At 49.2% G+C, this 283,253-nt stretch overlaps 6 protein-coding genes and 1 long non-coding RNA gene across 27 annotated transcripts in view; 2 read left to right on the forward strand and 5 right to left on the reverse strand.

Annotated features, from left to right (window-relative positions):
* Positions 1-3,478: 3,478 nt before the first annotated feature.
* BCR (BCR activator of RhoGEF and GTPase) lies at positions 3,479-79,597 on the reverse strand. 2 transcript variants are annotated; one of them, XM_026682858.2, is made up of 23 exons: positions 78,424-79,597; positions 46,136-46,320; positions 42,580-42,684; positions 41,973-42,158; positions 40,948-41,055; positions 39,978-40,038; positions 39,457-39,509; positions 38,465-38,605; positions 29,092-29,213; positions 28,339-28,507; positions 26,848-26,967; positions 25,003-25,078; positions 24,438-24,542; positions 23,418-23,513; positions 23,068-23,165; positions 21,955-22,086; positions 18,655-18,714; positions 17,782-17,891; positions 13,832-13,971; positions 13,157-13,291; positions 11,252-11,357; positions 9,465-9,627; positions 3,479-7,100 (listed from the first exon to the last, which is right to left on the reverse strand). In XM_026682858.2, exons 2-23 carry the CDS (start codon positions 46,241-46,243, stop codon positions 7,011-7,013), a joined length of 2,484 nt encoding a protein of 827 aa, XP_026538643.2. In that variant the 5' UTR covers positions 46,244-46,320; positions 78,424-79,597; the 3' UTR covers positions 3,479-7,010. The 2 variants fall into 2 exon arrangements, with proteins under 2 accessions (XP_026538643.2, XP_026538644.2); XM_026682859.2 differs by having other exon boundaries at positions 23,439-23,513; positions 78,424-79,596.
* Positions 79,598-81,952: 2,355 nt separating this feature from the next.
* Positions 81,953-98,550, reverse strand: RAB36 (RAB36, member RAS oncogene family). 6 transcript variants are annotated; one of them, XM_087943031.1, is made up of 12 exons: positions 97,921-98,019; positions 97,114-97,301; positions 94,759-94,831; positions 94,566-94,657; positions 90,885-90,950; positions 89,541-89,642; positions 86,913-86,977; positions 86,736-86,787; positions 84,659-84,740; positions 83,481-83,571; positions 83,039-83,158; positions 81,953-82,568 (listed from the first exon to the last, which is right to left on the reverse strand). In XM_087943031.1, the coding sequence occupies exons 3-12, from the start codon at positions 94,813-94,815 to the stop codon at positions 82,507-82,509; spliced, it is 789 nt and encodes a 262-aa protein (XP_087799157.1). In that variant the 5' UTR covers positions 94,816-94,831; positions 97,114-97,301; positions 97,921-98,019; the 3' UTR covers positions 81,953-82,506. The 6 variants fall into 6 exon arrangements, with proteins under 6 accessions (XP_087799157.1, XP_087799154.1, XP_087799159.1 ...); XM_087943028.1 differs by lacking the exons at positions 97,114-97,301; positions 97,921-98,019 and adding an exon at positions 98,378-98,550; XM_087943033.1 differs by lacking the exon at positions 97,114-97,301 and having other exon boundaries at positions 97,921-97,998.
* RSPH14 (radial spoke head 14 homolog) lies at positions 98,154-179,814 on the forward strand. The gene is given in 7 exon segments (XM_026682876.2): positions 98,154-98,232; positions 98,235-98,393; positions 101,952-102,054; positions 102,165-102,283; positions 177,210-177,435; positions 177,585-177,721; positions 178,946-179,814. Coding segments are annotated over 7 exon segments (1,020 nt in total). The 5' UTR covers positions 98,154-98,195; the 3' UTR covers positions 179,185-179,814.
* On the reverse strand, positions 110,262-168,172 carry GNAZ (G protein subunit alpha z). Of its 2 annotated transcripts, none has more exons than XM_026682874.2 (3): positions 167,900-168,172; positions 146,150-147,389; positions 110,262-111,745 (listed from the first exon to the last, which is right to left on the reverse strand). In XM_026682874.2, the coding sequence occupies exons 2-3, from the start codon at positions 146,870-146,872 to the stop codon at positions 111,401-111,403; spliced, it is 1,068 nt and encodes a 355-aa protein (XP_026538659.1). In that variant the 5' UTR covers positions 146,873-147,389; positions 167,900-168,172; the 3' UTR covers positions 110,262-111,400. The 2 variants fall into 2 exon arrangements, with proteins under 2 accessions (XP_026538659.1, XP_087799153.1); XM_087943027.1 differs by lacking the exon at positions 167,900-168,172 and adding an exon at positions 166,977-167,428.
* Positions 179,815-193,135: 13,321 nt separating the features above from the next.
* LOC113422161 (sodium/glucose cotransporter 1-like) lies at positions 193,136-223,750 on the reverse strand. 2 transcript variants are annotated; one of them, XM_087943035.1, is made up of 15 exons: positions 223,650-223,750; positions 216,057-216,128; positions 213,672-213,776; positions 213,349-213,408; positions 210,453-210,557; positions 207,935-208,040; positions 207,641-207,721; positions 205,761-205,981; positions 203,362-203,497; positions 203,165-203,272; positions 201,871-202,021; positions 200,381-200,549; positions 199,394-199,609; positions 198,419-198,521; positions 193,136-193,964 (listed from the first exon to the last, which is right to left on the reverse strand). In XM_087943035.1, the coding sequence occupies exons 2-15, from the start codon at positions 216,123-216,125 to the stop codon at positions 193,753-193,755; spliced, it is 1,842 nt and encodes a 613-aa protein (XP_087799161.1). In that variant the 5' UTR covers positions 216,126-216,128; positions 223,650-223,750; the 3' UTR covers positions 193,136-193,752. The 2 variants fall into 2 exon arrangements, with proteins under 2 accessions (XP_087799161.1, XP_087799160.1); XM_087943034.1 differs by lacking the exon at positions 223,650-223,750 and adding an exon at positions 221,927-222,619.
* A 22,484-nt stretch (positions 223,751-246,234) lies between these two features.
* LOC148129623 (uncharacterized) lies at positions 246,235-247,214 on the forward strand. Its single transcript, XR_015745253.1, has 2 exons — positions 246,235-246,497; positions 246,991-247,214. It is a non-coding gene; the product is annotated as an uncharacterized LOC148129623 (long non-coding RNA).
* An 8,455-nt stretch (positions 247,215-255,669) lies between these two features.
* DEPDC5 (DEP domain containing 5, GATOR1 subcomplex subunit) overlaps positions 255,670-283,253 on the reverse strand; it is a 63,174-nt gene continuing 35,590 nt past the window's right edge. For 7 of the 13 annotated variants that reach the window (XM_087943044.1, XM_087943042.1, XM_087943038.1 and 4 more), the window contains exons 29-43: positions 283,249-283,253; positions 279,998-280,217; positions 278,916-279,052; positions 275,917-276,025; positions 269,761-269,823; positions 263,497-263,642; positions 263,009-263,086; positions 262,684-262,816; positions 262,073-262,181; positions 261,081-261,305; positions 260,275-260,444; positions 259,977-260,148; positions 258,835-258,895; positions 258,490-258,572; positions 256,476-257,020 (exon numbers count right to left, since the gene is read on the reverse strand). The exon at positions 283,249-283,253 is cut by the window's right edge and continues 163 nt beyond it. In XM_087943044.1, the coding sequence (XP_087799170.1) occupies positions 256,728-257,020; positions 258,490-258,572; positions 258,835-258,895; positions 259,977-260,148; positions 260,275-260,444; positions 261,081-261,305; positions 262,073-262,181; positions 262,684-262,816; positions 263,009-263,086; positions 263,497-263,642; positions 269,761-269,823; positions 275,917-276,025; positions 278,916-279,052; positions 279,998-280,217; positions 283,249-283,253 (2,004 nt within the window). In that variant the 3' untranslated portion in view covers positions 256,476-256,727. Of the gene's footprint in view, positions 257,021-258,489; positions 258,573-258,834; positions 258,896-259,976; positions 260,149-260,274; positions 260,445-261,080; positions 261,306-262,072; positions 262,182-262,683; positions 262,817-263,008; positions 263,087-263,496; positions 263,643-269,760; positions 269,824-275,916; positions 276,026-278,915; positions 279,053-279,997; positions 280,218-283,248 lie in introns of all 13 variants that reach the window. The other 6 variants (XM_087943050.1, XM_087943047.1, XM_087943049.1 and 3 more) reach the window with 1 other exon arrangement.

Raw genomic sequence — 283,253 nt, forward strand, 5'->3', positions numbered from 1 at the left:
CCCTCTTTTCCTTTCTTTTCCCCCTCTCGTTTCGTTTCTTCCTCTCCCTCCCTCTTTTCCTTTCTCCTTTTCTCTTTTCCTCCCTCCCTCCCTCCTTTTCCTTCTTCCCTTTTTCTTCCACTCCTCTTCTTTTCTTCCTTTTCCTTCCTTCCTTCCCACCATTCCCACTTCCTTCCTTTTCCTATTTCCCTCCCTCTCTCCTCCCTCTCTCCACTGGCCGCCCTGCAGGGCTCCGGCGAGCGCAGGCGCTTCCAGGGATCGCGTGGAATCTGAGAAAAAGCGTGACGTTGCCTTTGATCTCCCTGTTGACACGGGTCCAAGGGATGCCCAGGCAGCGACTCCCCGCTGGAAGCCAGCGGGATTTTCAGGGTCAACGAGATGAAAGCAGGAAATGCCACTTTGAGTAACAACCCGATTCAAAGGAGGAAAGGTGAAACTGCCCCCAGGCACCACCCAGGTATGAACGGTTTTGCTATCTTATTACCAGGTTGTGATAGGAAAGCCGCACATCCTGGTGTTGCAAGCCCTCCATGGGTTTTGTGAGGGAGCTTCCTGAGAGGCTGTTATGCTTCCAGGTGCCTTGGATGGAATATGAACATGCACACCTGTCAGCACCTCACCGTCTTTTCCTACAGGAGCTGCCCAAGCCAAGGAAAACACACATTAGGGGCCAGGAGGTGCTTCAGGGCAGGTATCATCAGCACACATGGCTGGTGCCTCACCTCAGACCCATTTTGCTAGAATCAGGCACCTGCCTTTAAGGACCACCTTGGCAGCCGGCTTCCTGGCCTCCCTGGCAGGAGGGTGTCAGGTAGGGATCCTCAGAAGCATCCTTGGCAGACAAATGCCAGCTGTTTGCGAATGCTGGGGATCAATGCCCCATCCTCACCTCCAAGAGATTACGAACGGCACCTACGATTCACAGCATCCTCCTATCTGGGCCACTGTTAGGGCCATAGTTTTTCCTCTTGTTCCCTCCCCAACCTTTGTCATCCAAAAAGTTGAGGAAGGAACTAGAGGAAAAGCTATACTGGACCTTAATCTTACTAATAGAGAAGAAGTGATGGAGGAAGTTGAAGTTGCTGGAATGTTGGGCAAGAGTTCATATTGAAATTCAATTTAATGCAAACCCAAGCAATAGAATATAATCCAACCGGTGTCTTAATCAGAACAATTGGAAGCTGCCTCTTGGTCTCTTCTCAACAATCCCACCAGGAGTGCAAAGCTTCTTTGAGCATCAAACAGACTAGCGAGAGACTCAAGTGAAGCCTTCCCTGGAGAGGAGGAGGGGGGTCTTGTTACTCCCTGGGAGACCTTCGTAGGGTGCCTACATGCCACCCTTTGTAGTACACCATCAACTTCTGTCTTAGGCCTCGGGCAAAGCCACTTGAGAGGAAGACTTCCCAACAGGAGTAGGGTGTCTTCTAGTGTAAAACACACACGCACACAGAGTGTTTTGGAATGTCCACTCCAGAGTGCCCTGCTTCACTCTGGGCCAGTGTTTCTCAGAGTTTATGAGTTTCAGAGTTTATGCAAGACACCGTCCATTTTTCCAGGTTGTTCAAAAAACGTTCAAGCTGTATTGGGTTAAAAGTTTTAGACCAGTGAAATGCAAGAATTAACCAGGCTGGATTAGTAAACCATGAATTTTTCATTGTATAGTTTCCTAGATCCATTTTGAGGAAGCTACCTGGGGGTCAAAGAGGAATTGCTGGCAAGCCCCTTTTCTCTGCTTTGAGGCTAAAAAGGCAGGGCTGGTCAGTTAGGGGAGGGACCTTTTTGCTGGCAGAGCACTTGGGCCCCCAACAGGAATGATGTTGAGCTGGCCATGCCCACCTTGGCTACGCCCCCCCTCCCAGGTCAAACAAAACCCTAATATGGCCCTCAATGAAATTGAGTTTGACACCTTTGATTTAGTGCCTTTTAGGATCCCGTTAATGCTGCCTTGGGGATCAAATTCCTCTAGAAAATTCAGTCGGAAGGCGTCCAACTTCCTCTAAAAGCTGTGCTTACAAGACACATTGGTATTGGGACTTACACCATTGAGAGTCTTCCAGGTTTACCTTAGCTAACTAGATGGGCTGGATTCAGGGGTAAGATCGTGCACCAGCCATAGATGGTTACGGTCCGTGTAACTGTTTCAAACCCCCACCACCACCACCAAATTCTGTCTCATTTTGGCTATGTCATGCGGGGGAACCAATTATGTTTGGAAGAGTTAGCGGTAAAAGGAAACCAGGCCAGCAAAGAACACGATGGCTGGACACCATCGAAACTGACACCAGCCAGAGCAGCAAACAATTCAAATAAGTCGTGTAAGATCAGAAGACGTGGAAAGAGCAGGCCCATAGAATCAACAAGAGTTGGACATGACCAAAAGGGTAACATTAGCCATCAACTGACCTCATGAAGTCCCTCCCTGCTGGACTATTTTCCAGACACAAACACGTAACATTATGTGCAAAACCCATCTGCCAATCAAAATAAACCTTAACATGTTGTCTGTGCCAGAGAATGAATCTTATGAGTGGACTAGTGGAATCTCGGTGACTCGAGGAGGCTCTGATGTACCCAAAGCAACACCATATCTTTTGTCTCCTTTTATGCATGAACAAGAATCATACATCTATATTGAAACTATAAATGACCCCACAAAAAGGGCACCAGGCTTTGAACTAAGTCAGCAATGGACAATCCTGAATAGGATTCACGCCTTGTCTGGTGTGACTCGTAGCATCCTCCCTCAGGCTCCCAAATCAAACATAGTTGGCCAGCTCTAAGCTGAGGGCCTATACTGGTCCAGTAGCTGGCTTTTTAAAAATAGAAATGATGCTGTACTTCAAGTGGTTAGGTGGCCTAGACATCTAGGTATTTGAACAAACAGATCTTTTTAACATTCATATTTTATTGCGTTCTACTGATCTAGGTGAAGTGTGTGTGTGTGCGTGTGTTTGTGTGTGTATGTATATGTGTGTGTGTATGCGCACACATATTTACACACACACATATTGCTAGTCCATGTATGATATGCCATAAATGAATAAATGAACAATACATTGAAACTAGTGAATAGGGCTTATCTGATAGACATTGAATGGTGGCTAAGCTTTCATGTGATGACTTATGAGCTGGCTTTGGGAAGGCAATGGGGCAGGTTTTCTTCTCCCAGTTTGTCTGGCCAATTGTAGTCCATTCCTATAGGGTGCAGGTGAAGCTCCTGGTGTGGAAAAAAAGCTTCTGCCTGACAACTGTGACCTTCAAAAATACAGGTAGACCCTTGACCAGTGGAGTGGAATCCAAATACCCAAAGATTTGCACGAACAGAATGAGGGGAGAATTGCCGAGGGACAAAACTTATGGGAAAGGACAATCAAAGTGGTGTAAAATTGGCTCTTGACTTCCTTATCATTTCATTGTTAAAAGACGTGGGAGGGGAAGGGTTTTGTAATTGGCCGTCTGTGGATAACACATTTACCCATTAATTTAATCACGGTTTATTCAAACCAGTTTCCTAGGTTTACATAACACACCGAACCACAAACTAATCCCATGGGCTGGATTGGCACAAAATTGCATCACCTGCAAGATCTTCCAGATGTTGGGGTCTGGATCTCCAGCAGGAAGTCATTCAGCAACAGCCAGAGGTTGTGTGTGGTTCATTCATGTAAGATTAAAACACAGTCGGCTACTTTGCAATTCAGTGTTTTGTACAAATACAGCCACTGGCTGTTTTAAAGTAAAGCAGAGTCAAGGAAAATAATTCTTGGAGCCACTTCACAAAACTAAGGACCTAGAAAAATAGAAGGGATTGGAAGAACTTGAGGGATTTGATGTTGCTACTTCTTGGACAGAAATTGAGCCCCTGGGCTCGGTTCCCTTTGAGGCATTCGTTTCTGAAGCACACCAGTATGACTTTTCAGAAAAGCATAGGTTTATAATTAAAACTGAAATGAATGCTTAAATTATACAACCTCTTCCATACCTACATGCCTGCATGTAAAATTTGCCTGGATATCAAAGCAATCCTCTCGCAGCTCTCCAACACACACACACACTGTCTTCTCTTTTTTATCTAGGTTCATTAACGCAATACGGACAGAATAACTATATATAAATCAAAAATGCCAGAAAGAGCAGTCAAGCGGAACAGATTGGCCCATTTCCCTCGGTGGGATGGCTTTGCCAATTCCTGCAGCTCTGGATATTATGGAATAACAATGCAAGGAGGAAACTGCAGCCATTCAGCAATCGTGCTGCTTAAAGGAATCAATAAAATAAATAAATAAAAGCCCTTTAAACTTTAATTTTCAAGACATGCCTCAAGTTCACAAAACAACACTGTGGCTTTCCTTAAACCTGTAATGACTTTTAGTGACTCAAATTAGCTTTATTAACACTCCCAATCTCTACCACCCCGTTGGGCCAGCTGTTCATACGAGACTACTGGACCTATAAGGATGACTTGGAGAGCCTACAATACTTGTTTGAGGACTCAGAGAAGAGGGAAAGGTGTAAGTTCCTTCCATTGTAGTCCAAATACTTCGCTGGCATGCTAGGGAATTTGGGGAGAGGACTCCTCCTTATTCGGTGGGTGAATATCTTGATGCCTCACCTTGAGCAAGGCCCATGAAGGAGACTCCTGGGCCAACATGAATCATTTCAACGCGATAACAAGTCATCCTCCTTTTCTCTCCAAGATGACAACCGGGAGTTGTTCCGTTCCGATGAACAAACCTGGTATCTAAATACTTTCTGTCGTCACAACCTGGCTGCCTTTTCTCCGGTCTCTTCATAACGGAGTAACCTACAACAGTTACCTTAGAAGAATAAACATATGACTGGCTGATGGAATGAGAAAGCTTCCGTCTAGACCAGGGGTGTCAAATTTGCGGCCTGTGAGCTGGATGCGTCATACACTGGCCACGCCCACCCCCGTTTTAGCGAAAGGGGAAAAGTTGCAATATGTCACATAATGACAACATAGTGCCACGAGTTTGACACCCCTGATCTAGACGTTCATTTATAGGGTTATTGAGTATTTGTTGCCTCAAATAACAATAAAAAATACGATCACATTCAGCTTTGATTTTTTAAAAATCTTACATGATTCCCCTATTCAGAACCCTTAATTCACTGAGGTGCACTTCAGAAGGGACCTTCCGTGGATGAACCTTCTCCTTCAACTGACACAAAGGCAGGTTCACTGCCATGGAAAGCTTGATCCTCTTATCAGTTTGTCTGAAAGCCCCTTTCCAGGATAGAAAGTTGGGGGGGGGGGGAATCCAGTTTTAACAAAAGGAGGACTGAGGAACAAATATATGGGCACATCAGCAAAAGGGTTTCGTATCTCATCTTCATCAACTGAGGTACATCACCATCCAAACTAGGACAGCCGAACAGAGTTCTAACTTCTAGACTTCTGGGAGGAAAAAAACAATGTGGGATTCCTATTTAAATATTCCCTGGTATGAGAAGATGCTGAGATAGTCAGACACCACAATCCAGCCACTCCCGTGATGGGTTCTTTCCCAGTGTTAAAAGAGCTGAATTGTACAACTCCAAAGATCAGAGCAGAGCCTTATGCTTCAGTAGTGACTTTAGCCCCCTTTTAACAAGCAGAATTCCGTTACTTGCCCAAAGTATGGGAAATTGTGGGGGGAAACGCCTCATAACCTCTTCATAACCTCTCCGAGCAAAACCAGAATGTCAGTTTAGCTTCCTGGTCTCTCACCCAATTAGCCACTTCTGAACACCTCGGTAAAAGTAGCTTTGAATTAACAAGACAAAACTTATGCTTATGACTGCATGGGACTGATAAAGATGTGGTTTCTGTCCATGTGAAACTCCCAAGAGAGATCCCTTCCTGTGTGAGGATTCTGGGCTGCTTCTGCCAGTGTTGATTCCCCACCCCCACCCCCCAGCATTACAATTCACGAATGATGCCTGTTCAATCTTAAAACAAATGGTTGGAATTTCTGAAAAATATAAAATGCTCCCTCAATCATCATTGTACAAGTTATTAAAACATCTTATCAAAACATCTCTCTTTCCCAGCAAAAACAGGGTGGCAGTGAAAAAAATATTTTCCATTTAAGCAAAGTCTTTCCAAAGTCCCAAACCAAGAAAGAGCAGAGAGGCCCAATCCTGCCCTCCCAATTCCCGCCAGCGGATCTGAGGACTGTTTAGCTGCCGGGAGGGGAGAGGCCGGCTTTGGCCCAACCGCTGAGAAACCCACCATCAGCTGAAGTCCTTACGCTGCTGCTGCTGCTGCAGTCGGGTTAAAACTGGGCACGAGGCCTTCACTGGCGAAAGGGGAGATTTTGCAGATTATCTTCTTTACGATGCCCGAAGACCTCAGCAGCTTCTCCACACACCTCCCATCCTTGGTGGCCCACGGAAAAAGGAGGAGGCCTTAAGAGCTGTCCAGTCTTACCACCTCTTCCTCTAGTCCCCGGCCTTTTATTCTCTTCTAAGTGATTAGAGGATGCCTCTTCGGTAAAACCTTCTGCCCAAAGAGAGTCAAAAGATAAAAGGCAAGGAAAAGATTTCTTCTTCTTCAAAAAAAATCCTGATTGTGCATGAAGCTCCTAATTTATTTACTTATTAAAAAGAAACATTTAAATCAAGGTCTAAATTTGCAAGTAGTGGCCATGATGGATGAACATCCTTGTGGCACTCCATTAACGACGGTGGCCATCGAAGGAGAATCCTTCAGCTCTTCGAAAGCCCCCGAGAAGGAAAAACTCTCCCAAAACGCAACATGAATTCCACTGCAAAGATCCTCCCGGGAATACCTTCCTTCCTCAGACTGTTTGCTTTCCTCTGTTGCTCCTCCCGGTTCTTTTCCTGATCTGGTGAAAGGAATCATCTTCCCCTGAAGACAACCGTCTTCCTCTGGCTTCTTGGTCCACAGAGGGAGGGAGGAGGGAGGGCTCTCTCTCCTCCCGAAGGACAAGGGAAGGGTGGAAGGTCAGAGGGAGGGAGGGACGGATGGACGGAGCCTTTGGCTTCTACACCTCGGTGGAGAAAAGGATGCTCTGCCTCTTGCTGTCTGGGGTGGGAATTGTCTCCAGTTGCAGGAAATAAAGGAGAACCTGAACCTGGAACGCAGACAAGAGAGGGGAGGGGAACAGATCAATTGGGGAGGGGGAGCAATGGCGGGCGTGGTTAGGAGAGCCCGGGTGGTTCTCCAACTCTGCAGGCATTTGAAAGACTGGACAACAACTTGCAAGGATGATTTAACCGACTTTCCTGCACATGTGTTGTCCTCAATTTACAACCACAATTGGGACCGGGATTTCTGTGGCTCAGCAAGGCAGGTAAGTGACTCACACCTGATTTTGCAACTTTTATTTTTTTCTGCAGTCAGTAAGCCATCACCCCGCATGTTAAAAACGAATCATGCCGGGGGGGTTAAGTGAACCCAGCACCGACTTTCTCAAGGAGAGAAACCACCTCAAACTAAGGAGGAATTAATTGCCTGGGAGGGAAAGTGATCGATCAGTGGGACAGCCTGACCGACTCTGGAGGTGGTGGGTATTCCCTCCCTGGAGGTTTTCAAGGAGAGACTGGACAGGCCTTTGTCCAGAATGGTATAGCATCTCCTGCTTGGGCAGGGGGTTGGACTAGATGACCTCCAAGGTCCCTTCCAATTGTTATTCTGTTATTCTTTGCTTCTCTGATTGACGCTGGTTGGGCAAGTTGCAAAAGATCACAACGACCCTAGGAAGCTACAATCATTGTAAATACACGCTGGATGCCTAGCACCCACATAGCCATAGCCCTTAGACTTATACACCGCTTCACAGGGCTTTCCAGCCCTCTCTGAGCAGTTTACAGAGCCAGCCTCTTTTCCCCAACAATCTGGGTCCTCATTTGACCCACCTTGGAAGGATGGCAGGGGTGGGTCAACCTTGAACATTTCTTTGCTCCCAGAACTTACTTTCTCTGGTTTCAATATTCTTCTCCCCCTCCCCCCCCTTTTGGTTATTTACAACGGAGTTTCTCAATGTTTCTGGTTTTGCAGACTGGCTGGGGTGGAAAGGTTTGCAACAAGCAACTGGAAAGTGGGCACACGTGCAGCTCCATTTCCACGAGTGGCATGGATGCATGCCTGCCGCTCATGCGAATAGTGTGTGTGCATGTGCTTGCCTACTGCTCATGTAAGGGAGGATGTACATGTGCGCACACCCACCAGTCGTTTCCATGGCCCTGTTGAAAACCCCTCATGCCCACGGCCATGGCCCCCAGGTTGGGGACCCCTGAGTTACAGAACTTTTCAGTTGTTTCCCTCCCTGGTTAGTATCTCCTGAAAGGAACCTCTTCTGAACTTGTCTGAGAAAGGAATAAAACTGATCAAATCTTTTGGGCTGCTTCGGTGGAAATCAGGCCAGAAGGGTTTCCACATTCACATCTTCCTTGATCAACCAGTTATATTGGTAGATGGCTGTGGACAAGCCATTTCCTTTTCTCCTGAACCGCTTTCCCTCTTTCTGAGCTCCTCGTACGAAGGGTGGGATACAAAATGGATCTCACCGTGCAAGTGAGATCTCCTGATGTGAAAGGTTAACTCTGCCTGCTCCCCAGGGGGGTTACGGTCATCAGCTAGAAAGGGATGACCTACATCAGGCATGTTAAACATCCGGCCTGTGATAGGCCCAGAGTTGGCCTGCAGGGCCGTCCCAGAGATAACGAGGGAACTGGCCTGCACATCCAGTTGGCCACGATGACCAGGCCAGGCCCACCCCGGTCCCCGAAGGGCAAACAAAATTCTGATGCAGCCTGCAATGGGATCGAGTTTGACACCCCTGATCTAAATCCTTTCCTCCCATTATGGGTTATGGCAGTGGTGGCTAATCTTTTTTGGGCTCCTGTGCCAGAAATTGTGTGTGCACTGGTGCGCGCACTCATGTGCCAGCACCCAGAAGGCAATGCGCCCCCCCCATTCCCCCGCAATCCTGGTATTACAGGAAGTGACAAAACGGGCCTATTTTTCGTCCTGCAAAGCCGCAGAGGCTTTCAAGCCTCTGGGAGGCCGAAAAAGGCGTCAACCAGCCGAAAATCAGCTGTGAGGCGCACGCATGCGCAGTGAGGTAAGTTTGCCTGCAGCTCGCGTGCCAGCACAAATGGCTCTGCGTGCCACCTGTGGCAGGTGTGCCATAGGTTCGCCATCCCTGGGTTATGGGCTATTCCCTCATTTTCCCTTTGATCTAAGTGGGTCCTAAGAGAAGTCTGGGCCCCTGTGAAACCCTGAGTTTTGTTGATCAGAAGACCCCAGCAGAAATGAAAGGTCAATGAAAGGGAAATGAAAGGTCAGGCCAGTGTTTCTCCATCGTGGCAACTTGAAGGTGTGTGGACTTCAATTCCACCTGCTGCCTGGGGGGGAATTCTGGGAGCTGCAGTCCACGCATCTTCCAGCTGTCAAGGTTGAGAAACACTGACTTGGGCTCCCCATTTGCTTTTACCTGGGACATGACTTCGAGTGACCAGCTATCAGCCATGGCCATGGGATGCATTGGATTGGCAGGAATTTTGCTGTCTTTTTCTGACGGTCTGAGTAATGTTGGTCCAAAAACGGTGGCCAGGTTGTGAAGTGACATTTTGTTGATGTTTTCCTTTTCAGCAACTCTGAAACAATAGGAGTAGAAAAGAAAGTCATGATCCAACACAGGGGTATTCAAAGTAGGGGTACTGGCCCCCCAAGGGGGCACATCCTGGGGGCAATGGAGCAATTTGTAATGACTTGTTGGTGAATCTTGCTCCAGTTTTGGACACTGATATAAAATTAGAAAGTCTGGTTGTTTGTGAGGGTGAAAATATGATTCACAATTGGGAAAAGGGGTAATTAGGCGAGGCAGTTTAAAAGAAACATTATCCTAACTTATAGGTCAGGACCAAATGGAAAACAGTGGTCTTGAAAGGACAGATTTGACCTCACATGTTCTGTTACTGATCCAAATATGTCCAAAATATCAGGAGAATTTATGTAAATCCCCAGTTTGAAAAGAAACAACCAAGAGTGGATTTTTTAAAAAAATCCCGTGGCAAAGGAAGAAATAACCCTTTCTGTACAACCATTTTATTGCCTCTTCTTGTAAACTACCAGAAATAGGCTGTTGGTTTGAGCTCCGACTTGGCAATTCGGTTACAAATGTTTCATCGCCTTTCGAGGAGACATCGTCAGTGCGTTTTGAGTTGTGCTCGTCTGTCCGAACACAGATCTTTAAATACCTTTTTGTGAGATGCAAAATAGCCTGAATGTTTGTTTGTTTGGATATTTCTATATTTTTAAACCAACAGCCTAACTACCAACCCGAGCTTCTAATATTCAAACACATTTCAACTACCAGGAATCACAAGAATTCATTGGCATTCAAACGTCCAATGCATAAAAGCTACTTTGCATCCAGGATGGTGATACATCACATAAACCTTCACCAGTCTGTGTTGCCTCTGGACCCACCTGCCGAGGTAGGCATAGAACTGAAGAATCCTGCTGCCCCCAGTTGCCAACCTTGGCAGCAGTTCAGGGGGAGACTATGGTCACACGTGTCACCAAAAGGTCCAAGGTGCAGAGGGCCGTACCAGCTCCATCCAAAGCCTGCCACAGGACAGTCCCCAGGGTGGGCCTCTGCCCAGGTCTGAACTCCCAGGAGCCCAGAGAAGCCATCGCCCCCCTACTCCTTCCTCTGTCCCCTTCCCCAAAAGGGAAGGTTAGAGCTCTCCTTGTCCCCCTCAGCAAGAGAGGTGGGTCGGGGGAAGGAAGAGGCTTCTTTGCCAAGGATGCCCTGCCTCCCACCTGCATGGTCTTCGATGCCCCATGGCTGCCCAGGGAAAGCCGAGGCTTCTCTCTGGGAGGAAAGGCCAGAGACTGGGGGAGGTGGGCAGGGGAAGAGCCTCTTTCAGGCTGGTCCGATTTGGCAGCCTGAGACGAAAGACCAAAATCACAGAGATGATCAAACTAGCGTTTTTTTAAAAGGTGGGGGGGAGTTGGCTGAGCAGCCCTGAAGCGCCTCCAGGATGCTTGGGTGAAAGTCTTCATCGGCGGCTGCTCTTCTCCTGCAGGGCCAGGCAGGGCTCGGGAGGGTGCGGGGTGAAGAGGCTCCAGCCCAGAGACCCTGCACGCCACGCCACGCCAGGACCCCCCCGGCGGTTTCTTTTTACAATCGGGTCACGTTGGCCGTTGGTGTTCTGGAACGTCCTTGACAACGATGGGCTGGGAAGGCTGGGAGGAAAGGAGCTTCGGCCTCACCTTTTCAAATGATCCAGGAGGAAAAGGAAGGTGACCAGGTTGGGCTCCGGAAGCGAGAGCAGCAAGTTCAACATACAGCTTTCTTTTGCAACCGGGTCAGAGAGCACTAGAAGGGAAGAAGGAGAAAAAGGTTTTACAAGGTTTACGAGGGCAGGTACAGCTGCTAACGCTCACCTTGCCTCACCTGGGTAGTCAGCTGAGGTAAAATAAATGAGAGTTAAGGAGGTATCGCTCTCTCCTTAATTATTTTAGCTTAATTTTAGAAATTCAGAAAAGGGTGCTGCTTAAGGAAGCCTCTGCCAGTGTGAGACTACGCAGAAGCCACGAAGCCTGTAAGTGGTGAAGGCATGTAAACAAGAGGGGGGAAAGCCAGTAAATCACAGAGATTATCAAACTAGTATTTTTTTAAAAGGTGGGGGGAGTTGGGTGAGCAGCCCCTCAGGGAGAGGAACTGTTAAGGGAACAGAAGGAGAGAAGTTGGGTCTGAGCCAGGGGTGGGCAACTATGGCCCTTTTATGAATTATGGACTTCAACTCCCAGAATTCCTGAGCAATTCTGGGAGTTGAAGTCCATAATTCATAAAAGGGCCATAGTTGCCCACCCCTGGTCTGAGCACATGGCAAGACCCTTCCCACCAAAAAAAAAAAAAAAAAAAAAAAAAAGGCAAGGACATTCAGGGATAATAGAGGTCCTTGAAGCCTCCCCAGCCCTTGTGAGTCGTTTTTAGATCCCAGATACAAGCCCCCTGGCCAGTGCCTGGCAGCCTAGTGGTGGACATTGGCTACGTCTGGAAAAGAGAAAGAGAGCAAACAGGTATACTCTATAATCAATAAAAGTTTGCTGTTATTTTAAATGGGTTTATGTGTGTTCTAAAGAAGGGATCGCCAACCTTTTGGACCTCAGGGACCACCAAACTTATGATCACGGGGACCACTAATATGAATTCAGATTTCTTAAAAACCAGTTTTATGGGCCTGGCCTAATTTGTGGATGTGGCTTGGTGGTCATGTGATTGGCTGGGCATGGCTTATATGTAAATATTATAAATATTTATGTAAATGTTGATTTTTTTATAAAAAAAAGAGCAACTTTTACCCAAAATCAGGCAAAGCAGGCAGGCAGATTGAGTTGCTCACAGAATCACAGATTCATTCAGAGATCTGCATTTCTGCCATTGGTCTGTCACATAAAATTTGCTTGCAAGCAAATGCATAAAATTAACTTACAACACACCATGTATATAAATATTGAATTTTTTATTTAAAAAGAGCAACTTTTACCCAAAATCAGGCAAAGCAGGCAGGCAAATTGAGTCGCTCCCAAAATCACAGATTTACTCAGAGATCTATCTTTCTGCCAACAGCTACCTAAGTCTGCACTGAATAATAGAAGCTTCAGTCCTAAGGAAGGTTCTAAGATCTAAAGATTAGTTAGAAAGCAAGAAATTCAACCATTTCCTGCTTTCTAGCTAATCTAAACCTCCCAGCACAGCAGAACAGCTGATGGTCGGGAAATAAAAAAGAAAAATAGCAACTTAGCAGGCAAGTTTGCCAGGTAAGGATTGAGTGGGCGGGGAGGGTTTCCATGGGCCATGTGGGTGGTGCAGCCTTGTGTTCTGAGCAGCCTGGATTAATTGCTTTGGGGGGGGTGCTCTGGGGGTGACATTTCTCTGCGGATCACCAAAATTTTCTTGCGGGCCACCGTTTGGCAACCACATTCTAAAGAACACATTGCCTCAGTGTTCAGTTGTATGTGATTTCAGTGTGGCAATTTTTCATGGTTGTGAATGTGTAACCATAAGCTGAACCTGAGAGCAGTAATACCAGCTCTTCCCACTGCTAGCTGACCACAAAGTAGCAGCTGCCCAGTTCTTCCTCCTTGGACCTGCACAATGCCACTACATACCAATGCCTTCAGCAAAGTTAGGGTAGAGTTCATCTGTGAAGAGAGGCTCTGGCAGCTCCCTAAAGTAGAGCTTGAGTGTTCCCGCAATCGCGTTCACGTCCATCTCGCTCATCATGATGGAGACGTCTTTGTTATCTGCAAGAAGAAAAGAAAGTCCTTTGCTTAGGCAGGATAATTGCATGCTCCAGCTGGCAAAAATGTTCTCTCACATCAGTCATAACTGCAGGAATTTTCCAAATCTGTGAGGAACATATTCTGTGGATTTACACCCCCTTCTCTCTTTTGTGCAGCTGTTAAGAACTAATCAACTTCTCCATAATTAAGAAAACGGTGATTGCCAGAGATAATGATTGCTTCAAAATTATAATTTGTTTCATCCCGTGGCTTCCACATCTGGTTTAATGGCAACGCCTGATGTGACAAATGGTGACAAGGAATAAACTGAGCAGCAGCACCATTGGATGGATTGAGCAGCCTAGCAGAAGTAACAATATGCAAAATATCTCAGATTATGACATCTCCCAGAAACCAGCAAAGAACAACGTGTGATGGACAGATGGACCGTCTCCTCTCTGGCCACATTTTGGTGCCTGACCGTAGCAATGGGCTGCGTTGAAAAAACATTGAGCTTATTGCCTCTTAGTAGAATAGGAAACGTCCCAAGTAAATACTCACTAATATCAAAAGCAGCTTTCAGAGCCTGGATATCTGTGGCAACTCCAGAGACCCGGTAAATGCCCACCTCTTCCATGCCCCGACGTTCAATCTCCTCCACACACTGGCGCACAATATAAGGCACCTTGGATCGCTCTCTCCTGAAGACGGAGGAAGTGGTTAGAGAAAGCAGGGGCTGCTTGGGGTAAACAGCCTTTAGTCCCACAGGGCAGGAGCCATCAGCTCGACCAAATGGTCACCCTACAGACCAGCAGCAGAATGGCTTCTCCAGAATGGCGCTATGGAGAATCAGTGGGAAGAATTTTGCCCAAAAGATAAAGCATTTTCTTCATCCCATTAGCAAGTCTGGGGAGAGGAGAAGCCTGCTCTTTTCTGGCCCAGCATAACCAATAACAGCAAAATAATTCACTGCATTTGCTCCAGAAGGTCAGCAATCATATTTATTCAGCAACTTTAATGCTGTGACTGTTTGAACAATGAAGAAAAATACAGATAAACCATCATTTGGTTTATTTGAAATACTGAATATAAATTTTCTGGAAAGCTTACACCAGGAAACAGGAAAACCCTTTTATGGATCAAAGACAGTTTTCCCATCTTCCCTTTCTGGCCATATAGTGGCAGAAATTTGTGCCACTAAAGACTTGGAAGATAGTGAACAAAACTTCTTGAGGTCAGAAGTCCAAATTACTTAGACATGTTATTCAGCTCTTTGGCGTGCTTTTATTAAAATTGGGCGGGGGCCCCCTAAATATCCATCGATTTAGTAACAGTTTCTCAACATTGCTAGCACAATGTTTAAGGAGAGAATGGGCATCCTCGGTTAGCTTGAGGGGTTCAGCAGGGATACCGAGGATCCCAGTCCAGGAGTGATGGGGGCAGGAATCTCTTCTAGGGAGGTTGGAAGACGCCTGAGGGGGCATATAAGGCCCCAAGGCCTGTAAGGCCTAAGATGCCCATTTCCCCCTATAAGCCTCCCAAAAGCATGCAAGAATATCATGGGCCCCACTCCCTCCAGAGCAGTGGTGGTGGTTCAAACTGGGAGTAAAAATAAGCCTCCGACGATCAGCTGAGAGGAGGAAAAAAAGCCTCCGACGATCAGCTGAGAGGAGGGAAAAAAAGCCTCCAATGATCAGCTGAGAGGAGGAAAAATAAGTCTCCAACGATCAGCTGAGAGGAGGAAAAAGCCTCCGCTGATCAGCTGAGAGGAGGAAAAAGCCTCCGCTGATCAGCTGAGAGGAGAGGAAAAAAGCCTCCGATGATCAGCTGAGAGGAGGAAAAAAAGCCTCGACGATCAGCTGAGAGGAGGAAAAAAAGCCTCAATGATCAGCTGAGAGGAGGAAAAAAAGCCTCCAATGATCAGCTGAGAAGAGGAAAAAAAGCCTCAATGATCAGCTGAGAGGAGGAAAAATAAGTCTCCAACGATCAGCTGAGAGGAGGAAAAAGCCTCCGACGATCAGCTGAGAGCAGGAAAAATAAGCCTCCAATGATCAGCTGAGAGGAGGAAAAATAAGTCTCCAACGATCAGCTGAGAGGAGGAAAATAAGCCTCCGACGATCAGCTGAGAGGAGGAAAAAGCCTCCGACGATCAGCTGAGAGGAGGAAAAAAGCCTCCGACGATCAGCTGAGAGGAGGAAAAAAACCGACGATCAGCTGAGGGGAGGAAAAAAAGCCTCCGGCGATCAGCTGAGGGGAGGAAAAAGCGACGATCAGCTGAGAGGAGGAAAAATAAGTCTCCGACGATCAGCTGAGGGAGGAAAACAAGCCTTTGACGATCAGCTGAGAGGAGGAAAAAAGCCTCCGACGATCAGCTGAGAGGAGGAAAAATAAGCCTCCGACGATCAGCTGAGAGGAGGAAAAAAAGCTTCGACGATCAGCTGAGAGGAGGAAAAAAAGCCTCCGACGATCAGCTGAGAGGAGGAAAAAAACCTCAATGATCAGCTGAGAGGAGGAAAAAAGCCTCCAATGATCAGCTGAGAAGAGGAAAAAAAAGCCTCCAATGATCAGCTGAGAGGAGGAAAAATAAGTCTCCAACGATCAGCTGAGAGGAGGAAAAAAAGCCTCCGACGATCAGCTGAGAGCAGGAAAAATAAGCCTCCAATGATCAGCTGAGAGGAGGAAAAATAAGTCTCCAACGATCAGCTGAGAGGAGGAAAATAAGCCTCCGACGATCAGCTGAGAGGAGGAAAAAGCCTCCGACGATCAGCTGAGAGGAGGAAAAAAGCCTCCGACGATCAGCTGAGAGGAGGAAAAAAAGCCTTCGACGATCAGCTGAGGGGAGGAAAAAGCCTCCGACGATCAGCTGAGGGAGAAAAAAGCGACGATCAGCTGAGAGGAGGAAAAATAAGTCTCCGGCGATCAGCTGAGGGGAGGAAAACAAGCCTTTGGCGATCAGCTGAGAGGAGGAAAAAGCCTCCGACGATCAGCTGAGAGGAGGAAAAATAAGCCTCCGACGATCAGCTGAGAGGAGGAAAAAAGCTTCGACGATCAGCTGAGAGGAGGAAAAAGCCTCCGACGATCAGCTGAGGGGAGGAAAAAAGCCGACGATCAGCTGAGAGGAGGAAAAATAAGTCTCCGATGATCAGCTGAGGGGAGGAAAACAAGCCTTTGACGATCAGCTGAGAGGAGGAAAAAAGCCTCCGACAATCAGCTGAGAGGAGGAAAAATAAGCCTCCGACGATCAGCTGAGAGGAGGAAAAAAGCATCCGGCGATCAGCTGAGGAGGAAAAAAGCCTCCAACGATCAGCTGAGGGGAGGAAAAAAGCCTCCGACGATCAGCTGAGAGGAGGAAAAATAAGCCTCCGGCGATCAGCTGAGAGGAGGAAAAATAAGCCTCCGGCGATCAGCTGAGAGGAGAAAGAAGAGAAAAGCGAGGATTGGGAGGGCCAATCCTGCCCAGTGGTGGGATTCTACCGGTTCGGCCCAGTTCTCCTGAGCCGGTAGCGCCGATGAGCAGCGGAGGCCGAATCAGTTCTCTCCACTGCTTTGCTGTTGGGCTCCCATACTCCCCTTTACCCCCTGAATTTGAAGCCCAGCTGCTCTGCGCGGCAGCTGCTGAAGCGACCGGGATCGTGCAGGCTTGCAGGAGGTGAGTTGGAACGCCTCTGGCGCCTGCACAAACGCCTCTGCGCCTGTGCAAAGTGTGTGTTTGGCGCATGCGCACACACCCACCAAGCCACACCCACCGAAGTGGTGGTAAACGTTTTTGAATCCCACCACTGCTCTCAGCTGGCGTGTGGAAAGCGATCCCACTGCTGCTCCAGAGGCCACGAAATGGAAGCTGGTGGGCCCCATGTCCCCTCAGCCCACCACCCTCTTTGCCCCTCTGCTTTAGGAGTAGCACCAGCAGCAGCAGCACGTCCTCCTTCTGCTAAGGAGAGCAGGACTTCAAGGCAGAGGATCTCATGGGCTGAGGGATCGAAGTCAACTGAGACGTGCCAAAGCTGAGGAAATGGGATCGTGTCCCTGCACAACCCTTCCTCACCAAAAGCTGGTGTGTTGGTGCAAAAGGGCCTAGGAGACAAAACTATGAGGTGACAGGAACTGAGATCTGACCATGCTCCTGTCAAAGTCCTTCAGGTATTTGGTGGGAAATGGTGAACCATGATTGTTGGGCCCCCCTCAAAAAACCTATTGTGCTCTCTCTAGTCTGTGGGCCTTAATTCTTAGGACCAGGAAGAGGAAAGCATAAAAGGGATTTCTCTCTCTCTCTCAGCCCAACTTATTGATTGTAAGTTTAAAATATCCCCACAGCAAATGAAGAAGGAAGGAAGGAAGGAAGGAAGGAAGGAAGGAAGGAAGGAAGGAAGGAAGGAAGGAAGGAAGGAAGGAAGGAAGGAAGGAAAGGAAGGAAGGAAGGAAGGAAGGAAGGAAGGAAGGAAGGAAGGAAGGAAGGAAGGAAGGAAGGAAGGAAGGAAGGAAGGAAGGAAGGAAGGAAGGAAGGAACTTACTTGGTGACAACTCCAATCTTTACTCCAAATACTCCCGTTTGCTTTCGAGATGGCATCCTCTTTAGACTGAACTCTCTGCTTGTGAACTTCACGGAGAGCTTGACTTCGACCTTGGAAAGAGAGAGAAACTCTCAGTTCCTTGTTCCAGGTTATGCCGGACTCCCCCTCCGGGCCTGCTGAGGGCAGGCAGCAGAAGGGGGCCTTGGGGAGAAGCCCCCGTGCTCAGGCCAAGGAGGCCCACTCTGGCATTCTTCACCCACTAAGCCCAGAAGGAACAGAAACAGCAAAGCTACAAAAGAGGGAAGCATCTACGAAAGAAAACCTAATCCATCATCAATTAAAAAGGCTTTTTAAAATTAAAATATGCAATAGGTCAGCAAATATTTTTCTGTGCTTGCACAGTACATAGTAATATTTCATAAAAGGTCAGTTCCCCGTATTCCCTGTATAAATAACCTTTATGATGATGGCTTTAGCTCTGATCGGTCCACGCTTTGCTCATTTTATTTTGGTACGATTTTCCAGGTATTGTTTCTTTGGGCATAAGCTGCTCTCCAAATAAGAGACTTAAAGGGTTATAATGGGATGATTGAGCAAAGGTGATTCTATTACTCATCATTAATGTCCGTGTAAGGAGTTAGAGGGCAGATTGCTTCTTTTCAGCAAAGGTAACAGACTTAATCCTGACAAGCGGCATCGTAACGTGTGTGCAAACCTGAAGAACTGAAGACGCTTCTTGGATGAGAAGTGAAATGTTTTCAAAGGGAAAAAAAAAACCCCAAGGAAGTCCCGTTGCCTTTTAAAAGAAAAGCACCTTTGGGACAACCAAAGTGACTTGCGTGATTGAGGATCTCCACCAACCTGCCTCCTTACCCCATTCATGAAGATGACCGTGCGTTGCCAGTCCTTGTCTTGCAAGGTTTGGGGGTCCAGCTGAAAAACACAGTGAGCCAGTATTAAACCCCTCCCTCCACTCAAGGGGCCAAATCCAGAGACTTTGCCATTATTATTCTACCTGACAAACCAACATCACCTGGAAAAGAATCCTACCCAGTTTTCGTGTTAAGACAGAAAGTCCACAGCCCTGCACAGTGGAAAATAAACGCTTTGGGTTATGGCTCATTTCCACCCTGTGAAAAGATATGGATCTATTGTGAACACCAAACCTGACCTATCTAGCCTTTTCTCCTGGTTTTGCCCCTGATTTCTGGCCGTGCTTCTTTCATTGCTTGGAAACCTGACAGCTTCCCAGCGGAGCCTCCCCTGTCTGAGACTGGATTGCTAGATGGGATCAGAGGCAACGGCCACCCTTGAGGGACCCTGAGCCAGTATAGGGTGGGATGGGATCGTATCAGCCTTCCAAGGCAGACCAGACCAGAAACTCAACTAGGTCAGCTAAGTCTGCTTTGTTGTGAGGCTGCCTCAACAGAAGTGCAAAGAAACGAGGGAGCTTCTTGCCCTACTCCCTAGCTGCAGGGGATGCAGCCTCTCATCTGACCATTCCCCAGGCAGCATCTCTCCCCACAAGGTCTTTCCCACACGCCACTACCACTAGGGGGGGCCTCAATGGGTGGTTGGAGGAGCCGGACCTGCTTTTCCGAGGGTCCAGAGGCCCCAAGAGATCAGTGACGGGGCCCCTTTCTCAGCTGCTCCCTTGGGGTCTCTGTCGTGATGATGTTTCCTGCAGCAATTTTGCAGACCTCCCGCTTGAAGCCCCCATGCACAAAATCGCCAGAGGTCTCCCCTACCCCCCCCCCCCTTGCAACCCCTTCCAGACATTTGGCAGTGCCCAAAACAGTGGGCGGAGGCAAAATCTCCAAGGAGCCCTTTGCAGAGGGATGCAGCTCAGGGTAGAGCAGCAGCGGCTGGAAGAGAGGGAGCTAAAGAGGGGGCAGTTTTCCCGGCACCACCAGGGGGAAACGGTCAGCGTGGAGAATTAAAAACTGTCCTCCAGCTATTCTCACCATGCATCAAATGCTAAATAAAGCATTGCACCAATGCGGAGTGTGCAAACCCACTGCAGTCAACAAGGGTTCAAAAGCCCTCCTGCCTGAGAGGGAGGCCTGCACTCCCCCAATGTAGAAAAGTCAGGATTTGGGAGGACATTCTGGAAGGAAGGCCAGTTAAGAGTGACCTGCTGAAGCACATACTTTCAACCTGAGGCGGCGAATATGAAATAAACAATGGCGACATAAGCCAAAAGAGTACAGAGAGTCCTTGACTTATGACTCTTTGAAGTTAGGGTAGACCCCCAAAAACAGTACTTGCGATCCAGATTTGAAGTTCTGACAGCCAGCCTCCCACGTAATCACATTCAGGGTGCTGGATTTATGGCCATTTACAGCTCCCTGAGGTCACTGGACCATGATTTATGAGGCTTTTCGTTGGAAACTGGTATTCACTTCTGGTTTGTGGCAAAAAAACGCCCATCTGCTAAATAACTGTGGCATTCACATAACGACTGCAGATTTGCTTAACCACCATGATGATTTGCTTAATGGCAGATGTCAAGAAGTGTTGTAAAATCCGGTTGGTCATGCGACCACTTAACAACGGCCACCGTGGCCAGAAGTATGACTGTACTTCTGGGCTCAATTACGGTCATGTTCTGTCTCACCTTTCTTCTTTCCCAAAAGATGAAAGAGTACAAACTCACACAAACACAGGCAGGCAAGCTGGCTCGGACTTCACAGAGTTAATTCTTTGGAACTGATAACAGTCCTTGGCATTCCAACACGCTCTGCCTGCCAAGTCCGAACTGATAACAAGTAAAAAGCTACTTACAGAAAATTACAAGGCAGACCACAAAAATCATTCACAAAGAAAACCTGAAGTAAGATCAAACTTTGTCCCGTACAAAGTTCCAGCCGACAACACACCCACTTTCATCCCCTGTGGGGTGTGGCTCAATGACTCAGCTCACTCTCTGACCCTCCCACGCCTCCTACGTTGCTGCTCACGTTTCTCCCTACGACGCTGCCTAGGATCAAGCCAACATTCTTCCTCTTGACTCCCTGTCAGGGGCTGCTCCGATATGCCTTCCTCCTGATTAATCTCAGGCTGTTCCTCTCAGTTGTCTGATGAAACCTGAGGCATTATCAGGGAGGAAGGCATTGCCAGAGAGGAAGGTCCTGGGGAGGAAGGCATTCCCAGTTCCTCCTCCTCATCTTCCAAGTCCTCTTCCTCTAACAGCACAGGCTCGGGAATCGGAGCCACAACATGGTCATAAGACAAAACATCCTCAAAGGTCCATCTCATCCTGGGCACCCTTTTTTTGAACTATTACCATCTGGCAGATGTATAGGATAATAAAAACAAGGACAAATAGGCTGAAAAACAGCTTCTATCCCAGGGCAGTAGCTCTATTGCATTCTACTGTATAGGGCAATATTAACGCAATATTAATTGTATAGAATGCAATTGCCCTCTCCCCTCTTTGGAAGAGCTTTAAGAAAGTTCGAAACATTCTCCTGCTGCCTTAAGAAAGTTCAAAACATCTTCAAAGGTCCATCTCATCCTGGGCACCCTTTTTTTGAACTATTACCATCTGGCAGACGGTACAGGATAATAAAAACAAGCACAAATAGACTGAAAAACAGCTTCTATCCAAGAACAGCAGGGGCGGGATTCAGTCGGTTCGGGCGAACTGATGTTAAATTTACATCTGATTTGCCAAACCGGTAGTTGAACTGACTGGCTGGCCCCGCCCACCCCTCCCTTCCACACAGCTCGTTTTGGATGCAGGCCAGTCTGCACGGAGGCTCGGGAGGGCGAAAAACGGCCCTCTCAGAAGTTCCAGTAGGCCACGCCCACCAGCAAAAATCTTGGGATTTGTGAATCCCACCCCTGCAGAACAGGAACCATATTGAATTCCACTGTATAGTGTAATACTAATGCAGTCTGAGGGGTTTTCAATTCAGTTGTATAGAATGTGAAGGATGTGTGTTTTTGTTTTATCTTTATAGTTTTTTTTTAATGTAGGATGTACACTGAAAATGGCATTTAATTTCCTTGTACGAGGTGCAATAACAATGAAGTAAACTAAAGCCAAGGACTACCTCAATATGCAATTTCACTTCAGGTTAAGTGGAAATTAAATGCGCCTCCTCCTCCTCATTGGCATGCAGTTCCAAGGTCAACCGCTCCCCCCAAGCCGCGGCATCCCCCCCCCACCTGGATTTGGCCTTTGCCCATAATGCGGTCCGTGGTCTCGCCGTCTTCTTTGGTGAGCTTGGTCTTGTGGTAGCATTTCTCGTAGCAGAGGATCCGCAGCGTCTGGGAGCCCTCCAGTTCTATCTCAAACTCCTGCAGGGAAGAAGGCAAAAGCTATGGGGCAATGGGGCTCAGGCTGGTCTTTCCATTGCAGCCCCCACAAACTCTCAATTTCAGAAGGTCCTGCAATGACCCTCAGGGGCACAAACTGTACAGCTTTGGACAGGAGACAACAGCCAAGGCGTCTCCTCCAAAGCATTGTGAGGTCTTCGCACTGCGCCAGCCTCAAATTGGGATATTTTGCCAATTCTTCACGGCTTTCTTTCCAAGATTCACAGCTGAATCCAAAGTCCTTCAGACCCCCTCGGCTCAGCTCCTTCTTCACTAGGAGCCCCAGGGAACCTGAGACCAAGCGTGCTACGTCTCCCAGCCAGCCAGCACAGCTTGCAAGCAGCCCCTTTTCTGGGCAAGGGGCAGAAGTCGGTTACTCACTTTTATGGCTGGCTACGAAATGCATTTTGTTAAATCACGATAAAAGCGGTTTGAGAAAAACAAAACCGTCATGCAAACTCAGCAAAGAAGAACCATTTTGACAGGGGCACCATATACAAATTGAAGACAGACATGGATAAGATAAAGATTTTTTAAAAAGATACATCACCCAATCGTTTTATTCATTTAGTTCATACTAACTACCAGTTTATTTATTGTCCTGAAATTGCTTGTAAACCCCCCCCCCCCGCCCCCAAATACTCAATACTGGGTTGGATCTAATGCAATACTAGATCCGTTTGTTCTAAAGAGTAATTGATATGTCAACCAGCCTTACTGGTTTTCCTTACAAAACCAAAATGTTGTGCCTTAGCATACAAATGGCTCTTATTCTGCAATGCTCCCTATTTGGAGGAAGGCTGCTGCCCCCCGCCCTCCCTCCATCCAAGGGAGGATTTCTTAGGTCCACTGAACCCTGAAAGGCCCCACCTCCAGCCAGGGCACGAGGCAAGAAGGAAGTGCCTGGAAGCTCAGCCGCTTTGGTGCACAGATCCCCTTGCTGCCAGCACTGCTCCCACCTACCTCATTCCAGTTGGGCTCTGCGGTGTCTCTGTAAACTCTGGTTTTGGCCTTGTTCACAAAGTACCCGAAGGAATCCACTTCGAGGGTGCAGTACAGGCCTGTTGAAGAGGCAGAGGCCACAACTGCGGTAAGGGTCCCCTGGGGCTGCAGGGGGTCTCGGCCTACCCAACCGGCTGCACTGGGCAGCCTTCGGGTCAGGAGGGCGCGTCGCTCCTCAGCCATGTTCCGTGGGCTTTCCCCCACTGAGCCCCAACCACCGACCCCCGGCCGCTTGGACTGTAAGCCAGACCGTAAGTTCAGGCCTGACTTTAAGCGTTGAGGAGGGCACCCTGCCCGTCCCACTGGCCCACCTGCCGGGCATCTACACTCACTGGAGCTCTGCTTGAAGCCAGTGGCCGAATGGACAATCACGTTCAGGAAGCCGTAGAGGCCGGAGGGTTCGTCATCTGTGTCAGGGAGAAACAAGGGGGCGATGGGGGCAGATCCATGGGGCCCCCCAGAGCAAGGTGGAAACTCCACATTAGGGAGGGAGGGGGGAGATTTACACCTTCAGAGCCCCCAGGTTTGGTAACCGTTACGCTGTTGCTTGAGAAACCCAAAAGCATCGATTTCGTTCTATAAAGTTTAGTGTTCCAATTGTTCTAAACAAACCTTTCAGAATCCCTTCCCAAATCCACCGATCAGGTTACGGGTAATCCTCAACTTCCATCCACAATTGGGATCGGAACCACCGCCACTAAGTGAGGTGCCCGCTCAGTGGATCAAATCCAATTTTATGAGGTGTTTTTTTTTTTTTGCTGGCCATTAAGTGAATCACCACGCATGCTAAGTGAATCACGTGGTTGCTAAGTGAATCCAACTCTCCCCATTGACTTTGCTTGCTGGAAGTCAGTCGGGAAGACCACCAACGGCAACCATGTCGTCACAAATGCATGCCGGATCGTGTGACCGCAGAGGTCTTAAAGGTAAGGACTGGTTGGAAGTCACTTTTTCAGTGCTGCCATAAGTTCGAACAGTCACTAAAGAAATGACTGTAAGTGGAGGACTACCTGTAGCTGTTTATCATCAGGCGCCGGCAAACTCTTCCCAGGGACTGCAGGGAGGGGCCTTCCCCACAGAACGGGAGGAAGGAGGGCCCGTCCCATGGGCGCCTCCCCAGGTCCAACCCGCCCCTCCTTCCTCCCAGCCCCCCTTCCATGGGGAGGAGGGCAGCCCACTTAGTCCAGGAGCCCCCTTGACTTCATGCCCCAAAGGTCACCGCAGGGGCTGGGCGGAGGGGGCCTGGCTCCCTTCAGCAGCGGTGGGTGAAGCTCCGCAGGAGATCAGTGCAAGGCAGGGGCGGAGGGGCCGGTCCCGTCTCGCACACTCACCTTCTTTGTTAATGGTGAGGGGAATGTGATGCACCGTCTGAAGCTTCACACAAGAATTTGTCAGCATCTGGAGTTCCACCGATGTCAGCGAAAAGCTTTTGAAGCCTGCAGGTCAGAGGAGATTCACACACTTGGGGGCCCGGAGAATCCTTTGCTCCCCCAGGCTTGGAAGCGGGAAAGGGCCGTCCGGGGCTCTGGGAGTTCCTGCTGGGAAGACCTGGGACCCCCCCACTCCCTTCCATCTGGGGGGACAATGCAAAGCCTTAGGCCCAGGGGACGAGGAGCCTTCGCTTGCAACAAGAAGCCTGGCCCTCCCCAGAGGCCAGCGTGGTGGGGGGATACGGAGCCAGATGCCCACCCGTGAGGCCTGGTGGAAGGAGAAGCGCTAGGAGAGGCTTCTGTGGTCAGCAGGGACCAGTCCAGCCCACCTCCGCCTTCGCCCTTCCCCCAGCCCATGCAAGGAACTGGCCTGCGCTGCACCGCCCTGGGCAGAAGGACCGGCCTTGGCACACCCCAAATGCCACTTGGCCAACCCACAAGGAGAGGATCTCGCCGGGGCACGTACATTTCTTCTGCTGCTCTCGGACGATCTCTCGCCACTCGGCCCGTTCGTAGTCCGAGGAGATGAGGAAGGTGTAGCTCTAAGGGAGAAGAAGCAGCAGGTGGCAACACAGAGAAACCACAATCCCCAAAATTGTGTGGTTTTATCCAGCAATGCTGCATGTCCAAAATCTACGCTAGAAAGTTTCCTGTCTCAGCCTCTGGTGCTTCGACTTTACCGAAAGAATTAAAGTATGATGTGTGGATCGCAAGATGCGTAAGCTTTTCTATTCTATAATCTACTATGCAAAAAATACACCACAAACAATAATGAAGAGTATGAAATAATAGCCACAACGTATATAAAGTGAGAAAGAAAGTGAGAAGCAGGACTCTGGGGACCCTGTTTCATATAATTTTGGGTAAATTCTCCCACCCAGAAGTTTTGCAATGGACTCATCAGTGTATTTAATATCCTTCTGGGGAATGCAGACAGTCTTTGCCTTACATGAGGCACGGTGGCGCAGTGGTCAGAGTGCAGTACTGCAGGCTGCTTCTGCTGACTGCCAGCTGCCTGCAATTTGGCAGTTCGAATCTCACCAGGCTCCAGGTTGACTCAGACTTCTGTCCTTCTGAGGTGGGTAAAATGAGGACCCAGATTGCTGGGGGGCAACAGGCTGTAAAAAGCTTAGAAAGGGCTGTAAAAATACTACATAAGTCTAAGGGCTATTGCTACTGCTACAGCCACAGTCGGGCCCGGAGATTCTGCTGCTAATCAGAACTTTTTTATTAGATAGATCACTGCAGTTGCTCACTGGATCACGTGATTAAGGAAATCCAGCTTCTGCCATTGACTTTGCTGAGAGGCAGTTGGGAAGGTCACACGGGCCTATCACGTGACTTGGGGTGCCACAACTGTCACAAATCTGGACAAAAGCCTGGATTCCGGGAACATGACAGCAGGAATACTACGGTAGTTAAAAGGGTGAGGACCGGTCATAAGCCACTGTTTTCAGTGTCATGGTCATTTCCGAATGGTTGTTAAATGAATTGTTGTAAGTCAAGGACTACCTCTGTATAAAAGTGTGAGGAGAAAAGGAGAGCTCCGTAAAGCAGGCGGATCTCTTGATACGACTGTCAGAGCTCTGAGGACGCCCAGGGCAAGAAGCGTGGTGGGGTGGCACAGGAGCCATGACCCTGCTACAGAGTGGCATCTCCTCTTGGTCTGCCTGGCCAAGAGTGGCTGAAGATCTCCAGCCTAGAAGTCCTGTAGCCCCTCAAGGCTGGAGATCTCCAGCTGCTCTGGCCAGGCAGACTGGACACGGGATGGACTGCTGCAAGCCCCTCTCCTTTCAAAGCCCTGAGGGGGGCTGGCTGGAAGTTAAGAGTGTCAATCTGCTTGCCCCCCCCCCCCGACACACACCCCGCCCCCTGCCAAAGGCGACTGACTGGTGGGCTGATGCATTACAGCCCATCTGAAGCAAGCCAAGTGTCTCGGGATTCCATGCCGGGGACGGTTGAAATGTAAAACCCTCCAGAGGTGCCCAATTCCGGGACGACTGGTCAGAAGAGGAGCTTCCGTGTCACGTCCAAGGCAGCCTTTCCTGTGCCCGGATCTTAAGCAGGCCAAGGCAGAGGAAGTCACCAATGCCAAGCTGCAGAACCAGGAGGCGGTGACGGCGTTTCAAGAGGAGAGCTCAAGAGACAGGCCACATCCTTTGCTCCTGATCTCGGGAAGGGCGCCACACGCTTCCGTAAATAACTCTTTGCACCTGGGAAATGGGCGCGTGGGATGGGCCACCCAGGCCCAACCGGAGGGTTCTGAGAGAAACCCGGAAAGACAGCTTAGAAATCTGGGAGACCAACTCACTTTGCCGTGGCGATTGTGCACTCGGAAGGCCATGTTAGGAGACATCAGGAGAAGCAGGGACTCCTGCTCGGACAGCTTCTTCTTCAACCTCTCCATGTTCTTGCTTCCCTTGTTCGCTTTCTGAGGAGGAGAGAAGCCCAGGCAGAGACTGCGTTCACAACTCGAGGGTGGCGGGGGACCCAGCCTCTCGCTTCCTCAGACGACACGGGGTCTGAGCAGGGTCTGGTTCCACACAACCCATCGGGCCTTCTTAGGCCGAGTTCTCCTTCCTCTGGAAGCAGCAGCAATCAGGGCTCTGATATCCTAGTGCCTGGAGGGGGGCGCAGACGTGGTATTCAGCCGGTTCGGGCCGGTTCTGACGTACCGGTAGTGGAAATGTTGAGTCGCCAGAGAACCGGCAAATACCTCCTCTGGCTGGCCCAGCCCACCCACCCCTGCCCTCCCCTGCCCTATATTCCCTTGCTTTTTAGCTCAGCTAATTCGTGCAAATTGCTGCGCCTCAGCTGAGCTAAAAAACAGCTCACCTCATGAGTGCTGAGACAGAGGGCGGTTTTTGAGTGCTCTGTGCGCGTGTGAAGTGTGTAGGAAAAAATGTGGACTCCCACCTCTGAGGGGGCGGAGGAGGAGGAAGGTCATTTCCTGCCTCTGTGGTCATACTGATAAGCACAAAGAAAACGACGGGACTCTGTTGCACTCCTGGCCACTAAAAAGTTTAGGTTTCCACAGCACCAAATGCGCTCCGCATTTCCAGTTGAACCGTAGCTGAAACTATTGTTAAGCCGGCTGGCCTTTGTGTGCAGGCTAACCCATTAGGCTAACCTGCCTCGGAAGAAAGCAGTGGTGCAGCTGCCTGGCTTGCTTTAAGGGTGGTTAGCTAACCCGCTCCCTCTAGGCATTCCCAGTGAAGGAGCCAGAGTCCCCAAGCCAGGGGTCCCCAACCACCGGGCCCCGGACCGGTACTGGTCCGTGGAACATTTTCTACCGGGCCGCCGGTTTGCTGGGTGCCGCCATCTTGTTTTGATGAGAAAGTGCTTCCGGTGGGCTTTTCCGGTTGGAAAGCGGCGTTTGGGTCCTGAAGGAATCCTCGCGCCTTAGTTTCATCGAAGGGGGGGAGGGCGGCTTCGAACAAAACTAAGGCATGAGGATTCTTTCAGCACCCAGGGCAAGGCGAGCCGAGCGACCGTCCCGAAGCCGTCCCGAAGCCCATCGACAAAGGTACAAAGGAGGAGTTGAAGGTGGCGGGGAGAAGCGGGGGACGGCTGGCTGGCCGGTCGCTCGGCTCGCCTCGCCTTGCCTTGTCATGCGTGCTGATGCTGGTACCGGGCCGCGGATCATTTTGTGATGCCGGTACCGGGCTGTGGCACAAAAAAGGTTGGGGGCCACTGCCCCAAGCAAATAAGCATTGGTTAATCTAGGTTTGTCTGTCTGTCCAGTAGTAAAGAGTTGGTAGCCTGCTACCCCCACCCACCCACCCCACCCCCCTCCTTCTACCTTTTCGCGTTGGATGTCGCTCTTGAGTTGGGAGATCTTGATCTTCATGGCATCCAGCTCCTCGTCTGGCACAAGAGAGACGTTCGGCACCATCTCCGAGTCATCCACCATCTGGAAGCTGAGATCCGAGAGGGGGATGTACCACTTACAGTCATACTGCTGGCTCTTCCTGCAAAGGCGAGAAGGACGAAGGTGAGCGGCTCACCCCTGGCCTCATCCGTCCCGAGCCCCCAGCAAGAGGAGGGGAAGCCAACCGCAGGCATTGGCTCTGGGGGGCTATGCTTGCAGCTGGGCAAGGGGCCCCCCTCTCTCTTGCACACGGTTCGAACTGCTCCCCTTTTCTCCTTCCATACCTCGATACCCCTGAGCCTGGCTTTGGGAGCCCATCAGTTAAACTCAACCCCCCCCCAGCCCCCTGGAAAACAGATAAAAACGTGTTAGATTTGGTTGCAAAGATGCCTCATAAAAACATCACTTTCCAACGATGCAAACTTTCTTTGCAATTTCTGCCTCAAAAACATCACATAAACTCCAAAGCTGCAGGCCTACCTGGGGGTTGGTAAGGACCTGGGCTCTAAAGTGGAGCTCCCCCTCCTCCCTTAGAAAGAGAGACCCCCAGCAGAGTTCCAAAGTGCTACTTTTGCCCCTGGGCCTCCGTCCCCAAGGACCTTCTCCCAGGGCTTCCTTCTGCTGCCCCACCGCCCCAGTCACAGCTCCAATAACACCCCCAATAACTGCTCCCACGGGGCTCACCCTCCAATCTGCTTCTTAAGCTTGGCGCAGAGGAACAAATCCGTGAAGAGAAAGACGTGACGCAGCTTCCGAGATCCCTCCACCAGCTCCACCATGAAACTGTCCTTCAGGAGTTGCCGGTGCTGCCGAGAAAAGGAGTCAGGCCAGTTAGCTGGAAAAGAAGGGACGACGAACTGGCCACACCCCACTGTGTTTTTATTAGAGGGGGCACCCAGAGGTAGCCTAGGGAAGGAAAAAGTGGCCAGCAGAAAGCCATAATCAGACTATGGAGGAACTCAGCCAAGATGAAAAGGCAGCCCTTCAGTTTTGAGCTTTTTGATCAGAGCAGATGTGAAACCAAGGAAAAGGCAGAGAAGGGCAGCCAAGAGATAAGCCAGTAGGCAGAGGGAGTGGTGCAACTCCGGTCTAGGAGAGTAAGAAGCCGCTACTCTGGAGATGCTGGGTTAAGAGCAACCACTTGACTACCCGACTTGTCCCAAAGCAGCCCAGGGGGACTCAGAAGTAGCTCATGACAGATGAGGGTCACAGCCTGCTTTTCTAACTCTTTATTTCTAACCTGGAAAAACTCTGACTTCTTTCTTTGAAGTGAGGGAAAAAACAGCCCTACTCAGAATGTTGTAACCTGGCTGTGTAATGATGGGACCAAGTCTGAAGGACCTCAAGAACTGAAGGAAGCTCAAACCAAACTTGGCTACTTGTTGTCCACCGGTGGGCACCTCTCCATGCTCCATGCTGCTGCATCACATCCAATCCATAACAAATGAAACCAGAAGAGTCGTTTTATTCTTGGTTTGGTTGACGTCAACTGGCCGAAGTTCAACACAAATAAAGAGTTCCCAAGTCGGTGATACTTAAAAACAATCATAGTACTCAAAGAGTCTCAGCACCCTCGAAACTGCCCAGTTTATGTCTCAAGTTCTGCACAAAACTCTAGCAATGCAGACATTTTATTCAATGCTGAGAGGAGCAGTCATTTCAAACTTGCAATACTCTGGATAGCCAGGAAGATTATGCCCAACACCACAACCTATCTTTCTTGGTCAGTCTTTTGAACTTGGGAAAGGTTCGCCTGCTCAGAATCCATCACTGAGCCCCCAAAGGATCTTTGCTCGCTGCCAAGCTAGAGCGTTCCTCCCCCTCACCAAACCAGCATAGAGTCTTCTGCCCCGGTGCACTTCCTTTCCTGCCTTTCTCTCTCTCTCTCTCTCTCTCCATTTAAGTTACTGCAGTCACTGACTCCCTTCCAAGATGGCAAAGTCTAAGAGATCTTACCCACCTGTGGCCACCATTCAGATTTTTGTCAGGAGGGAATACAAGGGCAGCTGGGGAGAACTTCAGCCTCTCTCACTCACCAGGGGCCGAAAAGAGGAAGGCAGCATCGCAGAGCTGGGACAGAAAGAAGGGGCTGCCAGGCCAGGTTTCTTCCATGATTCGGCACAAGTGAGGAAAAACACCACGGATTCCACCTTGGCATTCTCTGATTGCTCAATGAGTGAACTAAAGCCACCTTTAGGCAGGGTGTGTCCAAATCCTTGCTTGTGGCAGAAAGTCTAAAGTAGGCAGGACCGTCCTTAAGCTATTTATTGCTCACCTGGGACTTTTATTACTTTGAGATCCCTCAGTGAGAGGACTCGTCTGCTGAAGAAATCCGGGGAGATACGGTTCGATATTAAAATTGGAAAGTTGAAAGAAAAGTCCTTTTTACCCAAATGGGATATTTGCACTCCAATCACTTGATGAAAATCTCAAGGCAAAGTTAAGCCTAATAAGAAGCATTAAATCATATAAGGTCAAAAGTAGGCATGACTGATCCTGGTTGGCATCTGAATGGGGGACCTTTTAAAATGTCCAGGGCCCTTTGGCTAAACCAAAAACATCCTGGAAGAAAGGAGTGGCAAACCCCACTTCCATATCACCCCAAGGAAACTGCAAGGAAGCATCCAGGTATGTTATAGGGAGTCAAGATGAAGATGAAGACTTTACTTCATCTTTTATTTTCAAGATATTTGAAGTAGAACTAATCCAAGGCCCCGTATTTCCAGGACAAGGAGGAATGAGGTAATTTCCAATTATCTCTTCACTTCCATAAGAGACGAATGTACAAAGACGCTGGTAGCCTTTCTATCCACGATGGTTCATCATCCATCCACCATCACCCAAGACTAGGCACGCACGCCCCCAACTACCTCTATTCCAACCACAACTGGCCTTAAATGCAAGCTACTCAATGCAAGAAGCCTTGTGAATAAAATTTCTCCTCTTACTAAATATGGCTAAATTCGACATTATATTTGTCTGTGAAACATGGCTCAACGCATCTCTCCCTGACTCCATTACCTCAGTAAGAGACTATCATGTTTACTGATCAGATTGTGAAATCCGTAGAGGAGGTGGTATTGCTATCTTCTATAAAAAGTCCCTACATCTAAAAAAACATCCAAGTTACCCAAGAGCATTCTCTTCCTGAAACCATTATCTGTGAACTGATCTTAAATATCACATTTCGGTTCTTACTATGTTACAGAGCCTCTGATTATGACATCGAACACGTAAACAAGCTAAATACACTACTAACATGGGCAGCATCCTGCCCACACGCTTTTAACTTTCTTGGTGACTTCAATCTACCTCATATTAACTGGACCCTAAACGAATGTACAACTGAACCCATACATGCAACCTTCTACAATGCTGTAACAAATCTGGGACTGGAACAACTAGTAACCAATAATACTAGGCTTAACAACTGCCTCGATCTCATCTTCTGCAATAGTTTGAATTCAATATACGGAATACAAATTAAAGAACCCTTTTCCAACAGTGACCACAACGCGATTGACTTTTGTCTCAACATACGTCCACACAAAAATCATCACAACGACAAAATCCCCAATTATAACTTCAAAAAAGGCAACTATGATCTTATAATCAACAATCTCTCTTCCCTTGATTGGCAATTTCTATTCAGTGGATGCAATACTGTTGAAGACCATTACAACATATTCTTACTAGAAATCAAAAGAGTCATCAAACTATATGTACCAATAACAACTCCCAAAACCAGGAAAAACAGATTACCCATAACAATAAGGAAGCTTCAATCCAAAAAGAGATCACTCTGGCAGAAAAACAAATCTGGTCACATTGCCAACTTCAAAAGCCGATACAAAAATTTATGTCACCAGATAAAGACTGAATGCACCAATTATCACGTTAAACAAGAGGAAAACCTTCTACACACAAATTCCACCCACGCTTTCTACAATTTTGTAAACAACAAACTAAAAGACTCAAGGTCCATCCCACCCCTGAAAGGACCTAATGGTAAAGACTGCAACGACGACACCATCAAAGCAAACCTCTTTAACACATTCTTTGGCTCAGTGTTTGTAAACAGCAATGGATCAAGCCGAGTATTTCCTAGTCGAATGTACAAAGACGCTGCAATGATCTAATACATATCGATTTTACAGAAGACATTGTTGAAAAAAAATCAAAAAATAAAATACAAGCTAAATAGTCAAGACCTTGTTGAGGATCCAAACTGTCAAGGACCTTGGAGTACTCATCTCTAATGATCTAAGTGCTAGAGCCCACTGTAACTACATAGCCAAAAAGGCATTAAGAGTTGTTAATCTAATCCTACGTAGCTTCTTCTCTGGTAATATCACACTACTAACTAGAGCATACAAAACATTTGCTAGACCTATACTTGACTACAGCTCATCAGTCTGGAACCCATATCATGTATCTGATATGAACACAATTGAGAAAGTCCAGAAATATTTCACAAGAGGAATTCTCCGCTCCTCTACTCATTGCAGAATACCTTGTGCCACCAGACTTGAAACTCTAGACCTAGAAAACCTAGAACTACGCCCCCTTCGGTCCCATCTAAATATAGTATATAAAATCATACTTTGCAATGTCCAACCTGCAAATGAATACTTCAGCTTCAACCATAACAATACAAGAGCACACAATAGATACAAACTCAAGGTAAACCGCACCAAACTCAATTGCAGGAAATACGACTTCAGCAACCGAGTGGTCAATGTCTGGAATACTCTACCTGACTCTGTGGTTTCTTCCCCCAACCCCAAAAACTTTAACCTTAGACTGTCTACTATTGACCTCACCCCCTTCCAAAGAGGCCTGTAGGGGGCGTGCATAAGCGCACCATCGTGCCTACCGTCCCTGTCCTATTGTTTCTTTTTATTTTTCTTATAAGTATCCATCTCATGTATTAAAAGCTATGTTTATTCTTATACCTGTATCTTGTAAATGATTGACAAATCAAATAAATAAATAAATAGTTGGAGGGGTGTGGATCTGGCCTATCTTATCTTTAGGGAAGGGTGGTAGAAACTATGAGGGTTTTTTTTAAACAACAACAACAACAACAACAACAAAACAGCAGATGGAATCTGTTTCCCTATGGAATCATGTTCTCTGAGCCGAAGAATCTCCTTTTTGGGCTCTCCGCTCACGCTTCCTTGGTCAACCGGCCAAGTGGAAGTAATGGCTGACGTGGAGGGAACTGTGCATCCCATTTCCCTCGAAGCAGCACAAGAGAAGGGCAACCCAGGAACAAACACAGCGAGGGAAGGCACACTGGGTGTCAAGAGATACACAACTGGGACTAGGCTAGGTGCAAGGGAAAGAAAGAGTGACGTTCTCGAAATCAGTTGCCCCAGGTGAATCTGGGGCATTTGATAGAAATGAGATACCTGGGCTTGGAATAACCTTAGATTTGGGGGGGGGAATGTTTGTTCAATTTCTATAGCCACCCCCCTCAAAACAAATGACTCTGGGCAGTGAACAATCGTAACATTAATCACAAACACAATAGGAAAATGAACAAACAAACATGGCATCTGAGTAAAATTATAATCCACAGAGGCTAATGTAAACAGGAAATGGGGCCCTTAACCCACTTGGGGCCCGAGGCTGAAGCACAAAAGCCAGCTCTTCAAAGCTTTGTGAAAGGTTAGTGGGGTTGGGGCAGGTCTCTAAGGCAGAAAAAGGTAGGCCTCCTGGGCCCCAAAGCAGCCACTCCTTGGCTGATGGGACTTGGAGCACGCCCACCAGAGTGGATGGGTCAAAATCGGTTGGACCATTGGACACTGGTTGGTGGCTCATGCAGCGATTATTAAGTTTCCCCTTTCAGCAGGTCAAAATTATGGCCAGCAAGAAGCTTTTAGGGTTAGAAGCAGAAGTGCTCTTGGAGACCCTCCAGGCAAGCTTCAGGGAAGTATCTCTGGTTAAATACTTGTTAATCTTCAAATTCCTCTTCAGGAAACACCCTTGAGGTTGCCATCCAGCATGCTCAATTCATTTCCGAGGCCACCAACGTAGCAAACTCCCCAAGCGCGACATTCCAAGCATTCATTGGTAACCGAACTCCAAACAAGTGCCTGGCAAGCAGAGCTTCCTCCTGTGCCCTCCCTCAAAAGCTCCAGGGCTGCACAAATGAGAACAGCCTGCAGAGCTGACTTTTCCAGCTAAATGGAGTTCAGGGTGCGAAACTTCCTATTTTCCTGCCTGCGGCAAATGGACGTAGACAGAGCTTTAGAAAGGACCAGTCCTGCAGCTTTATTATTGGTTCATGCTTGTCCGAACGAAGCAAAGCCAAAACGGGGTTGCAAGGGAGGGTCAGAGAGTGCACAGAAGTTTCATCCGTGCTGCATCTGCTCTGCTCGCCAGCCCCCCCCCAAAGCACCCCCAACTCTCCAACAGTTTCAGGTCTACAGTGATACTTAGAAAGACTAGAGGGGTGCTCCCTAGAATGCCAAGAAGCCCCGTTCTTCTAGGACAGGGGTCTCCAACCTTGGTGACTTTAAGCCTGGTGGACTTCAACTCCCAGAATTCCCCAGCCAGCAAAGCTGGCTGGGGAATTCTGGGAGTTGAAGTCCACCAGGCTTAAAGTCACCAAGGTTGGAGACCCCTGTTCTAGGGCATGAAGACCAGTTCTTGCTCTTGAGGCAAAAATGCTTCAAATGCAGCAGTTGATCAGAAGATTTCCAAGACCTCCCCACTACTAAGAAATTACCCTTTGGGGACAACGATTTGGCACCCAGAGCCTGGAGCAAACAGAAGGTCATCAGTTGCAATCTCAAGACAGATACAGATAAACGTCGGCACCTGTACGCAGGAACTCCCCTGAACCATGGCTTCTCCACTGTGGCAGCTCGAAGAGGTGTGGATTTCAATGCCCACAATTCTCCAGCCAGCTCTAGGAGCTGAAGTCCACATCTCTTCAAGTTGCCAAGGGGGGAGAAACTCTGCTCTGAATGGAGCTGAGGTCTGGGTGGAGGAGTAACTGAAGGGTTGGCCAGACTCCCAGGCTGCTCCTCCCATGTGCCAACACAAACGCTCTTTTAAAAACATGTCCGAGTGAAGCGGAGTTTCAGAGACCGGCTTCTGGCTTTAAAAACAGAATTCCTGGCTAGGTTGTGTCCAAAAACCCCTTTATGGATCTCAGTTTAAGCACCATGTTATAGAAGAAAAATAGCAGATAAATGTTGGATATACTGGGACCTATTGGAAAATTATCAAGGGGAATTTAAACTTCAGATCAAGAGAACAATTAATAGCGGAAGGATATACTGCGATTACCAATGGCTGTCCCATTTACAATTATCTGAAAGTCTCAAAAAAGGATAAAAAGATGTGTGGCATGTAGCAAAGTAAGCCAAAATTTCAAATGCAATTGGGTATGGACATGTATTTGCAGAGGAAAGCAGGTTAAAGAAGGTATGATAAGGTTGTAATTTACAGCTGGAAATTATGTGGTTAAGAGTTGAAACTGACATTGTATTATGATCCCAAAGAGATTTTTTAAAAAATAAAACGATGTAAGTTGCTAAATGAGGACAGATAAATTATCTAGAACAGGAGTCGCCAACCTTTTGGACCTCAGGGACCACCAAACTCATAATTTTAAATCCCACGGACCACTAACTGGTTCTGTGGGCATGGCATAATTTGTGGGTGTGGCTTGGTGGTCATGTGACTGGCTGGGCATGGCTTGTATGTAAATATTATAAATATTTATATAAATATTGAATTTTTTATTAAAAAAGAGCAACTTTTACCCAAAATCAGGCAAAGCAGGCAGGTAGATTGAGTTGCTCACAGAATCACAGATCCATTCAGTGATCTATCTATCTGCCATCGGCTAGCTCAGCCTGTCACATAAAATTTGCTTGCCGTGAGTCTGCACTGAATAATAGAAGCTTTAGTCCTAAGAGAGGTTCGGCTGTGCTTAAAAGCAGAGCCGAAGATCTAAAGACTAGCTAGAAAGCAAGAAATCCAACCATTTCCTGCTTTCTAGCCAATCTAAATCTCCCAGCACAGCAGAAAAGATGATGGTCGGAAAAAGGAAAAATAGCAATTTAGCAGGCAAGTTTGCCAGGTAAGGAGTGAGTGGGCCGGGAGGGTTCCTGTGGGCCATGTGGGCGGTGCAGCTTTGTGTTTCTGCGCAACCTGGATTAATTGCTTTGGGGGAGGTGCTCTGGGGGTGAGATTTCTCTGTGGCCTACCAAAATTTTCTCGCGACCCACCAGTGGGCCATGGCTGGTGACCGCTGATCTAGAATGTATAAAGGCACTTCAAATGTATGTGGGAAAGATGTAAGACATGAAGGAATATTTTATCATGCCTGGTAAACTTGCAAAAAGTTTTAAAAATGGATCCAAATACCGATTTTGAAACAGGGAATTTTAAAGATGAATATTAAATTGAAGCCAAAATGTTTAGGATTAATGGACGGTTAGAAAAAAATCCTTGGAAGACTATTTCAGTATATGACCTCAGCAGTGAGATTGCCATGTGCACAGAGGTAGAGAGATGGAGGCACTATGACTGGTGAAGAGTCACAGAGATTTAATAAATAAAAAATAAATAAAATTGCGATTTTGCTGAAAAGGATAAAAACTTATTTGGATCAGAAAAAAGTCATGACCTACATTCATTGCTGGTTGGAAGCCCTTTATAGACTTTTTCCATAAAGACACACACACACAAAAAGGAATTTGTGAACTATGGTTTTGACAATTAGACGGGACAGACGGTAGAAAGAAGGGCCAGATGATGACGCTTTTCACAGGCAGAGAGTAAAATATATTCATACTTATAATTGCTGTGAAGAATGTTGGAAACCACTACAAATAGTCCTCGACTTACAACAGTTCATTTAGTGGCCGTTCAAAGTTACAGTGGCAATGAACAAAGGGCCGTTTCCCACACAATCACTGCCGCTTCCTGATCAAAATCCAGGTGCTTCTTGGCAATGGGGGTTCATACTTAGGGAGGTCGCAGTGCCCTGGGGTCACGTGATCCCCTTTGGCGACCTTCTGACAAGCAAAGCCAATGGGGAAGCCGGATTCACTTAACGACTGTGTCTCTAACTTTAATAACTGCAGTGATTCACTTAGCAACCGTGGCAAGGAAGGTCGTAAAATGGAGCAAAATCCACTGAAAAAATGTCTTGCTTAGCAACAGAAATTTTGGGCTCCATTGTGATCTTAAGTTGATCTGTACTTTATGCTTTTTCTTTTCTTTCCTTTTTTTCTTTCTTTCTACTGGTTTGTGTTGGGTTGCTTTTATCTTCTTGTTCATAATCAAATATAATTTTAATAAAACTTATATATGCCAAAATCCTTGGGATTTGTCCTGGTTTAGCTCCGTTCCGATGACTCTCCAGGCTCCCTTCACCCTTTTCAGTCCCCACTCGTGGGGACCCTGGGCAGGCAGGGGCTTCTCCAGGGCTTCTGGGCTGGGGCGCCTGGCCCATTGCAGGCCATGCAGAGAGCCCAAAGCCTGGCTTGGCTCTCAACCTTTCCCCAAGCCCCAAAAAGCTGGGGTCCCTTGTGCCCAAGACCCCATCACTGGCCGCCCTTTAGAGGGGCTCCCCTCCGTCCCTCTTTCTCCCCTGCGCCATATAATCCCCTCTGCGAAGGGGAAACAGCCGCTGAGCCGAGCTGGATGGCTGCATTCATTTCAGGGAGTCCAGCGTCTGAGTCAGGCCGGCTCATACTGCCCCCGAGGATGCCGCCCCCCGCAAGGACTGCCAGGTGCTGCTGGGCCGAGGGCCTCGCTGCCCTTCAGGGGTTCAACATGCAGCCATATCGTTGGCAAGAAAGGAGGCGGCTGCCAACCGAGTGCACCTCAAGAGCCAAAGCCGGGGGCAGAAATGGCGGCTGGCCTGCGAGAGCCACGGGTCTGTCTCCGGCCCCAGCATGGCCTCCTGCCCAACCAGAGCTCTTGCAGGCCGCAAGCGGTCACCCCTTCTGGGAAGTCCTGCTAACCCGGCCAAAGGCGGCCTGCCTCGTTGGGCAAGCGGGTGCCAGGCGCCAGCTGGGCAACTCACCTCCCCCTTCTGGACAGTCATGGATTGCCTCCTGGGCGTGATCTCCTCGTTGATGCTGGAGAGGAAGTTCTGGGAGATGCGCAGGGCATCCTGCAGGAGCAGGTAGTCGGGGTGGCTGGACGGGGTGTGCTTCAGCAGATCCTGCCCGTCAGGAGGGAGGGAGAAGAAAGGCCCTCAGAGCACAGCCCGGGCAGTCCGGGGGCTTCACTCCTGAAGGCTTTCCTGCCTAACCTAAAGCTTAGATCCAGGGTCTTCCTCCTCCTCCTCCTCCTCCTCCTCCTCCTCCTCCTCCTCCTCCTCCTCCTCCTCCATGCAGGAACCAAACCTCCCAGACAGATGGCTGGCCAGGCCCTGCTTGAGCCCCCCTCCCCCCCCCCCTCTCACGGGTCCCAGTCCGTTCAGATGTGTTTCTCCTCCTACGCTGCTCCTCCTAACCGTTGCACCGGAAGCGCCAGGAAGCCAGAGCTAGAGTTATCTTGACATCTTGCTTCATATCTCAGCTCAGAGGCGAGAAAAAAAACCTGCACAAGTGACCAAGCCCAGGGATTCTCCGTGGGGGGGATTCGTGGCTCTGCGTGGAGCAGTAGCTGCACAGGCGCCCTGATGCTCCAAGCCCTTCAAGCCAGCCTGTTTTCCTGTCGGCAGTGTTGTTTTTACAAATCCTCCACCCCAACTTCTTCTCCTGGGGGGTCTTGCCTGCCTCTCACTCTCCTACCCCAACCAGGAGTCATTTGAATGCGATCCAGTGTGCTGTGGGAACCCAACCTCTACTTGTGCTGTACGAAGCAGCCATCACGTTCGGCCAAAAGGATGCGGCGTGGAGCATGTCAGGTGATGGGAACACCTGTGCTTTGCTCCCCTGCGTTCTGCATGTCTGGTCACTCTTGCCACCCCCTTTGTGTTATTTCTTGCCTGACTTCTCTGAAAAAAAAAGCAGCCCCTCCAATTTCCAGCAGAAAAGCCAACGACAAGGAATATTCACGGCAACTTACGTGGAGCACAAGGGTGCTGCGTGTGACTCGATCCACCGGCTTGTAGAGGAGAGCTATGGGGAAATAAAAGGAGAATTAGAAGCTGTAGGGCAACACAATTCTCTGGGGAGGAAAACCATCCAAAGGGAGGACGAAAAGGGTCCTAAGTAGAAGATGGTTCACGAGAAAAAACCCTTCTTTGACACTAGGCCTGCTGCAATCCTTTGCAATTCACCTCTGCTACCCCCACCCCTCCACAGCTAGCCAAGCCCTTCTCATTCCCTGCACCATGGATTGCTATAGGAGGCAGAGTCCCCTTTTGCAAGGTCATTCTAACAGCTAGCAATTTGGCTGATCCAAAAAAGACAAAAAAAATCCAACCAAAGCAGTCGGCCCTTCTTATACACGTCCTTGCAGAACAAAAAAACCAAGCAAAACAGTGCAACCTCTGGCCCCATGTGGAGCTCCTTCCAGGGTGGGGTGGGATTGTTATTGTCCGGACAACCCAAATCTCAAATCCACTGGGGTACCACACGACTTACTTTCCAAGGAGTTTTTTGTTGTCTGGTCTCTTGCATCCTTGGAGCTTCTAGCTCGGAGGTTCTACAAAAAATGAGCAATACTCATGAGAGACTCAGGTTAATTTTCTTCAACCTGCATCGTGGACTCGCCAGCTGTTCCTCGTCTGGCAACAGATGCTGCCTGGTTCGCTCACCAAGTCCAGATGAGCCACACGATCTTCCAGCGCAGAAAGCAACAGCTCAGAGGTTACACCGCCTGTCCTAATGGTGGCCACCACCTCCATGCAGGTTCTCCCCTGCAATTTACGGGGGGGGGGGTGGGGGCGCTCAAGGAGTAGCTCAGACAAACCAGCTGGAATTTCAACAAGCCGGGAGGCCTCGGTGCCTTAGAAGCCGCCCCTGGGGGCCAATGAAAGAGCAGGCAGTGCTGGACCTCAATCTGCTCTCAAGTGTCCTTCAAGCCCAATTGAGGGATTTCTGGAAGGTTTTGGGCCCTCTGCTATCTCACCTTGCAGGTAATTGGGGGGGGGGAGGCAGGATTTTGCTTGGAGGGAAAGTATTTATCTGATAAAAGCCACCCTGGGAGGAATTCTTGAAATCCCTTGTAAGAATATTGGCTAAGAAAGAAAGGGAGTCCACTCTCCTCCCACAGCCAAAACTTGAGTTGGGATGAGTCAAAATCCAGGCCAGGTTTCCCAGGTTCCAATAACAGCCCCCAAATTATTTGGCTTCTGTGGAGGGTCCCTGGGGGGGGGCGGTGTATGCCAGGAAAAAGCCCCCCCTGCACCAGGGCTTCTGGCCATCCTCACCGCTGAGAGACTCCAGCTCCTTTGTGGGTTTAACCCAGGCGAAGTGGAGGCAGAGGAGTCGCATCAGATCCCTACGAGGACACACACACACACACACACACACACCCTATGCGGGCGGCCATTGTGCAGGAAGAGGCGAGGGCTCTGCACACACCCTGCGCACGTCGCCCGGCTTCGCTCACCTCCGAGATCTCTGCAAACTGCGCGTTGGCCTGGCAACACTTCTCGGCCGTCTCTATGGCAACCTCGTAGTTATCCACAAAGGCCCGGTACACTCCCAGCTGGCTGGCCTGTGGGGGGGCAAAGGCGGAATGAGACCCAGAGACGGCCGCCAGCAGCCATCACCCTCTCAGGGATCGGGGGCAGCGGAGTACCCCTCCAGGCGAGATGCCTTTGCCCGCCCTGGCAGGTGCCCCCAAACCGATGGTTGAGCCAGAAGGGGGAGACACTGGCCCCAGACTGGACCCATTGCCTTTGGCGCCCCCAAGGAGGAGGATGCCCCTCTTTGATGGGAAAGTCCTGCAGGTCGAAAGCTGGCCAGTTGCCTGCTCTTCCTTCGGGAAAGAACGGACGACAGTCCGGCAAGGCCGACCCACTCGCAGCGACTGAGGAACGCTTTACACCTGGGAGGGGGGGTGCTGGCCCACATGGCACCACCGGGGCTGCCTCTGCAACCGGATGGCCTCCACGGAGTAGGAGATTTATGGCCCATAAAGCACTTCTGACATTGTAAAATGCCTTCCCCTCCCTTCACAATCCCGTGGCAACCAGCCTGCATTTATGACCGGTGGCTGATTGGCACCCCTTTTGCCAGTTTCAGCAAAAAAAAAGCGCCCACCATTTGGAAGAATGAGTTCGCTTAATGACTGCACCGTTCACTTCATAACTCTGCGATTCATTTAGTGACCACTGTGAAAAATATCAGAAAAACCAGTCGGGTCATGGGGGGTGGTCTCCGTTTCCAATCATGACTTCCATCCGGATTTCCAGTTCTAATGGTGGTTTTAAGTGAAGGACCATCGGTCCTGCCAACCAAGCGGTTCGAAAACACGGAGAGGCAGGTTGGGTGAAGGCAGCAGGTGCCGCTCTGGTGGGGAGGTAACAGCAGCCTTGAAAGGGGGGGGTGAGCAGGGCCCTCTAGAGTTGGCAATGAGCCAAGCAAAAGCCCCCTCCCCCCAACGCCCCCAACGCCCCCGGTCCTGCTCACCAGTTTCTGGAAGAGGTCGCCCACCCGCTGCTGGTGGCTCCACTGGTGAACGCGAGGGGAGAGCCCGTCGTAGAAGTCCTTGTGGATCTCGTAGAGCTCAGGCACTTTGAAGAAGATGGTCTCGATCTGCTGGCTGGACAGGACCGGCTGGGAGGTGGTGGCCGCCGCTTTCAAAGGCTTCATGGGCTGAAAGAGCCGAGAGGCAGAGCCGGACAGGCCCTCAGTGGCCCAGTGGCACCTTCCTGGGCATCGGCCTGCCTCTTCCAGCACCCACCCACCCACCCCCGAGGAAAGGCCGCAGGTCTTGGGGGGCAGCGCTCAGCCCACCCAGCCCTTCCCCCCTGGGCGGCACAACAGCTGCCCCCACCCCCCAGAACCATCGCCAGAACGGCCCCAGCCCTGAGGACATGGCGCAGAAGCTGGAAAAGAAACCCAGCCACTTTCTGGCTCGGCTCCCAAGCGGCTGAATGGAGCCCACGCGGGAGACCTTCTCGGGGCCTGCCCCGTGTCGTTCCCCCTGGGGAGGGAGCCCCTTGGTTGTCCCTGCCCAGGCCCCCTCTTCAGCTTGGCTGGAAAATAAACCCTCCCTCCCCCTTGGTGCCCTTACCAGCAGGAGGGCCTCAAGGTGACCCAAGTAGGTTTCCTCACTGGCCAGGATGCCCGATAGGACCCACTTCCTCATCTCCAGACCCTTTTCCAGGTCTGGCTCGCTCTGGAGGAAGTGTAAGAAATAAGGAAATTCAAAAATAAGATAGTATCAAAGAGGCCTAAAGGTTTCACAAATTGGGGTTGGACTAGATGATCTGCAGGGTCCCTTCCCACTGTCAAATCTGTTATCAAATGAAATATATCTCCCTGTGTATACATGCTTTGCTTTTATACTTTTGACATGCTCCATTAAGCCTTTTTATATTTTTATCTTATGTATATGCCTTTTATATTATTATTATGTTTGGGGGTGTCGTTTGGAAAAATTGTAGTATATGATGAACTTTTTAAAAACGGTATCTTCAGAAGTTAAAAAGAGGCCCTGATGAGGGGATGCTACATTCCTCAACGCTAAGGAAAGATGCCACATGGGCAGCCAAAGTAAGAGGTACGGAGGGGAACATAACGGAAGGAGGCCAATCTCCCTGGAGACCTCCTGGGATGAGCTGCAACCCCTGAGGGCAAATCCAGTGAGTCTCAAAGAAGGAGGGAACTTGGGTGAGGAAACTGTATATAAACCGTATATAAAGTATATTTTGAGGTTCTAAAGGGGGGCTTTTGATCTGAACCTGTCTGTTGAGCTGCTAAAGACCACCAGCGTTTGCAAACCGTCTAATATTTCTTTTTAATGAATCCTCTTTGTTTTCAACGATCCAAGTTTTTTTTGTGTGTGTGTGTGGTTGGCCTTGAGAGTTATTTCCAACAGAAGGGAGAAAAGGGAGGCCTTCGAGTACAGGGAAGGTTTGGGAAGGGGGGGTGGCGGCGGAAAGGAGAATGGAGCCAAAGAGAATGGAGCTAGGAGGGGGGAAGGGCTGCTCTCCCCGGGAGAAAGGGGCGAGGACTGAGGCCCGGGTTCACAGCCAGCATCCAAGGGCTGCAGGGTAGTAGTAGCATGACCCACTTGGACTTTGTGGGAGTCAGCAAAATCCAGACTGACCCGTGAGAGAGGGACCAGTTCCTCCCTCTGGGACCCTTCCCCACACAGCCCCCCTCCCTGCTGACTCTGTGGAGGGGGCATGCCCGCCCGCCCACCCACCGTAATGGCTGCCATGCCAAGATGGGGGCAGGGTCCAGGAGAGACCAGGGCAGGCCTCCCCTCCCCTCCCCCAGCCTTATGGTTTGGACCCTCCTGGAAAGCAGCCCCAGGGATCCCCCCCAGCAAACAAGACGCTTTGGATCCCACTAGATCTTTGGAGACCGAGGGGGCAAGGAGGGCTCCCTCCCAGCCCCCCGGGGCTCTTGAGTGCCATTCGCTCTGGAGCTCCAGGGATGCTGCCAGCACATGTGCCCGGCCAGCCCCAAAGGGGGGGTCGCTTTCCTCCTTCAGAAGGTGCTGCCAAGGAGCTTTTGGGTGGGTGAAGGAGGAGAGAAGCAGACCAGCCTATTTATAACCCACCAATGGCATCCTTGCCAGCTCAGCTCAGGAAGGGCCTGCCTATTCCAGCAAAGCCATTGAACAGCAGAGAATAAGGAGAATTGATTTATTTATTTTTTTGCAGGAGGGGTGGGGGAAGGTTAGTCAGTTAGGTAGGAAGGGAGCCAGCTGCCGGGGGGGGGGTGTGTGGCGGGGGGGAGGGGATGCCTTGGCACAAAAGGAAAAGGCTGGCAAAAGCTCCCACGGAGGGTCACTCCCTCAGTCTGCAAGATTTCGACTTCAAGGCCACCCACACAGGGTCCCACTAAGCCCTCCCCACACCCCCATTTTGGGGCAAGATCGCCCCTCCCCAGCCTCTGCAAAGCAAAACCTCCCCATCCCTTCCCCCTTATTCCTCTAATCCCCCCCAGGGCACACAGCCTGGCAGATTAAAAGGCGCAAGGAGCCAGGGGAACTCCAAGGGACAGGACTGCTCGCAATCCCCAGAGTGCCCCTTCTCCCAGGGCATGTGGCATGGCACGGCTCGCAAAGGGCTGCCTCGGGTGCCCCTCGGTCTAGGGGGGTCTCTTCCCTTGGGCTTTTGCTCAACCCTGCAGAGAATGCGGGGAGGGCATCTGGCAAAGCTGTGCCCGGGGGAAGCCCTGAGGCCTGGCTCCAGGTTGGCAGAGGCACCACAAGGGACCGGGGCAGAAGCCCGTGAACCCTGTGGCCTCTCTAATTCTTCCTCACTATAGTTGACATCTGGATTTATTCAGAGTCCCAACTGACACCGAAAGGCAAGGCCTGGGTGGGGAGGGGGTTTCCACAGAGTCCAGGAGCAAAGGGTGCCCTGAATCCTGCCAGGCTCCACCTTCCCTCTGGGGGCACCAAGGCTCTTTGGGTAGGAGGGTGACTGTGGCTGCTGGCCCTTGGCAGGAAGGGCTCTGGGAAGGGCGAATCCTGTTGGGCCAGGACAGCAGACTCCCTTTCCCCACCTGGACAGAATTCCATAGGGAGCAGAACGGAGAGAGCGAATTCACGGGAAGGAAAGGAGGAAGCAGCTCCTTCGCTTGGGGACAAGTCTGAAAGGCGGGTGCAGGTGCCTTAGGTAGGCCCTCAGGGAGACCCGGGGACTTTGGGGGGGGGGTCACTTCCTGCCTGGAAGGAAGAGCTTTGAACCCAGCACAGGGAAGTAAGAAAACAGAGAAAACATATAGAAAAGTTGTGGCAATGCAGGAAATGAATCCAGATTCATTCGGCAAACGGAATTCTATCTCCTGCCCAACGGAACCAGCTCTTTCGTTTCCTCCTGGGTCTTTTGCTCCTTGGGCCAGTTTTTATTTTATGTGAAGCCACCAGGACAGCTTGAGTGGGGTCAAAAAATCCCGACTAAGCCAACACCTCAGTAGATTCCCAAGGACCTGTGTTGCTCCTAGACCTTTGAGTGAAGTTGCCCTCATTCCAGATTAGAGGGCCCTGCGCGAGGATGCCCAGACTTACGGGCTGAATGCAGACCTGGGTCCTGCTATCCACCCAGGCATGGCAAACGCCTCCGTTGGCACAAAAGGGGGAGATGCTACAGGCAGGGCGGCCTTCAAAAATTTGAGCGACAGGTTCTCCGACCGGTTGCTGAATGGGCGTGGCCATGGTGGGCGTGGCCTAGTCGGCCTCCTGCACCACAGCAGGGGGTGCAGTTTTTCCCTCTCCAGGCTCCAGAGGCTCCCCTTGAGCCTGCGGGAGGGTGAAAATGGCCTTCCAGGGCTCCGGAGGCTCTCTGGGAGCCAGAAACGGGCCTGTTTCCAGCCTTCCCGAACTTCCGGGAAGCCGTTTTTTGCCCTCTCTGAAACTTCGCACGCGCCCTGCACTTCCCTGCATCCAAAATGGCCCACATGGGGACTCCTGGGAGGGGAGGGGTGCCAGCCAGGAGTGGGATTTGGGGGTCCTCTGAACCGCACAGAATCTTAACTAGGGGCTCCCCCGAAACCCTGCAAACCCCCAGCAGCCCACCCCCAGCTACAGGCCCCACAGAGCTGCAACGGCACCCCCAAAGCCGAACTTCCAGCTCCCTGGCTTGCCCCAGGGTGACACAGCAGCAACTCACTGATTTTGAAGACTCCAGGGACCCCGAGGAGAAGCCATCTCGACTGCCTCGGCTCTTGGAGCTGAGATGGGGTGAAGAGGAGGGGGAGTCATCAATGAAGGGCATCATGTCATGGTGGTGCCTCTGCTCTTCCGTTCTCTCCACATCGTAGGCGTAGCCTGGTGGGAGGCCACCAAAGGAAAGATCTGCAAAAGGAAGGGAAGGCAGAATGAGAAGCGGGACCAGCTGGACTGGGGGACCAACAGCATCCTTGGGCTCTTCTGCTTGATCTAGGCCTTCAAGAGCTGCTCCATGGATTCCTGATGGTCCCAATTTCCCTCCAGGAGACCTTGCTAATCTGGCATCCTCGGCAAATGCCTTGACCTTTCCAATGAAAGCATCATTGAGATCAATTCCATTTCAGAGCATGCAGAAAAACAGTCTTGTCACCAGGACATGACTGGGATGCAAAGCCATACAGGTTAGTTTTGTCATAATCCAAAGTCTACTAGAATAACACACACACTGGACTCCTCCCAGCACAAATCTGTGGGGAAAATGGAAATCTGCATTTTGTGGATTAATCTGCAACCACAGTTGTGATTTGTGATGACTCCTTTCCAAACAGAGAACTGAAAACCCTGAAGGAGTCCAGGTCCATCAGGCCAGCTGATTCTGCTACAAGTGGGGTCCACACGGGAGATGGCTGGCTTGTCTCCTGCCTGGAGTGTCCACCAAACTGCTATCTACAACATTTCCATGTAGACATTCATGATGGAAAGACAGATTTGGGGATCAGAACAGAGAGACTGCCACAAAACTGAAAAGGAGGCAAAAGCCCTGAGGAGAATGTCCACAATGACAAGTGAGGCCATCACAACACAACGGCAAGCTGATAATTTATTTGCTGAACCCCCTTCAACTCCAGGGCAAGATGAAGGCTGGTTTGTCTCTTCCCAGAGAGGCTTCCATGCTACTCCTCTCCACAACATTACTCATCTGAACAAGACGAGGTGGGGGGAAAAACAGGCTGGGCATGTGACTGTGGGAAGACCATGGCCTCATCCCATGGTTTTGGTGTAAATCAGGATGTCATCAAGATATACGAGTACTCCTTATATAAATGCTCGTGTAAGACCTTGTTAATTAATTGCATAAACATTGCCCGAGCTCCTTGCAGAGCAAACGGCATTACTATGAATTCTTCCTTGATCTGGACTCGGTAATATGTCTCCTCAAGTCAAGCTTGGTGAAAATACATCTCTCGGCCAAACGGGCCAGCATGTCCTTTATGAGAAGGAGGGGGTACGTATTTTCAGTGCACGCTCCATTGCATCCCTACATTACCTCTGTTAACCAACTCCTTCCAAATATTCTACCGAACCAGCAAATACAAAACAGAAATAATACTAAAACTCTATTTATCTGTAACCTTCAAAAGAGCAAAATGGTGCATCATAGGACAACAATTTTGAATCGAAGTACCTCAAATGAGCTAACTTAAAGAATGCATCCAAAATCTGGGACCCAGGACGCCCGTGGAATTGAAATTTCAAGAGTCTTCAGACCAAGTTTATTGGCAGACTGGCAGCCACGGCGCCGCCATGGCCTAACATCCCTTGCCAGCTGTCCACAAGGAAAGTCAATGGAGAAGCCAGCAGGAAGTTAGAACATCCTCCTGCTCCCACTGCTTTTGTGCCTGCCTTGGTCACTGTTTATTAGTTTAGGTAAGGATACATCTCTAAAACAAGGACAGTAGCGCACAGATTGTCTAATATATATTAGTAACTCATATACAGTTTGTGTGGAGTGCACAAATGTATCCTAAACACAAGGAATAACTGCATATACCAAAATCCAACGGCATCAACATCTCACATTGCATGTGATTAGTCCCAAATGGCCTTTTGAAACAATCTAGACTCTGGAGGTGGGGGGAGGCACTCACAGCGAATGCTCATTTCTGAACCCTACCTGCCAAGCGTCCTAGCAAGATATTCTCCTTCAGCAGATATTCTCCGTGTGCCCTGGCCATGCAGGTGCTACCTGCAGCAGGCGTTCATGGTCTCACCCTAGGTAGGACTTTAACTGCCTTGAATGACACTTATAAACAAACTCAAAGCCAACACAGCTCCAACAGCAGTTCTGTTGTGTTAACAGGTCCACTGAGACATGAGCACCAGCTGAAGTTTCCATGGGATCTTTGCAGGCCGAAGTGAATTGAATTAAATCAAGAGAGAGTACAGAGACAGAATACAGAACAATAGAGTTGGAAGGGACCTTGGGGGTTTTCTAGTCCAACCCTCTGCCAGAACATGGACCAGAACACGACTATCTTCAACAGACACCATTCCTGAATGACCACAACCAAGACATTGATCAAAGCTTTCCTCACTTGTGTTCTAGAACGAGGAGAACCCCTTGAAATAGAGTTAAGCCCGCAGCCCTCCTCACAGCGCTCAGGGCTCCTAAGTAATTTCACCAATGGCTCTCTGTTGGCCATTCCCAAATCCTGCTGCTCCTCCCTAGAGCTGACTCTCTCTCTTCCCTATAGACCGGGAGGCTCTGCCTGCCCCTTTGGGGATTCAGGACACTTGCAATCCTGGGTGATTCTGGTTGTGGCTGACAGGACGAAACTCCAAACATCGCCAGCTACCAACTCTGCCGCTGGTGCTGGAGCACAGAGAAACCCGAGATTCATGCTCTCATTTCATTAAGATCAAACTTTAGTCAACATGAAACGATGGTTTGTGAATTATTTGGCCAAATTACGCCCTTTTTGTCTCAAACAGCATCTGAACAGTGGCAGCCCAGCCTGGACCAGGGGCTCCGAAACAGCAATGACAAATTGATCCAACAGCCACAGGGTGTGTCCAAATTACCCCCTGGGGGAGAATCACTCCCCATTTAAGAAGTACTGAAACAGAGAGACAGAGAGAGGGGGAGGGAGGGAGAGAGAGAGAGAGGGAGAGGGAGAGAGAGAGAGAGAGAGAGAGAGAGAGGGAGAGGGAGAGAGAGAGATGCCAAAGCAATAAACCCTGTGTAGAAACAGCAGCATTTTCTACCCCCGACTTCCAGCCCCACAGCTAAGGGTGGGGGTGTATAAGTGAGTTTACCACTAATAATGAGAAAGATATTCTACTCAACCTCAGATTCCAAGCATTCAAAAAGTTTGCCAGCATTTCAAACTGCCGCATTTCGACACCTTGTGGCTGACTTCCTATGCACCGTCTTTTTATGATGACGACGAGGATGATTTCCAAAGAGTCGGGCTATCTGGAGAAGGCAATCCTGCACACAGCGAGATCCCTCCGCTTGGGTATTTAACACAGCCCACCGGACCATCTTGGTAGCCGGCCAGGCCAGGCTCCTGGGCATCATCCCTCTCTGCCAACTGCTCCACCCAGCCAAAATGAGGGTTTCTGACCAGCTGAAGGGCCCCTTTAAGGGGTTGCTTTGGGCTTCTTGGACGAGAAGCTTCGAGTTGTGCAGTTCTCTGGAAGGAAGCCCAGCCTGTCACCCCCTGCCAAAGCCACTTTCACATGAGCAGCTGTTCTGCAAGCTTTTTCCTGTCCCTGCTGCGTTCTCACCAGCAGGTTCAGTTCAGATTGCCAGAGCTAAGATATGGTCAGAGCAGCAGGCAGCAGATTCTGGGGCTGTTCAGCAAATCTGCTTCCCAGTGCAGAGTCCAGCAAGAGCGACTCTGACACAAACCCCTGTGCAACCAACAGGAGCCTTTAGCACCCAACTCCCATCAGCTGGAACCCGGGAGGAGCGTTTTCACCAGAGGTGGCAGCAGGTGGGAGGGGGGCAATCCAATATGGCAATCTCTTATTGATTCTAAGCTCAAGAAAATCCCATCTAGGATGGGTGGGAGGTAAATAAGTATGTGTGTGTGTGGGGGGGGGGAATGCCCTGATAACTGGTGACTGATTAGAGCAGGGGTCTCCAACCTTGGCAACTTTTAAGCCTGGAGGACTTCAACTCCCAGAATTCTGGGCATTGAAGTCCTCCAGGCTTAAAGTTGCCAAGGTTGGAGACCCCTGGACTAGATGGTGGCTGTGGGACCTCCGGCTTCTCAACTCCAGTGGCTCTTGCAATACCAGCATTCATCCCTACGGGTGGATGTAGCACTGGAGAATGTCCATTCCTGCTGAAAATCTCTTTCTGGTCTAAAAATCTGCCAGAGGGGTGGCCTCTGCTGCTTCCTGAGATCGGTGGCTGGGCAGCCCTCCCGGTCCAAAATGTGTTCAACTTCTTTGCTCTTCCCTGCCCCACGATGAAAAGTGGGGGTGGAAATGGTGGCAATAGATATTCGTAGTAGCTACCAGCAAAATACAACCTATGGAAGTGATTAATTTAGCATCCGGCTTCTTCTTTTTTTTTGAAAAAAAAAAAAACTCTATTAAACATTTCAAAACATCAAATCTAAAATACAATACAACTCATTAAGACAACGTTACAGGCCATTTTGACGGTGTATATATATATATATCAGTTATTGTTCCCATACCTATTTCATATTCCTGGTTATTCTCGTACATTATCCTTCTTGTACTATTCATTCCTTATTTATTTACTCACTTATTTCTGTCATTTATCCTTGTACCGGTTTTCCAAAACTGTATAGTACTTTGAGTCTTCCTGTTTTTAACATTTTAGAGTAAGCTTATCCATTTCAGTGCAATTGTAGATTTTTTTGGATTATTAAACCCTCTTCTGGCATGAAGTCTCCTTTCCAGCATTGAGCGAGCGCTAGTCTTGCTGCAGTGATTATGTGCAAAATTAAATATTTTATCTCTTTTGTGTAATTTCCTTTTATTATCCCCAATAGGAAAATCTCTGCTTTAAATTCTATCTGAAAGGTCGTAATTTCTTTTATCCATGTTCTTATTTTTATCCAATATTTCTTGGTTTTTGGGCAAAGCCACCGGACGTGGAAAAAGGTGCCATGTGACTGCTTACAATGCCAGCAGACTGGGTTTAAGTTGGCTAATCTCAGAGGGGCCAGATGCCACCGATCATCCGGCTTCTTAAGCGGTTGTGTGGAATGGAGGAATCTGAAAGAAAGCTACGTGTGATTTCCAAAAAATTGCAGGGTGAGGCGGGGCAGGGTGGGGTGGGTCCTTTCATGATGATGGCAGCCAGCAGGCTGTTCTTCGGAAGCCTCAGAAAGAACTACTCGTTTCTTGAGAAATTGCGCAACACAACAGGTGTGACCAGATGCCACTTAAATTTCCTGGAGAAAGTGAGTCATCAGGCAGGGAAGCCAATGGGAAGGCATCAGGCACAAGGATTATGCTAGAAGGCAGCCAACTATCAAAGTCCAGGCCGGCTCTTTTGCCTGTAGTTGACATAGCAATGGAGAGACTGTTTCTGGGTAGAACCAGCCTTTCAGTTTCACCATCAAACTTAAGAGTTGTAGAGCAGTGATCCCCAACCTTTTTGACGCCGCGGCCCGGTACCGGCATCAGCTGGGCGCCGCGGCCCGGTACCGGCATCAACTGGGCGCCGCCATCTTTTTCGTCAAAAAGATGGCGGCGCATGCTCCGTGAGCTTTTCGGGTAGAAATGGCTTTCTCCCAGAAAAGCTCACCGAGGCTGCCGCCCATCTTTTTGATGAAAAAGTGCTTCCGTGAGCTTTCTACCTGGAAAAGCTCACCGGAAGCACTTTTACCAAAAAAGATGGCGGCGCCCAGCAACCAGTGGCCCGGTAAGACTTGTTCCGCGGACCGGGACCGGTCCGCGGACCGGGGGTTGGGGACCCCTGTTGTAGAGGACAATCTAAAAGAAATGGAGATCTAAAGAAGATCTAAAATAGAGATCTTAAAAATGGACAATTGGACAACTTTATCGGAAAGCTGAGATAGCTGGGCATGCTTGTTGTCTCTGGAGCGAAGGGAAGTCTGTGATGAAATGAGAAAGAAAGAGTTGGACCGCAACCAAGCTAGCACTGAGGCTGTTAACAGGTGGCAAGTCAGAAATAAAAACCCAGGTAAGGTGTCCCAAGGCCTTTCTGAGGAAGCTGGAACGGTTTGCTACACAACAGGTAAGACAGAGGAAGGAAAAGCCTTTAAATCTGCTCAGGCAGCAAAGCCTTGGAACACAAATCATAGTTTTACACCCTCCAGAATATCCTGCTTGCTGGTTTTCGTGGCGCAGCTACCAAGTCCTGCCTCAGGGAAGGGAGACTACTACCTTCTCCTGTGGAATTGTTCAGTGTCGTCACCCTGAAGATTAGCTAGCGGAGTCTGCCTAGTTGAAGGCTATCAGTGCTACGGCAGGAGCTGCTTCATGTTAACTGTTTCCAAGACAGCTTTGTAAGGTTGGTCCGGGGCTGAGAAGCCAACCATCAATCAACAGCATCTACCCTACCCTGAGGTGGGTAACTCACTACAAGCAGGAAGGGCTTAGAGCAGGGTGTCCAACCTTGGTAACGTTAAGCCTGGAGGACTTCAACTCCCAGAATTCCCCAGCCAGCTTTGCTGGCTGGGGAATTCTGGGAGTTGAAGTCCTCCAGGCTTAACGTTACCAAGGTTGGACACCCCTGGCTTAGAGCATCTGTGGATAAAATCCCCCTTTTCCACAGGTATGGCATTTACGTTTCAGACGGAGGGTAGACTCAGCAGAATAACCTAAACTCCCACAATATAAGCACAGATCAACTCTGTGTGCGTGCGTGCGTGTGTGTGTGAGAGAGAGAGAGAGAAAGAGAGAGACCGAGAGAGAGACAGAGAAGAGAAGAGAAGAGAAGAGAAGAGAAGAGAAGAGAAGCAGACACTTTGCCGGCAGCGATTCAAAGAGGCATCTCTGGGACTGTTTACTATTAAAGCAGAAATCCAGCAACTGGACTTATTTATAGTCAAAGCAAAGTTCGATTCTTGTGCCTCTTTCTCCTCCTCAATGAACAATGGACCAAATCCTCAGCTTTTGAGAGAAGGGAGTGGTAAACTTCCTTTTTTGCCTGGTTATTGTAACAAACCGCTGGCCTCGGGCCATTTTTCCTGACCTAGTAGGTATCTGCCCCCCAGCCTTGCTCAGCCCGGCCCATGCAGCATCCTCAAAACCATCGGACGATAAGCAGACCCTCCCTTATTCTTGTTGCCCCAGCTGTTCGCCTGCCCGATGCACGAAGCTGCATGGCACCCCCAGTGCTCCTATGAAATCTCCCCGCTTTTTTTTCAAATAATACCATTATTAGTCGGAAATTTTTCTTTCTGCAAAGCCTCCAACTCCGTGCATGCAGGGCCAAAGGTGCCCTTCAGGGCTGGGCAGTTTTGTCTCAGCTGTTCGTGGGTGCTTTTGGGGAAACAAACCTTGGTCAAAGGCTGTGCCTTAACCCAGAGGCGCCCACTTAGGCAGGGGCAGTCGGCCTGGCCTTGGAAGAGCCGAAGTCTCCTTGGGAGTCAGGAAAAACCTCCTCCTCCTTCGGGGAAGGCGGCGGCTCCATGGGCTGGCTCGGCTGAGCAGGCAGTCTGAACGTATCATGTTTCCAGCCAGACACCTGTAATCTAATGCAATCCCATCTGTCCACCACCCCATTTGCATTTCAAGCTTTCCCTGGAGCTGTTCTTCCCCCTCTCTCCCCCCCCTTCGGCACTGAAGGGCAGAGGGGGCCCATCCCCAAAGGACCCCTCGGCACCAGGACTTGGACGGCGTTCACAAGCTACCAGCAGGGCACCAAGCGAGGGCAGCCGAGGCTCTGCAGGAAGCAGGGGAGCGGAGGGGAGGGTGAGCTGCCCAGTGGAGAGAATTAAAAGCAGGAGAGAGAATTTTTATCCGGCAGATCAGGGGGTCTCCAAATTGGCAACTTTTAAGATTTGTAGACCAACTCCCGGAATTCCTCAAACCAGCAAAGCCGCGTCCACAAGACCAGGCCTGGAGGCCCTGCCGTAGATGCCACCTGCCTTTATCCGCTCCTGCTGCTGTTGGGAGGGATTTTCTGCCCTGCCCAGCCGCCCCGGGAGCGGGGTGGCAGCGAGCGCTGGAAAGACCCTCCAGGCCAAAGCCTGACAAGCAACGGAGGCGGCTCCTCCCAGAGGCAGGCTGGCCCAGGGCTAGGAGGGGGGCTGGGGGTGTGTGTGTGTGCCTGTGCACAGCGATGAAATGAAATGAAATGTCAGGCAGGAAATTGCAAAAGACTTTCAAGTGCTCACACCTACTTTTCCAGGCAGGAAGACTGCACAAAACATCACACTAAAAGGGCAAAAACCTCAGCTTCGGTTTGTTTACAAAGAAATTAAGGTTGAACTAGCAGACTCCAGCAGAAACCCCCCTTCCTTTTTCTAAACCGCCTTCCGAAAAAGACAACCCTGAAACCAAGGAGGTGGCCTGGGCACATTCATTACACACACACACACACACACACACAGAGGCCCCCCCCCAAAGATAGATTCTGGGGGTCAGCCCCTCCTCTCAACCCACAGAACAAAGCAGAGGGAGAGGTTTATCTCGGCGGCGCAGCAGCCTGTAAATTCCCCTTCAAAGGGAAGAGAAGACAATTTTATTCTGCTTGCTTTCTAATGGAAGCCTATGTCATTCAGATATACAGAACAAATACACAAATTGAGTTGCAGGATTTGGTTTCCAAATTTTAGCCCACAAGTTCTCTACTATTTTTTTTAAAGGATTAAAAAAAATAAAAAGCATTTTAGGGAAAAATCCACAAAAAGGCCTTAAGGTAATTGCCTGCAAACACATATATATTACTTTAAAAAACCGTAATAGGAAAAATATAGATTAATTGCCATGTAGATTTGTTGCAGAGTCATTGAAATGCAAAACCAAGAAGAAACTAGTTTGATTGGAAAAATAAAGCTGACACATTCATCCACCCATCCGTTTCCCAACCCTACATGATTCAGGACCAGATTAACACTTTTAATCAAGCTCAGAAACTAACCGATGCAGCTGATATAAATTGCTTTAATACACCCGTGTATTAACACTCCAGTTGCTCTTGGAAAAACATCATTAAAACAGCACAAAGCAAAATTCATGACAGGAAACCTGAAGCAAACACAGCGGGAACCAACTCTGTTTTTCCTGGCCAGGGGTGCAAAGGACAAACCAGCTGCTGTCCCCCACCCCATATGAACTGACCCGTCTAGGCAGCCTCTCTCAGCCCTCGGGAGTCTCTCCCGGCCTTCCTTCGTGGCCAGCCCAGGGACAAGCAGCCAGCCGGTGTTCCTGACCAAGACAGGCAGGACTCAGGGATGTCAAGGCGAGGAACTTAGTGAGTGAACGCTCGAGGTCAAAGGGAGGACAGGACACAAGCCAGAGCTTCCTGCTTGGACCAACTGTAAGGCAGCAGAGTGGCCAAGCCTGGCCTTTCCACCCGCCCATGGTGGCTATCAGAGGCTACCCGGAATTGCAAGGTATTTCTTTAGAGCGAACCACCAGCATGCATTTCAAGTTTTGGACACAATCACTTGCTCCTGTGCAAAAGTAGAGCAACCCTTCCATTTAACTCCCTTCTCCAAGGTGGGCGTGACCAGCTCAAGGATCCATTTTTGGCTTCTGTTTTTGCTGGAGGCTGCAGGGGGCTGTTGCAGCTGAAAACGGCGCATGGCCCTCCCGAGCTCCGTTTTTGCTGGCAGGGGCAGCACAGGCCAGTTCTTTGCTGTTTCCAGGGCAGGCCCATGGGATAGATCTCAATACCTCGTGGGCCAGATCCACCCCCCCCCCCCGGGCCTTGAGTTTGACACCCCTGGACTAGAGCCTCTAATGTACCATACAGCCTAGACCCCTCTGCCTCCTCCCTCTCCAGCCAGATGATCCAGGTGTCCACAGAGGGAGTTGCTGAAGGGGTCGATCCAATGGACCCTCTACTTGCAACTGACAGGGAGAACATAAAAGGGGTTTTCACCAATATCATCAACTCAAACTGTCGGAGAGGAGGGAAAATGGGGGGCAGGGGGCAGATCACTGCTACAAACGTCTGCCCTCCAGGCTCCCTTGCAAGTGGTGCCCGAAGGCCCCTGTGGCTCGTGCTCCACCACCTTGCAAGCCCTGGCCTTGATGCACTCAGCACAGCATGGCCCGATTCTGGAGAAGGCTGCATATCGGTCTCCTCAGAGGGGACAAAAGCCCATTGCCCACAACCTAATGCGGCAGACCCATTCTGCAGATCATGGGTCTGTTTCTTGTGCTACAGCAGCAAAAGTGCCCTTTATTCATCCTCATCCTTCCTGCTGTTTCCTGTGACAGACCTTACCCTCCAAGGATGGAGAATGGTTGCCACCACTACAGAAGAAACAGAGCAGGGGCGGTTTGGTGGGAACCGTGGTTGATACCACTAGCAGCTGGGTCCTGGGCTGGGCCCAGAAAGGCGGAGGTAGCCCTCTCTCAAGTTACAAAGACTGCACACTCACAGAGAGCCAGCAGGAGCAAGGAAACCAGCCTGTACCAAGGTAGAAGAGGCCAAATTGGGTGGGAGGACTTCGCTTCCCCTGGGAGAGGCCAGGAGGGAAAGCACATTGTGGAGACACCAAGTCATGGGCCGTGGTCCCTTCCACTAAATAACTTAATTGATAACTTCTGGCCCAATGGACGGTTGAACATCTCACTTCCAAATTGCCCGCATCTCCTCTTCAGGTAAGCTGGCGTAATATGCTGAGAGCAAACTCAGTGCCCAGCACTGCAGGGCGGCCTCTATGGATGTCCACCACTTCCCTTGACCAGTACTTTTTTGAAAAGAAATCATCTTTCTTTCCCATGACTAAATGCTTCCTGAAAATTTACTGAATTAAAGTATATTTCATGTTACATTTTAGAGCACGAAGCGTCTCAAACGACTGACACAACAATAAATAACAAGAGTAGTTGAAGAGCTTCCCCCTCAGCAGCCACACCCCAAATACTAAAACCATCCCTGCCAACTATGGAAAATGTGGCCTACCTCAAGTTGGGCAATAGGCAATGCCTGCAAAAAGAAGCAGCTGGTTCCAGCTGGCAGGGCCAGGAGCACGGAACGTCTTCCTGATCCAGAGAATTACAGGGCAGCACAGAAGCCAATTTTTCCATTTTTAGCTAATGGTGGTCAAGCAGGCTGCAGTGATGGATTCTCAATTCCTGCATGAATTATTTAGACGCCTCTCAAGCCCCCTCGGCCCAGAGTCCCTGCTGAAACGGCCAGGGAGGCTCCAGGTGGGCCCCCAGGTCCCCTTGGCCTCCCTTACCTGGGGTTTTCTTTGGGGCGGCCCAACCCCACCCGTTGTGCTCGTCCTCGGATCCAGCCTGCTTTTTTCTCAACGCCACAGCAGTGAGATCGTTTGTTGTAGGAGAAAGAGGCTCTGAGAAGCAACCCCCCCCCCGAAAGGAATAGGGGGTCAACCCCTGGAGTGGTTCTGCAATCTGTGGCTGCCCCAGAAAATGACAATCCAGGTGTTGCCAGCAGCTGCACGGGGCACCCAAAGGCGGATGGGACGCAGCCCGTTGGCATCACTTTCTCCCTCCACAAGCCTTAAGGGGTCCCACAGGCCCTTTGCGATGCCTGCTGGGCACCAGGGCCATCTCCATCGCCATCCCCACAGGTGACAACTGGGATGGTGGTAGAGGAAAGTCTCACGCCCATCCGTCCCCATCCATGGGATCCGCCCACCGGCTTTGGCTGCGTAAGGTTTCAGGACCTCTGCCCATTAGCACAGGATCGCCTGCTACTGCTGCTGCTCTTGGCAGGAAACAAGATATACATTTTCATGGCATTTTCCCCTGACCTTGTTGCCCCCCATTTGCCCATTGGCTCTGTTCAACCAGCAACGTAAGAGCAGGACCGGCCTTTGCAAGAAAGGAGGCGCTTCTCCCTCTGCCGCCGGCAAAGGCCACGTGAGCCTCCCACCGTCCTGCTCTGAGGGCCCTTTGTTGAAGCCGCCGCCAGGGACAAGGGAGCAGCCCGGAGGAGGCTGAGAGCCCTTGAAACAGGCGAGGAGCCCCCAGGTCTCCCATCAGCTGCAACCCAGGAGCAAGTACCGCAAGGCACCGCTTGAGCCTCAGTGGCCTCCTCGCTTTGCGTAATGGGTGGAGGCAGGATCCACCGGGCTTTTGCACCCAACAGGATGGATTATAGCACAACGCAGGAGGTGCAAGGATATAGTTGACGAAGGGGAGGCACGGAATAAAACTTCTTCCCAAACTCCAAGACAGCTGCGGCCTCCGTGAGCGTGAAACCCCCAATTGCTTTGTAACCCTTTCCCTAAGAAAAACAAGGAGAGGCAGGGAAACCAGGAAGGCGGCTGCTGGGGGAGGGGGGGGGGCTCCAGAAGCTCCCAGAGCAGGCACAGAAGCTGGAAAGAGGAGGAAGGCCTCCAGGGAACAAGCTGTGCTTGATCCCCGTCCCCCCCCCCCTCCCCCACGCACACCCACACAAGGCACAACTCACATGCTGCTGCCGCTTCCTGAGCCGGCTTCTTTCTATCGTGCTGGCATCGGCCGGAAAGCCATCCCGGCGTTTCCTGGGCTCCCAAGGGCAGGCGGGCATCTGCTCCAGAAAGGGGGGAATCCGCTCAGGAAGGGAGGGAGGGTCTGGGCTTACGGGGCAGGCACTGGGTTTCTAACCTGGCAGATCCTAGATCTGGGACCAGTTTAAAAGATACTCGGCTGCCTCCTCTGTTCACCTCGGAGCCCCAGGAAGGATGCCGCCAGGAACCGGCCGGGCACTGACGGGGGTGCCGAAGGTCTAATTTTAGAGGAGGGTTTAGACCAGGGGTGTCCAACCTTGGCAACTGGCTGAGGAATTCTGGGAGTTGAAGTCCACAAGTCTTAAAGTTGCCAAGGTTGGACACCCCTGGTTTAGAGATTCCCTAAAAGCCGCCTGGAGCCCCCTCCCCTGCTCACTTGCCTTCCGCAGACCGGATTTTAAGGCCTATTTAAGGTCTTTAAAGGCGCTGGCTTTGCCCTGCCTTGGAGACGTCTGACTTGGAGACAGAGGGCAGCCCCTTCCCCTCCTCGCTCCCCTCTGACCGGGGAGGGGGGGCGAGTGCAAGCACTTTATGGCCTGTGGACTTCAAACTCCCCCAATTCCTGAGCCAGCACAGGAGAAATTCCCATGCAACAGTTCTCAAGTATTGTCCGTCTTTATAACGTATGAAGTCCAGTTCAGTGCTGGAATAACAACACACCCAGGTGGGCCAGGAGGCTGGGCTGAGGCTACTGCTGTATGGGGGGGGGGGCTCTTCACACCCCGCTCCACTCTGTGCTTCTCACTTGCTGCTCTGCTTTTCCTCAACGGTGACTCGACAGAATTGGCACTTGGCAGCCCAGAGATAAAACAGAGCTGAGCTTCTCTGTGAGCAGAGAATATTTCCTGCCCTCCAAACCTGGCAGATTTTGGCTGCGCAACTTTGGAATTCCTCACGTTTACTTTTCTCTGAGAGTCTGGGGGTTCCAGGTAAACATGTAAATTTGTATTTAATTTCATATGAAGTTCACCTTTTGCACTTTGGCTAGAAACCCTTCTGAACAGGTGGGAAAGGCAAGAAAATCCAGGAAACCCAAACTCTCTGCCTCTGGCCAGGATCCGAAGGAGGAGAAGCAAGGGCTGCTCTTCCCCCATCGAACCCTTGGCCAAAACAGGCCCAACCTGTTTGCTGGGTACAGGAGGCCTTTGGCCCTAGGTGCTCAGCGTGTGGCCAGGCCCTGGGCATGTGGTAGGCTCCACAAACAAGCCTTCTTCCCACACACTTCCCTTCAAGGCATCACATTCCTTGTGCAATCCAGAGACTGCTGGAACAACCATCCTGCTCCAGAGCAGAAAATACAGCAATCCTGGGCTTACAACAGATACTATCTTGACCTCCTTGACTCTATTCCGAGGCTCCCCTCCCCCCGTGCTTAAGCTTATACCGCAGCCTCTTTTGATCATGGTCTTTCGAAAGGGTGAGCCACGATACCAAATTAGGTTGTCTCAAAATGTAATTAATTTTTTCCTCAGGTGGTTGCTACTGAACAAGCTACATATTCATTAACACCAAAACTAAATTAGCAGTAACACGCAGCTGCAACTGGCCTGTCAACTGCACACCTTAGCACATGCTCATACAACATCACACCAGTCAGGAACATGTTGGCAGAAAAGCAAAACCTGTGAGCCCCAAGGGGAAACCAGCCCCACTGCAACAGGCCAGCCAGTGCCACCAGCATGCTTCCAATCAAAACCAGCACCCCCCCCCCCATCAACAATTAAGATGAATATATTACCTAGAATTTTATATTTATTCCAGACAATTCCAATCAGGTTAGGGAAAGAGTATTTTGAAGATTTAAATAAAACAGTGTTGAAATATATTTGGCAGAGAAAGAAAGCAAGAATAAAGCTTAAACTGTTGCAAGATGCAAGAATACGAGGAGAATTTGGCCTGCCTAATTGGGAATTATATTATCAGGCGACAAACTTGATGTGGGTAAAGGAATGGATAACGCTAAGGAAGAGTAGATTATTGACTTTAGAAGGACATGATTTGCTGTTGGGATGGCATGCTTTCCCTTGGTACAAGGGAACCAAAACACAGAGGTATTTTAGAAGACATTTTATCCAAGACACGTTGCTATTAAACTGGGAGAAGCTTAAAAACCAACATTACTTAAAAATTCCACTTTGGTTATCTACCATTGGAGCCTTTTCATATCCAATAACATATAAAAAGGAACCAACAGTTAGATATGGGGAGATACTGAATGGAAAGGGTGAACTTAAATCCATGCAAGAATTGGAAGAGCAAGGTATAAGGATGAATTGGTTTTCATAGCGCAAATACATTCTAGATTTGATAAAGATCTAAAAACAGGGGGAAAAAACTGGAAAAAAAACAACAACCAGCACCCTGAACAGCCCACTTTCCTTACTGGCAGAAGCCCCAGGCCCCGAATGACCCCGAGTGGGTGGCTGGACTTTCCTTTGGCCGAAGCAACCTGAGCCCTGATCTGAGCAACCCACTGATCCGACCTCATCCATTTGTATGGCGACTGCCCTTCTCACACAATGCAACCTAAAACCAAAGGTGCCAAGCATGACCCCACCCCAAAGCACCCCCAAGGCCAGTCTCGTTCACCCCAACATCCCCATCAAGGCGGCTCATTAGCCATCCGGGCTGAGGGCCCAAGGGACGGACACGGTGCCCTGCGAAGGCCAGCAGCGTTCGGAGGTATTGCCACCTTTGACCCTGGGGTATGCCTGGGCGGTTCATGTCCAGAGAAAAGGTAAGCAGAGGTAAGCAGGAGAAATCCACGTTTGCATCACAAAAGCTGGTGTGTTACTGTGTTGGGGAGGAGCAGCTGACAATATGCTGGGCTAGCAAACCACAAATACCACACCGAGTACCTTGGTTATGACTTCTTCCTCCTCCTACTGGTCATATCAGGGCGGGGGAGGGGGAGCACTAACCAGACGTGATCTCCTCAAGAGCAGCTCCCACCCTGGCCGGGCAGTGCCCTTCCCAAAGAAACTTGCTTGGCATCCACTTTGCATCTCCTGTAGGCACCAGGAGATTTTCCTTCTCATTCCTACGGTTTTTCAGGGGGTTGATGAATATCGAGGGTACCTTTTAAAAATTGGTCCTTCTTTCCTGGCGTTGCTAAATATAATTTGCATTGTTTTATTGTAATCGGGTGTGTGTACGTGCCACCGCTACGGATCTTCAATTAAGACTTTCAAATGGAGGCAGTCGGTGCAATGGGACTTGCAGATGGATTCTTTCCAACGTCAGCACACAAACCCCCACCCCCAGCAATGCCAGAAACCTGCCCTTCCCCTGCCCAGCTCTGCTCTGCTCCTCCCCCAGGAGGCTCCCTGAAGGAGGAGGACATTTCTAGCTGGATTATCTTGGGATCCAAAGGTTTATTGATTCCTTCCGAAGGCCCAGCCGGGATTGGATGCGGCATTTTGGGGAAGGCAGGGCAAGGTTGCCTCTGAAAGCTTTTATTTGGGGGGGCGCTGGGCCAGCCTCCTTGGAAATCTCGTTTATTCCCTCTGCCAGCCAGTTTCCCCCAGGGGGCCCTGGAGCAAGAGATAAGACTCCCTTCCAGCAGCGCAGCGCAGAGAGATAACAGCCATGGCCGCTCCCCATTATGAATTCAAGGCTCCTCTGCCAGCCCCGCAAGGCTGGGCCTCTGCAAGAGAAAAAGGGCCTCGCCAGCCTCCTCCCCCACCCCCAAGACAGCCCAGCCCTGTTGGACCCCCAAAGCTGCACTGCCGGCGCTGCCTTTCCTTCACCTGGCTCCTTCCTGAAACAATCCCAAGGGAGAGCGGTGGGGGGGGGGCAGCAGCAACTGACTCAGCCCCCTTTGTGGCATCTTTCCTGACCCAGGAAATGGTCAGCACCAGCCCTGCCCCCGTTCAGAGGCAGGAGGGGGTCATGGTCCTCTTTCAGGCACAACAGATTTGGAAGAAGTCCTCTGGACCTTGCACAAGCAGGAGGCCTCCCTTCCGCTCATTAAAGCAGCCCCTCCATTCTCAGCCTTCTGTGCAAAGCCTGGGACAAGGCGCGGCGGCTTTAAAGAAACGCATTGAGGGTGATTTTTAAAGCAGATGCTCCAGGCTCATGCAAAAACCCTGAAAAAACAACCAGGGGATTTGTGGTGCTTGTGGAAAGCCCAGCTCTCCTGCAGAAGCTTTTGCAGATTTGCACATTGATAGTCTGGCCACATCCCTGGCTGTGGCTTTAGCCCGGGAATCGGGATGTGCAGGGGCTGCCAGAGAACGGAAGGTGCCTTTCAAAGCTTCGGACAAAGCACGTCTCCCAATGGTGCCGGAGGAGAGGAAGGAACGACGCCAGGCCTCATTCTGGCCCAGAAAGCTCCCTGGATACCACCCAGACATCCCTCCGGGGATGGGAAAAGCTCCAGGCCAAGTTCTCGCCTATTTCTGCCCTCGGATTGGACATCCAGTCTACACCTTTAGAGACCCACATGGTTTAGAAAAGGGAGCTGGGAATCCCCCAAAATCTCAGTCAACCCCCTTTCCCTCCCAGCCCTGCTGCTCCGGGGAGAATTCCCAGGTTGCTCCGGGGTCCCAGCAAGCACCACAGATTTGGCTGAGATCATGGGAGCAGAAACAAGGCAGGCCTCAGGAAGGAGTGTCTAAGGCTGGTCCAGGATCAATACTGCATCCGGACGCTGCAAGAGGAACTGCCGGCTGTAAGTTAACAGCGGAGCCTCAGAGGGATCGGAAAGGTTTCTCCCCATCTGGGCTGGGCTGCCGCTGCTGCCGCTTTTGGGGTCTGGCTGCCAAAGGATCCGCTTTGCATCCATGACCCCTTCCTTTCTCAGCCCACCGTCCTCCCCCACCCCCGGCAATCTCTCGCACCTTCCACCCAGATGGTTCCAAAGAGTCTTGGGAAGAAGGGTCCAGCCCTGAAACAAGGCACCTGAATCAGAATATTTGCACTTTGCAAGAATTGACTTCCAGAGGATGCCAACTCAGGGAGGGATCGGGCCAGAAGCGAAGGTCCCATTCCTGGATCAAGGAGCTTTGCGTATCCCCAATTTGGATTCCCCAGGATACTTGAAGGACATGCCCCCATCCACCCAAAAAACTACCTCATTTGTATTTCTTTCCTATGGCCACCTGAATCACCTACGGCAGGGCCTCCAACCTTGGCAACTTGACGCCTGGTGGATTTCAACTCAGCTTTGCCAGCTGGGGAATTCTGGGAGTTGAAGTCCACCAGGTTTTACATTGCCAAGGTTGGAGGCCCCTGACCTAGGGGACTCTGGATGGCTACTAATGAAGAGCAAAAAACGGCGTCTCAACAGGTCACCCCAAACACAGACAGCAAAAGTCGCAAGTGAGACACTCACAAACCACTCCAAGAAGCCGCGACATGGGCTGAGCCAGGCTTATCGGGGCTCCCCATTGGATGGCAAAGCCCTTTTACTGGCTGGGTCCCAAAGGCCAAGCGGGCTCACGGCAAGGCTGATCTTGGGAGAGCCGACGTGGCAGAGGTGGGGGCCACCACAGAAAAGGCACTCTTCCTACCAGATGGGATCCAGAGCAGGCTGTTCCTATCAGGGCTCACGGGACAGGCAGGCACCACCGGGGAGAGACGAGAGTCGCCAGGCCATGAAGGGCGTAAAAGTGAGCACCAGCCCCATGAGTTGCACTGGGATGCATTCCAATGGACAATGTGGGTCCATAACAGATAACAGATAATCAGAGTTGGAAGGGATCTTGTAGGTCAGGGGTGTCCAACCTTGGCAACTTTAAGACTTGTGGACTTCAACTCCCAGAATTCCTCAGCCAGCAAAGCTGGCTGAGGAATTCTGGGAGTTGAAGTCCACAAGTCTTAAAGTTGCCAAGGTTGGACACCCCTGTTGTAGGTCATCTAGTCCAACCCCCCCTTGCCCAAGCAGGAGACCCTACACCATTCCTAACAGATGGCAGTCCAGTCTCTTCTTGAAAGCCTCGAGGGATGAAGCTCCCACAACTTCCGAGGGCAACTTCTGTTCTTCCATGGCTTGATTGCTCTCACTGTCAGAAAGTTCCTCCTTCTTTCCAGGTTGAATCTCTCCTTGTTCAGTTTCCATCCATGGAGCACATGGGCTGAGTGCGCCCCTAACTGCCTGCCCCCCACCCTGCATTTTGTACAATGCTCTTCCAGGGCCAGAGCCATTCCGCCCAGAGCCATTCGTGCAAGGGTGGGACTCTTTCCCCCTCCAATGCTCCAAGCCTGAAATGCTCTTCCCTGGTGAGCAGCCTCACCCCACCCTCTTTAACCAGCCTTCCGCCATGCTATTGAAGCCCTGGTTCTCGGAGGCCTCCCGTCATCCCAGGGAGGCAGCTGGAAAAGCCAGAACATTTCGCCAAGTGGAAGCTGAAGATTGCCTGCAGCCTCAGAAGGAAAACAAACAGCGGAAACCCCGCCGAACCCCGTGGCTCCAGAGCTTGTGAGGGAAACCATGAAGGCACCTGGGACCTCTGGCTTGTAGCTTCCAGGCCTTGAGTTGGGAGGACCTTTCTCTGCCCTCCCCCTCTTCTGCTGGGACCCTTCTGTTGGAAAGGTGAAGACCTGACCAGCCCTCTGCACCCTGAGCCTTCCAAGAGGGAGGCAGAAGAGGAGGCAAAAGTTTGGATCTCGGAAGATCATGGCCAGATGTCCCTGAAGCCATGGGAAAGGCTGTTGGGAAAGCTGCAGGAGCCACAGCTCTCGCAATGCCAAAGTCGTCCATGGCCCAGAAGCCAAGAGGCTTGGAGGTCATCTCACCACGGCTGGTGCTGTTGGGTTTCCAAGCCGCAGATCTCCTAGAGCTTTCTACCTCCTGACGGAGCTGGCTGAAACTTGCCTGAATGGGCAAGGATCTGCCTGGCCGCCATCCTGTCCTCCCACCAGAGCAGTGGCTCTGCCTTCAGGGCAAAGGAAGAACCTGGTTTGGCCTTCCCTCAAGAGCTGAAAGTGGCATAAGGTTTTAGGGACTGGCATGGCTGCCTTGGTGCTGGCTGGACTCAGCAAATGGAGGGAGAATATTGCTCAAATGGAGGGAGAATATTGCCTTGAGGGGCAGCAGCCTGATGAGTCGAGCGGCTGCTGCCCAGGACTGTGGTGGGAAGATGTTGAGACAGCAGCCTCCCTGCTATGGGGGGGGGGATGAGGGGACCCCCACCTCCTCTCGAACATGGGGACATGCTGCCAGACAGCCCCCAAATTAGAGAGAAGGAAAAGAGAGAAGGGAAAGGAAGAGGTTGGAAATAAAGTCACGCCAGTGGGCCGGGGGAGTTGTGGGTTTCCGGCTGGGGAGGGAGAAGAGGCCATGGGTGGTTTCCTTGGAGGGAGGGAAGGAAGTCCCAGGGAGACACATCTTCACCCAAGATGGCAAGAGTTGACCAACCTCTGGGATCTGGGGGAAAACTGGGGAAAGACCCCAGAGAGGCTCTTCCCCCCCGAGAAGAATCAAGCCCACCAATCTCTCTGTCAGCCTTCAAGATTTTCTCCCTTTGCTTTGCATCTTTCGGCTGCCCTAAGTAACGGGGGGAGGAGGGGGGGAAAGTATGGGAAGTGAGCTGGAGGTGTTGCCAACTACTACTGTATAAACTGAGGAGGGGGGAGAGTACATTCTTGCTTAGGTTTCTATTTCTTGCTTAGCTTTCTCTTCTCTGCGCAACTGCAAACCTTTATCAAAGTATGCCAAGGACAACAGACATCACCACCTGAAGATGTCCACATGATGACATCCACAACTTTTAATTGGAAGAACCATTTGAACTATTGGGGGTGGGAACATTGCCATCACTTTGTATATGTGATTTGCGCGCCTATTTTCTCAGATTCAGAATTGTTTTCTTGCTACCACTTGACTTCCAGTAAAAGATATCTTTTCTCTAAGTAAAGGAGTCTAAGTATTTCTTTCTTGGATTTTGAATGGAGCACCAGCTGACACTCTCTCTCTCTGAATTAGGAGTAACCTGGCACAAGACCTACATTCTACCAATGCACAAAACTGGCCCAAAGCAATGGGAAAGAGCTGGGAGGGTGACCCATGAGAAAGGCCACCCTGTCTAGGGCAAGCCCCAAGCCCCAGGGCTCCCAAGGGCACCAGGATGGCAAGGGCTGTCGAGCCAATGGGGGGAGGCTGCCATGCCTGGAAGGGCAGACTGGAGCCTGGTCCAAACACCTCGCGAGTGGCTGCGCACACCCCAGCCCTCCGCCCTCCCCACGCGGCCACCAGCCTCCCTGTGCATGGGGAGAGAGGGAGTGGAGGAGGACCAGCATGCCCCCCTCACGGGGCTTCGTGGCTGAAGTGAGAACTACTGAACCAGTTTGTTAAAAGGGGAAAGAAACCTGAAGGAAAAACAAGAATTCCTCAATTATTGTGATCTGCTAAACCAGGAACTTTCACTCTTGAGACAAAACTGGATCTTATTAGTTCCAGTTTTTAAAGTCACATGATAGTCAGGGTTGTAAAATTAGCTACCAAAATATTGAAATACCGTCAATTTATATCTACAAAAGGAATGGAAGAAGGGGATTTGAACCTATCTCTACAGGCGCCCAGAGGAAGCTTCAACGCCAGACCGGCCTCTCCTGGAAAGCGGTTTTCTACCTAAGTCCTGAATAGGCCCAGCCAGGCCAGCCCTGCCTGCCCCCAAAAGAGCAAGCTCCCAGCCCCAATGCCATTTTAGGGGAGACCCAGGAGGTATTTCTCACACCGCCCACTGGCCCACTGGAAGATTTGAGCTGTGCTTGTGTCTCTGTGAGGAAGAGACGATCCAACGTCCACTGCAGAGGCTCAGGCCAAAGGTGGCTTCTCCCCGAGAAAAACCTCTGCTTTATCCTAAAAGTTGTGTGCTGTGTTTCAGGCAACCTCCGGCTCCCAGAAATTGCCAAAGGAACACAAATTTCAGATCCTGGAGATGCAGCCGGTGCCTCCTCCTCCTCCTCCTCCTCCTCCTGGTCACACCTTGCTTCCTTTTGATGAAGCAGCCTTCATTCCCCCAGCCCCTTCGGTCTTAGAAGGCCACCAAGACAGGCTCCTCCAGCAGGCCTCGAGGTCAGGGCGTGGAACTGCAGACCCCTCCAGCACTGGAAATGTTTCTGATCGAAGTAATTGGCACCTATTTTTTATTTCATTACTGCGTGTGGATGGTTTTAAGCTAATTTCTGAAAGTCAGCTAAGTCCAGGCAGCCGAGCAGTAAATACATCATCCAAACCCACCAGGTGATTCTTGTCCTTTGTTCACTGAACAAACTGAGCTCTGCAACTTTTCCAAGACTCGGGATGGATGTTTACGATTCCTCTCCCTGAAGAACCCAACCATCCCATCAACGAAAGTCTCCTCACGCTGACCAGAGGCCCAACAGACCTCGAATCTGACTGGCTGTTGGGGGAAAGTCCTGGTGGCCCACCTGTAGAATGGGGGGAAATCATCCTAGGCTTTGACACGATCGTCCTTACTGTCGTTCAAGGAGGAGGAGGAGGAAGTTGGAAGACATGTAACAAACCAAAGGTTGAAGCCCCCTCTCTGACCTTGATGGAGAAGCGTCTTCCCTCACCTCAGCACTGTCTCCTGCCTGGGTGGGAGGCTGCTGAGTTGGCTGTTCTTGCAGCTGGGGCTAAATTGTCAAGGTAGGTCAAAGAAACGTTAAGTGATGTGGGACTACTGACTGGGTCTTCCAGCTAGGAGCACCCCAGAACATGACAAGAAAGAAACAAAGAGTGCTTCAGAATGTATCTTCCCCGCCTTCACACAACCAATAAACTCATAATGCTCAGCTTTGGGTCCAGTCCCTGGCCGAGGGGCTTCCTCCAGTACAGGGGCTCTCCTTCGGTGAGAAAAGAAATGGAAGGACACAGAGAAGAACAGCTCAAGAGAACCAGTTGGGGCCAAAGTTTGCAAGGACACTGCCACAGAGACTAACCAAGTGACCCGGTTGACAGACCCTCCAGGGCCCTTCACTTAAACGTCAGCACCCCTCTGTCCACCTCAAACAGGCGGAGTGTGCAACCTTTCTTTTGGAATGGGCCCAGTGGTGCGATTCAACCAGTGGAACAACCGGTTTGGTGAGCATATTAAAAAGCCCATTGTCAGCTCTAATACTTACCTTCTACTACAGCCCCTGTGAATAAAACAGCTGAGGTGTGCAAACCACTCTGCTGCGCAAATCAGCCGTGCTCTAAAACAGGGGTCCCCAACCACCAGTCCGCGGACCGGTACCGGTCCGCGGAACAAATCCTACCGGGCCGCTGGTTTGCTGGGCGTCGCCATCTTGTTTTGATGAAAAAGTGCTTCCGGTGAGCTCACCGGAAGCACTTTTTCATCAAAACAAGATGGCGGCGCCCAGCTGATGCCGGTACCGGGCCGCGGCATAAAAAAGGTTGGGGACCACTGCTCTAAAACAAGGGAGCAAAGCACAGGAAATAGCAGGGGTGGGTGGGCGGGGCCAAATGTTTACCGGAACTACCGGTTTGCCTGAAGCAGTCCAAACTGGTAGAATCCCACCCCTGGGTGGGCCCCTGAAGGCCAATTGATCAGAAATGCTGCCTGTCAGTCACGGTGCAGGAGTGTCAAACTGGTGGCCCGCGGGCCAGAGGCATCACGCACAGGCCATGCCCACCCTGGCTCCACAAAGGCAAAAACCGCCGCAAAATGTCCCGTGGTGTCACCTGACTTGATCGAGTTTGACACCCATGGCAAGAACTAGGGCTACCTCAACACTATGTCACCACCAGTGGCTAAGCTGGGTTGGCCAACCAAACGCACATCCCCCTTCCCCAAACTCCCAGTCTCTCACCAAGGGGTCCACAGAGAAAGCACTGCACTGGGACCCCTATGACAACTACTCACAGGAATAAAAATGTAAATGGTCAATAAAATTATATATATATATTTTATTGGCACTTCCAACAAATAAATGTGTAATAAATATGTTGCCGTGTTTATATGATACAGGGTGCATTGGAAGGTTAACATACACAAATGGGCCAGGGCCCATCAGGCCCACCATGTGTTAAGACAGCCCTGCTACATCTACATGGAGGGAAGCAAGAGGTGGGATGCCACAAGGTGCCGTCTTAGGCCCAGGACTCTTCCATATCTTCACAGACGACTTAGATGAGGGAATAGAAGGGGAATTTTCGCACATGTTGTGCATTGACAATAAAGGTTTGGTTTGAATCTGAATTTGAACTCATCAAATTTGCAGATGAGAGCAAGCCGGCAGGAACAGCCAACAGCCCAGGAAAAAGGCTCAAAATCCAGATGGACCTCAACAGACCGGTACACTGTACCCTATCTAACAAAATGAAATTCAACGGTGAGAAAAGTAAGGTTCCACATTTAGGCAAGAAAAACCAAATGCCCAGGTATAGACGTTGGAGTCCCAGTGGACAATCAGTTAAACATGAGCCACCAGTTTGTCGCAGCTGCCAAAAAAGCCAAACCCAGTCCTAGGCTGCATTAACAGAGGGATAGAATCAAGATCATGTGAAAGTACCACTTTATAATGCCTTTACAGAACACACTTGGAATCCTGCATCCAGTTTTGATCGCCACACTATAAAAAAAGATATTGAGACTCTGGAAAGTGTGCAGAGAAGAGCAACAAGGATGATTAGGGGACTGGAGGCTAAAACGTATGATGAACGGTTGCAGGAACTGGGCCTGGCTAGTCTAGGGAAGAGAAAGAAGTAGGGGATGCAGGAGAGCAGCCTTCCAACATTTGAGGGGCTGCCCCCAAAGAAGAGGGGGGCAACTTATTCTCCAAAGCACCAGAAGGCAGGACAAGAAACAAGGGATGGAAACTGATCAAGGAGAGAAGCAACCTGGAATTAAGGAGGAATTTCCTAACAGTGAGGCCAATGAACCAGTGGAACGGCTGGCCTCTAGACCAGGGGTCTCCAACCTTAGCAACTTCAAGACTTGTGAACTTCAACTCCCAGAATTGTGAAGAAGTTGCCAAGGTTGGAGGTTGGAGACCCCTGCTGTGGAAGTTGTCCGTGTTCCATCACTGAAGGTTTTAAAGAAGAGACTGGGCAGCCATTAGCCTGAAATGGTCAGAGGGTTTCCTGCCGGAGGAGGGGGCTGGACTAGAAGGCCTCCAAGCTCCCTTCCAACACTGTTATTGTGCATGTGCGCAGGCCCAAAAAATCTTTCTTGAATGCTTTCCCGTCTCAGCAGCCATCTACAGGCGGGGGAGGAAGCTTCCTATCCAGACCATTCTGTTCAGCAACGAAACCCTTTTACGGTTGGGATTATCCACTGATTTAAACAAGAGCAACAAAGCTGAAATGTGGCTTCATCCTAGCAGGCTTCCAATTAAATATCTGGTTTGTGGCACAAAGTGTGCTCTGGATGCAGAACAGGCCTCCCTCTCAGCCAAAGAGCCTTTGAGAGGCTGAAGGAAAGAGGCCGGCGGTTCACAGGCCCACCCATGCGGACATGGCCGGGGTGGGGAGGGGGGTCGAAGAAGAAATAGGTTGGATGCCCACCTCTTACTTCAGCCAGGCTGCCCCTTTCCCAGGGGAGGAAGATGTGGGGGGCGGATCCGGCTTCGGCAGGCTGCTTTACGCCACTGCCCCCCCCCCCCGCCCTCGTCTCCAGCCCAGAGGCTTCCCATGGCCACCTAAGCCACAGCTGTGGGTGCCCAGGTTGAAAGCCTGTTTCACGGAAGGGCAATGTGCTAAATGTCTCTGGCGTCCCCTGAAGGGCAAAGAAAAAGGCCAAACTGCCAAGGCCCAAAGGCCGAGCAGGCAGCTTAGCTGGTTTACAAACACACCCATGTGCGAGAAAGGAATGCAAAGTGAGAGGAAGCCGGCTTGGCTGGAAATGGCTGGGGGGGGGGGGAGGGGGGAGATCTGCATTTCATCAGAAACTGAAAACTGGTTTGGTCTCTTGGGAAGCAGGAGAGTCGGAGGAGCCGGGATCCAAAGATTCACAATGGTGGCCAGGAGATCGATGGCGCCCTTCATGCTCCACCTCCACTTCGGGCTCTCCAAGGCCGGGTCTCCCCTTGAGAAGGACTGAAAGCAACACGGAGCGAAGGGGTGGAGCAGAGAGAGACGCTCTGCAACTGGCTGCCCTCTCACCCAGGCCAAGAAGGCACCGCAAACATAATCACAATGCCTCGGATGAGTGATTTGTTTTGTTTTTAGCATTTCCAATGACCACACCTCCCTCCCTCCCTCCCTCCCTCCCACCTTCAAGTCAATGTTGACTCGAAGACTTCAAGTCAATGTTGACTCGAAGACTTCAGAACTGGCTTGCCTTCCTCCTAGGCTGAGAGGGAGGGGGCTCGGCCCAGGCTGGCTCTCTGCCTACGGCAGGACTAGAATTCACAATCTCCTGGCGCCTTAACCACGAGAGCAGACGTCAACGTCTAGGAGAGTTAAGCAGCCCAGACGGGGGTCCTGCTTCCTCTCTGCCACCCACCCGCTTTAGTCCCACCTTCAGAAGGAGCTGGGGCTCACAGCCCTCGATGGCTCCTCTCCTGCCTAAGCCCCCAAGCATGGGCTTTGGTGCTCTGGAGACATCAAGTACACACACACACACACACACACACACCATCTTCTCATTTTGCCTGAATCCAGAGCTGGCAAGGCTGGTGTTGGGATGCTAAAGCAGCCCTGATTGGAGCTGCTAGCCCAGATTGTCCAGAGGTGGTCAGCTGGATGTCAAAAGAAGCCCCTGCCACCTCGAGACAAGCATCCCCCTCCTCAGTTTGAGGTAGCCAGAATGGCCCTTTCAAGTGATGCAATATATTCAATTATTCATACTCAACTAATGGTATATATTGGAAAATTCCCCAACATGATTAAATATCTCAAGTCTTTGGTTTTTATTTTACTCTTTCTTCTTGTTCCCTTTTACCCTTAGGTGCAGGTTTTCTTTAAAACAGCTCATAAAAACATTCCCCGTTTGGTCTAGGGGTTAAGGTACCAGGTCAGAGATCAGGAGATGGTGAGTTCTAGTCCTACCTTAGGCATGAAAGCAGCTGGGTAACTGTGAGTTCTAGTCCTGCCTTAGGCACAAAAGCAGGCTGGGCGTTTTGGGGCCAATTGCTTTCTTTCAGCCAACCCTACCTCGCAGGGATGTCGTTGTGGGGAAAGCAGGAGGAGGAGGGAGCTATCTTCGCTGCCTTGAGTTAGTTATAAAAATAATAAAGGCAGGGTAGAAATAAACAAAATAACGATCAATCAATCAATGCCAAAAAGAAATAAAGAAAACAAGTCGCAGCACCCGAGATCAGTCTTCCGTGCCTCCCATGCAAAGCTGATGAATCCACCCAGGCAGATAATTATGACCAGAACCTGCCAAAGTCTTGGGGGCCACAAGGAGCAACATGAAGAGATGCATCAAAACAGGCTGGTGACACCTCCCAGCCCTGCCAAACACACACCCAGCAAGCCCCTCCCGGCCTTTTGATCAGCCAACCCAGCCGAAAAACTTCCACCTGCTGCCAGGTGTTGCGAAAGAGGGAGACTGACTCACTGGGAAAGGACTGCAGAGACTGAATCACTGCAGCCAGGAAGTTGCTTTGCGTTTCCTATTTCTTAATTCGATTATTAACATTCCCTCAAAAGAATATAGGTAGTCCTCAACTTACAACCATTTGTTAAGTGACTGTTCCAAGTTTCAATGGCACAGAAAAAAGTGACTTCTAGGTTCTACTATATCACAAGACCTAAAATGGACACCTAACATCAAAAACGTCATCAAAAAAGCACAACAAAGGATGTTCTTTCTGCGCCAACTCAGAAAGCTCAAACTGCCCAAGGAGCTGCTGATCCAGTTCTACAGAGGAATGATTGAGTCTGTCATCTGCACCTCTATAACTGTCTGGTTTGGCTCTGCAACCCAACAAGACAGACATAGACTTCAGAGGATAATTAGGACTGCAGAAAATACAATGGCTAACAACCTGCCTTCAATCAAGGACCTGCACGCTGCACAAGTCAAAAAGAGGACTGTGAAAATATCTACAGACCCCTCACATCCCGGACATAAACTGTTTCCCCTCAAAAAACACGCTATAGAGCCCTATACACCAGAACAACTAGATGCAAGGGGAGTTTTTTCCCCAAACACCATCACTCTGCTAAACAAATAATTCCCTCAACACTGTCCAACTATTGACAAAGTCTGCACTACTATCACTATCAATCTTCTCATCACTCATCATCATCCATCCCCTCCCACTTGTGACTGTAACTTTGTGGCTTGTATCCTTACGATTTATACTGTTTCCTAGTACGATTTGATTGCTTATTGTACCCTATGACTATCATTAAGTGCTGGACCTTATGATTCTTGACTCTTGATGAATGTATCTTTCCTTGTATGTATACTGAGAACATTTGCACGAAGACAAATTCCTTGTGTGTCCAACCACACTTGGCCAATAAAGAATTCTATCTATCATCAAAAAAAAGACTTATGACCCTTTTCCACCCTGGCGATCATTGCAACATCCCCACCACGGTCACTTGAGCAAAATGTGGATGCTTTGGGAACTGACTTGTACTTATGATGGTCGCAGTGTCTTGGGGTCACGTGATCCCCTTGTGTGACCATCTGACAAGCAAAGTGCATGGGGAGAAGCAGGCAGATTCATTTAGCAATCGTGTTACTAACTTATCAGCTGCAGGGATTCACTTAACACCTCTGGGAAGAAAGGTCATAGAAATGTCTTAACAAATGTCTCACTCAGGAACAGAAACTTTGGGCCCCAAGGTGAGAATTACTTGCTCACAAAAGGTTAACTAAAAACAGTGTTTCTAAACCAGGGGCCTCCAACCTTAGCAACTTGAAGACTTGTGGACTTCAACTCCCAGAATTCCTCAGCCAGACTTTGCCTTTCCTGGCTTTGCTGGCTGAGGAATTCTGGGAGTTGAAGTCCACAAGTCTGTAAAGTTGCCAAGGTTGGAGGCCCCTGTTCTAAACCTTGGTCACTTGAAGATGTGTGGACTTCGACTCCCAGAATTCCCCAGCCAGGAAAGTTGAAGTCCACACACATCCGGAAGTAGCCAAGGTTGAAAAACACAGGTCTAAACCTGGCATCCAAAATATTCCTTGCCTGGCTGGCCATTGATCAATGTAAATCCGCACAAAGGCTGTTGTCCTGCAAGGCCAAAGTCCCCCAGAAACTGCTGACCCCCCGCCTGTCAAAACTGGGGTCTCAGAAGGATGGAAGGCAAGGTCAGGGCACATGAAAGCCACACTTTAAACCCACCTCCACAGCCACACCTGCTTCCTCCCAAGCGTAGGAAGTGCTTATAATGTCAACAACAGGATTCCAGGTAAATTCCTTTTATAGTCAATTCATGCAGGCTGTTGTCCTCCCCAGCAAATGGCCCAGTTGCAACCTATTTTCTTCGCTGTCTAAGAGGCAGGCCACACCTGAGGCCCCAGTACTGGGTGGAACAGGGAGGCCCCCGTCTTTGGGGAACGTAAGGGAGGAAACAGAGGTTCCCTCTCCATAGGGAGGCCTAGACAGGCACGTTCTTCAGCCCCACTCCTGGGATTTCACTGGGGTACACTGCCCACCCCCACCCATAAGTCTCACAGGGACCAAGGAAGCTGCTGGCAGGAGAGAGAGTCCTGAAGCCTTGCAGGTAGGGCTTCACTGGCGCAACCTGGATTTCAGGTTATACCCCAAACCCCGTCGGTCACCAGTGCAGCGATGGTAGCTGAAGGGTTCAAGCACCACCCAGGCCTCCGAGGGGCAGCTAAATAAAATAAGGCGACAGAGCCAAGCAAGCCTGCGTTTCTCCAAGATAGTTTCTGGTCTTATTCGTTCAGCTGGAACTCTTTTGATGTGTCATCTGTGTTGAATGGTGTCCAAACTGGCAGCGCTTTCTAGTCACGAACATGGAGACCGACTGCGGCTCCGCAGAACAGAGACAAAGCCCCTCGGTCCCAAATGGAGGGGGAGGGGAGGGGGGCTCTGTCGCTTGAGGTCTATCAGACTCCAGGTGAGTCCCTGAGCAAATGGCTCACCTGAACACCCCACCCCCCCACCCCGGGACTGCGCCATGATGAATCTGCTGGGAGGGCACCGGACATCTGTTGGCAGAACACCTGGAAAGCGGCACCTGCACAAAAGCTGCAGCCCACTTCCTGGGCTCCTCCTTGGACGGAAAGGACCTCCTCCTGCAATAAGGAGGAATGCCCAGGTCCTCTGCAGGTGGCGGGCGTCCCCCCCCCCCACCGAGTTACTCCAGGCGGTTCTTCCTTGCAAGGACAGCAGGAGCCCGATGTGCCCAGAGCTCCTCTCTCTCTGCCCTCCAGACGGCCCCTTTGCTGGGCCCCAAGGTCCACCTGAAGGCATCCCAGCCTGGATCAGCTCCCCCTGCCACCCCCCCACCCAACCAAGGTAAGGAACATCTAAGGCAGGGGTCCCCAACCACCGGTCCGTGGACCGGTACCGGTCCGCGGAACAACTCCTACCGGGCCGCTGGCTTGCTTTTCCGGGTGCCGCCACCGGAAGCACTTTTTGATCAAAAAAAGTGCTTCGGTGAGCTTTTCCGGGTAGAAAGCTCACGGAAGCACGTTTTCATCAAAAAGATGGAGCGCCAGCGCTTCAGTGAGCTTTTCGGGCAGAAAGCCATTTCTACCCGGAAAAGCTCATCGAAGCGCTGCGCCACCATCTTTTTGATGAAACGTGCTTCCGGTGAGGTCACCGGAAGCACTTTTTCATCAAAAAAAGATGGCGGCGCCCAGCTGATGCCGGTACCGGGCCGCGGCGTAAAAAAGGTTGGGGATCACTGATCTAAGGAACAGATCCACAGATCTCCAGTCAGAAAAGAGGCAGATCATCCAGGGGCGGGGGTGGGAGGAGAACTTCTCAGAGTAGCCCACAAGGAGCCACTGCCAAGCCAAACAAAGCAAACCCACCTAACAGAGCAACTACACACACACACACACACACACACACACACACACACACAGGGAGAGGTTTGCTGGGGGGGAGGGAGACAACGGCCCACCCTCCAAGCAGTTCTGGTTTCACACAGACAAAAGCCTCACTGGGCACCTCGTCCAACCCCGAAGGTGCCAACCTCAGTGGGCACTGGGGTTTCCCAAGGCGGCTCCTGCTTAAGGATCAAGGAGGACCATCCTGCTGCGTCAGAGATTAAGGGGGGGCTCCGGTTTCTCCTGTTTGCCCCCCCGCCCGTTCCTCCCCTCCGCTTCCCATCCAGAAGCTCCACTTTCAGGGGCCAACCGGGCTCTGAAGAGCTGAGCGATGCGAATATTCCCCTTGCTATGGTCTCCCCCCTCCCAGCCCCCCCCAGCCAAGGCCTGAAAGCCAGGATCTAATGGCTGCTATTGGATGTACAGAACCTGCAGGGCTGAAGACGCTGGCCAGGCGCTCCTTCCTGGCAGATAAACAGGGGCAAGTTATGCCATTATAATCAACCATTCCCAGGGCGACCACAATAACAGGCCTTCTGCTTTATTAATCCCTTCCTGGAGTCCTGCCTGTTGCCCCCCCCACCTCTCCCACCCCCCTGCTCTCCAGGGCATCAGTGCTGGGGGGGCCACCATCTGCCAAGCTCAGCCTGCCAGCAGCTGGTAGAGACAGAGGTGAGGCTCTTCCTTCGTTGGCTCCTTTCACTCCCCCACAACAGCCCACTCAGGGGACCTCCACGGACCCTTCAACCACTGACCACTGAGTTTCCCCACAGGGGCCTGCAGCTGGGCTCCGTGCAGCCCAGCCACTTCGCTTCCACCTGGCTGTGGGCTCTGCCTCTTCCTTCCAAGCCATTTTGATGGGTCATTGGCAGGCAAAGGCGGCCAATCTTCCTTAAGGGGAGGAAGGACCTCCTGGCAGGCCCCTCTGGGCTGCCTCTGCCTGGCCAATGGTCCCAAGGGAAGAAGACCCACCAGGGCCTCTGCTGCAGGTGGTGGGCAAGTGCCAAGGCCCGCCTTGTCTCAGGGGTGGTGAGAGAAACCCCCCCCCCCCCACACACACACAGATGGGAGCAGTCAGATCATTGGCCAACTGAGGCTGATCTGCCAGCTGAGCTCCAGGCGCTGTTGCTAGAAAGGAGCCCCCTGAAATCCAGGTTGTGCCATGGAAGCCCTACCTGAACCCAACCACACCTGAGAGAACCTCGGCTGCCCCCTCCTCTGAAGCTCAGCCTTTCCTTCAGGGACGGAGCAAATGCCAGGATGGGTCCAGGCTCTTGGAGACTCCCTGCTGTCTGTTTAAGCCAGGGGTGTCCAACCTTGGCAACTTTAAGACTTGTGGACTTCAACTCCCAGAATTCCTCAGCCAGCAAAGCTGGCTGAGGAATTCTGGGAGTTGAAGTCCACAAGTCTTAAAGTTGCCAAGGTTGGACACCCTGGTTTAAGCAAATGGGGGAGGCCCTGTCCTTTCTGGCTCGACCACAGCAGCCCCCAGGCCAAGCAGGCGTCTCCCAGGGTCCCACTGGCCCCCTTAGTGGGAGAGCCTGGCCTGCCCCCTTTGGCCTCTGCTCCCCAGGGACCCCGGCTACTGTTTGGGAGGGGCCTTGGGAGAGAGAGAGAGAGACCCAGAACCTGGTGGGATCTGGTAGGCCCGACAGCCTGAGGGGAAGGGTGGGGAGCTGAAGGAGCTGAGATGGCAGCAGGCTCCCTCCACCCCCACCACCCCAAGGGATCCAGAAGAAGCCGCTGCCCCTCCCCTCCAGACCAGGGCCAGGAGTGTGGAAGGGGGGAGAGACCCCTCCAAGACTTTGGGAATAGCTCACAATTCCAGACTTGGGTTTCTGTTGCCTTGTGGGTGTCTCTGTGTGTACAAAGTAGTTCCCCTCCGGCGGAAAATGTCGGAGTTTGATTGAAACCGACGGGACCCACCCTCGCCCTCCCGCCGCCCCCCATTTCCGGGAGCCCCCGGGGCTCACCTGCGTCGCCATGGAAACAGCCCTCGGTGGCGCCCCTCCCGGCGGGAGGCTCTCCGTCGCAGGGCCAGGGCGGCGCGCTCTTCCGGGGCGCCCCGAGGCGGGCTCGGGGCCGGCGGCCTGCGGGTGGTGCCGGTGCCGCTTGGGGGCCTGCGGGGTCGGGGGACTGCCGCTGCTGTCGAAGGACTGCTGCGAGTGCTGCGAGGGCGAGCGGCTCTTCTCGCGCGAGAGGCGGCAGGCGGTGGGGCTGGGCGACACGTGGCTCGACTGGCCGGACGAGAAGTCCTCCTCGCTGGACGTCAGGTTCTCGTTCGAGCTGCAGTCCGGCGTGTAGCCGCCGCCCCCGCCGCGGTCCTCGAAGCCGCGCGGCGAGTAGGAGCGGCGCGGCCAGGTGAGCGGCTGCTCCGACGCCCCCGCCGAGCCGCCCACGAAGACGCTCTGGTAGGGCTGGAAGGCGGCGGGGGAGGCGGCCGTCCAGACGGGCCGGCCGGCGCCGTCCAGGAGCAGGTTGTCCTTCAGGAAGCGCGCGTTCAGCTCCGCGTCCTCGTACTCGGCCCCGTCGTCGTAGGCGGCGTCGGCCGAGCGGCCCCGCGTCGGCCCCGGCAGCTTCTTGCGTGCCTCCAGCTGCATGGCCTGGCTGCCCAGCGCGCTGATGCGCTCCGAGACGTCGCGGTCGTTGACGCGCACCAGGCCGCGCTCGCGGTGGTACTCCAGGTTCACGTAGAAGGGCTTCTCGGCCGCCTCCCGGCCGTCCGGCGGCCGCGAGGGCGGCGGCGACGAGGGCGCCTTCCTCCCGCGGTCCTGGCCGGAGCGCAGCAGCCCCGCGCCCCCGCCGCCCTGCCCGCGCTCCCTGCCGCCCGCCTCCAAGGCGGCCCCGTCCCGCTCCCCGAGGTGGCGGCGGCGGGGGAGGCGGCGGCGACTGCCGCTGGGGCCGGCCGCGCCCTGCCCGGCGAGCCGCCGCGGCGCCCTCCTCCCTGGGCTTCTCGTCCGCGGCTGGCTTGGCGCGCTCCTCTTCGCCGGGCTGCGCGGTGTCCGCCTCCGAGCTGCCGTCGCTGTGCGCGGAGAGCTTGCGCAGGGCGGGGGCGCGGGCGGGCGGGCCTGTCGTCGTCGGCCTCGGGGCCGCGCTGGAAGCCCCACCGCTGCCGGTCGTAGCTCTTGCGCTCCTTGGCCAGCAGCGTCTGCAGGTAGATCATGCGAAAGCGCTCCTTGTTCACTTCCAGCTCCAGGCGGCGGATCGACGCCTTGCAGCGCTCCAGCTCCGCCTCGATGTCGCCCACCGAGCGCAGCGCCATCGCGGGCGGCTCCGCGTCGTTGAACTGGGCGCGCCACGCCTCGGCGAAGCCCACCGGGTCTACCATGGCAACGGGCCGGCCGCCGCCGCCGCCGCGGGCGAAGGAGGGATCAGGGCGGCGCGCAGGGCCAACAGTGCCTGGCGCTCATCTCCGGGGGCGGCGGCGGCGGCGGGCGGGCTGTTCCGAGGCGGCGGCGGTCCCGACCCGCCTCCAGCTCTCTGGGCCGGCCCGCCGCCCATGGCCGGGTTCCGCGCCCTTTCGAGCCGCGGCGGCGGCAGGCAAGCAGGCAGGCAGGCAAGAACAAAGAGGCAGCGGGCGAGGCGAGGGGACGCGCCGGCCGGCCGGGCGGGTGCGAGGCGGGGTCTGGCGGCTCCTCCCCGCGCGTCTGCCTGCGCGCCGCCCCCGATCCCGCGGGGCTCCGGACGCGCTTAGCCGGCGCGGGGCGGGACGCGCTGAACCGGCCCCAGGTGACGCGGCGGCCCGGCTCGGCTCGCCATCGCGGCTGGCCCGTCCTGCCTCCTCTGGGGAGCGGCCGCGGGGGCGGGGCGGGGCGAGGGCGGGGCGGCCCCTTAAAGGGACTGCGGCGGGATCCGCGGGGAAGAGCGATCGCGTCCTCCGCGCGCGTGCAGAGCGCCGGCTTCCGAGCGGGATGCGGTGCCGGCTCCGGAGGCGCTGGGGCCGGGCTCGGCTTCCCCGATGCAGCAGCCGGCGCCGGAGAGGCGTTGGGGACCGAGCAGCAGCCGACAGTCCCGGATTTTGCACTCGCTCTCCCGGGTGTGTGTGTGGGGGGGTGGGGGGGCGGCCTGCCTGCCTGCCTGCCTTGCGATCGTTCCTCAAAAGCCCGGAGGAAGAAGCTCTGCCTCGAACCGGCTGCGCTCGGGGAAGGGCTGGGCGAGGCCGGGCGCGCCGTGCAAAAGTGCAGGCCGAAGCCCACGGAGAAGCGCGTCCTGCCAGGGGAGGCGGCTGTGCTTGCGGGAGCCCTGCGCTGCCCTGCCGGAGCGCCTCCCACGGACATTGGGGCCCGGCGCGGGGCTTCTTCCTCCCGCGACCCGGCGGCTCTCCGCGGCGCCAAAGGAAGAGGCTCCCTTGCCGGGATCCCGGGAGAAGAAGGCCGCCCGCCCCCGAAAGGCCTGGATCTCAGCAGCCAGCAAGGGCAGCGAGGCTTCTTGGGGGCCTCCGGTCTTCTCTTGGCTATGGGAACCAAGTCCGGAGAAGCCAAAGTCCATTCAGCACCAGCGGAACTCGAACTCTGTGCTTGGCGTTGCTGTACAACGCTCCTTCTGCAGATCAGACTCACAACCGGGGGGGGGGGGCTCCCTTGTGCTTCCTGGTTAATGCAACTTTTAACCACAAACTCAAATTGCAAAGTGACTGACTGCCCTGCAGGACCGGCTGGTTGACAGGGAGGCAGCCTTGAAGGACATATGCCAGAACCAACGCTGAGCAAAGGGGGTGTGTGAGAAACTGGCTTTAAACCCAGAAAAAACAAGATGATGTTTGCAAGTGGAACAGGCAGCGGCTATTTGGTCACTAGAGCCCCTCTCGCCGAGGGCTGTGCTGGACCCCACAGGAAAGGCCAGCTTGGTTGCCAGCCTCCCTGGGGGTGGGAGCACAGAGGGGGGGGGATCTTGGAGGGATTTATTTCCTGAGTTCGAATTGCAAAAAGCCTCCAAAATTAATCAATGGGGAAGCCAGATTCACTTAACAACGGTGTTACCCACTCAACTGCAGTGGTTCACTTGGCAACTGTGGCAAGGGACAAAAGTGACAATTGTCTCACTTAGCAACAGAAATTTGGGGCTCAACTGTGGTCGTAAACCGAGGACTACCTGTACTACTAAAAGTTAATGTGTGGCGAAACAATTACAAGGAAAATCTCCGCAAACACAGCCACTCCTAATGTTATGCATCATTTGGCAGCAGGAAATGTTCATTGGTCTGGGATGGGTACATTTTCCGCTCAACCAGGAAGGGCCTGCCTGGCACAATTGTGGGCATTCCTTTCTCCTTCTCTTTCTTTCTCCCCTGTGGTGCTAGACAGACGTCTCCACTGCTAGCCGAGATGTCTCCCTCCTTGAACCCAGCTCTCTCGTGGCACAGTGGTTTACAGCTTAGGGCTGTGAAGGACTGTGAAGCGGCAGACAGAGTCTAAGGGCCGTTGCTATCGCTGGGGAGGTTCACCAATGGCTGCTAAGGTCTTGGCTGAGTTACGGAGAGATGCACAGCACAGAATCCTGGGGTCTCCGGCACAGCCTTTAATTCTGCATGAAAATAAAAGGCCTGTTTTTACAGGAGTTGCTCTGGCAGTAATTCTAAGCCAAGCTAGCGAGTAATTCAAACAATTCAGTGCAAGATGCTCTCCACTAGACAGGCCCTAAATCGGAAACAGTCGGGGGTTTTCTCACTCCAGATATCTCCCTCTTGGTTCAAACTCCTCCTGCCGGTTTTAACAGCTATTTCACGGTTAAGCTTTAACTAGACGTCCGGTTCAATTTGCGGCTGCCAAGAAGGCTCAGCTGGTTGGGGGGCGTTGCCCTGAATTAGCCCAGTCATCAGACCTGGTCCGTTTGTACCATCTCCAATAGGTAACGAGAAGGCCGAATGCTCCGCATTTGGAGCACAAAGAGTTTCCAGGGAGAGAAAGGCGGCTCCTCCTCCATGGCTCAGAGGGCTTCGGGAGGAGCGAAGGTGGGGACTGGCTCTGCTGCCCTCCTTGTGGTTCTTGGAGACCCAGTTGATTTCCTGCTCGTCTAAGAGCAATGGGGGCAGCCTACGGTGTCTCCCCTGGAAGCCATTAGCAGCAGTTCAGGTTGGACGGACGAGATCCAGGTGAAGAGGCCGCGTTTTCTTCTATCCCTGCAAGAGGAGACCAAGAAGAGGGCTACGGTGCCTTACCTGTGACCTGCGGGGGGGGGGGCTTCAGAGGATTCCTCTCCTCCCACCCCCAAATGCCAGTTGTTGTACCCGTGTTTTCCAGGGTGGGCTTGGATGTCCCCTCAGCTGCCTCAGAAGAGCCGAGTGGCTGCCAATGCTGCCGTTACCTGGGCTCAACCGGAAGAAGCCCCACAGGAGCTGCTTCTGGACAGGAGCACCTGAGCCGCCCCCTGCGCGATTCTCAACCGTGGCCACTTGAAGGTGGGTGGATGTCAACTCCCGGAATTCCACAGTCGGCATGTTGGGGGAATTCAGAGGATTGAAGCCGACCCCCCACCCCCCGGCTTCAGGGTGCCAAGGCTGAGAAACGCTGATCTGGAAGAAAAGACCCCCTTTGACCGCTTTCCCGAGAACAGGGTGGGGTGGGGGGTGGGTGTGTTAGGCCCACATACTGATGAAGTCCCCTGTGCCGATTGGCAGCAGCCGGTTGCAGCTCTTCTCCAGCTCCATTAGCACAGACCTCTCGAAGGCCAAGGCAGCGACCCGGAAAAAAAAGTCCTTGACGTTTTCCCCTGCAGAAAGAGAAAAAGGACGGGGAAGATGCCCCAAATCCTTAAAACCTGGCAAGCGGATGTACTGCTAGCGGCGGCTGCGGCTGTATTCCAAGAACAGACAAAACATGGCCGCTTGCTGGGAGAACAAATGCGCAGGCACATGGGCATGGTGGTGGTCCAAGGCCTCCCTTGCACACGAGGAAGCCTCCTTGGGGTGCCAAAGCTGGGTGGGTGACACTTGGGGCCCAGCAGCTCCTCCCAGACAGCGGGGGGGGGGGGGGCAAGGGGAGCCGTTCCCTTCCCGATCTGCTGTGCTGCCTCTTCCTGGGGCTCAACTGACCTGTTTTGGCCGAAACGGACCAATACTCTGCCTGCATCTCGTTGGCCAGACGGACGGCATCCCGCTCTGTCCGCTCGCTCTCGGCATTGGACTGAAACGGAAAGAGCCACAGAGGGGGAATGGGGTGCTGCCCCCCAACACAAGCGCCTGCCTTGCCACTGCCCTCCCGGGCCAGGAGGGGGCTGTGGGGGTGTTTCCAGCTGCAGGAGAAGTGGGGGGCAGTGAGCTCACAAGGCCTCCAAAGTAGAGGAGGGGCAGAGTTGACTGCAGCCAAATTTCCACAGCCTGGCCTATCAGGACTCTGCAGGCCAGCCCCCTCCCCTCCTGCCCCTCTTGGGGGCCAAGTGGCTGCCCTTGTCCAGTATCTCCTCACTGGGACAACGGACCCTCGCCTTGGCCGGAGGCGGCTGACCCAATCCGTGGCAGGCAGCCTGAATGCTCCAAGTGGAGGGTGTGGCATCGGGAGCCACACAGCCAATCCCAACAAGCCGCGGACCCTTCCTACAGCCAAGAGAACTCAGAAAAGGGAGTGGGCAGCAACACAAAGGGGGTGGGGGGGGGCAGACAGCCTGGGGTCCCCTGTGTATTCCCTGCCCTGCTGGCCACTGGGAAGCCCCCAGGCCTCACCTCCAGCCCCCTCTTCCTTTCCAAGAAGAGCCCAGAGAAGCTTTCTGAGCCAATCAATAATGGGCAGAGGCAGCCACCTCCCTGGAGAGAGAAGGAAAGCCCAGGGTGTAGGGAGGGGACAGGGTTTTTGGGGTGGGAGGGCGCAGCCAAGGAGCCACCCTCCCCTCAGTTGCTTCACAAGAGCGCCCAGTGCGTGTTCTCGATCGTTCAAACTGCCCCCACCCCAAAAGAATGGGTCTAGGCTGGGATAACTCCACCAGGGTCTCTAACAGGTTATGGTCAGAAATACCAAGACGGGAGACAGAACCGTGTGATGGAAGAAGTTCTGCCTGTCCCTTAGGTGTGTTTCGGCTACTGTCTTGACCACCTTGGTCCCTTCTGGTGGAGGAGCTGGTCCTGGGGGCCTCCCAGCTCTTCTTCGCTCAGCCAGCATCAGCCCCACCCCCAGCTGTCAGGGGCTCTCAAAGACAGGCACGCTCCATTCGCTGGGCTGCAGATGGGATGCCCAACCGGCCACCTTGGTTCTGGAGATAAGATTTCTTCAGGCTCACCAGCAGATCCTTCTTGGTTCCCACCAAAAACACAAAACTGGATCCGGGGTGGTTCTCCCGCAGGGCGTCCTCCAGCCACCGTCTGGACAGGGAGAAGAGCACAGGTGAGGGAGGGAGGGGATCCTCCGACACGCTGAGAAGACGTACCCGTCCCAGTCCTAGTCCTGTCCTGGGCCAGAAAGCCACCCAGGGGAGGCTGCCTTCTGCCAGCCCCAGGGGCGCCTCCCCCTGTCCTGCTGCAGCGGGCAGACTCCCCCTGGGCTCTCTGGTCTGGAAGGGCAGCGAACAAAGAGCATCTTGGCAAGAGGTGATGGTCACCGGTGCCTTTTGTCACCTCCCGCATGGATCACTGCAGTGTGAGTTACGTGGGGCTGCTGCCTTTGAAAACCTCTGTGTCCAGAACCCAGCCGCGTGCAGCGATGGAGCCGCCATGCGTTGCCTGCGTAGCATCTCTGTGGCGCGACTTGCACAGCTTCCTGTCTCTTTCCATTCCAGATGCTGGTCATCCCTTCCCAAACTCAGGTGGTCTGTCGGGCTGCCTTCCTTGAGGGCACCTACCCATCGTGCCAGATCAAATAGGGTGGGCACGGCCCTGCTCCCCTCACCCAAATATAGCCACTTTATGGGTGCTAGGAAACCTGCCTTCTCCGTGGTAGTGGCTGCCCCTTCCCCTCGAGCCTGGCGGGCTTCGGCCCGCCTCGCTTTCCCCCCAACGACAGGATGGGATGGCTGCACGTTGGAAGCTTGACACGGTGCCTGGTCTCTAGTTTCCATGTTTATGGCTTTTAATACGATTTTATGTTTTAATTCTTGATGGGGAGCCACCCAGAGCCTGTTCCGTGGTGGGGAGGGGGGAGCTAGAGCAACGTTTCCAGTGAACGAATAGATCTCTGCCTTCTGCCTCTCTGCCTTCAGCCTGTTTTCCTCTCTGCAGACCTAATCAGGTGGCAGCCAGCCATCTGCCCGTGTTTGCACCGTTGCTCCTTTGAACTGGCAAACGGGTCTAGTGGTGCCCCGAGTGATGAGGGGACGGGAAGGAGAGGCAGAGGGCAGAGGAGAGGAAGGCGCACCATCTGTTCTCCTGCTCAGCAAACAAGGCTGTCCCTATGCCAGTCCCCTCTGACACCAGCCTCCTGCCCACCAAGTCCAGCTGAAGTGGGCCAAGGGATCCTCCCTCCCCTTGGAAAGAGTAAAGCCACAGGAGCCAAAGGCGAGCCCGGAGCCCGCAGGAGCCAAGCCGAAGGCAACGCTAGAGGGAAGCACTCTGGCAGAACTGGGCATGGCTGTGCCCTCCTCTCCCCCACAGCCTGCAGAGGCAGCTCTGAGTCAACTGGCTCAGTAAGGGCACCAGGATCAGCCAAGGACCTTCCCCCTCCCTTGGCCTCCCCCCCCAGGGCCCTTCAGGAAGACCTGCCCAGCTGGATTCCACACAGCAGCAGGAAGAAAAGGGTGCCTCCCTCATTAGCAGGGTGTGTGGAGCCCTGCTCCTCACCTAGTTCACGCCCCGCGTGCCTCTCCTCCTCCTCCGCGTGCAAATCAATATTTAACTTGCATATGGGGCTTTTCTGAGGCTGAGTGTCTCCCTTAAATGTGGAGGGGCCATGATTTTAAATTCCAATTGGTGATGAGCACTCTGAGATTGGCTCTTTGCTACAGCAACGCCCCAGGGCCAGCTTAAAGGCCTTTCCTGTGTGTGTTCGTGTGTGTGTCTGTGTGTGTGTCTGTGTGTGTGAAGTCAGAGCGGGTGTGTAGGATCAGATCCCTCTAATCATCCTGGTAAGCTTATTGTTTCACGATGAGACACTAACAGGCCATTCCACCACCCACCGTGGACTCCATATCACCGTCGTCTCCCACCATGGTATTATTTTGGCCAAACAATGGCTGGAAAAAAACCTTTACAGATGGCAGAATTTGCCGAGCAGGAATGATCTGAACGGTTAGCAGGGTTTGCTTGACTTTGGCTTTGTGTAAAAGCTGGCAGCTCTTCTTCAGCCAATAAACGTGGTTCCATCCTTCGTGGCTCAGTGGGGATAGGCAGCGTCATAGCCACAAAGGGGAAACTGGGGCGACTTACTTGGTGTGGTCCAAAGTCTGGATGTCAGCCAAGTCGAAGACGGTGATAATTACTGCCAAGAAAGTAAAATAAGGTTGCGCAAGGTGGGCGGGAGCAGCCCCTGAGCCACCGGTTCGGCCACGCCAAAGATGGAGGGGAGGGTTTCCAACCAGGTGGGCGCCTTCGCCCTCAGCTCACCTTCCGCTCCTCTGTAGTAGGCAGACGCGATGCACTTGAACTTCTCCTGGCCGGCCGTGTCCCATCTGGGCCAGAAGGGGAGGAGAAAGTCACCGGGGGCTCCGGGGGGACCTACAGTCTCCCACTGGCGGAGCTAAAGTATAGATTGGGCAGAAAAGCCCGAGGAACAGCGTCCTCTCGTTCTTCAGAATTAAAACACACACACAATATACACGCGGAATAAAAATCAGTCTGGCTGTTATTCATCAGCACCTATGCATCCCCCACTTGAACACAGGGTGTCCTCAACTTACGACCACAATGGAACCCAGAATTTATGTTGCTGTGAGAAATTTTGACACTCGAGTCTCGCCCCATTTTACTGCTTTTCTTGCCACGTTTGTTTAAGTGAATCAAGGAAGCTGTTAAAACTAGCTAACAAGGTCATTAAGTGAATCTGACTTTGGTTGTCAGAAGGTCGTAAAAGGGAATCCCATCACCCCTGGGACACTGTAAGTGTCGTAAGTATGAGTCAGTGCTCAAGCATCCAGAATGTAAATTATGCGACCCTGAGGATGCTTCAACAACCCCCAACAAGTTTGCTTGGCATTCGGACGTTGTTCAGCTGCTGTTCTGACTCAAACCCTTTTCCAATAAGACAAACAATAACCAAAGGGAACAGAAACCTTTTAACGAGTCTTATGAATCCCCGGTTAAAAGGCTGCTGCAAACTCATTAACTCTGATAAACACAAACCTTGCCAAAACTGTACGAGACTGCCAAGAATCACAGATAATAAATATTTCACAACATAAGAGTCCACCTTAAGATACTGTAATGTCCCACAAGGCTGAGTTTCAAAACATCTTTGCTTCCTGCAAAGAATGTTCGCTGCACATCTGGCTTTTATCTTCTTGAAGGAGGGGCCATTACCTTGCAGCCTTACTCTTGAGTCACCCGTGCTGTTGCAGCTGCTCTTTCCTGCGAGTAGTCCTGTGTGCACGCGCGCTTGGCACAGGCTCCTCGGGAACCTCCTCATCGCTGCTGCCAGCCCCCACAATCTCTGAAGGCAGCAGTCCACTCCCTAATGGTCCTGGCCCCTCATCTGAGTCCTCGCTCTCCTCAGCCGTCCACACCTGCAGCCAACTAACCACAAAAATCGCCTTCCCAGGAAACTCCCTCAAGTGCTACAACCATCTAGGTTTGGGTTCCTCATTTGTCCTATAAAGGCTCAAACGAAGCTCCCTCTGAGACTTACCTGCTAGCCAGCTTCCATTCTGGGTCACTGGTTATGTCCCCATTAGCACATTAAGCTGAAGGCCCCAAGAGAACAGGCTAAGTGAACAAGCGCATATCCCCACTCTTCCTTAACTTCTAAAAACGCTTTCCGCTCCTCTGCCTCCAGGGCTTAGGTGGGGCCCAAGGAGAGAGGCAGGTTTTCAGGCTCAGCTAAGAAAACCTACCTGGGCACCAAACTGGACCGTAACTCTCCAGCCTCCCTTCCAATGCATTGGGATTGCAGATCTAACATTAGAGGGCTGGCTGGGGGGGTCTCTAACAGGCAGAAGGAACAACCTTGAGGGACAGGAGGAAAAGCTGCAACGATCAGATAAGAGAAATCTGAATTGGGGCAGAAACTAATTTGAGAAAGCTTCTCAGACATGACACGCCCGACTTCTCAAGAGCGAGGAGACAGGCACATTTCTGGCTGGCAAGAACCGGACACAGACCCCTCCCCCCCCAGAGGTATTTACGACCCAATTTCAGAGTTTGAATGGCTCCCTCTTCAGCAGTCACCTGGCCACATTTCGGCCAGGTGGGAAACGGCCTGCATTTGCACCCCAGGACCATGTGGTCACCATTTATGATGTTTTTGCCAATAACTGGCATTTATGTCTAGCAAAAATGCCCCGTAGCAAACAATGTTTAATTCTGCGTCAAAAGAAAAGTTGGAAAATCGGGTCTGCCGGGTGGGTGACCCTCTTTACAACATATGACCTAATTATGGTCGTAAGTCAAGGATTACCTACACCTGTGTTGGCGAACCTATGCCATGTGTGCCGGAAATGGCACGCGGAGAGGTCGCCCGGAAGAGCCTCACTGCGCATGCGTGTGCGCGCTACTGCCCGACAGCTGATTGTCAGGTATCTGGTGCACATGTGGAGGGGGGGTGCGTGGAAGATGCACGTGCATGCGCAGGGAGGAATCGCATGCGCAGGGGCGTGGGGGGGCCAGCACACATTGCTTTCTGGGTGCTGGCCTGCGAGCGAGCGTGCGTGCGTGCAGTTATCGGCCCAGGAGCCGAAAAAGGTTAGCCACCCACTGACCTACACTGTTAACTACGTAATAGAAGCAGTCTGAGCACTCTGGTGTTCCAGTCTGGTCTACCTCGGAGGGCCGGCAGAATCTGGGAGTAGAAGCACAAGGCCCAACGTCCTGAATACACACTTCGCTTGGCAAAAGTTCTCCGTGCATTGGGGTAAGTGCACGCGCATAACATTTGCGCGCTCCCTCAAGCGAAGGCATTCTGCAAGGCAAGGCTGCCTTTTCCATCAGAAATGCTGCTTTAAAGGTTATTCCAGTGAAACCTTCCACACTACCTGGAAACGGGGAGGGGGAAGCAGGGACAGGAGCTGCTTTCCAACTTACATCTGAAGATTGTAGGGCACCCCAGCGATCTCAAAACGCTCAATTTCAAAATCCACGCCAATCGTTGCCTTGTAATCCCGGTCAAAAACCTCTTTGCAAAACCTGCAATTGAAAAATGGTTAAGGAAAAAACAACAACAGCATGTCATTTGAATCTTGGAAGTCTAAGGAGATTCTCAGTCATGGTTGTCCCCAAAGGTGCTTTTTCAAGAGGCAAAGAGCTGATGAAGCTTCTTGGATGAGAAGCGAAACATCTTCCAAAAAACCCCAGAAAGTCCAATTGCCTCTTGAAAAAGCACCTTTGGATTAAATCCAGGAAGTTCTTTCCAAAGCATACAAACATTTGCTAGACCAATATTTGAATACAGCTCATCAGTCTGGAACCCACATTACGTATCTGATATTAACACAGTTGAGAAAGTCCAGAAATATTTCACAAGAAAAGTTCTCCACTCCTGTACTCGTTGCAGAATGCCTTATGCCACCAGATTTGAAATTCTAGACCTAGACAACCTAAAACTAAGCTGCCTTTGTTCCGATCTAAGTATACTACATAAAATTATATATTGCAATGTCCTACCTGCAAATGAATACTTCAGCTTCAACCATAATAACACAAGAGCACACAATAGATACAAACTCAAACTAAACCGCACCAAACCCGATTGCAGGAAATACGAATTCAGCAACAGAGTGGCTAATTCCTGGAATGCACCACCTGACTTGGTGGTTTCTTCCCCAAAAACTTTAACCTTAGACTGTCTACTATTGACCTCACCCCTTTCCTAAGAGGTCTGCACCAACCTGTCCTATTGTTTCTTTTTATTTTTCTTATACGTATCCATTTCATGTATTCATAACTATGCTGTTATAATATATAAGTCATGTATTCATGACTATACCTGTTATCTTATAATCGCTTGACAAATAAAATAAAATAAAAAATAAAATAAAATAAAATAAAATAAAATAAAATAAATGTCATAACTTCCTTCCTAAGATTTTTATTTAGAAGCTGGGTGCATATTCTTGGTTCTCTGGCATAACCCACACCTGCCATTAGACCTTTTTTGCTAGAAGTCCAATTTTCAAGCTCCAGGTCCATCCACAGCCTTCTCCTCCTCCTCCCATGCACTCTGCCCATGGCCTGGCTCTGAGGCCCAGCGGTTCCACCAGCCTCCAGTGCTCCCAAGCAACGGGGGCTTCACCCACCCTAGAAAGGGCCCAAAGCAGCCTGCGTGGCAGTCAAAGATCCCTGTGCCCAGTGAATTTAGAATAACCAGTGGGGGAAAAGCCCACATGGGGCTGCCATTAATTGCTGCTGGAAAAGGGAACGTCGTAATACCTGTTGATAAGGCTTGTTTTTCCAACGCAGAGGTCTCCCACCACGACCACTTTGGAGATCTTTAGCCTGGAACACACATTTCACATTGAACATGTTGATGCAGTTGAGGGGGGGAAACAGACTGTTTCACGAGCGAATGAACTTTCAAGGAGAGGAGTGCAAAATCCAGAGCTCTCCGTGGCTTGATACAACTTGGCACCGTCCTCCCCATCACGAGGCCTCGCCTCCTCCTTTTGAGCTTGAAGCAGTTCAGGCTCCAGTGGGGTTTTGCATCCCTCTGCTTCCACTCCCCCTCCCCATTCTTTTTCAATCTGAGCATAAAGCAAACTGGGGGGCTTCAGAAATGTAGAAACCCGATAGGACGACCCTCTTCCTGATCTGCAGTGAAGAAAACATCAGGACATCAAGGGGAACCAAATGGATTTGTCTCCACGAAACAAACAGATCTTGCATTTATTTAGATGTCTCTCCGGCAAAATGGGCATCAGAATATGCTTTTGCATATTAATTAAATTTCCTGCCTTTCCTTCCTGCCATCTCCTCCTACTTCTCCCTTAACAAATGCGCCAGGAAGGCTGGGCTGAGCGAGAAGAGCAGGCAGCCCCCACGCCCCAGGGCGTTTCAGGACTAAGGCGAGGGGGTGGGGGGTTGACTGTCTAATCAGCATATTGCTGGGACTTTCTAGATTAGAGATGCGTTGACTAGAATATATCTACAGACCCCTCACCTCCTGGACATAAACTGTTTCAACTCCTCCTACCCTCAAAACGAAGCTATAGAGCACTGCACACCAGAACAACTAGACACAAGGAGTTTTCCCCCCATGCCATCCCTCTGCTAAACAAATAATTCCCTCAACGCTGTCCAGCTATTTACAAAGTCTGCACTACTATAACTAACTTTGTTGCTTGTATCCTTACAATTTATATTGACTGTTTCCTAGTATGGTTTGATTGCTTATTGTACCCGATGACTATCATTAAGTGTTGCACCTGATGATTCTTGACTGTTGATGAATGTATCTTTTCTTTTATGGACACTGAGAGCATTTGCACCAAGACAAATTCCTTGCATGTCCAACCACACTATATTCACAGAGGGAGACTATTTTATAATAATTGATCTCCTAGAATAGGGGTGTCAAACTCCAGCCCATGGGGTGCTTAGATCTGGCCTGTGGGGCTGGTCTGGAAACAGTGAAGGACTGGCATGTGGTGCCTCTGCCAGTGAAAACAGAGCTCGGGAGGGCAACGGGCAGCCTTCCCCGGCTCCATTTTCACTGGCAGAGGGTTGCAGGAGGCCGTCGCAGCTGAAAACAGAGCTCTGGAGCCTGTTTTCTTTGGCAGAGTGCCCAGGCCACCACAGGTGTCCCCGATACAAGTGATGTCGAGCTGGCCACGCCCCCCCTGACCACTCCCACTCCACCCCCTCCCCAAGGTCAAATATAACCCTGATGCGGCCCTGAATGAAATTGAGTTCGACAGCCCCGTCCTAGAAGATGCAGTCAATGTTTCCACTTGGATCCCAGTGTTACCTGCACAATCACTTCTTTCTCCTCTTCTTTTCCCAGAGGTCAATTTCTCATGTTCCCTGAGAAGCCGCACTCTCCCCTCCCCAGCAGCCCACCTCACCATTACAGTTCTGGCACGGAGCACCAGACCCACCCCGAGGAGCTTGGAAATGCCCCAGCCAGAGGATCCTCCCAGGCCCGGCCATGGTGAACCATGGGGTGTCGAGCAACCTCCCAGCCATGGCATGCAGGGGGCACCAAGCGTTCTTCCCCAGGCAGCCTTAAGTGGGTTTGTCTCCCAGGTGAAGGGGGTCAGAATGAAGGTGGCTTCAGAAACGGCCTCCAGGCTGCAGGCCAGCTTTGGACACGATGCTGGGCCCGCGTTTTACCCACCAACCTGTGCCTGGTGAATTCCTCTCCCGTCCGTGAGAGGAAGAGCAACACCCATGGCTGAACTTTCATGCAGCGCTTCTCAATCCCGGCAACCCGAAGACGGGCTTCCCCCTAAGGCCTTCCTTCGACCGGGGTTCCCCCGTCGGCTGCCCCCTTGCGCAGCTTCATCTTGTGTGCCAGGTGCGCCATTTCTTCGGTCAGGAGGCCCTTCCCAAAGTCGCTCATCCCACAATTACCCCTGCCATGTGCTCCACCAGGGGATGCCCACGAAGGCCACCCAGAAGCTCCGGGGGATTCAAAAGGCAGCGGTGCCAGCAGCAACAGGGGCCTCTTGGAGTGTCCACCACTGCTCCATGGGCTGCGTTGGCTGCCCGTTGGCTTCCAGGGGCAAGTCAAGGTGCCGATTATGGCCTATAAAGCCCAGTGTGAACAAAGGCGTGGATGCCACCCGAGAGGCTGCTTGTCCCCAATCGCTTCTGAGTACAGTCCAGCAGAGAGAGAGCAGTCCAGGTGTCCCTCACTGGCATCTCGTGGGACCAAGGCAGGGAACCTTCTCTGTTGGGGCCCCACTCTCTGGAACAGGATCCCACCCCCACCCCTCAAATATCAGGATCTTCTCTCCGGGGGTTCCAGAAAGCTTTGGGTCCCAGACGTGGGGCCGATGCTTGTTATTCGTTTAATGGCCTCTGTTTGGTTTTCGGACTTTGTTATTTACTAGAGCTCTGGTGGCTAACCTTTTTCGGCTCCTGTGCTGATAACTGCGCATGCGCTCGCGTGCCACCACCCAGAAGGCAATGCGTGCTGGCCCCCCCACGTCCTCTGTGCATGCACGCACAATCCCCTTGCCGTGTGTCTGTGCTGCATGCGCGATCACCCCCGAGTGCCATCCATCTGCGCATGCTTGTGTGATCCCCTGCATGCCACGTGTCTCTGCGCATGCACCCTCCCCCCCACGCATGCGCGCTAGACATCCGACAGCTGTCGGGCGGTGGTGATGCGCGCGCATGCACAATGGGGCTCTTCCAGCGTGCCGGAAGAAGTGGCTCAGCATGCCATAGGTTTGCCAACATGGTTCTAGAGTATGCAAGTCTTGGCTGTTGGCTTGATTCAATATTTTTAGCCATTTTTATGTCTTTTCCAGAGTCTCCTGAAGTTGGGTGGACAATTTAAATAAATACTTTTTTAAAAAAAAAACCAGAATGAGATGCTTTCCAAAGGTTCCTCCTGTCCTTCAAATCCAAGCAGTTTCTATTTTGGGCTTTCAGGAATTGGAAAACAGGATGAACCTGGGTGGTTTGCTTGGCTAAGTCTGCAACGAAAGAGGGTGTGGTGGCCCTAACAAGCTCTTGGGACTCTATGCCTGCTATGCCTGCTATGCCTGGCTTCCAGAGCAGAGCATCTCCTCCTCGGCTGATGATGTTGTGGGCAGCCCTTTTATTAGCTCACATCCTTTTAAGCTATGAAACGGATTGGCAGAATGTGCAAACACTTCAGCACCTCTGGCAAGGAAAGGTTTAAACATCCTGGTAGCATGCAAGGTGTTGCACCCATCTGGCGTGTCCCATCTAGTGTGGCTTGCAAGAACAGCAAAGAGAAGAGAGGACGGACGCTGTGAAGGCCAGGTAATAAACGGAGGGGGATTTCCTGTTATTTTAGACACGTTTTCCTTACAGACATACGAGGGGGCCAGAGAGTCAGTCCCCCCAAGGGCTGCTGCTTCTCTATTTCGGGCTTCCTGCCCAGAGCAAGGTGAGGACCTCCAGGAACAAAGGACTCACCCAACGGTCCCAGGGTTCCTCCGCTGACAGGCCGCCCTCACCTGGGCGTGGAAGTCCTCCCTCAGCTGCAGACAGGCCTCGGGGGTGTAGCACTGCAGGCAGAGGGGAGCAGCAGCTGGCGGGCCAGTCCTTCCTCCGCCTGGGCAAAGACCGCCCCCCCCCCGGGAGGAGAGGCGGGCCGTTCCTTGCTTACCTTGGGGAAGTCCGAGATCCTCCGGTCTCTGCTGACGGGCAGGAGGGGGCCCTTCATCGCCCAGCTTGCGGGGCTGTCAGGCACAAAAAGAGGACGGGGAGGCCTTACAAGCCGCGACCTCACCCGGCCGGGCGGGCGGAAGGAGGCCGCCTCTCTGCTGCCCACAAAGCCGAGAGACGGAGCCTCCCCACTCCCCCCCGCCACAGGTGGGCAGCCTCTGCCGGCCTTTGCAGCCGCCCTGACCCGGCTAGCCCGCGGGCTCGGCCCCTCCGTCCAAGCGGGGCTGCCCCGTCACCACGCGGGGACCCTCCTGGACAAGAGGCGGAAGCCCCCGAGCGCTCTGGCCGAGGCCGCCCTGCTGCAGGGACCCTCCGCGCCCGGCCTTCCCTCGGCGCAAGAGAGGCCGCCCGGCCGCCCTTCCAAGCGGGGCCTCCTCCAATCCCGGCGAGCAGCGCCTCGCCCTGCGAAGGGCCCGCCCCTCCCCTCGAGCCCCTCGGCCGGAGGTGCCCAAACGGCCGCAGCCTCCGGGAGCGCCGCTTGCTGAAGGCGCTTCGCGGAACCGCAGCCGGGCAGGTGCCTCTCGCCGGCTCCTCCGCCACCGCCCGGCCTGTTGCCGCCTCCCTCCCTGCGGGCTCTCCCCAGCCGGCAGCAGCAGCAGCAGCGCCCGGGCCGGCCCTGCCAGCAGCCGCCCGGCCGACGCGCTCCAGCCTTCGGCGCCCGACCAGCTCCGGGGAGCGGAACGGCCGCGGCGGGCTCTTGCCCCGCTCGGTCACCCGAAGCAGCCCGGCGGCGGGCGCGAATGCTCTGGACCGGGGAGTCCGGCGTCTTCCCGCCGAGTCCTCGCACCCGACAAGCGGCGAAGGGCAGCGCGCAGCCCCCGGGGTTCCTCTCGCACGGGCTCCCGAGCAGGGCGGCGGCGGCGGCGGCGGCGGCGTCCCGAGCGGCAGGCGGGCCACTCCGGCGCTAGTGCCGCGTGGCCATGGCAACCGCCGCGAGGGCGGGAGAGGATGGGCTCCTCCCCGCGCTGGCCGGGCAGGGGGCGCCGGCAGCGTTTGCAACAGCCCAACAGCCGCTTCCCCGCCGACCAGCGCTTCGGAGAGAGGCTCCGTGCCCCCCTCCCGGTCCGCCCCAAGTGGACACGTTTCCGCTGCAAAATCGCGAAGCCCGCCACTTGTTTCAATCCCAGGTCGTGGATTCGTGCCCGGAGTAGCGGGGCTGGACAAGGCGACGTCCAAGGGTCCTTTAGCGAAACGCAGCCTAAGATTGGAAGTGACGGTGGAGGCTCCACTCGCTCCACTGGTCGGTTTGGCCTAGAAGCCCTCCAGGGCCCCTTCCTCCTCTCTTATTCTGCTTGGAGACCTCTGGAGAAGAGGAGAAACTTCACCCTTCAAGAAGAGGCTGCGATTCAGCCGGTGGGCAGCTCGCTCCTCCTGGGCCCTAACCCGAATCTGCTTCCTGCTCATTGCAGGCTGTTGGGCAGACTTTGGATTTAGCAGATTAACAAGAGTTGGAAGGGGCCTTGTAGGTCATCTATTCCAACCTCCCTGCCCCCCCACCCAAGCAGGAGACCCTACTACACCATTTCTGACAGATGGCCGTCCAGTCTCTTCTTGAAAGCTTCCAGGGATGAAGCTCCAGGGATGATTTCCCAAGAGCGTCATCACACCTCTCCCAGCCTTCTCTTCTGTGTCCAGGTTGGTTCCCAGAGCCTTCATTGCATCGACAGGTGCCATCTGAGCACACTAGGATTTCTCATCATCCTGCTTAGATGGCGGTGCCAGAGCTGGATGCAGAATTCCAGGGGGAAGAGGGCAGGGCAAGTCAGAGGAGAAGGGACAAAGTTGGACAAAGGCCTTGTCTCATCCATAACCTGCCCGAGGACCTTGTCAGTTGTACAGTTATACACCCAGCTGACTGGCCTGTACTCTCCTGGCACCACTTTCTTCCCTTCTGTAAAGAGAGGAGCAACATTCACTCTTCCCCAGCCGTCTGGCACCTGCCAGGCCCCCAGGAATCCTTCAGCTGCCCTGGCATTGATCTCCTGGCCATGGAGGCCTGCATTCCTTAAATTGGCCAACCCTCATTTATATCTGCCTCTCTCGGGGTAGACTCCCCTTCTAGCTAACTTGGAATCCCCGCACAGGAGAAAGTGACCCAAACCCAACCTTCTCCCTAAAGTCCCTGTAGTCCTTATCTGCCTATCCCCAAGAGGGTGCAGTCAGTCTAGCCGAGCTTCTTGTAAATAGGCATAGAGAAACCCATAGAGAAACTTCTCTGATGAGCTCAGGGCGTTGGGTCTGGTTCATTGCGCCTGGCACAAAGGCTCCATTTCCCTCTGGGAACAGTCATGCTTACCCCCTGCTCCTCAAACAGCCCTTCTGCCTCTTTCCACGCAGCCCTCCAAATTTGTGGCTTTCTGGGCATTTCTTGCAGCTTCTAAGCTCCAGAATTTCTGCCACAATCCTTCCATTTCTTCTGTTCCCCGTCCTTTTTTCTCTCTCTTCAGGGATGTAACGGTCAGAACCCAACAGCCACAATTCCACCTGCCAGAAACAGGGAAACAGCCACCAGCTGATCAGCAAGGAAACAGCTGCATTTCCGCGGGTATCTGGGCGAGTCTCACAAGGGAAACCTCCCCCCGTTAAGGAGTGGAGGAGGCTCCTCCGGGTGACTCATCTCCCGGCAACCCCTCCCTGCCCCCCTGCCGCAAACGCACGAGGCTCTGAGCTGCCAGTGTTTGTACAGGAGGGGATCTGCTCTTGGAACCAAGTGATCCAGAAAATAAACAACGCTTCCTGGCAACCGATTTGCTGTGCTTGGCTGGGAAGGAAAGCGTATCCGTCCTTGCCCCGGTGTTAAACCACCTGCTCGGATCGGCCCTTCTTTGCTACAGTCTCTTTAAAGCTGGGGTCTCCAACCTTCAGCCTGAGGGACTTCAACTGCCAGAATTCCCCAGCCAGCTTTGCTGGGGAATGCCGGAGGTTTGCTGGCTGGGGGATTCTGGGAGTTGAAGTCCCTCAGGCCTAAAGCGGCCAAGGTTTAAAGAACTTTTCAACCGCGGAGGATTATTATTCCGAAGGGGGAGATTGGGAGGCGCGGCGGCCGGCCACCCCCTTGCCACAGGCACGCCGCCCTCGGCAGCCCCGGCGCAGCGGGGAGTACCTGGGGGCGGCTGGGTCGGAAAAGGCGGGCAGGCGTCGCAAAGCGGCGGCGGGCAAAGGCGCAGGACACGGGTGCGAGTCGGAGGGGGGGGGAAGGAGGTGGAGCGACGAGGGAAGCCGAACGTTTCCGAAGCTGCTCGGGCGGACGCACGAAGACCCGCGAGAAGGCCCCGGCCCGCCTCGATCCCGAAGCGTGCGCGTGCGCAGGCTTTCCCGCCCGGCGTCCCCGTCGCCTAGCAACCCGTTGGCGCGCGCCTCGGCGGGCTCCTCTCCGGCATGGCGCACCCGCGGATCTCGGCCCAGCTGCCCCCTGACACGACCCCACCAAGGCGCCCGTGGCCTTCGGCCGCCGAGGCCTCCCCAAGCTCAACGAGGAGCTGCAGCACCCCGAGTTGCTGACGCGGCAGCGGGCCCTGATGGCGCTCTGCGACCTGGTGCACGACCCGGAGAACGTTTACCAAGCCATCCGCCTGGGTGAGCGGCGGCGGCGGCGTCCTGGCCAAGGCGGGCGGGAGAGGGCGCGGTGTCCAGCGGCCGTCCAGCCCGCGTGCCTCTCGCCTGAGCCGCTTCAAGAAGGCGTGGACTGCAACTCCCAGAGCTCCGCAGCCTCGCGCGCCGCCCCGGGAATTCTGGGAGTTGAAGTCCGACGCTCTTAAAGGGACCCTCGGGAGATATATATATAGAAATTGGCATATCATCTAGCGCAGCCTCGAACACACCTTGACTGACACAGCGGATGCCCCTCTGCTGGGTCTGCCCAGCCCCTCCGGCTCTGCCCCCTTTCAGACTGCTCCCTCTGGATCTCCATTTTGTCCGGGTCCTTCCTAAAATGCATTCTCCCCCAGTCCCCCCCTTCCCTCTTTCCCTCCCTCCCCTCTGTCCCCCTCTCCCTCCCCCTCTCTTCTCTCTCCCCTTCCTCCCCTCTCCACAGCCACAGCCTTGTCTAGATCCCCTGACTGGTAGCCTAGAGCAGGGGTCTCCAACCTTGGCAAGTTTAAGACTTGTGGACTTCAACTCCCAGAGTTCCTCAGCCAGCAAAGCTGGCTGAGGAACTCTGGGAGTTGAAGTCCACAAATCTTAAACTTGCCAAGGTTGGAGACCCTGGCCTAGAGTGCTCCTTCAGTCCTTTTTTTTTGGGGGAGTCTCTTCTTCCTGCCGAGGCAAGGACCAAACTCCCCGTAGCCTTTGCAGAGCTTCCTGGCCTCTGTTGAGGAATGCCATCCGGAGGGGCAAGCAGGAGGGGCTCCTCCCCAGAGGGCATAGAGAGAGCAGCGGTTGGACTCTCTGCTTGCTGGGCAGGAAGAGAGCGAGGTCGGGCTCTCCCCAGCAATTCATCGAGTATATATCTACGTGATTGCAGTTGATGCTTCAGTCTGTGCAGATTCTGTGGGTAGGCAAACAACAATAAAGAAAGTATTCAAAAGTAACTCCACGTGTCTTCCTTGGTTCTTAGGGCCAGGCAGGTGAGGCTGGTGGCAACTGGTCATCGTCCAGAGACCCATGGTTCCGTTACCTCCTGTCATCACTACCGAGCGCCTGCGTCCCATTCTTCATCTCCCCATCCACCAATGTTCCTACCATCCCTGTCCTATTGTTCTTTTATTTATTTTTTTCTTATATGTATCCATGTATCCATAACTGCGTTTTTATTTATACCTATTATCTTGTAAGCAATTGACAAAACCAAATAAATAAATAAATCCCCTCCACTTGGCTCTCTGCTGTCTTCTGGCAGGCCTGGTGGTGTTAAGAAGCTGGACCAGGGCTATGGGGTAGACAGTATTGCCTCCAGTCTCTCCAGTTTACCCTTCAAGAGAGCAATTGGCCTGTACCTAATGATCTTCAGCAAATAGAACAAACTGGGCACAGTCCCTATGGTCACAAGAGTGTTTCCCTCATATGCAAACAATTAAGCCAGTAAAAAATGTCCTTCCCTTTGACCTCCCTGCCCAAACTCTGCTGAGCTGCCTCCCTTACATATCTCCTGAAGGTGCCTCAACTAGATGAGCAGGAAGCAACACTTGGGTCTCACCCGCTGGGCAATCAACAGTGATCAGTCAGCAGCCTTCTGCCCCTCGTAGCCCTTCCACCCTCTTTTTTGTGTAAAGTGATTGTAGGAAGGTCTAAGAGAACGTCCAGTTGTTTTCCAGAACAGACACAGGGGTTCCACAGGGAGGAAGGCAGGAGGCATGCAAGTGAGGATATGTGGTGATGCAAGACCCACAACTTACTTCCATAGGAAAAGGCCTTGCTTTTCACATGAATTTTTGTTATACATTTTTCATCTTTGTGATTGAAAGTATTACTATTATCTGATCTTGAAGATATCTTCTCATCTATTCCACAACCTTCTCTTATTGGTATCATTATTATGATTATTATTTTGTTATTTTGCATGTACACTGAGAGCTTCTGCACCAGAGGCAGATTCCTTGTGGGTCCAATCACACTTGGCGAAATAAAGCCTATTCTATTCTATTCTATTCTATTCTATTCTATTCTATTCTATTCTATTCTATTCTAGGGTTTGTTTTTGCCACAGCTGCGTTTAAATGTGTGTTGTCATTGCTTGTTTTTCTACATTTTAATCTGTAAAATATTGTTAACTGTCCAGAGTTATGAATTTAAGATGGGCAGCCTTATAAATCAAATAAATAAATCTTATTGGTCTAGATGGATTTGTGGTTTATAGCTTTTATATCTCCATACAAAGCCTCTGAGTTGAATTTGGAGTAAGAATTATAGAAATTCTAATTCCAACTTTCCCCCCCAGCTAATTATACAGGATGAATCATTGTAGAGATGGGAGAAACTTAAATACATTATTGTTCCTATATTTTCTAAGCTCACATTTTATTCTCTTATGTAGAAACATTTTTTTAAAAACCCCAAAAATATGTGCCTGTAACGTAAGAAGACAAATAAAAATATTTAAACTTAAAAATGAATTTAAAAGTTTTAAGTTAAATTGTAAATAATCATTCATTATTATGAATTCCTACAAAAACTGAAGCTGGAAAAAGCTAATTTTATAATACAATTTGATATGAAAAGCCATATAGAATTTGGCTTTGCTCAATCCTATTCTTTATTTCCTACACTGGAAATAAAAGTAAGGCATATAAACCAATCGTTATGTTATAATTTCTATCAGTGATTTATTTGGCCTTGGAAAGTTCTTTTGTCTTTAACATGAAAAGGACATAAGGAGAACTTGGGAGAGGGAAATGTGGCAGCATGGTTGAAGTTTTGACCCTTTTTCATATCAATTCTAATTTCATTTGACTTTTCTTGTTTTAGCAATTTGCATTTAGAATTTGCAGCTGGAGTTTATGGCCCCTGCATGTTGCTAACTGTCTTGGCGTTCTGTCTACCTTGGGACTTGGTTCCCTTTTCAACATCTTATGTCCTTAAAGTTCAGGAATGATGTACTGGCAGTATTCCTGACCTCCCCACAGGTAGTCCTTGGCCTAGGACCTCCACTGGAAACAGAATCTCTACTGCTAAGCAAGCTGGTGCTTAAGTGAGTTTTGTCACCTTTAGTTAAGCAGATCACTGCAGTTGTAAAGTGAATCACATGGTTGTTAAGCAAATCTGACTTTGCTTGTCCGAAGCTCGCTGGGAACGTTCTAAACTGCAATCAACGTGACCCTGGGACACTGCAACCATAGCAAATATATGCCTGTTGCCGGTGTCTGGATTTTGATCACATAACTGTGGGGATGCTGCGACAGTCATATGTGTGAGGACCAGTCATAAATCACTTTTTTCAGTGCCAGTATTAACTTTGGACACATGCTAAAGAAATGGTTGTAACTCGAGGATTACCTCTATATGCCTGTATTTTTGCCATTATTAGGTGCTCTGATTTGTAACCCTTTAAGAAATCCTCTCGTCCTTTTATAATGCTTAGTATTTGTTTTTAATTCTGCCTTTACATTGCCTTTTTATATTCTTCATTTCCTTATTTTTACTTTTGTTGGAAGTCAGGTATAAATGGAATAAATAAATAAATGCCATTCTCCCTTCCAGGTTTTCTAGATAACTTGAAAAAGCTGCTTCTCGATGAAGATAAAACTGTGCGACAAAAAACTACAGAGGTCCTATACATAATGGCAACGCACAGCATTGGCAGGTAGGTATTTTGTAAAAATGCGGTTTGAAGAGAAGGGGGGAAAATGTAGTTATTGTTCATTATGTTTTCCAGATTCTGGAAAGATGAATTTATGGTGCTCTAAATTTTAGGACGAATTTTGTAGAACACGGAGTCATCCCGGCCCTGGCACAGCTTTTGGATGATCCTGTTGATATCTGTCGGTGGAACATGCATTATGCGCTGAAACTACTATCAGAAACGCCTACAGGTCAGGTTAATTATTATACAAAATCTTTACAATCTTTGATCTCGTGCAAGCTTTGGGTCTTTCAAATTCTATTTTATATGGTTGCAAATGTGTAGGATGGCGCCAAATATTTGCACTGATGCCGTGTTTGCACTGCTGCACAAAAACACTCAGAAGAATAATTTGGGGTTCCCACTCGAGCCAGGATTGCACAAGGATAAGTAAAATGAAATTCAGACAGCAGTGAGGAAAGGAAAATTATTTATTTCCAAAAGCAAAAAGGTTCGCCTATGGATAAATAGATTAACTGAGTTGGAAGGGATCTTGTAGGTCATCTAGTCCAACCCCCTGCCCAAGCAGGAGACCTTAAACCATTTCTGACAGAGGGCAACCCAGTCTCTTCTTGAAAGCCCCCAGTGATGAAGCTCCCACAACTTCTGAAGGCAACTGTTGTTCCACTGTCAGAAAGTTTCTCCTTATTTCCAGTTTGAAGTTCTCTTACTTCAGTTTCCGTCTATTATTCTTCATCTGGCCTTCGAATGCTTTAGAAAATAGCTATGGGGGCAGCTGCAGAGAAAATGGGGTGCAGAGGGGTGCTTCATAGGGCAGCTTGTCCTAAGTATGGAAGGGTGGCACTTGAGTGTGTGTAGGTACATGTCAAATGTGTGTAGGTACAGTGCGAGGCTTATTCTTGTGAAACTGCTCTTCCCCTGGGAGACTGCCTTAATTAACTGTGTTTACAGACCTTCTCTGATATATAGAATAGGTCTGGGTAGCTTATTTGGGGTTAGGGTTACTCGATTCACTGAGCTTCAGCTTGATTGTCAATTATTTAGCAGAGACACTGATTCTCTGTCCGTCGTGGGTTCTGTTAATGTTTCAGGGAAGATGGAGATGGAGGAATAAAATATATTTTGATGTGAAACTTCCCACAAAACCTTGATGAATCTGCCTCCTCCGAATCTTTCAGCCTGGCTTCTCTGCTTGAGGTGTTTGGAGCTAATGAAATGCCGGTCGTGCTTTCAGTGCTTAGGAGGCTGGATGAGCAAAAGATCCAGGCACAGAAGAAAGGCTGCGGAGTGGAAAGCAAGTCGGGAGGAATAATAACAATTCTGTCCCTGCTTGCAAATGCAGCCTTGTCAGGCAGCTCTGTAGGTCTGTGTTCTGTCTGGGGACACAAATCACAGGAGTGTTTGGTGTGGTTCCTTCAGTCTTGCTAGTGTGTGGCGTGCATCAGCTCTTCTGGATGTATCCTGCGGTTAAACAAAACTGGTGGTTAGCTAGAGGCATGAAGATAATCGCTATGTATGGAATCCATTTAGAAGCCAATGGATGCTTTAGGATATTTGCATGTCTGGCCAGGCTAGGAGAGGAAAGGGTTGGATGGAGATTTTTCCCAGGCCTTGGACAATAGATCAGGCAAGCTGATCAGATTGGAATGCACACTTTTCAACTCCTGCTAACTCTCCTTGAGCGTCAGAGCTAAACCATTTTCAGGCTGAACACTGGAATTGGTGAATGATTCAGATCTTCCTTTAGTGGTTCTTATGGCAGCCTTTTTCAGCCCAGCATCTCCTGGTGTGTTGGAATTGCAACTCTTAGCCAGGTTGACCAGGTTGACCAAGACCTCTTGAGAATTGCCATTCTGGCGCACCTGGAGAGCAGCCAAGTTGTGTCCTGTGACTTCTACTGACTGCGGTCATCAAGTAGTACCTTATTCTTCATTTCAGCTATTTTTCTGGTGCACAGCAGCTTTCCTCTGGCTTAAACACCCCTATTTGTTCATTTCTAGAGCAAGATACACAGCGGTGACCTTAAGTTTTGTTTGTTTGCAATTTAATGGGACTAGGAAAGGAGCCATTATCTATGGTTGAATTCAGACATGGCTGAATAAGTTAAAACATGGTTGGGGATTCAATAGCTCACTCAGTTGTTGGGAACTCTGTCTCAGACAAGCTCTTTGTATCAGGCCATCATACTATGCTACCATATGGCTTGTTTTGATACAACATGTTATGTACCCACTCCTTGTTTAAAATTAGTGACTGCCTCAGTTCACAACATTCACAAATATACAGTAGATAGTCCTCGGCTTACAATGGCAATTGGGATTGAATCACCACTGCTAAACAACACAGTCATAAGGTGTGACATCACGTGACCATGCCAGATAGTGACAGCAATTCCAACGGTCCCAGCTATCATCATTAGGCAAGGACCACATGTGGCCGCAACTTCCTACTTCTTTCTTCTGACAAACTGGCAGGTAACGTCAGGCATCACAATCACATGAGTATGGGATGCTGCGACATTATCACGAGCTGGGCCCTGAGTACTTGGATCGCAGACCCAGCAATGCTGCAGTGACCAGAACTCCAAGGACCGGTCTTAAATCCTACCTGTTCAGTGCTGTCATTTGAACAAATGGTCATAAGTTGAGGAGTTCTTGTATGATAATAATAATAATAATAAATCATTTTCTAATCAACGCACTCATTTATAACCAAATTTCATATGCCTATCAATATGTGCCAGGGTGAGTATAATGCTGGTGTAGTTGCATGATAGAACTGATGATAGAAGATGAATGAGATGGTAACAACTAATGACCTTTGTAGCATCTTTCTCTCGCTCTTCCCTCCCTCCCTCTCTCTCAAACTGATTCTTGGAATAGAGCTTGGTCACAAAACAAGGAATTGAGTTGGTATTTTTGGGAACCCAGCCATTAAATGCAATTTTCAATCACTTGAGACTAAGGCAAGGAATACAGATTTCTAGGGAGAAATGTTGGGCTTACGGATATGTTGCTGATTACTTGTTTGTGTACTTGTTTGCCCATACTTTGAAAATGTGTATTTGTGGGAGAGAAAGGCTGTTTCATTGCCATCAGTTGGTTACCAGTTTGGAGAGTCAACGTACAGGTTTATCCTGGCCTGGTGCTGACCCCGATGTCTCCAGGATGAGGGCCCCTGGGTTCAGGTGGGCAAGACAGGGCCACCGCTGTGAGCAGTGCGCAGTTGAGGCTGCCTCGTCCGGCTCCCCAAAAGCTCAAGAAAGCGGCTTCCGTGTCCCAGGCTTTCCTTTCCTGGTGCTCAAGGCAAAGGGATCTGGTTCTCAGTACTCTCAGGTAAAGGTGTTGATCACTCCATCACATGTTTTTTTGGGGGAAATTTTGGATAAAAGCTATTCTTTACCATATTGCAAGTGAAAATTCAGCTTTACAGTGTTGTCTGTACTAAAGGTTCATTGTATGGGCTTACATACGAAGTGTTTCATTTGTCTAAGGCTATCTCTTGGGATTAAAAGCTTCCCCAGAAACGAGACTCCATCATCTGTGCGCCATTGTGTTTACTTACCTTTCCCATTTCAGTTAACTGAACTATTGGTCTTCTTGTCTCTTTCATTTTCCTCCATTTTTAAAATTCAGATTTATATACATTTTGCATCTATATCCTACGAATACCATATACATATCCACTCTGGCTATTTAAGAAATGCATTTCATTTATCAGTAAGGATAATTGTCTCTTGACTGTGTCAGAGTATCACAGGCATCGCTAAATGAGCCTTTCCCCAAGAGCTCCTTCCAGGCCGCAGGGACAGGTGAGCTCCCAAGAAAACTAACCTGACCCTCTTACCTGCTCTGGGAACCCCTTCCCAGGTCACCCAACCAGCAATTATCTACAAGACAGAGAAAAAAGCATTTAAGTTCCTTTGACTTTTCCTAAGGTTTAGCATTGATCTAAGGATTGGCTCAGCCCCTGCTTAATTTTTTTGAGTAGCGTCAGGGAAAAGAAAGAACGGTTTCCAGTCGCCTGCCTGTTGGCTCCTGGATCCCCTCTGAAGGGGAATGTCGTGGCCAGGTGCCTTCCAGCATCTTGTTCCGACCTGGAACCTCTTTGGTGGATGCACAATATCTCTCCCATTCTGAATCCCCTCCCCCCCCCGGTGTGGAAGCCCCTCAGGCTCCTCCATTAGCTTCATTGGCTGTCCATGCTGAGTTCCAATCCAGTCGGCTGCTGGATGCCTCACTGGCCTGTTTTGGTCGCTGTTGGTTTTTCCGTCACTGCAAAATCTCTCCTCCCAGCTCCTGCAAACCAGCATCCTCTCCCCAGTTCCTCCCACAAGTCAGCCAGCATCCCCATCGCCCCTAAGCACCTTTCAGCCTTCAAAGGGGGGTTTCCCCCTTGCTGGGCTTATTTAGTCCACACTTGTGATATCTTCCCTCAAACCTGAGGCCTCCCCCGGCACTTCGGACTGGCAGAGCTTTGACTACATCATCGTGCCAAAGGGTTTTTTTCCTTGGTCTTTTTCCCTTTGGAAACACTTTGCTTCTCATCCAGGAAGCCTCTTCAGTTACGAACTGGATGTTTGAGAATCTCCATAGACGACATACACGCCTGCATTGATTCTCCCCTTGATAGTGCAGAGAAAGTGTGGAGCTCTCTGGCCTCCTCCTCTGTCCATAAGAGATCCGTGGCATCCTTCACTGGTCAACTTCCCATCCACTGATCCACTTGCCAGGGGACTAGTGGCCTGTTGCTCTTTCTCTCTCTCTCTCTCTCCCAGCAAGACCCACAGAATAAGGGAAAGTCTCATCTGCCCCATACGTTGGACAGAAGTCAGTTTCGGGGGACTGAAAGTCGACGACTGCCATCATAAAAACTCAAGAGTGGCTTTGCCGGATCTGGCTAAATACGGTGCCCAAAGTAAGAGGGATGACATGAGGTCAAAAAGATCAGATTGATGTACAGGTAGATCAGTCCAATGACTTGTCCCCCCTCGGAACAAGTTACCGGGTAATTGAGCCATTGATGAAAGTCACAGTTGTTAAATCATGATGGTCATAAAGCAGATCAGATCTGATTTGATGAAAAAGCAGATAGCAGATGTCATGGTCATTCAGTGAATCCCTTGTTCCAGTAAAGGAGAATATTTGCAGCTCAGGGTTGAAATGAGAGGTCCCTGGTGTTTTCTGAGCTTGGGTGTTTTCTTGCAGACACTTCATTATCCAAATTAGGTAACATCATCAAGGCTAGTAAAGTGTGCCTGAAGGCAATTTTTCCCCATTTTTGTGTTTTCTGAAGTGTTTTGACGCCCATATGTGGTGCTAATAAAGGAGAATATTTGCAGTTCAGGGTTGAGATGGGCCGTCCGTGGTGGTTTTCTTATAGACATTTCACTACTCAAGCTGGTACTGATGTTACCTAGTTTGGATAATGAAAAGTCTGCAAGAAAACAATCCAGCTCAGAGAATCCATTGTTCGGTGTGGGGAGTAAATGCAGGTTTCTGGGGAAAAAAGTCATAAATCACAGTCCTGTCGGTTGCTGCAAATGGCTGTAAATATTGGCTTGTATAACTTTGAATGGTCATTAAGCAGCCAGTTGTAAGTCAAGAACTCCCTATACAAACTTCTGCTCTGCCTGGGAGCCTAAAGGGCAGCCTGCTTTATTCCTGACTACCTTAAAGAATCCAATACGTTGTAGATGCTCTTCAAAAAACCAGCTGCTATAGGAAAGAGGCCCACTTTCCAAAATGGCTATCAGGGTGGGCTCGGCTACCCAGCCAAACATCTTTTCAAAGACCACGTAGTGGGATTTTCCCCACCGCCTCAGCTAAGTGTGACCTTTTCTAATAGAGGCGTGCTTGCAAAGAAAACCCCCAAAATCACTTCAATTGTTCCAATGGTTATGGAGGCTGTGTGGGACTATTCCTTCAAAAACATCCTTGTAAAGATGGTGCTCGAGGTTGGTGCTTTGTTTCTTTCTTCTAAAACAACACCAATTGTGTGTGTGTGTGTGTGTGTGTGTGTTTTAAAGGAATCAGATGGAGTATGAACAGGATGGAGTACAAACAGAAGGGTGTCAGTGTGCACCATGTTGCTTGGGCTGCTTTACAGCCAAGAGATGAATCTATTCTAAAACCCCATCTCTAATTTTCACTAGTTCAGGCTGATGGATTGCAAAAAGCTCTTGAACATTTTAGCATTTATTTTTTTCCATAACACCTTTTGTAACTAGAGAGTAAAATCACAGATCGGTCCCAGCTGCTAGAACAGGTGCTGTCTCCTGGCTTAGCTTCACAGTTGCTGTTAGGTTGCATTTTGCATGCTGTTGTTTCATATGCCAAATCCTATTTTCTGGCTGGTTTAGTGCACTGAGAGTAGAACAGCCTAATCTGTTCAAGAAAACTTAAGGTGCAATTAATTAAGGACTTTTAATCTAGAGAACTTTTAAATAAAATCTAAACTCTAGAGAATTTTAAAAAAGCAATTAACCACTGTCACCTATCTGGGTTGTGAATTGTCATACCATAATGTATGCAACAATAACTGAAGAAAAAAGGGTAATTCATTTGGCAAATGCTCCTATATTAATTAAATACAAAGGGTAAACTTGTCATTTTGCTATATTTAGAATTCTTGTATTTTTTTTCCACAGCCCAAGACTCTTGTGTTAATTCTGCAGCCATTGTAAAAAGCAAATTTCTTATGGATTTTTTAGGTAGAAATGAAAAAAAATGGCTTTGATGATTAGACAGGATAGATTATAGAACGAATGTAACTTTAAAGAGAGAAATTAAAATACAATTGTACTTATAATTGCTGTGAAGAGTATCAGAAGCCACAGTATTTTCTTTCTTTCCCATTTTTTCTTTTTTCTTTTCTTGCATTGTTTTCCCTTTCCTTGCTTGCTTTTCTTTCTTTCTGTATATTAGTTTGTATGTATATAGCAAATTGTAGAATAGATAGATATGGATATATATGTCCTACAATTTGCTGCAACTTGTAGAACAGGTTTAAACATTCCATATAAAAAGAAACCTCTGTCTCAGAAACTTTCCCCAAATTTACCCCTGTGGCAAATCCCACCCCTTCCAGGCCGGCCACATTTCCAAGCGAAGGAGCTTCCTGCTCTTAGTTTTGTTCTTCCCTCCTCCCAGCCAGAAGCCACCGTCCTGGGGAAGGTCTCATTAAGGTCTCTTCCCTCTAAATCTGTGCTGGGACCTGCAGTTCAGGTATCAGCCCCACTAACGTTATACACCATAGAATCTGAATGGGAAAACATTTTTTTTTTAATTTGATCCACACCTTATTTATTTAAAGCATCTATTTGGGTGCGCCAAGGAAGCCATGAGACTTTGGACCACGTACAACAAAAGCAAACAAGAAAAAAAAAATCGAAGCTATAAACATCACTAAAGGTAAACGTGCAAAGTGGCAACTGGACAGAATGAGATTGAAAGCAGCAGCCACTGGGGGACTTTACCCATCTCATCCCAAGCTCCAGGGAGCGTTCTGAGGTTTCTGAAGTTTTTTTCCTCAGGCTTCCAGAGGCATGCAGCTCTTTCTTTGAAGAGCCATTCTGGCCAAGCAGGACTGGCCCTGGAGCCCCCCACCCTTCTGCATGGGCCCCACGTCCTGAGCCCCAGGCTGCCTGACCGCCCCGTCAGAGCAGGACAGGACCAGCTGCTCTCCAACTGGATTTGTCCAAAGTGGAATACCTAAGAAACTCGCCAGTGTAAAACCACGAAACTTCAAAGCAACAGTGAGCACACCACAAACCAGTTAGGACCATTCAGAGTATTTATTTTCTTAAAGTGGACAGCCTGTAACATTATTTCTGCTATTTTTTTCTTAAAGCCCTTGGCTGTGAATTCCCACTAATGTTCATACAACTGGGAAACAGAGGGAGAAGAAGGGAGGCGAGTGAGTGTGTGTGTGTGTGTGAGAGAGAGAGAGAGAGAGAGAAAGAAAGAAACTATGAGTGCATGGATGTGATTTACAATTCTTGAATACATATTTACACATTTAGCTTGCACTGGAATTGCAAAGAACACTTATGCGGGGGGGATGAGTTGCGTGACCACCGGCCACATGCCCCAGGTGAGGTTTTTCCAGTGAAGACACAACGGCTTCTCTGGCCCACTTAAATATGCATTTGCCAGAGGAAGAGGCCATTCAGCATTATTTTAACACAATGACAGAGAACTGAAAAATGCATCACTTCCATTTCTTTAATTCCACTAAAGTTTTAAAAATTTAAATATCAAGACATTTAAATATTGTTCATATCACTCATCTGTTCACCTAATAATTACAACACATTTTAAAAATAAACACCAAAAAAGACTCAAACGGCTCTATTATACAGTTTCACTGGCTCCTCTGTTTGGAAAGGCCGCTGCAAATGCTGCCAGACTTCTCAGAATCTTTGTGGAGCAAAGGACTAAGTCTATCCATTGGCACACACAGAACCCAGACACAAAACAATAACTTAAAAGGAATCCATATACCTCTTACGCCTGTGTTCAAAAAGAAAAATTCAACCACTCGTTATTACAGAGATTGTGTGAAAGGACACAATTATCTGGCAAAAAAAAAAAAAAAAGATTGAAAGAAAAACTTTCAATGTATAAAATTCTTCACTGGTAGAATAGTGACCACAACTTAGCCTGGTCTTCAATTTAGTAATTCTACTTATTTCTTACTTCGTGCTGCACAATCTGAAAACCTGAACGATTCAGATGAGCAGCCCCCAAACCATTCCCACACATCGGGTCCTTCCACAGGCGGAATCTTTTGTGATACACCGTTACATAAAGACAATGCGTGTACCTAGGATCTGCTTAGCATGTTCTGCAAGGAACGTGACCGGGGCGTGCTTGGGGGTGAGATCATCAGGCTGGGTCCCAGAATGGAGGCAAGAAAGGCCTCTGTTCTGGAAAGGGTGTCTTGGCACATCCTGCTTCCCACTTGCCGGCTCTGCCTTCTTCCCAACAGGAAGCTGGTTTCTAGGACAGGAAAGACAATAATCTGCTCATCACAGATATAACAGGGTGGTTCTGCCCCTGCAGGAAAGGAAATGACACAGAATGAGCCCATGAGGATGGGACGATGAAAACTTTTCAGTTCAGTTCAAAACCTCACCATTTGCAGGGAGGTGTGCAGACGGTAAGCCATTTCTTTTCATGAAAACGTGTAGGCAGCTGAAGGGATCTGTGAACGTGCACCAGGCATCTCCCCTCCATAACTGGATCTTCCACAGGTGCCCTGTTTCCCCCCCCCCTCTGTGAGTGGAGGGATTTGCCTATTTTGCATCACCACGCAAAGCCAGACTCATTTCCTCAGAGGACCCTTAGCAAAGGCCAATGTATTTGAGGTTGTTCTGAATGATGACGTCTGTCACCGCATCAAACACAAATTGGATATTACTGGTGTCAGTAGCACAAGTGAAATGTGAATAAATCTCCTTGGTCTCCTTGTTGCGATTCAAGTCCTCAAACTGGCGCTGGATATAGACGGCCGCCTCTTCGTACGTATTTTGGCCCTTGTACTCAGGAAAACAGACTGTTAGCGGGATTCGGCGAATTTTCTCTGCCAGAAGATCCTTCTTATTCAGGAAAAGGATGAGGGAGGTGTTGATAAACCAGTTGTTGTTGCAAATGGAGTCAAAAAGGCGAAGGCTCTCTGCCATCCGACTCTGTGGACAAAGGACACAAGAACATCAGGCACCCAGAACATAACATGCTTTTATCAACAGCATTCTTGAACAAAGAATTAGTGTCGGAAGAAATTAAAAGGAGGAATTAAGAATAACAGGGGGGAAATGCAATCCAATATCACTATCCCTCTGTGCCTCTCTCTAATCATTTTTGCTTTCAGCATTTCCATACATGGCTTATTTTTAAGCTCTCCTCTTTTTCGTTTCCAAGTTTCTCACAAACTCCAGCCAATCCAACCTTCTCAGTTTCTGTTCCTTTCAACCCGGGTATTCTCCCATTCATACGCTTGTTTTACAAGTCAACCCTAATTTTGTTCTCTTTGCACCCAGGCCCATTTCAAAATGCTTCTTTCACACTGGTCATTCAGATTAAAATTCAGTCCATCTTCATATTCCGCCCCCCCCCCTTCAACTTTCCTCTTGTTTAAACAACACACACTTAAGTGTCCCACATCCAATGCATTTTTGTTTCTCCTGACATACCCAACTGTTGCTTTCATTCACCAAGTGGCAGAAGCATGTCTTCTAAACAGACATTTTGCTTCTTTTGCAATCACTTGTTCCTCACAATAAACCATATTCCACTACTTTTCCACCAGCATTTATATATTAAAAATGTAGCTCAGTTTATAGGGCTGCCTCGCTAATCCAGAAGGACTCCATGATTGATGGCATCAAAAGCCACTGAGAGATTAATGTGGGCCAGAACTAGTAAAGGAAGGAAGGAAGGAAGGAAGGAAGGAAGGAAGGAAGGAAGGAAGGAAGGAAGGAAGGAAGGAAGGAAGGAAGGAAGGAAGGAAGGAAGGAAGGAAGGAAACGAGCTGACTTCGATGCACCGCTGTCTGCCATTTTTCTCCTTGGCATTCCCAACCTTTTTGGACCTCTTTTCCAAATACAATATTTCCCTTACTTCCCCAAAAGGATAATTCAAAATAGAATAGAATAAAGAAATGCCTAAAATATATTAGACATTCTACTGAAGCTTTGCCCACAACCTTAAAAAAAGGACAGATGGGGAGAGAATGGAGATACTACCCATTGGAGCTATTAGTTCTTCTTCATTGAAATATCTGATTAATATTCCTTCTTCCACTTCCCCCCCTAATAAAATATTTTAGTGTTCCACACAATATCTCTTCCTGTTGATGAGAAATCATTTAATTGTCATACCCTCCAACTCATACCCTCCATTTAACTAATGGGGCACTTTGATGAAGACGAGATACGTTATGTCTACATCAGGTCCACAGTCCATTACCTGATCAAAACCTGAGATGGAGTGACAAAGTTTGATCTCGATAAATCCATGCTGAATTTGGGTAGTTACCATAGTGGGCTCTTAAGCTGCCTAACGACAGATCTCTTTAATGATCAAAACCAACCCTTGTTTGTTTTTTTCTGGTATACACTTTGCATTTTCTCTTTTGTATTATGGTTCAGTATTCTAATTTGGATATAGTTATATACAAGGGTAGGGGGACCACCCTAACTTGAATGAATAACCCAAACTCAAAAATGCATACAGCTGCAGCCGTTGCATATTCTTGCGATTTCTGCAAAATCAAGAATGCTCTTCCCAGGACGAGACCTGCCCATTTTTTAATCCAAAGTAATTCTTGGGAAGATTCCAAGGAGGAAGGAGGCAGCCCTGTGTAGGGAGGGAAGGTGTGTGATTTTGCCACACAACCCTTTGTCTCCCACGTAAGCATCTCTCCCTCCCTCCTGCCCCCTCCCTTAGCAGGCTTGTCAGCTTCTCAGAGTATTAACACCTCCAGAAAAGTAACTGTTTCTGATTCAACCTGATGTTACTGTGAATTTTAATTTTCTCTCACATGTTCGAGAAAGAAACGATTGTGAAAACTTGGCTATATTTAGCATTCCTGATTTGAAATTCTTTCTACAGCAGTTACTGAAACCTGAACGTTCATCAGGTGAGGCGGAGGGTTATTTCATATCCCAAACTCACAGGAAATTCTGTCGTCGCTTTTCTTCTAATTTTAACATATCTCCTCAGCAAGCTTGTTTGTAGCTGGACCTGGAAAATGGTTGTTTGAATTTGGATCCAAATTTGGATCGAATTTGGATCTGTCCTGAGCAGCAGACTTGATGGCCGTGGCTAATTCTGGACTCTGTGGTTCAATAGAGGCAGCAGCACAATATCTTACAGTGCTTTATCTAGGCCGGTGTTTCCCGACCTTGGCAACTTGGCTCAGCGGGCTGGGGAATTCTGGGAACTGAAGTCCAGACATCTTCAGGTTGAGAAACACTGGCCTAGGCAAAATTGAAGAACGGGAGATCTACATTAAGTCTGGTACAAGAGCCAGCAGAGATTCAATTCCAGGCACTCCTTGACTTACAACTGTTTGTTCTGTGACTGCTCCAAGTTCCAGCGGCACTGAAAAAAGTGACTTATGGTCCGGGGTGGGATTCTCATGGTTCAGACTGGTTCGGACGAACCGGATGTTAAATTTGCATCTGGTTCACTGATCCAGTATTTGAACCAACCAGCTGGCCCCGCCCACCCCGACCCTACCCCCAGGAGTCTCCACATGGCCCATTTTTGATGCAGGTAAGTGCAGGGTCCACACAGAGGCTCTGGGAAAAACGGGCCTCCCGGAAGTTCAGAAACGGGCCTGTTTCTGGCTTCTGGAGGACCTCCAGCATCTGGGGAGGCCGTTTTAGTCCTCCCAGAGGCCCAAGTGAAGGGCCTCCGGACCCTTGGGGAAATGAAAAACGGCCAAACCGGAAGTACCAGTAGGCCACACCCACCATGGCCACGTTCACCCAGCAACTGGGCAGCGAACTCTGTTTTTGCTGGGAGAACGCTCGGACAACCACAGGCACCCACAACATGTGTAACATTTAGCTGGCCACGCCCACCCCCCTCCGAGGTCAAACACAACCAGGGGTGGGATGCAAAATTTTTAACTACCAGTTCTTGCTTTCTAGCTAATCTAAATCGGGCAGCACAGCTGATCTTTGGAAAACAGCTGATCAGTGGGAAAAAGAAAAAAAAGGAAATACCTTGATCTCCAGAGCACAGCTGATCTTTGGAAAACAGCTGATCAGTGGGAAAAAGAAAAAAAAGGAAATACCTTGATCTCCAGAGCACAGCTGATCTTTGGAAAACAGCTGATCAGTGGGAAAAAGAAAAAAAAGGAAATACCTTTATCTCCAGAGCACAGCTGATCTTTGGAAAACAGCTGATCAGTGGGAAAAAGAAAAAAAAAGGAAATACCTTGATCTCCAGAGCGAACTGGTTCACTCCCAGCTGATCTTTGGAGCTACCAGTTCACCTGAACTGGGCCGAACCGGTAGAATCCCACCCCTGAACACAACCCTGATGCAGCCCTCAATGAAATCGAGTTCGACACCCCTGTTCCACAGTATCCTGATCCATTTCCCCACCTTTAATGAAGTACCCTCATTTCTTTATTAAGAGTTTATGCTGCCCGTCTCCCCTGTAAGAGACTTACATAATAAGTCTCTGCCAAAAGCCACTCCCCAGGTTTGCCTCACTCTTGATGCAGAATTCCAGCAACCTTTACGTTTTATTTGCTGTATCTCAAAAGTCACAATAGGGGATGCCTCTGTATCATTTCACTTTCCTCGGTATTTTGCTTGCTTGCTTGCTTACAAGCCACTCTGTGGTTTATCAGCAGCCTAATGCTGATTCCAGTGATGAAAAGAATTCTAGGATGTGTGCAAGGGTTCAAGGGAGGAGTCCCAAAATTTGCTTTTGGGGGAATCTCCAGATCCCCCCCACTTACAGACAGCATCTCAGCAGGGTTTAATATTTGCCCTTTCCAATTAAAGGACTCTTACGCATTGCAAAAAAGCAGCAAATCAATGGTGCTTCCAGGAAAATTCATATAAAATCATATAAAATCTCCCAAAATTATTGGCTCATGTCCCAAATACCATTTTTTGGAAGGAAAGAAAAAAGACATTGAAGTCATTAATCAACAACTGTTCCTCTTTGCCATACTGGCCCAAACGTTTGCATTCCCTGAAGGGCAAGTCCGTTCAAGGAGAAGCTGCTGGGATTCAGCAGAAGGGAACGGACAGGTGAAGCGGAGCAAAGAATGGAAAGGAAACAGCCCAGGGCAGCCCTGCGTGACCCCTCTCTTCATTACCGATCACTATCACCAGAGTGCCTTCATGGCCACATCCAATTATATTTTCTTGTACTTCAAAAACTTTCAGTAAAAAGGAACATTTAGATTTATTCAATATTATTAAGTACTCATCTATATTCTTGATGTGCCCAAATCTGCCAAAGCAACCCTCATTTATCACATCCCAACCTTGTCATTTTTCCTCTAAGCTCCCCAAGTTGCTAATTTTAGAAAGATACTTTCTTGGCTCACTTTTGTAGGCCATCTCTATCTAAATCCAGAAGAGAGTCCGTTCTTAGCACATCTCATGGGTGAGATTTTCAGCCCATGGTTTATTCAGCACACTCCGTGCTCCTTCCCATTCCCTCCCCAACAAGGGGTTGGGCTGTGACTAGCCAAGAGTCCAGGTGGAATCTCCTCAGTGACCATCCAGCCCAGGGATGTCAATTTTATGAGCTGTGGACTTCAATCCCAAGAATTCCTGAGCCAGCCTGGCTCTTTCTTCTTTTTCCAGTTCCTTCCAATTAATTGTGGGTAACAAACACCTCTGTGGTACAGATCACGGGGCCCAAAGGCATCTCAGCAAGGCCATTTCTGAGAATTCCCTCCAATGACCAGTTCTTGCCTCTGCCTCAGCCGGGGGAAATGGATTCCATGAACGAAACATTTCACAATGATGGTTTGCTAGAACCTGCTTAATATCGTAGAAACTCATCATTTGGATCAAATTCTGGGAAAAGACCAATGGCAGCGTTAAGGGTCTTCTTAACAATCGTTACTAGTAAACTTTAACCAAACGTTGACAATGACATCAAATTACTGAAAAGAGCATAGCTTCACAAGAGGATTGGATAAAAATGCACATTCGCATAAGTGAACCTTGTAGATCTCTGAGCAATCACCCCTTTGGAAGATAGAAGGAGAAGTCATGCTCTCTAGTTCTCATGCAGGCCCCATTCAGACTGCTACACTTATGGACTGCTATGACCCAGGTACTCATCAACCTCATCAACAAGACTTAACAAAGATGTCTTTGCATGAGAGAAACTGCAAGGGGTTGCACAGGCTCAGATGATCTGCCAGAACCTACTGGAAAAAGGAAGGACAAACTCTTTCTTCAACATGCACTGCACTCCAAAAAATCTGATTTTTCAAATAGCTGAATATAATGGGGAAGCTAAAAGGGAGTCTCAGATTCTGTTTCTGTTGGCTATTAGCCAGTTGAAGCTGGTCCCTAACAGAACAAAAATAATCAGTTACAGGTTGTCCTAAATCAACATGAATATCATCTTATAATGCAATAAGGCAGTGACAAAAATGGCTGCTGGGAAGAAAATGAAAGCAGACACCTCTTAACTGTCCTTCAACGTGACTTCCTCAGGAAAGAGTTTTGCTGTGATGTCAATCAATCAATCAATTTTCATTATGGTCACAGACTAGCATTACAAATAAAAGCATTTAAAACAACAATAATAGTAAAAAATAAAAATAAGACAGACAGAATAATATATTGAGATTGGTAGTGGATTAACAGTGGGCAGTTAATTTTGCCTAATTTTACATACAGCATAGCAGAACTTGAACACATTCAGAGAAATCTTCAGCCAACACAACATATGAGCACACTTCAAACCCAAGAATACACTAAGGCACACATTTATCCACCTGAAGGATAAAACACCCAGATACAAACTGAGCAACGTGGTACATGCAGTACAATGCAGTGAGCCATGTGCAGATCTGTACACTGGGGAAACAAAACAACCACTTCATAAGCGCATGGCACAACATAGGAGAACAAACACATCTGGACTAGATTCAGCAGTCCAGCTGCATTTAAAAGACAAAGGCCGCTCTTTTGAAGACAGCAAAGTCCAGATTTGGGACAGAGAGGACCGCTGGTGTGAAAGAGGGGTCAAAGAGGCCATCTCTGTCCAAATTGAACAGCCCCTCCCTCAACAGAGGGGGAGGGATAGGACGTCATCTATCTCTAGTCTACAACTCAGTCCTTTCAGCAGTTCCAAGAAGGCGCCACACCCATTTGCACCATTCAGGAGACCCTGAGGACACTGATAAACCTCCAGGTGGCCCTAACAACTTGCTAAAAGGATGCAAATGTCCAGCTGTCTGCAAGGAGTATAAACCCTTCCATTCCCCACCATCCAGTCAGAGTTGAAGCAGCTTCTTGGAGGAGAAGCGAAACATCTTCAAAGAAAAACCAGAAAGTCCAGTTGCTTCTTGTGTGACTCTTTGGGACAACCATGACCTGAATGACTGAGAATCTCCATAGACATTCAGAGAAACTACTTCATACTGATCTGGTAAAAGTAGTTGCCCGTAAAAAGATCAATACTTCCTGGATATGTTACTAGGTAAGGTGTTACAAATTGAGTCTGAAAGAACTAATAAAAGGTGCAGTAGAGCAGGACGTGAAGTCTCATTTCAGTGGCCCTGTCATGCTTCAGTTGGAGTCTGAATCCGAGGAGGAAGATAAACAGCCATCAGGGAGCGGAAGAGTGGCTCCGTTGGCTGTGGAGGAAACTGAGGAAGGGCAAAGTCCGGCTGGGCAGAGCGTGGGAGAGGTGCAACAAGGGAGAGGGAGTTCAGGGGAAGACCAAAGCCCACCCCCTCTTCATCCTAGGGCACGCAGGGAAGAACGGAGAAGAGAGCAATGTGGGCTACATGGCTTATGAGGGAGGAAAGGGCCCTGATTCCTTTCACAAGGCACAACTGAGAAGGGAGTTTAAAGGAGAACCAATTGAGAGGGGCATTTGTCAGGAACAAAAGTTGAGTTTATCTTGTGTTTGGTTGCGGTTATCAGAGTTCCTGGCATCCTCCCAACTGATCCCCAATCACTTCCTTGTCACTTCCTTTCTGGAACCCTGTATCTTACTCTGCCAGATTTAATTACCTTATTTGCCTTGTTGGATTTATAGTTTAAAGGTTTCTGTTTACAACGTTTGGACTACAGTACCTGCAGCCAAAGGCTGGTGCAGGTTCGTGGGAGAGTTTTTCTCCAGACCGGAAGATAACCAGGTCATTGGGGGCAAAGTTGGAGCTAATAAAGGAACTCATTCTTACTCTGACTGTATTGCCTTTGTGCCACGCCCTGGGTCATCACAGGCCCCTTGTCCAGAATCTCAACTGATATGGGTTTTTTTTTTTTGGATTGGCCCTTCAAAACAGCTGTGGGAAGTAGATTGCAGTGATGAGCAATCTCTCCTGCATCAGATGATTGAGTCAGATTTTAGCGACGAGTTAAAACAAGCCAAGACCAACTAGCTCTGTAACGGAAGCAAGCAGTACCTGACCTGTATTAAAGCTACATGAGACAAAGCAGGTGGGTAAAGTAACCCCAGATAAAACCCCCTGCAGGTCCTCCACTGGTCCTGATCAGGGGCCAGGGGTTGCCTTAGCACCCCTGGGCCACACCCCTGGGCCCTTCAGAAAGGGAACTCCCCTTCTGCTTCTCTCTCGGTCTCTAGGAAGCAGCAGGTGTTGGCTCAGAAACCAGAGATGAGTGATTCCGTCAAAGGAAGGCCACCCTTGTCTTGCCTTAGGATTTCCCATATTGCTGCACATAATTCGAGAGTGCTTATGTAAGACTTACCGTTGCTCTTTGGCTACCTTCTATCAACAGCCTGCAGGGTTTACATCCTGTAGGAAAGATGCTCTTAACTTCCACAGGCTCTTTGAGAAGAGCTTCATTGCCAACTGTTGTGTTTTAGCAATGAAACCCAGGAGGTTAAACACCTGTGGGGATTGCATAGGGACCTGGATCATCACTCTTGATTGCCTCAGGGATTTGTCTCTGGAGCATAAAAAACAATTTGAGGGTGGGGTGGAACCAGCTATCGTGGCATGTGATGCAAACCAGTACACCATCTTAGCTTATCAAGTGTTTTTATCACAACCTTTTTTGTTAACCAACATCAGCATATTCTGAAAGCCGCCCTTTGCCTCCGGATGGTCCTTAGCAATTGCCCTCGAAGCTTCTAACCTTTGGGCTCTGTCTCTGTCTGGAAGCATGCAAGCAGCTGGCAAGACAAGGTTCCAGGCTCTTGGGTATCTTAAACACCCTCACAGATTTGTGTGTGTGTGTGTGTGTGTGTCTTTTGATCTTGTTTACACACAGTTTCCTGCTCTGACCTGTTCTACTAAGGAGAGCTTTACCTGGCTGTCTGAAAGTGGTTTAGCCTAGACGAGGAAACGAGGGAAGGCTCCTGGACTGATGCAGTCCTTCCGAGTTTCCATGGAAATAGCAAATAACGGATTCTCTTCTGAAGCACAGCAAAAGATTTATATGGCAGATGCTGTTAACACCGAGGGAGGCAGAAAAACAGGAGTGTAATCTTCTTGGCCCAGTCTCCACGCACACACATTTTCCCAGACAGCAGAAAGTGCGTGCAGGGTGAGGAAAGTGACGTCTCCTACTATCAGTTGTGACTTTTCCAATCCTCAAACGGGAAAACTGCCTTAGCCACAAATGCGTTTGGAGCCGGGGCTCATTTTAAAAAAAAAGCAACGATACATGCAGTTTTTATTCTCCTTCGGACTGAAAGAGACTGTCTGTCTGTCTTCCTGCACTTGCCGATTCCCAGAGGAAGAAGGGATTCCTGGTCTAATCCAAGTCGGGCTGCAGGCCCAGGTGCGGCTGGGGGCGTCAGCCTGGTTAAAAGATGCACAATCAGTTTAGGCTTCCTTCCGTTTCTTGCCAGTCGGGCTCAAGGTAGGAACTGAGGTAGCTCCACCACCCTATTTCACTCTCCCCCAAAGGTCTGGAGGGACCCTTTGGGGATAGGATGTTTCCTTGCAAGCAGCCCTCCAAGTCCTGATCGTCCCAAAGGTGCTTTTTCTAGAGGCACCTGCACTTCGTTTTTCCTTGAAGACATTTCACTTCTCATCCAGGCTTCTTCAACTTTGAACTGAAAAAGCTTCTTGGATGAGAAGCGAAATGTCTTCAAGGTGCCTCTGGAGAAAGCACCTTTGGATCAGTTTGTAAAATATAAAATAATAAGAATATACTAAAAGCAGTCATACATCCAGTGTTCATGTAGACCAGGGGTGTCCAACCTTGGCAACTTTAAGAGTTGTGGACTTGTGGACTTCAACTCCCAGAATTCCTCAGCCAGCAAAGCTGGCTGAGGAATTCTGGGAGTTGAAGTCCACAACTCTTAAAGTTGCCAAGGTTGGACACCCCTGATGTAGACGGTGCCTGAATGAGGAAAAGCAGCAAAACTCAAAAGGTTGAGTTCCATCACTATTTGATATCTCACTGCCTGGTCTTGTTGCTTTTAATGGAAGCCGGCCTAGAGTCGCCTTGCGGTGAAAAGGGCAGCAAACCGTTTAAACAAACAGATATCCTGTCCATTCATTCCTCAGTGGCTCTGGGAGGGTTACTAGATAAATTCAGACAAGTCTACCCACACCAATGGCTGCTTCATGTCAACAGCAGAATAAAAAGACTAATAAAAGTATAAAGTTCATTTAAGTTTGGAACCCTCCTTCCTGCTTCCACTTGTCAATGATGACAATGATGTCCTGTTCCAGATCCGGGGGCACATGATGTACAGGAGCCTCAGCTAGCCTGAACCTAAACCATGCCCTAGTCCAACCTGGCATGGACCCGTGATGCCAAGTCTTCCCGCTCTAGGTTAGAGGCCCATGGTGATGTGGCTGTCCAGCATCCCTCATGGTTCCAGCAGGCCCAGGGCCACCTCCCTTTGGAGAGAATGAGGCCCTATCGACAGCAGTCATGCCATCTGAGTCCAGAACAACCCAAACGGGCCTGGAATCAGCATCAGTTTTTCTCCTACTTCCAGGCTCATGCAGTGCACAGACACACAAGTTTTCAAGACGTTTTAATGCTGAACATACAGGAACATGGCCAGACTCCCCCAAAGCCAAACCAGAGTCACCCCAGAGGGAAAAGTGAATCTCTACAAAGGAAGGCCTCCAACCCAGTGGTGGGATTTAATTTTTTTTACTACTGCTTCTGTGGGCGTGGCTTGGTGGGCGTGGCGGGGGAAGGATATACTGCAAAATGCCCCTTCCCTCCCCACCCTACTAACCTGCTTTCCAGCTCCATTCTCCTGGGCAGGGCAACCGAAGGAGACCCAGCTGATCAGCCGGGACTCAATGGGAGGCAGGGAATAGATGGGGTTGGCGGGGCCAGTCAGAGGTGGCATTGGCCAGTTCTCTGAACTACTCAAAATTTCTGCTACCGGATCTCCAGAACCTGTCAGAACCAGCTGAATCCTCCCTCTGCTCCAACCCCTGCAGCTTCAAAGGTTGGATCTCTGGTCAACATTAGCAAAAGCCACCAAGAGATCGCTAACCCCAGGGATCACTCTCTCTTGTGCTTTGGGGGAGGGGAAGAGGACCGTGAGGTGCCTCCTCTAGCCTTCCTCGAGAGAGAGAGAGAGAGAGAGAGAGAGAGAGAGAGAGAGAGAGAGAGAGAGGAGGGGGAGCAGCTTTCTGTATACCTGCCCTTTCCCAACTCCCTTGGAAGCAGACTGGTGTGAAGTACAGCGACTTCACTCTCACGGCAAAAGCAGTGTGAGGTTGCCCCAGTGACCTGCCGTGAGGAGGAGGTAGCCTCCCAGGAGCAGCCCTTCCTTCCCGTTGCAAAGGCCTGCTGCACGTGATTCCTCCCTGTGCCTGCGTTCTCGCACGCGGCACAAGGCGCAGCGTGAATGGGAGCCATTTGCAAGGACTGCTGGCAGCTCCCTGCCATTTGCCTCCTTTTTCCGCTGAGCACGCAGGATGCAGTTACACGGAAGATTCAGGCCCAGCTACCCTGCAGCACAATCAGGGCTCCTTAATCAGTGTAGCAGCCCCGGGGTGACAGTGTAGCCTTAGCTCCAATAGATCCTTTTTCATGCAATTGAAGGTGAATGGAACCACTGCCGTCCCCTTCTCTTATCTTTTGCCCACCCGCAGCACGAGGGCTGCAGAGCGTGCCTGAGGGCTCTGCTCTGCCTTGGTGAAAGACCTCAACCCTGGATCCTTCCGGCTTTCTTGACACCGGTGGCACTTAGACAAGCTGCTAGCAGAGATGCATTTCTGGCAAGAGGGCAGCCCTTTCCCTGCACACCACGAGAGCTGGGTTCAGGTCTGGCCACGGCGTAAACCGACACCTCTCCCCCTTCACTTGACCCTGCCAGCAGGGCCTCTCCTTGGTTGCCAGTCGCAGCTGCTTCCTGCCAGGAGATCAGTGGGAACCGTCTAACTGAGAGCAGCCGGGCTCCCAAAGGGTTCTCTCCCCCGGCAGCCACTCCTGAAGTCAACCAGCTTATCCCCAGAGGTCCAGACACACATCCACAAGCCACCCCGGGGGGCAGGTGAACTCAAAGCCACGTCCTGCCATTTATAGCTTTGGTGATGAAGAGGGGTTTCATTTTCAGTGTGAATCAGATGAGCAAGCAAGCATTCCCTTCCTGACCAACAACCACATGCCAGCAGGTAAAACCCAACAGAGGGAAATATTTGTACTTTCTGGGTTCCATACTAGGTAACACCATCTGTTAAAAACCTCTCCACCTGCTGGTTGAGAATTGGTGGCTGGGTTTCTGTGAATGCTGCAGACTCACACCCATGTAATCAATAGCCTCCTGATAACACGGTGCCACAGAATGGGGAATTATGGGAAGACTCCACTGGCCCTCTGCATCCCTTCGGTCTAGGATTTTACTTTTTAAAACTATACTAAAATTTTCCTCCAGTTTCTCATCCACAATCATCTACAGTTATATTTTTTGTTGATTTGTTGGCTAATGTGAATGGGTGGAGTTCCTTTTAGATATAAACTATGGATAAAAGAAACATTAGACAGTGGTCTAATGTGGAATGTCTCTTACTAAAGCCAGTTTGTTCCTGCACTGTAATATTACTTGGCAACAGCTAGTTGTCTACCTACAGCTTCCTTTAGCATCTTTTCAGAACAGTAGAACAGGGGTAGACTTGCTTTTTGGTCTTTTGGAAACTGAGCTGTGTGATTTGAATGTACTACTGATAGAACAGAGTATTTGTAGCTCAGGCTTCGTGAAGGGTGGGTTACTTGGTGCTCTCTGAGCTTGGTTGTTTTTTTCAGACATTTCCATCACCAAACTAGACAACATCAATAGTGTTGATGTTGATGATGATGTTACCTAGTTTGGTAATGTCTGCAACAAAACCACCAAGCTCAGAGAGCACCAAGGACCCAACGGTATATGTATGTGGGCCTCCAGTCATTCAGCAAAGGTCTGAACTGAACTCCAACACAGAGACTTTGGGAGAAGAGAGAGGGAAGTCTGGAGATTGAATTTCACTTAATTGAGCTCTGAAATCGTTGCCCCTGACCTCTGGGGGGAAATTGATTCAGGATAGCAGGGAATATGCTTTTTGAAAGGAGGCGGCAGAGGATTGCTGAGTTGTAATAACTGGATCAAGTTTCTACTGACTGACCTCCTGCAGAAAGCGATGAAAAGACGGGTTTATATTCCTATAAAACACAGTGTAGACGGGAACAATTACTTTCGTCTGACTCGAGATACGGATTCGTTTTGTCCCGGGGTTTACATATTCATGATCAAACTGAGCATTTCATTTGCCTTTGGGGTTCTTGAGCAAAGCTTTTGCCAGGACAGCCTGCCTGTACACAATGTCGATTTTGGGACGTTGCTTTGCAGGATGGTGGGCTGAGGGCCCATCGCGAATGAACTGATGGGCTTGCAAGGGTTGGTCTGAATTTAAAAAGGAGAAAACTTCCCCCTCCACCCTCTTAGACAACTTTATTCCATCTTTTTTCCAGAGAGTCGGCTGGGGCGAAGGTCTTCGGTGATGGGTTCAATCACACATTGTACTAGTTTCCTTACCAAGGAGCCATTTAGGATAAAGGAGATCAGACTTAATAGTTGTTGGAACAATTCCCAGCCTCCCAGAGGTGCCTTCTTTGGAACATCAGCCAAAAATGTTCCACACAGATTTCCTGGTGGTCTTGCAGCAGCCAGATGTTGATGAGCCCAAGAGCGGGAGGGGGGGAGAGGGGGTGATTAAAGGAGGCTGCTCAACCCAAACTCCCGAAAGCTCACAGTGATTTATTAAGGCAGACTTAGCGGCACCAAAAACTCATGTTGCAGTTGCCAAAGGAATCTATTTAGTCTCCATCCGCCTGGAGGCAGATGCTGCCGATAGACGCAGTGATTCCCTGCTAGGGTATTTTAGAGATAACCACTCCTGGAAAATTGATAATTTTAATATATATAAAAAAAACCAAATCATCTAAATATCTGGGAATTCTATTTCAAGCCTTGCAATCCTGGTCCAAACCAATGAGAGCTTGCTATCACTGCAAACTCAACACAACAAGCACCAATTTGCCCCCTGCAGCAGACCATTGTCACGCCCTTGTTGGAGTCTAATTCTGAGGGGGAGACTGAGCAGCTGACAGAGAGTGGGAGTGTGGCCCCAGTGGCTGTGGAAGAAACGGGGGAAGGGCACAGCCCAGCTGGGCATTCAGAGGAAGACCAAGGCCCACCCTCTCTTCATCCTAGGGCACGCAGGGAGGAACGGAGAAGGGAGCAACGTGGCTTACGGGAATGGAAAGGGCCCTGAACCCTTTTATTAGTTGCAGTTGGGAGACCAGGATATAAGAAGGGCATTTGCACACAGCTCCTTGCTGGAAGCAAAGCGTGCACTACCTTTGTCGGGGCTTATCTGGGTTTTGGCGTCCTCCCAACTGTGGGTGCTGCGTTATCCTTTGAAAGTCTGCAATTTATCATCCTGGCCTGCGGTGTTAATTACTTCAGTGTGGTTGTGTTGGTTTTTTTTTTTATTTCTAATTATCTTTACTTTGGGTTTGGATTGCATTTCTGCCCTTCGTAGACTGTTTTTTGAAGAATTATCCAGCCGAGGATCATTGGACATTGGGACCAAGTTGGAGGCATTAAAGGGAATTTATTCTACTTTTGTGACTTTGTTATTTTTGTGTCACAGCTCGGGTCATCAGAGCCATGGTGATGATTACGTTTCTCAGAGCTAAAGTTCACTCCAGTTACGTGGGCACACAGAAACATGCGGTTCTTACAACATGGCCCCTTTAGTAGCAGTTCAGTGAAAATCTCTTAAGGACTCACCTGACGGGCCCAACATTTCCTGGTTAAGAGAGAGAAAGAGGGCTGACTTGGTTAGAGGCCCTCATTCAGCTCTGCCATCTGAGATGCTGCCTCAAAGTAAAGTTCTCAACTTCGCAGGATACTCCCTCAAGTCTAACCAAAATAAAGTTAAGTTTAAGACACTACAGATTTTCTACTCATATAATCTGATCTCAAATGCTTATGACAAATGGCACAACTGGAAATAAAACAGATTTTCATCTGGATTTACAAAAGGATCTAAGCTTGATCCAAAGATCTTTGTAGACCAGCTGCTAGGAAGGCCATTTTCAGGGGCCAAATTCCACCCAGGAGTGCCAGCTGGGTCAACCTGTTACTTATGACAGCCGAAAGATGCAAAGCAAAGGGAGAAAATCTTGACATGGAGGCTCCTTCCACACCTGACCATCAGCTGCTTTCCTGGAAGGAAGATTCAAAAGCATCCGAGCCTTTTGGGGCCCTTGAAGGAAATAGAGGCTGCCTCCTTCTTTCCCGCCCTTTTGTTTAAATGGGTGCAGACGCAGAGACTGAAGCGTGCCTCTTTTAACAACCAGACACAGCCCAAGAGATGTGACTCCACCTCAGAGATGCTCTCTGAACAGCCGTAGCTCTTTAGGGTGAGAAAATTCAATATTCCCTGTTTAGAATCTCAGGGCCTTTCAGGGCAGAATTTTAAAACTGTCATTTTGTGATTTTAAAATACTAAATTTATATTCATTTGTTTTGATCTTCCTAGAGCTATTTTAGTCATAAAATGAATAAAATTCGTATTTTGTTTGTTTGTTTTTAGTGACTAACCAATTGATCTGGAAACAAAGCTACTAAATTGCTATTAGGTCAACTACCTGATGTGAGCAGTACAAAACACCAGAGACCTGCTATACAGCAGCAAACATTCGGGAATCCGTATTTATTTTTTGGCAGCCATGCCCTGGTTGTCCAAACTTTAGCCGTTAAGATTTGGCACCCCGATAGATCTGTACAAATCCTGATCTCATAAGGCCCAAGAAATCACAGGGCCCTGCAGGTTCTAGAGCAGCTGCTCTTGAACAGGGTGAATTATAACTACAGAAAATGGGAAGCGGCTTGGACCTTTATAAGTACAGTACTTGATTAAGAGTCCCAAGCAGAGGGGTGGACTAGATGCCCCCTGAGCTCCCTTCCAGCTTTATTGTTCTGTGGTTTGATACAGCTCTGCTGATGTTGCAAATAAGCATCCCATAGCTAATAAAGGAGGCACCATAGGCATCACAGTAGCTGTGGATTGTGAGCTGTCACTGGATGGTCCAGAAAGACATATTGACATGTATATCAGAACGAGCCAGCAGATTATGATTCATGCCTGTTGCCCAGGTACAAACAGACCTGGTCTCTGGAGCCCCCCACCAGTGGTGGGGTTCAATTTGTTTTACTACAGGTTCTGTGGGCGCGGCTTGGTGGACGTGGCTTAACTTGGTAGGCGCGGCTTGGTGGGCGCGGCAGGGGAAGGAGATTGCAAAATCCCCTCCCCACCCCACTAACCTGCTTTCCAGCTCCGTTCTCCTGTGCAGGTCAACCAAAGAAGACCCAGCCGATCAGCTGGGACTCAATGGGAGGCGGAGAAGAGATGGGGTTGGCGGGGCCAGTCAGAGGCGGGACTGGCCGGTTCTCTGAACGACTCAAAATTTCCGCTACCGGTTCTCCAGGACTGGTCGGAACCTGCTGAATCCCACCTCTGCCTCCCCCGCTTAGCTAAGCAAATATATTCCCTCCCTCTCAGCCTTTCGGGGGGGGGGGGCTGATCTTAAAAGCCATGAAGAAAACCAGCAGGCGGGGGAGGGACTTTCCTCTCCGGCTGCATCTCTTAAACTGCTGCCAATTCCCGTGCTCTCACTCCTCTGCTTTTTAGGCCCTTGTGGTTGGCTAGTTCTCATCCAATTCCGATTACACCTGGTTTTTCGGGCCTCCCACTTCTATTCGGAGACCATGAAGATTTAACTGATTTGGATTCTATTAAAATGTTCAATTTTTATTAAACAAGTCAAGATATATATATAAAAAAAAAAGGGAGCTGAGGAAAAAATAAAACACAAATGAATACGCAAGGGATTGGATTGCCAATGTCACGGAGATTATAATGTTCCAGTACAACAGGTAGTCCTCGACTTAGAACCATTCATTTAGTTCAAAGTTACGATGGCATTAGGGGAAAAAGGTCACCTGATCAAAATTCAGGCACTTGGCAACTGGCATGTATTGATGACAGCCTCCTGCGGGGTCCTGGGATCACCTTTTGTAACCTTCCCAGCCGGCTTCTGACAAGCAATGGAGATTCACTTAATGACACACGATTCACTTAACAACTGTGGCAAAAAGGTTTTAAAGTGGAACAAAACTCATTTAGCAATTGCCTCACACAGCAACAGAAATTTTGGGTTCACTTGTGGTTGTAAGTCACTGTATATCTCATTAGCTGACTGTGAATAACTAAATCTACCTATATAAAAGCGAAAGACCACTCAGGCATCATCACAAAATCTCCAGAACCGTAAAGCCTACAAACTTGAAATTCGGCACAAATCTCCCTCTTGGCTTCTAGGTGCTCACTAAGAAAGTTTTTTTCAAAATGACCATTCAGAGTATTTCCTGTTATTATTATTAACACGCTCTGATGCTAAGGAGTTCTACTCCCCCTCCCTACCTGAAAAGAAATCTCTTCCAAATGCAAAACACAAGCAGAGGAGTTTCAGTTTTAGTTTCACAGCACCAAGCAGTTTTAGTACAAAACAGTTGAGCTAAGCCACTCCCAGGCTCCTTGCTGTCTCCTTGCTCACACAGCAAACACTGTTTCAGTTTCCAAACAGCCCTCAACTCTCTCACACACTGACAGGAAGCTAGCCAGATGAATACCGATGGATGCTGGTAAGCAGAGGCAGAATTCCACCCCACCCCCCACCCCTTATTTTCCTCCCCAAAAACTAATCCCAATCACATAGTTTCGTAGCGAAGCATGGGTATAGAGCTAGTATATTATATTGTTTAAAAACCTGGAAATCATTCTATGCAAAACATCAATATTAGGATCTATGTTCAAATGTTCAGTTCCTATGAAACTCTGTAGATGTTTAAATCACAGAATCTAATTCTGAATGACAGGGCGTTCTATCTACATTACTAAAAGCCTCCAACTAGTTTATAAATCCTATAAAAGTGAACTATAAATTGTATGTACAGAGAAACCTAAATTTGGAGGCTTGACAACTGGTTCATATTTATGACGGTTGCAGTGTCCCGCAGTTGTGAGATGAAAGTCAATGGGAAAGCCAGATCCACTTAACAACAATGATACTAATTTAACAACTGCAGTGATTCAGTTAACAAATGTAAGAAAAGTAAGAAAAGTCTTATGTAAAATGGGACAAAACTCAACAAATTTCTCACTTAGCAACATAAATTTTGGGCTCAATTGTGATCGTAAGTCGAGGACTACCTGTATATACTTAATGAAGCTTCATAAAAATACCACAAACTGAAATGGAAATTCAAATTTCATTTCATTCCAGGATCCTTTTTTCAAAACTGCTGAGTTTTACAACACTGCCATCAAATTTGAAAGATTGATCCAATCTACATTCTCAGAAATTTTGAATTCTCTATTTTGAATGTAACTAGAGGAGTAAACCAACCAGAAAACATTTCTATTTTTTTTTCACTACCACATTCAGGACAAACTTATGTTATTTTTCCATTGAAATAGTCACTGATACACAACTGTTACTGCATTTACATTCTGCGTTCATTTAATCACACAAACTTTAATTCAGTTTCTGAGTCAAAACTTCACCGGTCATTTATAAATAATGCCCAGCAGATGTTCCAAGTTACGTGTTCTAAGATTTCTCAAATCCAGCCAAATCTGTTTCTCTTGGTTGCTGCAGTTGTTTTTAATACAACGCAGCTTATCTGAAAATACTGAAGCCAGATGGTGAACGAGACCAGTGTGAAGTAAGAGCCTCAAAAGATTTTACATTTGTCTGATGAATAACCAAATCCTGCAATCTACACAAATTGTTATTTCTCCACTGTGGAGTTCTTATCCTCTCTCCTCTTTGTAAAAAAAAAAAAAATAGCAAAGCAAGAGGAGTTATCTGGACTTATTTTTCTCCTCTATTTATTCCAGACATTCCTTAGTATTGAATTATATCTTATAAATTGTCTAGCTCTGTTGGTATCAGTCGGGGATATTTATCAGCATAAAGGAAGTCCCCTTCATTCCATAGAGATCACCAAGTCCCAAGGATGAACAGTCCATTCGGTCATCCATGTTAAGCAACTAGTATAGTGATACTGTTTAAATTCTGGGGCTGCCAGCTGGCCCCACTTTTTCAAACTTATAAAATCTTGAATTTAATCCTTTGGTCTTTTACTGGGCCATATGTAGCTCATTACCTATTTACCCAGAAATATCTTGTTTTCAATTCGTTTGAGAATCATTTGGAAAAGAAACTTGTCTTGGTAAAATATTCATTTTAACAGCTGAAGAATTAAAATATTTTAATAAAAAATATTTTAAATATTTTTAAAGTAAATTCCTATTTTTGCAACAATGTTAAACCCTGTTATTAGATTCAGGCATTGCTTTTCTCCCTCTCTTAAATTCTAAAGGCCTTGGCCCAGTTAATTAATAAAGAGGAAAATGAAATAGAAATAGAAATTCTCTACTTGTAGATGATCTTCCAGACACTGGAATGATTGATACCCAATTGCTTGGTGATCTTTTAAAATCTTTTTCCAGACTCATAGGCACCTAACAACCTTCTTTCTGAAGGCTGCCATCTCTTGACCTCATCCCCCAGAGTCATTCACACTCCATTGCAATTGGCAAGATTGAGGTTGGTTAATGTGAATGTGGGACAGCAACCTCTGGAGAATTTTCAGCAAAAAAAGGGATGGAGCGATATAGGGCAGTAATTAGCACACCTTAAGGATCCAGTACAGTTTTCTTCAAAACTGGTGGATGAAGAAAGGTTTGGATAAATGTTCCTGGAGACTCTGCCAGATGTTAAGTAACAGTCTATGAAGTGGGTCAGATAAGGCAGGAAAAGAGGAAGAAGGGAAGAATATAAAGGGCCCAGAATAAAGGGCAGGTAGGGGAAGGAAAGGATAAGATCACCATGGCAACGGAGTCCTGGGAAAAAGCAAAAGGTGAAGGTGGCTGTCAAGAATGTTCCTGATTTTGGCATGGAAACGGGATCCTCCTGGGCTGCAGGTGAGGAAGTTTCCCTGGGAAACCAGCCTGAGAAGAGAGAGCAGCGACTCTCCAAGCAGCTTCATCCAATCCTGGAGACCTGAAGTCCATTAGCTCCACTGAAGGTGACTGAAGGACTGAAAAACCAAAGCCCATCGCTCAGGGTCCTTGCTTCCTCACTGCAAAAATGTTGGATTTCAAGGCGTCCCTTTTCAGCAGTCACTTGCCTACACGATACAGTCATAACTGGTTATCATCAAGGCTCAGAAAGAGAGAAGGCAATGTATTATTCATTCCCCTAAAGATTATTACAGGAAATTGCAGAAAACAATGTGAAGTGTGTTGCTCTGTGAGGCAACACAGAGTTAATTTCCAGAACTGGGTAATATTGTTCATGGGACTGCACAAAGCATACAAAAGACTTCTCCAGTAATTCTCCAGTAATTCTTCCTAGGGGAAGATACTACAAAATGCAAGAGAGGAAGAGGAGGAGGAAAGGCAGGCAGGTGTGTCAGCCAGAAGGATGGCAATTCAGGAGCAGATTTAAGATGCAGACTGGCAGTTGAATGAGTAGCTGCAGGTAAATTAGCAATTTCCTAATCTTGTCCTGCTAGGAGGCAAAGCCCAGAGGATAGAGAAACACAAAAGGCCCAGGGGTCCCTCAAGTCTGCCCTCTGAGCTCGTTTTTCTTCTTTCTAATTCATTTATTTCTTTTTAACTATTTTTTTTATTATTTTTTAAATTTTTGTCAGATGGTGGACATTTTATACAAGTAACAATAATAGCACTGCTGAAAGAGGGGGGAAAAAAACTAGAAGTGTAACTGGAGGACAATTTAAAAAATGAAATCATAGATGGAACAGCAATGCAATTTCCAAATGAACTGTCCCTGCTAAGTTCAATTAGGAATCAAATAATAAGGAAAAAGACCACATGGGAACAAACATTAGTACCGATGAAAAGGAAGGAGCCAGTGTGTGTTCTACCAATTTTGTTTATGATTATGTCTGCTGTTACAGCAAAACAGTTACATTCTTTATTAAATATAATGGCAAAAGGATTAAGGTACGTATCATGTAAATATTTAAGGAAGGCTAAGTTGGGTATATTAAATAACATAAGTGGATATAAATTTAATTTAAAGGGCTTAGAGATCTATATAAAGATAATAGCAGTATCTATCACATTAATTAGAAATAAAGCAAAGAGAAGAAAACATGAGCTCTGAGGCAGAAAAGAGAAAGGAGCGGAATAAGGTTGACATACCGTGACTTCTTCACAGATAGTTTTGCGTTGTAAATGGTTTCCCTTGCTTCTGACTGGGACTTTTGGCTAACTATAGCTTTTCTGGAGGATTCACATCAAGTATTAACCAGGTACAACCCTTCTTAGCCTTCCAGGTGCCATCAAATTGGGTACAAGACTATGAACTTAGTATGATACGCAAGACATATCACAGATCCTCTTAATTCACTTTACAACTTTGGCCTTAAAAGAAAGGTTTTACAATTATGTCCTTATCAGAAGATATAGAGCTTGTCAGAGTTCCAGTCAACTAAGGTGTGACTCTTATGAATTGCTGGTTTAAGAGGCAAGGTAGACTCAGCTGGCTTCTTTTTATTGTTCAGACATTCTGGGTTTTTTTGGGGTGGGGGGAGATTGGTTGTTGCTTATCTTTTTCCAGTTGTTTTGAAATTTTTCTACAAGGCTTCAAGAAGCATCTTTCTCACTACTCTGTTCTTACTCTTGACAGGTATGTTAATATTCCCGCTCCCTCACTTTGGATACTTAATACAAATTATTAAAAACTCATAAAGCTTTAAAAACTAAAACATCAAACACTAACAACTGCAATATGAGATTGACAGGAATGGATCAAAAGACAAGTCCCTTGACCTGAATCCTAACTATAACGCAATAACAGAGTTGGAAGGGACCTTCGTGGTCTTCTAGTCCAATCCCCTGCTAAAACAGGGTTGCCTATTCCATTCTGGGCAAATGGCTGTCCTATCTTTTCTTGAAAACCTCCAGTGATGGAGCACCCAGAGCTTCTGAAGGCAGGCCGTTTCACTGGCTTATTGTTCTGTCAGAAGATTTCTCCTTCGTTCTAGGTTGGTTCTCTCCTTAGTTAGTTTCCACCCATTCCTTCTTCTTGTCCTGCCTTCTGGTGCCTTGGAGAACAGCTTGACCGCTCCCACTCTGTGGCAGCCCCTCAAATATTGGAACGGTGCTCTTATGTCTCCCCTGGGCCTTTTCACTAGGCTAAGGTAAAGGGAACGGTTCCCCTCACACATGTGTGCTAGGCGTTTCCGGCTCTAGGGGGCGGTGCTCATCTCTGTTACAAAGCCGAAGAGCCAGCGCTGTCCAAAGACATCTCCATGGTCATCTGGCCGGCATGACTAAACGCCAAAGGCGCACGGAACGCTGTTACCTTCCCACCAAAGGGGTCCCTATTTTTCTACTTGCATTTATGCATGCTTTCAAACTGCTAGGTTGGCAGAAGCTGGGACAAGGAATGGGAGCTCACTCTGTCACGCAGTGCTAGGAATTCGAACCACCGAACTGCCACCCTTTCTGGTTGACAAGCTCAGTGTCTTATCCACTGAGCCACCACTTCTCTGTTTTCACTAGACTAGACTTACCCAATTCCAGCAACTGTTCTTTTAGTTCTTTTAGCCTCAAGCCTCTTTGTTGCTCTTCTCTGCACTCTTTCCAGAATCTTAACATCTTTTTTTATATTGTGGCAACCAAAAATTATGATCCTAATAGTCTAGAAAAGCATACAGAGCTTAGATGAGGACTTGCCTCTCCTATGTCACCTTCTTTCTTTCTCTGCCTTCAGCCTTTTGAATCGTTAAGTTGCCATTCTAAATCCACGGACGTGTGATATGTCGAAACCCAAGTGTAGGCTCAGATAGATAATTATATTCATATATTGGATTTTACCATTCTTTATGCCATGGCTCTTTATACTTTTCATTATCTAATTTGGCAAAGTCCAGCAACCATTGCTAATAATTGCTTAGCTGCTTATTATTTTTCAAATTTCTGATTAAATCTTCTAATTTTGGAGAGAGTTCTTTAATAGTTATGATTGTCAGCCTATAACCAGATGTCAGAAGGTGTTTTAGTGAAGCCTATGGCTACCATATATGTTTCGGCAAATATACTTGTATAGCAATTCAAAATACATCATCCAATCATAATAATTGATCTAAATATTTACAGACCCCTCACATCCCGGACACAAACTGTTTCAACTCCTCCCCTCAAAATGATGCTATAGAGCCGTACACATCAGAACAACTAGACACAAGGACAGTGTTTTCCCAAACGCCATCACTCTGCTAAACAAATAATTCCCTCAACACTGTCCAACTATTTACAAAGTCTGCACTACTATTACTATTAATCTTCTCATCACTCCAGAGAGTAATTAGGATTGCAGAAAAAACAATGGCTACCAACCTGCCCTCCATCAAGGACCTGTATCCTGCATGAGTCAAAAAGAGAGCTGCGAAAAAATCTGCAAGACCTCTCACATCCCAGACATAAACTGCTTCAACTCCTTCCCTCAAAACGACTCTACAGAGCCCTGCATACCAGAACAACTAGACACAAGGGGAGTTTCCCTCCGAAAGCCATCACTCTGGTAAAGAACTAATTCCCTCAAAACTGTCCAACTGTTGACAAAGTCTGCACTACTATTACTATTAATCTTCTCATCACTCCTTATCACCCCTCCCCCTTGTGACTGCATGACTGTAACTTTGTTGCTTGTATCCTTATGATTTATACGGACTGTTTCCTAGTATGATTCGATTGCGTCTTGTACCCTATGACTATCATTAAGTATTGCACCTGATGATTCTTGACGAATCTATCTTTTCTTTTATGTACACCGAGAACATTTGCACCAAGACCAATTCCTTGTGTGTCCAATCACGCTTGGCCAATAATAAAAGAATTCTAATTCTAATTCTAAGTATGCTAGGACAATTCTTGAATGGAAGTCAGGAAGCACTTGTGGAGAACTACGGTAGCAAGAAGCTTCCCAGAAGACAAAAGGAAGTCAAAATGAAGTAATAGGAAGAGTAGGAATAAAAACGAAGAAAGAACACAAAGGCAGAGGATGTCAAGTAGAACTCTCCAACTCTGGAGCTTCAGAATAGACTCCATCCCTCCTTAGATGGTATTTCTGGATCTTGAAGGAAGCGCAGAGCGAGAAGGCTCTAGAAGCTTGGCAGAAGGGAGGGACTCTTGCCTCGGACCTGAAGAGCAAGCAGGCAGATGGTGGACATCTGAGACTCCCTACTAACTGAGTCCTCAGCAACCATCAGTTCGACAGAGAGCATACGAAGAGAGACAGGCTCCCTTCCTGGGCACGCAACTGGGATTCTAAAAGCCCACCGACAAATGTCCCCTTCTGCTGATCCCCATGGGAATGGATGGCACAGCTCCAGGGACTAGGAAGCCCAGGGACTAGGATCGTGAAGGAGTTGCAGGCAGAGGAGATGTTTTCTTCCCTCCTTCATCTCGATGCACCTGGCCCAGAACAGACGGAAATGAGTGCTGGAAGTGAACAACTGGCCCTGCAGATGGGACTCCTAGTCCGTGGGAACCATTTGGTTTCTTCGGGAACAGGAGGCCTTTCTGAGATAAAGGACTCCCGACAAGAGATGGGTTGCACGATCTCCCAAGAACGAGGGAGGATGTGCTTGGAAATGCCTTGCACACCTGATCCAGGGAGTGGAGTGAAGGAGGGGGAAAGCAACGCAATGCCGAATGTTGGGAATAGGGTTGGCTAAGAAGTGGGAAGGCTGCAGGGGCATGCAAAGGAAAGGCAGGTCAATTGTGGCAAGCCAAGGACTGCAGGGTCTTTATGCAGATTATGGGAAACAGTTCTCCGTGTTGTCTTAGTGCAAAGAGATCATTACAATTCAGGAGGTGCTCCGGATCATGCTGAATGGGTTGCAAGCATAGACAGGTAGTCCTCGGCTTACAACAGTGGTCATATTCAAAGTTACAACAGCACTGAAAAAAGTGACTTATGACCATTGCAGCATTCCCACAATCATGTGATTCACATTTGGATGCTTGAAAACTGACTCACATTTACGACGGTTGCAGCATCCTGGAGTCACGTGACACACACACACACACACACACACACACACACACACAATTGCAACCTTCTGACAAGCAAAGTCAGTGGGGAAACCGGATTTGTTTAACAACTAGGTTACTGATTTAAGAACTGCAGTAATTTAACTTAACAAACGTGGCAAGAAAAGTCATGAAAGGGGCAAAACTCACTTAACAAATTTCCTACTTAGCAACATAAATGTTGGGCTCAATTGTGGTCATAAGTTGAGGACAACCTGTAATTTATTCCCAAGGAAGAAACCAAAGTGGATGCCACAAAGGTGCTTTTTCAGGAGGCAACTGGACTGCCTTGTTTTTTATTTTGAAGACGTTTCGCTTCTCATCCAAGAAGCTTCTTCATCTCTGACAGGATAGTGGGGAATGGAAGGATTTATACTCCTTGCAGACAGGTGGTAATACATCCACACCTTGCAGCCTCCAGGAACCAGGAGCACCACTCAGGTGACCCTCATGACAGATAAACCTCCAGGTGGCCTTAACTTGCTAAAAGGATGCAAATGACCAGCTGTCTGCAAGGAATATAAATCCTTCCATTGCCCACCATCCAGTCAGAGCTAAAGAAGCTTCTTCGATGCGAAGCAAAACTTCTTCAAAAGAAAAAAACAGAAAGTCCAGTTGCCTCCTGAAAAAGCACCTTTGGGGCAACCATGACCTGGAGGACGGAGAATCTCTACAGATCTTGAGGCAAAGTGGACTTACCCCTGAAACACAGGCATGTCCGAGTCCTGGGGTTTCCACAGTCAAGAGTACTCTATCTCAGGAGGAACATAAAAGCGAGCCAGAAGCCCAGCCCAGTGGAGAGGAGCCCTGGTGGCTCAGGACTGAGTGGGCTTAATTGGGTTTTATTGGTGTACTAAGGCTGGACCACTAAATGACCTGCCCAAGAGCTCCATGTGGATTATCTTCCTTGTAACTGACACCCATTTGCTTCTTGTAGTAGAACAACCAACAACCATCCTGCTCCATTTTTTTACATGGCAATCCTTCAGTCACTTGTAGATATAAAAGGTTTATGATTCTTCCAGCCTGACATACCCAAGTGCCTCTAATGCTTCCTTTTAATTGTTTTAGTCCAAGTCCCCTGTCATCTTGCTGTTTAAGAGACCGTCCAGTCTGTCAACATCCTTCCTAAAATGCAGGGCCCAGAATTCACACCATACTCTACGTGTGGTCTAGCTGTGCAACCATTTATCTTGAGCCTGACACCATCCTCCTTTAGAGCCAGCTTAGAACCTGCTAGCTTCTGCCCGCTGTCCCAGCTTCTCAAGTTTCTCCAAAATCCCGATTCTATCTCTTTCAGTTTTTCCATCTTTCTGCAAATACAACTTTTTTTGGGGGACCCGTGATGTTTACACTTCCTGTATATGTGCCTGTATATAATCCTTTTAAAGGTCTACATATTCATCAGACATCTGATTAGACATTCGCTCACTGGATCAAGGTTAAAAAGAAACACTATATAGACATCCCAATCTGGCTATCTACAATGGAAGCAATGATCCACCCAAATAATTTAGACCTGAATAAAATGTTAAAATATAAAGACTTATTGGATACACACGGAAATTTAAAAACAATACAGGAGCTCCAAGAATAAGGGCTACGAGTAGACTGGTGGGCTTATCTCCAAATACAAAGTCGATATAAAAAGGAGTATGGAATATACTCGAAACCCCAACAACTAGACAAAATTTTATTAGGCCCAGATAAAAAAAATATTACCAAAATTTACAAGTATGTCCTAGTACTAGATTTAGAAGTAGTGAAAGATGCATGATCGCATGGGGCCAAAATATTGGTCATAACATAAAGTTATCAGACTGGGAGACTGTATGGAATAGAAATCACAAATTAACAAAATCAGCAACATACAAAGAAAATGCATATAAAATGTTCTATAGGTTGCACTTACCCCCTTCGAGATTAGCTAAAATGTACCCTAAAATGAGTCCTATATATTGGAAATGTAAAAAAAAAAGAGGGAACTTATCATATGTGGTGGTCTTGCCTAGAGGCTCAAAATTACTGGCTCAAAATCCAAAATTGGCTATAGGAAATCACTAATGAACAATTAGACCTAGAACCAGAACTCTTCCTATTGGGGATCTTCAAAAAAAAATACGTAAAAAGCACAAAATACTTATTATTACACATGCTGACTGCTGTCAGGATTGCCTTTGCTCAATGTTGGAAACAGCCATATACACCTGTAGAGGAACACCTGGTTATGCAAAAAGTTATGATTTGTGCTGAAATGGATAAACTAACACTGAGTTTAAACGATAAGGAAGCTTCAATATTTTATAAGGTATGGGAACAATGGTATAGCTGGATAGATCGGAGACAGATTAAGGATAGGTAATTATTAAATATAGAATATAGATAAAATAAGAATATAATTATGCACAAATTAATATCTGTAAATATTGCACAAATGATTGTTATATGATAAGCACCACAAATAGCTGTTATTGAGTGATATATTTTTTATGTTTTTAATGTAATAAAAATTCAATAAAGTTTATTAAAAAAAATAAAGGTCTACATATTGGTATTGGTACATATTGGTAGGCACGATGAGAGGCAAGATAGGTGAGACCATACAAAGTGACACTAATTTCTATTTATGTGTGTGAAAAAGATCTCTGTGGGTTGGTGGATAACAAGCTGAACATGTACTAACAGTGTGGTGTAACTGCAGAAGAAAAAGCAAATTCATTTAACAGGCTGCAGCGACTGAAGTGCAGCTTTACCGTCAAGTCAAGTAACATTCTGCACACCGAATGTTGCTTTCAGTAACATTGCATTGTAGGAAGGACACTGACAAACTGCAGCAGGTCCAGGTAGGATTTGAGGCTGGGAAAGAAAACCACTATAAATTACACTAAAGGTGATATCACCGTGGCAAGATTTGTTTTGTTTGTTTGTGTCATTTCTACTCTGTTTTTCCACATCCCACTGGCATATAACTGAACGGAACCCCACCCTCCACCCATCTACCCATCAAGGAAATTGTGCCCAGCCAGGGCATTTTAAAAATTAGCAGTCCATTGGCTCTTTTCTAATTTTCTAAAACAGAAGCTGGCAAGGAAAATAGAAGATAAATTATTTCAGCATTCTGGCATGTTTGGTTTTGATCTTTTAATATTTAATTTATCAAGATGCCCTATGATATGCCGAGTTGTGTTGCTCCCTTCCACGTCTTTTCTTCTAGCTGGGAATATAGAATATCACAGAATATCATCAGAGTTGGAAGGGACCCTGGAGGTCTTCTAGTCCAACCCCCTGTTCAAGCAGGAGAGCTTATACCATTTCAGATGAATGGCTGTCCAGTCTCTTCTTAAAAGCCTCCAGTGGTGGAGCACCCATCTGGATCTTAAGCCTGTCTTCTGGGGTGTTGGCTATTTCTGCCAGCTTGGTGTTGTTTGCAAATTTGATGAGTTCCCCTTCTATCCCCTCATCTAAATAGTTTATGAAGATATTGACGAGTACTGGGCCTATGACAGAACCCTGAGGTACCATAGCTCCATTAAGGAGTAGACGTTGAATGCGGTTTGTTAACCAGTTACAATCCATCTAATGGTGATACTGTCTATCCCACATTTTTCAAGCTTACCAAGAAGTAGGTTGTGGTTTACGTTGTCAAATGGCTTAATATAATAGTGAGGGGAATCAAACTATTTTCTAGCTAGCTGTGGCTGAAAATATATTTTTAATTTGTGAGGAGCGGCAAAGGGCATGTGAACCCTTAAGGGAGTGGTGCAAAGCCAAGCAGCCTCTCAAGGGAAGAACTGCACACTAATTTGTTTGTACCTCAGTATAAATTATAATGATCATGTCCTACACTGTGTTTGCAGCTGTAATGAGTGACACAAATATTTCCCCCAGGTGCACAGCTATGCCTTCACCTTCTTAGTGGATGTACAACTGGAAGTGCAGCCCTCCAGATGTGCCTTAGCAGCTGGTGAACCCGGAGGACTCTGTTTCCTAACTGTTGACCAAAAGCTCAATGCAGTCTGGCCAATTTCTCTTTCGCTCGCGGAATGTGAAAAGCATTAGTGGGAGCGCTGTCTGATTCACAAAACATTTCTGCTAGATTGTCTATAAAAGCTCTTAGATCCCAAATATTCAAGTTGGGCACTTAGCATAAAGAAGGTGCAGCTGTAATTTCCTCTGGCTCTAGAAAAGAGCAGAGATGCTTTACCGAACTGAAGATTAAGTGACATGAGCCGATTACTTTAGGTGAGAATTGGCATGCATGAGCTGGGGGTCCTCTAGTCAATACTGGCTGCCCTCTTGTGACTGGGACTAAGGAAACTTTGGAAATAAGGGCAAAAACTTCCAGTAAAGTGTGTGTGTGTATGTGTGTGTGTGTCCCTGTCCCCAAAGGTGCTTTTTCAAGAGGCTTTGTTTTTCCTTGAAGACGTTTACGTCTCATCCAAGAAGCTTTTTGGGTTCCGACTGAATGGTGGAGAATGGAAGGATTTATATTCCTTGCAGGAAGCTGGTCCTTAGCGCTCTGAGTCCTTGAGGCCACTTGGGAGCTTATCTGGGCCCTCAGGGTCCCCTAAATAGTGCAAATAGTGACTGCAAGGACTACAAGTCCTTCCAATTCTCCACCATTCAATCAGAATGGAAGAAGCTTCTTGGAAGAGAAGCAAAACATCTTCAAGGAAAAAAAAGGAAGCCCAGTTGCCTTTGAAAAAGCACCTCTGGGGCAACCATGACCTGGAGGGCTGAGAACCTCCACAGGTATTTGGGGGGGGGGGTTGGGGGTTGGCTCATAAAAGGAGGACTCTTTAGGCAGAACCCAATGGAGCAAAGTGGCTACAGGCAGAGAGCCAGAAGCACCTGCCTCCAGGCCGGCTTCTGGCTGCTACAGATGCGGCTCCTTCTTCGAGATGACGCCTGCCAAAGGAAGCCTCTTCTTGTCCAAAGCAAAACCTTTGATGCGTTACAAAAAAACGCATCAAGAGGTCCTTTCTTTTTCTTTGTATTTCTTTCAGTGTCGGGCTTGCTAAAACTTCAGTAAGGCTGAAGCTCTTTTTAAAGGTTAGAAAGCTCTGAAGGACAAGCTAGCCCCGGTGGGGGTGAGACGGCACAAATAAGCCCGAAAGGAAGGACTTGGTAAAGCCACCGTAAGCACTCCTCATTCAGCGCAGTTGTAACGTCAGACAGTTGTTGATCAAGTGGATGTTAAACGAGGACTACCCGTGATCTCACAGCCACGGGAACAATTAAAACCACTCTCCGTTGCGAGTATGAGCTTTGATGGCCTCTCCATGTACAAGGACAATTGGGACCACAATTTCCGCTGCTAAGCAAGACAGTTTTAGTAGTGAGTCACATCCAGTTTTATGACCTTTTTTTGCCATGGTTCTCTTAATCGTGTGGTCGTTAAGCGAATCCAGCTTCCCCAGTTGACTTTGCTTGTTGGAAGCCAGCTGTGAAATTTGCAGGTGGGGATCACAAGACCCCAGGACAGTGAAACTGCCCTCAATACAGCTCTGTTGCCAAGCAACCCAGATTTCAATCGCATGAACCATAGAGATGCTGCGGTGGTTGTAAACGGGAGAACCAGTTGAAAGGCACTTTTCTCAGGACCCTTGAAACTTCAAAAGGTCACTGAATGAACGGTTGTATGTTGAGGACCACCTGCCCCTCGGGCATTTGGACAGCAACCTTCATCTCAGTGGAGCAGAGACTTAATCTTGTTTCTCCAGGCCACCTGGGTCTTTCCGCACTCGCTTTCCCTGTGAATGTGTGTCCAGGTGGTCATCCCAGGTGGATGCTGAGACAATTGGAACACCTGATTAGGGTTTCTGCACTGAGCATAGATTTATAGAATTCTTTATTGGCCAAGTGTGATTGGACACACAAGGAATTTGTCTTGATGTAAATACTCTCAGTATACATAAAAGAAAAGGTACATTTGTCAGGAGTCGAGAATCATAAGGTATGACACTTAATAATAGTCATCGGGTACAAGAAGCAATCAAATCATACTAGGAAATAGTCAATATAAATTGTAAGGATACAAGCGGCAAAGTTACCGTCATACAGTCACAAGTGGGAGGGTATGGGTGATAAGGAGTGAGGAGAAGATTAATAGTAATAGCAGTGCAGACTTTGTCAATAGTTGGACAGTGTTGAGGGAATTAGTTGTTTAGCAGTGATGGCGTTTGGGAAAAAAACTCCCCTTGTGTCTAGTTGTTCTGGTGTGCAGGGCTCTATAGCCTCGTTTTGAGGGTTGGAGTTGAAACAGTTTATGTCCAGGATGTGAGGGATCTGTAAATATTTTCACAGCCCTCTTTTTGACTCGTGCAGTATACAGGTCCTCGATTGAAGGCAGGTTGGTAGTAATTGTTTTTTCTGCAGTCCTAAATATCCTCTGAAGTCTGTGTCTGTCCTGTTGGGTTGCAGAACCAAACCAGACAGTTATAGAGGTGCAGATGACTGACTGAATCCTTCCTCTGTAGAACTGGATCAGCAGCTCCTTGGGCAGGTTGAGCAGTTTGGCACAGAAAGAACATTGTTTGATGTGCTTTTTTGATGACGTTTTTGATGTTAGGTGTCCATTTTAGGTCATGTGATATAGTAGAACCTAGAAATTTGAAGGTCTCTACTGTTGATATGGTGTTGTCTAGTATTGTAAGAGGTGGTTGTATGGGAGGGTTTCTTCTAAAGTCTACCACCATTTCTATGGTTTTGAGTGAGTTCAGTTTCAGATTGTTCCGGTTACACCACGAGGCAAGTTGTATAACCTCCTGTCTGTATGTGGATTCATCATTGTCACGAATGAGACCAATCACTGTTGTGTCATCAGCAAACTTCAGTATTTAAACAGATGGATAGCAGGTGACAGCTTTCCACTTTGTGATTCCACATAATGTTCAAATGTCCCAAAATGCTTTTTCAGAGGCAACTGGACTTTCTTGTTTCCATTTCTGTTTTTTAAAAACCAGAAAGTCCAGTTGCCTCCTGAAAAAGCACCTTTGGGACAACCATGACTTGGATGACTGAGGATCTCTACACAGACTATACCTATGATGGCAAATCTATGCTACACATGCTGGAAGTGGCATGCAGAGCCATCTCTCCTGGCACACCAGCTGTCGCCCGTTGCTCTTCTGGGTTCCGGCACATGCATGTGTACCGGCCAGCTGGTCTCCCCATGCAGGGGAGCGCTGGAAGGCTGGTCTTCGCACATGGGAACACCGGAAACCAGAAAAGCAGCTCCCCAGCATGCATGCGCCAGCTGGCCTTAGTGCGCACATACGTGTTAGCCACTGGAAGACCAGGTGGCCGGTGCGCATACATGCGCTGGGAAGCTAAGTTTCTGGTGGTCCCGCGTGCACATGTTGGGGAGCGGCTCTTCCGATTTCCAGCGCACTCCCGTTTCGGCACTTGGTGCCAAAAAGGTTAGCCACCACTGGACTATCCTCTCCAAATATTTTCAGTTAGCTACATTTTCTTTGGGGTCCTTGGTGCTCTCTGAGCTGGGTGGTTTTCCTACAGACATTTCATGAGCCAGGTAGATAACACCCTCAGAGCTAAAAGGGAGTGGATTTGCCCTGATCATGTGACCTGACTGGGTCATGAAACGTCTTCAAGAAAAACAACCAAGGTCAGAGAGTGCCAAGGACCCAACAGTTCCACTGTGAGCTACAAATATTATCTTCTATTGATGCATTTTCTTTCTACATTCTTGATCATTTTCAGATTGTTTCTCACAGATCTCTAGAGTAGCTTTATTATATGCAAGAATACTGGCTCTACAGTGTTGGCTGCAACAAGCACCCTCTGAACTACACTAGGACTCAAGAATGAAACTCTCCTCTCCCATCATTTGGCAAAGAGCTCTGGGAATTAACCAGCTCTTGTGCCCGTCTCATGCTGCCTGCAATCCCCCACAATTGCATCTCAATTGTGGAGGTGTGCGTCTTTGCTGAAATGCATCCTACCAAAACAGCGCAATGTGAGGAAATGGGTGAACTTCTTCTCAGTTTCTATGGACACAAAGCTGAATGATGGCTAGAAGTGATTCCAAGAAACCCTGAGCTCTTTCTTCAATTCCTATTTCAGAGTCAGTAAATATTCATTGGGAGGAACAGGAAAAGAAGGTGCAAAGTGGAGGGGGCCGGCTTGGATGGATGTGTGCAGGTGGCCTCCAAGCCTGCATTCTAGGGATCCCTATAAAGGCAACGTGGCTGAGCCAAATGGAATTGGGGCTGTGCTGAACAGTTCCCAGAAAATTATCATTTAAAGAAATGTAAACGATTATCTTTCTCAAAGTCCATAATCAATGAAGGGCTCATACCATTGTAAGCCCCCTGAGTCACCTTGTGGCAAAACGGTTGGCAAATGAATTTAATACATAACAACAACAACAATAATGGTACACTGATTGTGTAGAGTTGCAATGACCACCAGATGACCAAACAATGGCTTTGTCCTTGACTGAGACTCCTCAAGGCTTATTCTATGGGATTCAAAGCATTTACCAGGAGTTGAACTCATGGACCTCACTCTTTGGACAACTATTGGCAGAGTTCAGTGGTTGCAGAAAGGGTTACCCGGAAGGTCCATCAGAACAGATGGATACCAGCGTGCAGGTCAGATACATGTTGTTGCCATAGATAAATTCTATAGCAAGGCAAGATTTTGGAAGACCGAAGAAAATTGTCAATAAAGATCAAGTTTGGGAGAGTAAAAGCAACACTCTCAAAACACTTTTATGTAGTCGGAGATTTCCATAATTATGTTTGCTCAAATTCCAAGCTGACTTGTAAAATTAGTTTCTCACCTGCCCCTCGCAAAATTGTCTCTCCTCTCCTTTGACAGGAGACACACACACATATATGCACCAAAAGAGAGGCTGTGGATATTCAGACTCAGCCAACACAAACGGTTCATTAATGAAAGAGTTCTTGAAAACCCACTTGCTCTGATAGGCTTCATTTCTGGTAAAGTGAAGTAAAAAATCAGATATGAGACCCTTTAGGTCAGGGGTGTCCAACCTTGGCAACTTTAAGACTTGTGGACTTCAACTCCCAGAATTCCTCAGCCAGCTTTGCTGGCTGAGGAATTCTGGGAGTTGAAGTCCACAAGTCTTAAAGTTGCCAAGGTTGGACACCCCTGCTTTAGGTTGTTTCTCCATTCTAGTGGTAAGAAGGAAAAGGCCGATCGATTACAAGCACCAGGAGATTGCAGTTGCCTCTTCTGTAATAAGGCCCATAGAGTTTTTGGCTTTTCCTGCCAGGTGAGACCACCCGCCACGCCTAGACTTCTTAGTTGGCACCTGCAGGACAGAACCTCTTCATCCCTGGAGACCCTCTGCTGCACCCCTTTCATAGGGAGAGTTTCCCTGGGCAGAAGACGCTTCCCCATCCATCAAATCCCCTTGACATCCGGGCAGCCCTCCTCCTCCCCAAGGCTCTGAACCCCTTCCCCTGCTGCCCTTGGCTTGCCTTTAGCGGCATCTTAATTACTAAATTCCCAGGGAAACCTTCCCCCCACACCCCAGTGATAGGCAGTTACTTTATCTTTCATCTAAGTAAGTCATTGAGAAGGCGAAGCTCTTCTATAAATGCAGCAGGAGGGAAGCCCAGGAAGCCAGGATGGGCTTTAGCAACCATTCAGCACCGACTGGCAGTTCAGCAACAGAGCAAACTCTCTCAGAAGCCCCGCAATGAGGCCGTCAACAAGGAAGAAGAAAAGGCTCAGGCCCACTTACGGTTTGGTTATCTTCATACAGCTTCAAGTCATATCCACTCAGCTCCACACAGAAAATTATTGCTGTAACCCCCTCAAAACAATGGATCCACTTTTTGCGCTCGGATCTCTGCCCACCCACGTCCACCATTTTGAAAGTCAGCTCTTTGAACGTAAACTTGTTCTCCACAATCCCCGTGGTCATGTCCCGGGAGCGCAGAATGTCCTCCACGGTGGGGATGTAGTCCAAGGCGGCGATCCTGTCCAGGTCGTTCAGGTAGTAGGCGGCGTTGTCCTCCAGGTGGTACTCGTTGGACCGGCGGAAGCACTCCTGCACCCCGGGGTCGGCCCAGAGCCTCTTCATGACCCCCAGCAGCTCTGGGGTGATCTCCCCTTTGCTCTCCGCAGGGCCCGTCAAGGCAAAGAGCTGCACGGCGTCGTAGGCGCGGTCGGGGTTATGGAACTCGATCTTCAGGGACGCCAGGGCGCGGATGATGCGGGTGAGAGAGTCAATGGCGTTGTAAATGATCAAGGGCTTGTATTCCTTGCAGGCTTCCAAATTAAAGCCGCCGCTGTGAATGATCTTCATTTGTTTGACAATGGTACTTTTGCCGGAGTTGCTGGTGCCCAGGAGAAGGAGCTTGATTTCCCGCCGCTGCCTCTGACTCTCAGAGCGCAGGTGGCGGTCAATTCTTCGGGACCGCCGCGCCGCCTCTTTCTCCTCTGAACTTTGCCGACATCCCATGGTACAGCGGAGGCGAGCAGGAGAGGCCACCTGAGACACTCTAAAGAGGAGCTCCTGGAATTGGGTCTCGAGGGGACGGACAGCTGGGTGGCGGCTGAGAAGGTTCCTCCAAAACGCCCCTCCGCCAGCAGTGCCACCTCTCCCAGCACGGGTACAGAATTCGAATGCGTCACCAGCAATTACGGGCCACCATCGCAGCCGACCTCAAGGCCTGCTTGCTTGGGGAAAATCATTCCAGTAAGGAAGGGAGTTTCTGTTTCCTACAAAAGAGTCAGATCTCTTTCTCTCCTTGTCCTGCCCTTGTCCTCCTGCATCCTTCTGCCCTCCTCTTCTGCAAAGCAAGGAATCTACCGTACGTCGGCCGGGTACGCTTCGGTCTGCTATGGATGGTCCAGGTGCAAGTGGCCCTCAGGTGCAGACAAAGCCCTGGGAAACCATGGTGCTGCAGGCATTTGGCTCCTCGGGCAATTCTTTAGGGCCAGCATCACGTTTGGGCACAGGACTCAGTCATCCCCACCTGCAGAAAGAAGGAAAAATAAATAAGCTCAATTGCTGGCTCTTTTTGTATTCCTAAAGACCTTATTGTGAGCATCTGTGGCGCAGTGGTTAGCGTACAGTACTGCAAGCTACTTCTGCTGCCTGCCAGCTGCCTGCAATTTGGCAGTTCGAATCTCCCCAGGCTCAAGGTTGAGTCCACCTTCCGAGGTGGGTCAAATGAGGACCCAGATTGTTGGGGGCCAGAGGCTGGCTCTGTAAACTGCTTAGAGAGGGCTGTAAAGCACTGTGAAGCGATATATAAATCTAAGGGCTATGGCTATTTAGCAAGATCAAACCACAGGATGTGAAAGCCACCTGGTCCAATCCGTTCCTACATCATCCCCAACAAAGGGCCGTTAAAATCCATTTAAAGCAGGGGTCTCCAACTTTGGCAACTTTAAGCCTGGCGGACTTCAACTCCCAGAATTCCCCAGCTAGCAAAGCCGCCAGGTTGGAGACCCCTGCTTTAAAGCCCTCCACCAAAGAGGCATCATCACCTTCTGCCAGCCTTCCTAGCTAAACCAGACAGGAAACCCAACCAGGTGAGCTAAAGCTCGTTTACTGTAAGGCCGAATGAACAAAAACTTCCCTCCGCCACAAAAGTCCTTGATCCATTGGTGCAGATCCATTTCTAAATTTGTTTCCCCTTGTCTGTTTAGCCCTGGGGATTCCCATCTCTCTTGTCTGGTTGCTTCTTAGGCAGCTTCTCTTCCCTTCGTCCCCCAAGGTCACCCACACAGTCCATTATACCCCCCTTCCCCTGTTCCATATCAAACGGCTCAGGATTTTTTTTTTTCTGAAACTAAATCTGAAACCAAAATCTACTTCTGTGTAGTTTAAATCCATTGTCCAATCTTCTGCAAGAACTTAGAAGAATGCGGCTCCACCTTCTACTCAAGGCCACTGCTGGTCTTCTCCTCTCCCCATTACACCTATAGAATGCCTTCCAACCGTGTGGTTCCTCATCATTTTTCTCCTTCCCGGTCCTGTATCCTCTTGGTGGTCTCTTCTGGATACCCTCCAGTGCGGAATGTTCTTCCCAAAATGGAAGTGCGCTAGTGGTGGCATTTGACCGGTTCGGCCCGGTTCTACCGAGCCGGTAGCACTGATGAGCAGCAGAGACTGAACCGGTTCTCTCCGCTGCTCTGCTGTTGGGCCCACCCGCCCGCCTGGCTGGCTCCCCTACTCACCTTCACGTCCTGCTTTTGAAGCGCAGCTGCTTTGCACGGCACAGTAATTGCTGCGCAGCCGCTGCTGAAGCATCAGGGAGAGTGCAGGATTGCAGGAGGTGACTCAAAACACCTCTGCACCTGCACAAAGTGCTCATTTGGCACACACACGCAAAGTGTGTGCGCATGTGCAAAGTGCGGCCCACCAAGCTACGCCCACTGAACTGGTGGTAAAAATATTTGAAACACACCCCTGAACTGTGTTCAGCCTGACCAAGGCAGACTAGGGAGCCCCAGGCCTTTCCCTTGATCTTACAGTTGGAAGGGAGCCAGGACTACCTTTGTTATCCTTGGGGCTGTGTCGCCCAGGTGATTCACCCTGGATGGTGGCCGAGATGGCTCCCCTCAGCCTGTATCCACCTCTGTGATTATTGCTAGCCACCTGGAGGACTTTCCATCGATTTCTTCCCATTGTTTCTTCCCATTGTCTGTGCTTCTCCAGATTCTCTGGAATATTTATACCATCCTATAGTATTTTGCTAAGTCCATCTTCGTGTCAGCAGCAATTTTTACAGTATTTTCTAAGTGTTGACTCCTGGCAACTATCCAGACCAATCCCTGCGGTTTTCTTGGCAAGGGTTTTTGGAAGTGGTTTGCCATTTTCTTCTTCTTAAGGGAGAGACTGGCTCAAGGTCACCCAGCTGGCTTTGTGCCTAAGGCAGGACTAGAGCTCACAGGTCCACCCAACCACCCTCATTCCTGGCCAGGCGCCCATGCCAGGACACCAAACTGACCCTCCATCCCTCACTAGACGTTGAGCAGCACAGCGCCTCGAAGGGAGCTTAGTTGCATCCCCTACCCCGTTTCCTCCAGCCCAACCCGGAGCCCTGGGCACGCTGGGTGCCATTGTCTCCATGTCCCCCCGTGGGGAGCCCTGTCCAAGCCACGAGTCTCCCGGGAGAATCTGTCGGATGCTTCCTTGGTTCATTCCCACAGTCACATCTACACCGATTCTGCTACACAAAATGAGGCCTGATGAACCACTCAAGGATTCCTGTCAGAATTTCTTCTGGCATCGGTGCCACAGCGGCACTGATCTATGGTTACCCAGCGCCTCTTTCCCCGCTTTCAGAAGAGAAAAGCAACAGCTGCCCAGCATTCCACCATCTGCCATAATGTGTGAACCCCACCACTGTACGTTATAAATCCTGGCTTGTAGTTCATGGTGAAGTAAAAATATCGCCATTTAGTAAATCCTGATTAAAATCAGGGTGCGCAACACCCTGCAGCCCCCGAGATCTTTGGGTGTGGCCCAGTGCCCCTTGTAAAGTGGCCCCCCCAGAACAGTGATCACCCACCAGTAGACCAGGGACCACTGGTGATCCGTGAGAAAATGTTAGTGGTCTGAGAGAAGTGTCACCCCCAAAGCAATTAATCCAGGCTGCATGGGAACGCAAGGCTGCGCCACCCACATGGCCCGTGGGAACACAAGGCTTGCGTCGCTTGCATTGCGAACCACACGAGGTCGTGAGGGGAGATGGGGAAAGGGCGGGGGGGGGGGAACTTGCCCCACTCACCTGGCCTGGCCACTGAGCTGCTTCTTTCTTCTTCTGCTTTTGGCTGCACGCAAGGAAAGCAGCCAAAGTCTTCCTTTCTCTCCCCCAACCTCCGCCAGAAAGGAATGTTTGGGACCCTGCGAGGCCTCCTGCTCCAAGAGGCTGCACCGGCAAAGATTCATTTCTGGCAGAGTTTGAGGGGAGAGAAAGAAAGACTTCTGCTGCTTCTGCTGCTTTCCTTGCATGAAGCTAAAAGTCTCTCCCTCCCTCTCTCTCCCTCCCCAAGACCAGAGCTGGAGACGGTATCCTGAAATCCCAAATAAAGAACGATCAATCAGTAGGAAAACAGGGTGGGGAATTTTCCCAGGGTCTCTGGTCAGATTTTCCCAGATTTTCCCAGGGTCTCTGGTCTGCGGGATTTAAAATGATGAGTTTGGTGGTCCCTGAGGTCCAAAAGGTTGGCCCCATAGTATACGGGAATAAAATTACAAATAGATTTAATTCACATCCACCCCATTTTCACACCCACACAACAATTCACTTAGTGACCAGTGATTCACTTAATGGGGTAGAACTCACCTAACTGTCTCACTTTCCAAGTCAAGACTAGCCATACAAGTAGTCCTCGACTTACAACTGTTTGTTTATAGTGACCAAAGTTACAACAGCACTGAAAAATGTGACTTATGACCATTTTTCAGAGTTACGACCTTTGCAGCATCCCCATGGTCATGGGATCAAAATTCAGATGCTTGGCAAGCTGTTCATACTTATGACAGTCATAGGGTCTTTGGGTCACGTGATTCCCTTTTGTGACCTTCTGACCAGCAAAGTCCATGGGGAAGCCAGATTCACTTAGCAACCGTGTGACTAACTTATCACTGCAGTGATTCACTTAACAACGGTGGCAAGAAAGGTCGTAACATGGGGCGAGGCCCAGGCTGGGGATCGGATTGATCCGTCACAACTGTCACATACAGTGGGGGTGCCCAATCTCCAGGCCACAGCCCACACCTGGGCCTTGAGCGGAACTGGGCTGCGGAAGTGCACGCCATTTGCGTGGGTGGTGGGTGTGCATGCTCACCGGTCACACCAATGGAGATGCAAGCATGGGACCACCAACCCCTTCCCCCACCGATCCTCCAAGCTGGAAAGGTCGGGGAACTCTGACCTATAGCATTTACCCCCAAGCCTAATAATCCTAAATTTAAGGCAAATTCCTCATAATAAAAAGCAAGGTGATCTCTCTCTCTCGCCAGCTTTATAAAACCAGTTTTGGATATTCTCCTTCCACAAATATGCACAACTCACACTTGAACATAAAATGGCCCCAGAAGCCCACTGCGAAAGATTAAAAGAAAAAAAAAAGCCCAGCCAGGACAAAGAATAAACCAACGTTAGTTGAATCAATAATTTCTGGCCGACTCCATTTATAAAATGAATGCTTCCTTGTCTGCATTTCCCTATCCTTCACACACACACACACATGCCCCCCCCTTCCCAACTCCATTTATAAAATGAATGTCTGCATTTCCCTATCCTTCACACACACACACACACACACACACACACACACACAAATGCCCCTTCCCAACAACCTGCAGCAAAGGAGAACAGACCAAAGCCAAGCAGAGAGGAGGGGAAGGAGGAGGGGAAGGGAAGCCAAAGAGCAATGGGAGAAGATGAAGACCCCACAAGCAGCAAGGCAGCGCACCCTTCACTGCTCTTCTCTGGTTATCAGGAACGCCAGAGAACCCCAATCTCCCTGCCCCTCCAATTCCCAGGGACGGGTCCTTTTCCATCATGCCCTTCTGGGGGGGCTCTGTCTCTCCTAGAGCGCCTCCCAGAATGCTGCATCCCCTGGCGGAGCCTGCCCCAGCTCTTCCCAAGCCATGGGGGCTGGCAGGATGTGTGTGTGTGTGTGTGTGTGTGTGTGTAAGCAGCTCAGTAACTGAAGCCCTTTCAACCCCCCTGAGAGACGGCTCCACCCTTCTTAAAAGGCAGAAAGAGAGGGAGGAAAAGAGTGCCAGGCACCAGAATGCAGCAACAAAGAGGCCAAAGCATAGGATGAGGGAACCAGGCATGTCTAGCCTATCAAAGAGTAGAGGAGACGTGACAGCCGTCTTTTAGGACTTGAGGGGCTGCCACGGAGAAGAGGGCCTCCACCTATATAACAGATTAACAGAGTTGGAAGGGATCTCGTAGGTCATCTAGTCCAACCCCTCGCCCAAGCAGGGGACCCTACACCATTCCTGACAGAGGGCAGTCCAGTCTCTTCTTGAAAGTCTCCAGGGATGAAGCTCCCACAACTTCCCAAGGCAACTTCTGTTCCACAGGATGATGGTTCTCTCACTGTCAGAAAAAGTTTCTCCTTATTTTTTCCAGGTTGAATCTCTCTTGAGGGCAGGACAAGAAGGAACAGGTGAAACTTATTCAAGGAGAGATCCAGCCTAGAAGGAAGGAGAAAAATTCTGACAGCGGGTACAATTAACAGTGGAACAGTTTGTCTCTAGAAGTTGTAAGTCCTCCATCACTGGAGGTTTCTAAGAGACTGGACAGCCATTTGTCTGTAATAATATAGGTGTCAGAACAATTAACCAGTGGAATAACTTGCCTCCAGAAGTTGTAAATGCTCCAACACTGGAAGTTTTTAAGAAGAGATTGGATAACCATTTGTTTGAAGTGGTATAGAGTATCCTGCCTAAGCAGGGGGTTGGACTAGAAGACCTCCAAGGTCCCTTCCAATCCTATTATGATATGTTCTACCTTTCTAACCACTTCCCAATATTGAAAACAAACAGGGAATGATTCTGCAAAGAGCCCTGGTGGCACGGTGGTTAGAAGGCAGCGTTGCAGGCGGATTCTGCCCACTGCCAGGAATTCAATCCTCACCAGCTCAAAGTTGATTCAGCCTTCCATCCTTCCCTGGATGGCAAATGGAGGACCCAGACTGTTGCGCTCCAGCAGCAGGCAATTCATAGGATCGGGTAATTGCCCTTCTTAATTTTTAATCCTAAAAGTAAATCCCTATGTGGCAGTATATAAGTCTAAGTGCTAGACTTAATCCTAAAAATAACCACCAATATTATAGCAAAACAAGAAAAAAAAATGAAAAAATAGAAAGCAAAGTAAGTGTTGGGGCAGCAGGCAAGCATCTCCTGAAGCTTCAGTTTTTAATTACACCCCCCAAATTTTCAGGAAGGGGCATCCAAGTCAGGCATTCCTTTTCAGGGAATAATTCCACAGCACCAGCCCCGTCATCAAGCCACAGCACATCAGGCCACTACAGTTCAGGTCAGGCGCTATTTCTGAGTCGTCTTTAGTCCTGGGTGAGGCAGGATATCTGGGCATGGAGGAAGGCAGTTGGGAATGCCTATAGCCAGGGGTCAAGTAAGGTCAAGCTCCTCTCCACCGGTCCTGTTCCCAAATAGCATCGTCTTCCCATTTCTGCAACGTACATTCGCGAAGCGCTTGAGACACCCGGCTCTGCAAGAGTCCAGCAAAGCTTCCAGAACCCCCCCCCCTGGAGGGGCAGTGCCTGCACCTGCCCTCACCTGCTGGGCTCTCCAGTTCTCTAGAGGCCTCAGGGAGGGTCCCAGCACAGCGGGGCCTTTGATCGGGAGAAGCTGACTTCTCCGCAGCAATATTAGTTACTCCATCCTTTTCCTTTCAAGGGATTAAAGTAAGCAGGATTTGCTCAGACCTTGTGCTCCAGTGGCAGGCACTTCATAGGATCGGTAATTGCTCTATTTATTTATTTATGAACCAATCTTTCATATCACTTCAATCACAAGTGGCTCTAAGTAGTGAATATTTGCTCTAAGTATGAACACTAGCACTGATGTAGTTTGAGTAATAAAATGTCTGCAAGAAAAAGCTCAGAGAGCACCAAGGACCCCTCATTGCGAATATTTTTATATGTATCATTAAGTTTGTAAGTAGTTAATAATAAAAAGGAGTGAAAAACTGAAGGAATCAAGATGCCCTATGGAAATAACATCAAGAGTTTGGATCAGGGTCAACCTTTTGGACCTCAGGGACCACCAAACTCATCATTTTAAATCCTGCGGACCAGAGACCCTGAGAAACCCCCCAAAAAAGTCTGCAGGAAAATTCCCCATCCTGTTTTCCTACCAATCGATCATTCTTTATTCGGGATCGCAGGATACCGTCTCTAGCTCTGTTCTCAGGGGAAGAGAGAAAGAGAGAGACAGAGAGAGACTTTTGGCTTCATGAAAGGAAAGCAGCAGAAGCAGCAGAAGTTTTTCTTTCTCTCCCCCAAATTCCACCAGAAATGAGTCTTTGCAGCCTCTTGGAGCAGGAGGCCTTGCAGGGTCCCAAAGACTCATTTCTGGCGGAGTTTGGGGGAGAGAAAGGAAGACTTTGGCTGTTTTCCTTGCGTTCAGCCAAAAGCAGAAGAAGGAAGAAGCAGAAAGAAGCAGCTCGGTGGCCAGGCCAGGCACGTGGGGTGAGTGGGCAACTTCCCCCCCTCTGCCCTTTCCTCCCTTCTCCTCAGTACCTTGTGTTGTTCGCAATGCAAGCGACGCAAGCTTCCCATGGGCCATTTGGGTGGCACAGCCTTGCGTTCCCACGCAGCCTGGATTAATTGCTTTGGGGTGACATTTCTTTGTGGACCACCAACATTTTCTCACAGACCACCAGTGGTCCCCAGCCCACTGGTTGGCGACCATTGGTTTGGATGAAGACAATCATTGCAAATACCTGGGTATCCTTTAAGCTGACTTCATCAAGCTCACTGAAGTCAAGAAGGAGATTAAAAGTGAAAATGAAGATCTCCCAGTCCAAACTTACTGGAGGAAATGCCATCAAGGCAATTAACAGCTGAGCAATTCCAGTCATTAGATACACAACTGGAACAGTGGACTGGACTCAAGCAGAACTAAAAGGCTTGGATAGGAAGACCAGAAAAATAATGGCAATGAATCATGCCCTTTGTCAATGCAGCAATACAGACTCAACTTACTAAGGAAAAATAGGTGGGTGTGGAATGTTGCAAGTACGTCAGATGGCTGAAGAAGAAAAGACGGCACTGGAAGAGTATCTGAAGGACAGAAGAAGATGTACTGAACCTAGTATATATCAGGAAGGCTTACTAAGTAGTAGAGAGACCAACCTGCCTGCGTGAAAGACTAAATAAAGAATAAAAATGAGAAATGGCAAGGCAAACTATTACATGGTCAGTACATTAAAAATACCGTAGAAGACAAAGCAGATAACAAGACCTGGCAATAGCTAAGAGCAGGAAAGTTGAAGGAAAAGACAGAGGGGCTAATTCTGGCTGCCCAAGGCCAAGCCACGAGAACAAATACATGGAAAGCCAGAATAGAAGTGATACCTCTGCAAAGACGCTAAAGAAACAGTGGGCCACCTGGTTAGCTGCTGCCAGAAGATCGCCCAGACTGACTACAGGCAACGGCATGACAAAGTGGCAGCAGTCGTGCATTGGAAGATCTGCAGGAAATGCCATTTGCTTGCAAGGAAGAACTGGTGGGACCACAAAATAGAAAAGTCTATTTTGCCCCCCAATGTGAGGCTGGCCCCAACCATTTTCGTAAGGCCTAAAAACTAAATCTATTTTCGTAAGGCCTAAAAACATGGCTATACCAGTTGGCTTGGGGCCCCAGTGGGGGATCAGCGCAATGGGGGTAGTTGATTGAGTAACAACAGATCCCACCTCCCACCCATGCTGCCCACACCCTCCCCAGGTGTCCTTGGTTTCAATGTCTTTTTATGTTTTAACTGTATATGTAATTATAAGCCACCTAGAGTTACCCTATGGTAAGATGGGTGGCCAATAAATGTTATAAATAAATGTGTGTGTGCTTGAGACAGACAGACAGACAGACAGACCGACACAGTCAGTCAGTAAGTCTGTTCTGCCTTTCAAAAATGCCAACTTTTCCAGGAGTGAACAATTTATATTTTTATTTCCCATTTTCAGCAAGCAAGCACCTCCTACAGAATGATATATAAGATGTCTTCTTCACTAACTAGAAACACACAGATTTGTACTTAAATATAGCCCGGGTACCAAGCTAGTGTCATGCCACCTTCCTCTCGAAGTAGGGCACTCAGCTGGAGCCTCCTGAGGAATCAGACGTATCGGCAGTTAGCTCAGTTCATCCAAATCCTCCCACCCAGCCCCAAATTTGTCATATCACCCTAATGTGTGAGTTTTGTGAAAGAAAGAGAAGCCAGATTCTGTGTGTCACAAGACTCTTACAACTCCAGGCTGCATCTGGCACAACCTCCCGAAGGTCCCCCAGCAACGGGGACAAAGGCCATAGCTTTGGTTTTCTACTTTGACCTATTTATACTTACAAGCCAGGTGTTAGAATTGGCAAAGAGAAGACGTAATAAAATACTAGTGCAAAGTTTAAAATAGTAAAGTAAAAAAACAATAACAAAGACAGTATCAGTGATTATAATAGGGTTTACAGAATAATAATAGGTATTTGATTTAGATGCTCCCCAACTCCAAACTGACTCTGGCAACTCTCAGCGTAACCAAATAACGGACGGTTAGAACGGACCTCAGAGCAGCTAAGATGGGCCTCCAGGTAACCACTGGTGGATGCAATAAGGGTGGAGAAATGTTGATGTTTTTGTCACCCCTATTGCTATGGTGTGGTCCCAGGTATCAGGTCTTATCAGACTCATCTAGCCTTCCTCCCACAACCCACCAGGCAGTTCATCTCATGGAGCTCTGTGGGAATAAACTTTGGCTTGGGTTTGAGTAATGAATAATCTAATGCTTTATACATACATGCCTGCTTAAAGGTCACTGAGATCCACTGGAAAACCCAAGTTGGCACAGGAGAAGCCACATTCAGGCTGTGACTCAGCCAAGCCCCTCAGGAAAAAGTCCCACCTGGATCACCCATGGCCTAGGATGGGTTCACTGCCCCATTTCCTTGGCCGGGGGGGGGGGACATTGGGGATGTGACTCCAATGAGGTGGAAGGCAATCAGAGACTGATCTGGCATGGCAACCGACTGGTGTTAACACCCTTCTACTACCAGATCAGATCATAACATCCCAAGGCTATAACCAGTATAATTCAGCCAAAAAATAAGGGTGGGGTGGATAGTCAATAAATCTCGGATTCACCTTTAGAAACCTGAGTTAACCCAATCAGAATCTGTAAGAAAGAAAAGGTAATATTGCAGCTAACATTCAGACTTCAAGTTAAATTTAGATATAAATGTTAAAAGTTTCAGATATGGCACAACTCCATGTGGCCTAACATGGCTTCTTTCCACGGCTTTCCGACTGCAAGAGAGATCAACAAACCCTCACAAGCGCTTGACTTGCCTCCCACACTGGAGCTAAATTTCAGAAATTAAGTTAGCCTGGAAAAGAAAAAAACTCTCTTCAGAAAAATACTCCATTTTCTCCACATATTTGATCCAGGATCTCTTCATTTTTTCTATTTAAATCAGGGCTGTCCAACCTTGGCCCCTTGAAGCCTGGTGGACTTCAACTCCCAGAATTCCCCAGCCAGCTGGCTGGGAATTCTGGGAGTTGAAGTCCGCCAGGCTTCAAGGGGCCAAGGTTGGACAGCCCTGATTTAAATTCAGTAATTTTTGTTTTGTTTTGAGGAAAGATAATTTGACTGTTTCACAAATAGGTCATGAAGCAGTTGTTTTCGTCAAACTCTGCAGCAATTTATCCTATCAATTTTTTTATTTTTTTTAAACAAGTTTTATTAATTTTTAAAACACACAAATTATCATTATTCATTACATGTTTAAACCTTTTTTCATTGTAAATTTAACAAGTCAGATAAATTATGATTCTGTTTTAAACCATTTCCACATAACATACAAAAACCTCTTATTCAATTTCTCTTTACGTCTCTTTACTCTTATTCAATATCATTATTATTATTTCATCTATTTCTTTCTGACTTAGTTACCATTATTCTCATTCTATATTTCTGCAAGTTTTTACTAATTCTCCCCCCCAAAAAAACATACACACAACACACAAAACATAAAAAAAATCTTTTTGGAAAGTAACTTGGACCCAGGTATCTCTCTCTTCATGGACTTCAATTATATTCATGCTCATCTTACATATCATTACTTATTTTATTTACCATTCTAAGCCTTCTATATTAACTTCTCCACATATTTCACTCCGGTGAAATTCCGGTTTGTCGGCTTCGCGAGCGGCAGGGATTTGCGAAGCTGCGCGATCCCTGCCGCGCTAGCCGCTTTTGGGGCTCCGACCCAGGCGGAGTGCGGAGCTAGGCTGCCCTGCAGGGGCAGCTGAAGGTAGAGGGGATCCGGAGAGGGGTTTGGGGGTGTTGCAGACCCCCTCCCGGCCGGTAGAACCCCTTTTCCCAGGGCAGTGCAGCGGCGGTCGTAATGGCCGCCACAAAGAAGCTGGCAGCCGGGTAAGAATGCGCAGGAGGAAGTGGAGAAAGTGCTTGAGAGGAGAAAGTTTTTCTTGGCTCCTAGGACTCTAAGACATATTTAATAAAATTCCTGAAAAGTATGACTTTCTGAATAATACCTGCCAGAAGAGGAAAAAAGCGGCAGTTTGATGGTGCTGAAAGGATAGCTTTCCCTCTTTTCCTACGGAATAAATAACTGGATATTAAGAAACCTATTTTTTTAGGTGAAAATTGGTTTTAAGCGATGAGTGGGAAGAGAGAGGATTAAAAGAAAATATTTGTATGCTAAGACTTTGTTGGAGGAGATGCCTTAAGGATTTGAAGACTAGAATATATTGCAATAAGATTTTAAACAGATTTGGACTTTCTTTCTCTTTGATTGATATTACCCCAGAAGGAGAAAGTGAGAACTCTGCCTTGGTTTGGACTGACTGATAACTTTGGGACTGCTTTATTTTTTTTATTTTCTTTTGAATATTCTGGTTGTTGTAAGAAGAAAGAAGGGGAAAAGAAAAGAAAAGATTTATAATGGCTTTTTCTGTTGAGGAACTAAGAAAAGAATATGAACAAGCAAAAAAAATGGTAAAGATGGTGTGGAAGAAGCTTTCCTTTTTTTTAGAAATGGCGCTTACTAACTATCAACAAACATTACAACAGATGAAGACAGCAGAGGAACAAGAAAGAAAGGAAGGAGCCATTTTTAATGAATCTCAGAATTTGATCAAGAAAGAAGGAAGAGAGAAAAGAAGAGAACTAAAGGACTTAAGATCTAAAAAAACATTTAAGAAAGGGAAAAATAAGGTGCAAAATCAATATGATGATAGTAAACAAAAGGGAAAAGGAATACGACAGAGAAGGGAAGCCAGTAAGGCAGAGGCTAGAAGAAGGGGGTAGAAAGGTTTGTTGGGAGAAGAAAGAAAGGGAAAAGGTGGAGAAAAGCTACAATGTTTTGAAATTAAATGAAAAAAAGGAATTTTTATGGATAATGGATAAAGTATAATTTTTAAAAAGATTTTGCAAGGTACATAAGATGAGATGGTAGTATTGTAATGGTTTAAGAGTTGATAAGAGATTAAAATGTTAAAATGTTTAAAAATGATTGGCTTTAAAATTTAATAATAGGGAGGTTTAGAATACTGTTTTAATTAAAGAGTTTAATAAGATTATGGTATTGATGTTATTATAAAATTTTTATTATAGTATTTGTTTTTAATATTTGGATTTATTGTCTAATTATGTATTTAATTATTTTGGATGTACTAGTTAGATAGAATGTACCAAGCAAAATCGGATTGGGTATTGGATGTTATCTTAAAGGTTAATTTGATTAACTTAGGGCGGAGATAGAAAGGCATCATACTCTGATTAATGATTTCAGGAGAAACTTATTTTCTTCTTTTTTATAAGGAATGAGACAAAGGGATGACAAAAAATGGACAAAAGATACAAATATAATGATTCAAACTAAGATGATTAATTAAGATATCCTATCAATTTTTAAAACCTTCAAAAATCCACTCATATCAAATAGTTTTCTAGAGCTTCCTTCCTTCTGGGATGTGCCTAATATTTCAGGTTGTTTTTACACAGCTTGGTTTCTAGAAATTCTAGCTTGGCTTTCATTTTCTTTACTTTTGTCTGGAGAGAGATTTCAGCAAAGATACATCAGAATTTTCATCCCTTTAAGCTTTCTTTTGAAACACAACTTGGGTCTATAATATCTACCAACTATTTTTTTCTGGAAAATACTGAAATTTACTTGAATTTCCTGTTGTGTTTATTGAAATAATTCAGAAAGATTACCTCTCAGAACTTGCATCTCTTGTTTAAGAAACTCTCAGAATTGTGGAAATAAACTAAGGAATCCTCTATCTTAAAAAAGTCATTTGCTTTCTTGTAGTCATTGTTGAAAAATAACAAGGCAATTTGAACTGATGAGAGTAAAAGATTGATAAAAGGTCATTGATATATAACACCAAAATAGGAAACAATCCAGCATGAGAAACGTACATAAATAAAGTTGTAATGGAACAAGATGAATGAATGAATGAATGAATGAATGAATGAATGAATGAATGAATGAATGAATGAATGTGCAGTGATTTGGGGTTCAGGGCTAGATCTGCTATAGAGATTCTGAACAAGGATGCCAAAGTTTTACTGTCGACAAAACTCCAAGCCTGCAATTACAGTCCCTTCTTTTCCATAACAGCCGCTCTTTAACCCACAGGCTTCTCTGATTTCTTGGGCCTAACAGATAACAGTTTCCAAATAGAATAAATTTAAATATGCAAACATTTCTAAAAGCGCTGCTTAGGGAACCTAATTTCCAATCACATTCTTATCTCCCAACTTGTAAAGATAAATCAGCTTATCCTTGCTCTATCTGCTTCCCCCCCTTCACTCAAAACATCCCTTGAAAATCATGCAATGTTACCCTCCACCGATTTTCCTACTTCCAAAGTTAATTTGATTTTTCTCTGTGATAAAACACTATTGCTGTGATGAATCAATTTTAGACCCACTTTCTAGGTAACCTGCAGGGACAGGCAGGCATTTTCTGACCCCAGAACATTTCTGTCTGAAAGGGAGCTCCAATTCTTCTTCCTTAAAGCCAGAACGGGTCACATGGAATAAGCCAATGCTCAGGTGGGGGGGGGGGGCAGTCCAGCCAAGGCCGTTTCTCAGGCAGCTCTTTCGGCTGTACTTTGTTCTGGACCCACATTCACACAAACATGCCCAGGTAGCATCTCAGTTCACCCATTCCAAAATTCTGTGTAAATTTGCCAGCAGGGGGAGGAAAAAAAATGCAAGCCCGCAAACTGAACCCTGTCAGGTTTCAACCAGAAGAGTCCCCAGGCTCAAGGACCCTGTTCTGCAGGCCCCGTGGGGCCCCAAGGCTGCCCGCTGTCCCTGCAGCCCCTAAGGACTGACCAGCTTCACCAGGTGGTCCTCCCAAGCAGGGGTGGCAAGAGCCTTATTTCTCCCAGGCAAAGAGGCTGGAAAAGGCTTCCCGCAGGGCACCCATGCCGGGCACTCCAGGAGCGAAGCTCCACCAAGCTCCCCAGCCACACAACCTGACCCACAGCTCCTAACAAGCCCCCCCGTCCCCAGAGGTTTCTAAGCAGAGACTGGACAGCCACGTGTCTGGAATGGTGAAGGGTCCCCTGTTTGAGGAGAAGGTTGGACTAGAAGCCTCCCAAGGTCCCTTCCAACTCTGTGACTCTGTTATTCTTCAGCCTGGAATTGGGGTGATGGGAGCAAAGGATTTGGCTAACTGGCAAACCCATTGCCAAGGAAAGCCACATTTCTAAACACGGCCTTATTCAGCCAAAATCCCTACCTAATTTAGAACGACTCATTAACGTGCAAAATTGGGCTATCCAAGGGCTGGTTCTGTAGCATTTAGAATAAAAAAAGGCAGGTGAAAGAACTTCTGTTAATAAGTTACAGGTGTTAGACTCTCTTTCTATTTCCCAGAAACAAAACCCATTTTGAATAGTAAATATCATTTCAAGTCCTGGAGAAGCTGGATTAGAACTGCACCCATTTAATTACAGACTGCCTCCTTGTGATTCAGGGTTGCTTTATGGAAGTGGGGTGGGGGAACGAGAGCTTTGCACCCAGCTCTCTCATTCGGCTATAAAGGGGGTCGGAAGAGCTACTGCCTCTCTGCTTGGAGATGAGACAAACAGCAGGAGGCACCTGAGGTGGCAGATCTGGGTCACCAGCCGCTTTTGAAAACACCCAGCCATTAAGAATGTCTGCCCCAGAGGCCAGGATAACTTTGGGTTGACCTACACCCGCTTTATCACTTTCCAAAAGCAGATGAGGTCATTTCACCTGGATTCAGAGAATCTCTGAAGGTCCAAAATCAATGTCTGGATGCCGGGTGGGACGAGGGTAGAAAAGGAGACTGAATCCCGGGGCAACGTTTGGGTAGAAGCGTTTCTGGGTGAAGCGAATAAGCCGTTTTCCTCTTCAGAGCCGAGTTGGGCTCCTTCTGACAGGCAAGTGGCATCATGCAAAATTGGCACAACACCAACACCAGGGCATCAGTCCCAGCAAGGAGGGCACCTTTCACCATCACTGTGGGGTCCCTGGTGCCCTCTGAGCATGGTTGTTTTCTTGCAGACGTTTCATGTCCCAGCTAGATAACATCCTCAGGGATAGAAAGGAGTGGTGTGCGCACTGATGATGTTACCTACTTGGGTCATGAAAGGTCCACAAGAAAACAACCAAACTCAGAGGGCACCAAGGAGCCCCCTCCCCCATTTCAGCCTTAGTTATAAATATTCTCTATTATTGGTACCATAACTGGGGCCAGCCTTAGGCAGAGACAGCCAAGCCTGACTTGCATTCTGCATGGGGCCAGCTGCATGCATGCAACATGCTAGCTGTCACAGAGCACCGCTGCTGAAACCGGGGCGCTGCTGGTTCACGGGCAGAGGTTTTGCCCCACGCCCTGCACTCTGCCAGGAACCCTGCACAATTAGCAGCCAAAGCCCTCTGGGCTATGCCACAGCTCACCGATCGTCACTTGGCATCCACCAGTAACAAAATGCCCCCGGCTGAGACCTCCACTCCCTCCTGCCGATCTGACCCTCCTGCCGATCAGGCAGAAGACCAGGCTGGGTCCCTAAGGAAGGCAGCTGCCCCGCCTCCCCCCGCCCACTGGCCCAAGTCTGTGTACTGAATGGATCTTGCATAATGCGTACTATCTAGAGAAGCAGACAGGCTATATAAACTCATGCCGTAAAAACCTCAGACCAGCTCGTTATTTCTTCTTGCTATGCCTTTTTATGGAATCTGTTTAGTCAGAAGTACCTAAAGTTGTTCCAAGGATAATTCTTATTCAACAATAAACTTATTCAAATCCCTGCTGCAGCTTTTCAGTTCCATCAAGACGGCCTCTTCTAAAGACCCAAAGAACCACATCAGCTGAATTTCCCTTTCTCAGACCTGCAGAATTAAAACAATTTGTACAAGTAGAATCCTTTGGAGAGACTGTCAGTGACGCAAATGCATATTTAAATTAAGGCTCTGTCGCACGGCTTTTACCTGGCTAGATTACAAGAATGAAAGAGGAACAAAGAGCAGTTGAAAATAAGGCTGCTTGATAGCATGGCTGGCATTTTTTACATTCCCTCGTAGAGCTACGGATGGGCAGGTTCCAAAGGGAAGTCCACACGGTCCTCAGCAGCTTCCGGTTCAGTCTGATGCCCCAGCGCCATCCCCCTCCTAACAAACCTATGATGCCATTTTGCCTAACTGGCTGAAACCTCTGCAGCTCAATTTCCCATCATGTATTAGGATGAGCATGGACGGCCCTAAGAAGGAATCCATACCTTAACAATCAACCATCTACAAAACCAACCTATTGGTTGGAATCATGTTGATGCTAACTGACAGACAATGGCATGCTGTGGGATGGGAATAGAATAGAGTGGAGTGGAGTGGAGTGGAGTAGAATAGGATAGAATAGAATAGAATAGAGTAGAGTAGAGTAGAATAGGATAGGATAGAATAGAGTAGAGTAGAGTAGAGTAGAGTAGAGTAGAGTAGAGTAGAATAGGATAGAATAGAATAGAATAGAGTAGAGTAGAGGTAGAGTAGAGTAGAATAGGATAGAATAGAATAGAATAGAGTAGAGTAGAGTAGAGTAGAGTAGAGTAGAGTAGGATAGAATAGAATGAGAGTAGAGTAGAATAGGATAGAATAGAGTAGAGTAGAGTAGAGTAGAATAGGATAGGATAGAATAGAATAGAGTAGAGTAGAGTAGAGTAGAGTAGAGTAGAGTAGGATAGGATAGAATAGAATAGAGTAGAGTAGAGTAGAGTAGAGTAGAGTAGGATAGGATAGAATAGAATAGAGTAGAGTAGAGTAGAGTAGAGTAGAGTAGAGTAGAATAGAATAGAATAAAATAGAATAGAATAACAGAGTTGGAAGGGACCTTTGGAGGTCTTCTAGTCCAACCCCCTGCTTAGGCAGGGAACCCTATACCATTTCAGACAAATGGTTATCCAGTCTCTTCTTAAAAACCTCCAGTGTTGGAGCATTGACAACTTCTGGAAGCAAGTTGTTCCACTGATTAATTTGTTCTCTCTGTCAGGAAATTTCTTAGTTCTAAATTGCTTCTCTCCTGGATTAGTTTCCACCCATTGCTTCTTGTCCTTCCCTCAGGTGCTATGGAGAATAGTTTGACTCCTTCTTCTTTGGGGCAGCCCTTGAAATATTGGAAGACTGCTATCACGTCCCCCCCTGGTCCTTCTTTTCAATAAACTAGACCTACTCAATTCTAGCAACCATTCTTTATGTTTTAGCCTCCAGTCCCCTCCTCATCTCTGTTGCTCTACTCTGCACTTTTTCTAGAATCTCAACATCTTTTTTCAATCACGGCGACCAAAACTGGATGCAGGATTCCAAGTGTGGCCTCATCAAGGCATTATAAAATGGTAGTAACATTTCACATGATCTTGATTATGTCAATGCAGCCTAGAACTGTGTTGGCCTTTTTTGGCAGCTGCCGTACACCATTGGCTCATATTTAAATGGTTGTGCACTAGGTCTCCAAGATCCCTCTCACAGTTACTACTACTGAGCAAGGTACCACATACGCTGTTCCTGGGCATTTGGTTTTTCTTGCCTAAATGTAGAACCTTCCTTTTTTCACCACTGAATTTTATTTTGTTAGATAGCACCCAATGTTCAAGTCTGTCAAGATCCTCCTGTATCTTAAGCCTATCTTCCCGAGTGTTAGCTATTCCTGCTAGCTTGGTGTCGTCTGCAAATTTGATGAGCTCCCCATCTATCCCCTCATCCATATCATTCATAAAGAGTCCTGGGCCTAAATCAGAGCCTTGAGGTACCCCACTGCATTCTTCCCTCCATGTAGATGCAGTTCCATTGAGGACCACACGTTGAGTTTGGTTGGTCAGCCAGTTACAAATCCAGAGCAGGGAAATTGCCTATTTTGTCCCTCCATACCCTCCCCCCAATAATCTCATATGCAGGCTCTCCACTTGGACTACCCTAAGGAGGAATCCCTACTTTCCATAACAATCAACCATCTAAAAATCCAATTCTGAAACACAGAAGACCTCACACAAGAGCCACCTCCGCCAATTGGAAGCATGTTGATGCTAGTCTACAGACGACAGTGTGCAGGCAACACCTGGCCTACTCTTGGTCCTCCATCCTTGGTGCCCCACGCGTGCAGGCCCTTCACTTGGAACTGGTTTGCACTGGTTTATAATTTGCCGTTTCCCTATTTCTTTTGCTTGGAGACTGGAGGGAGACTTGTACGACACCCCTGGTATGTGGTCTGCCTGCCATTGGCAGTGGTGGATAGACTTTGTTCTCAACCCTGAGAGGCCCCCCCCCTTTAGCAGATGGGGTACTATTTCTTTAAGTTAATAGACCAGCTCTTAAGGTTTTTCAGAGATTCATTATTGTCTGTTTTGGAAGTTGGGATACTGATACGGCACATCAAGCACTGTTGGTCTACTTTTAGAAACCTCTAACTGGAAAGTGAATACTAATCTCATATGGCAGAAGTGTTCATTCTCTGAAAAAGCAACTCATTGCATTGGGAAATCAGATTATAATTCTCTGATATTGGCTTTCTGGTTTTTTGTTTTTGTTTTTTTGTTTACACTTTTCAGCCATTAAAGGTGTGGTGGTTTTTCTCTACCCCGTCTTGGTATCTTTCAGGAAAGTTATCTTTTAATTGCCCTTATATGTTATGTCAAAGAGTTCAATTTTTTAAATATAACCAGGATCATAATCTGCTTTTGGATATAAAATATCCTGAGTGGTCTGAACAAGCCATTGCAACCTTGGCCAGATCATTTCTACCTTTTGATGTTTCAGCGATTTCACACCTCACCTGTTTAAGCATGTATGCAGGATTTAACGCTGCCACCCCTCGCCATTTTCAATCATAGATACTACGTCTGCTTTATTCAAAACCATGTACATAGAATATTCAGCTATAACTTCATCTCAGCTGTCTGAGCCACTGCATTTTTATCAGGATTCATTTCCAGCGAGGAGGCTCGTGAGGCTTTCTCCCAAGTAAGTGTGTAGGAATCATACGTTATACCCGCTGACTTTATATCTGTGCCTCTGTACAATGAAAACCATTCATCAACACAAGATGTCATCAACATGGCAACTAGCTAACGTAAGGATAATGTGGTCCTAGGACAGCCATTGCCTACCAGACCTTTCCAATGAGTCTTAAGCTGCCTGAAACAAGAGACTGGGAGTGAATAACCATGAGGGTCAAACTCAGATGCTCTCACCAGGAGATCCTCCTCCTCCTGGGCCTTCCCAACTCATCCCATGCCCTTAGTCAGTTAGTCAAGCCTAGGAGGGACCTTGCACCCCTCCTCCTTTCCTCAGAAATCCCAGCCAACCTGGTTCCCTTGCAAAGCAGACTCTGCCAAGTGGAGATGCCGCCAGGCGCTGCTCCCTTGGGATTGTGGCGCACCGGAGACCTTGCAGCGGCTGGGCTGCCCTTGGGCCCCCGAGGCCTTAGGGCCTTCCAAGCAGGCGGCCAGGGCCCGCCTGTAAACCCCTAGCAGTCAAGCCTGACATGACGCCCGAGGCTCGAAAGCAGAAGAAACGGCCAAAACCCGGGCTGGCGTTGACTGCGGGCCCCGGGGGAGCCGTTCCCTCCTCCGAGAAGGCGCCCGACCGGCCCGGCCTTTCCCAGCATCATCTCTGCCTTCCTCCGGAGCTGCCCGACGGCTCCTTCCTTCGGCGCCGGGGGCCCGCTCGGTCCTGCCCTGCGGAGTCGGCCTTTCCTCGCCCCCTCGGCTGCAGCCTCGCTCGGCCCGCGGTGCCCTGGAGCCCCGGCCGAGAATCCGTCGTTTCCTGCCGCCCCCCCTCCCGGCTCCCGCCACCCGCCCCACATTGGCCGCCCCGCGGAGCCCATCCCGCCGCCTCTCGGGCGCGCCTCCCCTACCCGCAAAGCGGCCAACGCCGCGGCCATCTCGGGACTGGCGGGACCCGACCCGCCGGGAAGGGCGCTGCTGCGGCGGGGGCCCCGGGCGGCAGGAGCGGCGGGCGCTGCCGCAGCGGCGGAGGAGCCGCCACCGGGCGGGCTGCGCAGGGCTGGGCGGGCGGGCGCTCCGCCGCACCTTCCCGCAGGAGGCAGCCGCCGCCGCCGCCCTGCCCGCCCGCCGCTTCCGGAGAGGCGCCCGCAGCAGCAGCAGCAGCAGCAGCCGCGGCACATGGCGGGGCCGGTGGGCAGTGGGGGCTCGGCGCCGCGGCGGGCGGGCGGGGCGCTCCCGGGAAGGGGCTCCTCCGGCGGGCAGGCAGCCGGGCCGGCACTCACCTCCTGGCGGCGGCGGGGCGGGCAGGCTCTGCCGCGGCGCTTGGGCGAAGCCGGCGCTCCCATCGGTGGCGCCCCGCGACGGCCCGCAGGCAGGAGAAGCAGGAGCCGGCGGCGGCTGCCCGCGCCCAGCAGGGACGGGCGGGCGGGCGTCTTCCTCCTCCTCCTCCTCCTCCTCCCCGCCTGCCTGCCGTCCGCTCGCTCCCTCCCTCGGCTCGCCGCTTCCCCGCCGCCGCACGGAACAGCCGGCCACGCTCCGGAGCCTCGGGCGGAGGGAGGCGGCCGCGCCGCAGAGGCTCCGCGGCCCGGATTGGTCGCCCGCCGCCTGATAGGCGTCGGCGCGCGCCAATGGCGCAGCTCGCCGGGGAAGGGGCGGGTCCGCGGGCGCCAGAGCCCCGTTAGCCCGTCCCGGGCGCTGAGCTGCCGCCGCCGCCGCCGCCACATGTGGCGCCCCCGCGGGACCTGCCCGCCCCCCCGTCCTCCCTCCGGGGCGGAGAAGGAGCCTGGCGGCGGGGCGACTCGGCTCCCCGAGGGCCGGGCGGGGTGGCGGCCTCTCCGCGGGCACCGGCGGCTCCGTCCCCGCGAGCGCGGTTTCCCTCACGGCGACGTCCGGGCGGTGCCGCCCCTGCTTCAGCCGCAGCGTCGGCTGCTCCCCGGGCCAAATGCGCTGCTAGCAGCGGCCCAGCCGTGGAGCCCTGCCGGCCTCGGTCCGTCGCTGGGTGAGCCTGGAGGGCCGGCCGCTCGTCCTCCCCGAGGCCGGGAGAGCTTCGGGGAGCAGCCGCTGGCTGAGGCGGAGGATCCCGGCCCCGCGGGAGCCTTTGCAGCGGAGCCCGGCTCCCCCGCGGGGCGGAGGCCTGTTTCTGGCGCGGCCCCCTTCGGGCTCCCCGGGGATCCCCCCGCGCCCCTCCAGGCCCTCCGCCGGCCCCTCTTGCCCAGGGAGGCCCCCCTCGGCTGATGGCCTGCAGGGCTGGCCCAGAGAAGGGCCTCTCCTCGGCTGCCCTCTGCTCCTGGGCGAGGCGGCCAATTCTCTCAGCCGTGGCCAGACCCAAGGGCCGCAATGGCCCTTCCTCTGTGAAGACAGGCCCGTGAGGCCTCGGGGTGCCAGGCCTCGGGGGCCTTGGAAAGGGAGCCCCCAGTCCCGAGAGGTCCAGCAAACGGGTTGTGGGGTCTCCGTAAAGGACCAAGGGAGGCTGCTGCTGCTTGCAGGGAGGCAGTCAGGAGGAGGTGAAGAGCGGGAAATGCCAGGGATGCCTCCACGGAGGTTTGGGAGCCTCACAGGGGAAGGGCGACTTTCTCAAGAAGCTGACAAAGGATGCTAAAAACAGCAGAAGACTGAATTACAGGTCGTCCTCAACTTACAACTGGCCGCGTAGCAACCCTTCACGGTTACAACAGAGCCCCCCCAAAAGCTACCTACAACCTGATTCCGAAGTTAACAGATCTCTTCCGTGATGGGTTACTTTTCAAGAAGAAAAGCCAGATTAGTCATACAGACTTTTTAATGTAGGTGGGACATGACTGATTTCCTAAAAGCGATGGTGTGAGAGAAGCTTTGGGAAGCCGTCCTAGAAGAGTGACACGTATGGAAAGGGAAGGGTTTTCTCCAAACCACCTTCTTGCTTCTACCCAGACAGGCTCCAGTTTTGCCGTAAGAGAGTGGCTTGATTAAGTGGATGAATTCTTAAACACAGCGCTTCATTTTTAAATTTGTTTTAGCCTGCGTGATTCTGCATTGTATCCGTTGGTTACTGTGATTAGCTGCAGTGGACAGCATTTCAGGTACCAAGGCAGAATATAAATTTAGCAAATAAATGGAATAAAGAAAATGAAATTCCTTTCACGGGACTTGAGGAGCAGGCATGGAAGGGAGACCAAGCAAAATCCTTCAGCCAGCGCCTAATGGAAGCATGCCGGGAAAAGGGGTCGAGGTCTGATGCCTTCAGATGGTAGCTTAGCAGAGAAGAGGAGGAGGCAGGAGGGCGAAGCCCCCAACAGCTGGGGCCCCTATGGAGCCAGTGGGTTCCTGGGCAGGCGGCCACAGCCACCAGGGACTTGAGTGGGGGCGCCAGGTGAGGGCTGTCACTGCGCCCTCTTGTGGACGGCCAGAGGCTCCCAGTTGGATAGTCATGGAAAGCAGGACGCAGTAGCAGGACGACTCTGCAGAAAGACGGGGCTTATACATCCGTCAAAGGCGAAGGGTCTGAGATGAAGCACCGTCTTCGCAGGCATTGCTGTTGACCCCATAGGATTGACCCCTAACCTGAGATTTGGGGAATCTACCCTGGGGTTTCCATAGCTTTGAAAGGGCACTTCCCAAGCAGTGCTTACCATTAAAGAAAGAAGGATCAACCTTCTACTCCGAACAGGGTAAAAGCGACTTTCAGCCCCCACCGTAGTCTAAGGTTCTTGGAAAGGTATATTTTGGGCATGCCACTATTCCAGGGACAGCTGCTCTTCCTTGCATTTAATTATCCTTCGGACTTAAGTCGGGCTTGAGGGATTGTTAGGTACCTGGGATGGTTTTAATCCGGCTACTGTGAATACTCCGCTTCCAAGCGCAGCAAATGTGAACTCAGCACATCGGACTAATCTCGCTTGATTATCAGGCTCGTATGTTCTTTTAGCAAGTCGTCAATCATAATTTAATCAGCTTCTCATCTTCTGTTGGTCATTTTTATTTTAAAAACTAAACAGGCCCATAATCTTGTACGCCTTTCCTCACGCACCTCGTCCCTTTGCTTTTTAGAGACTCCCCCCCCCAACTATTCCTCTTTACAATTTGAAAATGCGAGAGCGAAGGTAAACTTATCCCTGACTAAGTGTGCCAAGGAGAAGCCCCAGAAATGAAAGAGTATTTGTGCCAGAAGGTTTTTCATTCCAGCATCTTTCGCATCCTCCTCTTTGCTCCCTCCCTCCCTCCCAGTCTGCCCGTTGATTCCCATGTCAGCATTAAGACAGGCCTCCTTCCAGATGCCATGGGCTGGTTCTCCCTTTGGCCATCAGCATTCAGGCCCAGCTCTGGGGCACCTCCTAAGCATGGCGCCTGAGACCCAGGCGTTGATTTCCACCAGGAATAGTCAGCCTATAGGAGATGCCTCCTGGGAAGTGCCCGCAGAGTTTCCGTGGTTATTATTAACAGATTAACAGAGTTGGAAGGGACCTTGTAGGTCATCTAGTCCAACCCCCCCCACCCAAGCAGGAGACCCTACACCATTTCTGACAAATGGCAGTCCAATCTGGTTGCTTTCTTCTCTTTCGGAGCACTGGCAGATCTAGTCTCATATTTCAGGTTGGCGTTGGGCATTTGCCCTTCATTTCTTTGCTTTATTTTTGTGGATATGAGAATTTTAGAAACCGCCCACCCCCCTTCTTAGAGAAACTCTGGGCTGCGTGCAAGTGCAATATAAAAAGATAAAAACTATATATAAATATGGCACTAGGGGTAAGGCTTTGTCCCTGATGCCTTCCACAGAGAAAAGAGGGGCGGGGTAGAAGCCAAGCAAAATCATCAAGAAAGCCACAAAGGAGAGTTTTCCTAAGATCCAGGTGTGGGTGGATTCAGGTGCAATTGCCAGCTGAGGGATGCCCCGTGGCCAGAGGCGGTGGGTCTGCATGGGGAGGAAAAGATTCAGGCTCAGTCAGGCAAGGCCAGGGGACTGGGGTCCTTTCGGGAAGTTCCACCCTCCGCTCTCAGTGGGGTTGCACTGGGAGTTTGATTAGGCTGAGGTCACTGCCTTTTTCCCCTTGGTTCTTTGCTCTTTTTGTCTTCTCGTATTTTAAGCAATGTGTTTTTTTTAAAGAAGGGGACGCAATATGAGTGGATGATTTTAGAGAGCCAGGTAGATGCCTGCAGACCCAAGAGAAGACAGTAACGGAAGGCAGCGGGGCCAATGGTGTGGAGCAGGGAAAGGGAGCTAATTGGGCAGCAAACAGAGGAGGAAGAGGATCGGTCAGGCCTAATGCCCGGAAGGAGAGCAGACATTGGGCCCAAAGAAAGGAGACAGCCTTCTTCCAGGCCAGTGGCTACTGAAGGCCATGTTTGCCAAGCACTTGGCAGCTCAGAAGCATCTGCAGGGGCGAGAATGACAAAATGTGACATTGTGTAGAGGACCGAGGGAATGGCCTTGAAGGGCTGAAGGAAGAGCCGCTACCAAGGCAACACAGTTAAGAGGGGCTGGAGCCCCCTCCAAGAAAATAATGGGAGAAAAGGTCTCCGGCCCCTCCTTAGTCCACAAGAAGATAGGCACATCCAGCCTTTGCAAATTATCTTGCCGTAGTTGTTACAATCCCTTCTCATCTCTTCTATCTTCTAATCTAGTCTAATCTATTCATGCCTCCCATCACCCCCATAAACAACTGAAATTTTCTACAATAAGAGTAATCCTGGCCTATGTGGCACTGTTTTCTTAGTCTGGTCTACCTTATTAGGCTGACCCCCTTTTAATTAATTAATTAGATTTTTTTAAATCCTGCTTTTATTACTTTATAAGTAAGTCAAGGCAGTGAACATACCTAATACTCCTACAAGACCAAAGGAGCTGATTGTCAAATGTGGTTTCAACTAGTATCAAGGCTCTACTTATTAACTCTGATTTACTCCCGTCATCCCACAGATCAGTGGCTCTCAACCTTCCTAATGCCGCGACCCTTTAATACAGTTCCTCATGTTGTGGTGATCCCCAACCATAAAATTATGGCTCGGTTCCTAAGACCATCGAAAATATGTGGAAAATATGTGTTTTCCTATGGTCTTAGGCGACCCCTGTGAAAGGGTCGTTCGCCCCCCAAAGGGCGAACGACCACAGGTTGAGAACCACTGCCACAGATGGAATTCATCCGCAGGCAATGGAAGTGTTGCTTTTGGAATCCGTTTTTCCTTCCCAGGCCAATGTATAAGCTCCAATTGTGTACACAAGCAAAATCTCTCTTTCTCCATCAACCCACAGACAAGGTAACCATTGTCCACCTGGCTGCACTTAAATCTAATTCTTGCAGCTGATGACCTACAATGAATAGTGACCATCGATCCTCTGGAATATAATTTACAGGGATTCGCTTTAAATCAGATACCAAAAGTTAAATGCCCTTATTCTGCCCTTGTTCTTGAAACCAGATACGCTGTTATCTTAAAAATATTGCTCTTGCATCTTGAATTCATATTAGAAAGCGTTCTGAGCATCTTGACTGACTCAGTGTCCCATGTACTGTATATTATCTGACCATTTGCATCTTATCCTGGATCCGTTGACTCTAATTGTGTCAGTCTGCATATTTCTTTTCTTCTGATCCCTGGGAAAACTCCAGCTGGCCCCCAACCTCATCTCCTCTGCTGTTGCTGCTGTTGTCGTTGGCCCCGGAGCAGAGATTGAAGGGCAGCCCCATTTCTTTGGTAAGCCCAGGGCCCCCGTCTCAGAGCCTCCCCCCTGCTCTCCTTGCAAATCATGGCCAGACGTGTTCAGCCGATAGGCACATTTAATGTGGATTTGTGCCGCATCGGAATGTAGAGTTCAGGGAGCATTTTGCTTGGAGAAGAAAAAGGCAAACCACTCACCTCTGCCAGGACGCTGGGACAGACTGGGTGGGAGCCCCCCAAAATATTGCAGACAGATGTTCTCCAGGACCAGGAAGAGCAGAAGATCCTCCTCCAGGAAGAGGGGGTGTGTAGCCAGGGCCTCTTCCCCGAACCCACTGGTCTTTAGCAATGCCGGTGGCCTCCCTGGCACGAATTTCTGCCCAATTTCTGCCAGCCCAGACCCTCCTGGGACCAGGAGCGCTGCCTCCCCTGACTCATGGCCTAAGAATCCCTCCATTGTCTTCCTCGGTGCAGGGTGAGCTCTCAAAACAGCTACCCGATTGTTGAGCGGGGCAGCTCAAAGCAGCCACATGACTTGAATCCTGAAAATGCCCCACTGTTTGCCCAGGTTCTGCCTCTGGCCCCATTTCAGCTGCCGTCCTCGGCCTGCAAAGCCTGGAACAGCTTTGGGTCATCTCCCATCAGAAGATCAGCAGGGGGAACAGTCTTCCTGGCCACAGGGCTTCAGTCTGTCCACCCAGACATTGCTCCGGTGCGGGATCTCCTGTCAACATGCCTGTTGTTTCGCTTTATTGCTTCTCAAAATGAAATCTGCTTTAGTTTTGTCGTTGTCTTTGTTATTTTATTTTTAATTTAAGTATCGCACCCTGAACATTTTATTTCAGATTATTATTGTTTTTTAAACTCTAAGCCACTCTGGCAGGAATTGCAACATAATACTGCTCCATCTCATTTCCCCACTTTTAATAGTGATCTGTGGCTTCTCATTGCTCTGAAAAAGAACAGTTCCCCCGACCTCTATGGTTTTTTGTTGAAGAAGCCAGACTTCAATTCAGCTGTTTGTTTCTGGAATTAAAACCTGCAGATTAATTTTTGCTCCTTTTCACAAAAGGTTGGAGGCCTGGACTACATCCAAAAGAGATAGGTAGTGTGGAATCACCATAATTAATCTGCTCGCATTTAGTGGGGAAGTCTTCAAAACATTGCCAGCCAGCTGGAATTTTCTTAGATTTTCCTGGTGCTGTTTCCATCTTTCTAGGATCTTTGAGATCTACGGAAGAGCAGGAGAAAATCCAAAAGCATAAACAGGAATCCTCCTGCATTCAGTCTAGTCTTTGAAAGGGTCACTTTTATCAACTACTTCATTGTCATTTGATCTACCACCACCATAGTCGTTCATCATCAAACTTCAACCAATTTAATGTTAAGAGCTGGAAAATGTCTCAGGGAACCATTTATTATACGTGGTTGTAGGGAAAGTTTTGACATCCTTGCACTGATTGAATGCAGAAATTTCTTGAAAATTAAATCACAAGCTGTATATCTGATTAAGACTTGCAGCCCAAACAAGCAAATATGTTCAAAGCCAAACTGGCTTCCTAAAGTTTATAACGGAAAGAAACACCTTTTTGAAAGTTTCCCCAATTTTTCCCTTATCGGACTAACTGAGCCCTCAGGTTTTTCCTCCAGCCTCCTGAAGTGGTGTCTGCCCTCTTTGTGGCACCTGATGAATTCAGGCTTTCCCTCCACCTCATTAGGATTCATCCTTAACAATGTCAGCGAATTCCTCGATGCTTTAGCTTCCTGCTTGGTAAATACAGGACCATAAGAATAGCCTGGAAGGTTTGGACTATTCAGGACATTGAGTCCTGAGTTTTAATTTTCCTATTTGGAAGTTAGTCATGCCACATTAGAAACCCAAAACTTCAAATAGCTGACAGGAAGTAGGCCTGACTGTGAGATCACAAGGAAACTAACTCCCTAGATGTCCTCAGGACCTGGCTATATTTGAGCCACGAACAAGGGGTCCACCTAAAGCACCTGAAGGCAGAACAACAAGCAATGGATGGAAACCAATGAAGGAGAGAACCAATCTACAAATAAGGAGAAGGGGGTTGGGCTAGAAGACCTCCAAGATCCCTTCCAACTCTGTTATGTTATTCTGAGGGCATTTTAGGGCATTTTAGTTCATGGAAAGAACTGACCAATGAAGGAGACACCATCATCCCCTTTGGCAGTCTCTTCCATTCTTGAACAGGTGACCATTCTTCCTGAAATCCAACTGAAGTCTTCCTTGTAATTTAATCCCCATGAACAACACAGAACAATTCTGCCTCTTTGTCTACATTACTGTACAGCCTTTTCTTGGACCACGATCACGTTTCCCTACAGTCTTCTGCAAGTTAGACATATGCCCAGCCTTTCCAACCATTCCTGACCCCATCCGTATTTTCTTGTCAACTTGCTTCCCTTCCAGACACTGAAGGACCACTTTGTCAATGACCTTCCCAAAACGCGGTGCCGGGAATCTTCAACTTAGGAGTCAACCTACAAGAACATACAGGGAGGGAATCCTCAACCAATGACCACAGTTGGGACCAGAATTTCCATTGCTAAGTAAGGAGGTTGTGACTGATTTTACAACCTTTTATGCAATGGTTGTTAAGTGAATCCTACTGTTCCTAAGTGAATTGGGCTTCACCCATTGATTTTGCTTGTGGGAAGCTGTTTGGGGAATTTGCAGCTGACGATCATGTGGCCTTGGGAGGATGGTCAACTTGCTGGTGGTGGCCAAAGGGCTGAATCTTCATCACGTGACTGTGGAAATGCTGAGATGGTTGTAACTACGAGGACAGGTCTTAAGTCGCTTTTTTCAGTGCCATTGTAACAGGGAATGATTGCCCAATGAATGGTTGTAAGTTGAGAACCTCCTGTACTAACTTGTCTCCTAGTCAAGAGACCTTGACTGGATTGAGTCCTGGCTTGTTTGTCCACGAGATCATCTGTGATCTCTCCCATCCCTTCTTGGGCTATTACAGGACTCTCCAACCTTTGCAACTTGTGGACTTCACCTCCCAGAATTCCTTAGCCACCCCTGGCCTATTGGCTAGGACCAAGGATGAAGGTGGATGGCCTCCATGAGTCCAGGCACTGAGGCAACCTCCTTGGTATTCACTTAGCAAGGGACTTCGTCCTGGGGGGTGTTTTTGTAAGAATGAGGCAGAAATCCCCAACTCTGAAGGGCTTTTTGTAGGGGCTTCATGTAAGTATTTCAAAGTAGAAAAGGACAAAATACTCCCCGGAGGAACTCCCTGGGACAAGATGAAGAGGCTGAGCAGGAGCAGGGTGCTTCCAGGGTGGCTTCAAATGCTGCCCTGCATGATTTTTGCGCAGCTCATCCATCAAGATGACTCACTGAGGTTCAGAAGCTCTGCACAGGATTTGTTTCTGTAACATCCAGCTCCATCCTCAAAGTCTAAATTTACCGGCCTCTTTCATAACAATGAAAACTAACATGACCTGCTGCAAAAACCTTCGGAATTGCAGCTTGGGGCAAGGAGGTCACCTCTCCTTGGAGACATCCCAGAGGAGAGCTTGAGGGCAGGAAGAGGTCGTGGTTGTGACCAATAGTGCAAGTATTTCCTTAGGATAAAATAAAAATAAAAATCACACAAAGCAGCATATTTTATAGGATGTCCTTCCCTGGGCTCTTGTCACAAGTGGTGAATGCCATTCGCCTTCCCCTCCATGGTAAGGACAGCAGAGTAGGAAGAGAATCTGTAAGGACAAGAGAGAAGAAGAAGACTTTATTGGCCAAGTGTGATTGGACACACAAGGAATTTGTCTTGGTGTAAATACTCGCAGTATACATAAAAGAAAAGGTACATTTGTTAAGAATCAAGAATCATAACATACAACACTTAATGATAGTCATAGGGTACAATCACCAATCAAATCATACTAGGAAAGGGAAGGGTAAGTTGTTCTTTGTTCTTGCAGTGGCCATTGGGATAGTGGAGAGTGGTTTGGTTTCACCGCTGGTGCAGAAGCTGAAGACAGAGAAGGAGAACATCCAAGAACTCATCCTGGACACCCTAACAGGCTGCCTGCGAGTCGAAGCCTTTGAGGCCTTGGCAAGAGGATCCGTTTCTGTCTTAAAGGAGAAGCTCCGGCATCCCTCACAGGCCATCAGGTGCAAGGCTGCCGAGGCCCTCATGGCCATCAGGTGAGGCACACCGGCACATGGCGAAGGAGCTGCAGGGTAGCTCCATGTCTGCCAAGAGCGGTTTCCCTCTCGGCTTAGCTGGCTGGTCAAAAGGGCAAGGCAAGTAGGCCAGCCTCAGCTGACCCAAAGGGATGGTTTTCCCACTTCAGCGTCCCATTGGAGGGGAAGAACATGGTCTTCAAAGAAGACGTCTTTCCAGACCTGGTCAACCTGCTGGAAGATGAGGATTCAGAAGTGCGAGCCAATGCTGCGGGGGCCCTCATGAATTCGGCAGTGACCACGCAAGGTGAGCGTTTTCTCCATGAGAGAGAAGGGGGCAGGAGGGGGGTCTCCTGGGGACACAGCTGGGGGAGCACCTGGGCTGCACTTAAGGTGTTTCCTTCTCACCATTTTTATTAGAGATTTTATTTAGAGTAGTGAAAATAAGTATAACCTAAACTCAGGAAAAAGAAATAAAAATAAAGTGCAAAGAAAGATAAAAACATAGAGGAGTGATTTCCAATTCATCACAATTAAAAACAAATGTATAATTAAAATTATAATTGAAAAGATAAAAATTAATATAAACCAAAGAAAAAGGAAAAGTGGAGGAAAGAAAAAAGAGAAAAAAAAATATGAAAAAGAAAAAAGTTTACAAAAGTTGCTCCCACCTTCCTCACAAGTATAAACAATTTTAGTAACTTTTCACCTCCTTTTAAATTACAACAAATGTTTTCTTCTTCCCATATCCCATCTCTTTACCCAAATCTATAAAGCATCATCGTTTCAGTCCTGGTGTTACCAGAAATGACATCATATCTATTTTAATCTTGATCAAATAAACCAACTTTATATTCCTTCCTTTTACTTCTAACAATCAGCCTCATCAACTAATGCCATAGAATTTGATTTCTTCTTTGCCCTTTCAAAACCTCTTTTCTCTTTCCACTGCCGCTCAAGCCCCGCCCTCTCTTGGCATGTTGGCTTCATCTCCTGGCTCTCGGACCAATGGGAGACCACCGTCCTGCACTCACCTCATGAGGAGCAACGGCCAGAGCCCACGTGGGCCATCTCCTCTCCCCTCCTTATCCAGGGGAGTTCCAAAGAACAGATCTATTTGCCAATTCCTTGGTCTTTCTTCCACTCATTGTCTCTCCCTTTATCTGAGACGTGCTTAGTTCGCTGTGCCTCCACCAGAAGTCTCTGGGCTGTGCTTATTACCCCAAGGAGAGGGAAGGGCTCAGTCATGTTTAGAGAAGCAGGACTAGGATTTCCTCGGTTTCCCTTTGCTTTGCTAATTTTCTAGTACTTTTCACTAAATAAAACCCTGGGTTGCGCCTAGGGGGCCAGGAAGCCCATTCAGACCTTCTGGCTGCAGCTGCTTCCATCTGATCTCTTAATTTACCAGTCCCTGCTGGTCTAGCTGGCTGAGGAATTTTGGGAGTTGAAGTCCACAAGTCTTAAAGTTGCTAAGGTTGGAGACCCCTGGGCTAGCCTGTGCGTTCCCTCCTATGTTTTCTCTCCGTTTCAGGGAAATATGCCGCCATTAATGCAGAAGCCATTGACTATCTTCTGCCTCTGATCCATGACGAGAAGAGCAAAGTCCGCCTCTACGCCATCAAGGCCCTGACCATGTTGTCCGAAGCCCCAGAAGGCCGCCTGGTGCTGCTGAGGCACGTGCCGGAGTTCCGGAAGCATCTGCGCGACTCCAGTTTGACTGTGCAGAGAGCTGCCGAGATTGCCATAGAGGTCATCGAATGGAAACCTTAGAAAGCCCTCTTAGGAACTGGCCATAAAGTTGACAGGAGCCCCGATGCTGTAGGGAAGCGTTTCCTTCGCGGTGTAACTGGGTAAAAGAGAGCAGGCAGCTGCCTGGTGGAGGGTCTCCTTTGATACCATTCAGGGTGGAGGGGAAGGGGAGCAGAATGAAAACAGCCGATTGGCCATGACCTTTAAAGCCCTTCACGGCACAGGGCCAGGCTACCTGATGAACCGTCTCATCCCACGACTAGGTCAAGCCCGTCCTACCCCGATTGGCTGAGAGGGCCTACTTCAGATCCTGTCAGTCAAAGAACTCCGACTGGGCGGTGGGATCCAAAAGAAGAGCCTTCCCTCTGGGAACGTCCAGCCCTCCTTCTGCAGGAGCCCAATTAGCCTAAAAGACCTGGCTCCGCTGGTTGGCTTGGGGTCCAAAGGGGAGAGGGCTGCTGGATTGATGGAAGACTCCCCCTCCCCCTCTTGCTCCCTGCTCTCTACATGTCCATCTTTTGGGCTATCCTATTGAGGTCTTCCCATTGTGTTCTTCTTCTTTATTTTATTGTTCCGTTTACTTCTGATCTGTTGATGCTCTTCTCAGTTGCGGGAATAAACGAGAAGGATTAAAGCAGGGGTGTAAAACTCAGTTTCATTGAGGGTCGCATCCGGGTTCTGTTTGACCTCAGAGGGCCAGGGGTGGGCGTGGCCATGATGGGCGTGACACGGGACTCGTGTCGGGGGGGGGGGGCACCAAGTACTAAGGCAGGGCTTCCCTGAGACCTTCCCTCACTCTCATTATAACCTCCCTTCCCTCCCTTCTTTTTCCTTCCCTCTTCATTCTCCTTCCTTGCTCTCTTCCCATCTTCCCTTCTTTTTCTTTGCCTTTCCTCTTTTCCTTTCTTCTTTCCTGTCCCTTCTTGGATGCTCCACTGCAAAAGGGGAAACGTTTCTCCTTTGGTTTTGTTTTTAGTTTGCTTTGATAGCCTTCTGCCAGTGAAAATGGAGCTGAGGGAGCAACCACCCCCCCCCAAAGCTCCATTTTCACTGAAGAGGCCCCCACAGGCCGGTCCTTTTCTGTTTCCAGGCCGGCCCTGCAAGCCAGATCTAAGCACTCCATGGGCCGGATCTGGTCCCTGGGCCTTGAGTTTGACACCCCTGCTATAAAGATATTATGAAACACTGGCCGGGGGCGGGGCGGTGAAAGCAGGGGTGGGATTCAGCCAGTTTGGACCAGTTAGTTTGGGTGATTAGTTGGCCCCACCCACCCACCCCTGCTCTAGTCTCTCCTTTATTTCTGTGTGTTTGCAGCCCAGCTGATTCGTGCAGTACAGCAGGTCGCCGCGCCTCAGCTGTTTTCCCACACGCTCACCGAACCGGTTATTACGCTGGTTGAAAGAGAGGGAACAGAGGTGGAATTTTCTTCACTCTGTCCAGTATAATGGTTGAAATAATTTGCTTTGGCAAAGAAGAGATATGGCCCAGGAAGAAAGAAGATATTGGAAAGGAGGGCAGGCTGTGCAGATGCTCCTGGTGGGAACAGGCTGGCTTCTTCAGTAATGGGAAGCGTTTCTGCGAAGAGGCCCCAGCAAGAGATGAGCTGCACAGCATTTGTGTCTGTGTCCAAGTGAGATTCCACCGCAATCTATCTTGGCGTCAGTGTTATTCCACACTTTTATTAATGACCTGTACACAAAGATGGATGGACTGCTGATCCAATCTGCAGGTGAGACGAAATGGAGAGATCTGCCCAACACCCAGGGTGACAGAATGAAATGGCAATTTGATTTGGACAGACTGGGAGATTGGACTGAGAGGAGCCAGGGGAGAAGAAGGTAGGACACAGACAAAGTGGGGGATTTGTGGCCTGGAAACCCTGCATCTGAGGAGGATGTAGCCAAGCCAGCTACCTACTAGGAAGTCTCAGGTGACTCTGGCTTGGATCAGAGGAAGCTGCTTCAAAGGGGAGGATTTCCCCCTAGTCTGTGCTGGTAAGACACAGCTGGAGTGATTGATTATAAACACAACCACAATTTCACTTAGCAACTGCTTTGTTTAATGTCTGAGTTGCCCGTCCCAGTTGTGGTCACAAAGCAAGGACTATCAGTATTTGCCATCAACCCAGCATCATCTTTTAAGGATCACATAAATAGACTTCTTCAAGATAACCTTTCTCCAACCTAGACCTTCCGAAGGTGAATATGTTGCTGCTACAATCCATCTGCCTCCCTGCTGATCGTCCTCTTCTTCGTCTGTTCTCGGGGTTGTAGACTTCAAGGAGTCTTCATCTCACATCATACGCCTTCATTACTACTCTACCTGAGCTCGTGTGTGGCACCTTGTTTGGCTGCTGGTTGCTTTGATGATAATGGTCAATCCTAAAAGACAGGGGCTATCCCCTATTTCAGTATCTCATTATCCATTGTGAGGCTTGTTTACAGTATCTTTAATTTTAATTCAATTTTTCCTTCTCAATACATATTCAGGATATAACAGATGGAGTACTGTGTACAATTCTGGGCAGTACATTTCCAGAAAGATATGGGCAGATATCCAGAAAGAGATTACAAAGTTGATACAAGGATTTGAGGATGTGCCACAGGAGGACAGACTGGAGAATCCAGGGATGTTCAGAGTGGAAAAAAGCGGACATAGTTAGATAAAATGGTGCTCCAGGGAAGATGGCCAGGAATTAGTTTTCACTGTCCCAGAAATTTAAGAGAAGTAAGCATGGGCATAGGTTACAGTTACCTAGATTTAATTAAAATGTAAGCTAAAGGGCTTCCCATAATAACCAATAACATCCTCTCAGGGAGAGGCTCAGCAAACCTCAGGTACTCAGCATCCCCTCCCCCCCACCCAGCAAACAAGCACACCCACAAACACACCAAAAACACCTTCGGTCTAAGTCCCAAAGGGGGGGCCCCCTTCAGCTGCTCTGACTCATCCAGCTAACCCTCCTCTTGGTGTCTCACTCTCAGCATATGCAACCAAAGCCCTTGGCCGATCTCCATCGTCCAAATCTACAGTTCTGCTGGTGGACTTTTGGGGTCTGGACAGTCCTTTCATCATTTCTCAAAAGAAGAATGTAGCCTAGTTCTTTCCTTGAAAGTTTATCTCAAGGAAGAGGCTGTGAAGTTACTTCCAGAGTTCCCAAAGGAGCTTCATAGAGGAAGGAAATAAGGAGAAAATGTCCTGGTGTGAGAGCTGTGGAGCAGTAGGATCACTCTGAGTTACCGGTGCTTCGTTCCTTAAAGTTGTCAAGAGAAGGTTGGAGAGGCCTCTGTCTGGGATGGGCGTTGGACTAGATGACCTCCATAGACACTTTCAACCCTGTGGTTTTATTATTCTGTGACTGTACTGCTTCCATATTTCTCTGATGAGCAAAGAAGGATAACGCTTTCTGCTTGCTGCCCCCTCCCCATAAGAACGGGGCAGGACACAATGGGCTTGAGTAACCATGAAGTCGCTTTCTGCTTGATATCAGGAAACATTTCCCAACGTTAAGAGCTGTTCAGTGATGGAACCGGCAGCCTCAGGCGACACGGAACTCTTCCTTTGTGGAGGTGTTTAAACAAAGCTGGGGTGGCCATCTGTCAGGGAGGCCGTCGTCGTATTGACTGAAATGGCATTTAATGGATTCTTACCCCAGGCAGGAGTTGGACTAATGTTCTCCAAGAGCAAATATGCCGTCAAGGGCTGGAGCCAACAGAGGACAAATGGGGGAGCAAAAGAGTGGAGGGACAAGGGGGGGAGGGGAAGAGGGTTTGGAGGGAAGGGGAGTACATCTTGTAGGTTGGTGGATCGGTCCCAAGGAGAGACGCAAGACCAGTGACTTTCAAGCTCTTTTTATTAGTTGGTAGATCGGCTTGCTTGCATCGGATCGGCGGCGGCTTATATAGAACTTGTACCCGGCGCCGCGGCCAATGACAGCCGTTCGAATCTCCCGCGATCGGCTAGGCCAATCGCGGTCGATCCGTAACGGCCAATCAGTGCCGTACACTCAGCCAATCCGAATGCTGTGCGTCCTAGCCAATCAGAACGCAGGGTTACAAGAATGCAAATACAGAACAACATCAAAGGCAGGAAGGGCCACCAGGCATCACCTCAGGTGTTTCTCCTCCAAGGCATGATGGGAAACAAACAGATGCTGGCAAAGGAGGCTCTGGATTCACTCAGGCATAGGATGACACCGGAATATGGGCAACACCTCCAACTGGGACATCCCCTCCAAGGCTGCCACTTATTCCAAACTTTATAATAGAGGGGAAGGAAATGCTTGCTTGGCCAGACAGACAGAAAGAACCTAAAAGTGAAAATGGATGAGTGGTTAAGAGGTGAGGATGGAAAAAGTGGAGCATTTCAAAACACCTTTTCTGTCTGCTCTTTCCTAGAAGATCAGCCCAACCGTTGCTGACTCACTCTGCCATTAATGGAAGGAGGGAATTGTGGTTTGAGATAAACAAGGCGGGATATAAACGACACAGCTCATTTAAATAAATTCAGGCCTCCATGACCAGAAAAACTACATCCCAGGTCATTGGAGGAACCAGCAAAGGTGCCCAGAGAACCTCTCTCTCTAATCTTGAAGGCCTCCTGGAAAAGACAGGCTGGAGGAGAGAGAAGGTTGGGGCTGCAGCTAAGAAAGGGAAGCAGGAGAATCCAGGAAATTGCACATTTTTCAGCTTAAAGTATATTCTGAGCAAGATCCTTTAGTAGCTTATTAAACGGCTTGCTTGTGAGCCTTTAGAAAACAATGGCACCAGAGAAAACAACAGCTAATAAAAGAGCCAGTGTGAGTCTGCCACAAACAAGCCATGACAGATGCCTCTCCTTCCTTCACAGAGTGACTAGCTTGGTACGCTGGGGAAATGCCATGGGGTTCGTGGAAATCAGCCAATTGTTTAGAACATTTTTTTTATTTCAAGCATTGATATCCTCTCTGAATAAAATGGTAAGATATGGTCTACCTCCCAAGCTCAGAATTAGTCAGGCAAGGTGACATCCTATGGCAGTGAAAGTTGGACATTAACAAAGCAAGATAGCAGCAATATTTTGAACTTTAGCTTTGGAGAAGTTTTGGAGAATGTCCAAGAGAACAAATCAAAGAATCGTTGAACAAATCAATGTAGAGTTCTCACTTGAAGTACAAGTGACCTGGCTCAAATTGTCATATTTCAGACAGGTTGTGCTGGGATTCATTTTTTTTTTACTACCGATTCTATGGGCAAGGCTTGGTGGGCATGGCAGGGGAAGGAGACTGTAAAATTTCCAGCCAGAGGCGGTATTTGCCAGTTCTCCGAACTACTCAAAATTTCCTCTACCGGTTCTCCAGAACTGGTCAGAACCAGCGGAATCCCACCTCTGGTTGTGCAATGCCACAGTTGCCTTGAGAAGCCCCTAATGATGAGAGGTGGAAAGAAAGAGGACCACAGCAAAGAGGATGAAGTCAATTGCAAGGCACATTGGTGGGAGACCTGAAGGGCAGCGTTAGAGTCAGGCCATTCTGGAGAAGGTCCATCTATGTGGCATGAAGGATCAACACCAAGTTGATGGCAATTGGTAGTCAACCAAAATAAACACCAGATGGTGCTTCCTTAGGTGTATTCATAATGGAGCAAATATTCACACACAGAGATAACAAGCTTCATATCAGCTTGGAATAGGGAGCATCAGGTGGACTGTCACACTCAAACCTTAATGAAGCAATGAATTTCAAGTAAAATTCAATGGTGAGAAATGTAAGGTTCTGTTTTTAGGCAAGAAAAACTAAATGCACAGGTACAAGATTGGTGGAACCTGGCTCAATAGCAGTAACTACAAGAGAGATCTAGGCGTCTAATGAACAATGGCAGCCACCAAAAAAGCAAATCCTAGCTGTATTAACTGAGGGATACAATCAAAATAGCATGAAGTCTTAATACCACTTTATTATGCCTTGGTAAGGGCACACTTAGAATGCTACATCCAATTTTGGTTGCCACGATATTAAAAAGATGTTGTTGACCTAGACCTCACCCAAGAAAGAGTGCAGAGCAGAGCAAGAGAGATGATGAGGGGACTAGAGGCTAAAACATATGAAGAACGATTGCAGGAACTGGGCCTGGTTAGCCCAGTGAAGAGAAGGACCAGGGGAGACAGGATAGCCGTCTTCCAATATCTCAGGGGCTGCCCCAAAGGAGAGGGAGTCAAGCTATTCTCCAAAGCACCAGAAGGCAGGACAAGAAGCAATAAACAGAAACCAATCAAGGAGAGAAGCAACCCAGAACTAAGGAGACATTTCCTGACAGAACAATTAATCAGTGGGTGATTAATTGTGGGTGCTCCATCAGAGAGATTTTTAAGAAGAGATTGGACAAGCATTCGTCTGAAATGGTATAGGATTTCCTGCTTGCCGCTGGTCGGATCTGAAGACTTCCAAGGTCCGTTCCAACTCTGTAAGTCAACTGTGCAGGTGACACAAAAGCTAGAACACAAAACGTTAGAAAAGAAAAAGAAGGTTGAAGAAGATTGAGGAAGGCTTGCATAATGAACTGAAACAAATAGGGTGAAATTTAACAGAAAGAAATGTAAACAAACTGGAGGGAGTTCAGAGGACAACCATCCAGGTTTTGTGGGGACAGAAAGCGGAGTCCCTTGAGGACTATCTAAAGGAACCGGGGAGGATAGTCTGCAAAAGAGAAAACAGGGCAGTTGTGATAGTGCATCTAACATGTTGCTCCATAGGGGAGGATGTGGACATGTCTTCCCAGAGGACAGGAGCAGAACCCAAATGATGAGGTTACAGAGAAATAGAGGTAGGTCAGGGATGAGCAGCTCCTTCCTAATGTTGGAATCGCTTGCCTCTTGAGGTGGTACATTCCTGTCCAAACAGAGGCTGGATAGTCATTGGTCCAAAATACTTTAGCAGAACCTGCAAAAGGCAGAGGTTGAACTATATCAATGATGGCAAATCTATGACACGTGTCAAGGTTACACACACCACAACATTTTGGGGGACACAATCCAATTGTCATGAACTTAGATTTCACTTTCCAGGTCCTGGACAGACACAAGTGCTGCAGGCTTGGATGGTTCTTCTGGGAACCCCCTTCAGAATTTTACTGCTTCCAGTAGCTGGGCTGTAAAGCAATTGCAGAGCTCCCTGGGATTGGTGAACTTTTACCAGCAGTTCATCCCCAGGTTTGCCCAGATAGCCCTGCCCATCACCCACTTGCTCAAGATGGAAGGGAGAGTGAACCAAACTGTCAGTGTGTGCTCCCTTCAAGATCCAAGAAAGAAATACTCAGACTCCATGGATTAGAGCAAAGTTATCCTTTTACTGGAAATCAAAGTGGAAGCTACAGATTGAATTCGAATCTGAGGAATTGGGCGCAGATCACATATACAAAGGAATGGAATTGTTCCCACCCCCAAAGTCCAAATGACTCTTCCAATTAAAAGTTCTGAATATGATCATGTGGGCATCTTCAGGTGGTGATGAGGCCTCTGTCCATTGACCTTGACATATTTTGATAAAACTTCGCAGCTGCGCAAAAGGGATAGAAACTAGCCAAGAAATGGAAAGTTAAAGACAAGAATTCATACACCCCCTCCCCTTGCTACCCACAGCAAAGGAATGCAAAACACCTCCAGCTCTCTTCCCCTCCAAGTTCCCCCTCCCCTGTTGCTAATGACAGCCGAAAGAAATAGCATAGCATAGCAGCAGAGAAGATGCAATAGATAGGATGCAGAAGATATAAGAAGTAGAAGATATCTTGAGGCTGACACAAACTGAGTTAGCCATTCAGTCCAAATTCCATCATAAAGCCCCTGGATATCTCCTGCCGCGGGCTGGATGGGTTGGCTACTGACTCTAGCAAGCCTGGAGGCTTCCCAGGTAGGCATTTCATGGAGGCACACACAGGACAGCTGGCCGCATAGGCTCCTGTGTCCTTTTTCATCTTTGGCCACCAGAACTGTCTCTTCACCAGGTGAAGGGAATTCACAAACTTGAAATGCCCTGCAGATTCTGCATCGTGGCTCCTCTGCAGGATCAAGGTTCTCTGGTAGGATGTACAATGTACTCCCCTTCCACCCCAAGCCCTCCTTCGTCAAGAGATCGTCTTTATGTGGAGTCCCCAGGTGCCTGCAGGGAGGCTGTTCTCTGACGGGTTGTGAGGGCTGCGGCTGCAAACTGCCTGGATGGGATAATGGAGTTAACTGCCTCCTCTTGAGTACTTCCGTACTGGAGTGTTGTGACTCGGAGGTCTGAGCCTGCCTTGTTAGAAGATACAGACTTAAGCAATGAGGAAGAGAGGGATTTGGCCTCGAGGTTTGAGCCTGCGTTGCTGGAGGACACAGACTTGAGCCAGGAGGAAGAGGAGGATTTGGCTCTGAGGTCTGAGCCTGCTTTGCTGGAGGATACGGAATCATCTTCCTCCCCAGGACCTTCCTCCCTGGTTGTGCCTCAGGTGTCGGCAGATAATCAGGAGAGCGTAGCGGAGCCTCTGGCTGAGGATCAAACTGAGGAATGTTGGTTTGATGCAAGGCAAAGACATAGACATAGACGTGAAATGCAACGAAAGGAAATGTCAAATCAGGGACTGAGATGAGAGACTGACCGCCCCTCAGGGAATAAAAGGGGCGTGTTAGCTCTGAATCCTCGTTCGGGACAACTTGGACTCTCACCTCGTGGTCACAGGTGAGACAGAACACTGGAGTATGCGAGAGAGGCACCTGCTAGGAAGTTCTCCCCGCCCCTGGAAAGTAGTGAAGGGTTAAAATGCTGAGCCCATCGGACCTGCTCAGGGGACAGCTTCCTCGGGGCCTTCAACGCCTCCAGGTTCTTGTGGTCTGTCTACACTTCAACTGGAATCTTACTGCTCTCTAAGAACTGCCTCTGGGTAAGAAGAGTCCATTGGACCACATAAGCCTCCTTGTCCCAGATGGCCCACCACCTCCCAGACAACTTGCGAGATGTGTAGGCACATGGTTGCAACTTTCTCTTTTCATTCCTCTGGAGTAAAACTGCTGCTACTGCCACATTGCTGGCAGCCGTGGTAGCGCAGTGGTTAGAGTGCTACTTCTGCTGACTGCTGATTGCCAGCAGTTCAGCAATTCAAATCCCACCAGCTCAAGGTTGACTCAGCCCTCCATCCTTCCGAGGTGGGTAAAATGACCCAGATTGTTGGGGGCAAGAGGCTGACTCTGTAAACTGCTTAGAGAGGGCTGTAAAGCACTGTGAAGCGGTGTATAAGTCTAGGTACTATGGCTATTGCTATCTGCCTGGATCACGAAAGGCTCATCTGGGTTTGGGTGCTTCAAGACTGGTTCAGCAGCAAACAGCCGCTTCAGTTTTTCCAAGACTGCCTGGCATTTGATGGAGCAATTTAATGGCTGCAACACCTCAGGGCTGCAAGAGAAGACTTTTGGTTACCAAGGGAGTAAAGGAGGCCTAGTGTCAACTGTCCAGTTGGCATTCCCAGAAAAAGAAACTCCATTATTTTTCCACGAATATAAACATTGAACAAATGTATATTGGCACAGAAGCAGCGAAACCTGTGCAAATGCATGCATAGTTCATTTCCCCTTTCCCCACGGGCCACACACAGTCCATTATGCTGACCAATCATTTCTGTTGATTTTATTTGGGGAACCAGATGATTGCGCTGTGGCATCCGCTCCAGTGGTGGGATTCAAAAAAATTTGCTACCAGTTTGGAAGGCGTGGCGTGGCTTATTGGGCATGGCTTGGTGGGCATGGCAGGAGAAGAATACTGCAAAATCTCCATTCCCTCCCCACCCCACTAACCTGCTTTCCAGCTCCGTTCTCCTGTGCAGGGCAGCCAAAGGAGACCCAGCCGATCAGCTGGGACTCAGAAGGCAGAGAATAGATGGGGTTGGTGGGGCCAGTCAGAGGTGGGATTGGCCGGTTCTCCGAACAACTCAAAATTTCCGCTACTGGTTCTCCAGAACTGGTCAGAGCTGGCTGAATCCCCCCTCTGGTCTGGGTGTCCTTGGGGGCAAGCAATGTCTCATGCTTGAAGGCCATTCCCTCCATCATTGCATTCCAACCCACCATCACCCTCGTTCTTTGTCAAGCTACAAGCAAAGTGGAATATAGGTGAACGTTCGAGTCAGTCTTGACCCTGAGGATGGAGCTTCCTGTGGGAGCTCTGGCATGGGCCTGAACTCAGCCCCATGGCCACTTTGAAAGAGCTGCTGTGCACTGAGTTGTTGTATGCCCCTTGGATGAAAGGTAGGAGCTTGGCCCAAATAGTCTGCTGATAATTTATATAATAGCGCAGGTATTGCTCTACTAGTGACTTGCTACACTCAGCCACCCCATTGGTACTCAGATCATAGGTGGAGCTAAGTTCCTGGGAGACAATTTAAAAAAATTCCTGCCAAAGTTTTGCAGTGAATTTACATCTCCATATCTGAGATAATGTGCTTTGGGACCCCATGTGGTCTGTAGATGTGTTGCCCAAACATCTTAGCTAGAACCAGGCAGAAGGAATCATGGGACCCACCACAAAGTGTGCTTGCTTCAAAAACAGGCCAAGTGGGAGGAGGACTGGGGAGCACATCTTTCTCCCCTCTCAGGACTCCATTGTTGAGGGGTCTCCAACGCTGGCAACTTTAAGACGTGTGGATTTCCAGAATTCTAGGAGTTGAAGTCTTCAGTTGCCAACATTGGAGAGCCCTGCTATAGATGAAGCGAAAGAGGAGAGTCACATGTAGGCAAGGAATTCTACAGCAACAACTATCCACAGTGACTGGTTTAGCATGTCACAGAGCCCAGTGATTTGGGGGGGCTCTAAAGAACCAGGGAGGCAGATTGTGGCATTGCAAAGAAAAGCGCTTTCCAACCCACCTCCTCCATCTTGCTTTCCTCCTCTCCCAGCAAATGCCGCTGTTTCTCACCGTCTGTTGCAATCTGTAAATTGTGCTTCGTGCTGGAACGTTGTGTGATCCCAGCCACTTGTGTAGCTGATGAAGATGAGAACCTGCCCAAGACCATGGATGGAAAGCACCCCCACCCCACCCCCGAGTCTCCTTCCGTTTGGACGTGTCCTTCAGTACCCAGGGCCTGTTGGGCTTCACTCTTGCCTGCTGCTGCTTCCGGTTTCTGATTTCCTGGAGCCTCTCCCCGTCAACAGTTCCCATTAAGATGGTTCCCCTGGAGCCCTTGCCTGGGAGGACGCAGGGAGTTTGTCCCAGAGGTGTTGGGGTCTGCCACAGGGTTGATCTCTGCTCCCCAAACGTAGGGCTGCATTGGCCCCTTCCTGGAGAAGAGGGGTGGCCATGGAGGGGCCCCTTCCTGATGTCGCTTCGGGGTCTGTGGGGGCATCCAAGTAGGAGCCCTCCTTCTGAAGGGGCTGCCCCCAACACGGATCCCCTTATCAGCTTCTCTGGCCAAGTTGGCCTTCTGCTCCACCCTTTCCTCCAACAGAAGACTGGAACCAACAGGCCTTGAAGCAGCTGTAATTTTTCATCTGGGTCTTCCGGGGATTCGAGCAGCAAACAACTTAGTCACCCAGAAATCCGGGGAGGTGAGTTGAGGGGAGGGGGGAGTTTGTCTTGTTGAGAGGAAAATGCAGCAATTAATCTGTCGGCACCCGACACCTTCCTCCCCTGCAATTAAATCAAAGGTTCCTAAAATGGACTCATCCCTCATCTCCCGGCAGCTCCCCCGAACCCTGCTGGGCCTGCAGTGACACCCAGTCAGCCTGTGCTGCGACGCTGCCTCTATTGCTCCCACGTCATGCTGCAATGAGTGGAGCCAGCATCCAGCAGCACCAAGAGCAAGGCCCCTGTCCGTGAGCAGGAAGACTTGGAGTACGAGGGAGACCCCCCCCCGGTCTTCCAACCGCAAGGCAACCTGCGGAGCCAGCACCGAAGGCAAGGACCCCCGGGGGGCCAAACCTTCCAGGGCCCTTGGTGCAGGGGCGCTTTGGAGCATCGCAAGGGGCAGGTCTCGCCCAAAGCTCGGCCTTTGGTCTCCCTGGACCAGGCACTCTCCTGCTGCTGGGATGCCTTGGGAGGGGAGGGCATTTTCTGAGCAAGGATACTCGGAGGAGGCAGCAGGTGGAGAGGCTTCCTTGGGCCTCTTTGGAGGTGGGGTTGTACCAATTCTGTCCACTTCTGTAGAACCAGTAGTTCTGAAGAGCAGCAGACAGAGCATGCATAGAACCAGTTCTATGTCTGCTGCTCTTTTGGCCCGCCCGCCTGCCTGGGCTCTTACCTGAACGTGACACAGCTGCGATTGAAAAAGCAGGAAAAAAGGGCTTTTCCAACCGCTGCGCACTTGCACGCAGCGCTGCTCAGCTGTCCGGGCAGCTCAGCAGGTCGTAAATTGCACTCACGTGACACACACAGACGCGCGCGCGCGCATGCATGCAGAGCAACAGAACCAGTAGTTATACCAGTCGGATCCCATCCCTGGGCCTCTTCCTTGCATTTTGGGAGCCTGGCTCAGGGACGGGGGTCCCTCCTGCAGGCTGAGCTCTCTGGAGCAAGACCAGCCCAAAGGGGAGGCATCCAAGCCTCTCCAGGGAGGTCCATATCTCCCCCCTCCTGGCAGGTCCTTTTGGAGAAAACCAAACGATGCTGGGATCATTTCCAAGGGACTGAAAGTAAACAAGTCCTGTTATGTACACACACGCATTAAGGGCGCTTTCTGAGGGGAGCCGTGACACACTAGTCTGGGCCAAGGGCACCTTCAGCCTGAAAGCAGCTGCCAGCAACTGCTCCTTATAGGTCTGGTACAATAATACCGTCCTAACTCTATAGGAATAGACGTAAGAGGAAGATACTTAATATATTGAATGACTCCTCTCATCCGGTACATCAGCTCTTTGAACTATTACCATCGAGAAGGAGATTTAGGGTATTAAGAACAAGGACGACCAGATTTAAGAACAGTTTTTATCCAAGTGCAGTTTTGAGTTTGAATGCAGGGTCATAAGATTTTTGTGGAATTAAATGGCTGAGAGTAATGGGGTATTTACATTTTTAAATTGCATAGAGATGATTGTATGGTTGGTTGTGTTTAGTTTAATTTTTTTCTTTTAGTGGTGTTTGTCCAGTTTTTACTTTGTGGAAGAGCACCTCATTTCGTTGCACCCGCTTGCGAGTGTAATGACAAATAAATTCTTATGTCTTATGTCTTATGTCTATGTCTTAGAGCGCATGTCGTGAACCCGTGGAGCCCATTAACCCCAAATTAAATGAATAGCTTTGGAAAGTGGAACCAAGACACGGAAAAGCTACCGGTGGCTGCTTGCCATGATGGCTGTATCTCACTCCAGGAGTTGCTTCTGTTTATGGGCCACTGGAGGCTTCTGGCCGACTCTGCAGCCAGGTTGAACTGACTGGTGAATGGAGCTGTGAAGTCTTTTGAGCTTGGTGGTGGTCTTAAAGATGCTTCATTACCCAATTCAGCACTGATGATGTTACCTAGCTGGGTCATGAAATGTCTGCAAGAAAGCTACCAAGCTGGGAGAGCACCAAAGACCCTTCACTTCAACCCTGAGCTCCAAATATTCTCGCCTATTGGTACATGCAAGGAGCTCTGGACTCCACCGCTAGTCATAGATGGTGGGAGCTCTCCATGGTCCTGCAAAAAGCAGCCACTCAGTTGGAGCCTTACAGCGCCTGCTTGTGAGTCCAACTCTTCCCAAGAGTCCCGGAAGGTTGAAGTCAGGCTGCAGTTGAGAAGGTTCTTGATCTCAGACGCACCCCGGCACCCGGCTGGCTCCTAAGTCTAAAGTTGTTTTCTCCAAGGCAACTTTAGCGTCAACCAGGTCCTGACAATTATCCCCCTGTTGCATCACCCTCCCTGCTTTCCCCCAGTTACTGAAATGGACCCTGGTAGAAAGAGATGGGGATGACCCGGTCTGCGGCCTTGCAATAGATATATCTGAGTGTCAGGGGGCAAGGCAGGAGTTCTGCTTCATTTTGTGTTTTTCAACAAGACACAGTCATTTTTAAAAATATATATATTTTTACAGTGACACGGTAAATCCAGATTACAAAGGATGATAATAACATCAGTACGCCTGGTCCCAGGGAAAGTGTTTCAAACCACCTTCCAACCACTTCAAGCTGATTTTAACTGAACTAATTCATTTCAATTAGTTCCAGTTCCAAAGTTAATACAGGTAGAAACAGTTGTGCACGAGTTTTAAATTAAAGAGGGGAAAGATTAGAATGCCTCCAAAACAATATTCAAGTCAGCCTACTGAGGGCAGCTGAACTTACACACTTTTCCTGTGCAAATCATACACTTAAAAAAACAAGAAGGGAAAAAGAACTGGAAAGCTGAATTTCTAACACACGGGCTCACACACTTTGGTAACACAATTCAAAAACAGGGATTAAAAACATTGGAGGATTGTCCCCTTGGAGGAGAGTCTGCAGACCCCACCCGGCCCCTCCCGATCAACGGCATTCACAGTCGGTCATGTGTTCAGTTAACGGGAGGAGTTCAGTGATTCTCCTGGCAAATGAGTTTCAAGTCTGATGAGGTGCAATTTACAGATTATGATGGCACAGTGCAATTCAGCAATCAAGAACTTCATTCTCAAATAAAATGCTTGACCTATGCAAAAAATCCATGGCAGAAAACAGCCACCGACAGCAAGATGATGGCGTTGATGTTGACCACGCGCCTCCACAATGGCACCTCTGTTGTGTCTGTCAACTTATGCTGCAGGGCCTCCTCCTCTTCCTTGCTCAGCTTGGGGCCCGTCTGTTCCAAGCCGCAGAACCAGTTGTAGGCTTTCTTGCAACAGTTGGTCTCTTTCTCTTGGGCTGCAAGGACAACACGGCCAATTGTTAGATGTAGCAGCCAAACTGACCCTTTCATGCCCAAAACATCCTCCTAAGGTGCCACCACCCTATTCTCATATATGTTGCTTATATGCCCTAATGTACTATAGAGTTGAAAGGGTCCCTTTTTTCAAATCAACTGACCATTATTCATTCTGTTTCATATTGAAACAAATAACACTGCCAAAAAGAGACTGGAAAGAATCTCAAAGGACCACGAGGAGTTAGGCAAAAGAAGGCAAAAGAGTTTGGTGGGATTTTCATCCATGCCTCCAATTGAAGGACATGGCCTGAAGATGGAATGGAGGGATTGTGGAGTGAAACTGTTGGCTCAGGGATGGGGAACTTGAGAAAAGTTTGTATTCCTGGACCACAATCTGTGCCATCTATAGGTAGGGCTTCTGCAAGCAAGAGATGGGTTGAACCTCACAAAGACTGGCCAGGACATGTCTGGAAGACATCTTACTAAACTCAAGTCATGTGGCAGACTTTAAATTAAATCTGGAGTGGGAGGGAAATCAGAAGGCAGTCAAAGTTTCTGTCCAAAGGTAGACATCCTAGGTCAAGAGAGGAAGTGGTAAAAGAAAGGGGCACCCAAAATACACCAGAAGATGCAGGAGGCAAAGCTAAGAAGGCCAGTGCTGAGAGTCAGATGCTTCTTGTACATCAGTGCTTTGAGAATGGAGAACAAAAGGGGAGAACGTGAAGTCTTAGCGCGGGGAGGAAAGGTCATTTCATTGGTATCTCTAAAAGTTGGTGGAATGGATCACATGATTGGAATATAAAATTAGAAAGGTATAATTTGTTGACAAGAAAAAAGCCCAAGAAGGGGAGTGGGGGGAAAGGTGTCATATCATATGCAAAGAATTTCAACACAAGCAAAGAGATTCAGGACATCAAGTGTGAAAATCTGGCTGAAAGCATCTGAGTGAAAATCAAGGAAACAAGCAAAAACAAAACAAAAAAAGGACCCAGGTGTGGGCATGCTTTTCAGACCACCAACCAAGCAGGAGGTGTGACTGAAATCTTTGCAGATGGGACCCTTGAATGTCCAGGAAACCCATCATGGTGCCAAGAGGGGGTTCAACCACTTGAGCATCAACTAGGAATCAACCAAAGCAGCAAGTGGCAGATTCTGTAGCTGGGGTGTTAAACTCAATTTCATTGAGGGTTATGTTTTACCTTGGGGGGAGGGGCGTGGCCAGGGTGGACGTGGCCAGCTTGATGTCACTCGTGTCAGGGGCACCTGTGGCGGCCCAAGTGCTCTGCCAGCAAAAACGGGCTCCAAATCTCCATTTTGGGCTAGGACCGCCTCCTGCAATCCTCTGGAGCTCCGTTTTTGCTGGCGGAGGGTTGCAGGAGGTCATCCCAGCCGAAAACGGAGATTTGGAGCCCATTTTCACTGACAGAGGCACTGCAGGCCGGTCCTTCGCTGTTTCCAGGGTGGTCTCATGGGCCAGATCTAAGCACCCCGTGGGCCAGATCCAGCCTGTGGGCCTTGAGCTTGACACCCCGTTCCATGGGTTCTGGTCTTGTACAGGACTTCATCATCCAAAGACTGGAGTAGAGAACCAGCCATGCTGGGCTTCATGCTTACTAACAAGGAAGAAATGCTTGAGTGGCAAGGAGAGAATGACAAGAGGGAATGATGACCATTGTCTTCCTGGAATTCACCCTACAGGGAAGCAGAACCAAATGTTCTCCGGTTACTATTCTACATTTCAGGAGATCTGACTTCAACTACCGAAGGGAAAAAGTCGGAAGGCTTTGAAAGGAATCGGGGGGGTTGGGAGATTCTCAGAAAGGAGATTATTAAGGCCCCAATGCAAATCATACTAAAGAAAAAAAAGGTTAAAAATGGGACGGTCCTGATGAAGCCGCCAAGGGTCACAAATGGCTCTCTATCAACAAGAAACAAAAAGGACACATTTGAAGAATGGAAAGCGGGGCATTTTACAAAATATCAGAGTAAGGGTATTTTCTTTTTCTTTTCTTTTTTACCATTGCTAAGAAAAGATGGGGAAATGATGACAAGCAATGGGGAGAAGCTGGAACTACTTAATTTTGCATCTCTTGTGGCCACAGGAAACCATGGCCCAGGGAAGCGGGGAGGGAGCAGGCAGGTCCAGCCAAAGTACAGAGGAACCGCCAGGAGACTGGAGAAGAATTCAGGCTCCCAGCTTTAAAAAAAAGTGGAGGCAGAAAACAGCAAATCAAGCAGCTTGACTGGAATATCTGGGGAAACTCTAGAAAAGATCTCGAGCAGCCAGTTTGCATGCACTTAGGTAGGAACAGGAGGCCTTGAAGGGTTTATTAAAGCTAAGTCAGGCCAGGCAAATCTTAGAGCTTTTCTTTTCTTTTTTTACAGAGGGGCTAGATTTGTGGACCAGGGTGGATGTGAAGCGCCTAGACTTCAGTAAGGCTTCATCTGATGATGCCGACATAGCCTCTCTTTGATCAGATGGAACAAGATGAGATGGATGGTCCACTATTGGACAGATTCAGTTGATTGGAAAACCATACGCAGCGTAGGGTCCTTAATGCTTCTACTGTATGCCCTTCATCCCACTGCTGAGCTTACTGTTAGGAAATGTCTTTCTATCATTCCACGAGAATCTCTTTTCCTTTAACTTAAGATCATTCTTGCACGAACTCTTCTGAGAGGCCTCTTTTTGGCATTTGGAAAGGGCTACTATCTTCTCCAGACTAAATCTGCTGATCTTCTTTGGTCTCTTCATATCACTGACTTTCTAATCCCCTGATCTCTGCCCTTCTTTGATCCCTTCACCAGCACATCTTCATCTTTAGTGACCGGAACAGTGCACAATACTTGAGATAAGTCAGAGGACCAAGTCAGAGAACAAGGGACAGTTATAGCCATGATTTGAAGATGATGGACACAACTCAAGTTTGCATTTCCCTTACTTGCAACCATCATATCATTGTGATATTTCAAAGTCTTTCTCATAATGATCATTAATAATCCCAGGATGCTCTTTCTATATGAGTGCAATTGATTTTTATTTCCAGTGGAAATGAAAGTGGAAAGACCTAGATATACAAAATATGGTTTTCCATCTGACCTCATTTCCTCCAAAGAGAGCTTCTGGCAACTACCTGAAGATGCTGAGAATTCATCTCTTAATAGCTCCAATTACAGAACTTCAACATTGATTACTATTATATTACATTATTGTATTTTAAAAGTAACTATCTGTGCGATTTGTCCCTTAAAATCGATTTTGACTCTTAGCAAACACCTGGACAAGTCCACACAGTTTTCTTAGCAAAATTTCAAGTGGTTTGTCATTGCCTCCTTCCTAGGGCTGACAGAAAGTGACTGGCCCAAGGTCACTCGCTGGTTTTGCACTCATGGCAGAACTAGAACTCAGAATCTCCCCCTTTCTAGTGTCAACCCTGAAGCTGATCTGGCTGGAGCCATCTTGGAGCTTCAGTGCTGCCACACTGAGCTGAGGGATAGGGAGAGGGGATTAGAGATAGTAGTCAAAACAGGGAACCAAGGTCTTGGGAACCAAGGACACCCTCACACCTGGTCGGAGGAAGGAGGAGTGATGTCACCAGATCAGCAGATGCTGCCTTGATTGGGCCATGTGACTGATTGTTTAGGGTTGAGGAAAAAACGTTTACTTTTAATTAGGTGAAAACTAAGGGCCCCTCAGAGTTGGTTTTCACCAGATATGTGCCAATATGATATTTCCAACAAGGCTTTTCTTTGAGGAATTTACCTGCCTCGGAGTTTTTGCTTGTAATGGATCTTTTACTTGGAACCCTGACATTTAGCCTAGTGCTTTAACCAGTACACAAAACTGGTTAAAAAATGTATCGTTATTACCATATAATAATATAATACTATAATATTATTTATAAGATTTCTATCCCATCTTTTCCCCCTGAATTCAAAGAAGCCCCCTCCTCATTTGCTGCTGCTACTTTATTCACAACAGGCTGAGGGGCAACAAGGCATTTTAATGCCATCCACTCAAACTCTCCATAACTCCCCTGCAAAATCTGGATTCCACAACAAACCGGGTTTTTCTCCATTTTGTAGTTTTTTAAAATGACTAGATTCATTTTCAAGTTTGAGAGTGGGATTTTAAGATGCAAAAATAGCAGTTTCAGGCACACTCTGAATATCTGCTGCAAAATCCTTAACTAATATGGAGATAAATGCATATTTGAACTATTCAGTCTTCTTGAGGGCCATCAAAATTCCTCCTGGCATTTTATTTTATTTTATTTAGCATTCCAATCTAAATTTGATTTTCCGAAAAGATATTGCTCTCCAATGAGCTAGGATGCCTGCCAGCATCGTGGCCAACATTCTTCCTTCTGATATCTAGGTCAGATAGGTTAGGAGAGATCCAGTCAGGTCTCTCCTAGATTGAAATTATGTTTCATGGGAAAAGGAATCTCACCTGGCTCTTCCTCATAGTCCTCCACTCCTTGCACCATCTCCCCTGCGTCCAGATCGACACGTTGCTCTTTACTGTTGCGCAAAGTCCAGCAAAGACGATAAAGCTGTTCAGGAAACAAAAATCACAACAATGAAGCAGCTGAAATGACCTTGAATGAGGTCAAGATGAGGCCCCAGACTTGGATCAAAAGAGACGACCAGAAGTGCCCTGGTAACTCCACTACTCCTACTCAGTCTGTACCCAATACCTCTAGCAGAAAAATACAAGGCAGTTATATAGCTGCTCATGCAGTGTTTGTCAGAGTACATTCATGAACTGGCAGAGACATGGTTAACAAAGTCAGCAAGCGAGTAAGCATGGCCAATGGGAGCTGACAGGCTGGGTGTGGTTTGGCTCTGTGTGCTTTGCTAAGAAGTGAAACTAAAACTAACTTGCTTGCTTGCTGAAACTGGTATCTGCTCTGAGACGCTGCTTGTGTTTGTGTTTGCTTGTAACCTTTCCACATTGGAAGAAACTAATGGTATTGGACATTTACTTATTTTATATAAAAGGAAGTTAACGAATCCTGCTGAGTCAGTCATCTGTGTGTTTCCTGGACTTGAATTTATGCTGCAAACTGTAACAGGGTGGAACTTCCCCACCAGACAGAACTGGGGAGATGCACCCTCAGGAAGCACCCTCTCTAACATGGCTTCAAAGGGGTTTCCTCCCACCCAGCTGGCTTTCACTTCTGCTGAACTGGAGGTGTGGCTGCCTCAGAACTGAGAGCCCCCCGAGGTGGATGTGAAGGGGAAATGGCCCGTCCTTTTATGCTGCATGGTGGGCATTCACGAGAGGCCTGGTTGGACGGAGGCTTGGCCAGCCCCTGTATGTGGTTACCCACACAGATATTTCTTGACCAAAATCTCAGCGAGGGCAGGGAAGAGAAAAGTGAGGTGGGCGGGGGGGGGTCAGGAAGAGGAGGGCATTGCTTACGTGGACATCATCGATTGGCTTGGTCAGGAGTGAGACGATCAGAATGATGGTGACAGAGACAGCGAAAAGGATGATAGCAAAATAGAGGTAGTGCACTTTACAGATGATCGCTGGACATTCACTGGGCAGAGCGCAGCTGCCGGTTCCATAGGCAAATTCTGCAAACATTCGACACAGCCCAATTACCAGTCCCACTATCAGGCCCCAGAAGGCACCCTGCAAAAGACAATACAATGCAATTAGGGGAACTTTTTCCTCCGCACGTCCTCTTGTCCTGTTCCTCACAACTGCAGCGTGATTCTTTGGGCTCACAATTGTACATATTGTGATAGATAGCTATAGAAGGGTTGAACTTGAAATGGTCCTTGGAGGTCAACTAAGTCCAACCCCCCCCTGTTCGAGTAGGAGAGGAAAAAAAAAACACCCTCCGGTGCTCCGTCCTGCCAGGGTGTCTGGCTTGGCACCAGGGCTAGGAGCCTCCCGGGGACCGATTGCTCAGGCGCGCTCGGTTAAGAAATGGATCATCCGGCCAGTTGATTGCATCTCTCCAGCCTAATAAATCTGGCGGCAGCCGAAATAACTACACTGACCCAACACAGGCGTTACTCAGATAAGAAGCCTCGTGACAGGTAAGCAAAGTTCTTAAATCAAACTTAAGACGAACGCCTCCATCAGCCAACGGAAAGGTGGCAGCCTGTGAGATGGATTAGTCACCTCTTTCCCTGGCTGCTGCTGCCACTTGTTCCTCCTCTTGTGCCACGGAAACCACACCCCTTCCGTGTCCTGGGCACAAACACCCCTCCTTTTGTGAAGGGAGTGGTACGCAGAGCTTCTGTGGGCTAGAAGACCCTCCAGCCCTGAAGCCAACAGCTTCCTTTTGGCTCCCTCCAGCGGGAGAGGCAGAGAAAGAAAGGGGCCCCACCCAGCAGGGGTTGGCAAGGGGTTGACCCCCCCACCCCCCACCCCAGCCAAGGGCCAGCTGCTCACCTGCTCATTGACTCTCTTGCAGAAGATGGCCAGGAAGAAGACAGCGGCAATGGGTGGGCCCAGGTAGCTGGTGATGGATTGGATGTAGTCAAAGAGCTGCCCGCTCTGCGCAGACTGGATCACGGGCACCCAGGCAATGCTGATGCCAATCAGGCCCAGGATGAACAGCCTGGCAGGAGGAGAAGGCCGAGAGAGGCATTGGGGGATGCCAACTCAGTCAATGAATCCAAGAAACTACCTTGGCAGACGGATCCGAGCCCTACTTATCCACATTTGTTTCAGGGGCGGCTGCTATATTTACATTTATTCAAAGATGTGAAAAAGATGTGACTGCAAAAGATGTGACTGCAAAGATGTGCTTTGCTGAATTTTTCTGTTTTTGTTTCTTTTTTCAGCTTTTTCCTTCTATGAATATTGTGTGTTTCCTTTTCTTTGTTTTTTTTTTTTTTGTCTTTAGTTAATTGCAAAAAGAAAACAGCAGAAAGAGTGTGACTGTGAAAGTGCAAATAAACTCCTGCCCATTTTGTATCTGCATTGCACAGAGAAAATAGGGCGGGGGGGCAATTTGACTTTTTGATCTCCCCTCCAGACCCCCTCCCCTTGTTTAAAGGGGAAAATAAGCCTAAATCTCAATAAACAGCCAGAACAACTGAGCCACTGGGCAGGTTGTCCCTCCTGTCTATCAGCTCCTTTGTAAAGAGGAAACAGGAAAGTCGCCAATCCTTCTTGCTGATTCTGTAAGACGCGCCTTAAATTAAGCCAGGTGGCCTCCAGGGGGCTCTCTGGTCCAAATCTCTTGTAGGTTTTAGAGAAGAGGCTGTGCGGAACGGCGGGCGGGCAGAGTGGCCCTCCATCTGCAATTCCCAGGTGAAGAGCAGCATGCAGAGGAAAGATAAAAGCCATTCCTGGCTAGGCAACATGGCACCGGGGGCTCCAAAGTCGGGCTATTTCCCCCTCGTCCCACCCCCGACGACTTACTTTGGTCAATGTGTTATTTCCAGAGCCTGGAGACCAGTGGGGGGGGTCCAAACATTTTTACTACCGGTTCTGTGGGCGTGGCTTGGTGGGCGTGGCAGGGGAAGGATATACTGCAAAATTCCGCTTCCCTCCCCACCCCACTAACCTGCTTTCCAGCTCCGTTCTCCTGGGCAGGGCAACCAAAGGAGACCCAGCTGATCAGCTGGGACTCAATGCGAGGCAGAGAAGAGATGGGGTTGGCGGAGCCAGTCGGAGCCAGGTGGCATTGGCCGGTTCTCCCAACTACTCAATATTTCCGCTACCGGTTCTCCACAACTGGTCAGAACCAACTGAATCCTCCCTCTGCTGGAGACCCACGAAAGCAAAGGGGAAGCACTTGGGCAGGTGACCCCATAGGTTTCCCAAATGCCAAAAGGGTTCAGCCGCCCTGGTCTTGGGCTCCAGCCGAACTTTCTTGCAATTTCCCCTCTGCTGAGTCTTCACTGCTGCCTCTCCTGCCGCCAAGCCCTTACCTGCCGACGATCATGAGCTCCCTCTCCTTGGCGGTGGAGCGTATTTTGGTGTAGATGTCCATGGTGAAGAGGGTGCTGGCACTATTAAAGATGGAAGTGAGGGAGCTCATCAGTGAAGCCAGCATCACAGAGAGCATCAGGCCTCGCAGCCCTGAAAAAATAAGGCGAGGGGTGTGTGAAACAGGCAAAGGTTTGGTGTCAGTGACTCCCGTTGAGGGTTACAGGCTGGCAGCCCAGCCACATGGGTGAGAGAACTCAACCATCTGGCCTGGCAACTGAACGCACTGCTGGGAAAAGGCTGTGGGACCAAGGAGCCCCCTCATCATGCCCTGAAGCCGGGGTGTCAAACTCGATTTCATTGAGGGCCACATCAGGGTTGTGTTGAACCTCGGGGGACCAGGTGGGGCTCCCAATCTCCATTTCCTGCTGGGATGGCCTCATGCAACCCTCTGCCAGCCAAAACGGAGTTCGGGAGGACAGCCCTCCCGAGCTTAATAAAAAAAACCACTACACATCACAATCGCTTTAGGATCAACCTGGCATCCACACACGGGTCCTGTTGTGGTTCGCCAGCAGCAGGTGCGGACGGCAGAGGTATCGGACAGCAAGGACGAAAGGGAACCAGTCAGGGAGTCCGGCGAGGACTTGGACAAGGGGCCTGAGTGTGATGCCGGACCATCTGGGGGCGGGGTGCTGCCTTCGGAGTCCGACATCAATGAAGCAGAGGACCCCGGGGAGCCTGTGCCCAGTGCGCATGTGCTCGGGGCTGCTCGAAGGAGAGAGCAGCTGAAGCAGCAAGGACGACTCGGGAGAAAGGCTATCCCTCCCATAAGGGATAAAAACCAGCCCTCGGGGATGTGTTCTTTGCAGGAAGCAAAGAAGTTCTTTAGACTCTGAGCCCTTGTTGAAGCCCTGCGAATTCCGGTTTATTTTTGAAACGTCTGTCAGATGATATTTATCAGTAATTAGACTTCTGTTCTTGGCAGCCTTTCACAACCTTCAAAGGGCTTGCTTTTATCTCAGACATTTAGGTTTAAATGACTCTTGGCTGGGAATGCACAGAATTACCAGCGCCATATTAAAAAAGTTTGCTTTGATACACAGTTTGTGTTTGTTTAGTTTGAACAAGGCTTGAGTCAGAACAAATCCCCTTTTTATAGCCGACTGTGGGCAGAAGGCAGCCAGAAGGCCCCTCATAATGCACAGCCTTTAGGACACACCATCCTGGGCAACGGACCTTAACCAGCCTTGCAGTCCAAGGCACAAACAAGCCAACCCCCTGGCCTCATCTCACCATCCGGCATGAGTTCCACCACCATCGTTGGATAGGCAATGTTTGTACAGCCAACCTCTGTCCCACAAGTCTTCTTGCACACCGAGGGAACGACACACGCCACTCTATCTGTGAACCCAAAGAAAGGAAAGTGTGGGCCCCACGAGGGAGCTGAGCAAGTCGGCCTCCCTCTGCCCTCTGGGTGGACCAGCTCTCACCTCGGTAGAGAATGCGGCTGATCATGCCTGGCATCACCATGAGGAACATGGGCAGCAACTTCAAGTAGCCGCACAAGATGCAGCCAGCCTTGACATGGGACATGTTTTTCCCCGAGAGGCATCGCTGGACAATGACCTGCCCAAGAGAGGAGCCAATGAACAAGCACCGAGACAGAACACAGGGCCTGGACTCTTAGGGTTGGAAGGGACCTTGGAGGTCGTCTAGTCCACCCCCCTGCCCAGACCCGGCATCATTCCATACGAATGGCTGTCCAGGACAAGGCCTCTGGCTCTGGGCCAGGATTTTTCCACCAGGATTGGATCTGGAGATTCCAACATCACTTGGATGCGGTGGGCCTTTCTTTACTCTTTTTTTTAATCAATTTTTTTTTATTTTGACAACAAAAATTGATAAACACAAACACAAAACATCAAATAAAACCATCTTTCCATTGTACAGTATGTTGGTTGGTATATATCTTTGTGCACGATATTAATAGTCTTTTCCTTCTAAATTTAGATTAGAATTCATATTATATAGAACAACTATGCATATTATTATATTATATTATATTATATTATATTATATTATATTATATTATATTATATTATATTATATTATATTATATTATATTATTATATTATATTATATTATATTATATTATATTATATTATATTATATTATATTATATTATTATTTTATTTTATTAATTATATTATTATCAAATCATTATTAGACTGTCATCCTTTTCGAGCAAATCTCAACTTTTACAAAACCTAGTTCATAATATCATTTCACTGTGATCAATTATAACGTATCATTGCATTATATTATCTTTACTATATGTTATATTTATATTATAATGTATTTTACTTCTCTATTTTCTTATCTAGCCATTGATAAAATAAATCCCAAATTTTATAATATTCTTTATCTTCTTGCTCTCTAATTGCTAATGTCAATTTACTCATTTCTGCATGTTCCATTCTTTTCTTAATCACTTCCTCTTCTATCGGATTTTTTTAAATTTTTCCAATTTTGAGCAGATACAATTCTAGCTGCTGTTAAAACATTAATAATCAAATATATCAATTCTCTACTGTATCCTTCAGGTAAGATACCCAATAAAAATATCTCTGGTTTCAAGTCTATATGCTGTTTTGTCATTTTTTCCAGCCATGTATGAATTTTAGTCCGGTATCTTTTGGCACACGTCCACCACATGTGATAATATGACCCAGGTATCTGATGACACTTCCAACATTTCTCCTGTTTGTTCTTGAACATCCTTGCTCTTCTTGTGGGGGATAAATGCCACCTGTTTCCTTACTCTTATGGCAAGGATGCTTTGCTTCCATGAATTATAGGGAGATCTTTTGGTTCTATAGGCCCACCTCCCCAGCCCCGTGGCATAGCCACTGGTGGGTGCAGCTTTTTGCCTAAAACGTTCAGGCTAGATTCATATGACACACTGAGCCACAAACTAGTCGAGTAGATTTTCAACTTCTGGTTGTACCCATTAGTTTACAATTCCATGTATCCTGAAAATCAGCTTCGTTCCATAAGCCACAGTTCAGTTAACGTACTCAACATCATGCAATCAAACCATCGTTTGGAATATGAATGTAAATTTAAATCGAAGAGGAAAAGACTATAGATATTGTGCACAAGAAATATGTACCAACTGACGGACACACTGTATAATTGAAAGAAGGTTTTATTTGTTGTTTTATGTTTATGTTTGTCTATGTTTGTTGTTAAAAATAAAAAAACTTAAAAAAAACAACCCATAGTTTGGGCATAGACCAGGGGTGTCCAACCTTGGCAACTTTAAGACTTGTGGACTTCAACTCCCAGAATTCCTCAGCCAGCAGGAATTCTGGGAGTTGAAGTCCACAAGTCTTAAAGTTGCCAAGGTTGGACACCCTGGCAGACTCTCAGAATGTCTGGATTGTTTATTTATTTCATGAATTCATTTCAATGCCAGCCAGAGACTAAGCATTGGCACCGGTGATGCCCTTCTAGATGGCATCCAAAGACCAGCCTGCCTCTGCCCAGCACAAGGCCACCCTCAGCTTTAGTAGCCCACTTTAGAAGGGGCAACTAGGGCAGAGATCTGGGCCTGTGAGTCCAGATCTTAATGCCCTAGTTCAGGGGTCCCCAAACTTAGCCACTTTAAGACTTGTGGATTTCAACTCCCAGTATTCTCCAGCCAGCTGGAGAATTCTGGGAGTTGAAGTCCACAAGTCTTAAAGTGGCCAAGTTTGGAGACCTCTGCCCTAGTTCCTAAAACCAAAGCATTGTCTCCTTTGGCCTCCAAGCACAGGATCAGGATGAGCCCACCGAGAAGACCTGTGTGCGGGGAACATCATAACCACCAAGAGCATCATGGCCCTACCTGGTCAGTGCACCAATACCACAAGGCCAGAATGCTCAAGCCAAAGATGAGTCCAGGCCAAGGGAGGTCGCCGTCCACCGGGTCCCGGAAAAGGTGGAAGGCATCTGGACGGGGAGTGTAGCACTTTTCGGGGATGGTCACGTTATTGTAGGAGATGTTGGCTGGGATGGCTGTCATGTACTTCTCCAGCAGGCCCTCATATCCTCCGACTTCTTTAAAAGCTGCGGAAGGTGATACAATCAGGGTAAGGAAGCCCGTGAGAAAGCAGAAGCGTTCTCCTCCTCTCCCGCAAGCCCATGGGGTTAGACACACATCAGCTCAGGCAGGGACTGTAGTAAAGACAGAATTGGGCCATTTCCTAGGGTAGAGGTCTCCAAACTTGGCCACTTTAAGACTTGTGGACTTCAACTCCCAGAATTCTCCCGCCAGCATAGTATTCCAGTATTTGAGGTGTGTGTGTGTGTGTGTGTGTGTGTGTCATCCTATTCTCCAAAGCACCAGAGGGCAGGAGAAGGAGCAATGGTTGGAAACTAATCAAGGAGAGAAGCAACATGGAATTAAGGAGAAACTTCCTAGTAATGAAAACAATCAGACAGTGGAACAGCTTGCCTTCAGAAATCGTGGGCGCTTCATCACTGGGGGTTTTCAAGAAGAGACTGGACCGTCACTTATCCGAAATGGTATAGGGCTGTGATGGCGAACCTACGGCACGCATGCCACAGAGCCATTTGTGCAGGCACGCAAGCCCCAGGCAAACTTACCTCACTGCGCATGCGCGTGCTTCCCAGCTGATTTTCAGGCCTTTTTCGGCCTGCCAGAGGCTTGAGGGAAGCCTCTGCAGCCTTTGCAGGCCGAAAAATAGGCCCGTTTTGTCACTTCCTGTCTTTCCAGAAATACTGGAAGTGACGAAACGGGCCTATTTTTCAGCCTGCAAAGGCTGCAGAGGCTTCCCTCAAGCCTCTGGCAGGCTGAAAAAGGCCTCAATCAGGCCAAAAAGCAGCTGGGAGGTGCAGTGCAGGTAAGGGCGTGTGGGGGGGGATCACGTGCGCATGCACAGGGGGCCCGTGTGTATTGCCTTCTGGGTGCTTGCATGCGAGCGTGCGTGCACAATTTTTTGCACAGGAGCCCAAAAAGGTTAGCCACCACAGGTATAGGGTCTCCTGCTTGAGCAGGGGGCTGGACTAGAAGACCTTCAAGGTTCCTTCCAGCTCTGTCCTGTTCTATTCTAACCTATGTCCAATAAACATGCATCCACACGGATGCTCACGTGCCCAGCGCTGCCGGATGATTTCTCATGTATATGCTGAAAATTAAACTGGATCAGAGCCAGCCCATTGGAACCTGCCTAAATCCCTGGGCCCTTCCTCCAGGGGTTGCCACATAGTGAAGGGGTGGGCATGTTTCAAACACAGGCCAGATCTGAGGAGAAATTTCCTACAGGGAGGAGCTATTAACCAGCCTTGAGAAGTGGAGATTGAGGGTCTTCAGACCAAGGGGGTACCACCATCTGCCTCAAAAGCCTTAGCAGATCCTACACAGAGCAAGGGGTTGGACTAGATGACCACCAAGGTCTTCTTTAACTCTAAGATTCTGTGATTCAAGCACCTCTGGTCTAGGTGGATCTGGGCTCTGTCCGGCCTTCTTGAAAGCAACTCTGTCCTATTGTCCCCATTTTTTCGTACCTATTTCCTGTATTCTTACTCATGTTTATACTTATATCTATTACCTTGTAAGGGATTGACAAATAAAATAAATAAATAAACTCCCAGGCGCCCAGCCAAAGCCTCTCAGGGCCTTCTGGGGGAGGCCTCCCCTTCACACCAGCCACGGTGGGCCTGGGGGCAAGGCACTCTCGGGGCTGGTTTTGAACTCGGGCTTACCGAAGACGGTCAGGATGACGGATCCCACCAACATGATGCAGGTCTGGAGTGTGTCTGTGTAGATCACGGCGGCCAGTCCTCCTGCCAGGCAGAGCGAGGGGAGCAGAAGGCTGCGATAAGGAGAGGGAGGCGGCCCAGGGCCAAGCCCCCCCAAAGAAAACCCCTGGGCTTCTCTGCTGGGAAATGGGCAGGGGGCAGACAGGGGGCTTCCCAGGCACCAAGGGGCCCGAAAGGTTGCGGGGGGGGCTGAGCCTGACATCAGGGCTGGGAGGCTCACCTGCAAATGGGACTCACCTGTGATGGTGTAAAGGCCTGTGATAGTCAGCAGTATAATGATGGCCACATAAATATTCAGTCCCATAGCAATTTGGATGAAGATGGCTCCGGAAAATATGTCTGCCTGTCGTGCAAAGGAAGAATTGGCCCCCTTAAGCCAGAGCACCAGGGAAAACCCCACGCAGAGCGGCAGATGTGCCCCGAGGGGCCTCTCCATCCACCACACCCCAAGGGCTGTGCTGCACGAGGATGTGGGGGGGCTTTTGTGTGGGCCTGGTTATAGGGGTGTCCCAGAGGAGGACAAGGGGAGGAGGGGGGCAGGAGGAACTGCGGCAGCTGGCCCTGGATCAGCCATCTCCACTGCCACCAGCCCCTGCTCCCTGGAAGCAGAGAGGGTAATGGCCAACAATAACCTTAGAGACCAACTAGTCCAGCCCCTGCTCAAAGAGGAGCCACCAGTAGGGTCTTCCTGGTTTAAGTAGCCACAATGAAATAGGGGTGCAGGGAGAGTGGGACACCCTTGTGCATGGACTGTAGCCTGCTCCTGAAAATGTGCCCCTTTTCTATGCAACCAGTGGGGTGGGGCCTGACACTTGAGCACCCACAAATGGGGGCCCACCAGGACAGGGGTTGCCAACCTTTTGGACCTCAGGGACCACCAAACTCATCATTTTAAATCCCGTGGGCCACTAATATGAATTTTGACTGACGGTGGCTTGCTGATGTTTTCCCAGGTTCTCTGCTGCTTTCTGGGAAAATCCCCCCCAAAATCTGCAGGAAAATTCTCCACCCTGTTTTCCTACTGATCAATCATTCTTTATTTGGGATCGCAGGATACCGTCTCCAGCTCCGTTCTCAAGGGGGGGAAGGGAGAGAGAGAGACTTTTGGCTTCATGCAAGGAAAGCAGCAGAAGCAGCAGAAGTCTTTCTTTCTCTCCCCCAAACTCTGCCAGAAATGAGTCTTTGCCGGCACAGCCTCTTGGAGCAGGAGGCCTCGCAGGGTCCCCAAGAATCCTTTCTGGCAGTTTGGGGGAGAGAAAGGAAGACTTTGGCTGCTTTCCTTGCGTGCAGCCAAAAGCAGAAGAAGGAAGAAGCGGAAAGAAGCAGCCCGGTGGCCAGGCCAGGCCCATGGGGCAAGTTCCCCCCCCCTTCTGCCCTTTCCCCACCTCCCCTCACGACCTTGTGTTCGCAATGCAAGCGACGCAAGCCTTGTGTTCCCACGGGCCATGTGGGCGGCGCAGCCTTGTGTTCCACCGCAGCCTGGATTAATTGCTTTGGCGCTGACATTTCTCTAAGGACCACCAAAATTTTCTCACGGAATGGCCCACTGGTTGCTGACCACTGCACTAGGAGGCTGGTCTCAGCCCTGGCCTTCCTCTGCCCTTCCATCTTACTCATCCATTGCCAAAGAGGTAATTACAGGTGTGGAATGAAAGGCGTGTCTCCTTGAAAGCGCTGCTTACGGGAACAGCAGCGTCCCCACATCCTCCCAGCAACCCGCACCTCCTTCATGGCCTCAGGCAACCTGCTGTGGTAGGGCTGACCCAGATCTCCTGCAAAGGGACGGGGTCTCCCCCTCGGAACTGGCAGAATGACGGTGGGGCTCTAACAGAGTCTGTACCCCTTTGGCACTGCCTGCTTGGCAAGAGGCGGAGGGCCCGCCTGGCCCCTGGAGGAGGCAGCCTGCAGCCAAAGGGCTCCGGCACTGCTCTCTCCGGATCCAGCTGTTCACCCTTCCAGAAAGGGCTCTGGCACTGCTCTCTCCGGATCCAGCTGTTCACCCTTCCAGACAGAACTGCCTGCATCTCTCCCTCTCCCATCGGGTCCCTGGCTTCTTGGGGGGGGGGGGTGCCCTTCCCATCCCACTGCAGTTTAATCAGTAACCCTGATAGAGATCATTTATTGCCTGCTAGTGAGAGAAGGCAGGGGCCCTGGGTTAATGGGCACAATTAACTCCTGGCCGTTGTTCACCGGGGCAAAGAGTAGCATCGTAGGACATCTGCCAGGCAGAGAGCCCTGAAGAGAGGGAGGGAGGGGGAGGGAGGGAGGCCTCCCTTGGACTCACTAGCTCTAGGCCTCTTTCCACCCCCAACATGGCTTCTTACAACCCCCAAAAAAAGAAGGGCTTGTAGGAAAGGCATCTGCTTTGGAGAAGTGTTCCGTCAGCCGTTTACTTGGGAGTTGAGGGACGAGAGTTCCTTCTGGACTGTGGCCCTCAGAGGTCCATGGGAAGATGTGGGGCCGAGGTATCTGGGACTGGCTTGTTGCTGTGCAGAAGCCCAGGGGATGCAATCCATCCAGCCCGGAGGCTGTCGTGTGGGAATACCCAGCTCTCAGGACGGGAAGGTTCCTCCAGGCACTGGGCCCATCGCACAACTATCAGCCCCTTGGCAGGGTAGTTGACTGCCCCTCCACTCCGGACGCTCCCTCAAAAGCCCTTCCCCTCCCCCTGAGGGTGGGGGGACATTGTGGGCCTGAGCTACAGGGAGCGCCATGAAGTCCTTTTCTTCTATGAGCCTTCAGTTGCTAAACTCACCGAGATCTTGGTGAAGATGTACAGGAGCAGAGACAGGACCGACAGGTAGATCTGAATCCGTTTCCCTCCGAAGCGTTTCTTCAGATACTCCGGCATGGTGACCACCTGTGAAGGAGGAAAAGGTGCTGATGGGGGAATGGGGAACATCCCAAGAACTGCAGAAGCATGGATTGAAAAAAAAGTGTGGGGGGTTTGCTAATTTTGGCCCACCATGCAAAAAAGAATGCATTTTTCAACCTTGGGAACTTTAAGATCCACACCTCTTAAATTTTCCACGGTTTAGAAACCCAACTCTACCAAAAAGGCTATTTAGTGCGTAATCAGGAAAGGGATGGTTGGCACCTTTCTTCCCTCCCGTCCTTTCTCCTTCTTGGAGTGGACACTCCGCGTAGGGTGAAGCATCCCTGCCTTTGCTTCGCTTCTTCCCTTGAGGAGGGGGAGGAAGCGCCAAGGAGCGATTCTGTGGGACGTGTTTAAGTGACAAAAAGAAAAGATCGAGGCCACCCTGGATCTGGGGCCAACCTGATGAGAAACGGTGCCAGCATCCTTGCAGGTAAATAATCACCTGGAAGGACTACAGGGCCAGAGATGCTCTTTTGGTAAAGAAGCCTCTGGTCTGGAAGACCTTCTTGTCGGGCCCCACCTGTGCCTGATCCAGGCAGGGGAGGAGTCAACCAAGACGGTACGGTTACTTCGCTGTTGTTCAGTTTTTATAGCCATTCATGGCTAATTGTCTGAACGCTGCAGCCTCTTTCCCCATGGAAATCAATAATGCAATAGTTTTATGTGACTCCTGTCCCTCCTTTTTGATTGCCACTTGTAACATAACAAAGTTTAGGATGGTCTCCAAGCAGATCTCAAAGTTTGAGCTAGATGTCAATGGGGTGGACGGACGTGTGGCCAGATGACTGCCTTCAACCAACCTTTTTCGGCCAACGGAAAACCCCAAACCTCACTTTTCACCAAGTCCAGAAACGCTGGCTGAACTATTTGGGCACTTTTTTAGATAAGAGGAGCCCAACCATGTTCCAGCTGCTGTGATGGCCTCGTGGGAGGCCAGACATCGTTCCTCGAGTCCATCCGTCCAAGCTCTTCCCAGAGGTGCGTTGTGTAGGGAGTGCAGCATTCTAGCTGGACGCGGGTCTGCCCAATGGAGAGACCGGAGCAGGGGTGTCCAGCAGGGGTGGGATTAAAATAGTTTAACAGCTGGTTCTCTCCCCTGATGATCGGCTAGGTGGGCGTGGCTGTGCTGGGCATGGCCAGGGGTCTGGCAGGCAGCACTTGGCCTCCGGAACCCCCTTGGAACAAAAATGGGCCGTGTGGGGGAGCCACACACCCCCATGCCCCGTTTTGGCCTGGTGGGCCTCCCTGCACTTACCTGGGAGCTAAAACGGGGCACAGGGAAGGGAAGGGAGGGGCCAGCCAACAATTTAACAACCAGTTCAGCTGAAGTGGTGCAAACTGGCTGAATCCCACCATGGGTGTCCAGTCTTGGCCACTTTAAGACTTCTGCGCTTCAGCTCCCAGAATTCCCAGCCTGCAAAGCTGTAGATCAGGGGTGTCCAACCTTGGCAACTTTAAGACTTGTGGACTTCAACTCCCACAGCTGGCTGAGGAATTCTGGGAGTTGAAGTCCACAAGTCTTAAAGTTGCCAAGGTTGGACACCCCTGCTGTAGATCTTCCCAAAGATGTCGGTGACTTTAGGAGCGGCGTCTTCTCCAGGTTCAAGGAACAACCTCATCATGGGGACTTTCCCGGAGCTCCCTGTAGCTCCACGGTGTCCCTCCACCCTCAGGAGGTGGGGAAGGGCCAGGGGGTGCCTCCTAGGGCCCTCGAGGGAGCATCAGGATTGGAGAAGGCAATTCCCTCCTTCTTTCCCAGGAAGTCCAGAAGCCTTAAAGGTGTCAAGATTGGGCGCTCCTGGACGAGTGCTTCATGGAAGAGACGCAAACCCCTGGGCAAGGCTGAATCTCCTGCCACCAGGCTTGGCCCCGTGGATGCAGGCAGTGCCGCTCCTTGCGCCTGCAAAGTTCGTCCAGGACAGAGAAGCTGTTCCTGGAACAGAGGTGCAGCCGCCCAGGAAGGGCCCGAGTGACTGATTTGGGCTGGCAGAAAGAACAAAGCGAGGTGGGGCAGGCAGTTGCCGGTGTCTCACCAGCGGCCCAGTTTTCTCCCACGCTCACTTGACTGCCCCCCCCACCCCCGCCCTCCAGGTCAGCCCAGGCGGGGCGAGCCGAAAGGTTCACCCACATTCCTCTGCACAGATACTTTCCTTTCTCCTTTGAAGAAGACAAAAAAAAAACCCTTCCCTGCCCCAGATGGTATTTACGTGAAATATTTACTTGAACATAAGGACCCGACGTTACCTAGCAAAACTCTGCTTAAAGCAGGCCGACTACGGAGCTGCCTTAAGACGCATCCAATATAGTGGATAAAACATTTTAGGGTTTTCAACTGAAATTCCTGAACTGAAGCCAGTTAGGGGCACTGGCTTGTGAGCCTCATCAAGCATCTCATCAACCGAAAAAGTTTTTTTTTACCTTAAATATTTTAATGTTTTACATGTTCAGAATGGGCTTAATAGACTTAAAAGAGTGGTACATTGAATTGCATTTTAGTGCTTAAGTGTGGTATTAATTAATGAGGCTTACGAGTCCAGATAGACCACGTGGGAGAGCTGAAACCCCGTGAATATCTTACTTGCTGCTTTCCTCCCTCTGCTCTCATTTTGTAGAACCTCCTTCTCTCGTCTAATCTGGATTGAATCTAAACTTTCTGGGGTGAGCCGATAGACTGTGCTGCGGCCCAGGGTGCCCAGTCCAAGCCAGCATCCCCTCGGACAAGCACACTGTCCCCGCTGAAGCAGCTGGCAGAACTGCCGCATCGTCTACTCACCCCGGCCTTGATGTAGATGGGCACAAACACCCAGCCGAGAATCACCATGATCACCAGGGCCTAGAAGAGAGGAGGGGCAGGGGGGTTGGCTCTGTCTCTCCCACAGGGCCAGGCAGGAAGGGGAAGACCCCCCCCCATCCACCAAAGCAGCCCAGCCCCAAGCTCCTCTTCCAGGTGGGGCATCCAAGGGGCTTGAGTGGTCTTTGGCCAACCTGTGCCCCCCTCCTCCAGGGCATGCGTGCCCTCCTCCCTGGAGACGGGCTCAGAAGGAGATTTCCAGTGGAGATTCGCACCCACGACCGGCCGAAGGGGAAAGGACTTACGTTCCACTCGAAGCCTCCGATGGCAATTCCTGCAGCCGCCCCGGTCCCTGCCAGGCCCACAAAGTGGCCGCTGCCGATGTTGCTTGCAAAGAGAGAGGCCCCAATCTGGAGAGGAGGAGAGGGAGGGAGCCGAGGGCTCAGAGAGGCCCAAAGGCCTTCCAGACAGGGGTGGGATTCAAATTTTTTTTACTACCGGTTCTGTGGGCGTGGCTTGGTGGGCATGGCTTGGTGGGCGTGGCAGGGGAAGGATACTGCAAAATGCCCCTTCCCTCCCCACCCCACTAACCTGCTTTCCAGCTCCGTTCTCCTGGGCTGGGCAACCAAAGGAGACCCAGCCGATCAGCTGGGACTCAATGGGAGGCAGGGAATAGATAGGGTTGGCAGGGCCAGTCAGAGGTGGGATTGGCCGGTTCTCCGAACTACTCAAAATTTCCGCTACCGGTTCTCCAGAACCAGTCAAAACCGGCTGAATCCCCCCTCTGCTTCCAGCCAACAAAACTTCAGCCAGAGTTCAGGCAGTCCTCGACTTACAACATTCTTTACAACAATGGCACCGAAAAATGTGACTTTTGACCATTTTTCACACTTACAACCACGGCAGCCTCCCCATGGTCACATGGTCCAAAATTCGGACAGTCGGCAACTGACTCACTCATATTTATGACGGTTGCAGAACCCTTGGGGTCATGAGTTCACCTTTGGGAGCTTCTGACAAGGAAAGCCACTTAATAGCCATATTACTAACTTAACAACTGTGGCAAGAACAATTGTAAAATGGGGCAAAACCGACAACTGTCTTGTTTAACCACAGACATTTTGGGCCCAGTTGTGGTTGTAAGTCAAGGATTATTTGTAAGCCTCACGGAGTTGCCAGGAACGGCTGTGTTAGGCATCCAGAAATTATCCATAGTAATCAATCACTCCGAGACAAGCAAAATCTCCAATTGATTTATTAGGAACAGCTCTGGTACGTCTATGGGAATTTCCAAAACTGAAACTCTTTCCCAGCGCTGTCACAAATTCCGCCCTATCTCTTCCCACTTACTATACTTCATAAATCACGAGAACCAATTAACTGCAGCTGGAATTTTTTTAATGCGACATACTAAATAACCTGGACCTCAGCCCCCCCTTTCATTGTTCACACTCTTGTAGCAGCTGATCTCAGAGCTGACAGGCTAGGCAGAAATGTTGCTCAAAATATGGGTGACTCCTAGTAAGCGTGAGCTGGCCGTGTGCGGCAGCCGCCAAAAGGGCCAACAACACAGTTCTAGGTTGCACCAACAGAGAGATAGAATCAAGATCTCGTGAAGTGTTCACACCGCTTGGAATCACGATACAGAATAAAAGATGCCGAGACTCTGGAAAGAATGCAATCAAGAGAAGAGCAAGGAAGGGGATTAGGGGACTGGAGGCCGAAAGGTGCGGAGAACAGTGGCAGGAACTGAGAATATCTAGCCTAACCAAGGGAAGAACTGGGGGACATGACAAGGTGGGGGTTTGGACTAGATGACCTAAAAGGTCCCTTCCAACTCTGATGATCTGTATTTGTAACTGCCTTCCAGGACTGGAGGGGGCTGTCACAGAGAAGAGGGAGGGGTTGACATATCTGTGCAATGGGCTGAGCTGGCTGCAAGAGGCTCTTCTGGGGTTCCCTAGCTCGGAGGCCTCTTTTGTGTGGCCACTGAACAAAATACCAGCCTTTACCTACCAGCTTCTTGGCTAAGAAGGAGCCAGAAGCAGCTGAGCTGTGTCTTCGCTGTCAGTCTCCAGGCGCCTCCCTGCTCCAGGCCAGGAGAGGCAGGGACCCATCTCTCAAGGCTGCACCGGGTGGGGGTGGCAGGGGGTTGGGGTTGTAGAGCAGCAGAGAAGCTGCAATGCAGCCAGTATTGGCTAGTCCAAAGGCCTGGCCTTCTGGACAGATCTGAATGGTCGCGTGAAAGAGCCCAGAAGCCGCCTTAGAAGGAGCCACCTAAGACTTGACAGGTGCTAAAGGAGGTCAGGGGTCCAGTGTGCAGCCTGCAGCCCAAGCAAAAGGCCCATGGATAGCAGTGCCCAACAGAGGGGGGGTGGCTCACATCACAGACCAGTTGGCCAGGAGGAGTGGACAGATCCACTCCTGACCCAGCAACGAGGGGACAGTTGGGAGCATCCAGGGGAAAAGTTGCGTCCGAAGGAGAGGAAAAAGTGAACCTCTGAGGACCATGGATGAGGGCACCATCAGGAGAATGGGGTGGAAAACGGGCTCCTGGCTCCTCTCTCGCCACAAAGCCAAAGGAGAACACCCGTCCGTTTCCCCCCAGCGTAGGACGGTGCAAAGCGACTCTGCCACCTTTCCAGAGAGGGACACCAGTGGGAAGAAAGGACTCCCTGGGCGAAACTCACCGGCCACCACACCATGCTCCGGCCGGCCAAGAAGAATCCTCCGACGGTTCCACGGTTGGTCGAGTACATGGCCTGAAGGCAAGGAAAGCAGAGAAATGGGTCACAGGAGAATTGCCTTCAACTGGAGGGGAGAGAGAGTTCGTCTCCAGCGCAGCTCCGTCCCAGTTGGAGCTGGTTTCCACCAGCCACGCCGGGTGAGCAGCCTTGGGCAGCTTCTGGGTGGGGAGCGCCAGGGAATCCCACAGGTGTAGGCCAGGTCCAGGGAATGAAGGAATGGAGCTCAGCTTCCCTCCCTCCCTCTATCTCTCTCTTGCACACGTGTGTGTGCACACACACACACTGCTTCTGGGTGAGGAAGAAGACAACAAAAAAAAACAGTCTGTGGACCAGTTTGTGCTGGACCAGGAGTGGTGAGACTCATCCCACCTTGGGCACAAAGCTTCTCTCAGCCCAGGAAGACGGAGACAGAGCCAATCCCCCACCCAAAGTTTTGTCAAGAAGAGACTCAGCCAGGACGGACTTCAAGGCGCAGGTGCCTGCAAACACAAACACACACACACACACACACACACACACACACACACCAATTGGTCTAATAACCTCTTTGGCATTTGACATCTGGAAGAGGAAAAAAAATCAGAAAAATAATTTATCACGACGTGTCCTATAGATCAGGGGTCTCCAACCTTGGCAACTTTAAGCCTGGAGGGCTTCAACTCCTAGAATTCCCCAGCCAGCTGCAAACACAAACACACACACACACACACACACACACCAATTGGTCTAATAACCTCTTTGGCATTTGACATCTGGAAGAGGAAAAAAAATCAGAAAATAATTTATCATGACGTGTCCTATAGATCAGGGGTCTCCAACCTTGGCAACTTTAAGCCTGGAGGACTTCAACTCCCAGAATTCTGGGAGTTGAAGTCCTCCAGGCTTAAAGTTGCCAAGGTTGGAGACCCCTGCTATAGATAAAACAAAAGAAAGATTCTAGTTGCTTCCCAAAGGAAAGTCATTTAGGCATTTGCTGTTCTTGAGCTGAGTTTTTAGCTGACAGACGTTTCCTTACCCAACTAGGCAACATCATCAGTGTGAGTGAGGTTTGCTCCCTGTTAATAGAGAGTACTTTGTCCTATCAGAATTGGTGTTGGGGGTGGGGTGGATTTACCCTTGGTACTTCCTTGATTAGGATACTGTTTGATGCTTGATTGTTTGGTGTGAATACCTGCTTATGTGGGTGTTGGCTGCATTGATCCATTGACGATATGATTCACGTCTGAATGTCTTTTCTTCTTATATGTAAACATTTTTAAATCAAGGTAATGCTATACGCCACTTAAAGGGCATTAGAGAGTGTATTTATTACTGTTTCCTGGCAACGGGCACCATCCCTGTGGATATCACAGCCCGAGGCAGAAACAGTTTCTCCTGTCTGAGTTGCATTTGGATTTGCAGGCGACCCACATTTCCCGTGTCTTTCTTCCTAATGAACATCGCTTCCTCCAAGGGGTGCATCTTCTCTCCCAGCCATCCAAAATGGGCTTCCCAGCCTGTAGTATCCGGCCGTTTGTGAGGCTTCATCCAGCCGTTTGGCTGCTCCCAGTTCCTCTTTCTAATGATCCCACGAGATCAGCACCACCGATAAGGAAAGGGACAGTAGATCACCTGCTTTACAAGCGTGTTCCCCTGCTCCAGGGTCCTCCTGGGCATCGTCCAAATTCTTCAGGGGATCGATGGAGGGGGGGGAGCTTTTTTCAGGGGCTGCCTTTGGATCCTTGTGGCTTCAAGAAGCCTCGGAATAAGCAGTGAGGCAAAAAAAAAACCGCGCCTTTGGGTCCCTGGCCTTTGGCGGGCTCCCTCACATGACTGCCACCCACCCGTGGCGCTAATTGCGCAGAGAGACGGAGGGCAACTGTGGCGGTTACAAATGGCCAGTGGCAGTTCCAGCGGGGCGAGGCGTCCAGGGCTCGTTGCAAAAGAGCGGAAGAGCCATGATTGATCATCGGACCGGGGACGATTGTATTGTCTCGGCTGCAACTGACTGAAACGGCTGCCCGGATGGAATTTCCTCAGCAGAGATTTATGCCAACGGGTGGCCAGTCCGCCTATCTCAGGCAACTGAGGACTCCGAAGCCACCTGCTAGCCCCTGGCAACGAGCAGCTGCCTGGCCCTTGTGGAGGGGGGCTCCTGCCCTGAAACTCTTGGGCGCTGCCACCCTCTGGGCCATCGTGAAGGCACCCAGCCTTCCTTCCTTCCTTCCTTCCTTCCTTCCTTCCTTCCTTCCTTCCTTCCTTCCTTCCTTCCTTCCTTCCCAGGCTCTGTGTTGAAGACCAGGCCTTTTTGACCAAAGGCTGCTCTTAAGGGATCCATGAAAAGTTAATGCCAAAGCAGCAGTTAACCACCCCTCCACCCCCCCCGCCTCAGAGCATTATGTGCAAAAAGAGCTTTCTTGGTTAAAGTCTCCTGCGCATATTTCAACCAGGAGACATTAGGCAGACAAACATTTCCTGGCCATTGATTGACACCAATTGCAGAAAACAGCCGGGGGGGGGGGGCAGCTGGAGCAGAGATGTCCCTCCCCCTTTCTGAAGGCCTGCATTGATCTTCACCAAGGGCCGAGTTTTGAATCTCCCCCCCAAAAGTGAGATTTTTTTTTACCACCTGAAAAGAGACAGGAGTGACCACCAAAAAAAAAAAAACCCGGTTTTGCTCTGCGGCCAACTTGCCAAAGAGGGTTTCATTCAGATGATGGTTTGTCTTGAGTGCATCTCCAGCGTGGAAGCGCAGCTCAGGCCGGGGTTTCTCAGCCTTGGCAACTTTCCAAAGGGTGGACATCAGCTCCCCGAATTCTCCAGCCAGGCATGAAGTCTGCCCACCTGAAAGTTGCCACGGCTGAGGACCCCTGGCTTAGACCAAGATTCAGCTGCTCCCGCCAGTACAGAGAGTCCCCTGCAAGGACAGAGCCTAAAGGACAGAGAAAGTGTGACCCCCATCTGCACACCCAACTCGGCCCTCCCTCCCTCAGGATGGCCCAGGAGCTTCTCCTTGAGGGGCAGGGATGACGACTCTGAGATCAGACCAGCACCTCCCCTGTCTCGGCACCCTCCTTTGCTCTGGCCCTGCCCTGCTGGCTGACCCCACAGGGAAGGGGAGAGAAAGCCAGTCCCCACATCAGGCCTTGCTTGCTTGCCCCACTCCAGAGTGTATCTGGGAGGGTGCCAAGGAACAGTTGGCCGGGATGCGTAGTTCCGTCCCCTTGGCAAGCTCTTGGGCACGTGATGCCCAGGCCTTTCCTTGAGACAGGGCTGGAGATCTCTCCTTCTTTGCAACTTGAGTCGTGAGGCAAGGGGTGCATTTGATCCCTTTAGTTAGTTAAAGTTAGTTTTCGCTGGTTTTCAAGTGCAGGAGCGGCCCAGTTTAGCCTCTGCTGCCCCCGATAGAAGGCAGGCCTGCAGTTTCTTGGAGGTTGGCAGGGGTCTGCACTCACAAAACTCAGGGACACTGAGCCTTGGGCAGGGGGAGGTTTAGCTTCCTGGTTCAGAACCAGAGAGTTCCTGGTTTGTTTGAAGGGAGCAAGGCTGCACCCAGCCCTCCCGGTGTCTGAGAGAGGCCCAAGAAGAAGGAAAGGAATTGGGTCCTCACCTTCAGAGTGCGGAGACCGTCGGTGCAAGAGGCTGCCCGGCCCCCCTGCCAGGTCCACGGGCTTGTTTGGCCAGAACCAGGTGCCTGCTCTGGTGCTTTGGAAAGGCCTTGATCCCTTCTTCCCTCAGGGGCCTCTGGGGTTGCTTTCCTGGCTGGGAGATTGGCTCTTCCCATGGCAAAAGCACTCGCGCTTCCTCCTTGCCTGCTTCAAGGCCTCCTTCGCTGCCCCAGCCATCCAAGCAAGGGCCAGGCTGCCCCTTTGGCTTCTCCCTGGCCTTCTCTGCGGTGAGCTGGGCTTCCACACAAGCGGACAGCCTGGAGGAGACCAAGAAGCAATGGAGCCTTCGAGGGCCAGAAGGCCTCCCCAGCGCGAGACTTTGCTGTGCTGCCCAAGGCTGCCCGTAGGCCCTGGCAACCTGCCTGGGTGGGGGGCCTGGAGAGCACAGGAGGCATTGCCCACACGAGCATCTCCCCACCTTGGCAACTTTAAGATGTGGGGACTCCCACTCCCCGGAGTTTGGCAGCTGGACTTTGGCAAAGGGCTACGTGGCTGAGGTTTGCCTTGGGACAAGATGGAACAGAATGGAATTCTCAGCCTTCTTTAAACCAAGAACCCCCATGGGAACCTGAGCAGACAGAGGAGAGCTCCACTAGGCATGTGCAGAATGTCGGTGCCCCTCTGCTGAAGGGTTGAAAGCCCCCTTGTCTTCACTTCCTGCAATTCTTCATTGCTCAGGGCTGGAGGGGCTGCAAGCAACCCAGACCCTGGACACCTGGGTCCATTTTCTGGGACAATGTGTGGCTCCTTGGACCTCCTCTCCACTCTAAGGCAGTTGGCCCAGCTGGCACACACTGCTTGCCAAGGGGGCTTCTTGTCAACCCTTCCAGGTGGTCCGGACAGGACCTCACAACCAACAATGCAAACACTACCTTTAGGGTAAACTTACAGTAACAGAAGCGTGAAAGTCTGCAAACTTTACATGCAGACTTTGCTTAATGACCACTCATTCAGCGCCTGTCCAAACTTACGATGATGCTGAATGAACGGCCCTTACACCTGGTCTTCTTACAACCGTCGCAGCATCGCCACACTCATGTGACAGTCATTTGTGATTCTCTCTGCCGGTTTCCCACAAGTGAGACTAACAGTGAGGCCTGGAAGCCAGAGGGTGTCGTCCATGGCAAAGGAGTACAAATCCCATGCTTGACAATGGCATGGATTCACTAGAAGTGCCACCACTCAGTGGTGTGGCCATGCGATGTCACACCTTATAACCGCATCGCCTAATGACGGCTGCCCCTCCTGAGACATGTTCTCCAATTTCCGTTTCTGGTTTGTGCTCAGATTCCGTTTGCTTGCCCGCAGCTCCTCCTCCTGCCTGCCTGCCAAGGTTGTTCTCACAGCCCATCACATTCCTTCTCAGATGGGAAAGTGCCTGATGGCCTTTGGAACTTCCCACCCAGGTGGGAATTTCCTATCCAAAGGGGGAGGAAGCAGTGGAAAAGATGGGAACTATCCCAACACACACACACCCCTCCGGAGCAGGGCATTGGGAAGCTATTTCCATTTCTACGTCAGCTTCCTCTCTTCCGTGACCCCAACACCCACCCCTTGCCAGTTCAGCTGCCCAGCAACACCCATCCCCTCCCTCCCTCTGGCCCTTCCATTGCTGCTGCACCTCCCCATCTCTTGCTCAGCCATCCTGATATGCCGGACCCTTGGTCCTTCCCAGATCTCCCTGGGGTTACAGATTACAGATTAACAAGAGTTGGAAGGGACCTTGTAGATCATCTAGTCCAACCCCCCACCCAAGCAGGAGACCCTACTCCATCCATGACAAATGGCAGTCCAGTCTCTTCTTGAAAGCCCCCAGGGATGAAGCTCCCACAACTTCCGAAGGCAACTTCTGTTCCATCGGCTGATTGTTCTCCCTGTCAGAAAATTCCTCCTTCTTTCCAGGTTGAATCTCTCCTGGATCAGTTTCCACCCATTATTCCTTGTCTGGCCTTCAGGAGAGAATAGCTTGGCCCCTTCCTCCTCCTCTCTGTGGCAGCCCCTCAAGTATTGGAAGGCTGCTCTCGTGTCTCCCCTGGTCCTTCTCTTCCCGAGACTTAGCCAGGCCCAATTCCTGGATTTGGTCCCTGGACGCAAATCTTCCAGGAAAGCTCCTTCCACTTTCTTATTTGCACCCCACCAACAAGGACAAAGAAAGCTGGCACTCACCCACAGGCCAACCACTAGGACAACGAGGAAGTAGATGACAATGACCGAGATGTCAGCTGCATTTGCGATTGCGATGTGAGGCGAGGTCGACTCCTGTTGGGCCAGCACCGTGGTAGCCGCTGGGGTGGCCATCCTGTCAGTTTCAGGGCCTCCCGATCTGGGCTGATCCGTTTCTTCTTATACCTCCTGGCTGAGTAGCCCAGTTAATGATAAATTTTCCCCCCTTTCCTGCTGAGTAATATGTAACTTGGCGATCCTGTTCCTTATCCAGGGATGATGCTTAAGTCCCAACAGGTGCTCCGGTGGAGAGGCAGCTTCTCTTCGGAGATGCCGCAGCGGGAAGGCCAACTGCACGTGCCCTGCAGCACTGGCTGTGCGAGGTTTTTGTAGTCCTGCAGCAGGTGACTTGGCAGGAGACGCTGAAGAAGGAGGGGCTGGGCTGCTCTTTGTTCTGGAGCTGCCCGGCCAGTTCAGTTCCTAACACGCAAGAACTTCAGATCGCTCGGCATCCCGACACATGGAGCTGGGAACTCCCCAAGAACGTAGGCCTGGCATTCCTACCAGGGTGACTCATCTCTTTGCCAACTTGGAGACCAGAAGAGGCACGGAGCCCTTCAGGAGTCAAGGAGAAGAAAGGAGGAGGACAAGAAAGGAGGAGGACTTCCAACCGCAGCTACACCAGATTCTGAGCCCATAATATGAAATGAAGCAAAGGGCACCGTTTTGCCATGGACTGGTTGATCAATGAACGCCAGAAAGTGGGAATGTAGCATAAGGGCTACCCAAGGCTATGGTCCAAACTGGTTTGAATGGAGAATGAATTTCTCACAACCCAAAACTTGTGCCCAGAAATCTTTGAGTCATTTGGAAGGGATTCTGGGACACACATGCTTGAACGGAGGGCAACTCTGGGTTGTACAAGAGGGAGGATGGGTTGCTAGGAGGACCAATGTGTGCAGATTTTGTTCTTAGGTGGGCAGCTCCCTCTAATCCATGAGTGTCCAACCTTGGCCATTTTAAAATTTGTTGGCTTCCGCTCCCAGAATTCTCCAGCTAGCCATGAAGTCCTCAAGTCCTCAAGTGGCCGAGGTTGGACACCCCTGTGCAAAATGATTCCAACAGAACATTAAAGCAATTCCTAACAGAGACCAGCTGAGAAGACAGCCACCCCATCAAGTCAGCTGTTTAGAGCAGGGGTCCCCAAACTTGGCAACTTTAAGACTTGTGGACTTCAACTCCCAGAATTCCAATTCACAAATGTCGTTTAAAAAGGCAGAAGCTTCAGTGAGCTGCTGCTCTCTTCAATAGATGCATCGAGGAGTTAAACCGGGGGTCCTCAAACTTGGCAGCTTTAAGGCTTGTGGACTTCAATTCCCAGAATTCGACAGCCAGCTGGCTGGAGAATTCTGGGAGTTGAAGTCCACAAGCCTTAAAGTTGCCAAGTGTGGAGACCTCTGGTTTAGAGGTTCACCATTGGATGCTGATGGTTTTGTGGGAGATACCCAAGCCTCACAGGAGTGGTTTTCTCATCCAGGGCATTAAAAACTATGCTCTGACACCAAATTAAATGTGTGCAAATGGTGCGCCGTCAAAGCTCCTAATGCCCCTCAGTGAATCTGCCCTCCATCTCACTTAGGTCAGTTAGGAAAGAAGCAGAAGGATTGGAAACAGAACAGCAGCCCTGGCAGAATCCCTCACTGCCAAAGAAGAGCCTTGAACAGACCTGAAAGTGGCCACACCGGCAGGTTCCGTGTTTCTCAATTCCTCTTGTTTCGAAGCAACGTTTTCCCGGCCTGTGAGCAATGTGTAAATGGAGGTTAGCCGCATTCTTGCCAGTTTGCTTACCTTGGAAAGGGTACACTTAATCTGGTGGTTAAACAAGAAATACCTTGGCAAACAGCAAGGATTAAGCTACGAGTAGCAAAGGAGAAAAATGCATCCTCTCTTGTCCCGCAATCCTAAACCAAACCTGAGAGAAAAGCCACAGGGGGCAGCCCTGGGAACTGGGGGGGCTTGCGGGACGATGCTCATCTTAAGAGTCTCCTTTCATTTCACCTCGTAAAGCAGACAGAAGAACAGAGTTGGAAGGGACCTTAGAGGTCTTCTAGCCCAACCATGGGCTCAAGCCAGGGACCCTCTACCATTTCAGACAAATGGCTGCCCGATTTCTTCTTAAAAACCTCCAGGGATAGAGCACCCCTAACTTCTGGAGGGAAGCATTTTGCCATTGTCTGGACTGCAGGTACCATAAGGGTTCAACTGTTTTGGCTCACATTTTTTTTCTTCTCTCGATTAAAACCTTTTTGGGTTTGGAAGCTGCAAAGCATCAAGAAAGTCTCTCTCTCTCTCTCTCTCTCTCTCTCTCTCTCTCTCTCTCTCTCTCTCACACACACACACACACACACACACACACACACACACACAAACAGGGAGGGAGGGAGAGAGAGAGAGAAACAAGGAATGTCTTTTGGCTGCTTCTTGCAACTGTTAAAGATCAATAAACCTTTGCCAGAAGGCAAGTCATTAACCTTAATTGGGATAAGGGCTGACAACTTTTCAACTGTTTGCTGGAGCCTAACTTTGAAAAAGCTGGAGTTTGACCTTCTAAAAACAAATCTCTGCAGGTAACTTTTCTGCACACACACACACACACACACACACGACCCACTGCTTGCATTATTACAGGCTCAAGCCAGACTGGGTCTTTCACGCCAACTGGCCACACCACGAGCAACCAGCATAACTGCTGTGCTCAAACCCGCATGGGGAGGGCTGCTCCAGTGACTACGGGGGGGTGGGGGGGGTGGCATCTCCCCAGCAGTTTTGGCCTGGCCAAGGAGAAGGCCCATTGTCTGGAATGTGGCCATCCTAGGAGGGGGCCCACCAGGAAGCCATTGGCCCTTCCAGAAGGCTAGGCGGAGTTGGAGGCCATTGCTCTGAGGGCAGGAGAAGGAGGGGGCCTCCATGGAGCTGAGACTTGGCCCCTTGACGAGAGGGCTCCGTCCCCAAGACTCTACGGTCCCTTCCAGTGTTTTCCATCTCTGCTTCAGGAAGTCCAGTCTGGGCTCTCTACCTCCCGCACAAAAGAGCACCAACTCCCTTCTCTTTCTCTTCCATCTACTCCAAGGGTCTCCAACCTTGGGAACTTGAAGACTTGTGGACTTCAGCTCCCAGAATCCCTCAGTCAGCACAGCCGGTTGAGGAATTCTGGAAGTGGAAGTCCCCAAGTCTTCAAGTTCCCAAGGTTGGGGAGCCTTGATTCTACACAACAGCCTTCCCCGATTTTCTACACAATAAGTTACCTTTCAGGGCTTAAAAACAAACATTCAAGGAGTCTCTTTTGAAGAAAGGGTTGATTAAAAAGAAAATGCATATGCCATGTTAGCAAGGCTTGGAAGACCAGCCTCTCCCACTGAGTGACAGCTTTTCCGGGTGGCCTGATGACCAGATGTCTTAGGTTTGTCCTGCAAATTTAGCACATCTGGAAGGCAGCCGCTGGAAGGTCCAGTGCCCCTTCCAAGTAGAGGAGCGATTCTGGAGAGAGGAGGTAAAGAAAGTGCCCTACACACAGGTGGCAGAAGGGGAGACGGAAACCAGGGAATATTGCCTCCTTTCAGTGTGTAGCTTTTTAAAACAATATTGACATTCTCTTTGAAATGTGTTTCTTCTCTGTCTGTTCTAAGTTGTGTGTCAGCGCCAGGGTTGCTGTTATTTGACAACAATGTCCAGGCTGTTTGGGAACAAGTGGATTCCTTGGCATGGTATGAAAGCCCTGCAGGTGCTGTACTCTGGACTTTTCACCCCAAGAAGCTGGGGACAAGAATTAATCACAAAGTATTGGAGGGCCCCGCCTCATTTTCTTACCTACGAGGCCTACAAGGAAAGCAGGAACAGAGAAAGGAAGAAAGATACAAAGGATTGCAGAGCAGGAGGAGCAAAATACAGAATAACAGAGTTGGAAGGGACCTTGGAGGTCTTCTAGTCCAACCCCGCCTGCTCAAACAAGAGACCTTGTATCATCTCAGATAGGTGGTTGTCCAGTGTTTTCTTAAAAACCTGGAAGGAGGAAGCACCTACAACTTCTGAAGGCAAGCTGCTCCACTGGCTGATTTTAATCACTGTCAAGAAATTCCTCCTTCATTCCAGGTTCCTCCTCTCCTTGGTTAGTTTTCATCCATTGCTTCTTGTCCTGCCCTCAGGTGTTTTGGAGAATAGCTTGACCCCCTCCTTCTCTCTGTGGCGACCCCTCAGATATTGGAATGCTGCTATCATAATCAGTGGTCAGTGGTGGGATTCAAATACCAGTTCTGTGGGCATGTCTTGGTGGGCGTGGCAGGGGAAGGTTACTGCAAAATCCCCCTTCCCTCCCCACCCCACTGACCTGCTTTCCAGCTCTGTTCTCCTGGGCAGGGCAACCGAAGGAGACCCAGCCGATCAGCTGGGACTCAATGGGAGGCAGAGAAGAGATGGGGTTGGTGGGGCCGGTCAGAGGGGGGATTGGCCGGTTCTCCAAACTACTCAAAATTTCCGCTACCGGTTCTCCAGAACCGGTCAGAACCTGCTGAATACCCACCTCTGATATCACTCCTAGGCCGTCTCTAGTCTAGACAAGAGGAGAGGAGAAAATGATGAAATCCGAGCAGCAACAGAAGGGAAGAAGGTGGGCAGAGAGGCCCTCCATTTCTCAGAGAAGAAAATTTCATTTTTAAAATTTATTTGTCAAATTTATTTGCTGTCTTCCTACCATGGGGCTACTCTAGACAGCTCACAGTAATAAAAAGGGAGAAAATGAAAGGAGTGCAAACAAAAGTCAAATATTATAACCTATAAAATAATGAAAAGGGAACACCATGAAAAGAGATTGATAACAATGGGAATATATCAATATTCTACAAAACAGCAAAACTGGAAAAATCGAGAGAGAGAGAGAGATTCTCAGCTTTTTGTGTTATGTGGTACTTGACATGGAGAGGAAACGTTAAAAGTGCCTTATTAATAGATACCTCCTAATCTCTGGGGATGATTAGCTATTCACCTTCCCCTCTGTCTAAATAAAGTGGGTAATGATTGCAGGATCCCAGGGTTAAATGAGGGAATGCAGGGGAGGACAAGATGTGGGAGCATCAGCACAAAAGTGAGGCCCAGGCAGCAGATCCGCCCTTGTAGGGGGGGGGAGGGAATCACCCAGAGGTCAAAATAGTGGCACCCATTTACCCTTTTGCAAAACCGGGGCAAGGCAAATCCCTCACCCACCCACCCCAAGGAAAAGGGCCCCCTTCTGGCTGAGAAGCCTCCCCCTGGGTGGGTAACATCAGGTTACCTGGAATTTTAGGCTGCCTGATTCACACCTGAAAAGCTGATATTCATTCTTTTAACATGGCCGTCTGGGCCTCCTTTTTAACTTCAGAAAAACATGTTTTTTTACTTCTTGGTTGAGGTCATTTCTTTTGGTATGTGAGGATTTGCTTTTCAGCAACTACACAATAGAGATTTTCTTGAGTTTTTTTCTTTGAAAATGTTTCAAAGAACTGAAGAAGCTTCTTGGATGAGAAATTAAACTTTTCAAGGGAAAAAAAAATCAAGAAAGTCTAGTTGCCTTTTGGAAAAAGCACCTTTGGGACAACCGTGACCTGGATGACTGAGAAGTTCCTCCATAAACATTTATGCAACAGACAGCATATTCTGAAGTCCTTGAAGGTTTTAAGAGAGAAATGAACCCAACTGTGAAAAAGTAATGTAGCCCCCAAATTAGCCATTGATGGGATGTTATTTAGAAGTCTACTAAACGTTTCTACTGTTCAACTTTCACACGTCATCAATTTATGGTTTGACAATTTGCTTTCTGTTGTCTCACATATACCAAATGAAGGTATCCTCTGTTTCTGTACTTTATAAAAGGACAACCCCCTCCTGTTGTGCTCAGTACTTTTTGATTGGCATGAATTGCTTGGGGTTCCTATTTTCAGGTGGACAAAGAAGTTCCCTTTGCGAAAATCAAAGCTTCTCTTTCTCTCTGATTCAGGATCCACGTTTTAGCTCCAGCCAAACTCGGGATGCCTGAACTTGGAGGCAACAAGGGAAGGGCAACGGAGCCCCCTGTCCTTGGTCACTGCGCAGGTGACATTCTTGCTTGACCGGTCCTTTTTCGTAGCCATGGACCAAGCTCCCTGGCAGCCATCAACCTCTGTTGAAAGGTGAAGCTAGGCGGAATCACATCCGATACCTGTACAATCAGCACAGGGTCCCCCCTCCAAGGCTGTGTGCTATCTCCACTTCTCTTCTCCCTATATATCAATGACTGCATCTCAAACGATCCATCTGTTTAAATACTGAAGATTGCTGATGACACAACAGTGATTGGTCTCATTCGAGACAACGATGAATCCACATACAGACAGGAGGTTATACAACTTGCATCGTGGTGTAACCGGAACAATCTGGAACTGAACACACTCGAAACCGTAGAAATGGTGGTAGACTTTAGAAGAAACCCTCCCATACTACCACCTCTTACAATACTAGACAACACAGTATCAACAGTAGAGACCTTCAAATTTCTAGGTTCTACTATATCACATGACATAAAATGGACACCTAACATCAAAAACATCATCAAAAAAGCACAATAAAGAATGTTTTTCTGTGCCAACTCAGAAAACTCAACCTGCCCAAGGAGCTGCTGATCCAGTTCTACAGAGGAATGATGGAGTCTGTCATTTGCACCTCTATAACTGTCTGGTTTGGTTCTGCAACCCAACAGGACGGACACAGACTTCAGAGAGTAATTAGGACGGCAGAAAAAACGACTACCCACCTGCCTTCAATTGAGGACCTGTATACTGCATGAGTCAAAAAGAGGGCTGTGAAAATATTTACAGACCCCTCACATCCCCGACATAAATTGTTTCAACTCCTTCCCTCAAAACGACGCTGTAGAGCACTGCACACCAGAACAACTAGAGGACATTTTCCCGAATGCCCTCACTCTGCTAAACGAATAATTCCTTCAACACTGTTCAACTATTTACAAAGTGTACACCACTATTACTGTTAATCTTCTCATCACTCCTTATCACCCATCCCCTCCCACTTATGATTGTAGGACTGTAACTTTATTGCTTGTATCCTTACAAGGGAAATTGTCTCAAGAACAAGAGGTGGGGGTTGTGACATCCGCAAGAGTGGGCCCAGGTTCTGGCAGAGCCACGGGCCTTTGGAGAAGGTGTCCTTCCTAAGGAAATGCTGACCTCAATTAGCAGCCTTTGCCCCTAAACTCAGCCACGCTTCTGGCAGTTCAGAAGTCAGACTCCCCTAAAGGATCTTGGGCATCCTCTCCACTGCGCAGGGCCAGGAGTCCTGCCAGAGCCAACCTCACATGGTGGCCTGGTGGTCATCCTCGCCTGAAGGGTGACAGTTCAGTGGCCGGTTCATTTTTAATCTGCCTTTTATCAACAGACTTTTGTTTTTCTGATTAGCAATAAAGGGTTTTTTTTTTAAAAAAATTGCTGCTTGTTCTTTGAGTACAGTTATATAGCAAGGTCATATGACCAGTTTCTCAAGAACATCCAGACTGTGAAAGTCTGGAATTTGGAAGGTATGAAGTCATCTCCCCTTTCCTCCTACTGACCACCCCTTGTTCTTTCCTTACTTCCGAGAATCAAAGAGGGAGGGAACCAAAGGGTCATCCAGTCAACCTCCCTTCCCAGGAATCCCAGAGGGAAAGGAGGAGGCCTTGCTTAACATTTAACTCAAATCTGTCTCCCTATCGTGGAAACTCGGGGTCTCCAATGTTGACAACTTTAAGCCTGGAGGGCTTCAACTCCTAGAATTCTTTGCTTTGCTGGCTGGGGAATTCTGGGAGTTGAAGTCCTCCAGGCTTAAAGTTGCCAACATTGGGAGACTCCAGGTCTAAACTGTCTATCATTTCAGATGCTGGTTGGTGACTCCTCTGGAGCTTGGAAGGAAATTATGGACCGAGCACCCTAACAGGAGGCCTGCCATGGGCTCCGAGGTGTTCAACACTTTGATTGAGAACTCATGGAGGGCCTTCCCAAGGGACAAAGCAGAGAAGGTGACTCTTCGTGTTGACAAGATTCCAGAATATCTAGGTGAGGTTGGATGGTCAGGAGGCCCCACAGTTTTTGGTAAAGAGAAAATCAATAGGGTGGACATGATGGTGCCGTTGAAGCTCTGGGGTTGTTGGGGTTTTTTTTTGCAACTTATTTTATATAAAAAAGCAAGTAGAGCTTTGCTTCTATTGTTGTGGATGCCATCTTGACAATTTTGACCATATCCTGTGGATATTTTTGACAGATGGGATTGAAATTAACTGGGGACATTGTAAAGTTCTGCATCAAGTAGGAAAAAATGCAAGGTGCAAGTATCGTCTGGGAAGACGTGGCTTGTACAAGTAATGTGATGACCCGGGGGGGGGGGGGAGGGATACAAAAGCAACAAAGTCCCAAAAACAGGTGAAGTCCCTTTAATTCCTTCAACTTGGCTTCAAAGCTCCAATTATCACTGACTGGAGAAAAAACTCCTCCACAAACAGTTGCGAAAAGGAAGACCTTCTGTTCAAACTCAATATATATATAAATTATAAATAGAAAAAACAACACAAACCACACTGAAGCAATTAATGAAAGAAGGTAGGATAAGGGCTTGAAAACATCCACAGATATCAAAACACACACACTGGGAAGGGTGTCAAAACTCAGATAAGAACTGTAAGACTAGAATTATTTCACGCTTTGCTTCCAGCACTGGGCCATGTGCAGTTTGTCCTTTTAAACAGTCCTCACAGTTGCAGCCCATGAAGGGGATCAGGGCCCCTTCTTCCTCCGTAGACCACACCATTCACATTTCTCCCGTATCTGCTCCTCCCTGCGTGCTCTAGGATGAAGAGGGGATGGGCCTGGGTCTTCCTCTGACTGCCCAGCCAGCCTGTGCCCTTCCCCAGTTTCCTCCACAACCTCCGGAGCCACACTTCCGCTCCCTGTTGGCTGTTCCTCCTCTCCCTCGGAGTCAGACTCCAATAGGGGCATGACAGGTAAGAAGAAGTGGGGTGTCCTTGTCAACCACTGTGGTGCAGTATGTAGAAGTGGGACCCATCCTCTGCTGCTCCAGGGGGCAGTACCAAAGCCAAGGGAATAACACTTCATGACCTGCGATCAGTTTCTTTAAGCCACTCAGAAGAATTTTTTCAAGTAACTCAAAGATGCTTTTTCAAGAGGCAACTGGACTTCCTTGTTTTTCTTTGAAGATGTTTTGCTTCTCCTCCAAGAAGCTTCTTCAGCTCTGACTGGATGGTGTCCAGTCGCCTCTTGAAAAAGCATCTCTGGGACAACCATGACCTGGATGACTGAGAATCTGCATAGACACTTTCTCAAGTAATGTTATTGAAATTATTGGTCTTCGCTGGGTCTTCCTTTTTCACCTTTTGGAACACAGTGTTCTACCCACACCCTTTCCCGACAAATCAAACACAATTCAAAAAGAACAGAAACCTTGTAATGCTTCTGCAAAATAATTAGCTGTAATAAGCACAAGCCTTGCCAAAATGTGCGAGACTTGCCAAAAGATAACAGACAAGAAATAATTTGCAAAATAAGAATCTTCAAATACAAACTCAGGATACTGGAACATCCACGAGGCTGGAGTCTCAAAATGTCTTTGCCTTCTGCAAAGAAGGATAGTTTCACAGCTGGCTTTTATCTTCTTGAAGGAGGGGCCATTACCTTGCAGCCTTACTCCCGAGTCGCCTGTGCTGTTGCAGCTGCTCTTTCCTGCAAGCAGCCCTGCACTCACGCGCACTTAGCACAGGCTCCTCGGGAACCTCCTCATCACTGCTGCCAGCCCCTACAATCTCTGAAGGCAGCAGTCCACTCCTTAATGGTCCTGGCCCCTCATCTGAGTCCTCGCTCCCCTCCACCGTCCTCATCTGCTGCCGGCTAACCACAACACAGAGAGATAACTTTTGCTTTCCTCAGTTTGCCTGGCCCTTTATCCCTTTCTCCAGAATTTCACCAAGGTTACACACGAAAGGTTGGCCATGACACCAGGCAGGTTCCTGCAAGGACTCTAGGAGGTAGGGATGTACATAAAATGGAAGAGCAGTTGTTTTACACCCAGAACAAGCCTTGGCATTCTGGAAAGTCTACCTAACTCTTCAAGATCAGAACTGAAATCTAGAATATTTTACTTGTGATGGGTTTGGGCCAAAACAAAATTTGGGCCACTGCAGGGCAGGCAGGGCCTTTGGTCTCTCCACATCCTCAGCTGTTTTCAGCTTGGCCTTTCTCTATGGCCAGGGTCTCACTCACCCCATCCTACCAGCACTTTGCCCTTCTTCTCCTCTGCCCTCAAATGACCATCAACATCTTGACTCTCCCCAGTCACTGGACACACAGCTGTGGATCAGTTGGTGTCTAGGCTGTGTTGAACTCAAGTGCCTAATGTCATGTTTCTCAATCTTGGAAAGTTGAAAATGGGTGGACTTCAACACCCAGAATTCCCCAGTTGGCTGGCTGGTGAAGTCTTGAAGTTGAAGTCGCCCATCTCCAATTTGCCAAGGTTGAAGAGCAACGCAGCCATAAGCCCACGTTCGCTTTGGGCACACAGGCCTGTTGAAGTCAGGACTTTCACCTGAGGAGTGCATTGCACATTTCTCCGAGGACGAAGTCCACCTGTCCCTGGAGATAGAGAGACTTTTTCTATCAAGTCTTGAACCTTCTTCCTTCTCTTAATGATTGCTTGGTGAAGACTCTTGTTATGCCACTGAGCCTGAGAGCCCCTTGCAAGGGCTGACCCAGTCTCTAATCTTTCTAAACACCTTCGTTTGCACATCGTATCTTGAGATAAGGTGGGGGAGGCGCTGCTCTTAGCAAAACTTCCTGCCCAGGTTGAATATTTACATTCTGACCTGAATGTAAACTTGCTGGAGATCCACAGCCAGCACTTTTCCCGCTTCCTATAGCTCTTCATCTCCTGGACAATCAGGGGCACCTCAAGACTGGAGGGGGCAAAGAGGGAGGCTGCTGGGAAGCCTACGTCCACCTTGAGAACCTGGTAAGGAGCCAACTTCTTGGAGGAGCGTCTCCAGCATGCCCTCCCTCTCCCTGCAAACGTCCCAGAGCCGGTTTTCCCAACTAAAATACAAGCTCCATCATCCCCAGTCAAGCACCACGGAATGATGGGAGGTCATCCGGCACTATTTTTATTTATTTGTTTGTTTGTCAAACATGTACAAGATGACGAGTACAGGTATGAACATAAACAGGAACAAAGGAAGTAAATACAGATGAATGGCAGGCACTCCTGGCAATGGGTCCTGGTTGGCTCTGGCAGCTGCCCTCCGAGTTCCTCTGGGGGCTTCCTTCAGGAGACCCCAAGCAGGAAGGGTCCTTTTTGCCCTGGATTTTAGAAACCACCCAGGAAGGGATCCTGCTGGCCTGAAGTTTGACATCCTCTTCCGAGCCAGGTCCTTTCTCTGTCCCATCTTCCTGACATTCCCCCAGTTGATCCCTGTTTTCTAGCGCAATGGATCTTGAACCTTCTTCTTTATGGTTGTCATGGATACTGGTGTGCTTTTCTCGCTCCAGACAGAGGCACCACCTCTGGGATGCCGGATCCCCTTCCCCAGCCCACCTCCCTCCAAATTCCTGAATTGGCTTTCTCGTTTCTGGAGCTTCTCCTTGCCCAAAGTTTCTCAGCCCTCTGTCCTCGCATGGCCCTCCCGTCACCTTCAACAAAAGCCTTCCGCAATCCCTCCCTCGTTGTATCAGTTCCTCTTCCCCCTCCCTTTGATTCTCAGAAGCGTAGAAAGAACAAGGGATGGTCAGTAGGAGGAAAGAGGAGATGACTTCATATCCTCCAAATTCCAGATTTAGCTTTGCTGGCTGAGGAACTTTGGAGTTGAAGCCCACAAGTCCACAAGTGGCGAAGGTTGGAGACCGCTGCTCTAAAATGTTTCCAAGAAAAACAAAGCAATTGTCTAAAGGGTCAAGATGCACTTGCTTCTGTTTACGCCTTGACAGAGTCATGCTGCTTTCTCCAAATATGTGTCACACAGGAAGTTTATGGAAATGCCAAAATTTGGAAAGTACTGTCAAGAGAGCTGCTGAACCAGCTGGGTCAGTTTGACAAGAAGAAAGAGAGAAGGAGTTTGGTTTCAGGAAGAGGATGCATCTCTGGGGCTGGCCAGGACTGACGTGTTTGAACAGGGTCAAGGGAAATTCCCATCCTCATCAGGTATTCCTGTATTTCTTTGGCATCGCTTTCATTTCTGTTTAGGACCATGTTTTGATTGTATCTTCAGCCTCTGCATCTGCTCCGAGGGTTTTCCTGTAGCAGAAACCCACACACCCCTCCCTCAAAATCCCTAAACAGTCTGAAATCTTGGAGAGCTTCTTCCAGTTCAGGAATCTCCAAAGCTGGCAACTTTAAGACTTCACCTCCCAGAATTTTTTCTGGGATGCACTGAGCAGGCACATCACACCTTCACAAAGAGGCACTTCACTTTTTCACAGGAGGCCACAACATTTGGTTACCAGGATTCTGTTAATAAAATTAAAATATCATGAATTCATTTCAATCATATAGGTTGCAGCTTATTATGATAGAATGAAATGCATGCTCTGGCTGAGGAATTCTGGGAGCTGAAGTCCACAAATCTTATAGTTGCCAACCTGGGAGACCCTGAACTCGTTCTTCAGGTAGATGGTCCTTAGTCTAACTTTGCAGTTCTTATTCACACTGCTGTCACATGCAATGCAGTTTCTCTGTGCTCCCCCTCCCCCATTAAATTAGTATAACACAAGATTAATAAATAATGAAACTTTTAATAAATATAAATCTAATTACACCAGAATCTTCATCTAGCAGTGTGACAGAAGATTTCACCCAGCACAATGGAGAAGGCTTCTGCCTGGTCACCCATGGGATGAGAATAAGAATACAAAAAAATGTGTTCTCGTTTCCATTGAGCTCTGTTATATAATACATTGCAACTGATTTGATTGCAATGAATTCCTGATCTTTTCATTGTGGTAGCCAAACATTGTGGCCTCTTGTAAAAATTTGGAGTGCCTCTTTGTGTGTGATGTGGTGCGATGTGCATGCCCAGGCAGCCCTACCCCCAACAAACATGACAGGCAAAAAGAGCAGGGTCTTCTGTGGGGTTGTGGAAGAGAGAGGGGTGGGCTCACTGACCTCCAAAGCAGATGCCAGCATAAGGGCAGCTCTGTGCTCTCCTTGGAGAAGGGAGACCCAGGCTCAGCCCAGAAGCCTTTCTTGGGTCCATGGTCTCTTTAGCAGGATTCCACTTCGTGGCTCAAGAAGACAAACAGGAGGGAGAGGAGAGCAGAGTTGGGACAAGTCTCTGTTCTGGTCCACTGAGCATCCAGGACACCTTTCCCAGGTTGATTGGCCATGGAATTCTCTTGGCTGACATTGCAGCAAAGTGTTGGCTGGAACTCAGCTGACTTTATGATTTCCTGGCTGGAATGGCCAATAAACCACGCTGGAATGAGGAAGGCCCTGTTCCAGCTGCTTATTTCTGCAGAAATAGAGCGCCTCACACTTGGGACAGAAGTCCAAATGAACTGCCCTGAGTAAAAATGGACTCAGGTGTATACAAAGTTTCTTTGTTATTTACAACACGCCGTTCAACTTTTTTACATTTGGGATTCACACTTGGTTGCTTGCATTTGCCACGAAACTGAGCTCTCTGTCATGTATTTGTCATATTTAGTACAAGATTACTCACAGTGGGTCCTTGTGAAACCTTCCTAGTTAATCAGGATTTTTCTGCTGCATGTCTGTGAATTGTTGGTCAGTTTTGCAAGGAAGCCAGCAATGTGAAGCTTAGATCGTCCAGTGCATAATTTAATCAGTTCTAACTTTTGGTGGCTCATTTCTACAGAGTTTGATTAATTCCTGCTTTGGGCATTAGTTGAAACCTTTTCTTGTGAAGCGGATTCCTTTCGTAGGGAAGTGTTATCGCTTTTGTTGTTGTTCTCTCTAGCATTTAAAGGGGAATCCCTCTGTTTGAAGGATTCCAATATTTTCTATTCTTCATCATTTGAACTTCTTCCAAAGCTATCCTCCAAAGGTCCATTTTGGTGATGGTAATAGTTCCCAGCACAGTTGAGCAGCCAAAAATCAAAACAGTCCCATCTTCCCTCAACCACAACCCTACCTCAACCGATCCACCATCACCCAAGACTAGGCACGCACGCCCCCAACTACCTCAATTCCAACTACTGCCGGCCTTAAATGCAAACTACTCAATGCAAGAAGCCTCGTGAATAAAATACCTGAATTTCTCATCCTCCTAAATATGGCTAACTTCGACATTATATTTGTCTGTGAAACATGGCTCAATGCATCTCTCCCCGACTCCATTACCACAGTAAGAGACTATCATGTTTACCGATCAGATCGTGAAAATCGTCGAGGAGGTGGTGTTGCTATATTCTATAAAAAAATAAAAATCCTTCCCCTCCCTGGCCTCCTCAGGGTCACGGTGTCTGCTCTGCCCAGGAGAAATCCCAGTTTGATCTGCAGGCTTTAGAAGATCAACATCTCACCATCTTCTGCTTCCTTTTGGAGCTTAAGGCAAACAGCCGATTTGACCCTCAGAAGGCTCGGGTGATCTGTGACATTGGGAGACGTGGTTTTCGTGGCGATGACACTCTACCCACCACCATCCCCACGAAGCCTCTGTGGGCCCAGCGAGTTTTTGTTTCTCAAGTGTCATGCAAAAGGAGAGGCTAATTTTTTGCATTTGGTTTTCCAACCTTTGATCATCAGTCGTGGCAGTCTCCTTCTGGGCTTGAAAGCATTAAAAGAAATGGAACAAAGGTTTTAATTAAATAAACAAACATTGTAAATGTGCATGAGCAAAAGTAAAAGGCAAGATTGGGTTCCCATGTGCTATGATGTTAGTTTCCTCTCTGAAATTTCTGCTGGTATATGGCGTGCTCAGCTGCTCCAGGGAAGAAGGTCGTTTTTGTGAAAAATGGGACAAAAACATCCCAAAACAGATCATCAGAAAGGGGAGAACCAGGTTGACCCCTGCTGAGTTGGAAGGGAAATGTTGGGATCAAAGTGGAGGAAATGACCCAGATTGGAAGTGTGGGAACTAGAGTTTCCCTACCTTGGCTGAGCTGTGGATGAGCCACTTCTGCTTCTTCAGGATGGGGTTGTGGGACAGAGGTGGGGGTGTCACGAAGTGAAGCCGAGAACCCTCAGATCCAGCGTCTCCTTGGTGGTGGCCCCTGGTTTAGAGGATGCTCCACCAGAAGAAGGTCTGTTGCCCCAAGAATTGTGCATAAAAGGTTCTTCAAAAATAGCGCTGGAGGAGAGCATGTAATAAAAATGATAGAAAATACGAAAAGTAATAGTAAGATTTGAATGTAAATGGGAAAGATGAGTATGAAATTAAAGTCATGCTTGTATGGAAATGTGATAACCTGGAAAAAAAGATGTTCTTAATATATAGAAAACTGAATAAAATGTTATTTTTAAAAAAATAGCACTGCAGTGAATATCGGCTTTTAAGATTGTTTCAGTAAATATGTGACTGCTTGTTCAAGGTCTTAAAATTATTTGTAACATTTTTTTTGGGGGGGAGAGTTATGTCTTTCTAAATTTTTAAGATCTTGCTGACTTGGTTATCTTGCAGGCATGTCCTGGCAGACATAGAATGGCATTGGGGCCTGATCACACGAGTGTGGACGTCAACTTCACTTTTTTGATCCCTTCTGTTAAATAATCTTGGATTTCCTTTTTTGGGGGGAAACAGGTGAAAAGACTCATTTCCAAAAGTAGCCAATCAGCAAATAACTTTTATGGATTTTGAATGAAGCACTGCAGACGAAGGCAAGGAAGGAGCAGCTGAGCACAGAGATGGAGGAAGGAAAAAGGGCCAGGAGGCTCCTGGGGGAAGAGGGAAACTCCTGTCCACGCTGGAAAGGCATCCAACCTGCGGGACGTGCCTTTAATCCGCAAGAGGTGACACTGTGGGAGGCACTGATAGCTCAGGAGGACTGCAGAAACGTTAGGAAGCAACCTTCAAGCGGAGCTGAGGATGCTCCTTGCGTCGGCAAGAGGGAGGGAAGGAAGGATCACCCAACAAGCCAAGGGGACCCACTGAACAGGGCAGATCACCTCACCAGCTCTTCCTCTTTGGCCTGCTTGCAATTCTCCCGCAGACTTCCTGCTATAAGGACCTTGCGGGCTTCCTGGGAGGAGAACTGGAACAGGGCAGTGGAGTAAGATATGGGGTTGGGGTGGGCAGTGAATGGATAAAAGGCAAGAAACTGGAGATAAAACCATTTTGATGATGGAAAGAAATGCGCAAAGTAGGTGAAACGTGCAGGCATCCTGATCCTGCCAGCAGCTTCATTAAGCCAGAGGGTCAAGCTTAGGAGAAGCGGGAGAAAGAGGACCTGGGTAACTACAGATCGATGCTAGCTTGGCATCAGTGCCAGCAAAACTCTGGCAGAGACGGCTCCCTCCCTCCCTCGGTGGAGCAAAGTGCATGTGGGGAAGAGAATGGGGGTATTCTCTACTCCATTAGCCACCTCCAGAATCCCACACCTCCACTGGGGCGCAGCCAGGTCTCCAAGGCCTTTCGGAAAGCAAAAAGGGTGAGTGCGGATTTCGCCTCAGGGAGCACAGTGTTCCAGAGCAGGGGACTCCAACCGTGGCCACTTTAAGACTTGTGGACTTCAACACCCAGAAATTCTCCAGCCAGCAAAGTTCAGCAAAGCAAAGATCTGGGAGTTGAAGTCCACAAGTCTTAAAGTTCCCGAGGTTGGAAACGCCTGTTCCAGAGGATGGGAGCCATGGCAGAGATGGAGTGTGCCAGTTGAAATTCCTTGACTGACCGTGTCTGCAGCATGCCCTTTGTGTCAGCATGGATGGGGAGAGCTTCTAGCCCGGGTGGTATTCCCTTATTGGGTCATGAAACGTCTCCATGAGAACCGCCAAGCCCAGGGAGCACCAAGGAGCCCCCAGTTCAGCCCTGAGCTACGAAGACCCTTTTCGATTGAGAATAAGAGCCTGTGAAGAGGCTACTCAGGGTTTCTTGGTTGCTGGAGCTCAAATGGGGGCTGGCCGGCCTTGATCCATTGGGCCTTCTGGAAGACCTTCAAAATGGTCTCTTCTCTGGGAATTCAAGGCCAGGATGTGAGCGCAGAAAGGGGCATTTTATTCTGCGTGGTTTAATGGCTTTGGTGAGGAGCTGATTATTTTCCTCTGGTGACTTTTACTGAGGTTTTGGGGGGATTTTGTTTTTTACTGTTTTTATATGTGCATTTGATTTGACGCTATGTTCGCTGCCCAGAGTTAACTAAGATGTTGAAGGGAGACTGGGGAAAAGCCAGAGTCCGGAAGCTCCTTTCCCAATTGACCAGTCTGATTAAAAGGCAGAAACTTTTGGGTGCTGATGGGCTGCAGGGCAGATTCTTGATCAGATCTTACGTTCTGTGCCGTTTTCCTTCTTTCCTAAACCTCTTAAAAATGCCACTCACCACCTGCCAAAGATGAAGCTCTCAGGCCAGCAGAACCCGTGCCGGTCCCTTTGACAGCCTGCTTAGTTGTTTTTAGAAACCACCCAGCTATTCTTGCTGAGGGCAGTGTTGGATGGAAGGCTCCTCCAATCCTCCCCCTTCCTTCGCTGAAATCTCATCCCAGATCCACAGGAATTAGTCATGGCCTGGAAAACGCGAGTTGCTCGCCTTCAAGGCTCTCTTTCCAGGAAGGAGGGCTGGTGAGGACACTCAGGTGGGCACTTATAATGTCTCCGAAATCCCCAGAGGTGAAACAGGGACACAAAGAGGCTAGAAGTTACCAAGAGAACCTCTTCACTCCTCAGAACTCAAGCTTCTTCTTCTCACGGGTTTCCCCTCGCAGACCTCCAGGGGAAGCCTTTGTCCTTCAGGCCTTTCCCTTTGTCCACATTCCACCAGCTGAGAAAATGGTGGTGGGTTCCTGGCCGGGGCAGCCCCCTAAGAGCTCATTGGGTTGGCGAAGAAAGAGACCTTTATCCCCTGCCCAGCCTGACACCCCTGGCAGACAGAACCTTGAGAGCAGAGGGGGGGATTCAGCCGGTTCTGACCGGTTCAAAAGAACCGGTAGCAGAAATTTTGAATAGTTTGGAGAACCGGCGAATCTCGCCTCTGACTGGCCCTGCCCCCATTGAGTCCCAGCTGATCAGCTGGGTCTCCTTTGGTTGCCCTGCACAGGAGAACGGAGCTGGAAAGCAGGTTAGTGGGGTGGGGAGGGGAGGGGATTTTGCAGTAACCTTCCCCTGCCACCCCACCAAGACATGCCCACAGAACCGGTAGTAAAAACTGTTGAATCCCACCACTACTTGAGAGGTGAAAAGAAGGACCCACCCCTCCAGCAAGACCCTGGACGATGGTCAAGGTGTGGAAGGCAGGAAGGAGGGAAGTTCTGGGCCAGGGAAGAACCAAGGAACGGGGAAGTGAACTAAATGCAAATTCCCCCCAGGCTGGATCCTGGGAGGGCAGAGCGGACTTTGTTCCTGGGCCATCAGTGTCACGCTGGGGTGTTTGCCAGCCTCGGTCCTACTGTGCAGCAGCAGCTTGATGAGTCAAAGGGAAGGCATCCCATCCTCTGGGATCCCCAGGTGTTCCCAGGGCCCTTCCCTCCTCAGCCCCTGTGCCAACGGAGCAGCCTCTCCTGGCTTCGGTTGCGGCACAGCCGTTCCTTCCTGGGAAAAATCCTCTGCAGCAAAAACGGGCCACCTCTTCAGGGGCAGCACTGGCAGCCATCTTGGGGGGGGGGGTGTCTGTGCAACTGCCCCCTCCTGCTCTGTTTTGCAGAGGAGACCGGAACCTCATTCGCTTTCCCAGCACCTTTTTAGTGGCTTCTTTCTAATTGGGGGAGCAACGAACTGACCACTGAGAAACCCTGCAGCAGGTTTTGGGTCTGGCTAGTCTAGAGAAAAGAAAGACTGGGGGGTGACGTGATAGCAGCATTCCAGTACTTGAGGGGCTGCCCCAAAGAAGAGGGAGTCAAGCTATTCTCCAAAACAGTGGAGGGCAGGACAAGAAATGGATGGAAGCTAATCAAGGAGAGAAGCAACCTGGAATAGAGGAGAAATTTTCTGACAGTGAGGACAATTAACCAGTGGAACAGCTCGCCACCAGAAGTTGTAAATGTTCCATCTCTGGACAGTCACTTGTCTGAAAAGGTATAGGTTCTGCTTGAGCAGGGGGTGGACTAGAAGACCTCCAAGGTCCCTCCCAGCTTATTCTACTCTACTCTACTCTACTCTACTCTACTCTACTCTACTCTACTCTACTCTACTCTACTCTACTCTACTCTATTCTGTTCTTTGGAGCTGGAGAAATTGCTGAGAGATGCAGCACTGAAATCCAAAGAATCGTTCAAAATCTTTCTGGTCACACTGAAGTTTTGATGAGGTTTGTATTTGCATGTCAAAGTCTACTAGGTTTATATGCTTATAAATTTAATCCAACTAGAAGCTTAAAGTCCACCGATATGAAACTAGCCACATCATTATTTGCTACAGAACCAAAGAATGATAGAAGGCGGAGGTGCAACCGACTTTGGAGATCCTCTAGGCCCAGAGCCCAAAGGTATTTTTTTTAATTTTTTTATTTATGTATCAAATTTGGAGACCCTCCATCTCGCTCAATCCATTCCATTCCTGCAGGGTCCCCTGCTGGATGCCCCTCCCCCAAGGAAGGAGAGCCTGCTCCCTTCTTAAATCCACTTCCACGTCGTAAGGGGAGCCTCCTGCTCCTCCTCCCATCTGCGCTGCCTTCTCTTACAGCCACCCGGAGTGGCTTGACAGTGAGATGGGCAGCCTATACATTTAATTAACGAGGAAGTAAAGATCCCCATCCTGTCGCCTCCCCTTCTGCAGGCTCCACCTTCCCAGGCGGCCAACGGCTTCTCCTCAGCTTTTTCTTCCAAGTCCTACATCGCTCCGTCTGCTCTCCTCTGACCAGGTGCGTTTCTTCACCTTGGTAGCTTTAAGATGGACGGACTTGCCCACGATGGTTGGGGAATTCTGGGAACGGAGGTCCAGCCATTTCAAAGCTCCCAAGGTGGAGACCCTGCTGTGGAGAAACTCCCAAGCCTTCCCCAGTTGGCCAAGGATCCTCCTGAGACTGGGCTGTCTGGACTTGATGGTTTATTTATTGCTGAGCTTATCAAAATACTTATCGCATAGGCGCACCTGAGTGCTAGGAAAAAAGGGCTGTGTTGCTAATTGGTGCTGCCTGTTCCATCCGGCGAGAGGGCAGATTGGACTTCCACCCCATGGCCCGAGGCTGCGGGTTCAGCACCAGCAGATTGGGGGTGGGGCTTTGCAGAGGCCCCTGGGGTGGCTTTTCTCCACCCTGGTGGGGTTCCTCTGTCTCCCCAGCCCCTTGAGGGGAAGGTGCTCCTCCGGCAACGCATCTGCCATCACTCTGCTTCCCACAGAGGATGCATTAAGGGGGAGAACAATGATGCCCTCTCCTTAATTGGCAGCATTAGGAAACGTCTCCTGTCTGGAAGCAGCCGAAAAAAGCAGCACGGAGAGAGTGGGCAGCCTTGCCTTTGCTGTGCCAAGAAACTGGCTCTTCCCAGCATCAGTTTCCCAGGTGGCAGCAGACCGGCACCACGTTCCTGACCAGGGGGATCGGTTTTTCCCAGCACCTCAACAGCCAATGGCCTCCTTTACACAACCCGCGAATCATGTGCGCTTGTACTCCCCAGAGCCCCCTCCAGTTTCTTCCAATTTCTGCCCAAATAGAGGACGGTTCTTGATGAGAGGAAGGTTCAGCAGACCAAAAGTTCCTGAAGAGAGTTGTGGGGAGCCTGCCTGTTCTCGATGGGGCTGCGTTGCCCCAGCCAAAAGGGGTGGGTGGGTCCGGAGGGGTGCCTGGAGCACTTGTGGGAGGCATTGTGTTCAGTGGAGGAGGGTCAGTGTTTCCAAAGGACAATGTCCCTCTCCCTCCCCCACTCCCTCGGAGTTCATGCCCTGAACACTTCTTGCTGAGTTGGCAGTGTTGGTCCTTGGGGCCACCCTCCTTCTCGGCCCAGAAGGATCCCGTCTCCTGAAGCAGGGATGAGCCTCCTGGCCAAGCATTGGCTGCCTCCCATTAGCCAGTATTTCAGATGGAGCTACAGGCAGAAGAGCCTCCTCTCCATGGTGGTTCTTTTGCAACTGCTAAGATCTGCAGAACAGCCCTGGACAGAATCTCACCTGAAGTGGCCCTCAGCCTTGGGCCTTGTCCTTTAGAGCAGAGGTCTCCAACCTTGGCAACTTTAAGACTTGTGGACTTCAACTCCCAGAATTCTCCAGCCAGCTCTGCTGGCTGGAGAATTCTGGGAGTTGAAGTCCACAAGTCTTAAAGTTGCAAGGTTGGAGACCTCTGCTTTAGAGGTCTCTTGCAAGAGCCTTGCATGTGAGAGAGAGAGTGTGTGTGTGTGTGAGAGAGAGAGAGAGAGAGAGGGAGGGAGGGAGGGAGGGAGGGAGAGGGAGAATGAGAATGAGAATGCTCTGGTTTTAAATGTTGGCTTTCAACCAATTAATTACTATGTTAATCTGTCTTGTATGTTAAACTGTTTGTTCTTTCATACTGTTTTCAGTTATCAATAAAGGAAGCAGTTGGCTCCTTACATGAATCAATAAAACTATTTTGTAACTGCAAAAGTGTTGAGTTTTCCTTGTTAGATCTTTCTGAGCCGAGCATGGACAACGTTGAATTATTTATTGCCTGCATTTCTGCCCTGCCTCTCTCCCAGGTATGTAAGCCCAATAGATCTCTCCCCCTCCCGTGTGACACTCACAGCCACCAGGTGAGGTAGGTTCAGCTGACTGTGACTGGCTGAATTAGAATGTGAAACAAGACCTGTCAGGTTGGACTAAATCCAGCATTAAGCTCTGAGGAACCCTTGTTGAAGCAACTTTTCTGACCAACCAGTTTCACTGGGGCACTAGACTGGTGCAGATGAGATTGATGTAGGACAGATTGCAATTGATATGCAATATCAACCTAGCTCACAAAACCTTCTGTTCTGGGGCTACCCCTGGCTCTTCTCCAACAGTACCCTTGTTCATGAATGGTGGCCGTTTTAATGGCTTGGGAGGGGTGGGCAGGGTTGGAATTCCACCCTCAAGATCATTTGGGAAGATCCAGGCCGTTGAGGGTTAAGCTACAGTGCAGGGGGGCGGAAAAAGCCCTGTTGCAAAGATCACATGCTTGCACCAAACACGCTGGCCAGGCCTCGTGCCAACAACACACAGAGGAAGGAAGTAAAATGGTTCAGTGGGGAAATTAAATAATTCACCCTGCCATCATCCTGGAGAAGAGCATCTGTGCCACTGTTGACTCATCTCTTGGGGTGCTCTGCCTCCTGCAGAGTCATTGCAGAAGTGCAGGTTGTTGCTCGTTGAGTTCCTGCCCTCCAAAGGGGAGGCTGACATTTCACAAACGGGTCCTTACCCCTCCAACAAGACAAAGGTTTGGCTACTCTGGAAAAGGAAAGTTCCCAAAGAGCCAGAGGCCACCTTTGGCCTAGACTAGAGTGTCTTCTTTGAGGATCTTTGTGGGTTGTTCTGTAATATTAATGATCTGGAATCTGGCCCTCATGGGAACGTAGACCTGGAACCCAGATCCCTTAGGATCTGCTCCATCTGAGTTTATTTATTTCATTTATTTGATTTGATTTGTCAATTGCTTACAATAGGTATAAGTATAAACATGAGTAAGAATACAGAAAACAGGTACGATTAAATGGGGACAATAGGACAGGGACTGGAGGCATGATGGTGCACTTATGCACGCCCCTTACAGACCTCTTAGGAATGGGTATTCTCTCCCTTCCTTTCTCTCCTTCCTTCCTTCCTTCCTTCCTTCCTTCCTTCCTTCCTTCCTTCCTTCCTTCCTTCCTTCCTTTCCTTCCTTCCTTTCTTTCCATATTTTATTTTTTATTTTATTTTATTGATTTGATTTGTCAATCGCTTACAAGATGATAGGTATAAGTATAAACATGAGTAATAATACAGAAAATAGGTACAATTAAATGGGGACAATAGGACAGGGACGGGAGGCATGCTGGTGTGCTCATGCATGCCCCTTACAGACCTCTTAGGAAGGGGGTGAAATCAATAATGGATCGTTTGAGGTTAAAGGAGTGGGGGGGGGGGTTAGAGGATGTAACAACAGAGTCAGGTAGTGCATTCCAGGCATTGACCACTCTATGGCTGAAGTCATACTTTGTGCAATCGAGTCTGAAGCGGTTTACATTGAGTTTGTATCTGTTGTGTGCTCTTGTAAGTTGGGTTTTGTTTCTTCACTCTCATTATTTGTTTAAATCCAGACTACTTATCACAGCTGATTTAGAAGATGGAGTACCATAGAGTTTTACATAATCAGCCTGACAGAGAGAACAATCAACTAATGGAACAGCTTGCCTTCAGAAGTTGTAGGTGTTTCATCACTAGAAGCTTTCAAGAAGAGACTGTCAGAAATGGTATAGGGCCGTGATGGCGAACCTATGCCACGCGTGCCGGAAGTGGCATGCAGAGCCTTTTCCTCTCTGTGGCTTCGAGAGTCCAGATAGATAGACTGGGGCATGTTCAGAGTTAAGCCACTCTGGCTTTTTTCTTCTTTGCTCCCCTTTCTCCTCCTTCACTAAGCAGCTGCTTTATGGTTTCCTTTTCCTTCTGAGTTCCTGAAGACATTCCTTGTGTTGTCCTCCTGAGCATCCTTCATTAATCTCAGTTTATTTTTAGCTTTCCTGGCACTCCTTCTGCCAAGGCGTTTCTGTTCGTATTTCTGTGGTGACCTTGCCACAGGAGTCCTTTTCACAAAGCTTTTTGTGCGGCCAAGGTGGCTTCCCTTCACATCCTGCACCCCATTATTTTCAGTCTTCAAAATTATCTTTTTAGGATTCTTTGGAGAAGCTCTCCCTCCACTCCCAGAACGCAACTCTTTCCCTACGAGTTCCTGTCTTGGAATTAATTTGAGCGTTTGGCACATGAGGCCTCTCTGGCATTCAGAGCCCAGGAAATTAAATTTTTATTGTGTCTCCTCTGATTTACGTCCCTGCTCTTCTCCTATGTTGACAAAGAATCTTTGCAGATGTTTCATCTTCCCTCCCTCCAAGCCAGCACTGTATCCCTGGCAACTTTCTACCTGACACGTCATCCAGTCCCCATGGCAACCATTGCTTTGGCAATGACATCATGGCATTACTAGGGCAATATGCCATGAAAGTCAAGAGGGGAGGACTCAGAAGCAAGGCAGGATTGGCGGTCTGATGGAGCACATGAAAATGGGGGAGCGGGTCTGAGCATGAGACCCCATCTCACACCGAAGCTTAGGAAGGTAGCCAGACAGGCAGTGTTGGACAGAACGGGGAACCCTCCTGAAGCCCAGCTGAGCAGTCTAACAAGTTGCCTCAGATCCATGATGGTTTCTTTTGTCTGGAATGAACTCCACATGGAAACAGACCCCTCACCCAGCACCAAAATTAAGTACTCCTGAATGTCAGCTTTTCATTAAAACCATGAAAGGTGAGGCATTAGACTGACTGTGTGTGCAACACACCAGAAGGATTTACAGTTCCTTCCGATGGATCTTGGAGACCAAAGCTGTCCTAGAGCAGAGGTCTCCAACCTTGGCAGCTTTAAGCAAAGCTGGCTGAGGAATTCTGGGAGTTGAAGTCCACAAGTCTTAAAGTTGCCAAGGTTGGAGAGCCCTGTCCTAAAGAGCCATTTTCTGGGAGTCTTCTGGCAGCCCATCCTGGCAGCCATTTCAGTTTTCCTCTCCCACAGCCACATCCAGGTTGTGTAGGGAGGGTTAAACATGGGCAGAGGCGAAATAAGCTGGAAGGGGGTTCCAGCATTTGACTGGGATGCCCAAAGGGGCAGGGAGCAGAGAGGGAAGGGGAAAGCTCAGAGAAGGGCCTCAAAGATCTGGAAGTTTCAAATAAGCATAAAATAAGGTTCTCTTTGAAGGTAGCTCTTGGATATCCCCTCCGGAAACTTGTTTTTTTTTCTTTTTTAGAAGAGAATTGGTGATGAGGCCAGACTGGTGGACTTCTGGTGAAATATTTTTTGATCAAGATGAACCTAATCTCAAATCCAAAGAAGAGTTGGAGTCAGAACGGCATGCCTGTCACTGGTTAACACGTTTACAACCGAAGGAAAGATTCAAGCTGCACCAAAAAAAGTTAGAGGGTTGACTCTGTAAAAAATGAATTTGAAATTATATTCTGTGGTAATGATGAACATGTTATTTGCTCAGGTTTATGGTTACTGAATTTGAACTTGGAAAATGAATGTGTGAAAGTTTGTATGATTCAATGGGCAAAGAACTTTGGGTATAATATAATGCTTGAACAATGTGAAAACGTGGACGAAGGTTTTAAGATTTACAGTGAATTATAACAAAAGGTTTTTTGTAATATAAAATGAAATATTGGTATTTAATACAGCCCTACAGGGGCAACTTGTAAGCTGTCCTGAGTCCCAAGCTTGGTTGAGCCTTGCTGGATGATGATGTAATGCAAGGGCTTTGGGCAATTCCTATTTTAACTCTACCTGGAGTAGATCTTTGTTATGTAAAATAGACTGGCCTAGGCCAGAGTAATGGCCCATTAGCAAAGGTGGGGGGGGCTGAGTTTCTGCCTCTTTGGTGAGTTTCTGCTTCTGACTTTCTACTCTTTTTAGGGGAAATATTCTGCCTTTTTAATATTTCCTAGGCTATTTCATTATTCTAGGAGAGGGGTGGGTGCTAACTTCCTACAGGATGCAGAGCAACAACTACTAAGTTGCACCCAGAAGGATCTAAGGAGGGCTTCTTCTTCTTCACCAAAGGATGGAAAGCACACTTATAAAAAGGAGATGTTGTGATTAAAGAAGCAAATAATACAGGCTAGAAAAAGAGATAAAATAGTAGGATTGAAGAAAGAGATCAGAAGGGAATCAGACAACCAATCGGAATACAAGCTCGAATTCTAATACCAACGGAGGGTATAAAACCCAGGTCTCTCAGCATCTCAGCTCTTCTCTCTTCACCCAAGGCATATGATATGTCCACCATTAAACCCTCTTTCCAAGCAGCCTCCATATTTCCAGTGTCTTTCTTCCCCACTTGGAACTGAACCCAGAAGGATATTTCTTCCAACAATCCTTTATTTAAAATATTTGAGTTTCACTCTCACACCTGGCTCTTCTTTAATCTCCTAAAAGCCTCTTGGGTCCATCTCAGTCTGGATTTTGGCCAGTCCAGTCCACTGAGAAGGGACTTTCTCAATGCTTTCCTTGTGCTGGCACTTCTCCATTGGATAATCCAGATTACTGTCCTTGGCATAACAACAACACAAAAACCCCCCAAAACAAAACAGTATCATTGGCTGGGCCCTTATTTGGATAAAATCTTTTTCATCTTCTTGTTCTTTTTCCACCAATAAATTTCCCCTTACAGCAGGCATCCCTCAGGCATCAATCCCAGATCCTCCTTTCTTTCCGTCAGGTGCCTTCCTTATGGATAGGGGATCAATACCATTGTTATGCTGATCATACTAATCCCATAACAGGTGTTCAACTGTAATCCAGTGCCTTATTGGCGTTCCTGGATGTCTTCCCACTGCCTTAGGCTGAACATGGGAGAAGCCCAGGGAGATCCTGCTCCAACCGGATCTAATTTCCCATGTCTCCTTTCACCTCTAGAGTTGCTTACGGCCTTGGGAATTCAGCTGACAATCAGATGACTCTGCACCCATTTGTTGTTCTTATCACACTGTGTGTAATTTGATTTGGTTTAAGGTAGAGCTGTTATCCCACCTACTCTCATTAGTCTTGTAGTTCCTAGGTTACTATCTGTTTTAACATGCTCAGTTGTACTACAAAGTCTTGTTTATATCGATATGCAGCATCTAGATCAGGGGTGGGCAAACTTTTTGGCTCGGGGGCCTCATTGACTTTTAAAATTTGACAGACGGGCCGCTACCTGGTGTCGAAATGCCTGTCCTTACAAGTCAAAATCAAATGAATGCAATCATTCAATCATTCACATCAAACCTTAATTCTGTACCAATCTTCAGCGGGCCGGATTAAAAGACCAACGGGCCGGATGTGGCCCTCGGGCCGTAGTTTGCCCACCCCTGATCTAGATACTTGAAGAATGTACTGGGAAGACTGTACATAAATGTACTACATTTATGGCCTAGTCTTTCACATGTAAAATGCCTTATCTTTTAAATGCCCTGTTAAAATGCAGACTTGCAACCTGAAGTCCAACCAATGTTATTTTATCTTCCCGTGAGCCTCTACTGCGGTAAATCCAATCCAAACCAAATTCACTTAAATCTGTTGCTGCACAGATCAGGCAAACATGATCAGTTGGAAGTGACCTACAAGATCATCAGATTCAATTCCCTGCAGGAATCACTATCCCATCCCTGATAGGAGACTATCCAGTCTCTTGGCAGACCTTACTGTCCAGAAGTTATTTCTAATCTGAATCTAAATCCTTTTTAAGTCTCGTCCCTATTGTCAGCTACACTAAACAGACAGATATCAACTCTACAGAAAGGCCAAAAGTATTTGACTGAGATGGCCCACAGTAATAGAATCTGGTGACTCTGATTGGGTTGCACTTTCTCCTTCAGTTAATTAGGGCGGGGTCTGCATGAGTCACATCCAAAGTTATCTCATTGTTCTGGACTTTAAAATGCTTGGCCCTCTTTTGCCAAGGTAATGGAGTTTTTGCATATCTGTCCAAGTCACCATGTTTGTTCTCTATCAACTCATGTTAGAATGCTGATACTCTTAGCAACGGATAACTTAAGTGGACAAAAGTGATTTATATTGGCTTTTTAAACTGTCACTGCTGAAGTTTATATCAGCAATACCTGGGAGGGGGGGGTCAACAGAGGTTTTCGGATGACTCTCCTAGGCAGGAGGCGGAACAGGTTATACTGGTCTTAATCACATTCTTGCCACACCAACATTGCCTGCTAAGAGTCCTGTCTTTTTTCCAACATGCAGCCAAGTCCTTCCCCAAGCAACCTTCCTGGACGGCTGGCAAACCGGAAGGCAAACTGACAGGCCCAGGATGTTAGAAACAGATTTTATTTGCACGCGTTGCTTCTTAAAGCAGCATTAAGTAGTGCAAACCCATTAAACAAAACCATAGCTGCCCACTGTTAGGACCTGGGATTCTGCTAAAAGCGGCAGCCTTATGGGAAGAACGTCTAACCGGCTCCCTGCAGCCCCGCCTCCACTATGTGACCCACCTGCCCAGTGGGATCCTGTAGGGCAGGAGGGGGCCGGACCTGAGGAAGGTGGCTTGAGGAGGAGTGCTGGGGAAGACCCCAATTCCGGAGGGCTCCCAGCCCCTTGCACCCCTGGCTTAACAGGGAGTTGCAACTGAGAATTCTGGCCAGCCATTCAGGTGAGTTGGGCACTCATCTCTTTCCTCTCCCCACACCACCACTTGAGTTGTCCTACTTTGGGGGGTGGGGGTGGCCCCATAACCATCTCAATAGCCGCAACTGCTCACCAAAACAAACTTTCCCACGCTGAGACTCCCATTAGGACCAACTGACGCAACTGAGCCAAAGCAGCCACCCAGCCCCCTCTCGCGTCAGCGAGACCCCCTTGCAAAGAGCCCGTGTTGGGCCCCAACAGAGGGGCCAGCTGTAGATCTTGCGAAGTCAGATGGGGCTGCCAGGAGATCCTTTCACAGAGCAGAGAAGCCGCCCAGGTGTTGATAGGAAATGGATCACTCGTGGAATCCCAAAGCATCTGGGGAAAGGCCAGAAAGCAGGCACGGATTATTAAAGGGACTTTTCCCACCTGGTGAAGGGCAGGGAGCTTAACTCACTGGATGCAACTAACAAATGCACCCAGAAGAGCAATGAAAGCGGAGGGATATTGCCTGGCCAGTTGGGGCTAGTTGTGCAGCTTCTGGTGGCCTTCAAGGACAGCTTTATAGAGAGAGAGTTTTGCACCTGGGGCTGACCAAGGCAGGAGTGACTCCCTGATCTAAGATTGGTGGCAAATGGCGCACCAGGCAGAGTTGGTGCAGCTGCTCTCCCTTCGTTTCCAGACAGCAACGTATTGTCACAGAAGCAGTTAAGTTAAGCCAACATCTTTATGGAGGCCGTGAGTGGAGATGAACCACTAGTGTTCATCTAAACATGCCACCACGAGGAAAACTAAATTCAGAATTTGGAAACCGGCCATCTTTTGGTGATATTGTCTGCCTGCATGTCTACATATAAATCCAAAGATTACTACACAATAACCATCAGTCTCCTGTAACTTCCTCCCAAAGGAAGCTAAATCCAGCCACGCCTGGAATTTCACATCCTTTGGAAAAGCAGGCAAAAGATTAAGCAGGTGGACTCTCTGCTGGCTCACCTGGACCAGCTTGGTTGCTTGTGAACAGAGGTAGAAGGACATTATCCTGCAAATGGAGAAAGGTTTCTATTTTCTGGGTTGAGAAATATATTTTATTAAAAGAGAGTACACATAATCATTACATTATTAATTTACCCAGACATTTCAAATTGAGCCACATGCTAAAGGAAGACACTTTTCTGTTATGTCTCACCTGTGCAAACGAGGTGAGAAGTCCAAATTTCCAAATGAATATAAACAAGCAAACAAGTCCAGTAATGACAGGGTTAAATTCCTTGAGCCGAGAAAGTTCTTGGCAGTCTCACACAAGCTGTCTGCCAAGTCCGACAATAAAGCAAGAACATAAATCACAAGCTATCGCCACACACAGAATCTTCCGGAGCTTCTCTCACAAATTAACACGTTGTCCCGAACAAGTTCTCAGAGCGAACACACCCACTTTTATTCCCTGTGGGGCGTGTCAGTCCCTCATCTCAGTCTCTGATTCGTCCTTTCTTTCTGCGTTGCAATTCGCACTTTTTCCTGCGCCGTTGCCTCGCATCAAGCCAGCATTCCTCGGCTTGATCTTCAGTCAGAGACTCTGATACGCTCTCCTGATTATCTGACGACACCTGAGGCACAATCAGGGAGGAAGGTCTTGCCGAAGAGGAAAGTCCTGGGGAGGAAGGCAATTCCAAATCCTCTAACAAAGCAGGCTCAAACATCAGAGCCAAATCCTCCTCTTCCTCATTGTCCAAGTCCTCGACCTCTGACAAAGCAGGCTCAAACCTCCGAGCCACAACACTTTTCCATGCATGATAAATGCAGCTTTGTTATCATCTACAGCTCTTCTGGCCTGAAAACTTCACAACAGCCCCTTGTTTTTTATTTTCCAACTGTTGTGGCATCTACCACTGTCCCTGTAGGCTCAATCCATCCGTTACTGCCAAGAGCAAAGGCTGGCTTCTCCCAGCAGCTCCAGTTAGGATGATGGAGCTACGCCTGGACTTCCCAGTCAGTACCAGTTGGAGGGAGGGCAGGTGCCTCCAAGGATTTAAGACCAAGTCTAGTGTTTCTCCTCTTGGAGGATCAAAAAAAAGTAGAATATGAAAGAAAGCACGTTTTCTCAGACAAACCCAGACGATGAAAGAATCCATTTCACACCTGTGATCAGATTACCCAGGAAGGGCAATATTTTAAAGGCTGCCCCTCCAAATTAATAATTTTTTTTATACTTTCATCTTGTCCATCCTTTATATTACCATGATATTAAAACTCTTCATGGTCCTTAGGGGACCCAGAAAGAGAATGAGTTGACCAATCGGTTGCTATGGTCTTTCTAAGGGAAGGTAGGCGTAATCCTAGCTCTGCGTTTAAGGCAGGGGTGTCCAACCTTGGCAACTTTAAGACTTGTGGACTTCAACTCCCAGAATTCCTCAGCCAGCAAAGCTGGCTGAGGAATTCTGGGAGTTGAAGTCCACAAGTCTTAAAGTTGCCAAGGTTGGACACCCCTGGTTTAAGGCTTCTCTGGCTTCTCCTTGCAGCCAGAGGCCTGGGGAACAAGTCCAACAGGCAGGAAAGGCTCACAGAAAACCTTCTCCCAGGAGGTAGTTGTTGTGGTGGTCCTCCTCCTCCTCCTCCTCCTCCTCCTCCTCCTCCTCCTCCTTCCAACAGCAGCACCATCACCAAAGCATCTGCTGACAGGTTGCCTTTCTCACCTTTCCATGGTTGGCACGTTCTCCAAGTGGCTCCCCTCCCTCAAAGCACCTGAGGGTTCAGTTTTCTTCAGACGGACTGTGCAGTGTTCCCTCCCTAATCCAAACCTGTTTGATTTTCAGTCAAGGGGATTCAAAATACTTTATTTTTTTTCAACTCACGGCTTAAAATAGGACCGTTTTAGAAAGCCATTAAGATTGATGTCCTTATTATAAAGGCGTCTTCATAAAAGGAACGATAATAATCCAGCCAAACCCGAGGAGAACTCCCTGTAACTGGGCCTTACCTGGGCCCCAGCCAGGCCTTAGTTGCTCTGGGCCAGGTTCTATGCTAACTGGGCCATTGGGAGAAGAACTGGGAAAAGGAAGGGAAAAGACGTAAGGCAGGGTCCCCAACCACCGGTCCGCGGACGGTACCGGGCCGGACTTATGGAACAAGCCTTACCGGGCCGCTGGTTGCTGGGCCGCCGCCATCTGGTTTTGGTAAAAAAGCAATTTTTCACTTCCGTGACGCCACCGGAAGTGAAAAAGATGGCGGCGCCCGGGTAAGATCTGATGCTAACTGGGCCATTGGGAGAAGAACTGGGAAAAGGAAGGGAAAAGACGTAAGGCACATCTGGATTGCTACAAAGAAGAGAAAGGGAAGCAGGAGTCTCCAACCTTGGCCACTTTAAGACTAAGGCTTTGCTGGCTGAGGAATTCTGGGAGTTGAAGTCCACAAGTCTTCAAGTTGGAGAACCCTGCTCTAAAGAGCAGAAAGTAATGGGAGACGTTTATTACCCCAAACTGCGCCTGGGATGCTCCTGTCGGAATCTGAATCCTAGGAGAAAGACAAACAGCTGACACAGGGAGTGGGAGTGTGGCTCCGTTGGCTGTGGAGGAAACTGGGGAAGGGCAAAGTCCGGCTGGGCAGAGCAGGGAAGAGGTAGAACAAGGGAGAGGGAATTCAGAGGAAGACCCAGGCCCACCCCCTCTTCATCCTAAGGCACACAGGGAGGAATGGAGAAGAGAGCAACATAGGTTGGGTGGCTTGGGGGGGTGGGGGAAGGAAAGGGCCCTGATTCCCTTCATTAGGCACACCTGGGAAGGAAAGTTTAAAAGAGATGCATGTTGAGTGTTGTCTTTGCTTATCTGAGTTCCTGGCATCCTCCCAACCATGGTGGGGAGGGGTGGGGAGAGCCCAGCCCAGGCCATCCCTATCCTTCCCCCAGTAAAGGCGGGGAATTGGGAGGGGGAGTCCGGTTTTCACCACCCCCAGGGCAGCTGTGCCACCTGTGGGCTTGAACCCCACAGAACTCCCGAGCCAGCATAGCTCGCCCACCCAGCTCGTCCCCTGTGGCCCGGGCAAGGAAGCCGGATTGCCCCCTCCCCATTTCACCAGCCGGGCCCTCAAAGCTTCCCCAGTGAAAGTGTCCCATCCACGCCAGCTGCTCGCAAGTGGGGAATCGGTGCCTCCTCAGGCGCTTCACCCGCCACGAAGCGCCTCTTGGGGGCTCCCGCTGCCCATCGCCCCGTCGGAGGCGCCCACAGCGGCGCTGCAGACAGGCCTGCTCGGCTCCAGGCTGGCAGGGAGGCGGCGGAGTTCGGGGCTGCGGCCAAGCGCCTTCCTGCAAGGAGAGAGTCCCGGGAGCCACCCCGGTCCCAGCGCTTCATCCTTCGGTTGAAGCGCCCGCCAGGCTTGAGGAAGCGCCGCTCCGGACTCGGGCCGCAGCAGGGATGGCCGGCAGCGGGGAAAAGGGCCCCCCGGGGCTCCGTTGCCTGCCGGTCCCGGCCGAGACGCACAGCTCCTGCCCGCCTCCCCGGCGCCGCTGCCGGGCTCGAAGCTCTGGCCCGCTCCGTGCTTGGGCGGCCAAACGTTACTGGTTGCAATGGGGGGGGGTTGCTCTTCCTCCCGCCGACCGAGCCTCCCTCTCGGCTGGGGCGGGCAAGGGACGGGGGCCGCCCGCCTCCCTCCAAAGGCGACCCCGAGCAGGGAGCGGGAGCGGGGAGCTCCGGGACCCCTTTTTATCTCCCCGAGCTTTGCCGTCTTGCTTCCCGAGGAGGGCTCTGGCGCGGGCCCAGGCCCGGCTTCCCTTCTCTGGCTCAGGTGACGAGTTTGCCCTTCCCGACGCGGCTCCCACGGAAGAAGAAGAAAAGCCCTTTTAGTGTACACACACACACACACACCCCTACCTCTCTCTCTCTGGTGGCTGGAAGCACCAGCAAGTACCCCAAAGGCACCACTGAAGCCAGGGGGGTTTGGGGGGAAGGCAGGCTGCACTCCCACCGCCCCTTCACTTGGACCGATGCCCAGAGAGATTGGCATCCCACAAACTTACTAAATAAGGAGGAGGCCTCCTCGCCCAAATTCCCCAACTCTATGCAGGCTCCCGGCTCCTTTGCCTCCACCTCTGGCCCCCACAGCCTTGCTCTCTGCCTCCTCCCTGTAGTGCCTCCGATGCTGATGCTGCCCTTCCGGTTCGTTCACCGGCTTCTGCCCATCGCCTGGCAAGGTGGACACCAGGTGCTCCTTCGCGTGAATCCTCATCCCTCTCGGGAAATGGGCTGTCTGGAACCAGCAGGAACGTGGAGGCAGCTAGCAAGGCCCTTCCTTCCCCTGGGAAGCCACACGTGGGCCCCGGTTTATTTATTATGCATTTCTTTTATTGATAGTCCGCCTTCCTTAAACTTTTAGAAATAGCTCTCGCTGGAGAATATTCCTCTTATTTTCTCCACAACAACCCTGTGAGGAAGGCTGGGCTGAGAGTCACTGGCCGGAGGTCACCCAGCCGGCTTTGATGCCTGAAGCTGGACTATGATTAGCCCAAAGTCCCCTAGCTCAGTGATCCCCAACCTTTTTATGCCGCGGCCCGGTATCCCCAATCTTTTTATGCCGCGGCCCGGTACCGGCATCAGCTGGGCGCCGCCATCTTGTTTTGATGAAAAAGTGCTTCCGGTGAGCTTTCTACCCAGAAAAGCTCACGGAAGCACTTTTCATCAAAACAAGATGGCGGCGCTCTAGCAACCAGCGCCCGGTAGGACTTGTTCCACGGACGGTACCGGTCCGCGGACCGGTGGTTGGGGACCCCTGCCTAGCTGGTTTCCTTGCCTGAGGCAGGACTTGAACTCACAGCTCCTGGTGACTAGCCTGGTGCTTTAACCACCAGACCAAACATGCCAGGGATGCTTCCTTCTGCTCCCCTCTCTGCCTCCTTCACCTGGCAAGGGATGATCCCATCTTCCTTCCTTGATCCTTCCCAGTCAAAGGCTCCGCCTTGCTCTGCATTTATGGCTTGTTCCCACCCAGCATCTTTAAAATCTCCCTTTCCACCAGGATCTTTTCAGACGTGGCCATTTTTGCTCTTTTCCTAATTACCCACCGTTGAAAGAGGCCGCAGGCTTATCAAAATACAAGGAATGGGAGGGAAAGGATGTCCTTTCCTATTGATTAAATTGTAAATTCTGTATTTATACGGTATATATTTACATATTTATATATACATAGCATCTGCCACCCAGGAGCAGGCCAGAAGCCTCTCAGCACAAACTTCTGTCCGCTATTTCTCGGTTCCTCAAATCTTCTTTCCTCTCAGCCTGACCCTTGCAGGCCCTGGCGGCTCGCTCAGATGCCAAGCCTGCCACGGGGGCTTTGGCTGCTCCCGGCTGAATTGGGCTTTGCCCGGCCTGCAGAAGCCGGTTCTCAGGGCGCGCTGGCGTGCATCTTCTCCAGGCAGCCCGTCCAGAAGGAGGCGAGCCGACCGTCCTTGTTGCAGCAGAAGTCCGTGAAGTCTTTCAGCAGCCGGTCGGCAAACTTCTCGTCGCCCGTGGCACTGGACCGCCAGGTCTTGGTCAGCATGGTGTTGTAGGCCCAGTTGTAGCCAATGCGCTCCTCGCAGAAGACGTTCTGGTTGGCGGAGCTGGTGGAGTTGCGTCGGCGGCGCTGCTGCCCGGAGAACTTCCGCTTGGAGTACGGCAGCTGGAGGAAGACCGTGCCTGAGTGGGGAGAGGAAGGCTTTCAGGGGACGGGAGCTTCCTGCGTGGGACGCGTCTGCTGGGCTGACCTCAACCGGAGGGGGGGGGCGGCGGGGCTTCTTCTAGGACAGGGGTGGGGAACCTCAGGCTGTTTATGTGGACTTCCGACTCCCAGAATCCCTGACCCGGCATGAAGTCGTAAAAGGGCCAAGGTTCCCCACCCCTGTCCTAGGAGGTGGGCTGCTACTGTGAAACTGGACTTGACAAGCGTTCTCTGGTTTTACACACAGCTGCGTTGCTGGGACCCAAGAGCTCTTCCGGAGCAAAGCGGAGTTCTGAAATGATGCTGTGGGTCCCATCCCCGAGGGAGATACCCCTGGTGGGACCCGGAAGGAGGAGGGCCTTCACCGTGGTGGCTGTTAGGAATGAGAGTCACCTAACAGTTGGGTTGGAAATATATAAACCAGGATAGTAATTTAATACTGTATCTTTAAGAGAATGCTCTAAGTGTGATTGGCTGAGGTTCCTCCAACGGCCATAAGATGGAGCCAGAAACCTGGTTTCTTTCTTCTTGCGTTTCCTGTTTTGCCCTATTTGCCTGATCGCTGTTCTGCTTGGATTGCTGTGAGTTTTTGCAACTGTTAGCAAACTCCGTTTACTGAACTCCCTTTATGATACTTGACTTCATTTTTGGATTATCCCTGGACTGATACTAACTGCTTTGACCGTGTATGATTTGGATTGTTTGTTGGACTTTGTTTACCCGTTTACTGGAAGTAAAACCTACATTTTACTATTCAGCGCATCTGTATGCTGGTTGTGTGTTATTCAACATCACTCTCACTACGTTTCCCTGAGTGCACTCATTCTAACGGGGAGTACCTCAACAGTGGCCCCCTCTCTCTGGAACATCATCCCCCCGGAGATTAGAACGGTCCCCCCTCTTAACGTTCTTCTGGAAATCCCTGGAGACCTGGTTCTGCCAGCGGGCCTGGGGAACCCAGAGAGATGCTGTCATTGGGGTGGGGAGTGATTTTAGTATATTAATTTATTATATGACTTTTCTTTTATTAGTTGTTTTTATATGAGGTTTTTATATTCTGTAAGCAGTCTTGACAATATAAATTCCATAAACAAACAAACAAGCAAACTGGCAGGGTGGGAAGGGGCAAGAAGCATCGCAGCAGCTGGCCGGCCTTCGGTCTAGCAGTGGCCATCAACCCGCCAGAGGCCATCAGGGCACCGAAAGCAGAAGGAAGCCATGGCAAGCAGCTCTCTTCCTCCTGTGCCCAGCGGCAGAAGCAGCAGCAGGGCAGAGGTACGTGGGCACCCAGGAGGGAGGCTCCTCTTGCTTCCTTGCTGTCTGGTGGGGTCCTGGAACTGCCAGAGACCAGGGCTGCAGCCCCCACCCCCTTTGGATGGGTCGCCCACTTGCCCAGAAGCCGGTGCAGGGCCTGCCAGCTCCACTCCCGAAGGGAAACCGAGCTCACCTGTAACGTGGATATACTGGGGCTTGTTCTCTGCAGGGAAGTTGAAGGCAGAGGCTGAGTATTTATCCTGTACGAATCCAAACCTGGTGGGAAGAAAGCACAGCTCTTGTTGAGCACGCACGGAGAGGCACGTCATGTCCCACAGGAGCCTGGCCTGCCAGGAGCTTCATGGCCCCCCTGAAATGTGCCCATCCAACACCGTGGCCCTTCTTTGGATTAGGAGCAGAGGGAGGAAAAGTAAAGCAAGAGCTCAGCCTCGCAGAGGAGGCACTGCACGCTTCCTAGCTTCCTTCCGGCACCCACTGCACCCCCCACCTCCTTGCCAGCAGCACCCACCCCGCTCACCTGTGTGCGATGGCCTCCTGCAGAAGGTGCATCCGGTCCCAATAGGTTTCTGGCTCAAAGCCTGCAAAGAGAAGCAGGAGGAGACCTTGGCAGCTGGGAAATGCTCCTGTGTCGCCTGGGTTTGGTCCCAAGACAGCCCTGACCTTCTCTCCCCAAATCTCCAGGGGATTCGGCCTCTCCCATCCCAGTGTAGTTTGGAGGGTCAAGCAACGCTTAGTAGACAAGGCCCTTCCCTGCCCGGACTCTGCTCTGGAACCGCCGGCTCTGGACTAGCGGAGGAGTGGCTGGGCCTCGTGGCTCTCTTCCCTCTCCTTCTCTGGACCCCACTCTCCTGCCTCTCTTTGCCAGACCTCCTCCTCCTCCTAAGAGGACCCATCCAAGTCTTTTTGGGGGTTCAGGTAGAGAAAGAGCGCACCTTCCCAATTACGAAGGCGGGAACTGCTGATTGGCCAGGGGTCTGATGGGGCATTCCTCCTTGGGGACGGTTAGTGGACTAGGACGAAGATCCCACCTGTGTTCCTGTTGTATTCTTGTTTTAACTTAATTGAACCTTTCATGTTTTTACCTCTGCTTTTATGATATTGTAATGGTAACTTGGTAGCGAGATAGGCAGCATATCAATTGAATAACAAACAGAGTGGCCACCGGGATAAGAGAATAAGAGGCCCTTGTGTCGGGTCCCTGTGGGAAGGCTGCCACTTCTGGAAGGCATCAGGCATAGTTTACATGCTTTCGCTTTTGCTGTAACTGCTCGGGAGCTGGAGGGGTGGGCGGGAGGTTCACACTATCTCCATCAACTCCTCTCGACCGGTTCCCACACAGAGTGTTCAAGGCCGCATTGCCCCGAGGATGGTATCTTTCCACCATGCGTCCTCGGCCAAAACACCTTTGCGGCGGATGATTGGCTAGAGAGAGGGCGCTGGGGTGGAAGGGGACAGTTAGCTCTACGCTTGGGGCCTGGATTTCAGACTCCGCCTGACTTTCCTGCAACCCCCTCCCCCCTCTCTCCCAGTCAAAGTCTCTTTTTGGAGTGTGCCTGGTTTCAAGAATTTTGCTTCCTTGGGAGAGGCGCTGGGGCAGATCCTCACCCCTGGCATGACCTACAAGCAAAGCAACCCATCGCCCCCTCCCTCCCTCCTCACCATCAAAGAGGTGCTCACTGCCCTCTTTCAGCAGACAGCTGGTGCTGAGCGGGATGAAAAGCTGGGCTCGAAGGGGGTCTCCGTACAAGTAACTGGGCGGCGCAAATGGCCCCTCCAGGACGGGGACCAGCAGGAACCCACAGGAAGTGGCTTTGCGATGCCAACCTTGGACCTGTGGAAACAGCAGAGGGGGACGGGAGCCTTTAGTGGGGCCGGGTTCAACCGAGGGCCAGGCACGGCCTTGGAGACCAGCAGGCCTGGTCTGACGCCCCAGGGGTGCCCGTCTGCCGGAGCTCACCATCTCAAAGAGAACAGCCGCCGTCACCGCCATCCAGTGCAACTTGACCTCGAAGGCAGCATTGAGGGAGAAGTTGCCATGGTAGTAACAGCTGCACCACTCCAGCCGGTCCGTGCGGTTGTTTATGTCCACATCCAGGGTCACCGTCCGCTGTTCTGGCACTGTGGCAGCTGCCCGGGGAGGAGCCCAAGGGAAGGAATAGGGGAAGGAAGGAAGAACAAATTGGAGATTATGAGCCATTTGGCAACTTTCTGGCTCCCCTGGGTTACTGCAAGCAGCCGAGGGAGCAGGAGCAACCCTTACGCCAGGAGTTTCATGCTGGCTGCTCCAGAGACTCTGCGGTCCTGTTTCTTTGGGTGCCCCCTGAGGCACCTCAACCCGGGTAGAATAAGGAAATGAGCATTCCATTGTGGCATTGATTACCTGTCTTGACTAAAAGAGTATCTGAATTATTTTTACAAGTAGTCCATACTTACCGATTTAGCTCTCAGATGATTTTGGAACAGCAAAGCCCGTCATGGTCGAAAGCAGGAAATCTCCAACTTTGGCAACTTTAAGACGTATGGAGTTCAACTCCCAGAACTCAGAATTCTGGGAGTTGAAGTCCACAAGTCTTTGAAATTGCCAAGGCTGGCGATCCCTGGCTTAAAGGGCCTAATAGGGGAGCCAATGCAACATTTCCAGATCACCCTCCTCCTCCTCCTCCTCCCCCCTCTTCCTGGCCAGCTCCCACCTAGCTTGGAGGAACAGGAACCCCGCATCTGGGACCGCTTGAAACCCCCAGCCACCCTCTACACCCCAGTTACCCAGTAACGCTGCCGCCTGGCTCCGCCCTCCAAAGCTGCGGCTGAAGGAGCTGTGCCTGCTGGCGTAGGAGGCCGGGCGGCTGGGCAGCCACGGCAGGAGGAAGGCCGGGATGTCAGAATGAAGGAGCTCCTCTGCCACAAAAGCCACCTCAAACCACTTCCGCTGGAAGGCGGAGAACTCGTCTTTGGCTGCTGTGTGCCACAGGGCCGGCTGCTGAATGCCCCCTGCGAAAGAAGAGGGGAAGAGAAGCTCCGTGCGGGCGGCCGACGCTACCCGGGGCCCGGGGAAGGTTCCCCTGCCCGGCCCACAGGAGATGGGGAGGACCCCTCTCCCTGCTCAGGAGTCGGTCTCGGCGACCGTCCCCAGCAGAGGGAATCGGGGGAAGTCACGTGGGCGGACACGTGGCCGCTTCTTGCCCCTTGGGCAGAGGCAGTGGTGGGACTCAGCCGGTGTAACAACCGATTTGGGGAGCGGGCGAAGCATTTGAACACCGCCTAAAGCTCTCACTTCTACCACAGCCCTGCTGAGCAGAGCAGCTGATCTGCTGTGCCACGCGACTCAGGCGAGCGGCAAAACATGGAAATATAGGACAGACTGCGGTGGCGGGGGATGGTGGTGGTCAGGGCCAGAGCTACCGGTTTGCCCGAACTGGGGCCAACCAGGAGCAGCCCACCCCTGGGCAGGGGCGGTGTGTGTGTCTCTCGAGGTGAGAGCCGTCTGTCCCCCTCCCCAATCCAGGAGCTCCTGGGGCTCCTTCAGAGCAGAGGAGGGCGAGGGCAGGAGGAGGGGCCGTGATCAATGCAACGCGTGGCTTTTCATCTCCGAAACGCAGTTGGATACAAGGAAAGAGTTTTCATTCCTTTCCCTCAGCCCGACACAAAAGAGGCCCGTGGAAAAGGAATGAAAAACTCGCCTTCCAAGGAGCTAGCCAGCCAAGGGTGGAGGCTGCCAAGGGGACACAGGGTGGCCCCCAAACCGCCCGGAACCTGACCTCGCTCTTGCTCCTTGTCGTCCACAATCTTGTAGAAATAAAACCCATAAATGAAGGTGCGAAGGGCCTCTCCGGAAGCGTGGGTTATCAGCTGCTCCTCCAGCATTTTCTAGAGCGTGTCGGAGGGAGAGAAGGTGAAAGGAAGATCCGCTTCAGCCGGTAGCCATGCAGGCAAAGGAGGGGGGGGGGAATCCTGGTCCACAGCCAGGAGTTCTGCTGCCTTCAGAAACAGCTCATCTCAGTTTAGACCAGGGGTGTCCAACCTTGGCAACTTGAAGACTTGTGGACTTCAACTCCCAGAATTCCTCAGCCAGCTTTGCTGGCTGAGGAATTCTGGGAGTTGAAGTCCACAAGTCTTCAAGTTGCCAAGGTTGGACACCCCTGGTTTAGACTACAGGGAGAAGCACCTGGAATCCCCAAGGGAGGAAACAGAGCCTGTTGCAAGGCCAAGGAACAGGCTGAGGTTTATCTAACAGTCCCCAGATCCGGGCGGGAAGCCATCCTCCCTCCCTGCCTCCCTCCCCACTGGGCATCGAGGCTCCTTAAGCGATGCCCAGCCTTCCTCAGGGCAGAAGGGAGGAATTCCACCCAGGCGGTGAAGAGCTCCTCACCTGCATGATGTCGACGGCCATGGCCTGCGTCTGCACCCCTTCCACCATGTTCACCAGCCAGTGCACGACTTCTGCGCTGATGAAGCAGGACGGGGAGAGGCCCTTCTGTTCAGACAGCAGCTGGATCCCTGTGCTGAGAGCCAAGCAAGGCCCAGGTGAGGGGCATCTCCTCACCTGTCCCCAACCTCTGCCCATTGCCCCCTCCCCCCACCAGCCCCTGCGCTGGCCTTGAGATCCTGCCAGGAGAGAAATGACTGGAGTCCCCTTGCCACCCCCTCTTCCAGACAAGGGGTGCCAAGAGGCAAGGGGAGCTGAAGAAACCTACGTGGGATGCTTCAGTGCTTCAAGGATTTCCAACAAAGTAGATGAAGATGTCAGGGAACTGGCGGAGGGTGGCTGGGAGCTGCAGAAGTGAAAGAAAACACGCCCTCAGCTGGGAATAGCAATAGCACTTAGACTAATATACTGCTTTGTAGTGTTTTCACAGCTCCCTCTAAGCGGTTTACAGAATCAGCCTCTTGCCCCCAACAATCTGGGTCCTCATTTTACCCCCCCTCGGAAGGACGGAAGGCTGAATCGACCTTGAGCCTGGTGGGATTCAATCTGCAGGCAGCTGGCAGTCAGCAGAAGTAGCCCTGCAGTTCTGCACTCCAACCACTGCGCCACTGAGGCTCAAGGGAAAGTGGCTGCAGGACGGTCACAAAGGCAGGGCATGTCGGCTTAAGGACCGATCTCCTACTCCAGTTCACATGACTCTTCCTTGATTACGTTATTACTTCATCTTCAGAGAAAGCCCCACCTGGCCCTTCTTACCTGTTTTCCACAGGACCAGAGGTGGCCGAGATCTGGTCCCCTCCGTGGAGAGAGCTGGCTTGAACACTGCTACGGTCTACAGGCTGGGCGGTGCTGATAGCAGTGCTGCCTTCCAGGGTTCCTGGGACAGACTGATCGACAGAGACCTGGGGGAAGGGAAGCAGTGGCCGCTATGGAGGTCATCGGCCTGAAAACACCTGAAAAATCCCTGCAGGTGCGCAGAGGAACTTTGAGCTGGCCCTGTGTAAGACTTGGCAGTTTCAGGAGCATCGCAATGCTTCAATAATGAAAACATCCATCCTGGTGCTGAAAATGACAATTGGTGGGATGCTCAGAACTCGTTAAGACAGGTAACATAATAATCTGGGTGGCCTGGAATTTCCTTCCCACGCTCAGATCAGGAGCACAAAGAGCCCTGCCGTTTGTTCGGGCTTCCATCTCTCCCATGAATAACCTGGTGTTTCCAGAGGAGCTGACTGGGGACCAAGGACTGGACGGTCAGAGAGAGCGAGAGACTGTCTTGAAGGACGTAGACTGCAGCGGGCAGGAGGGACCCGTCCAACTCACTGCAAGCCTACCAGGGCGTGAAGCCCTACTCCACGCTGCCACATAGCCTGAGGAAGTGGGAGGGGGGTGATTTCAACTGAGTAGTTCTAAGTAGACAAAATAAAATTCTTTTCTTAGTTCAAGGTTCTTAAGTGTGGTGCAGCAGAGAAAAAGGGATGGGATGGATAGTGATTGGTCCATGCAATGTGATGATGGGGAAAAAAAGGGGATGGATTGTAGTTTGGGACATTGTGGGAAGTCCGGGAAACTTTTAGTTTCAAGATTCCACAGGTGTGCCAGGTGCTATTCTAATAAAGGTGCTTTTGAGGTTATGCTTGTCTCGGAGTTACTGATGGGAATGGAGGTTTGCTGGAACGCTGACCCAGGGAGGCCCAGGGAGAGCAACTTCTTCAAGCTGCAGACAGTCACGTAGGAGATGGATGGACTTGGGTCAAAGGCCAATTCAACAGAAAGTGTTCTTGCATAAACTCCTCTGGCACGAAAAAGTGCAGGACGGTTCTCTCCACCACAGGTTCAAGAGCATCTACCTGCTCGCCTTCCATGATTTCCTGGGACAGGACCTCGCAGTGTGTTCTCTGCTATGCCACTGAGCCTCGTGTGGCAAATGTGCTTCCGGGTCATTCCTGTGATCACCCGGAATGTAACACAAATGTAACAAAATCCGAAACGTAAATAAATGTCCTTTAATGCCTCCAACTTGGCCCCACTGTTCAAATAATTCTCAGTTGGAGATAAAACTTACTCAAAAATAGTCTTCAAAAGAAAGCAATACAGTCCAAACTTAGTGAGCAGATAGAGGTGAAATAAAAACCCAAAACATAACTACAATGAAGGAAATTCCACAACGGACCAGGATAAGTAATTACCAACTTCAAGGAGATAACAAGGCACAGTCTGTTGGAAGGACGCCAACTAAGATAACTTCAGCCCAAAATAAAACACACTTTGCTTCTAGCAACCTGTGTTGTAACCGTCTCTCTTATATACTATTCTCCCCAGCTGCAACCAATGAGGGGGATCATGGCCGCTTCCTCTCTCGTAAGCCAAGTTGTTTCCTTCTCCATTCCTCCCTGCGTGCCCCAGGATGAAGAGGGGATGGGCCTCTGACTGCCCAGCCGATCTCTGCCCTTCCCCAGCCTCCTCCACACCTCCACTCCCTGTCGGCTGTTCCTCCTCTCCCTCAGAGTCCGACTCTAACAAGGGCATGACATCCTGTTCCCAGTTCATTAAGGGAATGAGAGGGTGGGAGGGCGCCTCAACTTATTCTGAAAATGGCCTCTGGATGGGGACCATTCTCTTTGGGTTTCAAGAACTACATCAAAGGCTATGAAATGATTTTAGCCTGAGAAATGGATAGTCTTGCAGCCCTGACAGCAACTCCACTCAAAGAACAAAATCTTCTAGAACAGGGGTGGGCAAACCACGGCCCGCGGGCCACATCCGGCCCGTTGGTCTGTCCAATGCGGCCCGCCCTGAAAAAAAATCGCTGCCATTGGTCTGTCCAATCCGGCCCGCCCCTGAAAAAAAAATCGCTGGGCGTGGCGTATTGCCCTGTGTCGCGTGGCCCCAAAGCTGCAAAACAGTGCGGAGCGATCTAGGGGTAGGAAAGAAAAGAAATTTGCAAAGGCCTCGGCTGGGAATTCAAATCACCTTCGAGTGCGACCTCTCCGAAGGTGAGTCCCCGCCGATCCCCTTTTTTTCCGGGGCTTCCAGGCTTAAACTTTGCAAAGGCAAAGCTTGCAGGCTGGAGCGTCTTCCCGCCGAGGAGCGGGAAGGGTTCCACCCGGCTGGCGGGGCGGGCTGCTTGGAGCCACCTAAAGCTAGGCCGCTGCTGGTGGAGCCTTGCCCTGCCTTGGTGCCCCGCTTCCCGGCTCGGCGGTCCTGCTCGGGCGGCACTTTAAAAGCCTGCTCCCAGCACCCGAGCAACTTCCCAGCAACTTTCCGCTTCGCTTTAACTCGTGGCGCCGCGCCTGATACCAAGCCGCGCGGCGGAGGGGAAGCCCGGTGGGCGGGCGGGCAAGCGGGCTGCTTGGAGGAGGTGACCCGGCGGCGCCCGGGCTTCCCTCCGCCGTGCGGCTCGGGGGCGAGGCGCGAGCGCCCACGAGTTAAAACGAAGCGGAAAGTTGCTGGGAAGTTGCTCGGTTTTCCGGGCTTCCAGGGCTTTGCAAAGGCAAAGTTTGCAGACTGGAGCGTCTTCCGCCGAGGAGCAGGAAGGGTTCCACCCGGCGGGTGGGTGGGCTGCTTAAACTTTGCTCGGGCGGCACTTTAAAGCCTGCTCCCAGCACCCGAGCAACTTCCCAGCAACTTTCGGCTTCCTTTTAACTCGCAGGCGCCGCGCCTGGCCCGAGCCTCGCGGCAGAGGGGAAGCCTGGCGGGCGGGCGGGCAGACTGCTTGGAGGAGGCTCCGGGCTTCCCCTCCGCCAGGCACGGCGCCTGCGAGTTAAAAGGAAGCCGAAAGTTGCTGGGAAGTTGCTTGGGTTTCAGGCTTCCAGGCTTAAACGTTGCAAAGGCAAAGTTTGCAGGCTGGAGCGTCTTCCCGCCGAGGAGCAGGAAGGATTCCGCCCGGCGGGCGGGCGGGCTGCTTAAACTTTGCTCAGGCGGCACTTTAAAAGCCTGCTCCCAGCACCCGAGCAACTTCCCAGCAACTTCCGCCTTTTAACTCGCGGGCGCCGTGCCTGGCCCCGAGCCGCACGGCAGAGGGAAGCCCGTGGGCGGGCAGGCTGCTTGGAGGAGGCGACTCCGGCAGTGCTCCGGCAGCAGCAACAGGCAGTTTCGCCCGGCTCCGCTCAGGTGTCCGGCTGGGGCTGTCAGGAGTTGCTACCGCCGGCGCAGTTCGAGCGGCTCCAGTCCTGCGTTGCCTTGGGAAGGAAAAGGCAAAACCAGGAGCCACTGAGCCTGAGCCTCCGGTGCCGCTGCTCCCATTGCAAAGCACCGCCGCGGCTCTTCCTTTTGCCTTTCTCTTCCCGAGGCAACGCGGGACTGGAGCGCGCGAAGCCGCGCCAGCAGTAGCAACTCCTGACTCAGGGGCCTCCGAGGGGAGGGGAAGGAGAAGAGGGGGAAGGGTGGGGAGGCGATTCCCAAAAAATCTTGTGCTGGCCCGGCCCGTCTGTCAAATTTTAAAAGTCAATGCGCCCCGAGCCAAAAAGTTTGCCCACCCCTGTTCTAGAACCATCAGGCCTCAGAAAGGCCAACTTCCATTTGCCCTAAAGCAACATCTGGAGGAAAAACCCATGAGAAAACAGCCACCCATCGATGGTAACATCTCCAACTGCCAATTCTGTGCTAAGAAAAAGAAGATTTTTTCCAGCATCTATGAATTAATACTGAGGAATCTTTACCTCTTTTACTGGAAATGGTTAATTCCTTTGCCAGTTCCTAAATCTTCCACAAACTATTGACTTGTCCTGGTTTACTTAGAAGCAATCCCAATTTATGTCAGGGAGAAACTGCTCCAAGTACAATTTACTTTCTTGCCCATAAAAGAAATCTTAGGTAAGGTTCCCCTCGCACCTCCGTGCTCGTCGCTTCCGGCTCTAGGGGGCAGTGCTCATTTCTGTTACAAAGCTGAAGAGCCAGCACTGTCCGAAGACGTCTCCGTGGTCATGTGGCCGGCATGACTAAATGCTGAAGATGCACGGAGCACTGTTACCTTCCCACCAAAGTTACTATTCTTCTAGTTGCATTTTTATGTGTTTTCAAAATGCTAGGTTGGCAGAAGCTAGGACAAGTAACAGGAGCTCACTCCATTATGTGGCGGTAGGGATTCGAACCGCCGAACTGCCGACCTTTCTGATCAACAAGCTCAGCATCTTAGCCATTGAGCCACCGCGCCCCTTCAAAAGAAATCTTAGCCCGTTCTTTTTTCTATTTTTGCTTTTCTCTCGAGTAACATCCCAAGCGTTGAAAGGGGAGCCAGGGGAGCGCATGGCTTCGATTCTTTCCTGGTGGTCAGGTGCCTTTTCAGAGAAAAGGTACAGGTTCCCCACCTGCTTGAAGCAAAGAGTCAGCCGGTTTCTTCTGCATTCCGAGATGGCTCTGTCCTGAATCCATTGCAATCGTTTCTTTGGGGGCCCCATCCAGTCCTCCTCTGCAGAATAAGCAGCAGCACAACTAACGTGCACTGGTTTTGGAGCAGAGTTTTCTCAAACTTGGCAAATTGAAGATGTGTGGACTTCAATGCCCAAAATTCCTCGTTAAAGTCATCAAATTGCTACGGGCGAGAAATACAGCTGTGGTATGTTCAGGGGCAACCTTCCTCCTCTGCCAGCACCCTCACTCTCAGGGAGGGCTCCACCTGGACCTGGATCTGCCCAGCTAAACCTCAGACAGCAGTGCAAGCCAACTGGGGCAGAACGTCCACAAGATCTGGAGCAGAGAGCACCACCCACGGACCTCTTTAACTGACAGCCCTTTGACACAACAATGGCCTTCAGCTCTCAGTCCAGTCAGTAGCACAGCCACGCTGTCTGTTGTGGCCTGTCGGCCGCCGGCCCCTCTGGCAGCCGAATCAGATGAGGAGGCAGCGTGGGAGTCAGGGCCAGCATCAGGGCAACCTGAGAGCTCTGAGGGGGAAGAGGGAATGGCACCGTCAGAGACAGAGACGGAGGGGGAGCCCGGCCGTCCATCAGCCCTCAAATGGAGAGTCAACAGCCTCCAGGTCTAGAGGTGGCTGATGAGGAAGAGGAGGAACAGCTGGGTTCAGTGCCGCACACATGGATATGCAGAAGGCAGAGGAGAGGAGAGCAGTGGAAATCTATGGGCCAGTCCTTGGGATAGAAGAGCCACCGCTGCTAGTGAGGCACCACCCTAGCTCTGGGGATAAAAGGCAGGGGGCGGAGATGAATAGATGTGGCAGACAACTACTCCTCTTCCTGTTGGACGGACTTGTTAGCCTGCTGTGAGAGAGGGAGAAGCTTTTTGCTGGGGCTGCTGGCGCTCCTAATAAGGGAAACATTTCGTTAATGACAGAGGGTTTGTCGTGTTTGGGAGCCAGGTCAGCACACTGTCATTCTGGCCAGGCTGTAAGCGAGAAAATGGGGGGCTGTTATGTGTGAGCTCCTTTTTCTCTAATGGGGAATTCAGGTCTTTCAAACATCAAGCCCACCATACATCTAGTTGCCAAGAACTTGTAAACCATCTCCGTTCCTTGGCACTAACTAGGCAGGATGCTGAAGGCCGAGCGGGGTCCAGCTCCCATAGACTTTTCTCCTGTCTCTACAGGGAAAAGGGCCAAGAGCTTTTGGCTTAGTTGCTTTCTAAGGAAAACCGGACAGTCCAGGAACGGAAAGGGCACCAAAAAGGGGCAGGCAAAAAGCATTTTTCTCTTCAACCAAACCACATGCTGGTAACTCATGCTGACTCTGTCATGGTATGTGGGAAAGAAGGCCTTGAAAAACAGGGTGAAGAGATTTTGCTGAGGGAACAATCGGACAAGAGAGGAAACAGCCCTCAGCTGTACAATGGGTGGAGAAAGGGACCGCCCAAAGTTTCTGGCGGATATTGAGAGATTTGTTCTTTCAGGCTTGCAAGATTCTATGAACGTAGCTTTACAATAAAGTAGAAGTGGTTCCTCTGGTCGTGTTTCTTGTTGGTCTTCCTGGAAAGGCTGACGGACTCAGCCTTCCCCAGGGAGGAATGTGGGCTCCAAGTACATTGTGTAGCATTGCCACAAAGAGCGCTCGACCTGCCAAAACTGACCTGTGTGTGGAAGAGAGGCGCTGCGCGGGGGCTTCGAACAAACTCCATAAAGAAGGTCCCATCCTGAAGAACCGGGAAACAGCAAAGGCAGCAACAGAAACAAAGGGGCAGGGGGAGAGAGACACGTTGTGCAGATCTGTCACTCCAAGTGGAAGGGTAACAGGGCACGAAAACCGCAGCAGGCGGGCGTGGGAGGGCACGAGGTGAAAGGAGGAAGCATTCAGAGCATGCACGAAGGAGAGACAGGGTTTCTGCTCCCACCCAGGCTGCCCTGAAAAACTGGATCAGATGTGGTGTCTTCCGCATTTTGCATTCGTTTGGGTTGCACTGATGCTCGGGGCTCCTGTGGCTGAAACACGGAAGCAGCAGGCACAGAGAAAGGCAGGCAAGCCTTTCCTGCATCTCTCTCAGGCTACCATTTGCTTGCATTTTGTTATTTCTTTGTTTAAAACTTTTATATAGTTGCCCATCTTTTAGCCAATTCTGGGCAGCTTCCAATCAAAGATTTAAAATCTATAAAGTGATTGCATATGTTTTTACCCCAGATTAATGCCGATCACATCTGTCAGCGTGGCAGATTATTGGCTATTCCTTCCACATGCCAATACAACCTCAAAAATGGTCCTCATTCCCCAGAGACCCTAGAGCAACTACCCACAGCAGTGGAAAAGACCTGCACAAAGGCAGAGGGTGCCAAGAATCATCGGGTTAAATTAGGCTGCCTTTGGACTTTATAGGAACGGTCAACATTCGAACAACGGAAATGGATGCTCAACTAGGAGAACTTCTGATTGAACTCAACAAAATGCAATGGGATATCATTGGATTGTGTGAAATACGACGAAAAGATGACAATTGAGTTTAATTGGATAAGTCTAGGCATTTACTCTACACTAGAGATACTGAAGATGGACGATGTGGCGGAGTTGGTTTTCTCACCAACCAAAAGCTGAAAGACTCTGAAAGTAAAATTTGAAAGTCTATCAGACAGGGTAGCCCAATGCATCATTCCACTGAATAAACAATACAGGCTTCAAATCATCCAAGATTATGCGCCAACAATAAGCTATAATGATGATGAGGTGAAAGAGTTTTACGATAATGTGTCTCGCCTTCAAGACGAAGAACAATGCCGATACAAAATACCAACGTGACTTTAATGCAGGAATAGGAAAAACAGCACCTGAAGTGATGAACAGGATAACAGAGGAGACAGACTAGTAGATTTTGCTGAAAGACAGGAACTTTGTATGATGAACTCATTTTACAGGAAAAAAGATAGTAGAAAGTGGACATGGAAGAGTCCATCTGGGTACACAAGTAAAATTGACTACATTATGTCAAGTGATAAAACCCTATTCTGTAATTGTACTATTATCAGTTGTTTTAATGTTGGAAGTGACCAAAGAATGGTACGAGCTGAAGTGAAGATAGATTGTCGAAAAGAATGTATGAAAATGATACAGATGTCAGAAAAAACAAAAAGAAAGAATGATAAGCTGTTAGGGGGGAAAAGCTATTTTGAGATTAATCTATCAAATCACTTTGCTCTATTGCAAAATTTGGAAGAGATTAACATTACCAACCAAAATGAACAAATAGTCAAAAACATCCTTAAATCTGCTACATCTATAGCATCATTGGAAAAATACTTTGTACAGTCAGAAATCTCTGATGAAACTATTGATTTCAGACAGAAAAAAAAGAGGAAAATACAAGGTAAACAAAATTGGTTCATAAAAAGCTATAATGAAATTAGAGACTAAACTTTGAATGACATAAATTGGCATTAATTAGGCATTGGATTCAATGCTGGACTTGCCTGGAATTGGTTAATATCAAGAAAATTAATTGTGGAAATGGTTGGAAATTATTGTTTAATATAACTAAGAGAAAAGAAAAGAACTTTAAAAAGTGGAAAGTGATACAGTGCGCCATCTAATGGTCATATACTTTTTTTCCTATGGAAAATTACTGTACTTATAACTGTTATGAAAGAAAAGACAAATAAAATAACAAGAACCCCGGAAATTTTGAAAAAAGGGGGAGAAATTCTACCAAGAGGATATATAAATGCAATTTCCTGGGACTGTTGGGTGTTGATCGTGACAAAGAGACATAAAGATTAAAAAAAGAAATAAAATAAAAGGAGACTTTTGGCAAGGATTGCAAAAAAAGACTTTGAATATTAATAATTTACTATAAAAATGGAAGAAATAAGCAAAGACTTTAAGTTGGAATTACAAATGGTAAAAGGAATGTTGAAAGAAAAAAGGGAATTATTGGAAATATTGGAAAAGAAAATAATGGGAATGGTTGAAGAACAAAGAAATTCCAGTGAGGCGGAGTTAAAGGAAGAAGAAAGAGGCTCAGACAGACATGGAGAACAAGAGACATTGCCAAAAGACACTAAAGGAACTAAAACTATGACATTGATGAGAGTTAATAAATAAAAGAGAAAACACTCCCAGGATTAAACAAAAGAAGAAGTAATTATACAAGAAGAAACTTCAAAAAAGAGAACAGGAAAGGGGGGGAGAAAAGATGGGTGAAATGTTAGAAGGAAAGAAGGAAGACCAGGGAAATTTAGAAAGGAGAAAGTTGGCCAAAATTAAAATAAATAATAAAGCTGAAAAATTTAGAGATAAGGGTTAGGGATTCTATAAGAGGGATACCACATGGAACATATATTGGTGTTTAATTTAAAACTTGTAGGGAAATATATTAGGAATGTGTAATTACATGTATATAGATATAGATATATAGATATATGGTATTCAGCTTTGTTTGGGTATTTTCCCATGTCATTATAGTTGTGCTTTTAAAGCTGTAGCAACGTTTCGGCAGAATCTCATCTGCCATCATCAGGCTTCTGTATAGTGTTCGTCTGTGAGTCAATATTGTGAGAACACAATACAGAAGCCTGATGATGGCAGATGAGATTCTGCCGAAACAAAACTGAATACCATACATGTAAGTACCCGCGAAAACCCTTTTCTTTTTTGGAGGATCAAAACAAGGGAATGGAAATGAATTTTTTAAAAAAAGATGATTATCAATGATTATAAGTAAAGTGAAGATAAAATGAGAGATATTAAGAAGCTTATTTTAGTGATTTATTGGATGGGATATATAGTTGAATATACATACAGTTGATTATTTAATGGATATTAGAATTGTATAATGAGAATATTCTATTATGATTAAAGTAGAGGAATGGGAAATACCATGTGGATCCTAAATATATTGGTTTTATCTATATTTTTACTCTTTTTAGATTGTTTATTACATATCGGCTTAGAGAAAACTAAGGATAATAACGATGTGTAATGTAAAATAGGTGGTAAGCTGAAAATGGAAATAATAGGGGATCAAGATTTGAAAACTTATGTATGGATGAAATGATATTGAATTAATGAATTGAAATATGAAATACAAATTTATTCAAAGATGAGTGAAATGGGTAATGATGAGTTAATGTTATATAAGATTAATGGAAATGAAAATATGACTATGTACAAGTGTTATAACCTGGAAACATGTTGCTCACGTGAAAAGATGCATAAAAATTAAAAAATTAAAAACTTTTGGGAAAAAAAATATTATCCAAGAAGAAAAAGGCAACTGAAGAAAACAAAGGGATTAAGAGCAAAATGCAAGCTTATAAATACAAGAAAGATTTTTGCATGAAAACGTGAAGATGGCTCTGTGTGTAGAACAAGACAAGAAATGTTAGAAATAATTGGAAAATTCTATTGTGAGCTGTACAAAGATCAAGATCACGCAAAAGTAATAATACCCACGAAAAAGGAAATGCCGGATATCCTAGTGGAGGAAGTATCGTGCCATAAAATCAATGAAAAATGGCAAAGTTTCAGGAAATGTCCACGTTATGGTTGAAATGCTGAAATCTGGTGGTCACAGTTCACAAAGGATACTAGCAAAACTATACTTGAGATGCCTCAGAGAAGAAAAAATACCTGATACATGGAAAAACGCTGAAGTGATTTTTTACACAAGAAAGGGACCCAAGATGATTTAAAAAACTATCACCCAGTAAGCCTTCTTTCCGTCACCTACAAGGTTTTCACCAAGATAATAATAGCAAAAAGAATATTGAGAACATTAAATGATGCACAGCCACAAGGAACAGACAGGGTTCAGAAGTGGCTACAGCACAACACATCACATCCAGGTTCTTTTAGCAAGTCATGGAAAGGCACGAGTACATCAGGCCTCTATGCATGGCTTTCACTGACTACGAAAAGGTGTTTGACTCAGCATTCCAGCAAGCAATAATTAATGCATTGCTCCATCAAGGCTTACATGAATATATGAAATATAATATAATCAATATATGAAAAAACAATGGTGACAATTTGCCTTAATGATCTTAAAGTGGAAATGGACATAGAATGGGGTATATGACAAAGCAATACAATATCACCTATCCTTTTCTCAGCCTGCCTTGAAGAAGTGTTTCGCAAAGTTGACTGAGAAAAAGATGGAATAAAAAATCAATGGCGGCTATTTAAATCACATAAGATTTGCAGATGATGTTGTCCTCTTCTCACAAGACCCAGAAGAGCTACAAAGACACATACAAGAGCTGCACAAAGTGGGAGAACCATTCAGCTGAAAAATAAAACCCGACAAAGAGCCAGGTTATGTTTAATAAATTCATCAAAGAAAGAAAAGAAATTATATCTGGAGAAGAACTAGACCACTACATGTACCTTGGTCAACAGATCTCAATGGAAAGTGATACAATAAAGGAAACTGAACAGCGTGTTAAATGTGATTGGCAGGCATTCGGCAAACTAAACATAATTTTCAAGAACTACCTCCCTCTCTCTATGCCTGAAAAGTTTTCGATCAGTGTGTGCTACCTGCTCTAACATATGCTGGTGAAACATAACCTCACAATCGATACAAAAGCTACAAGTGGCGCAAAGAGCCATGGAAAGATCCATGCTCGGCATTACAAAACAGGACAGAAAGACCTGCACATGGATTAGAGAACAAACGAAAGTACACGAGATCATCTAGAGAGTCAAAGAATTGAAATGGAAACAGGCTGGTCACATAGCAAAAGGAACGGAGGGCAGGTGGACCAAGGCAGTCATGGAATGGATCCCACTTGATCAAAAGTGTCCACGAAAGAGACCTAAAACAAGATGGATCGGGGACATCAGCAAGTATGGTGGCCCCAGCTGGCAAAGGAACACTCAGGACCGTATTGGTTGGAGACATGCAGAAGAGACCTTCATCCTGCAGTGGGTAGACAATGGCTAGGATGATGATGGTTCAGGAATTCAAATTAAGCCATCTCTGGTAGATGAGGGTCCAGTAGGGATGACAAGCTGAAAGTCAAGCCTGTGTCAGAGAAGAAACGGAAGTGCTGGCCCTGCCACACCATTCAAAGTCCAACCTCTTGAAATGCCCTCTGGCTCTGACTGTCTCAGGGAGGCAGGAACCTCTCCAGGGTTTCACTTAGTGCCCAAGAGAGTTTCGCTGAATGACTGTGACATTCAAAGCAGGTGGAAAAGCAGATGTTTTGCAGAAGGCAGCCTGCAGCTATCCAGCCATGGTACATTTCAAGCACTGGAAGTCAGCCTGGAGGTTGCAATGCCCTGGCTGAGCCAGCATTCACCCCAAGCCTAAACCCAACCAGGAGGGACCGGAATACCAGGGTTGCATTTTGAAGTGCCAAAGGGAGGCATTACTAGGACAAGCCTCTCGCAACTGGGCCTAAGCACCCGCCGGTGATCCAAAACGATCAAAACAGGCTTGCAATGCAAGAGCTGCCCTGTGGGTCAAGCATTTCAACACTCACACACACTTCATTTTCACCTTCGAAGAATGCAAGGACCTCAGCTCAACACTGTCCCAGAAGACCCCCACCAAAATGAAAGACTTGCTAACTTTGAAGCTCAGTGTTTCTCACTTTAAGATGGGTGGACTTTTAACGCCAAGAATTCCCCAGCCAGCATACGACCTCTTTCACATATACCTTGTCCCACCTGGTCTGGTGTCAAGACTCATCCCTTATTTCACATTGGTGCCCCTGTCAGCGGTTAACGGAGAGCGCATGCAAGCCACATGCACGGAGCCCTATGCAGGAGTGTGTCACTGTGTTGAAGCTTCTGCCCTCACCTTCCGTGGACTGTCCATGTAGGTGGGGGTCATGGCGATGCTGCTAGTCTCCGCTGGCTGGATAGAGGTCTTCCCAGCAAGGGCTGCGGCTTGTTGTTCCCCTAATATCCTAGAAAAAAGAGAGAGAGGGCTCCATGAAAAATCTCTTGGCCTTCATGGAGAAGAAAACGCCCCACCTCCATGCCAGGACGACCATGCCAGCTCCTGTCATGCCCCTGTCGGAATCTGATTCCGAGGGGGAGGCTAAACAGCTGACAGGGAGTGGGGGTGTGGTTCTGTTGGCTGTGGAAGGGCACAGTCCGGCTGGGCAGAGCAGGGGAGAAGTAGAGCAAGGCAGAGGGAATTCAGAGGAAGATCCAGGCCCACCCCCTCTTCATCCTAAGGCACGCAGGAAGGAAAGGAGAAGGGAGCAATGTGAGTTGCGTGGGGGAGGAAAGGGCCCTGATTCCCTTCATTAGCTGCAGCTGGGAACACAGTGTTTAAAAAGGGAGTTTGTGCACAGCAACTTGTTGGAAGCAAATCGTGAGTTATCTTTTATTGTCGAGGCTTATCTGGGTTCCTGGCGTCTTCCCAACTGTGTGTGTTTTGCTGGGCTTTCAAGTCTGCAATTCCTTCTCCTGCCCTGTCCAGTTCATTACTACAGATTGGATTGTTATTTACAGTTTATATGTACCTTGTTTTTGGACTGAATTTCTTCCAAATAAAGACTGTTCTTGGGAGAGTTTTTCTTCAGCTGAAGGTAACTGGACATTGGGGGCAAAGTTGGAGGCATTAAAGGGACTTTTCTTACTTATCTGTGTTGCCTTTGTGCCATGACCCTTTGGGTCATCACAGCTTCTATCGGAGGTTTTGATACTAGGCAAGGAACCCACAGAGATGCACACACTGGACTGCCCAGAATGCCCCCCACTTACGGGGGCGCCAATGGGGAAGCATCACACTGCAAGTGGTTGATAGATTAATACAGATCCCGCCTCCCCCCTGCCCATTTCTCCCTCCCTCTCCATGCTTTTGTTATAGCTGATAATCTGTTTTTATACTGTTTTATTTTTATTGTGCAGGTAGTCCTCGACTTACAACAGTTTATTTAGTGACCATTCTAAATTACAACAGCACTGAAAAAAGTGACTTATGACCATTTTTCACATTTATGATCCTTGCGGTATCCCCGTGGTCTTATATTTGGATGCTTGACAACTGGTTCATATTTATGACAGGTGCCCCAGGGTACGTGACTATTTTTTTGTGAACTTTTTGATAAGCAAAGTCAATGAGGAAGCCAGATTCACTTAACAATCATGTTACTAATACGGTAATAACTGTTGTAAAATGGGGCAAAACTCACACATTTATCACTTGGCAACATAAATTCTGGGCTCAATTTGATTGTAAGTTGAGGACTATCTGAATACATATTTTGCACTGTTTTATTCTTTTTAACATTGCAAGCCACACTCAGTCTTCTTGTGATAAGATGGTGGCAAACAAAATCAATTCATTAAACCAACGAATGTCTCATACAAAATTGGACCCATTTGATTATTTCAAAAGTAAAAATGTGCATTTTAAGGGCGGTCACTTATGCTCTGAGTCACCTCTTGGTTGGATTACTGCAATGCGCTCTACCTGGGGTTACCCTTGAAATATTCAGAAGCTACAGATGGGATAGAACCCAGCACCACGGACAGTTCTGGAGGCCCCTTGGGTGACACATGTAACACTGTGGTTGCAGGATAACAGATAACAGATAATCAGAGTTGGAAGGGACCTTATAGGTCATCTAGTCCAATCCCCCGCCCAAGCGGGAGACCATTTCTGACTGATGGCAGTCCAATTTCTTCTTGAATGTCTCAAGTGATGGTGCTCCCACAACTTCTGAAGGCAATTTCTGTTCCATTGCTTGATTGTTCTCAATGTCAGAAAAATTCTCCTTATTTCCAGGTTAAATCTCTCCTTGTTCAGTTCCCACCTATTATTCCTTGTCTGGTCTATTTAGAAAATAGATTGACTCCTTCCTGTCTGTGGCAGCCCCTCAAATATTGGAAGGCTGCTATCATGTCTCCCCTGGTCCTTCTCTTCACTAGACTAGCCAGGCCCAGTTCCTGTAACCGTTCTTCATATGCCTTAATCTCCAGTCCCCTAATCATCCTTTTGCTCTTCTCTGCACTTTTTCTAGTGCAGGAGCTGCACTGGTTGCCAATTTGTTTCTGGATTCCCTTCAAGGTGTTGGTCACTATTCTTAATTCTGGGAGTTATCAGCTGGCTCAGGAATTCTGGGAGTTAAAGTCCACAGGCTGAAAAGGGGCCATAATTGCCCATACTTTGATGATCTCAAAGACTCTGTGGATCCTTGCTATCTATGTCAACTTTGAACCGAACTTGGCAGCAGCCACCTTTCTGTTCCTCAATTGCCACACAGAATGGGAAGGAGGTTGGAATGCCTTGCTAGACACAAGAGAGACAGCTTTCTCACGAGAACCAAGGCCTTCTCTACTGGCAACGGATTAAGGTTGGGGAAGGAGTGCCTGGAGAGCCCGTCAACGAACCCAATTGGCCAACGTGACCTGTGACACTTGGGGCTGGGGTTATTTCCTATTTTAATTACACTGAAACCGTGGGATTTAGAGTTGGTTTTCCTTTGAAGCTGTGCCGATGTGATGTACCCAATAAAGAAGAATGTTGAGAAGGATCCTAGTCTCAAAGTTCTGATTTGCTTGGGTTTGTTAGTCGGAGCCTTGACACCAAATTTGACTGGTGGGGTATCGAGGCATGAAAAGGGTGGAAGACTCCAGAGAGGGCTATCAAGCGTGCATACATGAAGTAGATCCTATGCACTCAAAAGGTTCTTCCAAAGAGATCCAAGTCATCGATCAGCCGAACCACTTCAGTGACACAGATATGAAGCATGCAGGTTCCTAAACTGAGAAACTGGGATGCGTGGATGTACATATGGAGAGAGTGGCACAATTCCATGCAGGTGTGCTTCTCCAGGAACTCACCTTTGGCTGGCCTCCATCTCTAGGAGAGCCGAGAGCGCGGAGGTCCCCTTCTTGGCCAGCGGAGGTGGCCCTGGAGGTTCCAGAGAGGGGGCAGGAAGGGGACTGGTGATCTGCAGGCCCTTCATTGCAGGCCCTTTCTGGACAGGAGGAAGACAGCAAAGAGTCAGCGAGAGGAGGGAAAGAGAAGAGATGCTCATGGGGACCTGGTGTGTGTGTGTGTGTGTGTGTGTGTCAGTTTTAGGACAGCCTTGAATTTTTGCAAAGGATTCTGGGAACTGGAGTTACAGGAAAGCTACAGGTATCAATTCACAAAGCATTCCTGACCTGCTCTCCAGTTGACCCAGGCAAAGGGGATTGGGAATTGAACCTCACAGCTGCATCGTGAACTTGCATTTCAGTCAAAACAAAGCACATTCCAGCCAGCAACATCAAGGTCATTTCCAAGGAGACCCACAGTGGCCGGAGGGACTTCTACAACCCGCAAAATTGCTTCGTTGGGGAATGTGACTGATGACACATCTTGGGGAGAGGGGGAAACAGGGTCAGAGCTAAAGTGCAGATTAAGTGAGGTCAGAGTTGGCTTCATTTGGTCTGTGCCGACATGAAGCTCCTAATAAATGACTGGATTTCTTTTGAAGCTTGGCCTGAGGCTCATGATTTAAATAGGGCAGCATCAGAACCCTGACAAAAGGAGCTTTCTGCCTTTTATCTATGAGGAACAGCAGCTCCCAAGAGAATTTGTTGTATCACTTTCTTGAAAGCAGAGATGAAGGCATTGCATAATCTTCCAATGCTGGTCATCTGAATTGGACATTTTTTAAATTGTATTTTAGCATGTTGTAAGCTGATGGGACACGGGAAGATTGAGCAGGAAACAAACCTGATAGGTAAATAAAGTCTTACTTTGTTCATATGGGGATATTTTCATCCTCCTTTTTTTAAAAAAACAACCCTCCATTGGTCAGGAGGCTGAGACACTCTTGGGCTCCTCCTACAAGGGAGTACCAGCCGGGTTCTGTTCCGCAACCAGAGGTCGGGTGGGGAAGCCCCTTGAAGCTCCCAGATTGGGTGCCCCGACTTACCCGGATGATCCGGTCCGAACGGTGCCGCCTGCGGATGCGGTTCAGCCCTTCCACGAAGCGAATGAAGCCGTCCAAGAGCTGCCACTCCTCTTCGTCGGAGCGAGCCTTGCCGCCATAGATATCACAGTGGCCTTCGCCTTCCATGATGCGCTTGGTGGTGCTGATGCAGGCCGGCAAGAGCAGGAAACGCGTCCGCCAGAATTTGAGCGACTCAATCAGGCTGTGTGGAGAGAAGGCGGCAGCCGAGGAGGCAGAGATCAAGCCAGTGTTTCCTCCATGGGGCTTTCACTGGCTGTCATCAGACACTGACTTTCCCCTCGTCTCTCTCTCTCTCTCTCTCTCTCTCTTTCTTACAAATACATCCCTGCAACCTTCAGTTTAACCATTAAAAGCTGGAAGAAAGGGAGGAACGGACTCCCCACTGGGCTGTCTGGAAGGATAAGTGCCCAAAACAGGGTTTTCCTTCTGGCCCGACTTGATACAGGTACAAGTGCTGAATTGCCAGGAGGGTCATTTATTAAATGTATCCCATATCTTGAAATATTAAGAGATACAGATCAAGAAAGTCACATTCATATTTAAAAATAATAATGCAGGATTCAATCTGATTTGGTCACCGGAACCAAAGGTTTCTTCTTCCAGGTTTAGTTTAGCTTAGTTCAGTTTAGTTTACCTTATTGTCATTGCACCTCATACAACACAATTAAACGCCATCTTCAGTGTACGTTATGACTATGAAAATAAACACAAACACACCTCCTTCACATTCTATACAACTGAATTGAAAATCCTTGATATTGCATTAATGTTGCACTATACGGTAGAATTCAATAGAGTTAACTGCCCTGGGATAGAATAGCTTTTGGGTTCATGCTGGAGCCCATCATCAGGGAAGGTCTCTCTTTCTCTCCGGATATTCTGGAGAGAGAGAATTTCCCTATTGATGGGTTCCACCACAAGCCCAAAAGCTTGGAAGAATAAACCTTTGGCCCTAAGGACCGACTCAGATTGGATCCTGCAGCATTATCCTGGGACTTGTGTATTTGCTTTCATTCACATTAATAATAATAATAATAATAACAACAACAACCAAAATGAAAAAAGGGATTTGCAGATGGCAAGTACGGAATCTATTGCAGCAGCACATTTATCCCTGCCAGGAAAAACAGAGGAACACCCTGGAGCCCTCCCTCCTCTTTTCTCTCCCAAGGCCGTGAATCTAGTTCCAGGGAGTCAATGGGCATCTGGGCTTCCAGCCTCTGGTTTCCCACACGTGACTCCAAGCCAGCAAGGAGCCTACGAGAAGGTCCACAGCATCTTTTCTTACGGTACCCCATTTATACTGAAAGGACTTCCAGTTTTTTTCTCTCCATCAGACTGGAACAAGTTCAAGCTGCCCATTTTTCTTTTGGAACACTTTGGCTCATCCCGAAGAGCTAAACGGAGACCTAGCTGAGAGATCTGGCAGACCCTGCCTTTCAGGGTCATTTCTGCAGAGGGATGCCCCCCCCCCTCCTCTAATTCCCCACGGCGTTTCAATATCCTCTTTCGACTCCCTTCTCTACATTCTCCCTTAACCTTTGGCACAACCAGGAGCAACGGCCACGTGTTACTCCAGGTCAGATTCTATGTCCTCCGGGCCCAATACTGCTAGGAGGCATTCTGAGCTTGGGTGTTTCCTTGCAGACATTTCATTACCCAAAGTAATTAACACCATCAGTGCTAGCGCTAGCTCTGATCACTAGCACTAACTAGCTAGCATCACTAGTACTGATGATGTTATCTAGTTTGATGTCAGCCTTCAAGATCTTCTTTCTGGCTGTCATGAGTAACAGGGGGGAGGAAGGGGGAAGGCTGGAGATGCTACTAACTAATATTGTATAAACTGAGGAGGGTTTCTATTTCTTGCTTGGCGTTCTCTTCTCTGCGCAACTGCAAACCTTTATCTGAGTAAGCCAAGGTCAACTAATCATCACCACCTGGAGATGTCCACATGCTGAGGTTCACAACTTTTAATTGGAAGAACCGTTTGAACTGTTGGCGGTGGGGACATTTCACTCCCTTGATATATGTGATTTACGCGCCCATTTCCTCAGATTCAGAATTCTCTTGTTGCTACCACCTGACTTCCAGTAAAAGATATCTTTTCTCTAATTACAAGAGTCTAAGTATTTCTTTCTTGGATTTTGAACGGAGCACCAGCTGACAGTTTGGGTAATGAAACATCTGCAAGGAAACACCCAAGTTCAGAGAGCGACCAGGACGCCTCATTTCAACCCAATATTCTCTTTTACGGGTACCCCTATTGCCATCCCTTGCACTGCATGGGTTCCTCCCTGATTTGGAGACGGCACTTCACCGTGTCAGAATCCGGGGGATCGATGCTCGAAACAGAGCCCTTTTCCCTCTAGCTGAGAGTACGGGACCCTTTGAATTTGGGTTAGTGGAGAATGCACATTGCTGATGCTGCTGTGATTATTATGAATTCCAAATTCTCTGTGAAACGCAAGAAAGATAAGCAAAAAACTTATTTCTCCCTAACATTCTGTAATGGACTGTATGGATGACCTTGGGGGATGAGGGGAAAAGAAGCTGCCCACGAAGAAACCAGGCAAGAGAGCCAGGAGCCTTCACAAACAGAGGAAGAAACTTAAAAAGGACTTGCATGAAGGGATCAAGTTGTTAGAAGTGGCTTGTACCTTCAGAGTTGCAAGTTTCAGTCAACGAGCCTTATAATAAACCAGAATTAGCTCACCTAGACTGGCCGTCCTGCCTTTGCGACTCCTCACAAGGGCATCCTTTTAAAGCAGGGGTCCCCAACCGCCGGTCCGCGGACCGGTACCGGGCCGCGGAACAAGCCTTACCGGGCCGCTGGTTGCTGGTTGCCGCCATCTTTTTGGTAAAAAGCGCTCCGGTGAGCTTTTCCGGGTAGAAAGCTCACCGGAAGCGCTTTCGTCAAAAAGATGGCGGCGCAGCTTCGGTGAGCTTTTCGGGTAGAAAGCCATTTCTACCCGAAAAAGCTCACCGAGCGCGGCGCCGCCATTTTTAAAGCGCCCGTGACGCCACCGGAAGCGCTTTTTCGTCATAAAAGATGGCGGCGCCCAGTTGACGCCGGTACCGGCCGCGGCGCCCAGCTGATGCCGGAACCGGGCCGCGGCGTCGAAAAGGTTGGGGATCCCTGTTTTAAAGGACCAGGTGCTCACTTAGCACCTATTTATAAAGAGTTGGAAGGACCAAGGCCCTCAGCTTACCTGAA

Source organism: Notechis scutatus, chromosome 13, assembly GCF_049901735.1.
Source record: "Notechis scutatus isolate UNSWTSFEM ecotype Mainland chromosome 13, rNotScu1.2, whole genome shotgun sequence".
NCBI classification, from domain to species: domain Eukaryota; kingdom Metazoa; phylum Chordata; class Lepidosauria; order Squamata; family Elapidae; genus Notechis; species Notechis scutatus.

Bases quoted from the DNA above. Each gene is read 5' to 3' on its own strand.
- GNAZ (XM_026682874.2), bottom strand. From the start codon at position 146,872: ATGGGATGTCGGCAAAGTTCAGAGGAGAAAGAGGCGGCGCGGCGGTCC. The intron at 111,746-146,149 runs GTAAGTGGGCCT...CTTTGTCCACAG, and splicing joins TGTATGAAGATAACCAAACC to AGTCGGATGGCAGAGAGCCT.
- LOC113422161 (XM_087943034.1), bottom strand. From the start codon at position 222,058: ATGGCCACCCCAGCGGCTACCACGGTGCTGGCCCAACAGGAGTCGACC. The intron at 207,722-207,934 runs GTGAGTCCCATT...TCTGCCTGGCAG, and splicing joins AGGCCTTTACACCATCACAG to GAGGACTGGCCGCCGTGATC. The intron at 193,965-198,418 runs GTGAGATTCCTT...TTGTCCTTGCAG, and splicing joins GGACTATGAGGAAGAGCCAG to CCCAAGAGAAAGAGACCAAC.
- BCR (XM_026682858.2), bottom strand. From the start codon at position 46,243: ATGATGCCCTTCATTGATGACTCCCCCTCCTCTTCACCCCATCTCAGC. The intron at 42,685-46,135 runs GTGAGTTGCTGC...CACTTCCTCCAG, and splicing joins CCCTGGAGTCTTCAAAATCA to AGCGAGCCAGACCTGGAAAA. The intron at 40,039-40,947 runs GTGAGCGAAGCC...CATTTTTTGTAG, and splicing joins AGTTTGCAGAGATCTCGGAG to AACCTCCGAGCTAGAAGCTC.
- RAB36 (XM_087943028.1), bottom strand. The intron at 94,658-94,758 runs GTAAGCAAGGAA...CTCTGCCTGCAG, and splicing joins GGATCTCGGACTTCCCCAAG to TGCTACACCCCCGAGGCCTG. The intron at 90,951-94,565 runs GTGAGTCCTTTG...TGTGTGTTCCAG, and splicing joins AGGAACCCTGGGACCGTTGG to GCTAAAGATCTCCAAAGTGG.